The 286,804-nt window shown below is 44.6% G+C and overlaps 2 protein-coding genes, 1 long non-coding RNA gene and 1 pseudogene across 11 annotated transcripts; 3 read left to right on the top strand and 1 right to left on the bottom strand.

Moving 5' to 3' along the window:
* The first annotated feature begins 105 nt into the window (after positions 1-105).
* RAB12 (RAB12, member RAS oncogene family) lies at positions 106-24,723 on the top strand. The gene is made up of 6 exons (XM_032397849.1): positions 106-331; positions 13,643-13,703; positions 20,484-20,622; positions 21,680-21,769; positions 22,388-22,492; positions 23,511-24,723. Exons 1-6 carry the CDS (start codon positions 106-108, stop codon positions 23,622-23,624), a joined length of 735 nt encoding a protein of 244 aa, XP_032253740.1. The 3' UTR covers positions 23,625-24,723.
* Positions 24,724-69,622: 44,899 nt separating this feature from the next.
* Positions 69,623-80,445, bottom strand: LOC116627896. 3 transcript variants are annotated; one of them, XR_004298553.1, is made up of 5 exons: positions 76,291-76,315; positions 75,346-75,427; positions 74,472-74,545; positions 72,446-72,553; positions 69,623-69,884 (listed from the first exon to the last, which is right to left on the bottom strand). It is a non-coding gene; the product is annotated as an uncharacterized LOC116627896 (long non-coding RNA). The 3 variants fall into 3 exon arrangements; XR_004298554.1 differs by lacking the exons at positions 75,346-75,427; positions 76,291-76,315 and adding an exon at positions 79,825-80,445; XR_004298552.1 differs by lacking the exon at positions 76,291-76,315 and having other exon boundaries at positions 75,346-76,152.
* Positions 78,104-200,644, top strand: MTCL1 (microtubule crosslinking factor 1). 7 transcript variants are annotated; one of them, XM_032397867.1, is made up of 17 exons: positions 78,104-79,611; positions 88,973-89,197; positions 90,801-90,959; positions 148,469-148,528; positions 153,200-154,537; positions 155,656-155,787; positions 156,945-156,946; positions 163,444-163,564; positions 165,971-166,201; positions 167,397-167,594; positions 175,457-175,624; positions 179,060-179,314; positions 184,386-184,682; positions 186,022-186,053; positions 190,132-191,671; positions 194,465-194,521; positions 197,218-197,304. In XM_032397867.1, exons 1-16 carry the CDS (start codon positions 78,544-78,546, stop codon positions 194,501-194,503), a joined length of 5,865 nt encoding a protein of 1,954 aa, XP_032253758.1. In that variant the 5' UTR covers positions 78,104-78,543; the 3' UTR covers positions 194,504-194,521; positions 197,218-197,304. The 7 variants fall into 7 exon arrangements, with proteins under 7 accessions (XP_032253758.1, XP_032253753.1, XP_032253751.1 ...); XM_032397862.1 differs by lacking the exon at positions 156,945-156,946 and having other exon boundaries at positions 163,472-163,564; XM_032397860.1 differs by lacking the exons at positions 156,945-156,946; positions 194,465-194,521 and having other exon boundaries at positions 163,472-163,564; positions 197,218-200,644.
* Positions 200,645-238,195: 37,551 nt separating this feature from the next.
* LOC116627882 lies at positions 238,196-238,483 on the top strand (annotated as a pseudogene).
* The last annotated feature ends 48,321 nt before the right edge of the window (positions 238,484-286,804 follow it).

The following is a 286,804-nucleotide window of genomic DNA, read 5'->3' as shown; positions in this document are numbered from 1 at the left end:
GACCCCCGGCGCGCGGCGGAGGCCGAGGGGGCGCCGGGGCCCGGGGCGCGCGGCCCGGGAGCGGGCGGCGGCGGGCGGCGGGCCGAGCGGGAGCCGTATGCGTGCATGGATCCGGGCGCCGCGCTGCAGAGGCGGGCCGGGGGCGGCGGCGGCCTGGGCGCGGGCTCCCCGGCGCTGTCGGGCGGCCAGGCTCGCCGCAGGAAGCAGCCCCCCAGGCCGGCCGACTTCAAGCTGCAGGTCATCATCATCGGCTCCCGCGGCGTGGGCAAGACCAGCCTGATGGAGCGCTTCACAGACGATACCTTCTGCGAGGCCTGCAAGTCCACCGTGGGTAAGGGCGCCGGGGCTGGGCCGGATCCCGGCTGGGCCCCTCCGCCGCCGGCGCTCCCGGGTCCCCAGCGTCCTACCGGCTTCGTTTCTCTTCGCGTCTGTGAGCCTTTCCCTCTCCAGCTGGGTGGCCTTGCATTTGGTCGATAGGCCTCTCGGTGAAATTTAGGGGGAGGGGCGGCCCCAGTGGAAGTCCCTCGATCCTTTTCCTAAAGCCAGACCGAGATTTTCGTGTAGTCTCCACGCAGACTTGTCCTTGGGGCCTCCGGGCCGTCCATCCTCCCCCGGCACAAACCCCTCACGCCCCTCCCACGTCCCTGATCCGAGCTGGTTATTGAACCAGCGTCCCCTCTCTTACCCTCCAAGGGCCGGTCATAAGACCAGGGTGATACATTGGTCCCGTCCAGCATTTAAGAACAGTGTGAGAATCTCTCCACGGAAACTCCTGGCCCTTCCATTACTCACCCAAGAGAAAAGGTGATGCGAGGTGGGAAGCAGGCGGGCAGTGTAGTGAAGTTGAAGCTGTGCGCCTGGCTAAATGGCCAAAGTGGGTCATCTTGAGCGAATTCCGGTGCTTACCCTCGCCTTGTGAGAACCAGGGCTTATTTGCTAATTTTGAACTCACTTTTCTGATCCACTGAAATAATGAAGTTTGAAATTCCCTGCGGAGGATCTATGGAGAATATTAAGACTAAAACTACACTAAATTTCTCGTTTTAACTGTCAATGCGGGTCAGAGGGACTTCAGCTGTACTTGTCCATGACCTCAGATAACCCTGAGGACTTGCTGAAGTGGGGAGGAGTCCTCCAAAATCTCCTAGGTGGGTGAAGGACAGCAGTAAAGTAAATGCAGTAACTCTTCAGGTCAGAAAGTATTTTGTCCTCAGGATCTAAAATTGAAACTGCAGAGGGGAAGTTTTTTTAATGAAGTCAGATTTTAGGGGACTTGGAATCAAGGTTTGTCAGGTTGGTGTGGGTGGTAGTTTTTTCCTATGGAAAACCCGTTAAAGTTGTCAAAGCTAGGGGAACTACATAGATGAGGTAATTCTTCAAAGTAAAGGGCTGTCACCTTCAGTGATAGGCATTAAAGGATTTCCCCAAGGAGGTCCAAGAAACATTGAGTAGTATTTAAATTTGAAATACAGAATTAAAAGTATCTTCCCGTGTACCTGTACACATATTTAGCATTATAACCAGTGGTATCCAAGGCAGTACAATTTGGGGAAGAATGGTTTTTAAATGTCATGTAACAGAACAATACTACATTTTCAATGTCTAATTGGAAAATTAAACCCCCATATTTCATACTGTGTTTTTTGTTTCACCTTTGAGAACTGTTTCCCTTGGTCCTTTTTTGGAATAGACTATTTGGGAAATACTTAGGCTCTCTGTACCCTTTGTTTTTAAAATGATGCCCTTGGGACCATTATATTAAAATTGAGTAGCATAACCAAACCTGTTTTAAATATCTAGTCTTGGATCATATAAAGGATAGAGAGTTACTGAATGATCAAATGAGGTTTACGTTGTTATTTTAGTACCTGATATAAATAGAGGTAAAAGCAATTTAGAAGTATTAGTGTTTATGGCTGCACACTTCAAAATATATAAAAATGAAGGATAATATGATTGTACGGTGTGATAAAGAGAAATCAGCCCAGGCACTGATAGGTGGATAAATGAGAGGTTGGGTGGGTGGAGGGGGAAATAGGAGATAGGCAAAGATGTGCTTTAGAATGGGAAAGAGAAGAGGTGAAGAAGGGTTTTCTGAGCAGGGGCTAAGAGGTCAGTCGTGCAAAACTGCTCCCCCCCCCCCCCCTTCAGAGCCAACTGCAAGTGCAGGTTTTCACTTGTACTTCTGAATGACCAGCTGTAGATCAGAGATTCCCACAACCACCTCCTTAGACTTGATTAATTTGCTAGAGCAGCTCACAGAACTCAGAGAAACCTCCTTACTAGATTATGAGTTAATTATAAAAGGATGTAATTCAGGAACGGGCCCAGTGTTACCATGGTCTCTGAGCATGACACTCTCCCCATATACCACTGTGTTCACCAGCCCCCAAGCTCTGAACCTGCCCTTTTGGATTTTATGGAGGCTTCATTACATAGACATGGTTAAATCATTAACCATTCATGATTGGGCTCAGTCTCCAGCCCCTTTACCTTCCTTGGGGTGGGGGACAAAAATTCAGACCCCCTAATCACTTAGTTCTTCTGTTGACCAGCCCCCATCTTTTAGTGACCTGGGGGCATTCCAAAAGTCACCTCATTAACATATTAAAAGACAGCTTTATAATTTGCTCCCTAGAAAAATCCAAGGGTTCTAGGAGCTCTGTGACTGGAATAGGGACAAAGGCCAACTTTTTATTTCTTAGTATAAATCACAATCTCATGGCCACGTTCTGGGAAAGACTCATTAGTAGACTTTAGGAATAAAGCTTCAAGACTTTGACTGCCATGCTAAGGAGCATGGACTTTATCCCATAGCAACTGGAGCTGGAGAGGCCTCTGAATATAGCATTGGCATGGAGACAGTGAAACTTAATTTGGCAGTATTACATAGGATATTTATTTGGGAATGATGAAGAAACAGGAGGCAAGGAGACCAGGCAGTTTGGTTCTCTGTCCTCTTGGCAAACATAAATATATACACTTCACATATCTCCCACGCTGCTACCACTGTGGGGTTCCTTATGTGGTTGGGTTTTTGTCTTGCTCATTTTTGTTTCTTCCAAACATAGCCTATAGTTCTTGGCTCGCTAACTGTTCATTAATTGTGGGAAGTTCAGAGAAAGTTGATAACCTCTGGTCTAATCCAGAGTATGAAGACACTTCAGGAATGCTAACTAGCCCCCCTTCAATCTCTGCCTCTGAGTTGTTTTTTCCTTCTTGCTATCCGAGAGCACCTACTGGGTGTGAGGTACTATGCTACCCACTGGAGATTCAGTGGTAAACGGGACATGGTCTCTGTCCAGAAGTGGCTCAGAGCCAGTGGGGAACAGGATGACCCATGTTGGTAAGAGCAGTGGTGGAGATGTGTACGGAACATTTGAAGAACGCAGTGGTAGCCCAAGCCCCTCCAATGCGGGCAGTAGGAAGAGGGCTTGTTGTCTGGGAGGCTAGCTCCTAACTGGAATGCTGTAAAGATAAATTCATTCCGCAGGTTCCTTTAGAAAAATGCTATTTAAATGTAGTGTTGGGTGTGGTGTAGAATTGTGGTTGCCTCACCTGAATGCCTACTGGTTGAGCAGTTTAGCTCATGGCAAATTGTCCTTCTGAGGCAGTTTTTCAAGTTTCAGTAGTACAGTTGGATCCACATAGAGAAAGATTCTCTGCCACAGTGGACTTTCCCTGTCTGGGCTTACAGATGTGTGCTGCTCATGACAGCAGAGTCTGGAAAAGACCCCACGCCCCACAGCATGGCAGGGAAGAGCCTGAGAATGCGCCAAGCCAGGTGGATCACTAAAGTGACGGCCTCATGTAATTCAGTGATTAGAAGAGTGGCCCCAGTAAGTGCCTTTTTACAGAGAGTCAGATTCACTTGGAACTTTCTATAAAAGATTGTAGTGGAAATCCCAAGGGATTTGAGGTAACTTATTTTGTAAAATTATAAATGAGCAAAATGTTGATTTTTTTTTTTTTTTTGGTAGTGTTTATCAAATCAGAAGTTGATTTGGTTTAAAACACACACAAAATTCACCAGGATATGAAAAGCTAAAAAGACTGTATTTACTTAAAAAAATTTAAGTAAAATTCTTTTTTAAAAGACTATTTACTAATTGACCTATTTAATGGAAACTGTCTAGGTGGACTATTATTTTCAAGTGGGATTTTGTATCCACAGAATTGAATTAGCCTGATATAACTAGCATAATTTGACAGGTCCTTAAAAAAGTACAAGGCAGGCACACCTGGCTGGCTCAGTTGGAAGAGTATGTGACTCTTGCTCTCAGGGTCATAAGTTTGAGCCCCATGTTGGGTGTACAGATTACTTAAATAAATAAACTTTAAAAAAGTACAGGAGCAGTTTTATGAAGTTTAAGAAATGGAAACAAATTAGTTCTATTGTAGAAGATTACATATAAGAAAACAAACCCGTAAAATTTTATATTTCTCAGCCTTTGTTTTATTTTTGTGTAACTGTTGGAAGCTAGCTGTTAACTTTGAATTAAAATGATTTTACCACGTAGCACCCGCCATAACCCCGCCGCACGGGCAGCATTGCATTCTAGAAAAAAACTGGAGTAAGAATGAGGAACCTGGGCTTTTGATTTAAGGCTCTGTCACTAATTAGCTTGTGACTTTGGTTAAGTACTTTACTTGTCTGCGCATACAAAATGTAACATTCTATTCGCAGTAGCTACTATTTATTGAGCACTTAACTATATGCCAGCAGAAGGGACACTGTCTGATCCTCACAGCAGTCCTGGAATTTATTCCCATTTTACAGATGAGAAAGCAAAGATTCAGAGAGGTAAGCCCCTCCTTACCAGTGAGTTTAACAAGTGAGTTTTTTCTGTTTGTTCCTTAGCTTACTCTGAGATTTAAAGTTACTTTGCTATGTGAAAATTCTGTGACTCAGAATCAACCACCACAGAGTCCTTCAAAACTTAATGGAATCTGGTCACCCTGCAAGCCTGTGAAGATAGTGAGGTCGTTGATCTATGGTATTACTGAAATTGACTTTCTTTAACGATGCCGCTGTCATCAGTCGTCACTTGCCTTCTGGATTTTAAAATATGCTCTAAGAATTGGATTTCTTACCTAAATATTCAGTCATTCAAAGATCTTCAGCCTTTTGCATATTTATTAAAAATTTCCAAAATTTTATATGTATGAATAGAGGAAAAGTAGGAGTAAGGCAGTCTAGACCAGAATTCTGATTTTCCTGGGCGGTAAGATTTCCCCCAGGGGGGTGGAAGCCAACCTGGGATTGCCAGTTTTATTTTGCCAACTGAAGACATTTTTTGAAAATCTGCTATTGCCAAATTTTCAAAAAAAGGAAGAAGGAAAAAAGATGAAGTAGACCAAAAAAAATTAGGAGAGACATACTATCAGAATTAAAAAGTTCTCTGAATTTAGTTCTGAGGACCTTACCATTCTTCATTTTCCTCATTGTGCATCAGTGCATTAGACTCCACAGGCTGGCCCTGGAGAACTGGTCGTAGGTGATGGTGCTTCTCTCAGAGCCCAGAGTTAAGTCAAAGGTGCACTGAGGGTCCCTGCTTCATGGGCAGGAAACTTAGCGGTACAGGTGGGGAACTGTATTTTCGCAGGAAAGAGGTGAATGCTAACTGCCTGCGGAAACGGCTTTCTGCGGGTCTGGCCTTGAGTGTTAGGGGACATGCTGGGTGAAATGCAGCCCACGAGGGTCTGGCCAGCTTTACCTGGAAGCAGGGGAAGCTGACTGCTTATGTTTCGTTCTGGAAACAGGTCAAACATTTTTGCCGGAAAACCTAGAATGAGCATCTAATACTGGATTAAAACTCTTAAGTTGTGTATTTTATTTTGCTCTTGTTTGCTCATATGCAGTCTTCCACGCCATGGCTGATCTGCCTAAGTGTTTTCAGTTAAAAGAGAATTAGGGAGAGTAGTCCAGAATTCCCACCCCTGGAGCCCAATACCGAGCCTCTTCGGTGCTGTCTCACTCCCCTGCCAAAATGATGTAACACGATGACTCAGGGAGAAGTGAGTAAGTATGAAAGGAACAGATGCAGACGGTTAACATTTCGTTTTTATACCAGCAGATGCTGTGCATTGTCATTAGCTTGATTTATTTAATGAACTCGGTGGAAAGGGGTAGGCTTGTGCGGAGCACGTCCCTTATTTGTAGAATAGTTAGCTTTCAAAGAAAGTATGGAAATTTGGTTGCCGTCTGGTTGTTTAAGTTGAATAAAAATCTATTTAAAGACCTGGCTTAAGAGCCTTCAGCCTTTCTCTCACTATGCTGCACGTTAGAAGAAAGGTTTCATTATGCATGATGGAGATCCAGGTTCTTAGGGATTGCCTCTCTCTCTCCAGCCCATGGAATCTGCCAGGAACAATCTGCTAGCAGATCTTAGAACTGGTTTCAGAAGGTAGAGTAGGCTCCTTTGAGAACTGCTAAGTCCAAATTATTCTCCAGCCTTGAGTGCCAGCTATGTTTTTCTAATTAAGCATTTGTTGGCATGTGTAAAGAAAATGTAGCTTTGAATAGTGTCAGCAGGTATTAGGCGAGAGGCTGTATTTATGTAAGACACCGTTCTGCTAGCCATTTTGTAGGGCACGAAGCTAGTGCCTCCTTACCTGGCTTGTCCTTTTTAGAAAGGCAAGGGAGGGAGTCATGGAGATAGCCACAATAAAATGTTAGAAAAGAGGTAAAATGCTATTTTGCTGTACTTGAACAGAGGAAGAAATTGATTATTCTCCTTTTGTCCTTCGATTGTACATCTTTGACATTTGGAAAACCAAAACTACAGGACCTAAAATAGTGCCCTTGATTGAATGTGATTATGTTTTTTTCAGAAATTCCTTATCCTTTAAAACCAGAAAACACAATGGCGGCTTAACAGAACACTATATTCCATCGAAAGCCTTCCCTCCCTCTCCCCCCAGAATCTGACAGCCTCCACTGTTTGGTTTGTAATGCCTTCTTAGTTTACAAAACCAAACAAAAGCCTGCAACTCCACCTCAGGCAGGCTTACGGTGGAAGTAGCTGATGAATAAAATTCTAGTTTTCCCACCTTAATTAGGTAGGATTCAGGACCCCCTGAGCCTGAGCCGGGACCCAGGTGAAGGGACAGGCCTCTGTGGAGAGCTTTGGTATTCACATGCCTTCTCTCCCTCCTCAGGCCCGCTGCATCAGAACCTCGGGCCTGGTTGACTGTTAACGAATCACACCTACAGTCTTTCACTTTTAATTTTCACTTCTGTTTAGAAGTGAAAAGCACTCCACCTTCTCCTTGGCCACTACTCCTTCTAGAGATGCTCCTCCGTCCCCTACCCCAATGGTATGATAGGTGGAAGGATTGGATTTGAGAGGTGGATGCAGGGTCCCGGGTGGGAGTCCCCCCTCTGCCACAAGCAGTCAGTGTGTCTTTAAATAAGCAAATTAATTTGTTTCCTCATTCATGGAAAGAAATAAGTAGGACTTACATGCTTTTCTTATCTCCTGGTACAGGAATAAATGGGGATGGAATATCTTGGGTACCTGGCCTGAAAGAGGCAATTATAAACGTCAGTTATGGTCCCTTCTCCTAATTTATACCCTAGATGCAAAACCTCTGAAACACTCCAAAAATGAATCTTTATCCTTTAGAGATACATACTGAAATATGTAGGTGAATATGAAAACCAAAATGTAGGGCGCCTGGGTGGCTCAGTTGGTTAAGCGACTGCCTTCGGCTCAGGTCATGATCCTGGAGTCCCGGGATCGAGTCCCGCATCGGGCTCCCTGCTCAGCAGGGAGTCTGCTTCTCCCTCTGACCCTCCCCCCTCTCATGCTGTCTCTATCTCATTCTCTCTCTCAAATAAATAAATAAAATCTTTTTAAAAAAGAAAACCAAAATGTAGGGGTACCTGGATGGCTCAGTCGGTTGAGCATCTGACTCCTGGTTTCGGCTCAGGTCATGATCTCAGGGTCGTGGGATCGAGCCCAGCATGGGGCTCCGTGCTTTGTATGGAGCCTGCTTAAGGTTCTCTCCCTCTCCCTCTGCCCCTGCCTGCCCCTACGCATGCTCTCTCTCTCTAAAATAAATAAACACATCTTTTAAAAAAAATGTAAACACATGACCCAGGTGAAGTGCAAAATATATTTGACAGTCTCTGCATTTTTATGGACCCAATCTGAGTAATAGTCAAGTTAATGTTTTTTTGCATATGAAGAAAGTATTACTGATCCACTGTTGATCATCTGCGGTTTTGGGTTTTTTTCCCCAGATTCTCCTCCCCTCCCTCAATATTCTCTCCCCCTTATAACCAAAGGCAAGTTAACTCTGCCTTTTCAGAGAGGGTTCTGTCTGTAACCGGGAGCAGGGGAAGGCTTGCTGGTGCAGGAACGGTCTGTCCAAGGCAGCCAGCAAGCCTCACTCTTACTTTTTAAAAACATTTCCCTAGCAATGCAAAACGAATATATCTAAAGATACGTTTATACCTTCCAGCTGTCCCCTCCTCTTCTTACCTTCAGAGGAGGCTGCACAGTGAGATCGGGGTAGTGTAGCCTGGAGCCACCCCCAGGTTCAAATCTGTGCCCTAATACCCGCTTGGTGACTCTGGGCAGCTACTAGCCCCTCTGACGTCAGTGTTTTCATCTGTAGAATGGGGACAATAATACCTCATAAAATATATCCTCATAAAATTGTTAATTCACTGCAGTGAATTAATGGACATAAAGCCCTTAGAATAGTACGAAGCACAGTAAACAGCATAAAAGAGTTCTTAATCTTTCTATTAGGAAGGGAACAGACCCCTTCCTGTGAAAGTCTTTCCTAAGGGTATATACTTTGTGAAAATGCAGCCGCCTGCCCATTCTGATGGGCTCTGTGGGGCACACACACTCACTTCCCTCCCTGTTTCTCCTTTGAAGTCGATCACCTCAGATCCTCCCTGCCTCATGCAGTTCGTGGTAGTCCTGCGTTTGTCCAGTGAAGTGCAAGGCTCCCTCTTTGTGCCGCGTGTATCAGGGACGGGGAGACCCTGGCCAGCCTTTATTTGCTGGAGTGGAGGCATGTCCAGCTTGGCATGAAAGAAGCAGGTCTTACTGATAGGACAGAGACTTCATGTCCTCGGGCCTGATGAGCATTTTTAATGTCATACCATCATTTTACTATTTTAATAATAGTACCTACTGCCGAATATTTTACAGTCATAGCACTTGGTTTCTATTGTGTTGAATCCTTTTCTTTACGTGGTGCTTTCCTGTGGGGACTTAACGTTGTACTCTCCTCTGGTAGGTGGCATTTGGGCAGAAGACTGGCTCCATGGTTGGGTGACTTGTTTTCCGATGTTAAATTTACCTCTCTCTATGTGACTTTGACGCCTTTCTTAATTTATTTTCTCACTCTCAACTCCATGAAAACGCCGGAAATCTCTCTCTTAGTAGAAATATCACGTCCAAAATTGGATGACGCTATATAAAATCTGTACCCTTGGAAGAAAAGCCACTGTATAAACTTAAGATAGTTATTTTAAAAGTGGCAGTAACATCACAACCACTGTTTGAATGGAGACAAATTTAATTTCAAAGTCTGTGAAATCTTTCAACCTCCTAAAAGTGTTAAGTAATATAAAATCAGATCTTGGGGGTGTGGGGGGGGACGTGGGCAAAGAAGTAAAAGGGGAGAAGTCCATTCAGCTGTCATTGTAAGTGTGGATCATGGTGTTATTTTTGCTTTTATTTGTTTAGCTTTTTGCTGGAATGTGAAGAAAGAAGCTTCTGTTTATTTTTGCATTTTCATTTTTGTAGCTTCTTACGGCCCGGCAGAAAGAAATATGGTAATGTTTTAGAAGTGTTTTGCCTTAAGGGGAACTTAGAAATCTTACCAGCACTAAGTATGCCAATTCTTTATGCTATTGCTAAGATTTATGAAAGATAAATACAAAGAAGGCCAAGTGCAAAGTTAAGCTTTGTTCTTTAACAGCTCAATTAGGGTGGTTCTGGGCCATTTACAGAACATTTCATACCTTGCCTTTTATTCCATGCATATGACTTTTATTATAACAAGTTTCCATTGTGGGCGGTGTTATAAATTTGACTCTAGGTCCTGCCACTCAGCTAGCATGTGAGATGACCTTAAAGCAGATCCCCTTGCCCTCTCTCCACCCTGGTGTCTCCCTCTGTAAAATGAGGATAATAGTGCCCACTTCATTGGGCCGCTACAGGATCCCATGTCAGCAGAGAGGGTTTGACAGATGCCCACTATCATTGTTATTAAAGAAAAGTAAGATGAAGAAGACGTGGTGACTCAAATAGAACCATCTCTTCCCGTTGATACAGGAATTATAGCCCTGTGAATTGTGTCCTTTCTGAATAAAATATTTTTAGAAAGACTTTTGTAGCATTAGTAAGCTTAAAGAAAGGTAAGCTCCTACTGCAAGAATAATTCACTTAGTGGACCACTTCCCATCTAAGTGACTGAATCAACTATTACCATAATAATCTCCTGGGATGAGTGCAAGGGGGGCGAGGGTATGAGCATATTAGGACTGCCCCATCCTTTAAGGATTTACCATCAACAATTGGAATTGTAGGAGAAATGAAATACTGTTTCTAGGGTAGCCGTGTGTGTGCTGGGCACCAGACACTCAGAACATCTGCTTTTCCTTCCTACTACGGTGTTTTGTGTGAGTTTTGTTGTCTTGTTTTGTTTTTACTAATCAGTCCTGAATTTTCTTAATTTTTCCAAAAAGAGTCAGCATTTCTCCTTATGTGTCCAGCATCTGGTGAAGAGGACGTGGCTTTCATTGATGATATTTATCAAGTTGCTGATGTGTGCCAGGCAGTGTCCTAGGCTACGGGGAGTCAGAGATGACTGTGTCCTCAGGGAGGCACCACACAACAAAGAAGGAATGATGTGAGAAGGGATAGGAGAGAGTTCAGGTCCAAGAACAGAGTGCACAGATAGGACTGTGGGGCAGGCAGAAGGGTTCAGATGGGGAATCACCTGGGACGTAAAAGGTTTCCGGACAGACAAGGAGGTTCTCTAAGAAGAGGGGAACAGCAAAGAAAGGCACTTCTTCGCCAACTGCATGGGCTGTTGATTTAGGTCAGTATGACTAAGGCCTTTGAGGGCAGAGACTGTCCCCATCAACTGATGGTGGGGCTGACTGCTTCCCCTGGTCGTCAGGTTACCTGTAGGAAACTGGGTTTTCAACAAGGGCCGGAGATGGAGATGCCACTCTTTTTGCCCCTTACCTGTTCATAAACATTGGTCCCAGCAGCTCCTTCTCAGGGCCAACTCTGTGCTAACTTTATGAATCCACTGAATATTTGAGGCTATTGAGGACTTACTACCTTCTCTATGAAGGATCATTAAAACTTTTATGATGTGCAAATTCTTAAAATAGACAACATTGAGAGATTTTTTACTTCATGTAAGAAGGTTTTTAGGAACATTTAGTTGTATACTTTGATACAAGCCATAAGTTGGAGTAAGTTTCCAGTTGTTACAAGCTACTGAGTGGTGGTTAAATGTGGTAAAGGATACTGAGTTCAAGAGAGAGGGCTATTTTAATGGGCTCTTTTCTTTATGGGGTTTTAGATTTAGCCACTGGCTATTTTTCTCTTGTTGGTGAAGTTGTCATTAATCTCACTAAAATTAGACAGTCACTGTCAGTTCATCTTTGTTTTGTTTTCCTATTAAATTAGTAATGTATTTACCGTCACATGGTGATAACATTACCATTTATTTCCTGATTTTGAACACCAACACCTTTAGCTTTTACTTTTATTCATTAGACTTTGTGGTTACAAGGAATGTTTGTAAAAGTTGCATAAGTTGTTCAAGTAGGTTGAAAAAGAGTGACATATTCAGGCTCAGAAAAATTCTTGAGAGAAAACAGCCTAATCAAAACAAAAATTGCTGGCACTGGCTGTTTCAGGGGATTCTTTTAGTTGACCTGAAGCAGAGCTCACAAAAGAGGTATCATCTGCCTACTTAATAAAGTAGCATCTACTTAATAAAGTAGCAGCTGCTGTGACAAGTTTCACAAAAGTTCCAGCCCCCTTAGCTGAAACTTCAAAACAAAACAAAACCTCAAAGTAACTGGAAACAAAATAAAATAGAATAGTGGTCAAGGCAAAAATATGAATGTGATTTGTAGTTTGCCATCAGAGAGGAACACGGTAAGGCCCTAACTGTGGCTAGTATCAGGAGAATGGGTGTTTTGTCTTTTTAAGCTGTGCCTGTTTAAAATCAGAACATAACAAATGTCTCCAGGCTGTTCTTTGTGCCTTGTAGAATATCACTTTAAATTATGTTCTTCCCTGTGGTTGAGTCATTCAGGAACTCTGAGGATATTGGTAGTCCACAAACATGCTTCCTGTTTCAAGGCTGGTTTAGAGTGTCATTTGAGTTTGAAGAGCAGATCGGTTCCAGAACTGAAAGTGAAATGGAATTAACCAGCTTTCGCTCAGTGACATTTGAAATTATGGCTGGTGTAAGAAATTAAGAATTAAAACGTCCAGTATTCCCTAGCTTTGTTCTCTTGTGACAGTTTATATTCCTGCAATTTCTCTTTATTGTACAGACCAAGAGCTGGTCTCCTCCAGCCCCCCGCCCCTGGGTTGTAAACATGTCTTTCTGTATTGCATTGGTGTCTGCAGTGTGTTACTAATTATAAAAGGCAGTCACATGTCTTTCGCGTCACCTCAAGAACATCATCTGACTTCGTGGTGCTGCATCAGATGTCTGAGATGGAGAGCCTGGGAGGGGGTCCTCACCCGCTGTGCAGCTGCAGAGCACTCACTGGCACACGCGGGCCCCTGCCCGGTAGAGGCCTTTCAGCATGGCGACCCTGGATCCTAAGAAGCAGGCAGGAAGTGGTTCCCGTAGGGAATGTTTCTCTCAAATTCAGTTGGCATCCCTTTGGTTGGTTTTTCTTAGTTGTGAAAATGGTGTAAAAAACATTGTTTTGAAATCTACAAGTTTTCTATAACTGAGACCCATATCAGGTAACATATACAAATGAAAATTTGGGTTAAAAAATTACCTGAAGCTTTAAGGGCTTAATTAGAAAAGGACAGTGAGTGATACATGATGGTTTTGCTCAGTGTTAAAATGAATAAAAATTAAAATTGGATATGTTAGCCTGTATAAGTTTTTTAAAAATAATTTCTGTTGCACGCTATTGACAATGTAATAAAGAAGTCATGTTTATATATTAACTAAATTTTTTGTGAATGCTGCAGAATTTAATATAATAATTTCTAAATTCAGACTAAGGCTATTTGAAATCAAGATTGTTTCCAGCATTTCCCATAAGAATTTTCCCCAGTATATCATTCTTTTAAAACCATTCAGTTGTTAATGTAATTACCAAATGCAATTTTTAAATGGCTTTTATGCTGAACTTGTAGTAATAAATCATATTACATTTAGCAAATGCTACATAGGTAGTTTGGGGTAAAACATCACATAGGTTGACTTCGTACAGTTCTTTATGGAAGGGTAGACTGAGCGTCACAGGCATTGGTGGACTGCTTTTCCTTTTGGGATTTAGTGACATCAGGTTTTTTGTTTTTCTGATAATGATACAAAATGTACAAATAGGATTCTTTTTTGTGGCAAAATGCATCTTTATTTTTTGCTTCACTTTCATTTGTTTTATTTGCAGGTGTTGACTTTAAAATCAAAACTGTAGAGCTAAGAGGAAAGAAAATCAGATTACAGATCTGGTAAGTGGGGGATCTGCCCCCAGTAACCGCTGTGTGTGTTCACAGTCCGTACGCCTGTCTAATAAAATTAACTGTCCAAGCTGGCTTGCCTCTCCTACTTTTCCTCTCCTTTGCTCATCTTTAAGTAAAATGAACAGTGAGAAAATTTAGAAAAGTCTACTTATTTCATTCTCCATTTGCACATGGGGAATGGTGAAAGAAGAATGTTACTTTAATAGCTAATTTGGAGCCTTGTTGCCATTTTTCCAATCGTTTGACATAATAGCCAAATTGTCATCACTAAGATGATTGCTCAAATGCTTGTCTTCACGTTTTTAAAGTGATTTTGTTTGATAGTATGCAAAAAAAAGTGCAGCACGTTCCCGACCAGACCTACGCAGTTTCGAGGCAGAGCACCCACAGCCAGTTTGCGGGCTGCCGGGGGTGGCATGGCGTGAGCACCGCCGTGGGATGCGCATGCTCCCGCTGGCCACGTGGCTCATGCTGCGTGACGTGAGCCCCACCTGTGCCAACTGGGAATGAATCCAGAGCCGCTCTGAAGAGAAGCCCCGTTCTCACATCATCACGAATGAGCAACTAAACCAGCCGTGTCGTAGCTATCTGGCACGAGGAGCTCTCCGTGGGCTCCCAGCAGCCTGCAGGCGGCCCTAGGAAACCCACCTGCGGGGTGCGGAGCCGATCTGGTGGTGGCTTCAACGTGGCACCGCTGAGGGGCTCCGAGAATGCCCTTTTGTTGGTAACATCACAGCTGCCGTGTACTCAGCCTACTAACTCCTCTGCAGGTCCACCTCAGCTCTGAGTGTTTGTCCACCATGTGTGTGTTTGCTTTCATCTGCGTTACTTGCTCCTCATCTGTGGCATCATCGGTCACCTAATGCTTGAATGTTAGTGCCATGCCTTCATTCTTCACCCTCGCCCCTGTGTGGGCACGGCTGCAGCGAGCCAGCATTGCTGCCTCCCGGAGGTGTCTGAGGTAATGTCTTCGTTTGGTCACCTGCCGCTATATAACCCACTGTAAAGACGGTTTGAGGGTTTGGGGGTTTTGGCTTTTGGTTTGATTATGAAACATAAACAGTCTTGTCTAAATACTTACTGACCAAAAAATGGGTATTTTTTTATTTTATTAGCCCTTTTTTGGAAAGTGCGCAAACTTTGGTACGTTGCCGCCCATTTTTTGAACTCTGGAAGTGACAAGAGAGTATCTTTCAGGGGCGCCTGGGTGGCTCAGTCGTTAAGCGTCTGCCTTCGGCTCAGGTCATGATCCCAGAGTCCTGGGATCGAGCCCCACATCGGGCTCCCTGCTCAGCGGGGAAGCCTGCTTCTCCCTCTCCCACTCCCCCTGCTTGTGTTCCCTCTCTCACTGTGTCTCTCTCTGTCAAATAAATAAATAAAATCTTTAAAAAAAAAAAAAAAGAGAGTATCTTTCACATGAGCTGCTGTTTCTGATTGTAAGCTCTCTAAAGTAAAGACCATCTTTAAAAGGATCATGGGGATTGTTCACCTCTACCTAGTGCCTGTGGGCGAGATCCTTTTTGAAGGGGATTACTGAACAGAGGGTGATTGAGCGAATTATTAGACTGTCTGTGGAGCTTGCTTAGTGAATGACAGCAGTGTCTAGGTGATGACATCATAGCCTGGCTAAGCGGACATACCTTAGTTACTGTATTCATACTTCAGTTTTCATCTCAGGCAGTAGTAACTGGACCTATAAAAAGTATGTCCAGAAGTCCTGTGGCTCCCTGGAACTCAGCCCACGAAGGCTGTCTGTGCCGGTGACATTGGATACTTCTGGAATCTCAGGACAGTGCCTTTGAGTCTATCTGAGAGGGCCTCCCCTGTGAGTCCCACCCTGTGGGGAAAAGTATGCTGGTGCACAGGACACTCCAAAACCGCATTTCTCTTGGATGTAAATGCATTCCCCGGCGTAACTCCTCTGCTTCTCCTTGACTGTTCCGAAGAATACAACTGAGGAAGGAAAACGAGATTCAATGACTGTATTGAAAGGTTGATTACAGGTTTTCCACTGGAAACATCCCAGTGATTCAGTGAGGAAGGAGGACTTAAGTTTTCCCAAAGGGGTTTTCAGCAGTGGAGAACACATCCACAAAATGCCCACCACTTGTTAATCACACAATAGTCCAAAGTAAGATTGTTGTCATCTGAAGTGTTTTGTGTAGAGGGTTAAACATTTCCTTCATTATTGTTATGCAGTAGATAGAAAGGAAGTATGGGAGTCGAGGCTCGCTACTTAAAGTAATACATGACTCATTTCAGAGTTAGAAGCTGTGCTTGTGCTGTTGCTGTCATAGTTTGCTTTGGTGCAAGCATGCTGTCACCACTTTGCTGTCACAGTTGAGGGCCCAGAAAGAGCCAGTATAGTTGGAGAGGGCTCTTCAAAGAGCCTCAGTAGCCTTGCTCTGCTAAGAATAGCTGTGCTCTTGATTTTCTAGAATGTTAGTCCATGGACATTCCCAGGTAGTTTTCACAGAGATCTGATTAGAAGAAATGCATTTTTTTTTCTTGATGATTTCTGTATATAGCTAATCTGAGGAAATACTAACCAGAGGTTCCAAAAAGTTTAAGGTACCAAAAGCTCCAGATGGCATTGTTACACTTTTTTGCTACATTTTACATCATTGCCACATTTTTCAGTCCCTTGATTATCTGTGGTCAGAAAAAAGGACCATTTTCTCATCTCTGTACTTAAAAGTGTTTCTTCGTGTATGTGTATAAGACCTTCATGTAAGTGTAGCTAAAATAAAGTGTGTCAGCTAGAATATAGCTTCATGAATTGACATTCAGATGCTGTCCTGAAGATTAAACACAGGGAATTAACATGCATCGTATAGGGACCCCTTCGTCCCGTCCACCACGCCAGTCTTCCCTATGGGGGGATTTGGTTTTAGGCAGCATTCTTTTTTTTTTTTTTTAAGATTTTATTTATTTATTTATTTATTTATTTGACAGAGAGAGACACAGCGGGAGGGGGAACACAAGCAGGGGGAGTGGGAGAGGGAGAAGCAGGCTTCCCGCGGAGCAGGGAGCCCGATGGAGGGCTCGATCCCAGGACCCTGGGATCATGACCCGAGCCGAAGGCAGACGCTTAACGACTGATAGGCAGCATTCTTATGTCGACATCGGGCTCATTTTTCATTCTCTGCTTGGAAGAAGTGGGACATTTCATATACAGAAATTGGCTCCTGCCCTGCAAATTAATAATTATATCTTTAAGTGGATATATTAAATACAAGTAAGAATATTTGAATTTTCAAAGCATGGTCTTACTACGAAACTGGGGAAACAGAATTGCAGGAATTTTTCAATTTGCACCAAAAAGCAGAGAGAGAAATAATCACCTCATAAACAATCACCAGCTGCAGCAAGTGACAATTTAGCTGACATTAATACACTGCAAATCTCGAGAAATCAGCTCTTTATCACGACAGTGAAAACTCGGGTTTATGGAGATAAAGAGACGAAATATTAGGATTCTGCATCTTCACAGAAAGATAGAAGCATGATCAGTGCATTGGTGTCTTCTTAGCAGCTAATTTTTGAGAAGTAGGAACTTGGGTGGGACTTTTATGGTACTGGTGCATAGGAAATCTGTAATAAATACTCACCGAACTGTGTCTGCATTTCATTTCCCTGTTCTTGGACCGTATGTGGTAGCAGATAATTTAATAGGGGAAATAAGTCAAGCAAAGGAGCTCCAGAGGAATAGAAATAGAGAATAGTCTCTCAAAGGAAGATGCTTTTCTACCTCAAGCATTCAGAGCCAGACACAAAAAGATGGAATTTAAGGAATGACCTTAAATAGGAGTGGCAAATTGATTAATGTTTCCTCATTGGGGTTTTTGTAAACTGAACCTACTGGCTCGTTTATTTGTATTAGAATGATTGCCTCAGATTTTGCATCTTGAGGTCTGTCTTCTCTGTGTCTGAATGAAAGCCAACAGAGACAGTTAATTTCTTAATGTTTTTAAGATTCCTGACTGTGCCACCTAGGTAACAGGTGTTTTTAGCTTTATGAGAAATGCCCTTTATTCTCCCTGTTCTTCAACTGTTGGCTTTTTTATTTATTTTTTATTCTAGAAATCTGTCCAACATTGTGCCTATACATAACATTATTTTACACCCAAAACTCTGTTAAAAAAAAGAGTAGGTTTCATGTCAGGTCTTCTTACCACAATAAATAAAAGCATTTAAAATTAGGGGCACCTGGGTGGCTCAGTCGGTTAAGTGGCTGCCTTCAGCTCAGGTCATGATCCCAGAGTCCTGGGATCAAGTCCCGCATCGGGCTCCCTGCTCATCAGGGAGCCTACTTCTTCCTCTGACCCTATCCCCTCTCATGCTTTCTCTCTCTCTCTCTCAAATAAATAAAATCTCTAAATTAATTAATTAAAAAACCGTTAACCTTTAATTTCACTGTTTTTGAGCCCCCAGTGTCTAGATTCTAATTCTTTGAATGTGTGCAGAAATTGTCGTTGAGTTACACTAAATAGCCAGATTAAAGTTGCTTAGAAAAAAAGCTTATTCTATTAAATTGTTAAAGATTGTGCTAACCAAAGATTTCACAGTAGAAAAAGATGTAGTTTTTTTTGACTTTTTAAAGAAATGAGCTATTGTTTCTTAACAGTATCCAAACAGCACAGCATATTTTTTAAAACATTAAAAATATTTGATCAGATCCTAATTCAATCAAGCCATAACTTGTGATAGACTGGGAAACCATGCTCTGAAAGATTTAACTCTTTATTGATTCAAAAGTATTAATTGTAGGGGCGCCTGGGTGGCTTAGTCAGTTAAGCGTCCGACTCTTGATTTTGGCTCAGGTCATGATCTCAGGGTCCTGGGATCGAGCCCAGCGTCAAGCTCTGCGCGCTGGACGTGGAACCTGCTTAAGATTCTCTATCTCCCTCTCCCTCTGCCCCTCCCCCCTCAAAAAAAAAAGGATTAATTATACCCCTGTATGCCTAGGATTCCAGAAATAATTTTATTCATTGATTCCTTGTGTAAATGGTATTTGAATCTGTTCCTTCTCACTAACCTTGAAGGTGCAGTGCCCATTAGTGTGGTCTTTAAGGTTTTTTTAAGAATCTTGAAGAATTCAGTCCCCATCTATCCTATTCCATTTTCCAGTTTTTTGGCATTTCTAGGTCAAAAAATAAAGTTTATTTTGCCTTGAACTGGCATCCACTCCTACATTTTAAACATGTAAACTTCTGTTCAGCACCTGCTTATTGACAGCCTGCTATGGGCCAGGCACCCTGCTGGACCTTGGTGGACAGAAACAGACCAGCCTCGGCCCTCTTGGGCCTTACAGTCAGAAGCCTCAAGGCATTCTTATATCCTCTGGAACAAAGCAAATGGCTTTGCTTTATGTGAAAATGAATTTGCCAGCAAGCTTTTCTGTTTATTTGGCATAACAATGCCATCGCTACTGTGAACTAATTTGGTGGCAAGACCAGTCTAAATGAAGCTGTAAATTACAACACCGTTGCCGAAGGGAAGGGTATTTTAGGGATACTGCCCCACAAAGTGCACCTCAAGGGAAGTAGTCTTTGATCAGATGCATTTGGGAAAAGCTGCGTGTTCTCTCCACCTCTCGGAAACCCACATGCTCTTATTTTGGGAGGCCTTGAATGGCCTTGCAGTGAAGAATCCTATTTTCGCTGCATTGCCTCCTGGCAATGTTACTGCAGGACCCACCTGTCTCACGTGGCCCCTGGGGGTATGCTCTGAGTTTGGGTTCTTTGGGAAGAGCTAAATTACGTTAGAGAAATTTGTCTCCAGATCAGAAGCCCTGCTCCGTTGAGCTCATTCATAAATACATGATGGTTTTCCCCAGTTTCTTCACTTATTAGATGGAGAAAATGTCTCAGTCAGCTGCTGTACACTGTTAGTAAGCTTACATCATTCGTCATGTTGAAATGATTGACTTCAGCCTGGAGAATAAATACAACTTCTCGCATTTTTTTGTTTTTTTTTTAAAGATTTTATTTATTCATTTGAGACAGATACAGAGAGAAAGAGCATGAGCAGGCGGAGAGGGAGAAGCAGGCTCCCCGCTGAGCCAGGAGCCCTATGTGGGGCTTGATCCCAGGACCCTGGGCTCATGACCCAAGCCGAAGTCAGACACTTAACCATCTGAGCCACCCAGGCAACCCCAACTTCCGGCTTTTAAAGTAGCAGTCAGACAATAATGAACTTTACCACATTTGGAAACCTATTTGGTATCTTCTCCCTGCCCCCTTTGACCCCTTTTCTATTTTAGAAGGATTAAGAAAATAAGACTGGTTTTACAGTACTTTTCATTAGTGAGCAACTCTTGGTCATCTTCTCAACAAAATCAGATGTAACCATTGATGTTGGTTAAAAGAGCTCGTAGCGAGCGTGCCTGGCTGGCTCAGTTGGTAGAACATGCAACTCTTGATCTCGGGGTTGTGAGTTCAAGCCCCACATGGGGCATAGAGATTACTTTCTAAAAAAAAAAAAAGAGTTTGCACAGGATTTTACACTTTCCATCATTTTACACATGGTTTCCTTATTTTCAAAATCTTGGTTTGAGAGAAATTGGGACTGTTTTTGTCTGAAAGTAACTAACTCAGAAAAACTACCTCTCCCCCCGACCCCCACTAATACTGATGCATATGAATGGACGAGACTAGAAGCAGCCTGCAGGGGGCCGGGTGGGGCCTCCACTCCTCTCCTGGTTGGAAGGTGGAGTTGCTCCCTCTGGTTACTGTTTGGGAGCTGATTGTTCCTGCTGTTTCATAGGGACACAGCAGGTCAGGAGAGATTCAACAGCATTACCTCAGCTTATTACAGAAGTGCCAAGGGGATCATACTAGTATATGATATCACTAAGAAGGAGACTTTTGATGATTTGCCAAAATGGATGAAGATGATTGATAAGGTAAGTGTTGTGTTTTCCTGTGAGAACCTGTATTAATCCTGTAGACCAAAAAGCCATGGCCTCAAGCCTCAGGGCCCCGTGAGGTACTCACTTTGTGGATCTCCTGAGGTCTTGAGATCGAACGCTCTCCCCCCTTTTATACTTTTGCTTTTTACCTTTTTGTGAATAAGTGCTCTCGTTTCTTGAGTACTTCCCATGCTTGCTCTGCAGCAGCCTCATCAGGTGGGTGCTGTTCTGCTACCATACTCCACACAGAGAAGGAGACTGAGACCCTTGAGTAACTTGGCCAAGGTCACACCATTCAGGTGCCTTTTGCTGCAGCCTGTCTCAAGTCATTGTTTAGAATACACAAAATTAAATGAGTTACTCAAGAGAGTTCAGTCTTTTTGAGGAGAGATCCTACTGTGGCTATATATTTTTTTTTAACTTAGAAATGTAGCTTAACTTTTTTCCTGACTATAATAATATCTTGTCATGATAGAAAATTTGGAAAGTCAAGCACAAAAGTGAATTTAAAAATGTATACTTTTGCTGTTCTGAAGAACCAAATTCAATCCATATTCCATGTGGTTTCAGAGCCTGCCTGCTTCACTGAATGTTCTGTCATGCCAGCCTTCCTGTGTCATTTGAATGTTCTTCCAAAGCATGGGTGGTTTGGGTTTTTTTTTTAATGGCTGCATTCTTTTTAGGTACCTTAACTTACTTCATTCTCCATCTATTTTGTTGGACTTTCTTCATTTGATGACCATTTTAAGTATAGGGCTTTGCCTGTGATGTAATTCATTTGCTTAGAATAGATTTTTAGAAATTATTGGTGAAAGGCCCAGAATGTTGTGGGTTCATAATGCTTGTTACCGCATCGCTCTCTAAAGCCCTGAGCCCCGTGAGGACTGTCTCACACCCCACCTGAGTCGGTCCTGCCTGGGATAGGGCCAATGCTGAGATGTGCGGAGTGGATGAACACAAAATGAACGCAAAGCAACAGAGTGGTTTACGTTTCCTGTCAGGATATGACAGTGCCCACCTTTGAAATGCAGCTTCTTTTAAAATTCCACAGTATGCTTCAGAAGATGCAGAACTTCTCTTAGTTGGAAATAAGTTGGACTGTGAAACTGACCGAGAAATCACCAGGCAGCAAGGTGAAAAGGTGAGAGAAACGGGGAGCAGAAGGGATGTCACTGTCCACACGCTGTGCAGTCCGCCATTGTGAGACTTTTTTAAGTAAATTTTTTAAATTAGGAAATAATTATAGAGTCACATCCTTCTCATTTGTTTGGATTTAAAAGACAGGAAGTTTTAAGCATTTTCGAAACAGAGTGGGGGAACATTAGTATATCAGTATATACCGAATTCTCTAACCCGAAATTCCCTACAGAGAAATGTTTTTTAAGCCGTAAAATTGCTTCCATGATTTGCTCTGGGGTATTGTAACCTTCTTTGGAGAATCTGTGATATTCACATTGTAAATGTCAGATGCATTACAATTTTGGAAACTTGAACTTCCCCTCTGCACATCACCTCTGGAATTTACTTTCGTGTTGTTACTTACTCACCATGCCATGGTTTGCCCACCTGCCTACTTACCACGTAGGGGTTTGCTGCACACACGAACTCTGTGTTTGAGCTTACATGGGGCTTTGCAAACCTGGCCCACCCCTCCCTTCAAGCAGGAGCCCAAATGCTGTGATTCCCTCAGTCACAGGCCCCCTGGCCACCTGCTCCACCGGGTGGCACCCCCACAGAAAACATGAATCTGTGTTCTTAGTTTGCACAGCAGATAACCGGGATGCGGTTCTGTGAAGCGAGTGCCAAGGACAACTTCAACGTGGACGAGATATTTCTGAAGCTTGTTGATGACATTCTGAAAAAGGTAAAATAATGATACCAGGCAAATATCTCATGTGAAACCCATTGTTCGCTTTATGATGTTTTGGTTGAGAATGTTTTACTTAAAAAGTGGGCAGGGTACTTACTCAGAGGTGAAGAACCAGGTGAGGTGGCTGTCTTGGCCAGAGGCCTCCTCTGTGGCGGCCACCGTGTCCGCCCAGGGCCTTTCTGTGTCCAGTTTTGGTGTCCAGTAGATGTGCTGAGCCCTGAAGATCGTTTGGTGGAAGTGACTGGAGCAGGTATAACAACGGGCCATGTTTATTTGACATTTGCTTTTGTTCTTTTCCCTTTTTCCCACAAGAATTAAGATAAATACAGGTGGTGGGGACCTCGTGGAGCATTCAGGTGTCTCAGTGAGGAGGGAGCCCCTGGGCCCTGCCTCACCCTCAGTGCTGTACTCCCCAGTGGGGCCTGGTTCCCTTCCCCAGGCCTTTCCGTGATGCTAAGTTGCAGGAAAATTGCTAGACAGCTTTGTTGAACAGCAGTTTCTTCAAGCATCTGTAGGCTTAAATTCAAAGATTTTTTTTAATAAGACCTTTCCTTAAGTTTATGTTATTACTACATATAATCTGTTAATTCAAACATAATTCAGAAGCTTCTAATAAAATGATTGTTTATATAATTGCTAAGAGAAGTTATTTTTTCCCTTAGTGATGATATTACCCCTGAGAATGCTGAACCATTTTTTCCCCCTGTATTAATGCATTAAATTTCCATTATTACTAGGTTCTGTGAAAATACATGTTTATGAGATAGATCCATCTGGTTTCTTTTATCATAGGGTATGATGCACACTGGCTGGTGTTTGTGTGTGACACAGAATGCCCTGAATCTGGTTTTCATTGTTTTGGCTTAATATTTGAACATCTAATTAAACATTGATGATTGGAAATCTTTATGTAAAAATACTTTGCTCATACATAATTGTGTTATCTGCAGAGTACTTCCATATACATTGCATGGTTAAATGTATTTGTTTTTTTTTTTCCTTTATCCTTAAGATGCCTCTGGATATTTTAAGGAATGAGTTGTCCAATAGCATCCTCTCGTTACAACCAGAACCTGAGATCCCACCAGAACTGCCTCCACCAAGACCACACGTTCGATGCTGTTGATTTGCTACTTTGGAGACAAAGTGGAAATGATTCCTGGAAAGGGGAAAATGTTCTCTTCTGCACTACAATCATTTTGACAATTTCCTTTCGCACTTTGTAATCCAAGTCAGAGCTATACACTAACTTGTAAATATGCAAATATGCAATCCTGGGTAAGTTTTGGTTATAAATTACATATTTCCCTCCAAATTATTATATTTCATTCATTATCCCAGCATCTAGTGTACATACACTGGGAAACATAGTACTTCTAATATGAAGAATGGGAGAAATGAAAGGTATAATGTTTCTTGAAATAAATAATGTAATTGTCCTCGTTAATTATATCATGAGGACAGAAGATATTCTGATAAGAAGAAAGAAAGTGGTGCTTTGCTTACTGTTTTAAAGAAAATTTGTAAAACTAAAGACTCTTTGGGAAAAAAGATAAAGCTATCATAAGTGCTTTTTCTCTATTTACAAGACATTTCCCCCAGCCGTAGCATCTCTGAAGTAATGGGAGTATTTCTGCCACAAAGCAAAGCTCTGTTCATAGCTGTCTTTGAAGGGTATTTATTAATGTTATGTCATGGTAGAGTACTACTAGGTAGAAAGTAGGGGTTTGACTTGGTCTGAGGCTGCAGAATCTCTCTCATGGTTTCCTAATGGACATACCCTGTGCTTTTAAGAACTACAAAGATTCAGTAAAGAAAGAAGTGTTTTTGAAACTATAGAAGATTTTAAAACAACGCTGCTGTCCTAAACAAATCCTGTTTAAAGGAATTTTAAAGAGATACATTTTACTATATCAAAGAACATACATGTATTTACCTAAACATACTATACCTTTGTAATGATAAAACTTTTCCCCTTTATGGTGAAGCTTATTCCTATTAAGCCTAGACTGTGTTCTTTTTTTTGGGGGGGGGGGGTCTGATAATGAATTTGTGAACTCTATCTTTGGTATATCTTTTATTAAACTGCACTGTTTTGTTTAGTCAAGGTAAATAAGTAATTATGTATTTGAATAACTTGGTGTGTCTTGAGTGTTGTGATATGAAAAGCATTGTGGTCTTTCTACACTAATGAAGTGCAAATAAAATTTTGTATTTATGAATGACAGTAGAGTTGCCACATTTATTTGTGTAATTACAAATTGTACATCTGACAGTATTTTTCAGAAACTCTGCATCTTAATCTTTTGAGCATTTTAGGTAAGAAAAATACAGCATCCACCACTATGGAAAACAGCCAGGCTGCTTCTCAAAAGGTTAAACATAGAACTACAGTATGACCCAGAAATTCCGCCTCTAGGTACATACCAAAATAAAAATAGAAAGCACGGACCCAAACAGATACTTATACACCGGTGTTCAGAGCATTATTCACAATAGCCAGAAGGGGGAAACACACCACCTGTCCATCAACAGATCAGTGGGTAAACCTAAGTGGTCTAGGTGTACAGCAGAATATTGTTCAACCTTAAAGGAAATTCTGACCCCACGCCACAACGTGGACTAACCTGGAGGACATTGTGCTAAATGCAGTAAGCCAAGCACGAAAGGACAAGATTCCAATTATATGAGGGACCTAGAGTCGTCCAATTCATAGACAAAGTGGAATGGTGGTTGCCAGGGGCTGGGAGTAGGGGCAATGAGGAGTTAGTGTTTAATAGGGACGATTTTAGTTTGGGAAGATGAAGAAGTTCTGGCAATGGATGGTGGTGATGGTTATACACAATGTGAATGTGCTTAGTGTTATTTAACTGTACACTTTACAACAGTTAAATATATACTGTCCTCAAGAAAATGTTCTTGTTTGTACCTTTTACCATCCAAGGGTCAGTCACGGGTTGTGTGAATTAGTGACCTGTTACTGCCACACCTTCCCTTGTGGCTCTGCTCTCTGATGCGGGGCTAGAACCCTGGACCATTCACCAGACCCTCCTGTTCCTCTTAAACCAACTGATAGGAGAGACTTGAGGGACTGGGAAGGAGAAGAGGAGGGATTTGCTTGCCATTTTCCTGTTGCTGTCAGCCCCCAGCTCCCAGCACCGCACGTACCAACAGCAGCCTTGGGGTGGGTCAGTGTCCTGCCTGCTGGGCCCCAGCCCCTGCTGACCCCTCCTCAGATGTCCGTCTGCCCAGCGGTCCTGCCCTTGCTCAGCATCAGCACCTGCCAGGCTGGCAGCGCCCTCAGAAGCTTGGGCCAGGCCGGTAGGGGACCTTTCTCTGAGCTCCGAAGTTTGGGTGACACTCTTCTTTTTTGCTGCCCTCAGCGCTGACAGACTATGCCTCCTTCAGTTGTCTGTCAGGGATTACCTCAGCGTTCCCTCTTTGTTGGGTTAGCATTTTAACAATGATGTGGCTACTATAGTTAAGAGTCTCTTATGGTTTGTCTCCATCTCTGATTTCGTCTTATTTTTCCCTCCCTTCCCCTATGATCCTCTGTTTTGTTTCTTAAATTCCACATGTGAGATCATGTGATAATTGTATTTCTCTGACTTATTTTGCTTAGCATAACACCCTTGCTTAGCATAGTTCCATCCACGTCGTTGCAAATGGTAAGATTTCGTTTTCTGATAGCTGAGTAATATTCTACTGTATATATACCACATCTTTATCCATTCATGGAGGGGAGGAGGGTGGGGGGATGGGGTAACTGGGTGATGGACATTAAAAAGGGCCCTTGATGTAATGAGCACTGGGTATTATTGCAACTGATGAATCACTAAACTCTACCTCTGAAACTTATAATACACTAAATTAAATTTAAAAAATAAAAGTTGAGCATTAAATTAAAAAAAAATTTTAAATGAAGTTTGAAAAAAAAATGATGTGGCCAGTTTCCCATAGTGAATCCCTGTTTTAAAATGCCTGCGGTTGCCAGGGTGGCTCAGTCAAACATCTGCCTCTGGCTCAGGTCATGATCCCAGGGTCCTGGGATCTAGTCCCACAAGGGGCTCCTTGCTCAGCAGGGAGACTGCTTCTCCCTCTGCCTGCTGCTCCCCCGCTTATGTGCTCTTTCTCTCTTTCTCTCTGACAAATAAGTAAATAAAATCTTTTTTAAAAAATAAATTTAAAAAATTAAAAAAAAAATGCCTGATTTCCATCTGTTTTTCTGACCGCTAGAGGGCACGGTGTTGGGAGTGGTCTCGGGAAACATGCTCAAGGATGAGTAAGAAAAAAAGTTTGTTTGCCATGGGCATTTGTGGCTACTTCTGTGGCCTTTTATATTTATATTCGCTCCTGCATGTGTGCCTGTCCGCTGTAGTATCAACAAAAGAGCCCTTGTTCAGTAGCGTAGTTTCGGGGTTAAAGGTAGGAGTTTGCAAGATATCTTTGTGTGGTTTATAGCTCTTTCATTAGTTTTCCAGTATGCTTTCCCAGCTCTAGTTTTCCAGTGTGCTTCTAAGGTTTTTCTCTATAGTCAGTAGGATTTTAGACAGTGTGACGAGGACATTACGGTGTTCTATACTACAATCCTCCACAGTCTTTTAGGGGCTGGTGATTCAATGCCAACTTTGTGAGTTTTCTTGACTCGTGGCCCGTCTTGCCCACGGGATGGTCCATCATGTGAGAAACTGAAACTCAATGCCATCTGTCTTGATTTTTAAAAAGGACTCTCCTTTTGAAAAACAGCTGTAAATAATGCATTATGTTTTTATAGTTCATTGTCCTAGATGAGTGCTCATTTGATTCTCAGAAACCGAGATGAGTAGAGAGACCGGTGTAAAATGAATTTTTAGTTGTCCATGTAGACAGAGAAGAACAAAGTCTGAGGAAGTACAAATAAAAATCACCTATCGCCCCAAGATTTGTAGATTTTGTTAAGGCCACAAAATCCTATCACTTGTCTGTGGAGTAGATATTAAAACGAGGTTGGATTTCACCTACTTCGTAGAGAGTTAACTGAGTCGGTTACTTCGAACACAGTAGGGGAATGACACGGTGGTTGTGTGTGTGAAAATCCTCATCACTTTCTTCTGCCTTCTCCATCATGGTGCTTATTTCAAGTTGGCAGGTGGTTTTGCTTAATGGTTCAAATTTGAATGTTAAAACCAAGGGTTGGTATTAATTGATGACACAATAAAACACAAGCTTAGCCCAGCTTGTCTCTAGCCGTAAACAATATACCTAACATTAGTAGGTTTTGTTTTGTTTTGTTTTGTTTTGTTTTCCATGAGCAACTCTCAGGGGAGAGAGAGTACTTGTACAGATTATTTATCACCTCGATGTTATAACTGCGCTGATAAATTGCAATTCAGGGTGGTCAGGACATGATACGCAGCCTGTTATTTAGTTGCAATACTGTAGTTGGCAGAGTTGAAATGTATTGGGTGGTTGCTATATGCAAGGCCCTGTGCCATGGTGCTCGAGGGGGGACAACAGATAAATGGGACAGTCTCCGCCCTTGAATTCAAATGCAGGAGACACAGGGACACCATTAAACAATGAATAGACTTCTGGGGAAGCAGAGGGAGAAGCCAAGGCCGGGGTGGGGGAAGGTGGGAGGATACTCTTCCCCTCGCCCTCAAGAATGAGTTGACTATAGACTGTTGGCCAGGCAGTGTATTCAAAAACCCAGGGGAACCTCTGGAAAAAGGCTACGTAGTAAAGGATGCGCTGTTAGCAATTCCAATAGCTTCCTAAACACTTGGCTCCTTCTTGTAAATGTTTGATGAAGCCTGTTCTCATGATAGAAGGTAATTACTGGAAATACAGTTGAACTGTCTGCCTGCATACAAAAAAAGTAAAGCATGTCTTGGTCCAATACATTTACAATGGTTACTGAAAAGAGTTCTGAAAAATCTGCCTTCGTATTTTTAGCAAGAGGAAGCTGATGAGTCTGATCTATTTGTAGACCAGCCAACCTCGTTCCTATGGCTTAAATCAACCGTTCAACAAACCGAGAGGGTAAACAGCCCCAGTTCATCTGCTATAGGTGAAAACGACTCACCGCACATGTCCAGTGGGATGGAAAGTTCCTCACAGTGCATACCCAGCAAAGACAGCAGGTGCTCCCAAAGCCGTGAGAGCTTTGTTTAGATCTCGGTGGGCAACACTTAACAACAGAATCCCTAGATTTTACTAGATTTCTTTCTTTAAAGAAATCACAGACCTTTCTGATGCTAGTCCAAATATGTTCAATAGATGGCTTGTGATGAAAATAGGTTACATTCCATTATATCAGAGAAGAACGTAGGGTTTGTAAGACAAATAAGGGATGCCAGTCCTGAAGGTCTCCCAGGAAGACACTGGTCCCAGTGTGTCTCAGTCCTGAGGCCTCCTAAGCTTTACCCTCCGGGTCAGCTAGTGAAGCCTAGGGTTACCTCAGGGGCCCTCCCACCCATGAAAGGACCTCTGCCCTAATTTGTTGGAATGCCCTAAACTCAGAAAAGAAGCTGTTCACTCCATGATTCAAAGCAGAAAGTTTTAATATACGAAACCTGTTCATTTGGATTCCCATCAAAGCATAATCCATCATCCAACAAGTACAAAGAACTGGAGACAGCTGGGAGGGGGAAGGCACTGGGCACCTGCAGGGGCTTCATGAAAATAAGGGAAGAGAAGGGTCAGAAAGAAAATGAGAGCAGAGACAACTGGGCTAAATTTGCATTTCCCTGTGTGGCTTCCGCCAGGCTGGGACAGAGGTGCCTCGGGGCCTCCTCCCACACAGAACCCTGAGCACCAGGACGAGTCCCATTTGCCACCTAGTGTCCCTCTCTCCTGTGAGTTCCAGTTCTCCCCTGCAGCCGGCATGTCTCCTGGGCCCAAATGAGCAGATCTCCCCGTTGGGAAGGCTCTCCTCTGTCCCCAGCTGGAGCCCCACGTCTCTCCGAAGCTCATCTTCTTGTAGGAGCCAGTCACACTCGCTCTCTGTGCTCTCACCCGTTGGGCTCACCTCACAGGTCACTGCCACACGGTTCTCCACAAAAATGTCACCAACAACCTGCTGGTGCTAAACCTGGTGGACAAGCATCAACATGCTTGGTGTCTCTGCAGCACTGAGCACTGAGCGTGCCCCCTGATGTCACACAGTGTCTGGGTGGCCCTTCCAGTAAGACCACTTCCTGAGCAATAGTAGAGCACAGCGGTCAGGAATATGGTCTCCAAAGCCAAGTCGTATGGGTTCGAATCTCAATCAGACTGCCTGCCAGCTAGCTGCATTATCATTTAGCAGATTACTTAGCTTCTGTGTGCCTCAGTTTCCTCATCTGAGAAATGGGGATAATATTAGATGCTGGCTACTTCATAGGGTTGTTGTGAGGATTAAATGAGTGAATATCTGTGTACTTCCTAGAAGGAATCCTGGCATGCAGCAAATACTCAGTAATCAGCTATTACTGTCATAGCTTTATCAAACTTTTTATTTTCTAATAATTTTCCCCAAGTGGAGAGATCTTTTTCCCCGGCTCTACCCAAGATTCAGAGATAGCTCCTCCAATTGCTGGTATTATTTCATCCATTTGAGCCTCAAGGAGATTAGAAGCTTGTCCAGATCTGCAGAGCTAGCAGGGGGTAGAGCTAAGACCAAACCGCAAATCTTTGGACTCATTGCTGCCTTCTCTCACAGTCTCTGAAAAGATTTAGTAACACTTTGGGTTAAATATATAGTATATATTTAAATATATAGTAACCTGTTCCTTATCTATTTGTATTAACAACTCAATGGGCAATTGACTTCCTGCCAAGGGGAAGATGGCCCAAAAAGCTTGTGTTCTTATAGTCATTATAGTTCCTAAAAATCACTAGTGTGATTATAGCACAAGCCCTGCCTTTAGATATCTTTTAAAAGCAAACATAAATAGAAAACAACTATCAAGATGGTGAAATTTATTCCAACCATATTAATAATTATATTAACTATAAACAGCCTAAACCTACACATTAAAAGATAGATATTGTCATACAAAAAAGCAAGACCTAACTATATACTGCCTACAACAAACACATTTTTAAATATGACAAATACCAGTTAAGATTGTAAAAAGTTATGTCATGAGGGGCGCCTGGGTGGCTCAGTTGATTAAGCGGCTGCCTTCGGCTCAGGTCATGATCCCAGGGTCCTGGGATCGAGCCCCACATTGGGCTCCCTGCTCAGCGGGGAGCCTGCTTCTCCCTCTCCCTCTGCCTGCTGCTCTGCCTACTTGTGCTCTCTCTCTATCTCTCTGTCAAATAAATAAATAAAATCTTAAAAAAAAAAAGTTATGTCATGAAAGCACTAATCAAAAGAAAGCTGGCCTGGTTATATTAATATCAGAAAAAGTTGATTTCAGAACAAGAAACATTAGGAAAAAAGAGGAGCATTATATAATGATAAAGGAATCAATTCACTTACTCAACTTGCAAGCACCTAACAACAGAGTTTCAAAATGCATGAGGCTAAAATTGGTAAAACTGAAAGGAGAGAAAAAACAGATCCACAATTGTAGTTAGATTTCAATGCTCAATAGGACAAGCAGACAGAAAATCAGTGAGGTTATCAAAGACCTAAACAATAGCTTGACCTAATTGAACTCCATCCAAGAACAGAACATACATTCTTTTCAAATGCACATGAAACATTTGCCAACATAGATCATATTCTGGGCCATAAAACAAACCTTAATAAATTCAAAAGAAAGGAAATCAGGGACACCTGCTTGGCTCAGTTAGAAGAGTATGTGTCTCTTGATCTTGAGATCATGAGTTTAAGCCCCACGTTGGGTGTAGAGATTCAATAAATAAACAAACAAACTTAAAAATTTTTTTTCAACAAGATTTTGTTTTTAAGTAATTGCTACACCCAACACAGGGCTTGAACACACATCCCTGAGATTAAGAGTTGCATGCTCCACCAACTGAGCCAGCCAGGCACCCCAAACTATAAATGTTTTAAAAAGAAGTAAATCATATGCAATATATTCTCTGGCCATAACTGAATTAAACTAGAACAATAACAGAAAATATCTGTAAAATCTCCAAATAGTTGGAAAATAAACAAAACACTTATAAACAACCCATGTGTCAAAAAGAAGTCAAAGAGAAATTTAAAAATGTTTTAAATTGAATGAAAATGCAAATACGACATATCAAAATTTGTGGAAGGTAGCTAAAGTAGTACACAGAAGAAAATTTAAAGCATTAAGGGCTTATATTAGAAAAGAGAGAAGGTCTTGGGTAACTGATCTAAGTTTTCACTTTAAGAAAGTAGGTGTGAGGGGAAAGCAAGTTAACCTCAATGTGAGAAGAGGAAGCAAATAATAAAGATGAAGCATTAATCAATGAATCAAGAACATAAAAATAATAGGAAAAAAATCAATAAACCAAAAACTGTATTCATACAACTCAACAACAACAAAAAGCAAACAATCCAATTTAAAAATGGACAAAAAATAGTCATTAGGGAAAAGCAACACAAAACCAAAATGAGATACCACTTCACACCCATTAAAATGACTATTATCAAAAAACCAAAATAACAAATGTTGGCTAGGATGTGGAGAAATTGCAAGTTTTATGCACTGCTAGTAGGAATGTAAAATGGTGCAGCCTCTGTAGAAAATGGTGTGGTGATTCCTCAAAATACTAAATATAGAATTACCATATGATCCAGCAATTCTACTTCTGGGTTTATGCCCAAAGAAGTGAAAGCAGGGACTGAAACAGATATTTTGTACATCCATGTTTATAGCAGTATTATTGGAAATAGTCAAAAGGTGGAAGTAACCCACCCAGTGCCCACTGATGGATGAATGAATAAACAAAATGTGGTGTGTGATATATACATAAAATGAAATATTATTCAGCCTTAAAAAGGAGGGAAATTTTGACACATGTTACAACATGGATGAACCTTGAAGACGTTATGCTAAGTGAAATAAGCCAGTCACAAAGGACAAATACTGACAAATAAATTGTTCCATTTATATAAAGTACCTAGAATAGTCAAATTCATAGAGACAGAAAGTAGAATGACAGTTACCAGGGCCCGGGGGGAAGGGGGACAGGGAGATAATGTTTAGTGGGTACAGAGTTTCAGTTGGGGAGGGTGAAAAAGTTCTGGAATTAGATGGTGGTGATGGCTGCACAACAATGTGAATGTACTTGATGCCACTAAACTGTACATTTAAAAATAGTTAAAATGGGAGGCGCCTGGGTGTCTCAGTTGGTTAAGCATCCGACTCTTGATTTTGGCTCAGGTTATGATCTCAGGGTTGTGGGCTCGGGTCCCACATGGCGTTTCGTGCTAAGCACAGAGTCTGCTTGGGATTCTCTCTCTGTCCCTCTGCCCTTCCCTCCTCTTGCGTGTTCTCTCTCCTTAAAATAAATAAATAAATCTTTTAAAAAATAGTTAAAATGGTAAATTTATGTTATATATATTTTATCACAATAAATATTTTAAAGAAATGGGGGTAAACTATTTTTGTAAAGATCAACAAATTGATAAACCTCTAGCCAAATTCATCAAGAAATACAGAGAAAAGACACAAGTTACCGTATTTGTACTGAAAGAGGAGACACCATTACAGACACTAAAGACATTAAAAGAATAATAATGAAACACCGTAAACTATTCTATGCCTAAAATTGTAATAACTTAAATCAAAATGAATGAATTTCTTGAAAACACAAACTGCCAAAACTCATTCAAAAGAAATAGGGAACTTTCTCAACTTGCTAAAGGTCACCTATAAAAAACCAACAAAGAACTTCATACTTAATGGTGAAATACTGATTGCTTTCCCTCTAAAATTAGGATGTTTGTTCTTTAATTAGTGTCATACTAGATGTCCTAGCCTGCAATAAAGCAAGAAAAAGGAATAAAAGGAAATAAATATAAAGAAAATTGTCTCTATTCACATATGGCATGATTGTCTACATAGAAATTCACAGAGAATTTATAACAGTTATTAGAACTAATAATAGACTTTAGCTAGGTTACAAGATATAAGGTCAATATACAAAAATCAGTTGTATTTTTATTTATTAGCAATAAACATTTTGAGATTGAATTTTATAATACCATTTAAATAGCACCCCTCCCCAGAAAAGCCAAGAAATTCTTAGATACAAATCTAACAACATATATGCAAGATCTGTATGCTGAAAACTATAAAATCTTGATTAAAAAAAAGATCTAAATGGAGAGATTACTGTTTTTATGGATTAGAAGTCTCAAAATTGTTAAGATGTCCACTCTCCCTAGACTTATCTATAGATTTGATGCCAATCTAATAAAAATCCCTAAAGAAGTTTTTGTAGAAATCAACAAGCTAATTCTAAACTTCATATGTAAAAGCAAATGAACTGGAGTAGTCAAAGCAATTTTGAAGAAGAACAAAATTAGAAGGCTCACACTTTTTGATTTCATGATTTAACTATAAATCTACAGTAGTCAAGACATGATGGAGAAGGATAGACATATAGATGAGTGGAACAGAATTAAGTCAAGAAATAGACCCACACATATATGGTGAATTGATTTTTACCAAATGTAGAAAGAGGCAAGTCAATGGAGAAATAATAAGGTTTTTTTCAATTAATGGTACTGGAACAATTAGATATCCCTATGCAAAAAATGAACCTCAATCTATTCCTCTCACCCTACCCAAAAAACTAACTCAAAAAGGATCACAGACCTAAATGTGACACTTGGAACTACAAATATCCTAGAAGAAAACAGAAGAGGAAAAGTCACTTCCTTCTCCATCTCCCCCACGAAGGATCCAAAAATACCTTACCACAACCTATTTTAGAAAAGCCAATAGAAGACGTATTTAGTGATTGAGCATGAATCAAATACCAAGAATGACGTTGTATGGCCATCCATTCAGTCTAGCATTTTCATTGGCTTTTTATTTTCCACCAAAAATGAAGGCAGCCCTCCCATCTGCTTAGTGATTTAAAAACATATGGATTGTTCTCAATCAGCTCCACAAATTTCCCACACTCCAAGCTGCTGAAATTGAAAACAAGTTTCAAGTATCTGCTGCTCAACTCTATCAAAAATTCTGTGATGCAGAGTTCAAAAGTCACATTCTCTATTCCTTTCTTTCATATTACTCCCCAGGTCAAGACAGCTCATAGGAGAGCTGGGTGAAGAAACCCATCGTCTTGACTCCTGGAATTGTCTTCACTGTGCTTGAAGTCATGCCTTCAACTAACATTGGAACAACCAGAGGAAACCTCTTGTGGAACCCATTATTACCTTTAGTGAAGGGCTGTTGTTGAAGACATTGTAAGCCTCAATTTATTTTTCCCCCACTATATTATAGTGTGTATATTAATTAAGCCACCTCAAACCCCTAGGGAAACTACTTGGACTATAAAACAATGAAATATCTTAGGGGTCCTGGAATAAAATCGCTTCTGCAATAATGCAAACTGTCCATCAGGGGGAACCAGAGCACTAACGATAAAGAAAAAAACCCTGCAGGTTAAAATAACATTTACAAATAGCAGCATTATTTCTAAATTGGAGTCTTTGTTATTTTAATGTTTTCTACCATATACGAAAGGCATTATTTGAAAAGATGGTATAACTTAGAAAAGGGAAGTAAATCTTTAAAATTATGCCCTACATTTTAGCAGTAATTTGAACTGACCTAATGAATTCAATTTGAACTCAGGGGAATTTTCCTAAATCCAAAGTGAAGATTTTTATGCACAAAGAAGTGTTAGAGGTGGACAGAGTATAATGGTAGTTTTAAAGATAATTCTTCCCATAACCTTTATTGTTTGGTTTTTATCTAGGTGTCATTCAAGGAAGACAAAAAACTATTTTATTCTCTACATCGATTTGGCAATTTGCTTTGTAAATTGTGGCCCTGGACCACACTGAGATCGGGACTCCTCGCTGTGGGCATATATGGCAGGAGCAGGTGAGGAAAAGGGAGGGGACTCAGCCAAGGGGTGATGGGTAAGGAATTCAAACAGCATGAAAGGAATAGCCAGGGGACTGGTTTCCACAAGGTGGCATACCCCCTGCTGATGGGAAAGAATTTTATTTTATTTTATTTTATTTTATTTTATTTTTTTTTAAAGATTTTATTTATTTATTTGAGAGAGAGAGAATGAGACAGAGAGAGCACATGAGAGGGGGGAGGGTCAGAGGGAGAAGCAGACTCCCTGCCGAGCAGGGAGCCCGATGTGGGACTCGATCCCGGGACTCCAGGATCATGACCTGAGCCGAAGGCAGTCGCTTAACCAACTGAGCCACCCAGGCGCCCGGGAAAGAATTTTAGAGAGGACACCACAACGTCAGGTACAGCGTGAGGAACAAGGGGGCTGGAAATATATAAACTCTTCTGAGAAGGAGAAAAAGAGAGGGAGAATTTGAGTGGACACTATCATGAATTTTCTTTTTTTTTAAAGTTTTTATTTATTTATTCATTCGAGATAGAGAGATACAGAGAGAGAGAGAATATGAGCAGGGGGAGAAGTAGAGGGAAGGGGAGAAGCAGGCCCCCCGCTGAGCAGGGAGCCTGACGCGGGGCTCGATCCCAGGACCCTGGGATCATGACCCGAGCCGAAGGCAGACTCTCAACCATCTGAGCCACCCAGGTGCCCCCATCATGAATTTTCTAAGTATGGAACCTTGGCAAGAGTACCTTGAAGAGTTATGATCTAGCTTATACCACCTGGAAATAAAGCATGATTTCTCGTGCCATATGATGGCGTTAGGTAATGATTAGGTTTAGGATGTAAGAAAAGGATACTAACTCTCCCCTGGTTTCTCCTTGTCAATTGGGGTCAGGCAGAGAGAGTTCTTGGTGAGGCCGTTGCGAGGTAAACAGGAGGTGAGGAGAGAAAGGTAGTTCTCTCTGGGCCTCTCAGAAGTTGGGGGATCGTCAACAGGTGGCCAGCAGTGGCTCCCAGAGGGAAGACGGTCCTGCGGACTGGACAGAACGTGCTCCTCAAGGGCAGGATCTCCAGAGGTTTTTATTTTTTTTTATTTTATTATTTTTTTTTTTTAAAGATTTTATTTATTTATTTGAGAGAGAGAATGAGAGAGAGAGCACATGAGAGGGGGAGGGTCAGAGGGAGAAGCAGACTCCCTGCTGAGCAGGGAGCCCGATGCGGGACTCGATCCTGGAACTCCAGGATCATGACCTGAGCCGAAGGCAGTGGCTTAACCAACTGAGCCACCCAGGCGCCCTCTCCAGAGGTTTTTAGTTTGGCTCTATTCTATCTTCATCTTTTCTTTTCTTTTTTTTTTTAAGATTTATTTATTTATTTTAGAGAGAGAGGGAGGAGGGGAGGAGCAGAGAGAGAGGGAAAGAGAATCAAGCAGACTCGCTGCTGAGCGTGGAGCCCCACGTGGGGCTTGATCTCATGACCCTGAGATCAGGACCTGAGCTGAAACCAAGAGTTGGATGCTTAAGTGACTGTGCCACCCAGGCGCCCCTGTCTTCATCATCTTTATCACAGGATAACATACATAAATCATGAATTGCACAGCTGATAGACTTTTCTTGAAGTGAGCAAGAAAGGGTGACACCAAAGCCTCAGAAGAACCCTCTTACACACGATCCTAACCTCTCACTCCAGAGACTGGTTTGCTGGGTTTTGAACTTTCTACAAATGAATTATTCATAAGGTGCTCTTTCATGTTACTTCTTCCGCTCAACATTATGTGTGTGAGATTTATTTATCTGTGTTGTCGTAGCAAGTCATGGTGTGTCCATCCTCATTGTGTCCAGTAATCCATTGTAGGACTAAACTGATTTATCCATCCTGTGTAGATTTATCCATCCTGTGTAGCTTGCAGTTATTAAAAATAGGGCTGGGGAATGCCTGGGTGGCTCAGTCGGTTAAGTGTCTGCCTTTGGCTCAGGTCATGATCCCTGGGTCCTGGGATCGAGCCCCGCATCAGGCTCCTTGCTCGGCAGGAAGCCTGCTTCTCCCCCTGCTTGTGCGCGCTCTCTCTCTCTCTCTCGCTGACAAATAAAATCTTAAAAAAAATAAAAAATAAAAATAAGGCTGATGTGAACATTCCTGTTCGTTCTTTTGGTGAATACAGGTATGAATTTCTGTTGGGTGTACCTAGGAGTAGAATTACTGGGTCACAGGGTATGTATATTCAGCTTTTTTTTTTTAAGATTTTATTTATTTATTTGACAGAGAGATAGCACAAGTAGGCAGAGTGGCAGGCAGAGGGAGAGGGAGAAGCAAGCTCTCCGCTGAGCAGGGAGCCGGACGTGGGACTTGATCCCAGGACCCCAGGATCATGACCTGAGCTGAAGGCAGCCACTTAACCGACTGAGCCACCCAGGCGCCCCTATATTCAGCTTTAATAGATACTGGCAAAGAATTTCCCCACAGTATTGGTACCAATTTACAGCATGTGTGTTTATCAGCAGCTGTATAATTAAGCTGCTGGTATTTAATATTACTAAAATAATAACAATTTATTATTTTATAATAAAATACTATAATTATTCAAATAATCGAATACATATAACTAGTAATTATAATCATATTAATATAACTTCTCAGCAAGTTGAAATTGCCTATTTTTTTTTCATCTTATCCACTCTGATGGGTATATAATGGTATTTCATTGTGGTTTTAATTCTTTTCTTTTTCCCCATCTTTTGCCCATTTTTCCTATTGTGTTGTCTGCATTTTACATATTGATTTGTAGGAGCTCTTTATATATATTGGATATTCTCCTGAAATATTCTTATAGAGATATGAATGCTAACTCATGACACCAGAGGAACCAATGTCTCTGAGCAGAGAGAGCTTCAGGGAGAAAATCCAAAATGGTGAGTCCTTACTTGGTCGCAGTGGGGCTTCCCAGGACTGTGGTTCAGAGAGCAGCAGATGCCAACACCATCTTGCTTGGATCAATTCCAGGAAACAAGGGCATAAGTTAAACTCAATCCAAAGGGTATGTGACTTTGTGTTTTACTGGACAACTTTTTTGTCACATCTTCCAAAGAAAGTCACAAAATGTTTGAGAGCAAGTTCTGGAATGAGCCATTCCTTCAAATTGTGGTCCACGTGATTTGTTGGCAAAGCAAGGAAGTTTCACATATGGCTAATGACACCCTTTACTATGAGCCCAACCTGGCACTAAACAGGGTGTTAGCATTGTTTCACTGTTTTGGAAACAATAACACTTAGGTTCAATCAGATGAATTTATAAAGCAAATACTAGCCACCATCGCTCAAGAGTTAGGGCTTTTCAGGTTAGCCTGTTGAGAGTCAGGAAGGCTGGAGACTTTCTCAGGGATGACCCTGACTCAGGTTTTAATCCTATGTCTGCAACTGCTGGCAGGCTGCCCCTTGAGTCCTCTTACTTCAAGACTGAGAGCCAATTACTCACCCCAACAGGCCCCCCGGGAATAGCTCACGTCTCTCCAGGTGGATAAGAGTGGTCACGTGGAGAACATATTCGATAAAAACCATGAACACCTGCTGGTTTGACCTAACCTAAAAATAAGGCATGCCTGCTCAAAACCATCTTGACTCTTGTGCGTTTTGTGCCTGGTATAATTTGTGAGGACTACTTGAAACTGCCACTTAAATTAAATCCATTTCACGTTACAAGAAAGGTCTGATTTCATAGGAAGAAATACTTTAAATTCAAGGCAGTGCAAAATCTCTAGCCATCTGCCGCCCTGATGTAAAACTCTTGGTGTGCTCCTGGCTGAGGGCAGCTGCAGCTAGCTATTCCATTTCTAACAGAAGCCTGGCTTTGTCATTGCCAAGGTCACTCCCAGCCCCTCCCTGTCACTCACTGCCCCAGGCTGCAGGCTGAGGGAGCTGCCTCAGACGCTTTCATTGACTCTCTCCCTCGGTTCAAATTCCCTTTTTTCCCTGCCTTTTGTCCTTGGGTATAGGATTTTCATTTTTTTCCACCAGGATACTGTGTTCTCATTATGCCACGCCTTCACCTTGAATGCCCAGCAGCTGTCCCTTTCAGGTGTTCTGGTGCTTTTCTCTGCCGTTGGTATTAACTTTCTTCACCAACGTTTTATAATTTTTCCGTTCATTAGGGAAAAAACGCTGTAAGTCCTACATACACTTTAAGTTCTCACCAGAACAGCGCAGCGCACTACGCCCCCCTCGCTCCACCGCGTGCGAGCCTAGCAGCCGCCTGGCCTACCTCCTTGCAGAGCCCCACCCTGCTGGGCTCGGGGAGGCGGCCACGTTGCCGTGGCAACGAGCCACCCGCCGAGTCAGCTCGCGGCCACTGTGCTTCGCTGGGGCTTCGGCCGCGGGCCCAGCCAGCAGAGCCTCCCTCCGCACTGCGGGGAAACAGCCCATTAGGCGCCCTACAAGTCCTGGCAGGATCCTGCCAGCTCCCTGTGCTCACTTGTCTTGGCGGTTGCTTGTGAGGGTGAATCTCCCGCCCAGTGAGGGCCCACCGGAAGCTCTAGCTATTTTCCCCACAGGGAAATCAGTCCTCACTCTGTCCTCCGAGTCGGTTTATTCGAAAGCCAGGAACGAATGCCTTAAGCTGAAATGATGGTCTCCACCTGGTCTTGGTGTCTTCTTACGGAATTTGTTTGGGGGCGGGGAGAAGAGAAAGACTCTTAAAAAACGGAAGGGGTAAAATCCAGGCGGATGTTCTCTCATTGGCAGTTTTTATTGTATTTTCAACATCTTGCTGCTCTTAAACGGCAGGAGTAGCTCGATCTGCCCAGGGAAGGGTTCCCATCAGCCCCGTGGAATTTCTCTCTCCAGTGCTTCTTTGTGAAGTAGCTGGAACACAACATGGAGGGACCCACAATCATTTATAAACTGCTTTGTAACAAAAGATGTCAATGTCACCAGGACAGGCAAGTAAGTCCCAGAGAGGGAGCTGGGGAGGGATGGGCCTGGTGGCCTCAGCTGCCGCCAGCCGCCAGTCTGACCTGAAGATAAAAATCCCTATTGATCTGACGACTGTCTGGGCACTTCTAGATCATGAAGTAAAAAAGGGCTTATTCTTTGCCTCCTGTGACTGAGCTACTAATGATGCTGATATTAATAACCATGTTCAAACCGAGAGGCCGGTTCCTCACAGGCTGTAAATAAAGGCAGCAGCGGCTGGAGACAGGGTGGCCGGGATCGGAGCTCGCCTGTCTGGGGACCAAAAAGCCAGCTCAGTTCATAACGTCCACTGACTGTATCTCAGAAAGGGCCCTGCCTGAGCTCGAATGGATTTCGATTTTAGCTTTCAGTTTGCCACTTACCTGACCATGAGTTGGAAAATGCCCTGGACTTCCTACAGCCTCTATCTCCTGCCATCGGGAGAACGAGATTGTGGGGGGGATACAGCATCTGTGTGGAGGAGACAGATCCTGGCCTGGAGTGTTCAAATTCCCGCCATTTCGGGTGCCTGGGTGGCTCAGTTGGTTAAGCGTCTGCCTTCAGCTCAGGTCATGATCCTGGAGTCCCTGAATCGAGTCCCGCATCGGGCTCCCTGCTCGGCGGGGAGTCTGCTTCTCCCTCTGACCCTCGCCCTTCTCCTGCTCTCTTTCTCCCTCTCTCTCTCTCAAATAAATAAATAAAATCTTTAAAAACAAAATAAAACAAATTTCCCCCATTTGGTGCCACAGAGAAGGTCCCGTGCCCTGGGAGCCAGGCAGAGCTGCAGAGAGGCCGGTGCCATTCTTCCCCGCCAGCTACCCCGACAAATCCTCCGTGGCTCCCCCCACACCTTCCTCTGCATCTGCCCCCACCCTCCGCAGGCCCAGCAGCCTCTCCTCACGGGAAACTGGAGTAGGCCCTTGGCTTCCAAGGATTTATTATTGGCTATTTGGAAGCCCTTCAAAGATGACTCTAAAGCATCAAAAGACTCTGAAGCATCAAAAGAGGCATAACAATGATTTTGCTGGAGCTGGAACCAGAGCCTGAAGCTCGCCTGCCTGTGAGTGCTCCCGAAAGCTCCTCCTGACCCCCTGTGCTGCACAGGCTGGACCAGCCTCTGGAAAGAGAAGCCATGGCAGACTCAGCTGGGGCTTTCTGACCTTGCCCCGCTCCCCCCTCCCCCCCCAGTCTCAGATTCTGCATGGCTTACTGGATGATTCTCGTGGCTATGATGAGAACTGTGTACTCTAAGAAAAGTCTGGATGTGTGAAAATCCGAACAAAATAAAGTTGGTTAATTGGGGTCATTACAAAATGATGGTAATTTCCTTGCTTTGCAAAATGATTCACTGTCAGATTGCTTTAAATAGTAAGCTCCCTCTCTGACTTTTAAAACAGGTGCTCTCAAATAGATGGAACCAATTTCCAGGAATATATTCATGCCTATATCAAGACACACCTGATTGGACCATATTTATGTTTTCATTCATTCAGTTATTTATTCCTTTCTCCTGCTTTAGCTGCCAGCTGCAGGGGAGGGGAGGAAACGCCGTGGGGAGCCAGGCTCTGTGTGGAGGTGGGGGCAAGGACAAGAATTTGGGATTGTGAACGTTAAGGTGAACTTCTTGACTCCACAGGCTGCTGAAAGCTGCTTGACATGTGGGTTATAATTACTTTTTGTGCCTGTGTCCCCAACTAGATTGTGAAGGAAGGCAGGGGACATGTCAGTCTTTGAAAATGAGTGTCTGACCCAAAGCAAACATTCAATGAAGGTATGCTGACAATAAATATATCTGGCAAGAAAGAGACACAGAGAGAGGAGGGAGAAAGGGAAGGAAGGCAGGAAGGCAGGCAGGCAAGCTATGTACTTGTATATAGCTGCGGTATTTCTGGGTAGGCGCGTGAATGGCCAAAACCTTACAGAGTTATTGAAGAATTGCTATTTCTCTGTAATTCTAAGACAGAGAAAGAGAAGTCTTTATGCTCATGCAAGCCTCATTATCCTATTGTAACTTGACAGTTTAGCATTAATTGCTACACAGAAAGCAAATGTAACTCATTTGTGAAAACACAAATTGCAGTTGTGCTTTTTTTAACCTACTAATACAAATTGAATAATAAGTTGGTGAACAATCAAACCTGCAATTGATGGTATTGATTGCAAGAACGATTAGGGAGGTAGGCCATGTTAAAATATAGTCCACAACTCCCAGTGATTGTTGGAGGTCAGCCTTTTTAGTAAAAAGGGTTAGTTCATTGCTCAGGTTCATTTTTTTTTTACTAATTATTACCTCCTGCCCCTCCCTGTGAATTTACCCAAGAAAACAGCACCGCCTGTCACCTAGGAAACTGGCTCACGCTCGCTGATAGAGTTTGAAGACAGCACCCTTTCTCATTATAAATTTGCATTTGCAGCTGGGCTCTGGGTGAGCTTCCCCGGGGACAGAAAGCTAATCCGATGAGGGTAAATGAGGGTGCTGGGGCCCCATACCACCCACCTGACATCCTGAGGACTGAGCCCCTGGGAGCCCACAGATCTGCCTCTGCTGCCCGGCCACGGAGTGTGTTTAAGCTATTAAACACACCCACTTCTTTAAGAAGGAGGCTGCAGGGGCGCCTGGGTGGCTCAGTCGGTTAAGTGGCTGCCTTCAGCTCGGGTCATGATCTCGGGGTCCTGGGATTGAGCCCTACGTTGGGCTCCTTCCTCAGCGGGGAGCGTGCTTCTCCCTCTCCCTGCCACTCCACCTGCTTGTGCTCTCCCTCTATCTCTATCAAATAAATAAATAAAATCTTTAAAAAAAGGAGGCTGTGAAATGTTTTTGTTTGGAAAATGATTTAAAATAATAATAATGCTCTCTGAATTGTAACTCTGCAAGGCCGGGTGGTTGCTTTGCTTTAACCACCTTTCTTTTCACCAAGTTCCCAAAGAGTCTGCAGGTGAGCACTGAACTTGAGACTGATTGAGAGGAGGACAAAGGCCTTGGATTCCCAGTTTAGTCAGATTAATTTAAAAGGGGGTGAGGGAGAGTGTGCCTGGACAAAAGGAATCCCATGGCACTTGTCAGCAGGCTAAGTCTTTATTCAGTGGCTTTGGCAACGGTGGCTCCTTTCTCTGCCCCGTGGTGTGCCTGTTGGCTCAGGGACTTCTGTCGAGAGAGTCTGTGCTCCAGCTGTATGCAAAGTGCGGGGTCCCAGGGTGGGCGCAGTGGAGCCAGGCAGCTGCACGCATTCTCTCTCTACCACTGGTTTCCCCTGCCTTCCTCCTGCTCCCCTTGGTGTGATGACAACAGCTAACACTGTTAGCTACTAGGTGCTATCCTAAGCACATCGCATGTATGAAATGACTTAATTCTTACAACACACTATGAGATGGGCACTTTTGTATTCTGATTTTAGACCTGGGGACTCACAGACACACAGTTCTTGGGGTTTGTCTGGCCCCAGAGCCAGGGGTAGCTGGGTGAGGGCATGGTCTGGCTTCAAGACCCTCGGCACTCTGCCCCCCCCACCCCCCCCCAGCCCCATGCACTTGCAGCCGGTGTGAGAGGTTCTGCCCGGGACATGGATGGGAGTGCGAGGCACAAAGCTCCGGATTTTGCAGGTTCAGGAGCCCAGACCAAGGTCTGCCAGGCTAGCTGTTATCCAGCACCGGTTCCCCCTCTGTGCCCTGGACAAAGGATTGCCACCTCCTCCCCATCTGTGGCTCCTTGGCTCCTTGTCCTGAATTGTCCCCTCCTGCGCACAGCCTGGTTTCAGTGCCAGGGGCAGCACCAGTGCCCAATGCTCCCTGCAGGACAGTTGGAATCCAAGGTAGAAGATGCTTCATACTTGTCCAAAGGGAGGCTATATATATGTATGTCTTATACCCAGGAAAACACCTGACTAGTTAATGATCTTAAACGGCATTTTATGAGCACCTGCCCGTGCCCAGCTGTGCTGGGTGTGGTGTGTGATGCTCTGTGGAGGCAGTGGAGGATCCGTGCCTCATGCGCTGACCTTCCAAAAACAGTGAGAAGACCAAGGAATTAACAAGAGGCATGAGGAAAAGCCAAGGTGATCATAGGAAAAGGAGTGATGGCAGAGTGAGGGGACGCCTTAGGTAGAGTGCGCAGAGAACAGCTCCAGGGACAGGTGCCGGGATGGGCTTTGGAGCAGGAATGAACCAGATGTGCTGGGCCAGCAGAGGACAGGGCAAGAGGCAGGCAAATGGCCACGCAAGGCCCCGAAAGCCTGGGAGAGGGATCTGCCTTCATTCTAGCTGCAATTGTTCACCTAAGAGTCAGGAAGGCAGCTGGGCTGGTGAAGTATCCACTGCGCAGTTTCTCGTACAGATGAGGTGAGATTATGCATAAACGTTGCTGACACAAAGCAGTAGATGGGAAAAAAAGTGCTTCCTGTAGGTCAAGAACTTGGCTGCGTCACCTTGTTATGCCCAGTCGTGTGCAGGCTCAGAGATGGGACCTTCCCCAGACCCACCCAGCAGTCAGTGGTCTCCTCTACCCGCACTCGCTGCTTCAGTGGGCGCCACTCTGAGGACAATGAGTCACGTTCATCGACAGTCCCCCATGGGCCAGGCATTGCTAAGCGGGGGTAAATCAAATGTGAGTGATTTGGAGAGTACAATATTTGAGTTTGTGTTGAACTTATAAAATCATTTTCATATCTGTGATTGATCTTATGCAGTCCCTTTTATACAAAGGGTGTGTGTGTGTGTGTGTATTTCCTAATATTTGAATGTGCTTGTAATATTACAATACAACAAATGAGTGGGGGAAAAAGGGGAATAAACAGAAGGTAAGGATTTTGAAAGAGAGAACTAAAGATGGAAAAAGAAGAAAATATTTAGCAAATTAAGAGATCAGGGTTTTATTTTGTTTTTGCTGCAAAGGGCAGTAATTTGTTATTTTTTGTTACTTGTCTCAAGGATAATGAGCCCAAGTTCCCACACTGAAATCTAACTACAGTAGTCAAAAATCTAAAACATTTTTCATTTGGTAATAGATACTCAAGTCCTTGATTAAGATGGAATATCCAGAATGTTCTGGACCCCCTACATCACACCAGGCACAAAAATGAACTCAAAATGAACCACAGGCCTAAATCTAAGAACTAAAACTACAAAACTCTTAGAATATGACTTAGGAGTAAATCTTCATGACCTTTGGTAGTGGCATCAGATATGGCACCAAAAGCATAAGCAACAGGAGCGCCTGGGTGGCTCAGTTGGTTAAGCATCTGCCTTTGTCTCAGGTCATGATCCCAGGGTCCTGGGATTGAGCCCTGCATCAGGCTCCCTGCTCAACGGGGAGTCTGCTTCTCCCTCTCCCTCTGCTCCTGCTCTCTCTCTTGCTCCCTCTCTCTCTCAAATAAACAAATAAAATCTCTTTTAAAAAAAAGCATAAGCAATAGGAGAAAAAAATAGGTAACTTTAGACTTCATCAAAATTTAAAAATCTGTGCTGCAAACAATGTTATCAAGGAAGTGAAAAAGCATCTATACATCCATGAAATGAAGTCTGTCTGTATCGCAATATTTGCAAATCATACCCAATAAAATATTTATATGCAAAATATGTAAAGAAATCTAACAATTCAACAATGAAAAGACAAATAACCCAATTTACAATGGGGGAAGGATTCGAATAGACATTTATCCAAAGGAAATATACAAATGACCATTAAACATGAAAAAATGCTCAGCATCATTGGTCATTAGGGAAATGCAAATCAAAACCACAATGAAAAGCCATTTTACACCCATATGGATGGCTAGCACAAAAAGACACACAATACCAAGTGTTGGCAAGGATGATGGTAGCAACGTTAAATGTGCTGCTGCTTGGAAAGAAGTTGGGCAGCTCCTCAGAAAGTTAAACACAGAGTTACCCTATGACCCAGCAATTCTACCCTCTTGGATAGATGCCAAGAGAATAAAAACATGTCCACATAAAAACTTGTAGCCCCAAACCAGAAACAACCCAAATGTCCATCAACTGATGAACAGATAAACAAAATATCATCTACCCTTAAGAGGAATATTACTCAGCCATAAAAGAAATAAATGCGGCAACACTGGTAAGCCTTGAAAACATTACACTAAGTAAAAGGAGCCAGCCACAAAAGACCTACACACTGTATCATTCCATTCAGATGAAATGTCCACAGTAGGCAAATCCCTAGAGACAGAAAGTAGATCCGTGGTTGCCAGAGGCTGGGAGTGAGGGTGGAGAATGGGGAGTGACCGCTGGCTGTATGAGCTTTCCCTGGGCGGTGATGAAAGAAGCAGGTGCCCTAGTGCAGCCCCATCCTGTAACTTAAGAAAATGGGAGAAAAGAAAGAAAATAAGAAGGTGAGATACTGAGAAATTAAAAGAGCAAAAAGCTTTTCAGATTCAAATCAACCCCCTGGTCTTATCTGTGGTTCTGAACAGAGACTTAATACGTGGAGGGAGAGGGTCTCCTCTCTGGTTTCCTACTAAAGAATGTTTTATTTTATTTTATTTATTTTATGTTATTTTATTTTATTGTGGGGTTATTTTTTTAAGGAAAAAACGTTTTAAAATAATGCTAAAAAATAAGCACAAGGTTAAATATTTTCAAGTTACACTATATAACAGCCAGGAAAGCCACTTATGTTAGAATTTAAGGGAAAAGGCAGAAAATTAAATTAATATAGTGTAATAATGACTATATTTGACAAAAAATGCAAGAGTCCCATGGACATGGAAAATGTTGAAGAGGACTACAGTTCTTTCAGCAACTCTTAGTTTGTTATTTTAAATTATGCAGAATAATGTACACTCAAAAAATTGCTCTTTGTTGAGTATGCATTATCTTAATGACAAAAACGTTAACCCTAAGGATTTAATTTTAAAACAGAAGAAACAATAAACCAGTGGGAGGTTGAAGACCTCAGTTTTTGTCTCTGATCTTGGCTAAAGTGGGGTCCGGATGGTATGTGGAAAGGGCCTCATTGCTCCACGTACTCTGAATTTAATGGACCACTGTGGATGAATCTTCTCTAGGTTTTCCAGAAATACTTTCATTCCCTCTTCCATTTCACACCAACATGTTTCTTCTATACATATGGATAAAACATTTTTTGTATTGTTGGCTTGGCCACAGCCTTTGGCCTTTACAGCTGGTTCTCAGCCTTCTCTGAGCGTCAGAATTACCCCAGGAAACTTGGAAGATACCCCAATGCTTGGCCTCTGCCCGGAGACCTGGATTTAACTTGACTGGTATGGGGCCAGGCATCAGAGTTCCGGGTAATTCTCATGAGCAGGGATGCAGGGGTTTGGCACCATTTGACATTTTTGACATATTTTTCTCCTGGAAATGTGGAAATTGGGGAATAATGTTTCTGTCTTGGAAATTGGAGGTGAGGAGGAGAGACAGGGCCAGTGGCTGGGGGGGCACAGAGTCGGGCTGGGGCACGAAGGATGTGTGTGAGTTGTCATTATGAGCCACACAGCCTGAAAGAGCACAGGCAGCAGGTTGGTGAAGAGGAGAGGGTGATAAAGAGATTGCCCGCAAGGGAGAAGAAAGCCAGCTTTCATGGCAAGTGTGCACGCAGGAGACAGACCCCGGTCTCTTTGTAACGAGGTAGGACTCCTTCAAAGTAGGAAGTTGGAACTTTTCTCTGCTGGAAATAAGTGGGGGCGGGGTAGGAGGGATGAAAAGGCAGGAAATAAGAACTGGAAGATCTCTTGAGAACAGTTACTCTGCTAATGTCAGTGCTTTGTGAGGGAGTCCTTGATCTGGATGTCGGGAACTGAAGGGCTGCTGTTGGTTGTGAGTCTCCTCAGAAGGTCAGGTAGAATTTTCTGGGCATTTGTGCATAAATGCATTTTAGAGCGGAGAAAGATTTAGGTTTTATTCTCAAAGGAGTCCACGACCTCATAATTTAAAACAACGACCCTACAGAAGGAATATTTCAATGACATCTGTCCTTCCAAACCTAGGAATTTATTTATTTATTTTTTTATTATGTTATGTTAATCACCATACATTACATCATTAGTTTTTGATGTAGTGTTCCATGATTCATTGTTTGCGTATAACACCCAGTGCTCCATGCAGAACATGCCCTCTTTAATACCCATCACCAGGCTAACCCATCCTCCCACCCCCCTCCTCTCTAGAACCCTCAGTTTGTTTTTCAGAGTCCATAGTCTCTCATGGTTCGTCTCCCCCTCCGATTTCCCCCCCTTCATTCTTCCCCTCCTGCTATCTTCTTCTTATTATTATTTTTTAACATATAATGTATTATTTGCTTCAGAGCTACAGATCTGAGATTCAACAGTCTTGCACACTTCACAGCGCTCACCATAGCACATACCCTCCCCAATGTCTATCACCCAGCCCCCACCCCTCACCACTCCAGCACCTTCAGTTTGTTTCCTGAGATTAAGAATTCCTCATATCAGTGAGGTCATATGATACATGTCTTTCTCTGATTGACTTATTTTGCTCAGCATAATACCCTCCAGTTCCAGCCATGTCATTGCAAATGGCAAGATTTCATTCCTTTTGATGGCTGCATAATATTCTATTGTATATATAACCACATCTTCTTTATCCATTCATCTGTCGATGGACATCTTGGCTCTTTCCACAGTTTGGCTATTGTGGACATTGCTGCTATAAACATCGGGGTGCACGTAGCCTTTCGGGTCCCTACTTTTGTATCTTTGGGGTAAATACCCAGTAGTGCAATTGCTGGATCATATGGTAGCTCTATTTTCAACTTTTTGAGGAACCTCCATACTGTTTTCCAGAGTGGCTGCACCAGCTTGCATTCCCACCAACAGTGTAGGACAGTTCCCCTTTCTCCGCATCCCTGCCAACATCTGTCATTTCCTGACTTGTTAATTTTAGCCATTCTGACTGGTGTGAGGTGGTATCTCACTGAGGTTTTGATTTGGATTTCCCTGATGCCGAGCGATGTTGAGCACTTTTTCATGTGTCTGTTGGCCATTTGGATGTCTTCTTTGGAAAAATGTCTGTTCATGTCTTCTGCCCATTTCTTGATTGGATCATTTGTTCTTTGGGTGTTGAGTTTGATAAGTTCTTCATAGATTTTGGAGACTAGCCCTTTATCTGATATGTCATTTGCAAATATCTTCTCCCATTCTGTTGGTTGTCTTTTGGTTTTGCTGACTGTTTCCTTTGCTGTGCAGAAGCTTTTTATCTTGATGAAGTCCCAATAGTTCATTTTTGCCCTTGCTTCCCTTGCCTTTGGCGATGTTTCTAGGAAGAAGTTGCTGCGGCTGAGGTCAAACAGGTTGCTGCCTGTGTTCTCCTTTAGGATTTTGATGGACTCCTGTCTCACATTGAGGTCTTTCAACCATTTTGAGTCTATTTTTGTGTGTGGTGTAAGGAAACGGTCCAGTTTCATTCTTCTGCGTGTGGCTGTCCAATTTTCTCAACACCATTTGTTGAAGAGACTGTCTTTTTTCCATTGGACATTCTTTCCTGCTTTGTTGAAGATGAGCTGACCATAGAGTTGAGGGTCCGTTTCTGGGCTCTCTATTCTGTTCCATTGATCTATGTGTCCGTTTTTGTGCCAGTACCATACTGTCTTGATGATGACAGCTTTGTAATAGAGCTTGAAGTCTGGAATTGTGATGCCGCCAGCTTTGCTTTTCTTTTTCAACATTCCTCTGGCTATTCGGGGTCTTTTCTGCTTCCATACAAATTTTAGGATTATTTGTTCCATTTCTTTGAAAAAAGTGGAAGGTATTTTGATGGGGATTGCACCGAATGTGTAGATTGCTCTAGGTAGCATTGACATCTTCACAATATTTGTTCTTCCAATCCATGAGCATGGAACGTTTTTCCATTTCTTTGTGTCTTCCTCAATTTCTTTCATGAGTATTTTATAGTTTTCTGAGTACAGATCCTTTGCCTCTTTGCTTAGATTTATTCCTAGGTATCTTATGGTTTTGGGTGCAATTGTAAATGGGATCGACTCCTTAATTTCTCTTTCTTCTGTCTTGTTGTTGGTGTATAGGAATGCCACTGATTTCTGTGCATTGATTTTATATCCTGCCACTTTACTGAATTCCCGTATGAGTTCTAGCAGTTTTGGGGTGGAGTCTTTTGGGTTTTCCACATAAAGTATCATATCATCTGCAAAGAGTGAGAGTTTGACTTCTTCTTTGCCGATTTGGATGCCTTTGATTTCTTTTTGTTGTCTGATTGCTGTGGCTAGGACTTCTAATACTATGTTGAATAGCAGGACCACAGGGGATCTTGCTAGCTGAGTGAATCTGGGCAAATTGTGGCTTAACTTCTCTCCATGGAGCTTCCTTTGTCCACCAAAAGCATGACAATAATAGTGATAAAATACTCCCCCAAGAGTTGTTGTGAGAATTAAATGAGATACTGTATGTCAAACTTTTTGTACATTCAAAACACACAGACAAGTTCCAATTAATTAGCTATGTGACCTTCCAGCAAGTCACTTAACCTCACCAGTTTCAATTCTCTCCAAGTCTAAATTCTCTTTCCAAACAGCCTCCTTGGATTATGGAGAATTGTAATTAGCATACTGAGCACCAGCTTAATTTGTGCCAGCTCCTGCTATCCCTGCAATTACACTGTTTATATGTAACTGGCCCCCCAAGTCCCTGAATGGTGCCGGGGCACTCAGCTAAGAAAACAGTGTCCAATCCTATTGACACTTCTCCTTTCCTTAGCAAACCCTTGTTCGCTGAGGACACAAAGGTACACTTCTGAGCAGCCCCTAATGAACTGATAAGATTGAAAAAATGCAGTTTGAATTCTCAAGATTTTTCTTTGGTTGAGTGATGGGAACAGAAATGACCCTACACATGCATAGTGCACACCTTCCTTTGCTAATTCTATTTGGATGGACTGTTGCAATTAGCTATGACTGCCACTTGAAGCATTTTTAAACTGAAAGGAAATCTTAACTGACCTGAAATCACCATCAAGATGTATGTTTATGTGTGTGTGGGTGGATGTGGGTGGGGGCACAAGTGTGCATCCAACAGAAATCTGTATAGTCAGGAAGGTTTGACTGAATGAGACTTAGAATCTGCTGGTTGATTCTATTTCCCACCCAAACATCTGAGTCAGCCCTAATTAAGGCTCATTCATTTAGCATATAAATTTTGCCAAACATAAGAGAACACAAAAATGACTAATCATTGCTTTGGCCCTCAAAGAGTCTTTTTAAGGAGCCAATATATAAGCAAGGATGATGTATGCTGATGTGTTAGGGGAGATGGGTGCTGCTGTGGGACACGAAGGAAAGAATAAACAACATCCCCTGGATGCAGGTAGGAGAGGGCTGGTGAGTAATCGAGAAAGGAGGTGACCATTTTTGTCTTTTCCAAATTTGTGTTCCCCCAATTATTAAGGTTCGGTCCCTGCTCATCATTTTAAAGAAAGATAGTAGCTCTTGCCCTCTGTCAAGTTTAAGTTCTCCTGTTTGGGAACATGACATTATCTTGCCCTCTGTCAAATTTAACTTCTCCTGTTTGGGAACATGACATTATCCCCAAGCTAAATGTGTCAGAGGGAGATCACTGTGGCTAATAACTGCAAGCAAATCAGAGTTTTGCTGACTTGTTTGGGCATGTTTCATGTAAGGGGAACTCAGCAGGGTCTACTCATCAACCTCCTCTTCAGTGGGGAAGCCAGGGCTCACCAACAGCTTGGGGTTCCCATGGGGCCAGGTGAAGAGCAACTGGTCATGCTCCCTAAACAAAATCCCAGAGTTTTCAGTGTAAACAGTAGGTGGGCTTTTCACTGGGTCACTTTCTAAGCCCCCATCTTTAGGATAATTGATTCTTTGGAATGAGGCCACTTTGAACCAAGAAGAATGTGGAAGGGTGGTTTGTGGTTAGGTTCTCTCCACTCCCACATAACCCAGCCCAAAGGTGGTTCTTAAAGGTATCCAACAACCACCATTAGGAGCTTCAGAGCCCTCAGGGCAGTGGTTCTTAAATTTCCCATGGATCAGCATCACCTGGACCCCCGTCCCCAGAGTTTCCTATTTAGTAGGTCTGGGTTGGACTTGAGAATTTGCATTTCTAGCGAGTTCCCAGGTGAGACCATGTTTTGACCACCACTGCCTTAGAGCATGACTGATGGCTCTTGCTAAAGCAAACTTTTCAGGCAATTTAAGTATGAGACTTAGTGCAATCTTGCATGGTTAGATGCTTAGACCAGATATAATAAGAAAAGGATGTTTGATGAAAGATCACCTCTGTCTCACTTGACTGAGTGGGTGGGTGACAGGTTTCCCAGAAGTTTATCATATGGGGCATCTGGGTGGCTCAGTCAGTTGAGCATCTGACTCTTGGTTTTCGCTCAGGTCATGATCTCAGGGTCCTGGGAGCAAGCCCAGCATCAGGCTCTGTGCTCAGTGGAAAGTCTGCTTGTCCCTCTGCCACCACCCACACACTTGTGCATACACATTTGTGCTCTCTCAAATAAATAAAATCTTAAAATATTAAAGTTTATCATGAAATTGTTTTAATTTTTTTTGAAATCAAGAATGCTAATTTCTTTCCAGAAGAAGATTGGGAATTACATCATACAGAATTAGATTCCTTCCCAGACTGGGTTTGGGACATATATTCTTTTATACTATGAACACAAGGCACTTGCTTAACATAAATAGAAGGTGGTTTCACTTCTTTATTCAGTAGATACTCCCTCAGGCCTCTAGGTGAGGAAATGGTATCACACCACATGCACAAGAAAATCAGAGTTCCTGCTTTCTGCACAGCAGTAGAATTCCTTGTCTGCTCTTCGGTCTGCCAGCTGTCTCTTGGCTCACTTGTAGCTTTCACAATGTCTGGCTTTAGTCTGTGAAAGCTTGGGCCGTGACCACACAGGACGTTGCAGCTCTGTTCCCCCAACTAACTGACTCCTTTTCTCCTACCCGTGTTTCAGAACTCCCTGGAGAGAAAATCTGATTGACCTAGCTTGAGCCAGGGGTCTGCCCTGACCCAGTGGGGGTTGGGGGTGCTATCAGCTCTGGGGCCAATGGCCAGTCCAGCATCCCCAAAAGAAAGGGGAGTCTGGGTGGGGAGGCAATGATGGATGCATGCAAAGTGGACCATATACATCCTACCGCACAGCTTTGCATACAAGGCACTACCTGTGTAAAGCACCTAGCTAGACACTCTGTCAAGATTAGTTTCTTTTCTACCTCATTCTTCTTCCAGAAAATTCATCAGGAACTCAGAGAATGAGGTAGAGGAATCTGGTTAACTGTGTCTAACAGGTTAGCATAGGTGGGATGGTCCTCTGAGCCCTTGATCCAACTTCCTCGCTGGCTGCACAAGTCATGTTGTCTCAGGGCTTGGTCATGGTCTCAGTCCCCAGGCTCCACAGGAGAGGCAAAATCTTCAGGTCCGCCAACTCAGGACATCAGGGAGTAGTCACACACCTCTCTTTCTTCACACTTCAGGAAAGTATGACCATTTGTCAGAGATTTTCTTTTTGCGGAAAACGTGACAGAAAAATTATGGATGTTGTTAAAAAACAAAATTCAACTGAGTACATTTGAAGATTACAATTTGCTTTATTCAATGATTCACAGACAGGGCGTCACCCCATCTAGCAAGTAGAAAGGAGCTCTGAGCAGTTGAACAAAATGAATGTTTTTATAAGCAGGAGGGGGCAGGGACAAGGAAGTCATAATCAGAAGGATTATTTCAGGCCACATCCCCTTCCTTTAGGGTAAGGGCAGGGGTCTATCAGGCACATGCTCTCACTAGTGCTGATCAGGTATTAATTAGGACAGGTATTAATCTTGCTTTGCTGGCATGGGGTGCAGCACAAGTGACTCCATTTTGGACCTCTTATTTCTTTTCTTAACAATGTGTGAAATTGTACCTTGCTCTCAAGGGTCTAAACCATGTGCTTAACTATAATCCAAATGCTTGAATGAATATGTGGACTTAATAGCATGTGTATTATTTTGTGCAAATTTATGAGGGGGGAAAAACCCTTTTGTAATCCCAAAAGAGACAATGGCTCCTTATATTAGCATTAAGGGTTTATAAAGGTGTGACATTTAATTCAAGTCTTTGGGTATGTTCAATTCAAGGAGATTGCTTACCTTTCCTCTGCTCCCCTCTTTCCTTCTTTTGTTTGAAAGCAAGCAGCGTTCCCTTCCCAATGTCTGCCTGACTGCCTGCCCTCCATCCCCTTGTCTCACCTTCCAGGACTTGGTTCCGTGGGGCTCGGGAGAGGAGGAACAGATCGGAGGAGACTCCAATCTGACTTCTTGACTGGGAAATAAATCTCATATGTAAATCTGCCTTGCAGTAGTTTACAAACACTCTTGTTAAACTGTAGAAAAATGTGACAGATTTTGTACATCATATTGAGCTCCCTATATTTTAAAGATGAAAGAGAGGTTTAATCATCCTTAAACTTCTCCACAAGCCTCCTCATCCTTATGCAATTTACTTTCCATGTCTTGCTATCTCCCAGTTATTTATAAATACAAGTTCAGCCTCAAATTAAGGAATCCTCTTTTCCAAACACTGAGAAATTCCTGAAGACAAGGGGAAGCATCAGCTACTGAGTCCCACTGACTTTGCCACATAGGGCTATGTAACTCTGGGTGAGAATTTCAAGGGACAAGGAAAACTATAGCTTTGGCCTCCAGAATTGAACTACTTTTTGTAATTTCCCATCCCTTTTATACCAGGAAAATGGCAATTGGGCAAATGAAAGATAAACAAAATCTCATAAGTTAAATATTTTCTTAACCAAATGAGGTTTAGTCAACTATTAATTTAAGGAAATATTTCGCATCCTCTTTTATATCAGCTGGAAAAACTGATAACACACATATTTTTCATTTATAAGGGTAAAATTCAGCCCTGCTTTCTCAACCTTCTTAACGTTGAGAACTTTAACACCTCTGAACTAAAACCATAACCACCCAAATGTGGGACAATTAATTAACCAGTGAATATTTACAGCAATACAAATTTCTTTAGACCAGAAATGGGAGACAACAGTGTGAGAGAGGTCATCTTTGTCTACCATGAATTACAAACATATAGAATAAAGTCAGTTGAGGAATACATAAGTAGGGGCGCCTGACTGGCTCAGTTGGTTAAACGTCTGCCTTCGGCTCAGGTCATGATCCCAGCGTCCTGGGATGGAGTCCTGCATTGGGCTCCTTGCTCGGCGGGGAGCCTGCTTCTCCCTCTCCTGCTCCCCCTGCTTGTGCTTTCTCTCTCTGTGTCTTACAAATAAATAAATAAAATCTTTAAAAAAAGTTTTAAAAAGAAAAAATAGATAAGTAAAATGGCTTTATTTAGTTTGATTAGACCAGAAACAATCATAATTTATTTTTAAATTAAAAATAGAGAACAAAAATTCTCCACAGAGATTTGCTTACATTTCAGGGTAAGGAAGAAAATGTCTCTTTCTCTAGAGGGGAGCATGGGTGGGTTTCCCAGCAGCCACTAAGATTGGGGGTTGGCAAAGTCAAGGGTTCCTCAGCTGTGATGTGGTTGTCCCGTGTGTTCTGCATCGCTTAGCTCCACGCTTAGCTCTCATGGGACTTGGGAGGTAAGAGAACAGTTCCCACAAGAAGCTCATGCTGTGTGCTATGCCTGGAGAAATACGCTGTCTAAATCCATGGAATGGTTGCCTTTCCGGCCAAGACCACGGAAGGGTGAGAAGTCCCCACACTCCTGCTATACCACTGTTTAGGAACTACATGCCTGCTCATCACTCCGTTGTGAAACCCCTCTTTATTTATTTTGCCAACTTTCTGCATTTTCTGTTTGTAGCAATTCTTTCTATACTGTGCTTGCAAGACCTTTGCCATTTAAATGTTATGTCCTACGGTTGTATTTGTAGATACAGAAGCAGAAATATTTTTTTAGAGTATAGTATTTAGAGATAAAAGCACACAAATCGTAAGTGGACATCTTGATGAATTATCACAAAGTGAATATATCCAAAGACTGTCTGAGAACTAGACCGTTACCAGCACCCCAGAGGCCTGCTCAAGCAGCTGCTACACACAGTGTGCCTGTTTTGAACTTTATATACATGGAGCCCTTCGGTGTGTTTCCTTTTGTATCCTGTTTCTTTTGTTCGTGTTAATATTTATGAGTTTCATATAACATATTCTATGTAACTCTATTTCATTCCCTTTCCTTGCTCCATAGAATTCTGTTTTAGGACTTCCACAATCTATTTCACTGTTTGCGGTCATTCAGTTGTTTACATTTGGGATTATTAACAATAACACTGTTGGGAACATTCTTTGCTGCACATGTTACAGGCAGTTCTGCTGGCTGTAATTTTAGGAGATCATGCAAAATCGGTTCTGTAATGGCCGAACCAAATCATACTCCCACCAAAGCGTATGAGTGTTTCTGTCCCTCCAACCCATGGCATTATTCTTCCATTTAAATTTTAAAACCAGCCTGAGTTCCAATAAACACCTACAGGTCTGCATAGAACACACACTGCATTTAAAATTTGCTTTGAACTTACTGATCTCTCTCTCTGTAGGGCCAGTGTAATCAGTATGTGTTTTAAAGGTATTTAAATTCCTAGGTTTGGGGAAGGGCAGAGCAAGATGGCGGAGGAGTAGGAGACCTGGATTTCGTCTGGTCCCAGGAATACAGCTGGATAGGGATCAAACCATTCTGAACACATACGAACTCAACAGGAAATAAAAGAAAAGAATAGCAACAACTCTCTGAACAGCAAAGCGACCACTTTCTGGAAGGTAAGAAGTGCGGAGAAGTGAATCCGAGGTGATATTCGGGAGGATAGACGGCAGGGGAGGGGGCCTCCATCGGCCGATACTGGCACGTGACAGGGCAGCGGAGCACAAAATCGGAACTTTTAGAAGTCGGCTCCGCTGAGGGACGTCGCTCCAGTGGCTAAGTGGGGGTGGAAGTCCTGCTGCGACAGTATGGTCTCAGGACCCTCGGGGTCACAGAAAGACCGGGGGTGCCTGAGTGCGGCAGAGCTCGCAGGTATCAGAACGGGGAAGCCGGCTGCAGAGACGGAGCCGAGGAGCGGGCTCTCAGCTCGGGGTTGCCATAAACCATGATCCGTGGCAGAGCTGGGCCCCTGCTCCTCCAGCAGGGACCCAACAAGTGGCAGATCCGGGGAGACTCCCCTTCCTCCCGCGGGAGGAGCGGCGCGAGAGCGCACCACAGGGATCTGCTGGGTTTGGAGACTCCACACGGAGTCGTGTGCCAGAGATAGAAACGCTCTGTCACAGGCCGGGTGAGCACGGAGTGCGGCTGGAGACCGGGGACACATGATTGACTGCTTTTTTCTGGGGGCGCACTGAGGAGTGGGACCCCGAGTTCTTGGCTCCTTCTGAGTGGAGATTGGGAGGCCGCCATTTCACTCTCTTCTTCCAAAGCTGTACGCAAAGCTTTCAGGGAACAAAAGCTCCCGAGAGTAAACCCGAGCAGATTACTTAGCCTGGACCCGGCAAGGGCGAGGCAATTCCGCCTCCGGCAAAGACATTTGGGAACCACGGCAACAGGCCCCTCCCCCAGAAGATCAGCAAGAACCGCCAGCCAAGACCAAGTTTACCGATCAATGAGAACGGCAGAACTCCAGCGCTAGGGGAATACTGCACATAGAATCCATGGCTTTTTTACCATGATTCTTTAGTCTTTCAAAGTTAATTTTTTTTAACTGTCTTTTTTTTTAATTTTTCTTTTTCCCTTTTTCAACCAACATCTTATCAATCCCTTTTGTAAAAAAATATTTTTTAGTTTTCATTTTTAGGGCCATATTCTATCCTTTCATATTAGTTACCCTTATTTTTGGTATATATATATATATAAGTTGTTCTCTCTTTAAAATTTTGAGATACAGTTTCTTCTAACAGATCAAAATATACCCTAAATCTCTAGTGTATGGCTTTGTTCGAGTCTCCTGCCTGATCACATTCTCTCCCTTTTGTTTTTTTCTTTTTTTTTTAAATCTGCTTCTTTCTTTTTTCAACCAACTTATTATCAATTCCTTTTATAAAATCTTTTATACTTTTCATCTTTACAGTTATATTCCACCCCTTCATTGTATTAATCCTTATTTTTATACATATATAAGTTTTTCTTTCTTTAAAATTTCGGGAGGCACTTTCTTCTAACAGACCAAAATACGCCCAAAATCTAGTGTGTGGCACTGATCTATGCACCAGTCTGATCATATTTGATCATATTGTTTTTTTTTGTTTTGTTTTTGTTTGTTTTTATCTTTTTCTTTTTTCTTTCTTTCCCTTTCTTTTCCCTCAGTTTCAGGTCTTTTCTGATTTGTTTAGAGTATATTTTCTGGGGACGTTGGTACCCTGTTAGCATTTTGTTCTCTCATTCATCTATTCTCCTCTGGACAAAATGACAAGATGGAAAAAATCACCTCAACAAAAAGAACAAGAGGCAGTACCGACTGCCAGGGACCTACTCAATACGGACATTAGTACGATGTCAGAACTAGAGTTCAGAATGATGATTTTAAAGATACTAGCTGGGCTTGAAAAAAACATGGAAGTTATTAGAGAAGCCCTTTCTGGAGAAATAAAAGAACTAAAATCTAACCAAGTCGAAATCAAAAAGGTTATTAATGAGGTGCAATCAAAAATGGGGGCTCTAACTGCTAGGATAAATGAGGCAGAAGAGAGAATTAGCGATATAGAAGACCAAATGATGGAAAATAAAGAAGCTGAGAAAAAGAGAGATAAACAACTACTAGATCACGAGGGCAGAATTTGAGAGATAAGCGATACCATAAGATGAAACAACATTAGAATAATTGGGATCCCAGAAGAAGAAGAAAGAGAGAGAGGGGCAGAAGGTATATTGGAGCAAATTATAGCAGAGAACTTCCCTAATTTGGGGAAGGAAACAGGCATCAAAATCCAGGAGGCACAGAGAACCCCTCTCAAAATCAATAAAAATAGCTCAACACCCCGACATCTAATAGTAAAACTTAACGAGTCTCAGAGACAAAGAGAAAATCCCGAAAGCAGCCCGGGACAAGAGATATATAACCTACAGTGGTAGAAACATTAGACTGGCAACTGACCTATCCACAGAGACCTGGCAGGCCAGAAAGGACTGGCATGATATATTCAGAGCACTAAATGAGAAAAATATGCAGCCAAGAATACTATATCCAGCTAGGCTGTCATTGAAGTTAGAAAGAGAGATAAAAAGCTTCCAGGACAAACAAAAACTAAAGGAATTTGCAAACACGAAACCAGCCCTACAAGAAATATTGAAACGGGTCCTCTAAGCAAAGAGAGCCCAAAAGCAACATAGACCAGAAAAGAACACAGACAATATACAGTAACAGTCACCTTACAGGTAATACAATGGCACTAAATTCATATTTTTCAATAGTTACCCTGAATGTAAATGGGCGAAATGCCCCAATCAAGAGACTCAGATTGGATAAAAAGACAAGACACATCGATATGCTGTCTGCAAGAGACTCATTTTAGACCCAAAGACACCCCCAGATTGAAAGTGAATGGGTGGAAAACCATTTACCATGTTAATGGACACCAAAAGAAAGCTGGGGTGGCAATCCTTATATCAGACAAATTAGATTTTAAACCAAAGACTGTAATAAGAGATGAGGAAGGACACTATATCCTACTTAAAGGGTCTATCCAACAAGAAGATCTAACAATTGTAAATATCTATGACCCTAACATGGGAGCAGCCAATTATATAAGCCAATTAATAACAAAAGCAAAGAAACACATTGACAACAATACAATAATAGTGGGGGACTTTAACACCCTCCTCACTGAAATGGACAGATCATCTAAACAAAAGATCAACAAGGAAATAAAGACTTTAAATGACACACTGGACCAAATGGACTTCACAGATATATTCAGAACATATATTCAGAACATCCCAAAGCAACGGAATACACATTCTTCTCTAGTGCCCATGGAACATTCTCCAGAATAGATCACATCCTAGGTCACAAATCAGGTCTCAACCGGTACCAAAAGATTGGGATCATTCCCTGCCTATTTTCAGACCACAATGCTTTGAAACTAGAACTCAGTCACAAGAGGAAAGTCGGAAAGAACTCAGATACATGGAGGCTAAAGAGCATCCTACTAAAGAATGAATGGGTCAACCAGGAAATTAAAGAAGAATTTAAAAAATTCATGGAAACAAATGAAAATGAAAACACAGCTGTTCAAAATCTTTGGGATACAGCAAAGGCAGTCCTAAGAGGAAAGTATATAGCAATACAAGCCTTTCTCAAGAAACAAGAAAGGTCTCAAATACACAACACAACCCTACACCTAAAGGAGCTGGAAAGAGAACAGCAAATAAAGCCTAAACCCAGCAGGAGAAGAGAAATAATAAAGATCAGAGCAGAAATCAATGAAATAGAAACCAAAAGAACAGTAGAACAGATCAATGAAACAAGGAGCTGGTTCTTTGAAAGAATATCAAGATTGATAAGCCCCTGGCCAGACTTATCAAAAAGAAAAGAGAAAGGACCCAAATCAACAAAATCATGAATGAAAGAGGAGAGATCACAACCAACACCAAAGAAATACAAACAATTATAAGAACATATTATGAGCAACTATGTGCCAGCAAATTAGATAATCTGGAAGAAATGGATGCATTCCTAGAGATGTATCAACTACCAAAACTGAATTAGGAAGAGATAGAAAACCTGAACAGACCTATAAACACTAAGGAAATTGAAGCAGTAATAAGAAATCTCCCAACAAAAAAAGCCCAGGGCCAGATGGCTTCCCAGGCGGAATTCTACCAAACATTTAAAGAAGAATTAATACCTATTCTTCTGAAACTGTTCCAAAAAATAGAAATGGAAGGAAAACTTCCAAACTCGTTTTATGAGGCCAGCATTACCTTGATCCCCAAACCAGACAAAGACCCCATCAAAAAGGAGAATTACAGACCAGTATCCTTGATGAATATGGATGCAAAAATTCTCACCAAAATACTAGCCAATAGAATCCAACAGTACATTAAAAGGATTATTCACCACGACCAAGTGGGATTTATCCCTGGGCTGCAAGTTTGGTTCAAATTCTGCAAATCAATCAGTGTGATACAATACATTAATAAAAGAAAGAATAAGAACCATATGATCCTCTCAATAGATGCAGAAAAAGCATTTGACAAAGTACAGCATCCTTTCTTGATCAAAACTCTTCAGAGTATAGGGATAGAGGGTACATACCTCAGTATCATAAAAGCCATCTATGAAAAACCCACAGAGAATATCATTCTCAATGGGGAAAAACTGAGAGCTTTCCCCCTAAGGTCAGGAATGCGGCAGGGATGTCCACTATCACCACTGCTATTCAACACAGTATTAGAAGTCCTAGCCACAGCAATCAGACAACAAAAAGAAATCAAAGGCATCCAAATCGGCAAAGAAGAAGTCAAACTCTCACTCTTTGCAGATGATATGATACTTTATGTGGAAAACCCAAAAGACTCCACCCCAAAACTGCTAGAACTCATACGGGAATTCAGTAAAGTGGCAGGATATAAAATCAATGCACAGAAATCAGTGGCATTCCTATACACCAACAACAAGACAGAAGAAAGAGAAATTAAGGAGTCGATCCCATTTACAATTGCACCCAAAACCATAAGATACCTAGGAATAAATCTAAGCAAAGAGGCAAAGGATCTGTACTCAGAAAACTATAAAATACTCATGAAAGAAATTGAGGAAGACACAAAGAAATGGAAAAACGTTCCATGCTCATGGATTGGAAGAACAAATATTGTGAAGATGTCAATGCTACCTAGAGCAATCTACACATTCGGTGCAATCCCCATCAAAATACCTTCCACTTTTTTCAAAGAAATGGAACAAATAATCCTAAAATTTGTATGGAAGCAGAAAAGACCCCGAATAGCCAGAGGAATGTTGAAAAAGAAAAGCAAAGCTGGCGGCATCACAATTCCAGACTTCAAGCTCTATTACAAAGCTGTCATCATCAAGACAGTATGGTACTGGCACAAAAACGGACACATAGATCAATGGAACAGAATAGAGAGCCCAGAAACGGACCCTCAACTCTATGGTCAGCTCATCTTCAACAAAGCAGGAAAGAATGTCCAATGGAAAAAAGACAGTCTCTTCAACAAATGGTGTTGAGAAAATTGGACAGCCACACGCAGAAGAATGAAACTGGACCGTTTCCTTACACCACACACAAAAATAGACTCAAAATGGTTGAAAGACCTCAATGTGAGACAGGAGTCCATCAAAATCCTAAAGGAGAACACAGGCAGCAACCTGTTTGACCTCAGCCGCAGCAACTTCTTCCTAGAAACATCGCCAAAGGCAAGGGAAGCAAGGGCAAAAATGAACTATTGGGACTTCATCAAGATAAAAAGCTTCTGCACAGCAAAGGAAACAGTCAGCAAAACCAAAAGACAACCAACAGAATGGGAGAAGATATTTGCAAATGACATATCAGATAAAGGGCTAGTCTCCAAAATCTATGAAGAACTTATCAAACTCAACACCCAAAGAACAAATGATCCAATCAAGAAATGGGCAGAAGACATGAACAGACATTTTTCCAAAGAAGACATCCAAATGGCCAACAGACACATGAAAAAGTGCTCAACATCGCTCGGCATCAGGGAAATCCAAATCAAAACCTCAGTGAGATACCACCTCACACCAGTCAGAATGGCTAAAATTAACAAGTCAGGAAATGACAGATGTTGGCAGGGATGCGGAGAAAGGGGAACTGTCCTACACTGTTGGTGGGAATGCAAGCTGGTGCAGCCACTCTGGAAAACAGTATGGAGGTTCCTCAAAAAGTTGAAAATAGAGCTACCATATGATCCAGCAATTGCACTACTGGGTATTTACCCCAAAGATACAAAAGTAGGGACCCGAAAGGCTACGTGCACCCCGATGTTTATAGCAGCAATGTCCACAATAGCCAAACTGTGGAAAGAGCCAAGATGTCCATCGACAGATGAATGGATAAAGAAGATGTGGTTATATATACAATAGAATATTATGCAGCCATCAAAAGGAATGAAATCTTGCCATTTGCAATGACATGGCTGGAACTGGAGGGTATTATGCTGAGCAAAATAAGTCAATCAGAGAAAGACATGTATCATATGACCTCACTGATATGAGGAATTCTTAATCTCAGGAAACAAACTGAAGGTGCTGGAGTGGTGAGGGGTGGGGGCTGGGTGATAGACATTGGGGAGGGTATGTGCTATGGTGAGCGCTGTGAATTGTGTAAGACTGTTGAATCACAGACCTGTACCTCTGAAACAAATAATACATTATATGTTTTTTTAAAAAAATAATAATAAGAAGAAGATAGCAGGAGGGGAAGAATGAAGGGGGGGGAATCAGAGGGGGAGACAAACCATGAGAGACTATGGACTCTGAAAAACAAACTGAGGGTTCTAGAGAGGAGGGGGGTGGGAGGATGGGTTAGCCTGGTGATGGGTATTAAAGAGGGCATGTTCTGCATGGAGCACTGGGTGTTATACGCAAACAATGAATCATGGAACACTACATCAAAAGCTAATGACGTAATATATGGTGATTAACATAACATAAAAAAAAAAAAGATCCCCTGTGGTCTATTGAGATTTTGAGGTCAGTCTGGTCTTAAAGCAAGACAGTGGCAGGTCATTCTTTGCTTGCCAGGCACAGAGCAAGATTGGGTGTTAAATCAACAATGACTATATGCTGCCTAGTTCCCATTATTTTTTTAAAAGATTTTTATTTATTTATTAGAGAGAGAGAGAGCCAGAGAGAGAGCACAAGCAGGGAGAGCAGCAGAGGGAGAGGAGCTCAATCCCAGGACCCTGGGATCATGACCTGAGCCGAGAGCAGACGCTTAACCGAATGAGCCACCCAGGTGCCCCACCTAGTTCCCATTATTATTACACATTATTAAAGTCTGGTTTCTTAAACCGGAAAAAAAAAAAAAGCCTATAAATTTTCTATAATTTAAATTAGCCTTCGGGGCATCTGGCCGCCTCAGTCAGTGAAGCATGCAACTCTTGATTTCAGGATGGTGAGTTCAAACCCTGCATTGGGCATCGAGCCTACTTAAAAAAATAAAATAAAATAAATTAGTCTTCTGTTTAGTTCCCAACCAAATTTACTATTGTCAAGATTTTTATATTTCATTCCATTCACAAGCTGTCTAAATAGGAACAAAGATTTTATTAACATTGTGAATCAGGAGAAGAAAATGTATAAAATTTTCTTTTCTATTTCCCCCTTCATTTGAGATTAGTAGTGTATCTAGCAGCAATTGATGCAGTTATAGTCTCTGTCCTTACTTTTATTTTTTTATTTTTATTTTTTTTAAGATTTTACGTATTTATTTGACAGAGAGAGATAGCATGAGCAGGGGGGAGGAGCAAGGGGAGAGGGAGAAGCAGGCTCCCCACTTAGCAGGGAGCTCCATGCGGGACTCAATCCCAGGACCCCGGGATCATGACCAGAGCTGAAGGCAGATGCTTAACTGACTGAGCCACCCAGACACCCTCTCTGTCCTTACTTTTAAAAATTGAAAAAGGAAACATTCATGTTTACATATTTGGAGAGGAATACTTAATATTTTTGCACAGTAGAAGTAATGGATAGATGAATGAATGAATTCATTTCTCCTTTATTCAAGAAATTTTTTAGCAATTGGCAGGGCATCTCTCCTGCCTTTATCCTGAAATGTGTACACAATCTGGTCCTGGTTGTTTGTGCAGGATAAATATGGAAATGTTGCAATTCATATGCCATAAGTCCAGGTTAAGCATTCTGCTCCCATGCTGTGCCCTGAAGCTAGCCAAGCTTGCAATGACAGGAAATGGGAATCAGTCATTAACCAGAGGACTCTAGAGAGCTTGGACAGTGTGCAGGATAGAGCTCAGGGGCTGAGGTGGGGGCACCATGAAGGAGATGGGTGATGACTGTGCCTTGCATATAGAAAATGCTCAAGGAGAACATACTCTCTGAATTGATTGGCTGAGAAGTCACTGGGCAAGCAGAGAGAGGAGAAAGATGAACCTTCTGGAGCCCAGAACCAACTTAAAGGTTCAGGAAAGTGAACCTTCTGGAGCCCAGAACCAACTTAAAGGATCAGGAAAGAGAAGAAGCATCTTCTCTTCCCTCAAGCATCAGCTCGCTCCTCTGTCCTCTGAAAGTGCCTTCCAAGTAGACTCCTGGCCGTCCTCCTGCCTCCTTAGATCAACCCTCAGACAGCTCCAGTGAAACCTCAATGTCCTCCAAAGCAGACAAACAGAGGGATGGGATTGTGGCAACTCTCTCCTTAGTTATTAATATATATATAGAAACACTGGCATGGGAGACAAGGAGCTAGAAACATCCAAATCTGTGGCCTAAGAAGCTAAGTCAATTCCACACATATATGCAAAATCATCAGTAACATCATGCACACTGATGACGTGATTTTCTTTTTTTTTAAAGATTTATTTATTTATTTGAGAGAGAGAGAAAAAGTGTGTGGGGGGAGGGGTAGAGGGAGAGGTAGAGAGACTCCCTCTGAGCAAGGAACCTGACCCCACGACCCCAAGATCATGACCTGAGCCGAAATCAAGAGTCAGATGCTCAACTGACTGAGCCACCCTGGCGCCCATGTGATTTTCAGATCTGTGGTGCTATTACTATCATCAAGGGCTTTCCTAAGGCATTTTGTTAAATCAGCATTGGATCTGACCACATTATCTCTGTGCTCAAATAAATGTCTGAGATGGAGACACTTATAGTTTTTGAAGGCATGGGTCAAAGTCATGCTTCTTATTCATCTGATAGCAGGTAAGTACAACCAAAGGGCATTCTTGGTGGGCTGGCCCTTGTCCATTGTGTATTGCACCATGTAGCACAAAGGGAAACAGGTCCAAACACAGCAGTGCTGTCAAATGGACACTGGAATATCACAAGTCATTTCCCTCGTGCCCCTGTTTTCCCAAGTCTCAAAGAATCTAATTGCTTCTTCCTTTGCTCCTCTCAAATGACACTCTCCCAGGACCACATTTAAACTTCTGAAGGGACCTAAAGACAGCCAGTTATTTCAGGGGCTCAAGGTCAGCCTTTCCCTAGGTCACCATACAGGGATCAGGGATCCTGCCACTCCTCACTCAATGGCCCTATCCACATTTTTAGTTAAAAAACTGCTTCCCCACCTTTTCAAATTTTTAACTTATATAGAATTTGTTTGAGCAGAACTCATTTTTCCTATTGGACTCCATGCGCTCCCAAGGGCCTCTGATTCCTGCTAAATATAAACTTCTCCTTCCACCATCATCTCACTGATGAAAGGAAATTCTAGAAATGCTCCTGGCTTTCTGAACCCAGAGAGCAGACATCAGGCATTAAATTTCCCATGAAGAAGCAAGACATCCATGGCTATCATCTGCCTGATGATCGTTAGCTCTTTCCTTCCCCTTGCCTCTCTTGCTGATCTGTCCTCTGTGCATCTGGCAAAGTCAGCTCCCTGTCACCCCTAGGCAAGGTCCACAGCAGCTCTGCGGGGTGCCTGCCACCTCGGGGTCGCCCCACCTGCGGGGAAGGCAGCAGCATATGCTGGGAGGTAGCTCAGGGTATGGCAGTGGGTGAGCACTCCTGAGGGCAAAGCCTGGCTCTGCCAATAAACGATGTTGTGGGGTTTGCTGAATCACTTCTTTTCCTTGTGGCTTGGTTTCTCCATCTGTAAAACTGAGAGAACAAGCATATCCAGGACCCATTATTCCCTTTGATAAGCCTCATTTGCTACCTCCACCATAAAGCCTTGTCAGACTTAATTACTTCCCTCTGCATGTTTTCTTCTTCTTTTTTTAAGTTTGCAAATCGGAATACCTATTCATAATTTTCCAGTGAGAAATGGACTACCAAGCACATTCTTTGCCTGGAAGCAGATTTATATAGGAAGCTAAATTACCATCGGAAAGTTGGTTGGTGGGCACAGACTCAGAGGTGCTGGTATCATGAATCAATGATACATTGCTTCATACCTTCATCTCCACTAGTAATAGCTGATCTTTATTCAGGTCTTGCTGGATGCCTAGCAATAGGATTCTCAATATCTGTGTGTATTAAAATGTAATCCTCAGGGTCTCCTTGGTGGTGCAGTGGGCTAAGCGTCTGACTCTTGGTTTTGACTCAGGTTGGGATCTCAGGATTATGAGATCGAGCCCCACATGGGGCTCTGCGCTCAGGGGAGAGGCTGCTTGAGACTTTCTCTCCCTCTCCCTCTGCCCCAAACCCTGGTGTACACACACACACTCTCTCTCTCAAAAATAAATAAATAAATAAATCTTTAAAAAAATGTAATCTTCACAACAACGCTATGAGTCAGACACCATTATTATCACCATTTATAAGGAAACAGAAGCACAGTGAGTAGGTAACCTATCCGAGGATACAAGTTGGCAATGTTGGGGTCTGGGGCCACAGCCCCAGCTCTAAGCCCCTGGCTTGTGCTTTCTCACAGAAGTAATTGGGCAAGCGCTCGCCGCTGCTGTTCACTGCACCTTGCATGATGTACTCGGCCCCAGACTAACTCAGCTGTTTTGATTTTGCTGCTTGATATTTGCACATTTTTTCCCACACTCGCAGCCTTCGGCTTAGGAGGAGCAGGGAAGGAACTAGGGGTTGCTGATCCTCTCTTTTCCTTTAATGCCATATGTCATCACTTTCAGTGGAAGTGCCAACAACAGGAAGTGACAAGAATAGAAAATAATAGGATAGAGGTCATTCGTGCTTCTTTGAACACTATACCAGGCGAGTCCTGGTCACTGCAGCTCCTGATTCGAAAGGAAAGCCTCTCAGTGCTGTCAGAGCCCATACTTACTCAGTCATAGATCTGGGCCTCTCAAAATGCACAGGACCACTCACCTGCTCCCAGCAGTTCCTGAATTTACAAATTCTTTAAAGGGTGGGAATCTGCTCTGTAATTTACTTTGAAAAGTTCCAGGCATCTAGGAGGTATTAATTGCTGGTGCTTTTGATCTTGATTTCTCTACACTTCATTAACTGAGATTAAAATGAGTTTCTCTTTGAAAAGCTATAAGATAACCATACTTCTCGTCCATCTTCTTGCCCTGGAAATATATGTAGAAGTAGTATAAAGGAACACTTCAGCCTCCATAATTTTCCGTAAATAAAGCAAAAATGAAATCCAGGATATTCTCCTTGATAGAATGTTGTCTAAGATTCTAGAATCTTGCTGCATGAATAGATAGAAGGGCATCATCCCTGAAGAGGGATTTGAACAGACGGATAATTCTTCTAAGTCTTAAGTAACAAGTCCCTTGACCTTGATGATACATTTGTAGAGACTTTCAAGAGTGGGAGCAAGGAAAGGAAGAGAAAGGCAACTTTTATGATTACATAAAATCCTGATATGTGTGGAATGTTCTCAATGTGTGGAATATTCAAGGTGCCAGACAATGACAAAGATACGACTCTTGTCTTCTCTAAGAATAAAGACCAGGGGGCGCCTGGGTGGCTCAGTCGTTAAGTGCCTGCCTGCAGCTCATATCATGATCCCAGGGTCCTGGGATCGAGTCCTGCATCGGGCTCCCTGCTCCGCGGGAAGCCTGCTTCTCCCTCTCCACTCCCCCTGCTTGTGTTCCTTCTCTCGCTGTCTCTCTCTCTGTCAAATAAATAAATAAAATCTTTAAGAAAAAAAAAAGAATAAAGACCAGAAGGACAGCCACAGTAATGGCAGCAGCTCTCGTAGTCCTCCAGCTCTGGAAGTTCCTAGCTATCTTCCTTCTTGACCCCCACTTGCTCCAGTGGTGAGTTATAGTAGTTAGAAAATAGGCAGAGATACACCACCTACCCATTGTGTGCGGATTTCTGTATTACCCTGTGGCTCTGTACTTGAGAAGGTTATACTCTACAGAAGACAGCCAAGAATACATCTACAGAGTTGACGAGAACCCCTGGCCCAGATAACAATCTTCTCTGTAGCAGTTTTTGAAACACAGCCTTCAGCCTAGGCAACACTTTTCCGGAGAACTTACAATGGTTCTTTCTTTCTTTCTTTCTTTCTTTTTAAAGATTTTATTTATTTATTTGACAGAGAGCAAGAGAGCACAAACAGGGGGAACAGTAGAGGGAGAGGGAAAAGCAGGCTTCCCGCTGAGCAGGGAGCACGATGTGGGGCTGGATCCCAGGACCTTGGGATCATGACCTGAGCCAAAGGCAGATGCTTAACCGTCTGAGCCACCCAGGCACCCTGCGATGGTACTTTTAAAGACAGCCGTTCCATTCTATTTAGCTTATCTTTTTAGGGATAGAAACAATTAAATCCTTCAAATAGTGTATTTCATTCCTTTGAAATAGTGAATAGACAATGAATTTTTATTTTCTTTATCTCCTCTTTTTATGCTTCCATGATTATTTCGTTTTTCATTACTTGATAAATTTCCAAACTCCTTGATGATATTTGAGAAGCACCCTACAGAGAAAACAGAAATAAGTAAACATACTAAGTTGCATGGCAGAGAGGAATGGGGAATTCATGAACTCACTGAATGCTGTATCCTAGATGAAAAAATGGCATTGTGTTGGTGCAAAAAATAAGATCCTCGCATCACTGTAGAACAAAAGCAATTTGTGGAGCTATAAGACTGTCTATTCAGCACCAACTCCAAAGTAGGCTTTGATCTGGACAGCTACTAAGAAGGTTTAGCGGCTCAGGGACTTACAGTCTTTAAATATATAATGATTTTCTAATATTTACACGGTCTTTTTCAAGGGCAAACAAGACCCATTAAAGCATGAAGACTGTGTTTCACAGATTCATATATTTGTAAAATAGAGAATGGTTGCTCTATTCTATTTCAGCTTGATTCCTTGCCTTATGCTGATCCCAGGACCCCGGGATCACGACCTGAGCCGAAGGCAGACGCTTAACAGACTTAGCCGCCCAGGCACCCTCTTTAACAGTCTTCTTTCCAGTTATATGTAAAAGAGTTAAACAAAACGAAAAGATTTCATGTCTTCCCAGTGTCGGTGGACATAAAAAGGGATCAGTCTGATCCAATTTGGAGACATTCTTACCTTGAGGAATGTACATGAGTCATGGGGTGACCTTATATATAGCCTGAGCTGCCTGTTCAGGTCCAGCTCATGACTATTGTCTCATGTCATTTTTTTTTTTTTTAAGATTTTATTTATTTATTTGAGAGAGAGAATGAGATAGAGAGAGAGCATGAGAGGGGGGAGGGTCAGAGGGAGAAGCAGACTCCCCGCTGAGCAGGGAGCCCGATGTGGGACTCGATTCAGGGACTCCAGGATCATGACCTGAGCCGAAGGCAGTCGCTTAACCAACTGAGCCACCCAGGCGCCCTGTCTCATGTCATTATTAATAGTGCCCCTTCATTCTCAAATATTCTATAGTCTGATTATGAACACCCTAATCATGGACAGGAGGACTGCTTCAGAATAACAACCAGTGGGTCCCTGTCCTGGGGGTGCCTAACTAGGGGCTGACAAAAGAACAGGATGGCAATGCTCTCCAAGGCCTCTTTCTGCTTTCAAATTCTCAGATCCTGTGGGGAGTATTGAAAGAGACAAATGTGAAATGGACTTATTCTAAGTAATAATACTGAGGGCCACTTGAAAAATATGATTAACATTCAGGGCTCCTGGGTGGCCCAGTTGGTTGAACGTCCGAATCTTGGTTTCGTCGCAGGTCATTATCTCAGTCAGGGTTATGAGATGGGGCCCCGAGTCAGGCTCCACACTCAGCGGGGAGTCTGCTTGGGATTCTCTCTCTCCCTTTCCCTCTGCCCCTCCCCACCACTTGCGTGCGCGTGTTCTCTCTCTCTCTCTCTCTCTAAAATAAAATAAAGGAAACCTTAAAAAAAAACATGATTAACTCTCAATAATCTGCCCCAATAGGTTAATCAGGAATATGCATAACTAACATTTGTCATATTTATTCCATCATATTAACCTTCTTAATTATACTGGTCTATTAAAATTGGTTTATATCGCCTGGTACATTTTGTCTGAGAATGAAGAGAGGTGGCCTACAATTTGCTACAGATAATCCCACATTGATAATTAAAATAGCACGTGCAAATTCACCTCAACCCCCAGATTTGTGAAGCTGGGACATACATTAAAGCTTATTAGGTTCAACTCCCTAATTTTATAGATGAGGCCTCTAAGGTCCAGGAAGACTGAGCTATTTTGTCCAAGGTAACTGAACAAATCATCATGATCACAGATCATGTGACACAGAACCCACATTGTTCTATCGCCTCACCGGTGAAATTTGCTTGACAGTAATTTTACATAGAAATAGTAATCAAAATGTATTTATATGCACGCTCTTTTGTAGTGTCATATTTCCTGAATTAATCAGGAAACTTATTTAATAAGCACTATGTGCTATGGAAGCTTCTATAAATCCATTGTTCTATTTTTGCTTTCCTTGTAAACCTGCTCTTATTTTATAGGGAAAGAAGAGCTCTGTAGTTGGGAAAGCAGATCAGAGAGATGAAGTGGCTACTGGCATCTTCTATTTCACATCCTCATTTCTGTTTTGAAAGGTAGTAACTGTGTAGGTAGAGATATAAATAACAGTTACAATAAAAGCAAACATACACATGCTATACATTTCAGAAGCTGCATAGTGAAATCTGTAATGTTCTAAATTAAGGGGGTGGCAACATAACACATTAATTTCCCTGAATTTTTCGGAGTATACATGCTGCCGACCAGGAAAGGTAGAGAATTTTTATTAGTTTTCTCTATTTAACGATGTATTTTCCATGTGCATCAAGCTTAGGATCCCAAAATAATTTTTAAAAAATAATTTAAAAAATTTTAGCAGTTATGTTGTCAGAAGCAGGGAGCCCAAATTTCTAACTGTGAATTTATCGAACATGTCAAAAGCTTTTATAAGGGAATACTGCTCCGTTTAATGAAAGGAAGTCTCTTAGAATCACCAACACATCCAGACTCATTTTCTCTGTGCTGGGGAAGGGATGCCATCACAACACTCACCACTAGGGGGCATTCTCCAACATATCTTAGCTGTTTCCCTATAGGAGCAGTGGATCTCAACCATGTCAGCGCAAAGCACCCCCCTTTTCTTACAACCGCCATTTCGACCTGAAATGAGAATCATTATGTGTGTATCACTCATTATGTATATATCACACATATCTTTAAAACTCAATATAATGCTCTAATGATAATATAAAAGAGAAATAATAAGAAAGCAATTTATAACAAAGTAATATGCATTTCCACATATAAAGCTTAGGTACAAATATACTAGAAAATACATATAAAGAAGTAGTCAGATTCTATACATAGAGGCAATTGCTAAAATGCAGACAGATAGGGGTCTGTTATAGCAATAACTCAAACACGTTGAGTGGCGTTGCCATCGATGACAAAATGACTAAAGATGAAGAAGTCATTGTAAATCTCCAAATAAAATTAAGTCAGTCTTGATTTCTATTGCAGCTGCATTCCTTTAAAAAAAATCCAGTATGGGGCACTGGGTGGCTCAGTCAGTTAAACATCCAACTTTTGATTTTGGCTCATGTCATGATCCTGTCAGGGTCCTGGGATCAAGCCCTGCATTGGGCTCCATGCTGGGAGTGGAGTCTGCTTGAGATTTTCTCTCCTTCTCCTGCCCGCCTCCCCACCCCTGCTTTCTCTCTCTCTCTCTCTCTCTCTCAAAAAAAAAAAAAAAAAAAATCTAGTATATACGAGAACAACCCTAAAAATTCTGCTTTATACGTGAAAGCATAGTGTTTATGTGTAAAATACTGCTATAGACCAATGTTTGTGTCCCTCTCACCCCCAAATTCATGTGACATCCTAACACCCAATGCGATGGTCTCAGGAGGTGGGGCATTTGGGAAGTGATGATTAGCTCAGTATGGTGGAGGTTTCATGAGCGGAATTAGTGCCATTATAAAGGAGACCCCAGAGGGATCTGCCATGTGAGAACACCAGACACATGCCCCCATGTGAGGACATAAGAAGATGGTAGTCTGCAGTCAGAGAGAGAGCTCTCACCTGAACTTGACCACACGGGTACCCCGAACTCAGACTTCCAGCCTCCAGAATTGTGAGAAATAAATTTCTGTTGTTTATAAGCCACCCAAACCATGGTATTCAGCTATCGCTCCCCAAACGGACTAAGACAGTTACATTCTAGACTCAGATAATGACAGTGCTTTGTTTGGTTTGGTTTTTAACCTATGTGAATGTTTCAGAAGGGCATTTGGAAGTTGGACAGCATGTGGAGCAGCTCTTCTCTGAGCATATTGCGACACCTAGCATCCCTGACCCCCTCTTAAATTCCACAAGTGCCCCAACAACCCAACTGTCATGACAACAAAAAATACGCCAGCAAACTTCCAAAATGCCCCTAGAGGTGCTTCCACCCTCATTGAGAACCACAGGTCAAGAGCAAAAGGGCCTCCTTTCTACCCTCAGTTATATCTTCCTTTAGCTCTCAGATGAGAGGAAGATTCTCCCCTTTCCCTGCAAGACTGGCCCCAGGAGAACCCTTTGGTGGGATGTTGTCTCCAGTTCCGACTTAGAGTACATCTCTATCTCGGTCTCTACAGGTCAATCATCCAGAATTTCACACACAGCATCAGAAGGAGTTTCAAAAAGAAACGGGAGGAAATGTGAAGGAAGAGCATATGACACCTGGACCTGTGTTAGAAATACCAACACAGGGTTTCTCAGGGTGTGGTCAGACAGTTACCTGCATCGAATGTATTTATTAAAAATACAGATTCCAGGGTTCCACCCCACACCTTTGGAATGAGATCTCTGGGGCATATGGCCCCACAGAATCTGCATTTTTAGTAGCTCACAGGTGCAATGAATGTGCTCCTGTTGTAAGAGCCCCTCAAGTCATCATCATTATCTCCACTACGCACAGCCGCCAATCTGGCCATGAGAAGGGGTCAGTGGGTCCTTGTAGGACTGGCCTGCTTCAGGTCCCACATGAAATTTGGGCAGTAACCCTGCAAGAGAAGCTGGAAGGCACCCCACATACCTCCAGGGTTGGATGCATCTGCTTCAACTTCAGGGTCCCCTGACTTCAGGTTTCCTTTTTTAACCCCAATTTTCCTGAAACATACACACAGCACCCACTCTGTTAAAAATCTTCTCTTCCTACTCTTTTCAAAGAGGATTACTTCTGATGATTTAAGCGAGGAATAATTTCATATTATAAATGCACTTTTGAGTTAAAATAAGTGGAAAAAAACTAGAAAAGAATGTCCATAGGTTTGGACAAGTTTTGAGAGTGCAGAAATTCTGTATATAATTCTGTCTGTGCGTACGGCGCAGTAAGGGAAGCGTAGTCCCATGTCATATTTTTTTCTACTATGTGTCAAACAAGGTAAAAAAAATCCGTTTCTCTTTATATAACGTATAGACATAGACTAAGTTTTCTAACTTTTGCTCCAAGTTGGGTGTGCTCACATTTCAAAGAGTATTGATTATTCCACTGGTATTAAATAGATGATGGTGATGATGATAGTGATAATTATACCTTACCCAAGGGCACAGAGCATGCTAACTAGTGCCTTAGGCAGGATTTGGACCCAGATTACGTGGTGTGGAAGCCTCAGCTCTTGTCACTATACCACACTGGATACAGCCATACCAAATTACCTATTATACCAATGCTGCTGCATGCAGTTCCCTAGGCCTGTACTTAGGCCTCTGCAAAAGAATGAGAAAATCGGAAACTTGGTATGTAGTGCAAGTGTTTATAACACAGGGTTTACAATGCAGTGAATTGGTTATAGAGTGGGGGAGGTATTGAGAGCCAAACAGGGGACAGTGAAGTAACCCAGAGATCTGCAACCACAAGAAGCCACTAGGACCCTTGACCAAGAGGCAACAGGAGGAGGGGAAGTTACCAGAGGCTTCAGGTCGTCCAGTGAAAGCTGGAACCCCAATAAGCCAGTCCACAAAGGAAACTGGGCCACTCTGAAGAAGTCACTTGAGGCAGACAGAGAAGGTAATAAATAAACCTGGTTTCTCCCTTGCTGTTAAGACTCCAATCTCTACCAGCCAAACCCAATCAGCAAACCTAGGAACCTGGAAAACCAACCCTCATCAGTTGCTCCCCCCTCTGTGCAGAGCAGTCAGGCAAGGACTGGGTCTGAGAGCAGACAGATCCAAAGAGGCACACCCACATGGGATTTTGTTGTTGTTTTCCAGAAGATAGCACCTTAAGCCTCCTTTAAAGAGTAACTCCCAACACCTTTAGACTAACTTAATGGGGCAACAAAATTTAAAAAAAAAATCACATGTGATTTTAAAAACATCTATCATGCAAGCAGATATATTTTTATACCTGTGACTCACTGAATATTAGAAAAAGAAAGGATTATCGAACGCCTCCTTGCCAAGGACCAGCAGAAACAATTGCCAGAGTATGATTTTTGCTTGACTTGTTACCCGAGGGAACGGGAAGCTGGCTACAAATAGTATGGTCATCTGGCTAGTACTTTTGGAAGGCTAATTTACCGGAACATTTTCAGGTGGCCTTGTGCATGATTATATATAGTATGAGCCGCTGGCCAGCTTGTGCTAGAAGTCCTGGACATAATTCTTCAGAAATGTAGGGTACTGGAGACTTCTGGGTAATGGAGGAAGTTCTATGTGAAGGTCCTGGCCCCTGAGTTACAGTGGGTTGTGCTCCAGGACTGACCGGGCTGCCACTTTCTGATTAACTGACTCCAACTGAGAGTTGGAGCGCCCTCTAGGGGAGAGCTGGCTGCTCGGCACCCCCCTCTCCACCCCCGACCGTGGCTGGGCACTAACCCCCACCCCTTCCTTTCTGCAGTGTTGTTACTTACCAGTGTCCTTTTTCTTCAAATACTCCATGAAATACGGCTGTGGTCTTACTAGATATTGCGTCAAAGGAGATTCAGTACAGATTATATTCTGAGTGTGCTGTCACACATTCAGAGGAATTGCAGATAAATGACTCACAGAAAACATGAACAGCAGCAGAGAGGACAGGGTCCCAGTGCCCTCAGAGCTCAGCCACAGAAGATGGCCCAGTATCACTGCCGGCATCTAAGGAGAAGCAGACAGGATGTCTTTTGGGAGTATGATTCTCCTGATTTACAGTGATTTTTTAAAAATCACTTTATCCTGTATTTTTTGAAGGAGGTGGCTCAGTAGGGTAATTTGTGGTTAAGATCATAGACCTTGGAGCCTCTTCTTCCTTGTATCTTTCCAAGTCTGTCCGCTTTTCTCCACCCCTACTGCCATAAACGCCTGGTCTGTGCTTGTTGCTACCACTGACTGCTTCCCCTCATGGGTCTTCCTCTCCTCACTGCTGCAGCCACTGGGATCCTCCTAGGCAAATAAGATCAGCCATGCTCACCATCCTCCAAAGGCTCCCCCATCCCTTAGGATAATAGCCACAGGATATTTGGTCGCACACGCCCCCATCTCTCACCTACAACCCCTGCTCTGTAAATCCTGGGCACCCAACTACATCTCAGGAAAACGCCAATCTTCCCAGGTGGGGGCAAATGCCCACCCTAGCAACTCGTAATTATTGCCTGTCCCTTTGCCTCCTGGCAAAGCCAAGTCTAGAGAACAGGCTGGGCCTTAGTCCTTTGAGTATTACCCAACATCCAACGTCTGGGACAAAACCTGCACTCAAGGATATTTGAAAAGTACTTTACAGTTTGCACAGTGTTCCTCACATCCGTCCATTTAATCCTCCCAACACTCACCTAGCAGTATTTTCTAATTATACAGGCAGGAGAACTGAGGCTTGAAAAGGTCAGTGGCCCACGTTAGACTCTCAAGTGGCAGAACGGTTACTCACAGCCATGGTTCTCTGAGGGGACAGCACGTAGGGCTGAAAATTCTACAGACTTGGTGTGAATCCCCACCAGGCCATGGCCTGGCTAAAGCACCGACTTCACCTCCCTGCGCCTGTGTCCTCATCCTTAAAAAAGACAGTAATTCCAATTCGGGCTTATTATGAGGATTGAATAAAACAATGCCTATGGAATGTCTACAGTGCCTAGCTCCCAGTCGGAACTATAAATATGAGTTCCCTTTCTGACCCCAAGCTTGGCGAGCGGCTTCTATTTCCACAGCAGCTCCTCGGTCTCTGAGCTCCGGAGGCCACTGGGGGTGCCAACTGTGGAGCACCGGGCCGGTTTTGACGTGATAGCTGCCATCGGGTACCAGCTAGTCCTTAAAGAAGTGTGGGGACTACGGGCACAGCCGTGAGAAGACAGCGGAGAGGGAACTAAGGGGCCCTAGGAGGCAGGGGTTGAATGGTGGGGCCTGTGGGGAGCGTTGGCTGACAACAGCGGGAGAGCTGGCACCCCACTGCACGCACCACAGAGGGGTCCGCTCACGTCTCCCGGACCTCCAGTCTCCCGCAAGCAGTCAGCGCCCGCCTCTCTCCCACCCCACTTTACCACTGCTACTTCCTTCCCTCCCCAGCTCTAGGCACTGTCCTTAGAACCACAAAAAGCAAGGACGGTCCCTGGGCGAAGCAAGGTGGGGGCCGCGGCTGGCGGCCCGCGCGCGAGCCCCCGGAGCGCAGGTCCCGCCCCCACCCCGGCGCCGGCTGGCGGGAGGCGGGACATGCGCACGCGGTGCTGGGCGCAGGGCGCCGGGAGGCGGGGGAGAGCGCGTGCAGTTCCTCTCCGCCGGAGCCGGCGGGCGCTGCGGGGAGCTGGTTTGCCGTGGGCGGGGAGCCGGACGCGGGAGCGGGGAGCGCGCCGCCAGCGGGCGAGTGCGGGTGTGCGAGGCCGCGGCGGCGGGCCCGCGAGCCCGGAGCGCCGTATCTAGGAGATGCGAGCGGCAGGGAGCCGCCGCGCTGCTGTGCCGGGTGAACTCGAGCGGCAGTGACCTCAGCGAGGGGAGAGCGGGAGGACGGCTGCTGCCAGCCCCGCGGGGATCCTGGGGGCCAGGGGTACGCGGGGCACGGCGGCGGCGCGGGAGCGCGGGGCACAGACCGGGCGGGGCTGGGGGACAGTGATGAGAGGGCGCGCGGGGAGGCTGCACGCCGCCGCCGCCGCCGCCCGGAGCATCTGCCGCCCGAGCTGCTGCTCGCGGCGCCGGACCCGGCCATGGAGACGCTGAACGGCCTCGCGGGCGGTGGCGCCCCGGACGCGAAGCCGCTGCCGCCCGGCCAGCACCATCGCCACCACCACCTCCACCCGCTGGCCGAGCGTAGGCGGCTGCACCGCGCGCCCTCGCCCGCCAGACCCTTCCTCAAGGACCTGCACGGTCGACCCCCGGCGTCCGGCCCGGCTCCGGCCGCCCCCTCCTCGGGCCGAACCCCGGCGCCCGGCGCCCCGCGCTCGCCCAACCTCGCGGGCAAAGCACAGCCCTCGCCGGGAACCCTAGCCGCGCCCGGCCGCCTCTCTCGGCGCAGCGGCGGCGCCCCTGGCGCGAAGGACAAGCCGCCGCTGGGCGCCGGAGCCAGGGCAGCGGGCGGCGTCAAGGCCGCTCCGGGCCTCAGGAGGGCGGCGCGCACGGTGCCCGCGGAGCTGCTGCCTCGGGCGGGGAGGCCGCCGCCGCCCGGGACCGAGCCGCTGTCCGCCGCTGCCAAGGGCCGCAAATCCAAACGCGGCTCCGGGGCGCCCCCCGCTCATGCCACCGGGCTCCCGGTCCCCGCCGCCCCGATCCCCGCCGTGATCCTCGCCGTGACCTCCTCGGCCGGCTCCCCTGCTCCCGGGTCGCGCATCAGCCACACCGACAGCAGCTCGGACCTCTCCGACTGCCCCTCCGAACCCCTGTCCGACGAGCAACGCCTGCTACCCGCCGCCAGCAGCGACGCCGAGTCTGGCACGGGCTCCAGCGACCGGGAACCGCTGCGAGGAGCCCCCACGACGAGCCCCGCACCTCGCGGGGCGCCGCCCAGCAGTCCCGAGCCCCCGGCGCTCCTCGCCGCGCCTCCCGCCGCCGGCGCCTGCCTCGGGGGTCGGAGCAGCCCGGGCGGGGTCCCCGCGGGGTCCCCGGGAACGGGTGTGGCAGAAGATGCCGGGGGGCGCGCGCCGCTCGAGCGAACAGTCCCCGGGATCCCCAAGGAGCCCGGTCCGGGCGAGCAGACCCGACTGGTACCGGCGGCGGCGGCGGAGGAGGAGCTGCTGCGGGAGATCGAGGAGCTGCGCTCGGAGAACGACTATCTCAAGGTGAGCAACCGGCTCCGCAGCAGGTGTCCCGGAGGCGACCCCAAATGGTCTGGGTGCGGGCGGGGACCCACGAGCCCAGCCTTTCCGGTCCTGACAAGCACGTTCTCTCTTCTGGCCTTCGCTTTCCCGCCCCCGCACACACTGGGCTTTGGGAGCTTAAGCTAAAACTTCTGGAAGGAGCAGCAAGACCCGAGGGTCTGGGCGCGTTCTCACCCCACTTAGCTTTACTTGTTTCTTGAAGTCTTGCTTCTTCGTGCTGACGCCTTTGCCTCTGTAGCTGTGCTGGGGGAGAGGTGGCCAGAATCACGTTTTGGATACGCAGCTGACCGTCTCCCCGGCCAAAATGTGCCCACTCTCACCTGTGGGATCTGGCTACCCTTAGCCAAGGAGCTCTGGGCCCTGCCCAGTGCAGGTGTGTGTAGGTTGTGGAGCCTGCTGTGGGCCAGGCTGTGGATGTGCCAGATGCTTTTCCTGCATTTATACAAAGTGAGGCCCCCTCTTTCTCTCTGGGGGGCCTCCGTGTTTTCAGTGATAAACCTTAAGCTCAGGGGTCCCATGAGTGTGGCCCGGTTTGAGGCAGGGGGTTTGGTGGGCTTGGCGGGCCTGTCCTTTGTAGGTGTCCACAAGCCGGTTTTCCTTGTCAGGAGAGGCCACTTGATTCCCCAGCACTTTCGAGGGAATTGCAACCTCTACCGCCCTATCTCCAAGTATTTCTTGTGAGGTCCTGCTAGTAAAGGCCTCCTCTTGGTCTTCTTAGCTTTGGGTCCCTCAATCTGACTTCCGTCTTTTCTCCCAGGAGGAGGGCAGGTTGGCCCCGCAGAACAGAGGACTTAGTGTGTGTGTGTTTTGGGGGGGGGGGGGCAAGAGAATTCAAGTGACTTGAGAGAAAATAAGGGGGAAGTGAGTTGGGGGGCAGCTGGTTTATTATAGTTTTCAAGTTAGTAAATTACTACAGTGGTATGAATCTTTTCATGTTTCTGTTAAGATTCTAATATATATCTCCTTCCAAACCAGCGGGTGGCCTTCCTTTATCTAGGTTATGTCATTTGTACTTTCTTTTCAGCAAATGCTGAACCTACCCAAATGAGGCCCCGTTTTTGGCCAGGGGGACCAAGGGCCTGGGCTTATTTAAGGTGGTAAAGTGTGCAGTTCAAATTGACATCAGAATAGGTTTATGGCTGAGTATTCTAAACCTAAACCTCTTATCAGGAGCTGCTCTCCCCAACTGAGCCCAGTAGTTGTTTTGCCTGCAAAGAGGTAGCAGTGAGGCAGAGAAGGAGAGGTGAGAACAGATTGGGAGTTTGGAGTAAGATGTTTCAAGCAGTACATTTGCTTGTGTCACCCACTCTTATGTAATAGACAACAGAGTGATTTTCAAAGGTGCTGAAGAGAAAGACCAGTGATGTTGTATGTGACTCCATCTTGAAATCAACACTTTTGTAGATCTTCAACAAATGTAAACTCCCTAAGGGCCAGAAAGATGATCTCGTTGGGTTATAGCGCCAGCTCTTAGCATGATCCCTGACCCACAGTGTTTCTGATTCAATGACGTTTATCCAAATCACAACCTGCTAAACAACAGGAAATTGAGCGTTCTGTAAAAGAAGTTTCCCATTGCGTCTTTGATCTTAAGGTAGGCAGCTCAACAGTCATTTCAGAGTTCATTCCTAAGTAACTGTTTATTTGCCTTATCCTTTCACGTTGGTCCATTCTCAGTGAACAAACTACCTGTCTGGCCCTGGAGTCTGATCTCGTGTATTTGGTATTTCAGTGAGTCTTCACAACAACATAGGGTATAATTGTGGTCATTTTTATCATAACCCCAGTTTCACAGACAAGGATGCTGAAAGCCCAGAAACCTTACATGACTCGCCCAAGGCCATACAGCAAGTAGGAGGTGCAGCTTCTCTTTTCCCAGCTCCAGACCTTTTGCTTTTTTCACCGCAGCAGGCTGCCTTTCTCAGTGTATGCCGCTTGCTTTAGTGTTGTTTATTTAGCTTGAAATGTTCTCAATGTTTAGCTTTCCTAGGGAGCCTCTTTTCATTTTAGGTGAAAGGGCCGTAATGAACACCTCTCCACTAGCCTATGTACAGATGGTCAAATAAATCCCACTGACAATGCTTAATTTGGGGGAAATGTAGGGTTGCTGGTTCCTGTGGAGAAAGTGTCATGGCCAACCATTCTCTCTGCCTGAGTGCATCTCCCACCCTGTCCTCTGACAGCAGGAGAGAGAAGTAGGTAGAGGAGCTCAGAAGGAAGCTAGGAAACCAAAAGTCTGCACACAGATATATGTGTAAGTTGTGTGTTTGGTTATTCAGGAGCTTAAGTTACAATTGTTCATTTCGGGAGAAAACACAGCAATCCTGGTAGATTAAGGTCAGTGAGCATGCCCACTGGTGCAAAATGGGGCTGTGATCACGAGTGATCTCAACGGGCAGAGGCGGGCGGCATGCCTTGGCACAGGGTGTGTAGAGCGTGCACATTATAAATCAAAACTTATCTTTTTAATGCTCTCGTTGCTCACTGGTACTTTTTTCTCATGGCCGGTAAAAGTTCATCCTTCACCAACTGCTTTCCTAGGGAATGTTGCACAGGGCTCTCATGATTAGACAGAGCATTCCTCTATTCAAATGTTACCTAACAAGAAGAGCCTTGACCCAGAAATTTTACTTTGGTATATTCTGGAGGATTGTGAGCATGTTAAGCGTCCCCTTCTTTCCCAAGTCAGTTCTGTCACCATTACCGTGCAAGACTGTCACCCTTCCTGAGCTGGAATGACCAAAGGGTAATCAAGCAGCTACATAAGGCCTGCAAAGCCATAGGGGGATGTCTTACTGATCGAGAAATTCAAGTGGAATTCTCTTGGTTTTTAGCCGGTCTGCTGTATTTTCTAACAGATGTCGGTTGTGCTGCATGGGGCTGTCTGGGGCATCCCTGACTCTGCTTTCTCTTTCTAATTCTACCTTCATCAGAGGGCACCAAGGTAGCACAATTATTCAATCCAGGCGGCTGGCTTTATGTGTGAAAACACAGTCAGAAAAGTAGTCTTGTCCCATTACCCCTGATGAACTTAAATATATCTGGAAGTCTTCAGACATTCAGGTGAGAGGTTGAGTTCAGTTGTCCAGAGGCCTTTGCTTCTTTTTCAAACTGAACCCAGGCACGTTTCTCAGTGACGAGTGCATCGACAAAATGCTATGGGTGTGTTCCCTGCCTGCCTGCCACCACTGGGTTTTGCTCGAGTGCTCTGAGACAATCAGACCAGCCTTAGTGCTCATCATGAACATATTGTGTCCTCTGTTTCCACTGGCTTTTCAGGAGGATTTAATCACTTTCAGTTTATTGGCCTATTTTGAAAATGCCTTTCGGATTCCTGGTGACGTGCTCACAATGTCCCCTCCGCTTGTGTCCAGATAGTGTTCTCCAAAGCCCCAGTGTCCTGCAGGATGGGCATGGGTTGGTGTGGGGGAAGGGCTGCTTTTTTTTTTTTTTTTTTGCTCTGCTTTCTCAGTGATTTCTTTTTTTTTTTTTAAAGATTTTATTTATTTATTTGACAGAGAGAGACACACAGAGAGAGGGAACACAAGCAGGGAGAGTGGGAGAGGGAGAAGCAGGCTTCCCGCGGAGCAGGGAGCCCGATGCGGGGCTCGATCCCAGGACCTGGAATCATGACCTGAGCCGAAGGCAGACGCTTAACGACTGAGCCACCCAGGCGCCCCCTCAGTGATTTCATAAGAATTATTTTTGTTTCAAACAAAAGTCCTCCTGTCAGGAGAGGCCACTTGATTCCCCAGCACTTTCGAGGGAACTGCTACCTCTGCCGCCCTATCTAGCTACTAGGGCAGCCAACATCCGATCATTTGAGAGGAGTGATTTCCTAAGGGAGATTATTGGTAGGGTCATTTGGAGTTTTATAGGTTGCAGTGTATCACCACTGATCCAGCCTTACCACCCTGTTTCTCACCTGCATAGTCTTTTAAGTTTCAAACTCTGAAATGGTAAATTTGGCCCTGTGAATTCCAGGTGCTCAGTGTGGCCTGGAGCGGGGACGCTGAGGCAAGAATAAACAGTTCTGAACAGCTAAAGTGTCGAGCTCTTCCTCTCCTCTGACTTTCTTTTGGAAGGGTTAAAGTGGACAGTGGTCCTATTCTTTCCTGACATTCCACTTTCCACACCCATTCTTTATTCAGCCTGCGAAATATAATAATCTATAATAATCTTAGGTGGTGAGATAATGTAGACCAGGGCAAACAGAGCCCATCAGCTGCTGGGTGAACTGTCACTTGGTAAACAATGGTTAGCAGCCCCCGTGCCTTCTTATCTACAGCTGGGACTGTGCAGAGAACATTTTCATTGTCCGGAGGGAAATGAGGTGGATTATTTGTATATTACAGTAGACGATCTTTCTGTCTGCAACTCCCAGAAGATGGAATTATTGCAACAGTAGCCCAGATGACTGCTCCCCTGTCCAAATTGGGATCTATTTAAAGAAGGGTTATTAAAATATTAATGTAGAACTAGTTATTGATTTCACGTTGCTTGAAGGAGATTAAGATTTGAATACAGCTATCAGTATGATCAAGAGTTTGCATCCCTTAAATTAAGATAGGGTGGATTCCGTTTTTATTTTTTATTTTTCGGGTGAAACTTTTTGTGGAAGTTTATATTGAAATGCTTCATTTTAATCTTGGTTTACTCTAGTGCATACATGGTACCTCATTATTTCTGTAATTTGATGTATATAATAAGGCTTGATCTGTTATCTGCAGGCAAAGGGGAGTAGTTTGGGAGCTTTACACTCCTTCAAGATTTCATTTTATATACAAAATTTGAAAAATAGATTAAATTAAAACTAAATTAGCTTTTCAATGAGGTAATGATCTAACAGTGAAGTACGCAACAGACCTAGTGTTAATTCTACATAAAACTGTTGATTAAGGGCAAGTTTTTTCTTTAGTTTCTGTGTACAAAAAAACAACAGCAATTTTCTACTTTTACTTACTATGTCTAAAATTATATTTGCCAGAAACATACGTTCTGCTTGATTTGGTTTTCTTAAACATTTAAAAAGCAGACATCTGTAAGGTTCTTTAATACAACGTATTCTAAATTAGAGCATGCTGCCAGAAAAATTAACGTAGTGGTAGCCTGAAAATCACTATCCATCAAGACCCTAATCTGAATAATCACAGTTTTTGCTTTTCAAATGTCTGCTGCCAGCTTACATGGTTTATAATTTGCTTTTCTTGTAACTTCTTTTCACTGAACCTGAAAACTACTTTTTTTCAAGGCTCTATGAAAAGAGTTGAAACACTGACCTTGGTCCCATCTCTGCACCAGACTAGTGTTGAAAAGCCATTTAAATGTTTAGAATCTCGAATTTCTCATTTTTAAAATGGGAATATTAATATCTTCGCTGCATATTGCAGTGTTTCTCTGAGGGCCAGTTGAGAAAATGGATATGCTCACACATTGACAGTTGTCAAGATCTAAAAATGTTAACTTGCATTATTATGTCATACCTATGGTGGAAGCATGATTTAAGGCTTATTATTGTTTCATTTGTCTTGGTTGTTGCAAATAATTTATAGTATTTACTGGAAAGAGCACGTGGGTGTGCAGTCTAGCTTCTATTTATTAGCTATGGAGGCTTTGGACATGCTAACCAGCATGGGTTTGCTCTCCTTGTCTATGAAATGGGTAATATGTTCCTGGCAGGGTGAGAATAGGGTTAGTAATGAAGGTAAAGTGCTGAATGAGATATCTTCTGTTCTACAAATTTAGATAAAATCTGAGTTATAAAAGCAATGATTCAAATACATGCAATTACAGTCTCTGCCTAATTTTCCTTTCAGTGCAACTAATGTTGGTGATGATTTATGCCAAAAAATGTTAGCTGTTTACATCTGGTCTACTGAATGATTTGGAGGTGCTGGTTCATCTAGCCCTTACACATGTTTTTCTTTTAGCTTGCATAGTTGTTTACGCATCTATAGAGCATATCCAGCATTTGATATTTGGGTCCATGAGGATCCTCCTGGTACAAAATCTGAAAGCTAGAGAACAGTTTTATACCCAAAAGTTGTATCTTATTTTTTCTTATGGCTTTTTTTGCACTTTGAAAACTTTTGTTTGAGTAACAGGTAATTCCAGGCATTAATGACTTTCTAGAAGGAAAAGCTTTCTAGAAGGAAAAGCAATCACAGACAATTCCTTCCGTGAACAGAATGGCCACAGTTACTATATATTTGTATGTATACATATACATGTCGTGATTATTGCTTGTATCGAACTATGTGTTAGTTACACAATGAAACAATTACCTTTTAACTGTACTCCGACACAAGTAGAGAATAGGCTTTTTCTGAAAAACCCATCATATATATAGGTAGAACCCGAGAGAAACTTGACCTTGATTTTGAAGCTTCGGGATTAATTACCTAATCTTTGCCAGAAGATTGACACCCACAAGGCCTGTGTTAAAGCTTGCAGTCTGCAGCTGGTCTCCTCCAACATGGGGCGGGTCAGGGGCATGGCTCCCACACAGCATCACAGCCTCAGCGTAGGGATCTGGCATCAGTCTGCCAACTTACTCTTTGCTGATGTTGGCAAAGACCGTTCTGAAAGAGCTGCGTTCTCTCATTCCCTGAAGAGCCCAGCCTGTCCATCCTGTTCACATATGTTCAACTGACTGGCTTCCACGCTTGGTCTGTGAACTCCCAGTCGCAGCGAATTTTCCTACTAGGAACAAGATGTATAGGAAGAGCTCTCCATGAAGGAAAACAGGAAAGAAACAAAACTTGCTTATACTTCACAACACTTTTCAATGTTAAGATTTACCTTTTTCTTAAGACACACTAGAATATCTTATAGTTTTAATGAGGTTGTGACTGCTGCTATAGAAATTTTGTAAGAACATTCAGAAGCTGAGAAAAAAACCACTTTATATCAATTTACTACTGGGGCGTGGTAAAGCTTTTCTTCTCTAACATTCATTCCTCTTGGCAGTCCATTCAGACAGGCTCCATTTAGAGTCATGATCAGTTGAGTAGGCCATTCTCTTCGTTAGGGTAGTGTGGACAGATTGGGGAGAAACTACAGGCTGCGGTTTGGGGGAATGAGATGCTACATCTGTGCTCTTTCCTGTGGACCACTGCATATGGTTGAGGTTGGCTGGGCAACTGTCTTTACCCTGTCTGTGCCAATTTGTACTTTTCCATAAAGAGTACAAAATCTGAAGGTGGAAGATTTATTTGTTACACTTAAACTTTTCCAGGTTAAATTACTCTTCAGGAGATTGCCTTCTGGTCAATTTCTTATCTACCTGAGGCTTTGATGTTGGGAAGCTGTCATTCTTTATTATAAGTAAATCCCTGCTTTTAAGAACAAATGCAGGGGGCGCCTGGGTGGCTCAGTCGTTAAGCGTCTGCCTTCGGCTCAGGTCATGATCCCAGGGTCCTGGGATCGAGCCCCGCATCAGGCTCCCTGCTCCCTGCTCCGCGGGAAGCCTGCTTCTCCCTCTCCCACTCCCCCTGCTTGTGTTCCCTCTCTCACTATATCTCTCTCTGTCAAATAAATAAATAAAATCTTTAAAAAAAAAAAGAACAAATGCAGGATTAGTGAGAGTGGAGAGAATCAGGAACAAACTGAGTAGCAGGACGAGAGCTGACAACTTAGGGTGTCCACATCGTGGAGAGCTTTTTCCTTGACCCTCACTGTTAATTGAACAAAACAAAAAGGAATGACTGAATGTATCCTAGTCTGGAGACATTTAAACCATCAGTGATCAAACTAATCAAGAAAATGCCTAGAATGCTTTTCTTAATCTTCCACCTTCCAAATTACTCCTTGTTAAAATCTTTTGTAATACTTCAATAGAATTTCTGTGTCGCATATTGCAGCTACATCTGTGGGTTTGGGAAGAATTCTTTGTAATTAGGTTACAAGACTGGAACAAAACAAAGGTGCATTTGTGTTTGATTTTGGTCGTCTTTACAATTTGGTCTTTGTCGGGATTGACCAATGTTCCTGTGTGTTCATCCCACCAATACTTATTGAGGGCCTGCTGGGCGCTGTGAATGCAGGGGAGCTGCTACTCACATTTCAGTATGGGCAACAGACAAGAATAGGAAGAAGCACAAATAACTAGTAGCTGGTGATAAGAGGTGGGAAGAAAACAGAGCAGGGCAGGAAGAATTAGAGATGGTGGGGTTGGGAGGATGGGTGGTCAGGGAAGGTGCTGTGTGTGTGCCTTCCAGATGATGTGACAATGAGCTCTGTAAAAGTTGGAGAAGAACATTTTAAGGAGAGGGTAGAACAGGTGGAAAGGCCTTCAGCAATCCAGATCCCGTGAGACCAGCAGTGTGGCAAGGAAGAAGGGGGCAGCTCATAGGCCCTGGGGAAGACTTTGAAGAATTTTCTCAGGGCAACGGGAAGCCCCTGGAAGGTCTGAGGGGCGTGGTCTGAGTTCCATAGTAAAGGATAACTCTGGTGGAGAACTGGCTGAAAGGGAAGCAGGGAGCCCCGCACAACTTGCGTGTGTGTGCACCTGCTCCCTCGGGACAGATGAAGGCAGGGACTAGCTGTAGTGTGCAGCCACTGGGTAGAGAGTGCCCCGCATGTATGTTGCTCTTGGGCTGACAGCACTGGTTTGGATGTGGAATGGGAGGGGAGAAGGGGGAGCAAGGACAACTCCTGGGTTTTTCCTGTACCCACAGTGTCTTCATGCTGACGCCAGAGTAAAGTGGAGATGGGAAATGAAGGCCAAGTGAATGGAAAAAAACCAAATCCAATGTGGATTTGACATAATGCAAAAGTTATATCTTTGGAATCGTGAGTCACCTAGTCGGTGCTGAGACTTGTATGGTGGAACCGAGTTTTAGGGACATTTGCAGGTGTGTCACAATTCCAGGGCGGTTCAGTTATGATCCCATTAAAGTTTATGTCCTTTGAAGGCAGGGCAACTCCTGTGCAACTCCTCTTAGTCCCAAGACTGTGCCCTGGAGATAAGATTTAGGTCAGTGTTTGGTTTGAATCTAAAGGTTCAGTTATCTGCAGAGCTGATTTTATTTGTGATTCTGATTATGTAAGAAAATATGGGGAATAGAATAAATGCTGGCAGGCTGTAGTGAATAATCCCTCCTGGTTTTGAGTTTCTGGATCCATGAGATTTGAGCAGACATCTGAGGATATTGTCTCGTGTGACCCTTTCCAGAGGTCCCTGTGTCCTGTGACACAGGTGTGCCCATCAGCCACGGGGTAAGTGCACAGGTAGTTAACGTCCAGTATTGCAGAGCTGGGGTAGACCCATCCTTGTCCCGGTGGGTCTGGCTTATAAGTCTGCTCCATCTGGCTTGTGTAGGATGAACTGGATGAACTCCGTGCTGAAATGGAGGAGATGAGAGACAGTTACTTAGAGGAAGACGTTTACCAGCTGCAGGAGCTTCGGCGAGAGCTGGACCGCGCTCATAAAAACTGCCGAATCCTGCAGTACCGCCTCAGGAAAGCCGAGCAGAAGAGCCTGAAAGTGGCTGAGACTGGTCAGGTAGATGGCGAGCTCATCCGGAGTCTGGAGCAGGACTTAAAGGTGAGTGAGCAGGGCTGATGGAGTTCTCATTCCCAGAAGGGGCTGCAGGCGGGGGCAGGATCGCAGGGCTGAGGCCGGCAGCCCTTCGGACCCACTTATCCACGGTCCTGCCATTCTACTAATAGTTCTCTCTTTCTCAACAGATTTCAGCATACACGTTCTTCATTCACCTTATGGTGTATAGGTTATGTGTAGTCATATGGCTTTGACAGCCCAAGATTTAAACCTGTCGTATGAACTGGAATCTTAAAACCTAAGGAAAAGAAAAGAAATCGTAGTAAGGGATCTACAATTTAAAAAAGAGAGAGAATTGGGGCACCTGGGTGGCTCAGTCGGTTAAGCGTCTGTCTTCGGCTCAGGTCATGATCTCAGGGTCCTGGGATCAAGTCCTGCATCGGGCTCCTTGCTCAGTGGGGAGCCTGCTTCTCCCTCTGCCTCTGTGCCTGCCCCTGCTTATGCTCTCTCTCTCTTGCTCTCTATCTCAAATAAATAAAATCTTTAAAAAAATAAAAAATAATAAATAAATTAAAAAAAATATCTGCCACTTGGTCTGACAGTTGTGTAGAATTGTACAGAAAGGTCTTCTAAAGATCTGGAATATTTTAAAAAATCTATTGATTATCAATTCAATGATAGTCAAAGACCACTCATAAAGGTTGACTATAATCACTTAATGTTTTTATTGTTACTTAAGTTTCCAGAATGCAGAACACCTGAAATGACCATAACCCAAGGATGGTGTTTTGATTTAACTGAAGGAGAAATAGGATCATAACTAACTGTCTAAAGCTAATTGTCTAAGGTGTTTTTGAAAACCATTGGCAGAGGTGGGAATGAGGTGAAGAAATTCCAGACATTATACCATTTGATCTCTCCATGGGTAGCATGGCTTCTCTTCATGCCCTGATTATCAAATCATTTATCAAGAGATGAATTATGCATAAAGTCCTCCTTATTATGGGAGTACTTATGAAATCTCATTTCGCCTTTCATTATGATAACAGGAAAAGAATCTTTGTAATTCTATCAAATCTATAAACCACTAACAAAATGTCATTCAGTGGGATGTAAGGGTGATTTATATTTCTCTTGCAAAATCTCTTTCCTTTTTCCCTTTAGAAGGTAAAAATGTTTAACTGCTTTTAACATTCAGATATTTTACCACAGTAGACAATTTAAAACTTGACTACCTTATTTTACAGGATTATCTTGGTTTTTTTGTGGTTTTTTTGCAGGTAGTTTTAGTATTGCCTTAGGGAACAGAAATGTTTATTGATTGATTATTAGTTATTGTTATTTCTAATTTATCATTAAAGCATGTGTGTGTGAGCAGAATTGGCATTCTTGGTGATACTCTATAATGAGGTAGAGCTATCCACACTAGCCTCTTAATCCAGATAAAGGTCATATCCTTGCTCATAATGTGGATTTCATGTTTGAAACTGATAGCTCCTCCTTTAAAGATAGGCTTGTTAATATTGCCAGGGTCTTTGCCCTTTACTGTGATATCCTATCACTTAATGATTCTGCCTCTGAAGTTGTTTGTGCCCTTAGCACACAGAAAGCTTTACGTCCTGATGACTATCTCTGTTGGTTGATATAGGTAGCCAAAGATGTATCTGTCAGATTGCATCATGAACTTGAAACCGTGGAGGAAAAGCGTGCTAAAGCTGAGGATGAAAACGAAAGTCTCCGACAGCAGATGATTGAAGTGGAAATATCCAAACAAGCCCTCCAGAATGAGCTGGAGAGACTGAGAGAGGTAATCCCAAGATATATGCGGATTTCTTTCTTGGGTTTAATTGTTAGGACCTTGGGACTCCAAGCATCCCATTTGGTGAACTATGATTTATTTGTAGGGCCCAGAAAGTAAGAATGGTTTTTACATTTTTCGTAGCATTATAAAACAACAACAACCACACAAAAATAAACCTAAAAAAGCAAAGAAGATTATGTGACAACGACTATATGTTGCTTGCAAAGCCTAAAATATTTGCTGTCTGACCGTCTACAGAAAAGGCTTGGTGAACCGTGATCTAAAACTACTTTTTTATCATTTCCATTCAGATGAGCTGGCCATTAATTCCTTTTATGGGTCCAAGTGCAGAATATTATTACTAGAATACAAAATTAAGCAGTAGCTTTTTCCTCGAGTTTCCTCTTCCTATGAGCTGGAAAATGTGTTATGGTTGTCTATTAAAGCTGTGTAAACAAATAATAAGCCACCTATATCTATTATTCAGGCACTATGGTTTAAATATAGGGCTTTTCTTTTTATTTGAGGGAGTGAATGTATTCTAGCAAAGCGTCTAGAAAATGAATATATATATATATTTCCCTTTGCATACAGTAATGCAAAAGCTGTTCTGTTATTGACTTCCATTATAAGATTAAAGCTGTATATTTCCTGGAAAATATCCTGCATATTGATGGAGGTAAAAGCTATTGGTTAGGCCTTTATGGTGATGGCTAAAGCCAGCATTATTACCTGCTAACGGCCTCACTTAGTGCATTTTCCCTTTGGCCAAGTTTCCCGATTCACCCAGTTACTCCTCATCCATCCAGCCATGCGCCTGCCCACACTTAATTCAGGCTCCATACCATGCCCTGGGGATGCAGATGTGAACATGGCAGCACGGGCTCTGCTCCCAAGATGTTTACAACTCAATTTGACACATGGCTGGCAAAACAAATAAATCACAGCAAAGGAGCTGGTGTGGCTACCTCTCTGCTTCCACCCCTGCCCCCTCACAGCCACTCAGGTGCCATGATGTTCTTGAGGTTGGGGGGCTCCGACATTCTTTTTCCAGAGATCCACAGCCCTAGGGCTCAGTCCCTCGCCTTCAAGTCCCTGCTGATATCTCACCTCAGCCTCCTGGCTCCCCCACACTTACACATTCAAGTTGTCCCTGCCTCCACCCTGGCCATCCCTATCTACCTTCCCATCTGACACGCTTTGGATTTTGGTGAATTACTTGTGTATTGTCAGCGCTTGTCTGAAATTGCCACGGGTTTTATTTCTTTGTCGTCTTCACTAATGTGCCTCTAGGACCTGAGCTCTGTGGGAAGAGGGTGTGTCTGTGTAGTTCACTGTGGGGTCTCTGTGCCTAGAATAGTGCCTGGCACTTAGGCGTCGTCAGGGACGTGCAGGGTGAGGGAGTGAATGAAGGGCGAGAATGTGGAGCTGTGGTGACCACAGCTTGCCTGGGGACTTGGTGAGCTTCACAGCACGTTCTTTCATCATGGGTAACCCTTGCTCCTTAACTTACATGTGTACTTACCCTGGGGGCTGGGGGGATTTCTCCTCGCCTTGTGGGTCTCTTACCTCTGCATTTGGAGTTGCTAGTTCTTTACTTCCTTCTTTCTCCTTTGATCTAAGTTTGCTAGAAGGTTTGCCATATGGTTTCTTTTCTCAGAATTTCCAGTTTGAGCCTGACCTTGAGGGTACAGAAAACATCTTAGGAGTATATTTTATAAATGTTATATGTGTATATGCCTACATATAAATATTTAAATTATATATACACATAAGTAAGTAAATAAATATATTCAAAGCAAACAAAGTTTGTCTTGCCCCCGTGGAACTGGATTTGTGTAGGACTTGGCATCAGGTCACAAATAGCTCCTCAGGGAGGGAAATGATTACTGACATTCAATGCCAGGCAGAGGTGAGGCAAGGATCTTCAGAGAACTGTGATGTTGGCTGAGGTTGGATGTACACAGAGAAGGTGGCAGGGTCAGCCTCTCCCTGCCTTTATGGGTTAGAATCACTCACAGGGATTACTCAGCTGGGCTGCAATCAGTATTTTACCTGGAGAGTTGCGGTAAGACTAGGGGGGCTACGTATTTGCACCAAACTTCATGATTCTAAATGAATCATAAAACTGACAGGAGTCTGCGGAAGGTAGATACTCTGGACTGTGCTGGAAGCAGAGAACGATGGAACCAGGTGATCCAAGGTTCAAAGGTGGTAGAGGAGATACTTATTGGTAAGTGCCGGCTGTGGGCTCTGTGAATGGATTCTTTTTACTGAAGCCAGAACGGAACGTGCTGTGAGCTTTGCTCTAGGGTGAGGATAATATTTGCTCTATCTTGAGTCCGGCTCATTATTGTTCACCTCTGAAGTTTTGTAATCGGATGAGTCACATTCCGGAAAAGGCAAGGAGAGTTCATGTGTCTCTGAATGACAGAAGTAGTTGCAGATGACTGTGGCCCCCTGAGCCTTGGAGGACAGTAAAACAGTGCATCTCCGTGCCTCTTCAGCCCTGTGGCTGCTGCAGGGGCTTCTCTCCAGAGCTGCAGACTATGCAGCTGCCTGGTGGACTTCTCCAAGATGGATTTCCCGTAGTGCTTCGAACTCAGAGAGTCCAGAAACAGACTTGTCACCTTTGGCCCCACCTGAATCTTCTCTGTCTTTCCTATTTGTTTTCACGATGCTACGGTCCTGCTAGTCCCTCAGGCTCGAGCAATGGTGGTTACCCTGACCTCTCTTACTGCTCATACTGAGATTGCCTTCAGATTCTGGTCTTCTGCTTTTACAGTCTTAGGAATTTTCCTTTTTTCTTTTTTTAAAGATTATTTATTTATTTATTTGAAAGAGAGAGCAGAGCAAGAGAGAGAACACAAGTCAGGGGGAGGGTCACAGGGAGAAACAGGCTCCCCACCGAGTATGGAGCCCCATGCCAGGCTGGATCCCAGGACCCTGAAATCATGACCTAAGCCAAAGGCAGACACTTAACCAACTGAACCTCCTAGGCACCCCTGAAAACATGATTTTTTTAAACATTTTAAATTTAAATTCAATTAACTAACATATAATATATTATTGGTTTCAGAGGTACAGGTCTGTGATTCATCAGTCTTATATAATACCCAGTGCTCATTGCATCACGTGCCCTCCTTAATGCCCATCACCCAGTTACTCCATCCCTCCATCCCCCTCCCTTCCAGCAGCCCTCAGTTTGTTTCCTATGATTAAGAGTCTCTTATGGTTTGTCTCCCTCTCTGATTTCATCTTGTTTTATTTTTTCCTCCCTTCCCCTATGATCCTCTGCTTTGTTTCTTGAATTCCACATGTATCAGTGAGATCATATGATAATTGTCTTTCTCTGATTGACTTATTTCGCTTAGCATCATACGCTTTAGTTCCATGCACATTGATGCAAATGGCAAGATTTCATTTTTCTCTCTCACTGATACATGCTGTACCATGGATGGACCACGAAAATAGACCAAGGAAAAGAAGCTGGACATATAGCACAATTCCATTTATCAGAAGTAATTCGGAATAGGTAAATCCACAGACAGAAAACAGATCAGTGGTTTCCAGGGGCTGGGGAGAAGAGAGAGGACTGCTTAATGGGTATGGGGTCTGCTTCTGAGGTGACGAAAAGGTGTTAAACCAGATAGAGGTGATGGCTGCACAACCCTGTGAATGTACTAAATGCCTCTGTGTTGCACACTTTAAGATGGTCGGTTTTCACCTCAAATAAACATTTTTAGATTCTCTCTTCTACCCGTACTTTGACCAGTCTTCTCTCAAGTGAATATTTGAGAGCTGACTCTATGCCGTCAACCCATTAAAGACAAACACTACTTCTGGTCCTTCCCTTCTCTGTTTTATCTTCGACACTCCCCCAACGCTGACAATGGGACTCTCTGCTTAAACACATGAACTTGCCCTGGCTCCCAATTGTCTAACTCTCTAGCGTGACATAGAGGACCCTTCCTGCCGGGGACCATCCCTGTCTCCCAGCTGAGTTTCCCACCCCACCGCTGCAGACCCTGCAGTGAAATAAAAGGCAGCAGAGCAAGATGAGAAGAATCTGTGCCCTCTGGTCCCCTTTGAACCGAGTGGGTCTTAAAAAAGTCACTGTCTCCATTGACAGATAAGGCAATTCAAGAGGATTGGCAATATGAAACTATCTGGAATTGTCCCTTCTGGCTAGCTAGCTTGCCTACCTGCTTCCTTGTGCCTATTTGCATATGGTCCTTGCACCCAACACCCATACACCCTGCCACTCATGCAAGCTCAAAATGTTTTTGCCTTCTGAGGGGTATATTTCTTCTAGTACTCAACTCTGTGATGAAATATCTCGACAGGTTGAAAATGGTTAATCTTAGCTTAGTTTCAGCTTCTTAAAGATTGCTTCCACTGAGGAGTTTTTCATTCTACCCAAATTTTTGAGTACTTATACACAATAATAACTGGCCAAGTTAGTTGGCACTTGCAAGGGACAGAGACATGTTCTAGATCATTCCAGGGAACTGGGCTTTTTTTTTTTCTTTTTTTCTTATTGAGGTATAATTGACATACAACATTATATTAGTTTCAGGTGTGATGGTTCAATATTTGTATATATTACAAAATGATCACTACAATAACTGGTTAACATTCCTTGTTAAACACATGGGTCCAAAAATTTTTTTTCTTGTGATGAGCACTTCTAAGATCTACTCTCTTAGCAACTTTCAAATATGCAGTACAGTATTGTTACCTATGGTCATTATGCTGTACATTACATCCCATGACTTATTTATTTTATTATAACTGGAAGTTTGTATCTTTTGATTGCCCTTACCCCCTTTACCCATCCACCCTACTAGGGATTGTTGAATGAAGCCACAGGGAACCAATTAGCAGCCAGATAGCTCTTGTGGGCCATCTTTCAGCACCATTCAGGATGTGATATTGATTCTCTGGGTTTGGTTGAGACTTCCGTGGCTAGTAAATGGTTCAGATTTTGTAAATATTTCCTGAGTGCTTGAGAGGAAAGCATATGCTCCAGTTTTGGGGTGAAGACTTTAAATCCATTAGATTGAAGACTTTCAAACTTTAACTCACAGCAAGCAGTACATTTTGTATCATCACTCAAAGTACAAACATAAAGGTTTCACAAAATAATGCCTATCTTTGCCATATGGGATGCATTTTGATATTTTCAATTCTATTCAGTTCTGTTTATTTATTTAATTTATTTATTTTTAAAGATTTTATTTATTTTTTTGACAGAGAGCGACACAGCGAGAGAGGGACCACAAGCAGGGGGAGTAGGAGAGGGAGAACAGGCTTCCTGCAGAGCAGGGAGCCCAAAGTGGGGCTTGATCCTAGGACCCTGGGATCATGACCTGAGCCTAAGGCAGACGCTTAATGACCAAGCCACCCAGGTGCCCTCTGTTCTGTTTTTTAAATGGTAGTTATATGTTTGATTTACAGTCCATTGGTATATTGCTGCAATTTGGAAAAAGATTTTTTAGATCATTTGTTAATTGTGTTGTTCAAGTTTTTTATATCCTTTATAGTTTTGTTTTGTCTCCTAAATATATCTATTTAGGATAAAGGTATGTTAAAATCACCTGTTATAATTTTGTATTTATATTCTCTTGTAATCTGTCAAATTTTGCTTATATATTTTGAATATAAATGCATACAGATTTAGAACTGTTTTTTAGAACTCTTTTGATGATGAATTGTTCCCTTTATCATTTGATAATGACCTCTTTATTCTAATGTATTCTTTTTTTTTTTTTTAATTTGCCTGGTATAGCTTTTCTGTGCTTCCATTAGTTTTCATTTTTCTATGTCATTATATTTTAGGTGTATTTCTTGTGACTGGTCTATAGCTATCTTTTTAAAAATGGAATCTGATAATACCTTTTTTTAAAAAAACTTGTGAATTTAATCCATTTACATTTATTATGGATTTGTTATGGATTATGATGTGTTTGAATTTATTTCTATCACTGTATCTTATGTTCATAAACTCCATGCCTTTTCTTCATTTCTTTTTTCTATTTTTTTATGTTGATTTCTCTTTGATTGAATTTTCAATTCTCATATTCTTTTGCTTCATTAGGAATTTGTATTACTGTTCTAAAAATTACTCTTACATATTTAACATGCCTGTTTGACTTAATGTCTAAAACTAATCATTATCCCCATTCTTCTCCTTAGTAATATAAGCATCTTAGAAAGCTTCAACTCCAATCAGCTCCTGTGTTTCATACTATTATTATGTAGTATCATTTTAGTTTTATCTTTTTAAAACCATCCCCCCCAAAAGTTGGCTAATTTAACAGTTAATGCTTATTTAGATTCATTTACATATTTTCTAATGTTATCGTTGCTTTTTAGTGTTACTCCTTCCTTCTGAGTTCAGTTTTCTTCTTGCTGATCTATTAACATACCCTTGAGTGTTTTCCTTCAGTAAATGGTATTCTTAAAAATGCCGTTATGTCATCCTCAGTCTTGAAAGATATTTAGTTGGGCATAGGATCCTAACACTTCAAAGATAATATTTTTTATTATCTTCTGTTTCTATTTTGCTATCAAGAGGTCTGCTGTCAGATAATTCTCATTTTTGTAGATGATCTGTCTGTACTTCCTGGTTACTTTTATGCTTTTCTTTTTGTGTTTGGTATTCTGGTATTCAACCAGGTGTATCTAGATTTATTTTTATATTTTAGGCAGCACTCATTGTCAATCTGTTTGTCTTTCATGACATCTGGAAAATTCTCACTCTTTGAATAATGTTCAGTAATGAAATTATGTCTTTTTTTTTTTTAAAGATTTTATTTATTTATTTGAGAGAGAGAGAATGAGAGAGAGCACATGAGAGGGGGCAGGGTCAGAGGGAGAAGCAGACTCCCTGCCGAGCAGGGAGCCTGATGCGGGACTCGATCCAGGGACTCCAGGATCATGACCTGAGCCGAAGGCAGTTGCTTAACCAACTGAGCCACCCAGGCGCCCCTGAAATTATGTCTTTAAATAGTGTTTCTTCCCCCATTTTCTGTATCATTTCTAGAATTCCTGTTAGTCTTATGTAGGAACTTCTTGTTGGCCATTCTTATTCCAGCCACCATCTTGTCTAACTGTCCTTTTTTTTTTTTAATCTTATCTCTGTGCTATATATATTTTTTAAAGATTTATTTATTTATTTTACAGAGACAGAGAGCGCGTGCATGTGCATGCATGCTTGTGCACATGAGGGAGTGGGGTGCAGGCAGAGGGAGAAATTTCAAGCAGACCTCCCACTGAGCGGAGTCCAAGATAGGGCTCAATCCCAGGATATGAGATCATGACCTAAGCAGAAACCAAGAGTTGGATGTTCAACCGACTGAGCCACACAGGTGCCCCACTGGGCTTTATTTTGAATAATTACTTCATTTCTTGTCCAAGTTATGAATTCTCTTCTTTACAAAAGAATTACTGTTTTATTCATCCACTAAGTTTTCATTTCAATGAAATGAATTTTTAAAAATTTGCTTGTTCTGTTTCATAAGTTTCTTTTTTGCTTATGATATTTCTTCCTTAAATTTTGAAACATTGAAAAATCATAGCCTCTTTCAGTTTGTTCCATTTTCTTGAGTTCTTAGGTGTTACCAGTCCCTCTGTTTTTTAGATCTGCTGTCTCTCACCTAAGGTGGATTTTTTTATGAGCTCTAAGAAGAACTCATTTCTTAGTGGGAATTCCATGAAGTTTTGTTGAAATGTCCTCTTAGTGAGATTTTGCGTTGGTCTTTTCCAAATGCTGCAATAGTATTATTGGTCCAAATAAATACACTTGTTAATTTTGGGCTCATGGAGTTGTGTGCCAAAGGGGGTGTGTCAATGAGATATCAGACTTGTATGTGGCATACATCTAAATATTTTTATACTTCAAAGGAGATTTTTTTTTTTGTCACCACCCAGTATCCTGAGCAGAAGGTTATTACTCTCCCCCTTTCCAAGTGATTTTTAGTTTACTTTCAGTGCATCCCTTCAGTGTGTTGTCTGGGTGCATTTATCGAAGGTTCTTCTCATGCCCCTGGCTAGAGTGCCTATTTCTGGGTAAGAGAACTTCTACCAGTCCCTGCTGCCCTCTACCCCCTTAATCCCTTATGCATTTCTGATACTAGGGAATTTTCCTTTTGTGAATGTGTCAGTCAGCTGTGTGTAAATTTCTGCTTTTTATGTTTTCTTTAGCATTTCTAGATGTTTGTTGGGGGAAGGCTCAAGATAGCTCAGTGTGCTGTGTTGCCAAAACAGGATGTAACCCTTCAGAGTTCAGCGGAAGCTTTCCAGTAGCGCTCTGGAGTGCCATGAGTAACCCCAGTGGTCTTCCATTTCATGACTCAGCACTTATGTCCCCACCTCTCTCTGTTCATTTCCTTCTACCCTGCTACGCACCAGTTCCCATTTGCCCCAGGGCTTTTTTTAAACTCACGGATTCTGTTACATCATGGCTTCTACTTGCCAATATTCTCTGTAGGTATTTGCTAGAGACTGAATGTTTATATCCCCAACCCCCTGCCAATTCATTTGTTAAATCCTAATTCCCACTAGGATGGAATGAGGAGGTGGATCCTTTGGGAGGTGATTGGATTATGAAGGTGGAGCCCTTGTGGATGGGATTAGTGCCCTTTTCAAAGAGACCCCAGAGCTCCCTTGCCCCTTCCACCAGGTAAGGACACAGTGAAAAGATGGCCCTTGATGAACCAGGAAGTGGCTTCTCACTAGACACCCAATCTGCCAGCACTGTGATCTTAGGTTTCCCAGCCTTCAGAACTGAGAAATAAATGTTTGTCCTTGAAGCTACCCAGTCCATAGTATTTGAGTTCTAGCAGCCTGAACAGACTAAGATAGTCTTTCTGCTTTTTTCTCAACCAGGGGGTGAGGACTTTTCTCTCTGTCATTCATTGCATTCAAACTCTCAGAAGGCCATAAAGTCTGGAAGCATAGGTGTACAAACATAATAAATGGTTTATTGCTATTATGCTATCGTTTAATAAAACATTATCTGTGTTTCCGGACTTTATGGTCCTCCTTATAAGAAAAAGATATGCTTGAGTGAGCCAGTGTAAAGCATCTTTGGGCAGAGGCCCCATGCCAGGGCATCTCCTTGGACCCCGACCAGGTTGTTGGCAGCTGCTGTGCAGTCAGTCAGGGCCTCGCTCCTGGTCCAGTCAGTGGTGGACTGCGGGCTGGCAGGGCCTGCAGAGTACAGGCAGGCATTCTTTGTGTTAGCTTGGCAGGCTCTCCAAGATACCTCGGGAGGAATAAGTAGCATCTGGTTCCATTTGCTGGTCTCATGAGTTAGGGGGGCAGGGTGACTCTAACTAGAGAACAGGAAGTGGGGAGAAATGCAGTGCCCTGAATGATATCCCAGTTAGCTGGCCTGCTGAGTTAATAATGAGGTGAAATGGGATGAGAGTGGGAGCAGGAAGAATCAGGGTGTCTGGATAAGTCTTCTTCCAAAGCACTAAAACACAAGTAGAGTCTGGTGTGTGTGATTGTGTGTGTGTGTGTGTGTGTATGCACATATGCACACGTATGTATCTGTGTCTGCACAGGAGTCTGGAGGGAAATGGCCTTTTGTAGGTTCTCATCAGACCAGGAGGCAAGGATGGGTTTAGAGTAGAGCCTCCTCAACCGAAGGAATAAATACCAGGCCAGAAAATCCAGATTTCACAGGCTGGGGAGGATTAGGAAGAGGGCAGCAACTGTAGGAAGATTTGGCATAAATAATTTTGAATGCTTAAGCTGTAAATGGAACGGTTTGGGTGTCTGGGAAGAAAGGGGATGTGTGTTCAGTTAAACAACGATAAATAGTACTAATGGCTAATTTCACGCTGTTACCAAAAAGGCACAAGGAGAGCCCATCACCATCTGTTCTGGTCACTCAGAACGGGTGCCCTTGGAGCGATTTCTTGTCAAAATCAAGACAGAATCATACAAAGGTCTTCTAGAAGGCTAGTAAAAGTCCTGTGACCCACTTCACAGTGGTCCGCATGCTCTCTTCCATGGGCACTGTCTCGTGCACTCTCTGGGCAGGCGCATTTACTTCTTCGTGATGAGCTGTGGTGGAGGCTCCAAGACGGATGTGGGGCTTGCCCAGGTTCGAGTTTTTGAAATGCTTTCGTTTCTTGGGTTATGCTATTTTGTTAAGTTTTGTTGTCAAAGGGCTATGTTACTTGCACATAGTGTGGCTGTTATGTTGGAAAAGAAAGAAAACAGTGGTGAGGACACAGGCAGGACTTCAGAAGGAGTAATTGAGTTTGGCGGCTCTCCTGGGATCTGGCATGCGTGGCCAGACCCAGGCCTGGGGACCTCAGGCCGACTGAGCGTCAGAGCCAGAAGAATCCTGGAGATGAGTTAGCCGACCTCCCCATTACCTACAAGAGGAAACCAAGGTCTGGGTAGGTTGTGAATGGCGGCTACCCCAGGTCTCCTGACTCCCAGAAACCCTCCTCCACTCCTTCTTTCCTTAGGACCTTAACTCTAGCCCCACCTCCTCCCTTCTCTGTAGGCCCAGGAGGAAGAGGCGGGTTCCCAGGTCAGGGCAGGAGGTAAGCACTTGTGGGGCCAGCTCGACTGTGGTCTTCAGCGGAAGCTGCTGGAAGAGAGAGCAGTCCTAGGTTCCCTGCTCCAATGGGTTGGTGAGGAAGGGCACCTGTGTCTTTCTTTGACCCATTAATGCTTTCATATAAAATTAATTTCTACTTTTAGAAGTATTTATTAAGCTGCTTCTTTCATCTCTACCGAGAAAATTATAGGAAGGAGAGCAGAATTTACCTTTGAAGAGAGTGAGTGCAGGCCTCTCAGCCTGTCTTACCACTCACTGCCATGGGGGCCTCCCATGGCCCTCTCCTTCCATCCTGCCCCGTGGTTCCTGCCGTTCTTTCCCCAGGATTGTTCCAAGATGCCTGTGAAACATTGCCCATTCTTAAAGATTCTCCCAGAAATGCCGCCTCCTCCTTGAAGCCTTCTATAACACTTTTCTGACCTCTGAACAAACATTTTCATATGATTAAACCATTACATGGTTGCTAGAGAATGGTCGAAAAGTAGAGGGAAAAAGTTTCCATCATGCTAACGTCCCAGAGATACAGCTCATTTTTCATATGAAATTGGAAGCACACCCTATATACTTCTTAGTATAGTATTTTTAGTATGCTATTTTTTATTTTTAATTAAACTTTTTGTTTTGAGATACTTGTAAACTTGGAGGCAGTTGTAAGAAATAATACGGGAGGTCTCATGTACGGTTTCCCCCAGGGGTAAACTCTAGTATGGTACCAGAACTAGGATAGCCACATTGATTCAGTCAAGCTGTGGAACAATTCCATCACCACAAGGATCCCTCACGGTGACCTTTTATGGCCACACCCACTTCCCTCCTGTACCCACTCCATACCCATCCCCAGCAACTGCTATGTTCTCCGTTTCGATAATTTTGTCATTCCAAAACTGTTATATAAATGGAATCATTGACGTTTTTCACTCTCTAGCATTCTCCAGAGATTCATCCAGGTGGTTGTGCATATCCATAGTTGGTGTCCTTTTCCTGCTGAGTAGTGTTCCAAGGCACACATGTGCCACAGTGTTTAGTCATTCACCTACTCGTTAGATGCAGGACATTCAGGTTGTTTCCAGTTTGGGGCTTTTACAAATAGAGTTGCTGTGAACATTTGTGTGCAGGTTTTTGTGGGAACATAAGGCTTCATTTCTCTGGGATAAATGCCTGGGATGTCATTTCCTGGGTAGTATAGTAGTTGCATATCTAATTTTTTAAAGAAAGTGCCAGACTGTTTTCCAGAGTGGCTATACCATTTAACATTGCTACCAGCAATGAGAGAGTGCTCCAGTTTCTCAGCATCCTCACCAGCATTTGGTGGTGTCACTGTTTTTTTATTTTACTTATTCTGATAAGTGATACCTCATTGTGGTTTTATTTTATTATTATTATTATTTTTAAGATTTTATTTTTAAGTTATCTCTACCCAGCAGGGGGCTCGAACTTACAACTCCGAGATCAAGAGTCACACGCTCCATTGACAGCCAGCCAGACACCCCTCATTGTGGCTTTCATTTGCATTTCCCTAATGGCTAACTAATGATGTTGGACATATTTTCCTGTGATATTTGCCATGTGTATTTCCTCTTTGGTGAAACGTCTCTTTATGTTTTTTGCCCATTTTCTAACTGGATTGCTTGTTTGTTTTTTTTAAACTACTGTTGAGTTTTCAGAGTTTGTTCTGTATTCTAGATACTAGTCCTTTGTTGAATATATTGTTTGCAAGTATTTTCTCTCACTCCAAGCCTGTCTCTTATCCTTTCAGTGGGGTCTTTCTCCCTCTTGGCAAATGTTTTTAATTTTGATGAAGTTCAATTTATAAATGTTTCCTTTTATGGTATGCTCTTTGCTTAGCCCTAGATTCTGAATATTTTCTTCTATTTTTTAAAATGTTTTGTTTTACATTTAAATCCATGGTCCATTTTTTTTTATAATTCTAGTTAATATACGAATAGAATTCAGTGATTCATCCCTTACATATAACACCCAGTGCTGATCACAAGTGCCCTCCTTAATACCCATCACCCATTTAACCCATCCCCTACCCAGCCCCCCTCCAGCAATCCTCCCAGTTTGTTCTCTGTAGTTAAGAGTCCCTTATGGTTTGTTTCCCTCTCTCCTTTTTTACTTTCCCCCTTCCCATATGTTCATCTGTCTTCTTTGTTAAATTCCACATATGAGTGAAATCATATGGTATTTGTCTTTCTCTGACTGACTTTTTCGCCTAGCATAATACCCTCTAGTTCCATCCACATCGTCGCAAATGGTAAGATTTCATTCTTTTTGATGGTTGAGTAATATCCCATCGTATATATACACCATATCTTCTTTATCCATTCATCAGTCAATGGACATTTGGGCTCTTCCCATGGTTTGGCTATGGTTGATAATGTTGCTATAAACATTGGGTACATGTGCCCCGTCAAATCAGTGTTTTTGTGTCCTTTGGATAAATACCCAGTAATGTGATTGCTGGAGGGTAGCTCTATTTTTAACTCTTTGAGGAACCTCCATAGTTTTCCAGAGTGGTTGCACCAGTTTGCATTCCCACCAACCGTATAAGAGGGTTCTCCTTTCCCTGCATCCTTGTCCATGGTCCATTTTGAATTCATTTTTGTGTAAGGCATGAGACTTAGGTCAAGTTCATTTTTTTTCCTTTTTTTTTTTTTTTTTTACCTACGGATATCTAATTGCTCCAGCACCATTTGTTGAAAAGGCTGTCTTTCGTCCATTGAATTACTTTGCACCTTGTCAAAACTCAGTTGGACATATATGTGTAGGTCTGTTTCTGGGTTCTCTGTTCTGTTCCATTGATCTCTGCCAATACAGCCTGGATGACTTAGCAGTATAAATCTTGAAACTGCTGTGTCTGCTCCAACCAGCAGTTTGAGTCTCATTGGACCCCTCAGTGGCATTTCAGAACACCCCTGTCTCTGCCTTATAGGATGCAGATGTATGTCTGCACATCCCTGACCTTATCAAGCATTCAGTAAATATTTGTTGAATGAGTGAAAGTTTCATCATCTTTATTTCTCCTTGAGAAAGAGCCATAACATATTTACAGATCTCCTGGTGAGGAATTTCCCATACTGTAAATGTTTACCTCAGGACAGTGAATACAAACCAGTAATTCCACTCCAGGTCAAGAATTTTGATAATGACCCTGTGTGGGTCATGAAATCACCCTGTTTGGTTAGTGATAAGGAAAGCTGCTTTCTGTCAGCTTCCTGCGTATTCAGGCAGGCTCAGGGTGTCCATCGCTGGGATCATACCACACCCAGTTGTCCCCCGTGAGCCGAGTGGGCTCCTCTGTAGCTGTTTCCTCAGCAGGTCATCCGCAGGCACTGGGGGTGCTCAGCTGGCCTTTCAGGCAGAGGATGACCCCCCTGGCATGGCCACGTCAGAAGCAGCCAGGCTGTGTGAGCGGCCTTTGGTTTGCAAGCCACAGAGATTTAAGACCCAGCTATTTCTTCTCTTTCCTCAACACCACCTTTCTTGGCAGACGGGAACCTTTGATAATGTGGGGTACATGGCAGAAAGGTGTTACCTCCTGCTGTGTAAGCAATTAGACTAGAACTTGTGAATTGCAGTGAAACAGACACTGTGTTCACATTGCTTGTCATGAAAAATAATCAAAGTAGAGGGGCGCCTGGGTGGCTCAGCCGTTAAGCGTCTGCCTTTGGCTCAGGTCATGATCCCAGGGTCCTGGGATCGAGCCCCGCATCAGGCTCCCTGCTCAGCGGGAAGCCTGCTTCTCCCTCTCCCACTCCCCCTACTTGTGTTCCCTCTCTCGCTGTGTCTCTCTCTGTCAAACAAATAAGTAAAATCTTTAAAAAAAAAAAATCAAAGTAGGGACAGAGCACCTATTTCTGTTCTAGACTTCACTAGAATGTTAATTGCATCAAGTTTGTGCTATGGGAATAAATAAAAAATACTTCTCTTTTCAAAGTTTACAATTGATACTTGAGTCTCTCAGATTTACATGTTGTAAGTCGTGTTATTGATGTGATATACTTTAGGTAACTTGTCTTCAAATGCAGAGTCAAGAGTCAGAGAAATAGAAATGCTTAGAAAATACTACATGGTAGTATCTGTTTCCTGAGTATACTTTCTGGGTATTTCTCTGACTCAAGTGAGAGTCATCATACACTGAGTGGTATGATTATGAGCCAAATAAGCAGTTTTCGTTTTTCCCCCTAGTAATCAAAAATTACTCAGCATTGAAAAGGCACCCAGTGATACCTATATATAGTTACACAAGCACACAGAAGGCCTTGCCTTTGAGCAGTTGCTCCAGCAGTGTTTGCTTTCTGACCTAAGGATGAGCCTCGGAGAAAGGAGAGACCCTAAGCTCTCCTGGGGCACTTTCCCTCGTGGTTTATTTGTGTAGATTGGTTAATCTTTTTACTGAAAGAACGTTCATGTGGGATGCTGGGTTCTCATTTGTTCCCCAACATCGCAGGTGCTCTTTCTCATGACCCACAGTCATTTTACTGGAATGAGGGAATGTGGAAAATGTGGGGCATGTTCATCAGGTGGTTGGCATTTGAACTGGGTTGCTCTTCGTTTTTAGATGCTGATGTGAGCTGATTTCCCAGACAAAACAATGTTTATTTATCAAGCACATATTTGTGTTTATTACTTCATTCTGAAGAGTCAGAGTAGACCCTCGTCAGTTGTCCTCCCATCATCCCTGGCTTTGTCTGTCTGGCCAGAGGAGTGGAGTGAGCAAGAGGGCAGTTTGGGGAAACCAGCAGTGGGGTATCAGGGCACCAGGCATGTCTCCACAGTTAGTTCGAAGACCACACAGAGAGTGGGGATGTGAAGAGGCTTTCCAATGCTTGGGTCTGTGTTTGTTCATGGGCATTAATAACGTTTCTCATAAATGAGTGAAATAGAATCATTTCTGAGAATCTTCCATTTATTATATTTGTAAATTATAGGAAAAGTATGATTTAAAGATGATGTCATTTTAGGGCACCTGGGTGGCTCAGTCGTTAAGTATCTGCCTTCAGCTTGGGTCATGATCCCAGGGTGCTGGGATCGAGCCCCGCATTGGGCTCCCTGCTGGGCGGGAAGCCTGCTTCTTCCTCTCCCACTCCCCCTGCTTGTGTTCCTTCTCTCACTTTGTCTCTCTCTGTCAAATAAATAAATAAAATCTTAAAAAGAAATCTTTAATAAAAACAAGATGATGTCATTCTATGCGACAGTTGCCTCAGTTTGGGTCTAATACGTGCATTTAAAACACTTCTAGTGATCAAGAGCTTTAAACGCTCCTGCTAGTGGAGAGTTGCAGGAAGGTTCTCTCATGTCAACTGGAGGCAGTTTTCCCACTGGCTAGCCGATTCCATGTTAAGGGATGGGCCACACCACCCTTCTGCTTTTCAGTTTTGAAGTGACACTGGGAGTTTCTTGTTTGTTTCCCAAGATTTTTGGTTTTGGTTTGGATTTATTTTTAAACAGGGTTACTCATGGGGTCACCTAAGTGATGCAGCCCAGATGTCATATAACCATCATGGAAACATCACACGTTGGAATCACTTGGGTTTCTTAAGCCTCAGTATTGTGGACATTTGGGGCTGGATAATTCTTTGTAGTGGGGTGCTGTCCTGTGCATTGCAGAATGATGAACAGCATTCCTGGCCCCGCTCTACCAGATGCAAGTAACAGCCCCCTCCCCATTTGTGACAATGTCAGTGGGCATTGCCAAACATCCTTGGGAGGGGGACCAAAATCTCTACTAGTGGAGCACCAAAAACTAAGCTGGACACCTCCGTCCAACCCCCCCCCCCCCAACTTCAGAGGAAGAGTCCTGATTGACCCAGTGAACACGTGGTGATGTGGATGCATTGGGCCATTACCATGGTGTCAGGTTCTTTCCTCTTGAAGGATTTGTTTGACCCGATCTGAGGAGGCTGTACAAGGTTTGTCCTAGCACCTTAGGCAAGCTCTCTTATCTCCTTTCTTATTGTATCTGGCTTCAAGTCCTAGAAGTCCAGAGCTTGGCTCCCTATTCTCTTTTCCAGAGGGCAGGCCGGCCTGTGTTTTCTTAACCCTGTGAAGAGGTGGGTCGGAGGTGGGCACAGTGTGTTTGCTGTCAACTGCTTGCAAGACAGCTTCAGAGGTGCCCTTTGAAACAATCATGTAGACATTTGCGTCTTTTTTTTTTTTTGCAGGAAGATTAGAGAACAGCTGCGCTCAGAGCTGGTTGTGACAAGGTGCATCTCGCACCACTGCTTTTTGTTAGGTAGTGAAAGGGATCTTAGCAGTGCATGTGGAGGCTGAACCCTTTAGCCCCGTGGTGCTCCACCCTGGCCGCACAGCAGAATCTCTGGGGAGCTTTTAAGAATCCTGATGCCCAGGCCACACCCAGGCCAGTTATGTCACCATGGGGGGGAGGGGTAGGACCCAGGCATCGTGTTGTTTTTTTTTTTTTTTTAATTTCCCCAGGTGATTTTTAGATCAGCAGTGGTCCCTGCCATGAGATGGTAAGTCTGAAGCTTCTCTGTAATCATAATTATTTCCCACTCAGGAGAGGTGCTACAGGGTGGTTAGGTTAAGAAGCATAAAATGAGAGTTTCCAGAAGAGGCGTTTTGGGATGATGAGGCCTTGGAGTGACCTCTTTGCATCAAAGCTGAGGCCCCAGACAATTGAGCCAGAGCATGTAATTGCTCTAGTGAGGTTGCCAATTCACAGTCTCGAGCTGTGTGTTTATGACCGCAGAAGTTGTAAAGGGCAGTGACTGTGCGGCTTCCTGTCTATTAATTACTGTTTTCCTAAAACAAGTCAGAGGCCAGGTTCTAGCACGCACACACATGACATTGGCCTTTGCCTGGCTGTGGTTTGTTTTAACCTGCCACTCGTCAAATTCACAGTCTCTGGCCACCCCCAGTTTAGCTGGTTTTCCTCTTCTGTCCTCTTCCCCTTTCACTCACCTAGAGAGCACACCTTTCTAGCTTTCTCGGATGGTGCTGATCGCTGATCGCCTGTGGCTCTGTTCCTCCAGGACAGAGCTGGGACAGGAACCGTCATTAGAATGCAGTGGCGGTCCCGCGGCAATCTCTCCCTTCCTCCTGCCCACCTCCAGCAGCCTCTGAGCCTCTGCAGGCAGTGGGGAGAAGGCCCAGCATGGGCCTCTGAAACCATGCCCCTTGAGTGCTGGGATTTTGTTGTAGTCACCTGCCCTCAGGATATTAGAACACCTTGGCAGAACACCTTGGCAGGAGAAGGACAGAAGAGGTGAAAGGTGGTTTGCTGGCCCAGGGATCTCCCCCTGCTGGGAGTTCCTCTAGAGGGAGTGGACAGGGGAGTAGATACAGGCAGTGGGGAGAAGCAGGTGGAGCCCCTCAAACAGAACAGATGAGAGGCCCTCTCCCAGCCACGACTGACAGTTTCCTGGGCTCCAGACACAGCACTCAGTGCTCAAAGAGCCTCACCTAGTTCCATCCTTAAGCAACTGGGCAAGCCGGGCGGGGCAGACCCATTTTCAGTGGAGAAAATGGAGCCTCGGTGATGTTAAGTAACTTGCCCTGGGTCACACAGCTTGTAAACAGACAGGATCTTACACCAGTGGTTAACAACTTTATAAGTGACAGAGCCAATACTTTTATTATTTTTTTTTTAATCAAAATGCCTTTCCCTTTCTGGAAGAGAAGTGGGGCTTATGTGTGAAACGTATAAACATGCCCACTGTTGCACATTAAGGCTGTGTATATGCAAAACAAAGAAACAAAGAGGATAAAGGAGGGAATCCACTGCATTTTTTTAATCCTGTGTCACAGAGTCAGTCTGGCTATGGCCATTTCCATTGATAGACCATATTCCATTGATTGTCATCGATGAAAACGTGTAACATTAAGAGCAAATAACATAAACTGCCAATGAAATCATGACATGCCATAGATCATAGCATGCGACCTGAGCTCAGAGATGTTGAAATGCGAAAATGTGTATCTTAAAATCAATGGAATATGACATGTAATACTTTTTTTTTTTAATGCCCTTGGATAAGCCCTATTATGTCTCATGCCCAAATTACTTCCCACTTGAGTTAGATGCCTAAGGAAACATGAAGGGATTTGAAAACATTCCTGTAAGATTCGGGAAGGCTTTCTTGTAGCTCCTTTTTAGAATAGTCCTATAACCTGCACTGAATACTGCCTGTATTGTAACACTTCATGTTCCTTCCTGCGAGGTAGAAAAGTCCTGGGAGGCCAGAGATTCACACAAAGCTTCCTCCTTTACTTTCATCTTAAAAAAACAACAAACAGACGAAACTAAACTTAGTAGAGTGGTTGGCATTCATTAGAGTTTTTGTTTAGTTCTTGCACTAGGCTCTGTTTTGACATTTAGTAGTAAAGAATTTAAACAGAGACAGGGAAGTTTAAAGTTAATGAGTTTTAAGGATGTTTTGAGAAAGCAGTCAGAAGTGGCCTTTGGTGATGTCACTTCTGCCTGTATTTAAAGACTGGACTGGTTGAGAAGGCTTCTGGAGTGTGGACAAAGAAAGGTACCCGGCGCAGACGCCAGTGGGCTGGGCTGCCTGGGGGGTGTGGGGGGTGTTCTTGGAGCTGTCTTCAGAAGCTCACTGATAGCACGCAAAGTGAGCAGAAACCACTGAAGAGGCCAAGCAGGTGCCTAACTCCAGGGTGGCTGGGCTTGGGGGTGTCTTGCCTTTATTTGAATCCCCCTTCGTCATCCTCTCAGCTCTGAGGAAATTGGTTGGATTTGAGTCCCATGACACATAGAGGAGGAAAACAGCCCTCAATACCTTCAAAACTTCTAGAAAATTGGGACCACTCAGTGCTCCATAACCGCCTGCAGGACAGAAACTGTGGCTAAATCAGGGACATGGCCCATCCGACTATGGGCCCCTCTAACCAGTAGGCTGGCTTTCTGTCTGTGGCTTTTTTGGGCCATTTAAGTAAAATAAAGGAAGTGACTTGGGGGAAGTGTTTGCTGCTTATTATTAGGTGCATAAAAATCCATGATTGTTATAACTTGGTAGATTGTTCTTTTCCTATTATTAAATATGTTCTTTATCCCAGTTATTGCTTTTGCCTTATATTCCAATTTGTCTGGTATCACTATTGCTATATCAGCTTTCTTTTAGGTATTTTTTGCTGGTGTAATTTTTCTACTTGTTTTCAGCTTTTCCATGTCATATTTTTAACAGCTATGTCTGTGTGTGTGTGTGTGTGTGAGAGAGAAACAGAGAGAGATAGAGAGAAAGAGATAATCTGAGCTTGTCTTAATAGGGTACCTTTATTCCATTTAGAGTATTGTGATTGCACTTGTAGCCAGACTTAATTCTACCGTCCTGTTTTACATTTCCTGCTACTATGGTTTTTCTTCTTTTTTTCCCCCACCTTTCTGCCTTCTGTCAAAAACATTGGACTTGTTTTTCATTCCCTCTGTGGGTTTAGAAGTTATATCTTCTCTCTCTTTTTCCTGATTGCCTTTGCAAATTTTAATAAACTCTCTTAAAGTGTATTTACCGTTCTCCTAAATGAGACAAGCTCCTTCTGACATTGTGACCTGCAGACACATTTAGGGCCATCCTCCCCACCTTGCTACCCCCAATCTTAAGCTTCCATTTGTTTCTCTTTTAATTGTAAGTACTGGTGTTGATTCACCATTTAGACCAACATTTACCAACCCGAGTTACTACTTTTCTTTCTGGATTCTGTTTCCTTCTTGCTGGAATGCATCTTTTAGTGTTATTTCAGCAAGTGTAAGTAGGAGATCATTTCTAAGAGAGGTCTTTTTATATCTAAAAAATAGCATTATTTTGCCCCTACTCTGAAATAATAATTTAATTTGGTAGACAATTTTAGGTTAACAGTCATTTTGTCTCAGTATTCCTAAAGGCATGATTCCATTATTTTTTGGTATCTATTTCTGGTATCAATTTTTTGGTGTCTATTAGTAGCTCCTTAGCCTATTGTCATTCTTTGTTGGTAACCTGACTTTTCCCTCTGTTTCCTTGTAAGATTTTCTTGTTACTGCTGCAGTTTTACTACGATTAGTGTTGTGAATCCCTCTTGGGACTTTAGTGCACTTTCCTCATTTCTTGTGTTTGGGATCACTTTGAGTCTAATGGCCCATTGTGCTTGGTTCAGAGTGTATTTGCCTGATGTCCAGGTCCAGTTGCCTAGCAATGTCTGTCAGGCGCATATGATGGTGCGCAGACCTATAGCAAAAGATTTCAGTCAGAGCTTTTAGAAGTTAAAATCTGTATCCACTAAATATAGGCTTTCTGAGGGGGCCATCATGTCAGTCTGACTGGAGTACATCTGGTCTAAAAAACACAATTTTCACTTTTCTTATTTCTCCTTCAATATTATTCAAGAAGTAATAGTTTAGTCAATGATGTCATGGCTAATGGCATTTCCCTGCAAAAACGTCTTGCCTTGTCTCTCTCATTTCCATACTAGAAGACTTTCCTTTCTCTTGGGCACCCATCTGACTGAGAAGCTTAGGAGCCCATTTTCTGCCTCTGCTCTGGGCTTACTAGTGTAGTTCTTAAAAGATAATTTTAGGGGCGCCTGGGTGGCTCAGTTGGTTAAGCGTCTGACTCTTGACTTCGGCTCAGGTCATGATCTCAGGGTCTTGAGATTGAGCCCTGCATCGTGCTCGAGCTATGTGTGGAGCCTGCTTAAGATTCTTTCTTTCTCCCTCTCCCCCTTCCCCGCCCTCACACGCTCTCTCTCTCTCTCAAAAAAAAAAAAAAAATTTATGCACTATCTGCTGTAAGGCAATATTGTCATTCTAATTAATTTACTCTATGTACTAATAATGTCTTTGTATTTATAGGTATCACAGATGTATTTTTATTCCCAGTTCACATATAGTAGGGAATTCAAAGAATGAACAGCTAAGGTGATTTTTGTCTTCTCTTGCAAAATTATTTTTTATAGTCTTTTTATACTCTTAACGTGAACCCCTTTGGGTTTATAGCATGATTTTTGAGATGATGGTCTTTAATATTTTGAGAAATGTTGGCCAATAAACACAAATAATTAGAAAACTACCTTAAGGGAGATTGTGAAGGTCTAGTTGACCTCATATGATTTGCAGAGAACGAAGACATGGCATTTCTTTTGCTTTCGGAATAGGAAGCAGAGCTGTTTCTTTTGAGATTGCTCTCCCATCCTTCCATGTAATACACAGTTTTGCCCAAGAACTGCCTAGTTAGACTGACCTCGTCTGAGTATAAGGTAGAACACGATGCTTTGGCAGTTGGAAGGGGGAGCTCACAGAGTCCATTTCAGCCAACTTCTACCCTGAATGATTCTGTAGCAGCTATAATACATAAGTAAACCAGGCTCAACAGAATGAGAAACCACACATAGAACCTTGAGTAGCAGATATTGCATTAAAGTGAGAGTCTACCTAGCTCGTAGAAGACATTATTGAAGTCTGGAAATGGTGTGTTTTGGTGTACATCATATGTTTATCCAAAAAATGTACTCTGAAATGTGAGAGCTAAAGTGTTGGGACAATAAGGGGCAAGCAGGGGCTGTTCCACCAGGAAGCATGTCCCCCAACAGGATTAGAGTATAGGCATGCGCCTGTGCATGGTGGGGGCCAGGCGGTAACAGAAAAGTGTTCCACTAGAAGCATGAATGAGTTTCCCTTAGAAATCCCTATGTGTATTGATGGTGTTTATAAGACATCTTATCCTAGATGGGATATTTTCTCCATATTTCTCCTTATTAAGGATACATATTCCAGAGACCAACATTAGCATCTCTGTCTTGTATTCAGAGAGGTCAGAGTAATTCAGGAACTGACAAGGTCAGGGAGACCTCCTGACCCCAGGTCCCTGGTCAGAGGGAGGTCTGTGTGCATGTTTAAGGGCCATACAGAGGGTTTTTGTAAATATCTATGATTGTAAAGAGCTGAGAGTAACATTTCTGTTCTCAGGGTTATGAAAACAACTGTTCTCTTCTTAGAAAACATGTTAATGTCTCCTAGAGCCTGTTCTGTTGAGTGAGTTTGCAGGCAAAACTGTCTTAGTAGTTGGTTAGTAAAGAAATAGTTGTACGTTGCTTTTTTTACTCACTTAACTTTATCTAGGTTGTTCTTCCACTAACCAAAATCCAATCTGTAGAGTTCTCTTGTGCCTATGCGTACAGGGAAGCAGGAACCTGCTCATGCATGAGAAATCCTTGAGAAATAAAGTAATGGCCATTTTAGGGGAGTGCTTCATTCGTGCTTTGGTTTTACTTGCACTTTATAGCTCTTGCAGCAAGTTGATCGATTATTTTATCACCCATTGGACAGATGCCCTGAAGCCCAAGGAAATTAAAGAACTTAATCTTAGATCATTTATTTAGAAAGCCATCTAGCGGCTGGGCTGTGAGCTTCCTCAGGGCAGGGGCTGTGGTCTTCATTGTTGTATCCACTGGACCAGGGTGGTACCTGGGATGTAGTTGCTCTTATAGTTGGTGAGTAGAGTTGAAGACTGAGCGTTAAAATGGATCTTTTGCCTCTAAGTCTTCTCCCCACAGATGCTGTGTTCTCTTCACAAGGCACCCTGGACTATCTCCTTTTCACAGGACGGCGCCAGGGCCCAGAATAGTTAAGTGACATGGTTAAGATTTTTCTTGAGTCCCAGTCGACTGCTCTGGTCTCATGCATGAAGCTACTTGGTTCTGTGAACCTTCTGAAATGGTTTGAGGGTTGTAGAATTTTTGCCTTGAAATGTCTGTCAGGTCTGCAATAATTATATGGGTGGCGATAGCAAATGGCATAACTAAATAAAAGATTATGGGATGGGAAAAATAAATGGAATAACAGCTACATAGAAAACTCTGAGAGATGAGAGGAGTCAACTCAATGCATACACAAACCAGGAGGGATGTGAGGGGAAATCAGAAAACAACAATGATTTGCTTTTGTGCCAAGCAGTACAGACTCAAGTATCAGTTAATGGATGTGGGAAATTTCGATGTGCTTGCTGTTCAGGAGTTTATTACTCAGTGCAGTTGGTGGCCGCCGTCCAGGAGCTCATCAGATCAAGTTAATGGAGAGTTAAATGGCCCTTGGAACAAGCTGGTTGGAGGCAGCTGGAAGCCTGGGCCCATGTTCCGTGGCTTGGCCACACTGGGTGGGGAGGGCTTAGGTCTCAGGGAAAGCTATTGGAAACCAGTAAAGCTGTGTCTTCAAGAAGTGCCTGCTTCCCTTGACCCTTGTCCCTATTCCTGCTGCTTTCATTCCTCCCAGTTCAGCTCGGTCCCTGGGAGCGGCAGCCTGTCTTCTCAGGGGCTCTCCCAGCCTGGACCACGCCTGGCCTCTGAGAGCTGCAAAAACCACTTCTCCACGGGATGCCCAGCCCCAGTTTGGTGGGAGTGTATTGGCAGGTAGGAAGCATACCTGATTTAAAATTGTTTTTATTTGGGGAGAGTTTCAAACATAGCATTTGAGAGAATGGTGTAATGAACCTGCAAATACTCCTCAGCCAGCTTCAACCATTACCAACATTTTGCCCACCTTGTTTTATCTATTCCTTCTTTCATTTTATCCTCCCTGCCTTTATGGTGAGTATTTCAAAGCAAATTCCAAATATCTACACATACTTATATTTAGTACTTCTAAATTGCTTATTTTTCAAACAAAAAATGTAGAGCATATAATAACAAACCCAAGGAGCCCATAATTTATGCATTTCCCCCTAGCAAAGCTCCCAAAACCTTGACGTTGCAGGGAGCAAGTGTAACAACAGCCATAATGCTGTGCATTTTCAGGATGCATATGCAGCTCATCGTCTGTATGCCTCAGACATTTCCTTTGGGGTTGGTAATACAAATCATTAGTATTATTTTTCTACTTAACACAGTTAAGAGTACATCATCTTATTAACTGAAAACTATGTGGGGAATTTGAATGAGTTACTTTGAACTGCTTTGGGTAGAGCCCAGAGCCGAGAAGCCCAGGGTGGAGAAGCTGGAAAAGATACTCTAACCTTGATTCAGGGATCTTCCTGTTTTTTAGCACAGAACACCATTCTAGCAGTTTTGTAAGGTTTAAAAACAAATTTTTAAAAATTATATATCCACATGCAAATTTATAACATCTAAATGAATTGATACATATAATCACGTATTCCATTACTGGTGTGCTAGTGTTTTCGAATACTCTTTCTTTCTTTGCATGGTTCTCTCCTCCCCAGCACAGTATAGGTCCAGTCCCAAGCATAGTAGGTCAGACAGTATCACAGACTGGCACATGGCCCTTGGAACAAGCTGGCTTGAGGCAGCTGGAAGCCTGGGCCCCTGTTCCATGGCTGGGCCACACTGTGTGGGGAGTGCTTAGGTCTCAGGGAAAGCTACTGAAAACCAGAAAAGCTGTGTAGTGGCTGAGGGAATAGCAAATTACCACGAACAGAGTGGTTTCAAAACAGTGCAGTTATTACCTCACGGTACTGTAGTTCAGAAGTCTGAAGTTTCATCTCACTGGCTAAACTGAAGGTTTTGCAGGGCTACATTCCTTCCTGGAGGCTTGAAAAGAGAATCCATTTCCTTGCACTTCTCAGCTTCTGGGCACATCCACCTTGCTTGGCGCAAACCCTCTTCGTCCATCTTCAAATCCAGCAATGGCAGGAAGAGATTTCTGATTCTCTCTCTTGCCTCCCTTTGTCCATTTTCAAGGTCCCTCTGATTATACTGGGCCCCCACCTGGATAATTCAGGATAATCTTCCTATTTTAAGGTCAGGTGCTTAGCAACCTTAATTACCCTCTGCCATATGGCATAATGCAGTCACAGATCCCCTGGATTAAGGAAGTGCACGTTTGGGGAGAGGAGGGGAATTATTCTACCTGCCATAGTAGAGAAACAAAATTGTAGAGCCAGTGAGGTTATAGCGCATTTCTTCCTTCTTGGAGTTGCACAATTGGGAAACTGAGGCCTGGGGTATAGCATTTGTTATGTACCCCTGGGTATTAAATGCTCCCAAGTGCTTGTCTAATCTTTGAAGTAGGCATTTTTATATTCCTACTTTAATGATAAGAAAACAGGTTCAGAGTGGCTACCAGACCTGCCCTCTGTCGTGTGGCTAGTAAGTGGCAGAGCTGAGATGCTCACCCAGAGTTGTTAGATTTTGTGTGTTTTCTGCTGTCTGCTGGGTACGGGTAGTTGCCTATCAGATCTCCAGTTTCCTGTCTGGTATTCTATCTCCATTATGCCATTCTGCTAGCTCACATTTTCCTCCAGTGACACAAGTAATAATACGTTTTCCAGAAGTTCCTTTTTGATTTAAGTCTTGTTGGTATTTTCAAGCCCTTTTAACTTTTGTAGCTCCTGATTTCCTTTTCTAAGGGACACCATATATTTTTTTTCCATCCTCTCAGAGCATGATTTTTATTGTAAAATATCCAATTCAGACACACCAGAAGATTTATGTGGAAATTCTGAGATAAAAACTTAACCTGGTTCCCGTTCCTCGCTCTGCCTCCTGCCTCTGCTTCGGGCTGAATCCTATATTTCTTTATCTTTCTGTCTTTGTCACATTCCTTCTGTCTGTTTTATTTTTTACTTTAACAGGTCTGGATACTTTTGTTAGAGTGTATAAACTTGAATCTGTATATGTCCCATTTGTACCACAGTGTGATATCTGTCAGGTTGTGTGACTAGCTACAGGCCCCCTTTATTAAAGGCTGGGGCACTCACATACTGTTTTCTGTTCCTTCTGTTTGTTGCAAGGATCGGAGCTGCACTGAAATTCTGTAAGAGAGTTCCTCATTCCCCCACCCAGCCCCATGGTTTCTTGTTCTGATGACAATGAGAAGCCTGTGCAGGGAAAGCCTGGGAGCCCGGAACAGCATAGCCAAACCACTGAGACGGAGTCTCCATTGATCTTACGACCCACGGGCACTGGCCTGGGCCGCAAAAGGAGGAGAAGAGGAAGGCATCCTTCCTGCCTCCTAATATTTGAGAGGGTTATAAACGTGATCTTAATTTTTTAGAATTTTTGAGAAAATTACGAACTACATTATATATAAGAATAATGCATTTTAAGTCTACATATATATATTTTATAGTATATATATATACTTTTAAGTGTACATATATATATATACGTGTATGTACATAAGTGTACGTATGTTATAAAAATTTTGTATGTAAATTTTATATATATGTACAATTTAAAGCAGAATAGCAAGAAGAATGCCCATCTTAGGCAGTAGAACATTACCATTTGGTTCAAAAATCCACTTATGACTATCTCCTACCCTTGACTCAACATTATCATGAATTGTGTTGATTTTTTCCCTGCTTTTCTTCATTGTTTGCCAACTCTATATGTGTCCCAAAGAAGTATATCATTTAGTTTTGCTTATTTTGAACAAGCAAAGGAGGGGGTAGTCCTGTAGATATTCTTCTAGGACATATTGTATCACTTGACAGTATGTTTTTGATAGTCATCTATGCAGATGCGTGTCGCTGTAGTTCATGTGTTGTTACTGCTTTTTATTATTCCATTGTCAGTATCTCTTCTCTATGTGTTTTTGGTTGGTTGCTTGCTTCCAGGTTATTGTGATTACAAAACCATGTTTCTGTGCACATGCCTTGCTGTCTCCTGGTTCCCATGCACTGTAACTTCTCTAATGTGTATTCTTAGGAGTAGGTGTGCTAGGTATAGGGTGTGCACATGTTCATTTGATTTTTTAATTTTTAATTTTTAAAAATTTTGGTAACATACATAACATAAAAATGATCATTTTAACAGTTTTTAGGTGTACAGTTCAGTGGCATTAAGTTCATATCACATTGTGCAACCATCACCACCATCCATCTTCAGAACATTTTACATCTTGCAAAACTGAAACTCTATCAATTAAACAGTGACTCCCCATTTTGCCTCCCTCCCAGCCCCTGGCAACCACCATTCTACTTTCTGTCACTATGAAGTTGACTACTCTAGGTTTCTCCTATAAGTGGAATCGTACAGTATCTGTCCTTTTATATCTGGCTTATTTTACAGAGCATAATGTCCTCAAGGTTCATCCATGTTCTAACATGTATCAGAATTTCATTCCCTGTTAAGGCTAAAAAATATCCCATGGTATGTGTATACCACATTCTGTTTATCCGTTCATCTGACAGACACTTGGGTTGCTTCTACTTCTTGACTATTGTGAATAATATTGCCAAGAACATGGGTGTACAAATATCTATTCAAGTCCCACTTTGAATTCTGTGGAATTTCTGGACCTTATGGTAATCCTAATTTTTTAAAAAGATTTATTTATTTTAGAGAGACGGGGCAGGGGAGGGGCGGAGGGAGAAGGAGAGGGAGTCCCAAGCACACTCCCCGCTGAGTGCAGAGCCCAACACTGGGCTCGATCTCACAACCCCAAGATCCTGACCTGAGCTGAAACCAAGAGTTGATCACCCAACCGACTGCCACCCAGGCGCCCAGAGGTAATTCTATTTTTAATGTTTTTGGAACCAATGTTCTTTTTTTCTACAATGGCTGCACCATTTTACATTCCCATCAGCAGTGCCCAAGAATTCTAATTTCTAGATGTCCTTATCAACAATTGTTATTTTGTAATTTTATAGTATCCATCCTAATGGATATGAAGAGATATCTCATTGTGGTTTTGACTTGCATTTCCCTAGTGACTGGTGATGGCCATTTCTATGTCTTCTTTGGACAAATATCTATTCAAGTCCTTTGCATAAATTCAGTTTTACCAGCTAATGCCAAATGGTTTATCAAAGTGGTTGTAACAACTTGTCTGTCACTAGCAGTTTATGAAAATTTTTTTGTTTTTATATCCATGCCAACTCTTGCATGGTCAGACTTAAAATTTTTGCCAGTCTTCCAAATGAAATGACATATGGTTTTAGTTCGCAGATGCTGCAAATTGTCTTCTGGTTTGTGGTGTATCTTTTTTTCACCTTTTTATAATCTCTCTTTTTTTTAATTGAAGGATAGTTGATATACAACATTATATTCATTTCAGGCATACAACAGAGTGATTCAGCAATTCTGTACATTATGCAATGCTCACCGCAATGTGTAGTTAGTAACTTTTGAACAGAAGTTTACATTTTCGGGACACCTGTGTGGCTCAGTCATTAAGTGTCTGCCTTCGGCTCAGGTCATAATCCCAGGGTCCTGGGATCGAGCCCCGCGTCGGGCTCCCTGCTCAGCGGGAAGCCTGCTTCTCCCTCTCCCACTCCCCCTGCTTGTGTTCCTTCTCTCGCTTTGTCTCTGTCAAATAAATAAATAAAATCTTTAAAAAAAAGTTTGCATTTTCATGTGGTTAAAATTTATCAGTCTTTTTCTTCATGGCACATACCCCAAAGTCATGAACATATTTTCCTATAATGTTATAGGTGTGCCAACTTTCACAATTAAGTTCTTGACCCAAATGGGATTTATCTTCTGTGGTAGGGTGTGAGTGAGGGAGCCTTTTTTGTTTGCCCCTCCATGGGCGACCAGTTGTTCTAGCCCCTTTTGTTGAATTGTTTCTTAGAGTAGTCAGTCTCAATTTAGAGTGGGACGTGTCCCAGAGTCATCAGGGAGCTTTTGCAAACTGCACACATTCCCATTCTGACAACTGAATCCTCAACAGGTGTATATGTGTGTGAATGCTCGTGAAAAACACAAGCAGACTCTTGACTTTTCTGTTCTTCCCCGAGAACCACCGCCACGGAGGGGGAATATTTTACACATTTACGGGTTGCAAAAGGCTGGTGTACTACATGGTTCTGTTCATCAGAATAGCCCTTTAGCTCTGTGTAGAGGTAACTGGGTCAGATCTGGCCCTCTCAGGGTCGGATCTGGCAACACTGTCTTGTATTATATATACTTTTGCATGTCTGTGTTCTGAAGAAATAAGGAGAGGTGGTCAGCAAGTTTATCCCAGGCAATGTGATGTGGCTGTAATGAAACACCACACTGTGCAAAACTAAAAGGGTGACATTGTTGGTTTTCCCAGGACAGATTTTTTTTAAATTTTAACTTTTTAATTCAGGTATAATTAACATACAGTGTTGTATTAGTTTCAAGTGTACAGTATAGTGATTCAGCACTTCTCTTCATTACTCAGTGCTCATCGTGATCAGTGTGCCCTTAATCCCCTTTATCTGTTTCACCCATTGGCAAGTGTTTTCTTGACCTCTTCCTCCCTCTTTCCCCCCACCATGTCCCCATTGGAGATGATGTTTTCTGGGAGGCTGGCATTTTCTTTTCTAATTGGGGTCGTTCATGCCTACCTAGCCAGGTTGTTGTGAGGACTTGAGGTGGCATATCTGGATTGCCTAGGATATATGCATGGGCTATCACTGCTGTTATCAGAGTTGTTATTTGGGGGGCCCCATGCAATTTTAATCTTGAAAAACCTGGAGATGTTAAAGCAAGTGCTTTTCCACACACTTACCCTGTTTAGAGTAAAAATAAGGTTGGGAATAAACTGGTGGTTTTACTTCTCATGAGGAAGCTTTTTCTCAGGGTATCTGCACTTTTTGTGTCTCCAGATCCTGCTGGAAAGTTCTCGTGCTCATTTCCCGAAGAGTGGAGTCTTCGTTGTGGCCGAACCCAGAGCCCCTGTAGTGATGGGTGTGGGTTATTGATGTGGGATGAGTACACAGATAATTATCTCATTATCCAATAGTAATGAATAAATACCTGAGGATTGGGTGTACCTTCAATGGGATTCTTTTTTAATTGGGCTGACTTCTCTGGGCTTCCCATGGGAAGCATCTGTCCTAATGAGACTTACTGTAAATGCAAAAAGGGGTATTTTTCTGCTCTCAGAGAAAGAAGACAAAAGTTGATGGACAGGGGGGCCAGTTTAAGGTTTAGCTTGGAGATATGGACTTGCTAGTTTCCTTCTCTCCACTAACCCTGGGCCTTGTCATTAGGGGCCTGTGTGTAATCACAAAGCTTGTTGTTCCCAAGCATCCATAATGGCCTGGCTTTTTGTGGTAGCAATCTGAGAGGGTGGCCAGCCTCCTGCAGTGACTAGGTCCAGAGCCCCAGACCTTCCCTACCAGGCCCCTGGTGCTGACCAGCGCCCCCCACCCTGGGTACTACTGCGTTCCCTGAGCTGCCATCACAAAGTGCCACAAATTGGGCATCTTAAAAACCAGAAACGTCTTCTCTCACAGATCTAGAGTCTGGAAGTCTGACATCAAGGTGTTGCAAGGGCCGTACTCTCTCTGCAGGCTCTAGAGGAGAATCCGTTCCAGGCCTCCCTCTTCACATCTCGTGTTCCTGGGCATTCCTGGGCTTATAGCTACCGAACTACAATCTCAGCCTCTGACGTTACCAGGGCACCTTCCCTCTGTGTGTCTGTCTCTGTCTCTTCTCCTCTTCTGACAAGGACATCAGTCATACTGGATTAAGGCCCAGCTTACTCCAAATGAATGCATCTTAACTCGATTATACCTATAAAGACCCTATTTCTAACTAAGGGCACATTCACAGGCAGTGGGGGTTAGGACTTCAACATATCTTTTTGGGCAACAGGCACAGAAATGGAGAGTAAGCCCTTAGAAATTCTTGTGGGACTTTCACACTGCCCTGACATCCAGGCTCAGAGGCAGCGGGCTTACATTTTCTATTTTTTTTTTTTTTTCAGTAATTCATTGTACTGTATTTTTCTTAAATCACCTCTGCAGAGATAGCTTGGGCAGCATTGTCCTGGCTCTCTGTTCCTCACCGCCTCTCCCTCCGGTACCCCTCCTGAGGTCCTGCTGAGAGAGAGGCCTCCCTCAGGTTGCCAGGAGAGCCAGTTGGACGTCATCCACACACCAGCTCCCCTTCCTCACTTCCTTGTCGTGGTGGTGGCACCATTGGCCTTCAGTTCCCAAAGAGTCCTCAGAACCCCAGGGCCCATTGTTCTGCCCCTTCTGTTCCATTCTCTGAGTCTCCCACCCAAACTGCTGCAGTAGTCCCGTGAGGGACCCCTGCTTGGTCCCGCCCCTCCACTCAGCTCTGCACAGAGTTCCCACGGCAGTCACTTCCGGGCTCAGAAGTCACTGGGGACTTGCTTTCTGGCAAGTGAAGTGAACTTCTTACCCTGGCATTAGGCTCCCTTGGTCTGAGTTTTTCCCACCCTTGTCTTCCACCCTATTCCCAAGAGCCCTCATGACCATACTCTGACACGTGTCGCACACCCCCTGCATAAGCCTGCTTTGGGGCTACGGCTCACGTAGTTGGCTACCTCCGTGGGACCCTCTCCCCTCCAGGCCCTCCCCGTGGAGGCTTCTGGATCCCAGCTGGAAGTGAGTGCTCTCTCTTCTGGGACCTCGAGCACTCATCACATTCTGCCCTGCCTTGTTCTTCTTTGGGCATCGGTCTCAACGTCTCTGCTCAACTCTAAGCTCCTTGAAGGCAGGCACTGTCTTATTCATTTCTATCTCTATCGCAGTGGAGTATGATTTAACACATAGTAAACCTCTAAAGAGTATTTGCTGAATGCATGCATGCACGAACGAATGAATGACTGGTGCACGCTTCCGAGAGCACTGCAGCTGTGGCCAGTCTGTGTGGGGGTGAGGGCCCTCGGCACGGCACCCCCAAGCAGGCAGGTCCCAGCTCCTCTGTCTTCCAGCTGAGAACACAGGACCTTCTTGGCATCATCATCAGATTCACTGTTGGCTCAGACACAGTAACTTGAGAGCACATAATTTTTTTTTGGAACTAGGAACATTTCTGCTAAGTCCCGTAAGATTACCCATGGTTTCTGGTTGCTTTTTATTGACAATTAGTGAAATATTTTGTGACTTTGGTACTATATATAATGAGTACTGTAAACCCCCATTTGGAGAAAATATTAGACAGAAATCTCAACAAACTTAATGAAACCAATTTAGAACTAAGAAATAAAACTAAAATAGTCAGTGGAAACTCATAACAGGATGAATGATAATTCAGAGCAACAGAAATATAGCACTGATTCACATTTTCAGATGCTAAGGTATGAGATATATACCTTATATATGTATTTTAATATAAATATAAGATACACACAAATATATAATACATATATTTCTGTTAGAGCGGTTGGGAAGTTTATTGATATGTTGGTAAAGATTCTTCAGAATTTTTTTTTTTTTTTTTTTTTACATTAGTGCAGGGTCAGGCGCCTCTGTCTTTGGGACAGAATCACCAGACTGAGTGCAAGACTTTGATGATGAGGGAAGCCCCACGGTTTGTAAATGGGGACCAACATGAGATCCTTGCATCTTGCAGCCAGACATCCTAGATGATTGCAGTTCCTTCTCAGGGCTTGTCATAGTCACTTAAGTTTCGGTCCCTTCAAAGCACTTTCTCATGCACAAGGACAAGTGAAGCGTCCTCCGTTGGCCCCACTAGCATGTGACGCCACCCTCACAATGTCATGCTTCATCTCTACTTTTAGTTCTGTTATGAATGGAGACCCTGGACTTGCCTCAGATGACCTGAGATATTTGGCCACTTACTTGTTTGGCAGCAGCAAAAGATGGAGCTTTTGATCAGCCAGCAGCGTTTTCCATTTCCGGGGCATTCTTCCCACGCAGTGTCCCCAAACTTAGTTCATAAAGGCGTTGAGGAGCAATGAGAAAATAGCAAGGGCAGTGGCCTGAGCCGCGTCCCCCAGCAGTAATGAAGTCGCATCACAGTAAGGAAGCACTGGGAGGAGAAACAGAGAGTTAGACCGCGTGGGACTGCAAGGGACGCGGCGCGTGGAGCAGCCGGAGGTGAGACCAGGCAGGTCAGGCTGGCCAAGGACAGACCACATGAATCTATTGTCTGGGCTCCGAGGGTAGGATGTTATTCTCAAGGCAGTGGGGTGCCACAGGAGGACTTCCAGAGGGACCTGCCACTCTCAGAACCATTCCTTGGCAGATCACTGGCAGCGGAGTGATGACACAGTGACGCAGGAAGAGAGACGCCGGCTAGGAGGCTGTGTGCAGTGATCTAGGTCTGCAGTGATCAGAGCAGTCTGAGCCAGGCAGGTGCTGTGGCAACAGGTCTGTGAGCCAGTAAGGGCTTTTGCCACCTGCTGAATACTTGTGGGAACAATGTCTTCCACTAGAACTCAGTGTGTGGTGCTGTCAAGCCCAAGCCAGGCACCACTCAGACGTCGGATCCTCCTGTCACTTTGTGACTAGGTGACGGTGGCGGGTTGCTTGAGTATCTGAACTACAGTGTCGGCAACTATAAAATAGAGACAGGCACCAACCTCAGAAGAGTGTTCTGATGTTTAAATGGGATAAAGATTTGCTGACATAAAAATACATTTTGAATTTGTTTCTGGTAATCCATAGGGAATATTAAAGTTGTCAGCTGGTTGGCTAAATGCATCTGGCTGCCAAAGCAAAATGGGCCCAGAGCAAGCCCTCCTCATGGGCGGGGCCCTGCTGGCCACTTTTTGTGTCCCTGGCTGTGGGCTGGGTGTCCAGCACTGGGCAGCGTGTGCTTGTGTCCTGGCTGGCTGGCTGGGTGAGGAAGGAATTGTCTCTCCTCTCATCAGACAGAGGGCAGGGAGGAGCTCTAGAATGCCACCGGTTCTTCCTTGGGGTTACCAAGTTGGACCCCAGATAAATTAATTCAGAGGACAAGGTTCTGCAAAAGTCTTGAGTACATTTTTTTTTTCTAGGTGTGGGAGGAGTCGTAACGAGATTATTATGCTTTCTGAATGCATTGCAGCTAGAATCAGATTATCCATCTGACTTGAGGGAGTTCCTGGCTAATTAGAGTACTTTATCTTCATTACAGCGAAGCGACTTGCCTGTAAAACTTAATTTATTTCAGGGAGTCACAAGGGTCACCTGTGGCTCTGCTGGGGTTGAAGCCTACAGAGCCACCTTCTGTTTATCTGTTGATATATTAGACATGCAGCGTGAGAAGGTGATGGGGAGGATGGTGAGCAGCTGTGGGGGAGTGGGTCCACATGCCGTCCCTCAGGGTTGGATAGGCGGATGCTCTGGGCACCAGACCCAAAGCAGGACAAGTGGGTGTGGACATGTGACTGAGCATTTCCCTGCTCCACGTGCATGTCTCTCAGCACATGGCGTGTGTGTATGTGTCTGGATTCTATCGAGAAGAAAATATTTCTGCAAAAGAGAGGTTTGTAAGGCTCAAGCCGCTGTTGACTGTGCACTTTGACTCGAATGTTTATAAGGAATTTTGCACATGTTTGGACATAGCTTGTGTGTGTTCTGTCAAAAGAAAGCTCCAGAAGGGTAGTCCACCAGCCACTTGGTTCTCTGTTTTAAGTTTTGTGTGCAGAGACATTAAACACATCTTTCAATGACCACCCAGGAGTGTAATATGATATTTTATCTGTGCTTCTGGGGAGACTGGTCCTGCTGCTACTACTGTTCTGGGCTGTGCTCAAAAGTTGGCCATCTCAGTCCTTCCAGAATAGGTTGATGGTGTTTTGTAACAAGGTAACTTAAATTTTGTGTCATGATTTCTCACTGCAGTGCTGTTTTTGATGCTCATTTCCTGTAGATGAACACTAAAAACCATCATTTTTTGTTCTTGGGGGGTTTTGCTGCGTGTCCTTAAACAGTCGAGAAGACCCAGGGCAAACTTTCTCATTGTTCTGGATCCCACAGATCCAGCACAGGCTGGGGTAGGTGTTGAGGTGAGATACGGGGCAGGTCAGTGCCAATGAAGTTGGCTGCTGGCTCAAGGAGAGCCATTGGCTTTTTTGGAAGAGGGAGACATCGCAATGAAAAATAGTCTTTTTTTTTTGGTTGTCATGTTGAAAACTAGGTTAGGTTAGAAATGCTTTGAGTTGGGACGGATGGAGTCAGGGGGATTCTCTTTGGAAAGTTGTTTCATTGACCTGGGCATGAGTTGTTGAAGAGCTAGATGGGAATAGTGAAGCTGAAGAGGAAGAGGGATGATTAAAGTGGACGTATCTTGGAAGGAGGCTCAACCTGTAAGATGGCAAGGAAGGGAAGGGGAGAGCTGGAAAGGACTCCAGGGCTTTGAATCTGGGACATCTTGAGGACAGAGAGGAGGGGACTGATTTGGGAGAAGATGCCAAGGTCAGGGTTGACTTGGAGACTGAGATAAAATTAAACATCATCCAGTATTTTAAGTGAGAACATCAAAGTACAGGTCTTTTTTTGACCTATGATGTGTTATGTCCCAATAAACCCATCATAAGTTGAAAATATCTTAAGTTTGAAAATGCACTTAATACACCTGCCCTGCATCACAGTTTAGCCTAGCCCACCTTACATGTGCTCAGGACACTGACTCTAGACTACCGTTGGGCAAACTCATCTAACACAAAGCCGATTTTATAATCAGGTGTTGAATCTTCCATGTAATTGGTTGAATGCCCTGCTGAAAGGGACCAATGATGGCTGTGTGGGTGCAGCATAGCTGTGTGTTGGTCGTTTACTCTCGTGCCCACGTGCCCAGCATCACAGGGGAGGATCATCCCACATCGCTAGCCCAGGAAAAGGTACGCATTCCGAACTCGAAGTACAGTTTCTATCAATGGCGTAGCGCTTTCTCTCCATCATAAAGTTGAAAAATCGTAAGTTGAACCATCATAAGTTGGGAACCATCTGTAGTTTTGAGTAAGATGTGGAAATATCATGGCTTCATAAAGATCATGTGCACATGGTAGCTTTGTAAACTTGGTCAAACGTTTCAAACAGCTAAGCTTCCACGTATGGGTTGCGTGCTGAGAGAAGGCTGACAGCTGATAACTTTTAATAGAAAAATCAGTCTTTAAGCTTCATGACTTGCTTTGGCGACTGTTACTTGAAGCACAAGGTGTGGTCATTCTGGCCTGCTGCTGCAGGGAAGAAGGGTGGTGCCAGGCCGAGGGCAGAGGCTGGCTGCACTTGACGTTTTACTGTTGATCCCTAGGCTATGAAACCAGCTGCCTCCAGCATTGCCATGGGAACCCTCAGAAAGGGAAGACAGTAGAATCAGATAAGGCCAGACTGCTCAAGTAGGGGTGCCTGGCTGGATAGACATGCATGTCGCAAACAGATACTTTGTGTGCACACTCAGAACTGGATATAGCAGAGCCCGAGGTGGGCAGGACAATTTTCCCAAAATGTTAAAATCACTTTTTAAAAATACCACATACTAAATTCCATTTTTATAGGCATGGCCTTCTAATCCAGTTTTCCTTTTTTCAACTATAATGTCAATTGGAGACACTCACACATTATTTGAAATAAGATACTGATAGATCCACATTTTGATTTTACCGAAGTTAGAAGCTGCTAAGCTGGCCTGTTAACGGTTCCAGGGATGCTGATGGAAGATATGAGACTCCAGTGTCAGAGAAAAGGACTTTATTAGTTGGGGTGCACCAGGCAGCCATCGGCAGTCAGCCCCCCTGGTCCCCAAATCCAAGGAGCAGGACCCAGAGGGCCCAGGTGGATGCTGTGCACACAGTGGGCTCGTGCTGCCGCTGGAGAACACTGAGCTGGTGGGGAGGACCCAGCATTTATAGCAGCAGTAAACACACTTGCTCTTTGTTACAGAGGGAGAGTTAGTAATCTCTTCTTCAAGGTCGCTCACTGCAAGCACAGTCCTGAGAAACGGTCCAGGTAAAGACTGATCTGAGCCTTGTGTCCTTGGCACATCCAGCAGGATGTGTAGAAATGTGAGAGACCCGTGGAGATGGTCTTCTAATAATGTAAAAATATTAAAATATAAAAAAAATAAATACGGTCTTCTAATAATATAAAAATAAATAAAATAAAAATAAATAGGACGGGGGTGCCTGGTTGGCTCAGTTGGTTAAGCAACTGCCTTTGGCTCAGGTCATGATCCTGGAGTCCCTGGATCGAGTCCCACATCGGGCTCCCAGCTCAGCGGGGGGTCTCCTTCTCTCTCTGACCCTCCCCCGTCTCATGTGCTCTCTCTCATTCTGTCTCTCTCAAATAAATAAATAAATAAAATCTTTAAATAAATAAATAAATAAATAAATAAAAATAAAATAAATAGGACGGTGCCATAGGTGAACATCTGAGAGGAGTTTTAAAATTTGCATCTGTTTAACGAAGAACCGTTTCACCGCATTTAATCCAGTTATATAGATTTCACATTTAAAATATATAGAAACTCTTATTTCAAACGATTTGAAAATCCTGTTGCTTTTCCTGCAGACCGTGTGAAGCAACTGCTTGAAAAAGATGTCTCCCCCACTTTAAACAATCGTCTATAAAATATCTCCTGTGTGCATAACATCCCACCAGGTGCCGCTGGGAGTATGGAGGCAGTGGATGACTCAGCCCTTGCCCTTGGTTTTAGAACGTACTAGAATAATGAAGACAGGGTTACCTGGAACAACCAAAGTAAACCTATCAAGTGCTCGATAATGAAATACCAGTAATGTCAGAGGGAAAACCCAACCAAATCATGTTGTAACATTTCCATCAAGAATGGTTACATATTTTTTAGTTGGTATATATTCCCATAGCCAAAGCCACTCTGGTTGCTCATAGCTGTAGTGCAGACGCATGTAGTTCTGCAGAAGGCCTGCTACCTGATACTGCCTCCCCCCTTTCTTTGCATCTTGTGTGCTCTCTTGTTCTTCATTTCTCTCTGCCTCTGTCTCTCTGATGTGTGAAGCATAGGAGTATTTGTGGAAACGGGGTTTAGTTTTTCAGGGTTTTTGGTGGGAAGAAAATAGCTTGCAGATGGACCTCACCTGAAAAAAAACAACTCTCCCTAATTCTGCCCCCAGCTCTCTTTGGTCCTTTCTATCTGACAATATCAAAGAGCCCCGCTCCCTACCCCCCTGGCTTTGAGTACCATTTACTCCTATTGGGGAGGGAAGCACTTAACTTGAAAGTCACTGAAAACATTACAGTCCCTAGGTAGCTTTGTGTTGAGAGGCTGCGGAAGGAGACAGCATATTCGAGTAACACCAAGTGTGTCTATGCCCCAGGCTGTTTGCTCCTCATGCACTTTCACTCTGTGAGTCAAGAGCTAACTGGTCTACCCATGGGAGATGTGACTCAGGAATGCCAAGGGACTTGCCTGACATCACACCAACAAGTGGCAGGACAAGGTCCAGGACTCAGGCCTTCGGACGCCAGGGTCGCAAGTGCTTTTGGGGCTTTGGTTTTTATCCTTTTGTTTTGTATGAAAACTCCCACATGGGCCAAAAAACCTGATATTTAGTCCTTGATGATCTTTGCTTGTCAAGTGCAAATTTAGGAAGTGGTGGGGTGGTGGCAAAGTAATTCTGCAGTCCTGATACTTGCAGAGAGTGCAGTTGTTCCTCTTGATGAGCGAGTGACAACCAAGCAAACATTCTTTCCCATCAAGGACGCTTCATGGGCATCTCATGCCCTTCTCCTCGCTTTCCCTGGAACCAGCTCTGTCCCAGAAAAGCCTCCTGACGCCAGTGAGGCTTCTTAGTATTCCAGGACATCTCCCTGGAGCCCCCAGGATAACCTGACCTATTTTGTGATGGGTCATGACTATTTTTAATGTCTAAGGCACCTTTGAAAGGCAGTCACCTTTGGGCGAGAATACAGTCCTATAAAGTCCACCGAAGATGAGCTCACAGGGAGTTGTGCGTGGAACAGGGCTTGAGGTAGAGGTTATACAGCAAGTCATGAAACATCACACAAATACGATTATTTTCATTAATTTTGTTAGACATGTATTCAGAATTAGAATGAGCAGGCAAGGAGTGAGGGCAGACACCTCTGTCCCAGGAGTGGGATGCTTGAGCTTTAGCACATGAGTGCTGTGGTCCCTTTTGTAGGGTCACTGGACTTTCTGGAGGTGATAAGGCAGTTTGGTGACTTCTGGCCCTTGTCACATTTCCATTATGGAACGGTGTGAGATTTCAGCTGTAGCTAGCCAGGAAAAAGAATATATATATCTCAGCGGCAAGAGATTCAGGTTCTCATTATGTAGAGTTTCAGCAATATGGAAGGATAGAGGCAACGTTTTAGGAGGAAAAACCCTTATCTGAAATTCAGGTGTTGTCAGCTTTACACATCTGAAACATGGTCAAAAACTCCAGAGTGCTTAAAAAAAAAAGCTCTGAAGCCCCAAAGAGGCTGTTGGAATGCCAAGTGATGCATTTGGTGGGCAAGGTCTCCTCTTAGGAGTGAGTTGGCCCCAGCTTATAGTCAGCCAGAGAGCCCATGGCAGAGTCCCCCCCAAAAAGTTGGTAATGGAACCCCAGACACGAGGACAGGGTTGACCTGTATTCTGTAAATTCCATTTAAGAAAGCAGGAAAAGCAGAATATATTTTCTGAAAGAGTAACTGGAAATCAGAAATACTAGCTTTCCCATTACTGAGGCCTGTGGGCCACCACCATGCTCTCCTACTAGGTTCCAAACTTCCTGGATTCTAGAACCTCATAGTTACCTCTAATGATTAACTCTATTAATTTATTGTTTGAAGCTTTAGCTTCTACACTTTCCCCTGAAAGTGTTATGTCCCTGGAAATCTTTTATATCCCTGGAACCCCTCCTTCCCTGAGGATGCCCAAATAGCAAACAGTCACTGTAGGAACTAAAGACTTGTGTCCTGGTGACCAGGACAACCCCCAGTTGACTTTGTAACTGCCGATTCACAGGAAATACGGGACAGTGACAAACCTAGAGAAGGCCAGGGATCAGGGACACCTGGAAGCAGGTAAAATATGAATATTACTGCCCATGGAAGATCTTGGAAGTCCCAAGGGCATGTGACAGGAAATAGTTATGCCCTCAGGTTCTAACCCACAAAATGCTGCAGGACACAAAGGTGTGTCTGGAGGTACACATTTAGTAAAAAGAGGTCATTTGCATTTTTGAAATGATTTCTGAGGATTTGATTCTGACACCAATTCTGATATCCATCCCACCAAACAATTAATTCTGTGTACCTGGAAATAGCGTCAGATCCCACAGGTTAGGGGCTCAGTCCTACAAGACTGCCCTCCCCGCCCCTCCTCACTTCAGATGCCATCACAAGGCCAGGTACCTGTGCTTCTGACCACCCAGCTGTGGATCAGAGGTTCCAACAACGCCCTTAGGTTTGATTAATTTGCTAGAGCGGCTCACAGAACTCAGAGAAACATCTTATTTACTAGATTATCGGTTTATTATAAGAGGATATACTTCAGTAATAGCCAGATACATAGGGCGAGCTATGTGGGAAGGGTGAGGTGCTTCCATGCTCTCAGGGCACACTGCTCTCTCCAAATCTTGTGGAAGCTTTGCAAACCCCATCCTTTTGTGTTTTTATGGAGGTTTCATTATATAGACATGACTGGTTAATCACTAGCCCTCTCCAGCCCTTCTCTCCTTCCTGAAGGTCTGAGGATGGGACTGAAAGTCCTCTTATTACATGGTTGGTTCTTCTAAGATCCCCTTAGATGATCTAGGAGCTTTCCAAAAGTCACCTCATTAACATAAACTTGGGTGTGGTTGATAGGGGTTTATTATGAATATCAACACATCTTTATGGCTCTTGTCATTTAGGAAATTCCAAGGTCTGTACTAAAAAGACCAAATACCAGTGAAGACCAAATATATATTTATCACACATCACGTATCTCAGTGGAATATTGTCTTCTAATACAGGGAGTCTGATAAAGTGTCAGAGTTCTTTAAAAGGAGTATGTTTTTACTGTATTAAATGCTATTATTTCCTACTTTTATTGTTTTGGTATTATTAATAAAATGTACATGTTCATTTGATAGAAATATTCTTTCTTTAATCGGTTTTATAACTATGGAATTGGCTAAACAAGGGTTTAAAGACTGGTTTGTCAGCTTTTTATCCAAGAAAGATAAAAGGAAGTTTTTTCAATAGCGACTCATAATCTAGATGGTAGCACCCACTCTGCTAATCCTTTCTTCAAGAGTGATGCCGGGGCAGCTGGGTGGCTCAGTCGTTAAGCGTCTGCCTTCGGCTCTGGTCACGATCCCAGGGTCCTGGGATCGAGCCCCACATCGGGCTCCCTGCTCAGCAGGAAGTGTGCTTCTCCCTCTCCCACTCGCCCTGCTTGTGTTCCCTCTCTCGCTGTGTCTCTCTCTGTCAAATAAATAATAAAATAAATAAAATCCTTAAAAAAAAAAAAAAAAAAAAAAGAATGATGCTAAACAACACCAGAGAGATTTTTCCTGTTATCTAACTGTGGCTCACTTCCCATTTTCTAGGTGAAGATACACATGACAGCAGAGCCCATCACCTGGGTTTTTGTTAATCTGTAGGATCTGGAGTAAAGACAATGGATAACTTTTTCAGGTTGATTGATCTCATCTATGATGAGCTTGGCACTCTGCCTTAGGATACTAATTAAACACTTGATAAGTCTATAGAAGTCTGGTCTTACTTGAGCTATGATTGTGTTACTTTGTGCTTTTGAAGTTTTTCTGAAAATTGTTAATGTTTATTATGTATTTAGGCACTCGTTCACCTCTCAAGAGCCAGGGGACCTCAATGAATTGTGAATTCTTGGCTGTTAGGTGCTTGTGATCACACAATAGGTAGACAATGATAAGTGGCCTGAGGAAACAAAACTCTATTATTGCAGATCGTGGGGAGAGCCGGGGAAACCAGGTGTAGGGTTCAAAACAGATGAAGAGGGCTGAATATACCAACCTTGTAGATTTCTCTCAAAAAACTCCTCCTCTTTTTCTCCATTTATTGCAGACAGTACAAAATAGTTGAAATGCCTCCTCGAGAATACCAGTCCAGGATAGTAATCATAGAGGAACAGAAGAATAAAAGGTTGAAAGGGATGGGGGAGTAAGTTAAGGGGCATTGCTATTGTTTTGTAATCTGCATTTGGGATCACTTTGGGAGAAAAATTGCCTTTGAGTGGAAAGACTTAAGTAGATCACACACACAAATTAGCCGAGTGCTTTTAAACTCATGGATAGCGTCTGACAAGCCTTTCTGTAAAGTGCACCTTTGTGGTCAAAGCTCTAAAAGTGAATGCTGCTGCTTTGCTTCTCCAGGCGGAAGAAAATTGTGGTGTGTTTTCAGGATTCTTCCTGGAGCTCAGCACTTGTATCCATCCTTAGGCCCTCGCTGGTCTCTGGCTATCCTGGGGAGCCAAGTTCAGGAGGAATTCTGAAGGAATACTGTTGACTTCAAAGACTGAGGGAAATAGACTCCTTGAGGTTCAAGAGTTCCTTATGATTTCTTCCATGCAGCCAAGAATGCACAGGATAAAGGGTTCTTTCTCCTGTTCTTTCTGTGCTCTTAATTCACGTGAGACTGCTTCCCCTCACCCCCAGGACCGTCTGTGACCCTTCTAATGGGGGAGTTGAAGAGATTCTCATTTGTCCCAGTGTGGAAACAGTCTCCTGGGAAGAAAAGACGTTTAAAAAGCAGAACACCATGGTGAGACCCTTATTAAAAGAAGGTTGTCTTCTCAAACTCAGGATTTCTAAAGAAGCATGTAATTGGCATAAATTTCCAGAGAAGAGTATTGTGTCCATAAATGACAAAGTGTTGTTACGTAGGTGTTTTGTGCTCACCGGTAACCCAGAGAACACTAGACTCGGGTCTGCAGGGTGCCCAGGCTTGAGGAGGGCAGAGTGGGAGGCACAATGGTGAGCTGTGGGTGTCCCGATTGAGAGGACGGTAGCGTGTTTGGGATTCCAGCTTCTGCAGGGGACCCTGAAGTGCTCGTGCTTCTAGGGCCCCTCAGTCCTCAGAGGCTGGCTCTGCTCTCATTACAAAGGACTGATAAACGTGAAGTGACTCTAGTGGGGCAAGGAGTGCGTAGCCACCACTTTGCCCCCTTTTGATCCCCCAAAATATCAAGGGCACAGCATTATTTTTTGTTGTATACTCTTCTGGTCCACCTGGAACGTGAGCACAGTCAGCATGGAGTTGAGTGGCCCACCAGGGACTCTGACCCCCTTTGCATCTGAGCTCCTTCATCAGAGAGGCAGCTCAGCTCTGTGGAGAGCCCAGGTTCAAGTCCCACCTGTGGGGATGGGTAAGTTACTTTCCCTCACATATGAAATGCGAATAATAACCTCCACCTCATAGAGGTGTTATGAGGAGGTCAGACCTCGAATATAAGGTGTTTGGCTCTAGGGGAACAAGTTATTAGATGCAGAACACAAGCAGCGAGTTTGCTAAACTACCTGATGTTCTGGATGGCGGTCCTTTGCTGGGTGTCTTGTCACGTCACCGCGTTTGCCCTGCTGACCCACCAGAAAGCAAGTGTCAGGGTCCTGACCTATCAGTTGACACGGGCTAATAAAGTAGCGGGTCAGCTAGAGCTCTGTCTAGGGACAGAACACAATGCTTGCGCTTTTCCCTGGTCTCCTCCCTCTGTCTTACCTCCAGTCTTTCCAGCTGCTTTCTCCTTTCATTCTTTTTCCTTCCCATATTTCCATAAGAAGCAATGTATTTCTGTGTATATATGCAAAAAACAAACATAAAGGATTGTAGAAGATACTCCTGCATTGCTTCCAACAAGTTTTAAGATTTGATACCTCTATGAAAAAAATCCATATTTTCTGATAAATTTGAGAATTTTTTTTTCCACAAATAAGTTATGACTACAGAGAAATTATGCATTTCTTATGAAGAGAGCCTGCATGTAGTAGTTGGTTAAAATGTATGGACTTAAAATATCAATAGAGGAAAAACTACCTTTGGTGATATAATAAAATACAATTTTAAAATGTGCCATTGTTTAAAAAAAAAGCTAGGCTCTGGAGAAGAAACTTGCTAAAGCTTTGGTCACTGTTTAAAAGCTGCCTTCAAAACATTTATAAACAGTTTGAATCCGTCTGAATGTGTATTTTACAGATTGAAAACAGTACTAGTGAATCTTAGCTTCTTTGCCATAAAAGGAGAGAGAGAATCTATAGTATTGTACACATGGAAAATGAAATAAATCACAAGATCTTATAGTGACACCCAAAATATAAGCTATAGCGGTCCATAGCTAGAGGTTTGTTTGGAGTGCTTTGTTATGGCTCTTAGACTATTTTAGATATAGTTTTGTTTTTTTTAAACTGTGCTGAAATATACATAACATAAAATTTACCATTTTTATCCTTCTTAAGTATATATAGTTCAGTGGCATTGGAGACATTCACAGTGTTGTGCAGCTAACACCACTATTTCTAGAACTTTCCATCATCCCAAACAGAAACTCTGCATCCATTAGACAGTAACTCCTCATTCCTCCCTCACCCAACCCCTGGTAACCTCTGTTCTACTTTCTGTCTCTATGAATTTGCCTAATCTAGGTATCCCATGTAAGTGGAATCATGCAGTATTTTTCCTTTTTTTGTCTGGCTAATTTCACATACCACGTTTTCAAGATTCATCCGTGTATCAGAATGTCCTTCCTTTTTATGGCTGAATAACATCCCGTTGTATGATCACCTCATAGTTTGTTTATCCGTTCATCTGGGCACTTGGATTGCTTGCATCGTTTCGCTGTTGTGAATAATGATGCAGTAAACATTATTGAGCAAGTATCCACTTGCGTCTCTGATAATTGGTGTTTTTAAAAGGTATCTCTCTGGAGGTTGAGATTTTCAAAGAGAAGGTGACAGGCCCCATCAATGAATGGCATCCACTTGCTGCCATGAAGACCAGTCCCTGGTGCTGTGTTGTGCAGTCTGGGTAGTTAAATCTGCCCTCCTGCCTGTGGATGCCGCAGACACAAAGTGTGTGGTCCACGAGCCCGAGGCAGCCACCCAGCAAATGCACAGGGGACATGTCAACAAGATGGAGGTATCACTGTGCCCCCCACCCCAAGAAAACCTTACTAATTAGTTTGAATGTGGCTTGAAGAGGGGGCATCACCACCAAGGAGCCTTCCAACAGAATGGCCGCAGTGATCTAGTCTTCTCTTAGCTGCAGGAGAGAAGGACAAATGCAAGCGATTATGGGCAGTGGATGGCATGTTACAGATGTGGGGTAAGGAGGGAGGGGTTGATGAAAAGCGCATGGCTTCCCTTCTTGGCGGACAGAGGAGGGGGCTCTGGGGACCCCTCCCTCCCTCGCAGGGCCGGAGACAGCAGCCAAAACGGAGGAATGAGAAGGTATCTACAGAAAGGGTACAGGGTGTGGCAGAAGGGTACCAAGTGGGGACCCTCCATGTGTGGCTAACAGACATGAGATCTGAGGCTCTGGAGACAGATGAGAAGGGGAAGTGAGCGTGAGAAAAGAGGATGACACAGGATGGGTGGGTGTGCAGGGAAAGCCTGCCCCTTGAAGGCTGCGTCTGCACCACTGGTCATCACTGCTGCTTCTGTGCTCCCTTGCATTTCAGCTTCTACACATACTTTCTCCTTTTTTAAAAATTTTTAAAAAGATTTTTAAAGTTTATTTATTTGAGAGAGACAGAGATAGTGAGAAAGCACAGCGGGGAGAAGAGGGAAAAGTAGGCTCCCCGCTGAGCAGGGAGCCCAACACATGGGGCTCCATCCCAGGACCCCAGGATCATGACCTGAGCCCAAGGCAGACAGTTAACTGACTGAGCCACCCAGGGGCCCCCGGAAGAGCTTTCATGATCTCTTTTCTCTTGATTTCCCTGTCCCCTGTTTCGTGCTCTGCTTTATCCCTCCCTTCCGCCCATCTCCCTCAGCTTAATTATTCACTTTATGTTAATATGTCAAAGAACACCCTTTTTGGTCACAAAGAGGAGTGCCTCCCTCTGAGAGTTAGGCTCTGATAGGATCTGATGGGGAGGGAGAGCATGTGTCCTCATTTTTATCCTCATGGTTGGACTCATCCTTCGCATCTTTGCTGGTGGCTCTTGGCACGCATAAGTGCGTGGTGGGAAATCTGACCTACTCACTCCCTGAAATGATAGAAGTACCATCTACTCAGAGTGGGAGAGAATTTCTTTCTAAGTTAAAATTTCCTCTGTGACTCGGTAACAGACCATAGCAAGATTTTAGGTGACCTGTGATACAAATTGAAAGTTCTAAAATAGCCCATTTCTATTACACAGGCAAAAAAAAAGAATATAAGGAAACCACACAGTTGACGCTGCAAGCATACATCTCTCATGAAGCCTGAAAAAGACATTTTTGTGAACATTGGTTTTGCTGCCGTAGAAAGAAGAAAGCCGGAATGAATAACAATGGTTTTTGCGCTCTACTTTGAGGGAAAAAAAGATGATTAGCATCTGAAAATATTAATCAAGAAAAGAATTATAATTGGTTAGCTAATGTTTGCTTTTCATGGCTATGACAATCACTTATTAAGCATATTATCTCCTTTAGTCCTTACAAGAAACCTTTATCTAAAATAGGTATTATATTATTACCACTTTTAAATAAGGAAATTGGGGTACCAGGAGTTCAAGGAACTAGCCCAGGGTCACGGACTACCAGTGATGTGCCTGGATTTGGACATGAATGCCCATGGTCTTTGCCCACCTTTCCCTTTTACACACATAACATACATGTTTTCATATGCTTGCTGGAAAACTAAAGAAGATGTGGACCAATCTTGGAATACAAAAAACTTATTCAAATTTGTGAAGTTTCTCTAAAGCCATACTATGAAAGCTTTTTAAAGCCAATGGAGGGCGGCACCTGGGTGGCTCAGTCGGTTAAGCACCCGACTCTTGATCTCAGCTCAGGTCATGATCTCAGGGACATGAGTTCAAGTCTCATCTTCGGCTCCACACTGGGTGTAGTGCCTACTTAAAAACACCATTGAAATTACACATTCAACTCTGAGAGCTCTCAGGTGTAGGTACTGCAGATGGTAAAGGAAGAAATAAAATGCCTAAAAGGAGAGTTAGAGTGAATTAGTGGAGTACAGAGATGCGTGACCAAAACCCTGTGGAAGTGTGAGCTAAGTGGCACACAGAAAAAGTCAGTGGACATCCGCTGGGATGAAACAAGACCTTTCCACTGGTATTTTCCCATTTGCACACTAGTTACTTAAACCTCTAGAGGACTCTTTCTGTGAGTGCCAGCTAATTTTCTGATGCACTGTGGGCCCCCCCCACCCAGTTGATGTGCGGCGCTGGCCAGGCAGGCGGGAGTGGAGGGGCCGGCACCTGGTTGTGACTTTCCTTCTGTGACCTGTGTAAGGTTTGGTGGTGTGAGGAGGATGGACACATGGCGCCGTCCCACCAAGTGCAGGAACTTGCTCTGGTGAACCCGAGGGGCCAGAGATGTCTAAACGGAGGGCTGTTGGGCAAAGCAAAGACACCTCAGCCCCCAGTTGTCCCTGCACTTTAGAGACAACACCTCCCCTGCCACACACACACATCCTTGGCTGCATCAGGGAAGCTTCGCAAGGTTACCGTCATGCCTGCTGTCTGTCCTGGAGAGTGTGAGAGGTAAGGTGACGTGGGCATGTGTGGTCTCCCCTTCTCCTCCCCACGCTTCCCAACCCAGGCTGCTGTGGTGGGGAGTGATTTTGCTGAAGACGAGAATCCGAGGGTCTGAAGGTTGGAGGGACCCAGGGACATCTGCTCTCACCCTGGGACAAGCGAGAGCTCAGAAGCAGGCACACAGGCTTGTCAGAGATGAGTGATCTTCCCAGTGGGTTGCGGCCCCGAAGCTGCATCAGAGAAGGAAGCAGGATGAGCTTGCAGGCAGACGGTGCTTCCTGATTAAGCCTCTGTCCTCTGTCAACTCAGAAGCCATTAGGATCTGGTTTGATTGCACAAATGATTTACATACAGCCCCGGGAGGAGCCATCCTAACAAAAGGCTGTTGCGAGTCCAAATAAAGAATATGTTTGCTCCTGGCCTCTGTGACATGGCCACTGTCACTGTCAGAGTCTGAAGTGAGGACTTTGCAGGTGGCCGCTCTGCTTTCACTGTTGAGGGCTGCATGGACACACCTGCTCTGGTAGCCGATTGTGTTTTTAAGCAGTCTGGGTGTTCAGTCTCATGGATATGAGATGCCAGCAGAAATATGCATGGTTTGGGTGTCAAGCTTCTTTACCGTGTGTTCACAGAAGACAGCACCACAGCTGATAAAACTGGCTTCCTTGCTCTTACTCCCCGGAACCCAGGGCTGTCTGCTTTCTTCCACAGAATGCTGCTCCGACCCAGGGCCTTCCCTCTGCTCTGCTCTGTGCCTGTCCTTAGCCAGGGGCCACTATTCCTGCCGTGATGTTCTGTTCCTCCCAGGTTACAATCTGCTGGAAGCATGTCTCTTTCCCTGTGCTCACTGGCTGGCCCACCTCAGAAGGCAGGGGTAGCCAGCCCCTTCCAACAGTGTCCCAACAGCTCCTAGGCCCCGAGGGGTTTCTCATGCTGCAAGAGCAAGTAGCATCCTGCCCCTCACCCCGAAGCTCAGTGACTGTCTTGCGTAATTGAATCCTCTGCAGTCCCCCAAACGGTGGTGCAGACTAACAGGGAATAGAGAGGGCTTTGGCTCCATAGAAGTCACGAAACTGGGGTAAGCATCTCCAGTCTCCCCTCCAATCACTGAAGAATGTGCCTTGGTGTTAGAGGTGGAAATCCAAGGTGCTCTGGTTTGGAGATGAGAATTGCAGATGATTTACCAAAGGGGCAGGATTGGCTTTATGCAGAATGCTAGGCAGGGATGCTTTCTAGATTTCAGAGCCTTGGGTGGATGATTAAAGGAACTGAGCAGTGCCTCCAGGACAGACGCGGGTCAGCAAGTCAGCCTCGGCTTGGTCAGGGAGCCTCTCCAAGAGGAAGCCTTCCCCTGGGGAGGTGATTAGAATCTCAGATCCATTTGCTATCCCCAGATGTCTATTAGGCCCTCCTTTGTCCTCTGTGTGAAAATATATTTGATGATCTCCAGCAGCACAGAGCTAATCCTGCCTGGGGGCTAATCCCTTAGCTTAATTTCCTCTCAGTCTCACTTGAGGGCTGAAGGTCCATCAGTCTTGTGCCTTGCTTCCAGGGGAGACCAGGCCAAAAAAACATAGTATTAGGTTTAGTGGGTGTGTTTGCATTTTGGGTCAGTTCTCTTATCCTTAAAATATAAGGATTTTTCTGATTTGAAAAAGTAATATATAATCATTTTGACTGTTAGAGAGAAATAAAAAAAATACATAAGGAAAAACATGAAGTCACCTGTAATGCTGCTGCCGATTGCTAAGATCTGTTAGCATTTTAGTGTATTTGCTTCTAAATATTTCAAAGACAAAAGTATTTAATCTTGATGAGATAATTAAATTTATGTTTTTATCCTACATCTCAAAGATTGGCATTTTATGAAAAACTTTAGTATTTTAACTTTATTTAAACTTTAGATTTTTAGTAATCATAATTTTTAATGGCTGTATAATATTATATCAACTGTTTTCAGTGAAATTGGGTATTTATGTGCATAATTTTTTTTCCAACACTATGGAAATTTTCAAACATATAGTGAACACCTGTATACTCACCATCTAAATTCTGCATTAACATTTTACAATACTTGATGATTTATATATTTATCTAGCCATCTATTTATCTATTAACCCATCTTATTTTTTTGAAAATGTAGGCACCAATTCACTTTCCTTAAATATACATTATTAACCAGAACTTAATTTTTGCTTATACTTTTTTTTTGAGTTAATTTATGTATATTGAAATGCACAGATCTTAAATTTATATTCACTGAGTTTTGACAAATGTGTGCATACATTTTAATAGTGTAACAGCACACTCTATTATTTAGAACTGTAACTCAGAGTCAATTTAGAAGGTCCAAAGGGTGTTATGGCTGGTTATTATGAAATATACCACAGGTAATTCAGAACTTTTTCATGTGCTCTTTTTTTCAAAAGCTGAACAAAGTACTAAATATTTTCTTACGTTACATGCACCTGAAAAAAAATGAGTGATCAATTTTCTCCGAAAAGGGAGCAGTGTTTTAATATATCATTTATTTGTATTTTTTGGCTTTTCTTTTTTAAAAGTAAGCTCTACACCCAGTGTGGGGCTCAAACTCATGACCCCAAGGTCAAGAGTCACACCAGCCAGGCACCCCGGCTTTGTTTTGTTTTTCAAAGTACTTCTAACTTTTTTGTATTATTTTGTTAGACTGGAAAATAACCTGCCTCTCTCAATGGACTATTATATTTTTTCCAGACCAGTGGGAGCCAGGAACAGATTATTATTAATAAGACACAAACCTAATCTTCAGTTCTGATTGGCAAATAGTATACATTTTTATAGATTTTCAACTTTTATGAATGCCCAAGGGCCACTTATTTGTCACCTACTAGGTGAGTCCGTAGAAGCTTCTGAAATACAGATTCTAATTCAATATTTCATGTACTGCTTGGTGGTGTTGCTGAGTGCCTAGATGTATGTGTGCACACTGGGAATTCCTATAATTTGGGGGAAGGACACCTTATCTTTTTTTTGTACCATCATCGTTTTGGTCTTGCGATGGTCATGATTTTCCTTTTTCTGTTTGCATATTAATGATAATTTACACTGTGGCTTTATCACCTTCAGTTTCATTTATTTTGTGTTTGGCTGAGACTACTGTGTTGTAGTATGTTTTAGCCACAATTTTCCAATTCCTAGGCCTCAGGATGAATGTCTCTGGGGCTTAAAATGCATCAACCAGCCCCTACTGCAAAGCAAATATGTGTCACGTTGCCCAAATGTGCACAAGCAGCAACCTGCCATTTTTATCACCATGTTCTCTTCCCAAGAGAAAGTGGCATTTAGTAGGCAGCCTGGGTGTGCTGGTGGTCTCTGTCCCTCCCAGGTGGGTCTCGCAGCCTGGACAGTGTGGCTTGTGGCCAGGCTGTTCTCCTTCTGGCCTTCTCCCTCTTTGCCTTGGGTGCTGGGATCCAAACCAACTCTGACTTTTATGTCTATACCCTTCTTCAGCCAGAGCGTCTCAGTATAGTCTCCTCTTCTCCTCACTTACTTTGTGGTATTTTGTCCTCTGATAATAGTTTCTGTCTTTTCCATATAAGGACCTGTGCTGTCTGCAGCCTCAGATCCTCAGAAACCCAGTGCCAACAAATATTTCATGGCCATGAGGTACCTCGTGAGCATAGCAGTTTGCAACCATTCTGGTAATAGTTCTTTGTGCTCTTTCGCTAGAGAAAGGAGAGACTCTTTGTTTGAGAAGACTCAGCAATTTGGGGCTCAAAAACCTCAAGAAAACAAAAAGAAAAGCAGCCCAAATTGGCAGATTGGGCTGTCAGAGGCACAGAGGGCAGCCTGGAGGGTCTCAGGGCTGTGACTGTGAATGAGAGGGTGGAGTCAGGCTTAGGTTGGAGCCCCATCTCTGAGTTTGTGGCATCTTGAAACATCACCTAACTTCTGTGTTTTCTCATCTGTTAATCAGTGATAATAATGCATGCCTCTCAGGGCTTTTGTGAGGATGAGATTAGATCAGACACATAAAGAAGTTTAGTGGGGCACCTGAGTGGTTCAGTCCCTTGAGCATCTGACTCTTGATTTCGGCTCAGGTCATGATCTCAGGGTCGTGGGATCAAGCCCCATGTCAGGCTCTACACTCAACGGGGAGTCTGCTTGAGATTCTCCCTCTCCCTCTGCCCCTGCCCCATAATTAAAAGGGAGGGAGGGAGGAAAAAAAGGAGGGAGGGAGGAAGGAAGAAGGAAGGAAGGAAGGAAAGAAGGAAGGAAGGGTGAGTTTAGCATTGCCCCTGGAGTGAGTATGTGCCCAACAAATGGTAATTGTTAAATATCCATCATTATTCTCCCAAACGGCCAAGGAGAAAGTGTTTCTGCCCAGTTGTGGCCATGGAGGGTGTGAATCCAAGGGGGGCTGTGTTTACAGGGCCCTGCAGTGTAGCAGTGTGCAGTAGACTTCAGCTGAATGGTGTGATGGGAATCCGTCTCCCTGGGAGCCACTTGTCTAGAGGCAAGTGAAGAGAAGGAAGAGTAAAAGGTATCTACCAGCCAGGACCTGGTGCTTCTAACTGAAGGAGAAGCTAATAAGTCTTATCCTTCACATCTTGTAACACTTAAGTGAGGACTAATGTGGGTGAGAGAATCTTGGTAACTTTCTCCTAAACAGAAAGAAGGCCTATGCACTTCATTTTCTTACTCTGATTTTATAAGCACGTGTGCTGTAAATCAGCCCCAAAAACTTAAAAAACTTTCTAAATAATAAGGGTCTGTAAGAATTCTGAAAGTCGTCTGCCTACATCTGTACCCTCCTTCCCATCCTCACTCATGATTCACAGCATCCTAATTTTTGACTCTTTTTATTACCAATCTAAATTTTAAGCCCAAAGCCTGTCTCTGAAACACTTAAGCAATTGAGAGCATGCTTGTTTTTTTTCTGAAATTGCCTGGAAGAAACTGGCTGACTTAAAATAGGAAACATTAAGAAATGACTTGAAAGTCCAAATAATTGCCTAACTTCATATTTTATTTAATCATTTTCAGTACTCAGCAAATGCATCAGCCTTAGATGGATTCAATTTGGAGTTAGAAACTCAAGTTTTCCCCCTTTTAATAGGAATTTAGAGTTGATTTGCTGGCAGTTGGCCAGAATAAAAAGAAAGAGTCGAATGAATCAGCAGGCAAGTCCCCCATTCTGGGTTCAGTTTATTTGATGGTCAACATTTTCCTCTTTTTCTTATTGTTTCTTGGAAGAGATTCTCCACTGGATCTCTGAATCATCTAGAGAAATGAACTGGCCATGAATCACGTGCACACAAATCATCCTACACCCAGGGTCCCTTGGCCAGTATACCCAAAGCACTCAGCTCTCTGCCCTGGATGAGACTCGCAGCAGGTGAGCCTGGGAAGACACCGTACCCCAGGCTGGGGGCCTTGTGACCCCATGGCAGTCGGTGAGGGAGCCAGATGCCAGGGACCTGCAGTACAGTGGGGCACCTGGCAGGTTTCCTCACTCCTCAGGGGGTTTCCTGGTCTTTTAAAACAATATACATATAGATTATACATATATAGGTTATACCTGAAGTGCTGGGCTAATAAAAACAATGTCAGCCTACAGAAAGAGATCCAAGAACCTGGTAAATAATTTATGATAAAACACCACTGCAATCCTACATAGGAGATCAGTGATGGCCTCTTTTCTCTGACCTGTTTAATAATTTCCTCATGTTTTTTTTTTTTTAATTGTAAAGGAAATAGTATTCACTGTAGGTAATTTGGAGACTATAAAAAGCCACAAAAAAGAAAATGAAAATCACTCGTAATTCTATCACCTGAGGATGAACACTGTTAACACTTGATATCTGTTTCTCCAGTCTGCTTTTCTAACATATCTGTATTTATATTTTATTAGATGTAAATTGAAATTACAAAATACGTGATGTTTGCAACCTGTGTTTTTCTTTTAATGCGTTGTATTTCCCGAATCTTTAAGTATTCTTCAAAAACATAATGTTAACACCCTCCACAGTACTCACTCACTATTATAAAAGGTAGTGTGATCAGCATTCTTACCCATAAATCTTCTCTCGGTATCTCTGCATGTTTCCTTAGGCCAGCAGAAATTATTTTGTTCTTGTTTCCTTTCTTATTGTCTGACTCTCCACACTCTCATGACAGCTCCTTAGAAATAAGGACTTGTCACTCTGTTGCTCAGACAAGGCAACATAGTAGATGCTGGATTAACACTGGGTGAGTCAAGGCCATCTTAGTCATGGGAATTTAGCCGATTCTTTCCAGAAGTGGAATTCTCAGCTCACAACGTGTGCATTTGCCTGGCTCAGTTGCCTACCTGAAATGCTGTGGGAGTCCCCACTCTCACTGATCTGGATGGAAGTGCCCACCTCTGTGGACACTTGCTAACGCATATGTCTTTTGGTGTCATATGTCTTTTGGTCTGTAAACCTCTCAGTGAAAAAATGATATTTTATTTCAATTGCTAGTAATCATGTGTTTGTTGGCCCTTTAATTCTTTAAAGTGGTTTTCCTGTTGCTTGCAAAATATTACTCTTTTGTCTGTCTTGCACTAGAAAAATCTTTTTTTTTCCATTTTGTCATTTGCTTTTTAATACTGTAATTTTTTTTTGGATACATAAAAATTTAAAATCTTACCGATCCACTTGATCAATCTTTTCCTTGGATGTTTTGGCTTTTGTTTCTGTGTTTATAAAGGCTAGGCCCCAAGAACAAACAGAAATTAGTCCCTTTTCTTTCTTGTTCCTTTATGATTCCTTACATCTAGATTTTTAATTCATCTGGAATTTTTTTTTGATACCTTGTATTGATCTTGCTTTTTTTTTCCGTGCTAGCCAATTGTTTCTCCAGCATATACCAAATAACCCATTCTTTCCCTCATTTTTCAAATGCTACCTGTATCACTTGTTAAAATCTCATATACTCTCAAATTTATTTCTGAGCTTTCTGTTTTGTTCCATTTATCTGACTATTTTTGTACCAGCACCAAACCATTATATTGTATTTCTACACCTAATAGTGCAAACGGACTGTCATTATTCTTCCTCTTCAAAGTGTTCTTGGCTGTTTTTACCAATTTATTTTTCTAGGTCAGAGGTCAGCAAACTTTCTGAAAAGAGCCAGATAGTAAATGCTGGGGGCTCTGCAGGCCATTGTCACTGCTACTCAGCTGTGCTTCTGTAGTACAAAGTAGAAATAGACAGTAATACACAAGGCTGTGTTCCAGCGAAACCCATTTATAAAACAGGCTGTGGGGTGATTTGTCCTGAAGGCCTTAGTTTCCCAGCCCCTGTTTGAGATGAATTTTTGAGTCATTGTGTCAAATCTTTCCATATTCTTACCTCCCTCACATATACACAAATAACATTTGTGTGTGAGTATATGTGTGTGTGTATGTGTACACACACTAATAAATACTTTTTGTGTATATATTACATTATATATATGGAAGGAAAGAGGAATTTGGTTAGTATGACATCATACTTACAATGATGTGGGAGAAATGTGACATCTTGATAAAATAGGGTCTTTCCCTTGGACAGCATCAAGCATTCCTTTATGTCCAGCACCAAAATTGTATGGTTTCTTTCACAGAGGTCCTGCCAATTTCTGGTTAACTTTAATCTTTGCGTTGTTTTTCATTGTAGTTGAAACCGTGACTGGGATCTGTGCTGGGGATCCCACGGCCCCCCACCTGTTCCATGATTCGCTAGAAGGATCACAGGACTCCAAGGCAGTTGTATTCAAGGCTCAGCAAGGGGAAAGACCCATCAAGCGGGTGGGAGGAATCTGTGCACAGACAGGCTCCCCATTGGCTGCCTCCCAGCAGGAGGGCTCACCCAGGTCCTTCCTCCCCCTACCACCCCCTCAGATGCAACACCATAATTCTCCTGTCTCCACTTCTGGCTTTCATCTGACTTCCAGATGATTTCCTTTCGGATATGCAGAACGTCCTTTGCGTTCACTGGGGGAGCGTGATGCAGTGCAGGGTGCTTGCAGAGCGCAGGCTCACTGCACTGACCTGGGCCCCAGAATTAAATCCCATAGGCTGAAGCCTTCCTTGGGAATGGTTTCTCTCCCCTGCTTCTTTATGGAAACTCTTCTCTAGTGAATCATCAGAAGTGTTCATCTCATTCAGCTCATTCCAATCAAAGAAACTGCTTTGTTGCAGTGTGAAGAATCTTGGAAAGCCTACAGACTCTGGATGGTAAATCTCAAGCCCTTCTTAAGACAGGCTTAACAACCTGTTGAAAGAGGCTGGTTCTCTTTGTAGTTTGGCCCTGCTTTTACCAAAAAGGCTAAAGGAAACAAAGCTGCTTCTGCAGTGGGGTTCAGCAATCTGTTTCCACACACCCTGCCTTGGCTGGCCCAGGAGTACCCACACTCCATGCTGATTCTGTAACCTCACCCTCTCTCAATTACCGTTTTTTTCTCCAGGGCTCTGGCCTCCTAGAGGCTAAGGGGCGGCTGGAATTTTAATTGTTTCATAACCCCGAAATTCATCCAGTAAATGGCACTCCCTGGCCTTCTGTGAGTGAGGCACTTTGAATGTAAACAGAACTGAATTCATTACCTTAGGTCTGACCCTGATGTAAGTAACTTGCGTGGGAGCCTCCCTCCCAGGCTGTTTGGGCAGGGTGGGTTGCAGCAAAGGAATGTGCAGAGAGGCTCTGAGCCCCCTTGAGATGAACTCCCAGAGGATCCAAGGTTCCAGGTCTGTGCCTGGTGCCTCATGTAGGGCAAGGCTGCAGAGGGGAGGGGGCAGCTGTCAGGGAGAACCCCTTCCCACTCACAGGCTTGCTGGGGTCTGAATGAGAGCCGGCAAGTCTTAAACTTTCCAAATCGCCTTCTCCTGGCTTATCTCAGGATTCCGTTCATCTTTTCAGGTTTCACATACTTTTGTCTCCCCCCTAGGATGCTTCTCGATCTGCTGGCCAGTTCTTTCAGTCTTCATAGCTTACTTTAGCAGGGACTGTCTTGGCTCCCTGCTATTCCATTTCAGACATCCCTGGCCCTTTTATTTATATTCATGTTTGTATTTCAGACACATTTCTTGCTGATAGGAGGCAGAGGTGCACTGCACCGTATGTAAAACTAGGCAGGGACCCAGCCCACTGAAGGGACACAGCCACAGCCACGTCACATGAATAACTTATGGACTTACAAGAACTTGAAGATGTAGGTTTAGTCATGAATTGAAGGGGGCTGCGTTGCAACCTGGATTAGGTTTTCTCCATAAACACAGGCCACCCTTCTCTCCCTTCCTACCACTGTGTTATCTGGTCATTTACCCATAGGCACTCAGGAAGCACCAATTAATTTTGGTATTTGCCCCCAAAAAACATAATTAGGAAGGTAAAGCAGCTCCAGAAATATTACATATCTGTTTTCAAAATTTTCTACCATCTTCCCTCCACTATTATCCACAAATTATCCAAACCACCCTCCCTTCTCATTAAACTGAATAATTGAGGAATACTCCAAATACAATCATGAGGGTTCAGAGGCCTAGCCAAGCCTATTCAACAGCATTTAAACATTGACTCTAAGTGGTTCCTTGATTCCAGTGGAAAAAAAAAAGCGCCTCCATCCATTGTGTTTATCCCCTACCAGTGGGGATGGTGTGAGCCTGGTGCCTGCATGTGACCCCTCTGTAACAGAATGTCCCTTGGACCTATTTCAGAGTTCCCTGAAAAGAAGAGGCAGCCGGGAAACGTACAAAGAAAAGAAAACCCTTAACCAGGTAAGCAGAGGGATCCTTCTCATGTTACAGCTCCTCAAGGGGCAATCACCTCATTCTGAATTGTCTCAAAAGCATTAGCATTGCCTTTAAAATATTCAAAGAAACATTACTTGCCAAAAAATGGGGACTCACTCAAAACTTCCACAGGGTGAAAACGTTCACTCTAAACCACCAGCTCCTCTGTTTTGTTTCTCACACTGATGAGCTGGTGACGTCTTCAAGAAAGACAAGAACAAATGGACTCTGTGAAACATAATTTGGTGTAATTCAGGGCTCTCTGGTAGTACTCACAACTGGTGAAACGTATTCTGGCCTTCAAAGTCATTCACACAGTAAAATAATACAGCTACTGTGGTGTTGGGTCATTCATAAGGCATTGTTTTCAGTGTTGGGTTGTGTTTTTTTGTTTTTTTTTTTGTTTTTGTTTTTGTTTTAATGTGCAAGCTGAACAGTATCCCAAACTGTCCTAATTGAACGTGCCGTGTTCTCTCCGGGGGATGGTAAAAGCATCACCCTTTCCGTGTACACAGTTTGTGTTCTGCAGAAATGCCTGAGCTCTTCTGAACACTTGCTTTACTAGATTCCTTACTTTTTTTTTTTTTTGGAAAAAAAATGAATGCTGCTGGTATTAGGTATCAGAGAGAACAAAGGCAGGAGTGGGTGTCAGCTCCCCGAGCTCTCAGAGCAAGTAGTAATTAGAGAGGCGCAAGAAGTCCGGCTAACCAAGAGCTCCGCCGGCCTGCCCTGTGAACTCCACCCTCGATCTGCTTTGTTGTGCCCTTAGCCAAACTCACTGATGCCCGGAATGTCCTTCAAGGAGGACTGGGCCATGGGAACAGCGGGAATGCCCAAGATTAACCTTTCTTCTCTGCCCTTGCTCCTCTCCTCATCTCACTTGGCGCCCGCTAATAACGGGGAAATAAAAAACTGCAGTCCCTGGGCTGGGGGCTTGGAACCTCCTGGGCTTCGAGGATGTCTCAGCTTCCTGGCTCTTGAGCAGGGCAGATCTCCCTTAGGAGGGTAAGCACTTCCCCGTTCCGGACTGAGCGGCATGGCGCCGCGTTCACCGGGGGGTCGCTTGGGCTGAGAACGGCCGCCGCTGCCCCTGGCAGGCTCTCAGAACTCCTCCGGGCACCGGGAATGTGTTACGTTCCCCCTCCGCCTGCGCTATCATTGAGAAAAAGGAGTATTCTGTCCAGCAGAGTGGTGGACCCGAGCGCCTTGGAAACTGCAGGTCTGCAACCAAAACTCAGAGGAAACCGGCACCCCGGCGCAAGGTAGGAACGCGAGTAGTCAGCGCTTGGGGTGCTGGCTAGATGTCAGACTTGCAAGCCAAAGAATATATACCCAGAGCGATATATTTTTGCTGCTTGACAAGGCCTTTCCGGCTGCTGGTGGTGGTGGTGGTCCCCTGTGTGTCCTCCTCTCTGTGCTGTGCTTGCCTTCTCTGCCTGTGACAGGACCCGTGTGGTGTGGAAAGTTGGGACCGTCTGCTTTCATACTGCATTCCCGGAGCTATCTGATGATCTCTTGAAACCAGAGCTTGATATCCTTCAGCTTAGGATTCAGCCTAGACCCCTCCCCTGGAATTTTGGCAGGGTTTTAGAAAGTGTGTGGTTCCAAGATCAGATGGGGACCCAGCCTCCTGCTGCTCCAGCTGAGGCTGTGATTCCCCATCTTATGAGAAGGAGTGGCCCCCTGCCCCCAGAACAGGCTGAGCCTGGCTCCCTGGGCCTCCTCTCTCCCACCCCGCCCCTCCCCCCGCTGGGCCCTGGCAGGCGCAGCGCCCAGCTCCAACCGCCTGGACCAGCGTGAGCAAGTCTGACCCTTTCGCTAAATGCACACACTCTCTTGGCTTAAAAGATTGTCTTTGGAAAACTGCTTTAACATTGGTGGCAGGTCTGGTGTCGTTCATGGGTGTTGAGTAAAAACGATAGCATGCTTGAATTGCGTCAGAATTCCTGGTGTATGTGTAGTTTCTAAGGAACAAGAAGACTTTTCGGATACTTTATCAGTCCTCAGGTAATCTATGAATCAGACCCTCCTTAGGGTGTGTTGTAGAATCTTCTTTAACGGACTGGGGGGTCTAGCTAGGTTCAGGAAGAAGGAAGAGAACAGTTCTGGTTTTAGTCAGACTTGGGAGTGGTGGTTGGGGGAGGGGGGTTTGAGGTTTAAAGTTTCTAGAAATCAAGGTGATGTGAGGGCTCTTTGGGATTGTCTACCCTGAGCACTTAGAGCTGAGCGTTTCAGAACCATTGGGTAAGGCCGGCGTTCTGCAGGCCACTCAGAGATCCTACTCCTTTTCTCAGTTTCTCAGTTCAACTTTTGTGGGGAGGACCCTCAGGGAAGATCACCTGAGACTCCCAGATCTTGGTCTGAGACCAAAACCTCCTGAGCTATGCAGGTAACGCTGCCCCTTGTCTGTGCATTTCCAGCCTCTTCTCCCACTGACCAGGGCCTCAGGAGCTGCAGGTTTCTATGGAAGTGCGTGGGGGTGGGGCATTGATCACAGCAGGTGGTCCTGCCCATTCCTGGGTCTGCCCAGGCTCCAGGTGGGCAGATGGTGGCGTTCCCTTTGGGCTGGCGACATTCTCTTCCACAAAATCAGCTGCTGTCCTCAGGCACAAAGGCGGATTCTGTGCTTCAGGGTGGAGACAGGATCATTTAGGTGATTTTGGACAAAGGACACACCGCTGGCTATGAAGTGGAATGTTGGGGCTGAGGGCATGGGCTGTCTCCCATCCTAGGCTTTTCACTCCCAAATTAATCCATTTACAAAGTGTTGACAGTCTGTCTCCATTGGTATTTATGTTTGCTTATTTAAACTCTGTTCCTTCATGTGAACTGCAGAGCCCTCTCTGTGTATTTGGATGCGTAGACTTCTTGCAGATCTATGTTTATCAAATAATTGAAAGGGTGCTTTTGATCTGTTCTTGAAAGTTTTAAGGAACTGGGGTCATTTAAAAGTAACGTGCCAGTTTCTGGTACATAGTGGATTCTCAGTATTCACTGAAAGAATGAACGAATCAACAAACAAGTATGCTTTACCCTTAGTCTTAGGATTATATACATCTTTTATAGCCCCGTGGCACTGGCTCACAGTTGGCCTTAGATTTTTCCTTGAGTCTTCCCTGTCACATCATTTTTTTTTTCCTTCTATATGGGTTTGGGGCGCAGGAGGAAGGATCGAGGCAGGGTAGAAGGAAGACAGTTGGGAGGCACCAAGGTGGGTATTTCTATATCTTGCGACCCAATGGTGAGTGTGCAGCAAGACCATGGCAGAGAATGAGCCCTGTTCTCTGAGTGTGAAAGCTGCCTCTAACTCCCCTAGACCATTTGAACACAAACAATGACCTGAAAGTTCATTCTCCCCCAGAGGGTTGACATGTTCGGAGACTGGTTTGATGCCTCTCCCTCCCTGGGGGCTGATGGAGTCTGGCTACCATGGACCATGTTGTTGAGTCTCTCTGGGGGATGGGGAACTCTTTGCCAAAATCTTTGTCCCCACAACAGCCTTTTGAAACTTGTGATAGCCAATCAGAGAGGAATGATTCATGAAATCGGTCATTTTTCCCATTCACCGAATGGGACTAGTGAAACATTTGTGCAGGCCCACATCAGAGTTCATATAGTTCCCGGGCATTGAGATCTGCCCTGGGAAGGCCCAGTCAGCTTTCCAAACGGTCCATAGCATGCCTCCAGGACCTCAGCCAAGCGGTGTGGCCTTTTAGTAGCAGGGAGTCTGCTTTGGTGACCCTCCAGAGTCCTCTAGTGATTCCAGTGAGAACCTTTTCTCTGGTTCTGAAACCCCTAACTCTGGCCTTGGGTTTCTGAGTTTCATTTCCTGCTGTGTTACAGCAAGTAAGGGGGTGGAACAGAAGCAAAGACTCTGACGTTGCCCTTGCCTGGTGAAAGGTTGCGAGTAACCTGGGTGTTAGGTCTGCGGTAACAGTTCATCTTAACCACAAGAGCGTGGTACTTACTCTACACCACAGCTTCCAAAGCCCCCTCCTGCCTGTTATCCCATGTCCTTGTCCTCGTGTCATCCTTGTGATACGCTGGGGGTGGGGAGACCAGAGGAGGAGTAGAGGTGATTGCCACATCTCAGTGTCTCAGCAAATCAGTACAATGATCAGGGCCTCCCCATCCTGGCTTACCTGTGGGCTGCTGGCCACTTTAGGTGAGGGAGGTCCACACTGGAGGAAGTGAGTGGCAGCAGGTAGAAGTAGCTACTGACGCCTGTCAGCTGTACCAGGCTTAGTGAGCGGTTCTGGCATCTCTCACTGGTGCTGGTGATTAGTCGGATTGGACCCACAAAGTAAGGAGGGACCGCCGCGTTGCTAACAGGCACTGGGTCTCATGTCATTCTGCGTCCTCTGCACTCATCATCTGTACCATGGATTCCATGTGCATGTTTTTCCCAAACGAATTGTTTGGTTTCTTTGGTTTCTGTGACAAAGCCACAGACCGTAGGCCTTTGCAGTGTCTGCCCCATGAAGGCCTGGGCTCATGTCGGCATTGTCTTGGCTCCTTTGACCTGGAACTCGACACACTGTTGTAAAGATCATGGTTTTGTGTGTGTGTGTGTGTGTGTGTGTGTTGGGGGCGAGGTGTGAGGGAAATCACCACAAACACGAACATGTGGTATTTTTAAATGTTCTCTCTTGGCAGGATGACAGTGCTGATTTGAAGTGCCAGCTTCAGTTTGCCAAAGAGGAAGGCTCCCTGATGCGTAAGAAGATGGCCAAGCTGGGGAGGGAGAAGGACGAGCTGGAACAGGAGCTCCAGAAGTACAAGGCCCTGTATGGAGACGTGGACAGCCCTCTCCCCACGGGGGAAGCGGGTGGGCCGCCCAGCACCAGGGAGGCCGAGCTGAAGCTGCGGCTGAAGTTGGTGGAGGAAGAGGCCAACATCTTGGGCCGGAAGATCGTGGAGCTGGAGGTGGAGAACCGAGGCCTCAAAGCAGAGATGGAGGACCTGCGGGTCCAGTATGAGCGAGAGGGTACAGGCCGGGACCACATGGCAAGCATTCCTACCTCACCCTTCGGCGACTCCCTGGAGTCCTCGACGGAGCTCCGCCGGCACCTGCAGTTCGTGGAGGAGGAAGCGGAGCTGCTCCGGAGGTCCATATCCGAGATCGAAGACCACAACCGGCAGCTGACGCATGAGCTGAGCAAGTTCAAGTTTGAGCCCCGGCCGGAGCCAGGGTGGCTGGCGGAGGGCATGGGCAAGGGCGCGGCCAGCGGGGCCCCTCTGCAGGAGGAGCTCAAGTCGGCGCGGCTGCAGATCAACGAGCTGAGTGGGAAGGTGCTGAAGCTGCAGTATGAGAACCGGGTGCTGCTGTCCAACGTGCAGCGCTATGACCTGGCTGCCCACCTGGGCCTGCGCGCCCCGAGCCCCCGGGACAGCGACGCGGACAGCGACCAGGGCAAGAAGGAGAGCGACGGGGAGGAAGGCCGCCAGCCCCAGCCTAAGCGGGAGGGCCCTATTGGCGGCGAGAGCGACTCAGAGGAGATGTTCGAGAAGACGTCGGGCTTTGGCAGCGGAAAGCCGTCGGAGGCAAGTGAGCCGTGTCCGGCCGAGCTCCTGCGGGTCAGGGAGGACACCGAGTGCTTGGCAACCATAAAGCACGAGGCCGAGCGGCTTGAGCGGACCGTGGAGCGCCTCATCACGGACACCGCCGGCTTCGGCGACAACGTGGGGCTGCGAGGCAGTGGCGAGGCCTCACTGGGGCCTGACGTCCAGGGGGCAGGGGAGACGGGCGAGACAGGCAAGAAGGAGCCCCCACTGCTGGGGACCATCAACTCGAGGATGAAGGCTTTTAGGAAGGAGCTGCAGGCCTTCCTGGAGCAGGTGAACAGGCTCGGGGACGGCCTGAGGGAGCGCCTGGAAGACCTGTCCCCCTTGCCCCACCTCACAGAGTCTTCCAGCTTTCTCTCCACTGTGACCTCCGTGTCCCGGGACTCCCCCGTCGGGACCCTGGGGAAGGAGCTGGTCCCGGACCTGCAGGTAAGGGGGCTCCTGGCTCTGCCTCCCTGCTCCGTTTTGCTCTTCCTCCTTCTTGCTGGCATTGCTGCACTTGAACTCATCCTGCTCACGGCTGCTTGGTTATGATTTCAAACCTGCATTGTACTAAAGCCTCAAGTGTCAACCAAATCCTTTCTATTGGTTGGGTTTCTGTTTTTTTTTTTTTTTTTTTTTTGTTTTCTTTTTTTTCCTTTTTTTCTTTTTCCTTTTTCCTCTCTTTTTTTTTTTTTTAACTGCGCCGCTGCTCTTGGCTTAGAGGCCCTCCCTCATGACACAAGGCTCACCCCAATGGCAGCGATAGGGATCGACGCAATCCGTCCTTTTTCCTTTTTCCTTTTTTTTTGGTGTCTCAAATGACCAGCTATCTTGATGAAGAAGCAGAGGAGTTTAAAACAAAGTACAAACTCATTTCACAGTCAGGACACTTAGCAGACTGGCTCAGGAGCATGTGCATCCCTACCTGGGTTGATGGCCAGAGGGACGCAGTGCAGGTCCGAAAGGCCCTAGGCAGCCAGGCCCACCCGCTCCCACTGGAAGATGAGCCAGAATGGGGAGAGGAGCCGGCCCGGGAGAAGGATGGCGCTGACGGAGAAAGTAGCTTCCCTCCCCAAGCCGAGGGTGAGGGCGGAGTGGAGTGGCCCTCCAAGGACTGCTTTCCTATGCATCGCCCTTGGGTGCATGACCCAGCTGCCGCCTGGATTATGGCTTTTGCTGCTCGACCACAAGCGAGGAAGGAGGAGCCTTGTTTCCGTATCCTTCATGGGTAGTGTGCCTGCGGTTGAGTCTTTGATTCACGCATCCCCATTGCATGCGCCTCATAACCAGTGTTCTGCCTTCTTCCCCCCTCTGTTTCTCTTGTTTGCTTTTCAGATCTTTCAGCCATTGTTTTGCTCATCCTCATTTTGGTTCTGTTCTCGTCCCTCTCGTATGGCACTGTGTCTGTTCATGCTTTTCCTCGTCCGGTGGTGGTTTCCATCGTCTACCTTACATATTTTTGTTTTCTTCAGCACCTCCCCTCCCTGCCCCACCCCTCTTCTCCTTTGTTGTTTATTTAAAATTAAAAACAAAACAAATCCAAATCCCTCCCATGCACCTAACAGTCCAAACTGAGAGGTCAGCCGGAGTGGCAGCCGGGGCAGGAGCGCGGGGATGAGCCGGAGCCGCTGCACCGCCGAGCCGACGGGGACGCTGGGAGCTGCCGGCTGGGAGGCCAGAGCTGCTTCAGTCTAGAGGTCAGCGACCACCTGGCCCCACCGGCCAGCAACCCCTGCCCTCCCAACCCTCCTTTGGCTGTGTGGCTGGCTGTGTGGTGTTTCCTACCTGGGTCCAGGGCCCTTAAGGGACATGGTGGGCGGGTATGGAACCAGGCGGGACTCCGCCGAAATCAGAGTCCATTGCATGCAACTGGAATGGGAGGGTCCGCACAGGGTGAAGGCGGGCAACCGCCAGCTCCCCTTGTCAGACAAGCATCCTCCTGCCTGTGGACGCCTGGAAACACAGCAAGGCATAGGGGACTGATTCGTGAGTGTTACGTAGCTTTCTGTCAAGCAGGAAAGAAAACAGGCATGAAAACTAAGCACTGTCTTTGCTGGGCTGGAGGAAACTGTCCTTCCCTGTGTCTCATGTGGCCTGTCCTGTAGTTTCCAGTGACAGGGCTCCAGCCAGTGGGCAGAATCAGGGCGTGCACTCCCAACCTGGGGGCTCGGCGGCAGCATTCTCTGTTGCCATAGCAACCTCTTGTCAACAAAGCTCCCAGCCCCCATAAAGGCTACCAGAGGGACTCCATCATATGAAACAGTTGTCAGCAGTCCTGTCGGTGAAAGCTCTTCCTGGCAAGTAATTCTACCCATGACAGAGACAGGTGTCACCAAGGAATGAATCCCTGGCTCTGATATTGCTGGTCAAGGCGGGTTATTGCAGGAGTAGGGCACCAGGAAAAATTATTTTTTTTAAAGATTTTATTTACTCATTTGAGACACAGAGATACAGAGAGAGAGAGTGAGCATGAGCAGGGAGAGAGGCAGAGGGAGAGGGAGAAGCAGACTCCCCACTGAACAGGGAGCCCGATGTGGGGCTCGATCCCAGGACCCGGAGATCATGACCTGAGCCGAAGGCAGACGCTTAACCAACTGAGCCACCCAGGTGCCCTACACCATGAAAATTCTTAATTCATCAGTCCCAGTAGGGGTGTTACTGCTCAGCTCCAAGGGATCCTGGTGGCTCCCAGACAGCAGGGGTGACAAAGACAAGGGACTCACTCCTGTAAGCACACTGAGCTCACTCAGCAAAAAAGTCAGGCATTTGACTAGGAAATGATGCTCACAGAGGCACTTGGGGTAGAGCCGCACCTGCCCCTTTCCACTCAGCTTGTGGCCAGTGCCTTGATGAGCTGTGGGTCCCACGGTCCCAGGTGGGCACACGGGACTGCTGGTCACCCAGACCCAAGGTCCCGGATCTCTAGTCTGGGCTCTTCCCTTGTCCTGTGGGAGAGTACGTCACATCTCTACCCTCATTGATTTGGGCACACAGTGACATGAAAACTGCCCTTGAAAAGCTTATATAAAAACAAGTGTGGGTTTAGGGATTGGTGTGTCTTACATCTCTATGAAACTTCTACAGGAAGCCCCTGCAATCAGCCTGTGCCCCACACATGGGCTTCATCTGAGAATGCTGGTTGCTTTGGCAGTAGCAAACTCACAATTATGTACATTTCAAAACAATTGAATGATTCGTCTCCAGGATGACACCCTCAGGAAGACAAAATTCCTAGTCTTCAGTGAACACTGCACCACTAGCTCTTTCTAGCAGGGACGCCATGCTGTGCTAGAATCCACTCTGGCAGGGGCATCCAGGGCCCCAGCTCTGTCCATGACCAGCTCTGTTTCTCAAGCAAGTCTCAGCCTCTGTTTTTGCATCTGTGAAATGGGAAGAAAAATACTGTCCTACCTGCCTCGTGTGATTATATGTGGATGATTCTCAGAGCTGAGGAGCTATTGGCTGAGAAAGCACCATGAACAGTGCTAAATGCTGTGTGAACGTAAAGTCTGACTGATAATAAAGAGGGAAGGGTGTCCTGCCACTGAAGACTGCCAAGTGGGAAGGGCTGTCACAGCTCCCCTAGTTGTGGGCCCAATTTCCTCTGCCCACTGTAGCCCTTTCTCATTTTTCCCTGGCTGTTTCCTGATCTGCACAAGCACAGCTCTTGCTGAACATGGCAGCCCCGTTCTCTGGGAGAGCAGTTTGAGGCTAACTCCCGCTTCCTTCCCATATGTTCATCACTCAGGGCATGTCACACATCACCTTGTTGAGCTAAACGCTGATAAGATGTTGTTTAACACTGGGGCGTTGATAAGTTTCCCCGTTGCCTGACATACATGCGCATGTCCTCTCGTAGCTTCAGAAACCAGCAACTTTGGAGAGAGAAACCTAGTTCGTTGACTCAAACCGAGTGTTGTGGGAATATAAACCTCCACAAGAGGTAGATTAGCAGAGCTAGCTGGTGCCACGTGGCGACTTGGGATCACTGCACAATACAGCTCAGAAGGGAATGTCAGATCTTCAGGTGAATTCCTCCATTCTGTGAATGAGAAAATGGAGGTCTGAGAGTGAGGCGGCTTGCCAGTAAGCCCCTGGGGGTTTGGTGGGTGAGCTGGGTCTAGAATGGTCTCCCCAGGCCTGCTTCAGCCATCTCCCCACCCTGCCGTGAGGAGCACTGCTCGGAAGAGTGCCGTTCACTCGAGGTCACTCAGGTGACTGACTGCACACCAGCTCTCTTGCCATGCTCTCTTGCTTCCCTTAAACATCTGTTCAGTTTCCTTTAATTTTACGAAGTGAGAAAGTTAAAAAGCTCATGGTGAAAGGCAAGTCCCAGACAACATCATTTCCTAGAAGGGGGAATAGTATTCACTGGGACTGAAACATCCTTTGTTCTGACTTCTTTATCCACTATGGCATTTCACACAGAAGACTCAATTATGTATGCAAACACGTTGTATTTTTAAATACTTTTTAAAAGACAAAATGTATTCTAGGACCACTTGGATAGCTCTGTAGTTTTTCTTTTTATGAGAGGAGCCCAACATAGATCCGTTGCAGAGTCGGGGTCTTAGAGGAGCTGCTGGGTCCCTGGGGTGGATGTCCCCTGCTGAGTTTGGTCTTCCAGTATTACACTGGGTTAAAGAATTGGACAATGGACAATGCTAGAGACAGAACTCTTAAAGGCGTTTTAGTGAAAACATCCCCAGATCCATTGCCCACAACTTTCCAATGAGGCTATCATGGAAACGGTACACGGAGCGGAGCTCCCATCAGTAGCAGGGCAGCCCGACCCAGAAGCTTCTCCCAGTGGAGCCTCATGCACGCAGCCCGACACCACAGAGCACCACCATAACTGCAGAAAAGGTGAGCTCAGACACTTTCATCTAGAATGAGTCCAAGACTGAAGCCGGTGTACCTCGAGCAGTGTTCTTCCTTCCTCTTACATTGCCCTTGAAATTACTAATTATCTGTGCAAGCCGATTACTAATGTACACGTGTGAATTTCCTTTAGCTCTGCCCTTAGTTCCTTGGGATGGGAGCTGATAGGACACCTAGTACCAACAGCTTAAAAGAGGAAAAAAACTTTCTGTATTTAAGCTGAAGTTTTAACAAAGGATCAATTTCTCAAGTTCCATTTGTGAAATTCCTTCTCTGAAACCTATGTAGATTTTCATATTTGGGGTAAGAGGAGAGAAAGTGTATTCCTATTTTGGAAGATTTGGGTATTTGGGCCAGATTAAACCATACTTCTAGTACTAGCACCAGTAGCAGCAAGAACACCAAGAAGGAGAAAAGGAAAAACCACCTTCGAACAATTGTAACATTTCAGGAGATGACAGATCTGTGCAGCAGAAGGCCTGCTGCTTAGTACACACACTAATCTTAGGGAGGGAAGGGAATATCCACACAGCACTCTTAAAACAGTTATAGGCAGAACAAGCTGAAGTCAGAACGCACTAATACCCACTAACCCATTAATGCAAGCACACCAAGAAAAAAAAATTTTTTTTTTTCAGAAGGACAGGTATTTCTGGTGCCTATTCATCTCAGTAGATGTTAGCTAGATTCTCCTATCATGCACCAGATTTCTTCCCTGACTTTCCTCCCTGTGGCTCTTGACAAATCTGCTGAGAGATTCCGACTTGTTAAGAGAGAGCAGTGTATAGGATATGCAGCTGGGAATGTGCAGGGTGCCTTAAAAATAGTTCTGAACGAGAAGTGGCCAAGCTTGGGCCCTGGTCACATTTCAGATATAAGTGAAACCAAGCCCGTGCCCAGAGGGATCGAGTTTCTAGATCAGAAATCTCAAAGAGCTCTCTTCCCTAGCTCCTCCTTTGATCCCTTAATCAACAACACACATGAAGCATTTGGGACCCCTCATGCCCCAGCTGTGAAATACCAGCCACGATAAAATGATGTGGGGTTTTATGCCAAGTATGTGTACACATGTGTTGACCTCCTCTACGGCTTTTGGATGAAGCAGTAACAAAACTGGCCAGAACAAAATGGAACTTGCCAGAAAATGAAGTCCTGGGCATAGAGGTAGAAGAGAGTCCTAATATTTAAGGAGCATTGCTAATAGTATAACGAAAAGCATTCCTGTTTTTGCTTCGAGATAATGCAGGTAACTTCTTAAGTGTGGAGAGTGATCTATAAGCCACTTTCTGTGAAGAGGTCCAGGAAATTCGCATTGTAAATTGGTGTAGGACTCAACCACATGGGGAAAGCATGGGCGGTGGTGTTCAGAACACTGCCAGGGAAGGTGGTTGTGACGTCGAGCTTGATATGTCTCTGTGGCCTTGGGATCAAGTCAGGATGGTATTTGTTTCAATAGACTGCCTTACGTAGAGAGGTCAAGATGAATTTGTTTGATGTGCAATCAGAATCTTAGGTAAGTGGGCAAAGGATGGCTTTTAGAATCAACCCTTTGGGAATATGGTGATGAAGGGAAGTATCTATTTTCTAGAGGAGGTCTATGTGTCATGTGAACACTTGGCTCCAAATGTATGTGGTTGGATGCAGTTGTGTGGCCGTGGAATAATTCTGGACTGAAACTTTGACTGTAGCATGTTTGTATTTTGTTTTTTGTAACACTGGAGTGACGGCATCCCAGCTAGGAACACTTACTTGTCTGAGGGGTTTTAAGACTCCATTAGCAAAAATAGGCAGTAAAGTAAAATGTGTAGCAGATAAAGAGGATTGCACAGTTTCTGTTGTTGACCCATCTCCACGGATGACAGGGAGCCACTGGAGGTAAATCAGATGCCCCAGATGGACAACTTCATAGGACTTCAAGGGTCCTTTTCTATGACCCTTCAAAGACGTGGTTCCAACAGAGGGACACATTTTTTAATCAAACGGTGCTGTGGTATGAGGCTCATATATTTGTTTAAAATAAATCAGCTTATGTACATTATTTATTAAGATTAAAACCAAACTAACTCCTTCGGTTTCATATATAGAAACTAAATTAATAGATCTTGGGTTTTCTTGAAAGATAGGCTTGATTAGGATGCCTTTTTCAACATCTCTGCATAGGGAGCCTCGGGCTAGTATCACATGTATCCAAATATGGAGGATTTTTATATCTTAAATGTATAGACTAATGAGTAACTGAAAAAAGTAAAGCTGGGAAGAGAGTAGCCTGGGTCACCTAAAGACACTCCTGTGCAAAATACCTAAGCTGCCAGAAGGGACACCCCAGGAGGGCAGGGATTTGGGGCAGCTTTATGTACTCGTAAATCCCCAGTACAGTGCCAAGCACTATACTATAGGTGCTCAATAAGTACTTGTTGAATAAAGTGCTGCATAAAATAGAAAATGTCTTTTTAAATATGTAGCTGAATTCCCCCCAAAATTTAGGAAAATCTTCAGGGGTTGGAATTGATTTCAGAAGGGAACATCAGAACAGCAGTGTCTGTGGCTTTTAGGTAAGCAGATTAGGGGGAGAGTTGCCAGAATTGGGAACCCAGAGCCTTGGGCTTTAATAGCTGCATAGGCAGAGGACACAGAGCCTTGGGCCCAACACAGGCAGAGAGCAATGACCCAGGGCCCCCAAGGGCTGCACACTGTGTAAGCCTCAACTGGAGAGACATCTGCCTGCTGGTAGAGGGAAGCTTGTCTACCAGCATGAAGTCTCCCCCACATAACCATACTGGCAGCCAGCCTCACCAGGATCAGGCTTTGAACTGATGTCACTGGTGGCCTAGGAGTCCCCAAGGAAAGGAGAGTTGATGTTCTGTCGCTGGCTTCTGCAAACACAAACCCCATCTGGAGGCACATCCTCAACCCAGGTTACATACAGGATCACAGCTAACTCCCCAGTGAAGATGAGCTCACAATGCAAAACTGCAAACATACAAGCCAAAAATACGCACCTGGATCAAGAGTCAGCTGATGGCCGACGGCAGGGTTCAACTCCAAGAGAGGCCTTCAGATTCTAGAATATCAGATAGATATTCAAGATACAAAGTAGGTGTGTTCACAACTATGAAAGGCAGGCAAACAGGAGAAAAGATTAAATCATTACTGTAAAAGACCATACATATTAAAAAACAATAAAGTAGTTCTCTTAAATATAAGAAATTAGTCATTGGCATAAATTTAATGTGGAGAGAAATGCCTCTTTTCAGAGAGAACCAGAAGCCTGGCCTAGTAGATATAAAAGTTATAGTAATCATATCTAGTAATGAGCAACTCAAAGAGGCATGAACGTCCTCAGTAGTTCTTGATTTCTTGAAAGAAGGATGAGCTTAAATCTCAAGCTTTCAAAAATGTTACCCAAAAGTTGGCAGATCCCCAGCGTCTCTGATTTTTTGTCTCTATCCTTTTTCCTGTAAGCTCTCAGTCATCCCTTGTGCTAAAGGAAGAGATCTGCTTCCCCCCCTCCCCGGCCCTGCATTTCCTGTTCTTGGAGCATGAATTTCAGTCCTAACAACCCAGGTCACATCCAGTTAGGACGAGCGAACAGTGTCCTCTGTGAGAAAGAACAGATTAGTTCATCAGAATGAACCAGTAGGATGACACCTATTTTAATTGCAGCAATCCACTCTAGTTCCCAGATTTATGAACCCCTGTCTTCAAGTAGCATAAACAAGTGGGTAAAACGTCATGTTTCGATTTTAACGATGCCTGAGATTTTTAAATATAACCATTTCCCTTTCTTAAAAAATACGCTTAAAACATAATAGCCCCTACTTCTCGATCATTGCCATTTGGACATAAAAGGCACAAAAGACAGGCTTTTACCAATAGGTAGACTTTACCAGTAAAGGGCATAAAAAACGATTCCTTTAACTATTTTTAACCTAAAATGTAATAAAGCAGATCTTTGCGCAGTTCTTAGGCAACGTATGCAATTCAAAGGATGTTTCTGGTCCCTGAAGGCACCCCACCCCGCTTATCCTGAGTGCCCAGGGTAGGAGTGCCCAGAGGAAACAAAGGCACTCTCCATGGGGCAGGAAAATCTCCACTAAGCCTATGAGCAAATGAATGCTGCAACCTGGAATGAACTGGGGCAGTGAATCTCAGAGACCGACTCGTGTGAGCTGGCCATGCCACCTCTGGCTCCCTGCTCTCAGCCTGGGTGGTGGGGACCGTGGTGTGGTGGTCCAAGTTCGGGTGACAGGCACCACTACGCACCTGTCTCCCAGGTGGTTGATGAGGGTGGCCGGGGTTGCCTAGCACAGACCACCCCGGAGCCCCGGGCAGGACCTCAGGGGAATTGCCACAGGACTCACTCCACTGCTGCAGCGCAGGTCCGTGCGGTGTCGCTCCATGTGTGTCCCTGGCTTGTGCAGATGTCTGTCCTGCGTCTTCCACTAAACCCCTTCCTTTATCCCGCCGATCAGCTCAGGGCCCCCTGTTTTACCTGAACAGAGTGTACCGCTAGAGGAGCTGCAGGGTCAGCTTGCGCAGGCGACCAGACTGCATCAAGAGGACACAGAGAAATTTACAAACACGATTCGGAAGGTAAATATGTAACCCGACTTCAGCACAACCAGGGCTCTGACCGCGGAGCCCCCGGAGACAGATGACAGGATGTAGCCTGCCCCACTCAGGCTCCTGGACTCCTAGGGAATCATCTAGTTGAGCTGCCCCTCGGACATGGCATAAAGAGAGCTGTCCATCTTTCTCCTCTAAAACATGCTTTTCACTATTTACATTGTGGTCTCGGGAAGTTCTTCCTAACGTCTAACCTACATTTTCCTGCAGCCGTAGCCACAGCAAAGGAAAATCAAAGAGGGGCCTTCACGCACCTGGACAAGAAAGTGTGTCCATAACTTTTGTTGTCCCACGGATTTGTAAGCTTTCTCAATGTTAGGTAAATTTTTTGATAGGAAATATCAACAACTCACCCTAAACGGTTGTCTTCAGAAAACTGCCGCTAATTGAGCTGCGGCCTTATTAACTCTTCCAGAATAACCTGTTACTGGCTAATTACCAATTATCTGTTAAATTCTTTCCCAGAGTTGCTAGGAGAAGGGATTCACAGACACGGGCACTCATTTCCTAAATAATTTAACCTTTTTTTTTTTTTCCTTCTGCACCAAAAATCATGTTTGAGAAAGGAGTTTATCCCTGGAGATGCTAATAGCAAAATAGCAGGGTCCCAGGTGTGTCTAGTACTTGGATTCAGGATAAAGGAGTGTGTTGAAGACAAGGCTTTAGACCTTGTTTGGAGGGGGTGAGAGGTCATCCAGGCTTGTTCAGAGGGAACAAGGGTCGGTGTTCCCTAACGTATCCCTAACATTCCCTAACGTATCAGAGGGAAGAGGACCAACTCTGGGCCTTGGGATGTGCTTGGAGACATGGAACAGAAAGAAGGAGGCAACCAGGGCAGTGGGGAGGTCAGAGCCAGTCAGAAAGGAACATTTCCAGGAGGCTTCAGATGAGAGGACAAGAGAACATCCCCTCCCAGCATGGCGCCTCCACCAACTAAGACTAGCGTCTCTGGCATACCTGCCATGAGCTAGGCGTTCTGCACATCTTGAGTTAGCTTCCTTTTGCCGCCGAGGAAGCTGAAGCCTTCCCAGTCAGTCGATGGCTGACATAATACTGCAAGTAAATTGCAAACGCTGGATTTCCAGTATGGTAGGCTTCCCCCCTCCTTGCTCGTCCTGCTTTTGTGCCCACAGGGAAGAGAATCCGCGGGACTCCGAGGACTGCCAACAAAGTGAATTAAATCACCACTATTTTGTGTTCTCTCAGCTTGAAGTGCAAAAAAGATCTGGTATTATGACGGTGGCTGCACAAGTCTCTGTGCAGACCCGGGATCTTCCCAGAGCTGCCTCTCGCTCTTCACTGGCGCTAGCACAGCACATGTTGGTGTCGACCGCGGGCAGCCATAGTCCCATCCCCATGGTTTCTGAGCACCGATCGAGTACTTTAGGAAAATAAGACAAAACAAAACTCAATGCCTTGGTGTTTGGCCAAGAGGGAGTGTTAAATCGGAAGAGGACAGCTGATAACTACAAGGCTGGCATTCGAACCCTTTTTTTCTTTTTCAGTCTTTGGAACAGAAAGCTTTCATTTAGCTTCTATTGATATTATTCTTGTGCCCTTATCTGTGCAATAAGATTTTATTCACACCACTTGGCTTAGTCATTATCGACATAATCATTGTTTATTGCTTGGAAGAGTGCCTGTACCCATGTTGAAAAGCAGGAACTTAGCATAGAAATGGAAGACACTTCTTTTTCAGCAATGCTTTAATTTCCCTAAGAGTTACTTGTGGCCAATAGGAATGGGGAGTCCTAAGTGTGGAAGTAGGTTCTCAGCTTACTTTCCTGTTTGCCCCCCACCATATGCGGCAGAGGACCTTGTGTCAGGGAGAATCCCTGCTCCCCCACCCCCACCCACCCCGCCACCTCGCTCTCCCGCTCTCTGTGGGCCTCTCCATCGGCTTGCTGTCTCTTCTTTCTAATGAGGGTTGTGCACACCAGAAGGCTCAGGAAGCCCAGGGGAAGGGTTACCACTTAACGCCCCCTCCCCCCTTACAATCGCAGTGTGCCTTTTGCAAGCCCACAAACAGAGGGCAAAGGGAATCTGCACAGGAGCCAGCTGCAAGCCGTCCATCTGAGAAACAATTTTCCTGAAGAAGTTTAGAGACCTCCAAAAACACCACGAGAGACTTGACAATGAGAATTGACGATAACATCCTGGTTTGAGATAGTGTTTACTTCGGAGTAAGAAAACCCTTGAGGTTTTCTAAATAGTATGCATCTCAAGGAGTTTCCTGAACTTTGGGGGCTTCTGTGTTTCCCGTGCCAGGTGCAACATGATCAAGATTGAATGACATTTTGCCAAGACTTGGTTTGGTTTGGGTGGCAAATTGGAATAGCTGCTGTCACACTCTTGTCTCTCTCTCCATTCAAGATGGAGGAGGAGCACCTCTATGCCTTGAGATGGAAAGAACTAGAAATGCACAGCCTGGCTTTGCAGAACACCCTCCATGAGCGAACCTGGAGCGACGAGAGGAATCTGATGCAGCAGGAGCTCCGGTCCTTGAAGCAGAACATTTTCCTTTTCTACGTCAAACTCAGGTGGCTGCTAAAGCACTGGCGGCAGGGGAAGCAGATGGAGGAGGAAGGCGAGGATTTCACTGAGGTACCTCCCCCACCCCACCCTCCACAGAGAGTTCATTTTCTTTGTGTCTGTTTTGTTCTTGACCCCCAGGCACTGCTGTCCCTCTACGCCCTACACACAAAGTCACATTCTGTTATTTCAGATGGTTTTTATCAAGCCCAATCCAGGCACGGGAAATGCAACAGGTTGTCCCGTTATATTAGACCAAGAATTCTGTGCTGTCCCGTGGCCTCGTTTTCAGAGTCCTTGTCTCTAACTCCACTCTGCGGCAAAGTTGTGCGGCCATTTCTTCCCCTGCTGACCTCTGAATTCATGCACGTTGTCACCCTGAGGTCCTGTGCATCTCTCGTCCCGCCTTGCTGGTTTGTCAGACCTAGCTCTGAAACTTTCTCTCTCCTTTCCATTTCAGTTTTTGTTCCTAGATGCTAGAGCCCATTCTGCCCCCGCAGTTTGATAAGGGTCCCTGCTAGGCTCCAGATGGGTCAGGGTTTTGCCGCTTCTGAAATGTGCGTATGCTTCCCCCTTATGCCTCCATTCCCAGATTCATCACAGAACCAGAGCAGAGTCATCTGCTTTCTGATTGATTCTGATTGATTCAGTCCAGCTCTGCAGGCTCCTTCAGGCCTTGCCTTCTGGCCACTGCTGCTGGGTGTGTGCTGGGCATCCACACCCCTGGCTCCTTTGTCAGCTGCTTCAAGGCATCATAAATGTTGGTTTCCTTTTAGCTCCCAAAGACTTCTCATCTGCTTTTCACTGTATGTAATTTTAAGTCATCCTCTGAAGGGGAAGATACTCTTTCTTCAAGGAGGAAAGAAAGTCTTCCAAAATTAATTCAACCTGCTTCCAAATAGCCTTGACATAGAAAACCATTGTTAAGCAAAGCCTAGAAGTGGTTGTAAAGTTTCCTTCTCCTCTAGCTTATAAAACCATAACTATAATCAATAATTAATAAATCATAAAATTTTTCATTATCAAAATAACTTACAAACAGTAAAATTTCTAATCTTTTCTGACCAATTGGGTACCCACGGTGTGGTGTTTAAATGAAGAAGGTGGCCAGTGAGTGAAATGGGCTAAATGAGGATATTCGGGAAAGGCCTGAGAAGTCAAGACTTGATAAGCCATAAAGGGGAGAATTACCCTCAAACAATAAAAACCAGGCTGCACAGCAAAGGATTTGGGTGGAGCTGTGATCATTGTCTCCTGCTGTTTTCAGAGGGAGCATCCAGAGACCCTCCCCAGGCTGGGTGAGCTTGGAGTTCAGGGGGACCCGAAGGGGGATGGCCCAGACCGAGATGACAATGGTCCAGGTTGTGGCTTTTCGATGGGAGAGCATTCTCCACACTCCCCTGTGCAGATTGGTGACCACGGATCGAGGCTGCAGCCTGCGCACGGGGGACAGCTCCACAAGCAGGTGGGTGCCGAGGTCCCAGCCCCTCATTCTACCCACATCTGGGAGAGGATAGTCCTAGTCTATGTCTGTGTCATCTTATTTTATATGCTGGTGTTCCAGGGAGCAGAAAACTCTGACTGCCTATGGTTGCCTGTCGCTGTGTTTGTGCTAGAAATCATATCATTAAGACTTTATTTCATTGTCAGCCCATTGGTTCATTTGGCTTCCACGTATAAATAAGGGGCATAGTAGGATCAGATCAATGGGAGGGGCCAGCAAACGTACCTGAGAAGGAGGGGGGTGAAATGTAGAGTGGTGTGTGGAGGGATCTGTGGCTTTAGAAAGGTTGACCATTCTTCCACGAAAGAGACATTACCGAGTACAGTGCCCTCCTCATGGCCAGAGAAAGAAAGGACGGCTTTTTTGTTGACAGCTGAATGGGCATCGGCAACATCACGAACCTGGCGACATAACGTGTAAGGAGGAAAGAAAACGTATTTTTTTTAAATCCTAAACATGTATGAAGTGTTTTAGGTTCTTTTTGGGCCACTTGAAATAAAAATATTTGATGACACTTAAAAAATTAAAAGCATATATAGAGATGGGATTTCAGTGTGTAATATGAAAAAATTATTAATGTTGCCAAATGCCACATTTATTAATTATTAAGCAGGCAGCCCCTGCTTAATAAACCAAAAGATACTATTGATGCCACCCAGATTTTTTGCGCTTCTCTACGGAACAGCAGCTGTGGTGGGTTTGGAGTGCTGAGACCCTAGGAGGTACCCAGTGTTAAAGCTTTCTTGCTCCCAGACTTCCTGGTCTGAGGCTTATCCAATCCTAAGTTGCTTCTTTGAGGGTTCTGCAGGGCAGAGCCTGGGGCCCTAAGACCCTTGGCTCTGGGGTGAGGGGCAGGACCAGGGGGACCTGAAGTGCACAGTGACCCCGGGTGGAGCTGTGGCCCCCCGACCGCAGGCATTTCTGGGCACTCCCTGTGTGCTGGACTCCACAGCTGCAGTTCCTCCCTCAGCCCAGAGCCGCAGAGGGTCGAGTGGGAGAGGGCTGTCATCAGATCTTTGGCTCGGATCCAAATGAGAAAAGTCGTGATGTCTGAGCCCAGGCCTAGGGGATGTGTGTCTTTTCCCCCTGTCTGCTTTCTCTTCGTAGACAAATCAGATTTTCACAACTAAAGAGCTGTTTCTCTGCATGCCCATCTGCCCTTCATTTCCCCTGAATAATATGGCTCAAGAACGATGTTATGCTTTCAAATGAATGTTTAATTACACTTCTTAGGAAGTTTGTCATTATGCCAGTGTCCCTGGGGAGATTTTAGCACATGGAATGAGTTTTCCAGCAGTTTATCTAGTTAGAAAATAAAATGCTACTTTGCAAATAATCCTCGAAAACCTAGCACTTTTATTATTTTTCAGAGATGTTGTCAGTCCGTTTTATAAAGTATCTGTGATTAACTCAAATAGCATCTGCTGACTGTCTCTTAGCCCTAAACCTGTTGTGTCTCAGGTCACGTGCTGGGTGTTTCCCACCCGTGCGTCCAGATGCTTAGCAAAAGGGAAAAAATGTAACACATCTGGTTTTCTAAACAGTTCTCATGGAAAATGTTACCCTGGGGGTGGAAAATAATGTAAAGTCACTCAGCTGGAACCTCACACTCAGTGTATTTTAACATCATCTCTCTGCCTCCTCCTTCCAAAGCTGATGTTTCTGCTAGTCCCCTCGGAAGTGAAGGTGGGAGCCATGAGTTTCCACTTTGTACGATGTGTGGTAGGGGCACCCGGGGGGCCTGCAGGACAGGGCGCCGACGGGCCGAATCCGGGCAGCCTTTCACGGCCCCGTCTGTCTGTAGGAGTTAAGTGCACAATGCCACCCATCCGAGGACAGAAGATTAATGCGATCTACTGTACGACAGCTGGTTGCCTGGGAGTGAACATTCTCAGCTACCAGATTTGCCTGCCCTCTCGTGGCGTGGGTATTAGCTAGGCAGTCTGCAAGAGCAGGAACACGTATCCCAGAGAGCCGCACCCTTTTCAACAACTCTGAGAACCTGCCAAGGTGATAAGCAGAATGGGCAATGTGGCCTACCTCCTGTCCCAAGGCTAAATTCGCCAGTGACACAATTTCCCAGGCCTTGGTCTCTTCACTTTGTCTCATAGTGAACATTCTCACAGTTGAACACAGTAGATGTCAAAATGTATCATTGTCCAAAAAGGTAAAAAAAAAAAAAAAAAAAGTATGTGTATCAAGTCAACCTTGAGAATAGTTCATAAAAAGTTACCAGGTTGGAAAATGTTCGGCTGTGTGAATGGTCCCCGTTGACTGATTTTTAGTTCCAGGACTAGTGATCTAGTGGCAGCGACCCGGTTGTCCCCGAGAACAGAAAGCACTTTCCATTTGCCCGGCCTTTTGGAAGAACTGGAAAATATGCAAGAGCTTATTGTATCACTCTCACTGAGCTCCAGCACGCTGGCCACAATGTTAAGCTTTTGAGACCTAAGGCTACCCCTGCATTTTATGCTTCCTGGTAGTTCCCAAAATCAAGATTTTTAATGCAAGGTGACTAACAGTGCCAGCATTATGGCCCTGTGGTTCCACTAGCTAATTGTCTGTGAATTGGATTAATTTATTCGAAGAGAAGTTACTTTTTCATCCAGGGATGGGACATAATACTCTTTATTAAAGCATCTAAGTGTAAGTGTATAGAACCTAATTTGGGGCACCTGGGTGGCTCAGTCGACTGTTAAGTGTCTTCAGCTCGGGTCATGGTCCCGGGGTCCTGGGATCGAGCCCCGCATCGGGCTCCCTGCTCAGCGGGAAGCCTGCTTCTCCCTCTCCCACTCCCCTTGCTTGTGTTCCCTCTCTCGCTGTGTCTCTCTGTCAAATAAATAAAATCTTTAAAAAAATAAAATAAATAAAATTCAGAGCAAGAGCTAATGAAATTATGTTTCATGTTAGTCTTCAACTACAGCTGGTCACTTAAGTCTCTCTCAGGACCCAGTTTTAGGACCAAGTAGAATCTATTCCCCTGGACCTTTGTCACTCACTAGTCCAGGACTCGTCTGGGGCTTAGGGCCTTCAGAAGCCACCCTCAGTAGAAGTCAGCCTCTCTCCTGTAGACAGAGTGCCTTTGGCTCCCTGGGCCTCCCAGACATCGACTCACGTTGGTGCCCACCTTTCTGCTTTGCCCAAGATGCAGACTTCCAGAAAGAGCACCTCTGCCAGACAAGGCCTGTGTGTCAGAAACTGTGATCTGCTCTTTCTTTTTTTTTTTTAAATAAGGACGCTCTCCTCTTGAGCCTGGATCACTTTTACCTTCTATTTTGTATGTACCGTGATTCATTTTTCAGATTCTGCAACTTTATAACCTCACCTAGGAGACATGCAACTCTCTACAGAAGGAACCAGACCAGAGCTTATGATTATGAAACATTTTATATTGGCTGTGTGTTTTTGTTTATTCCTGTTACTGTGTAAATAGCACAGGCACAGGAGTGAAGAGGCACAAGTACTAGAGGATACTCAGGAAAGGACTCTTTCAGCCCCTGCCCCACCTCCCAGTGTCAGCCACGGTCAGCAGTAAACCCTAAACCTCTGCTCATAAATGATTTCTTTCCATCTGGCCACTTGATTTTCATCACACCTGCCCTGGTTTCCTTGAAGCCTTTGGCTGATAACCCACATTATAACTTACTAAATATATGTCCAGCACTTCTTTCACAAGCCCACATTTATGCTTGGGAAGCTCTCTGAAAATTACAGTGACCTGCCCCGAGAAGCCCTCATGGCCCGGATCACCTGGCATGTTCCCAGCCAAAGGACAGATGATTTTTGTACATAAATGAATCTCTCATCTCTGTAACCCTCCACCAGGGATTTTCATGGCCAGTCTTCAGTGACTCATTCTCTTTTATCTGTGGGAGGATAGTAGTTTTAGAAAAGAATCTTAAAATTAATCTGAATGGAACAATGAAAGTAAGAATGACAAATGGCTTATTTATTAAAATGTTGCTGGATGTGTAAATGTATCCTTTCAGTCTGATCTCACAGTAAAGGACTTGTCTTGGGACTCTTGCTGGTAGAGGAGTTACTTTATTGAATAGGATGTGAGGTCCCCCTCTTTGTAAGTATGAAATAGGAACTCTGCCTGTGTTGGGGGTTGGGGGCAGCTACCATAGCGTTCTGGAACTCCCTGCCTATGTCTGCTAGCCTAGATGAATAGGAAGTAGAGACCATCTGCCATTCTGTGGGTCAGCCCATAGCAGCCGGTCAGTATATCTGTTCCAACTTTAGATTAAACTCATCTCCAAAATTAATGGCTCTGAGACAAAGTGGTTGATGGTAGTTTAGCTCCTTCACAGAATTATGAAACACATTATCTTAGAAATCTTAGGCAAGAATGATTTTATCAAATAGCTGGCATTGCATCACAAATATCTTGGTGTGTTCTCTTTCCCAGAAACTTCCTTTTTTACTTTCTACTAGTAATATTTATTGTGTATTTGGGGAGCAGTCTTATTGGCTGAAGCCCAACCTTGAACCTGTTATAAAGTTTACCACTTTATAGCACAGTCAAACTCCTGATCCCAATTTTGGGATTATTGTAAGCCTTGCCCAAGAGAGATGAACATGGAAGGGCTGAAAAGGAAGTGGTGGGGCCATTTTATCCTGCCTCTTTGCAAGAAAACCAACCAGCTGATCTTGGAGAGGTTGAAAAAATTGGTCTTTTTAATTGAAATCGACCTATACTTAACATCTGTAAACTAAAAGGTTGCATAATTGGGCCCCTGGCACAGAAGTTTCAGAAAGTTCTGTATCCAAGAAGACTTTCACCCAAAGACCTCTAAATGGCCCAGAGAATCTTGATTCCATTCTTAACTTAATTAGGGTCCTCTTTTTACCCCAAACATTGCCCAGCAAGGGCCCCCACAGGGAGGAAACGTAAGACAAGTAACTTTTTAGGCATTGTTTTAGGATGGCTCACTAGTATTATTTCTGTTGATCTGGGGGATGGAATTTGTTTCCAGAGATGAGGTGGCTTCTCTTAGGCAAAATTTAAAACAAACAAACAAACAAACCTGGGTAGAGGATAATGTCAAATTTAGATATGTTCACTGGGTTTGTCCAGCCTTGGGCGGGACAGACCCGGAGTGCAGTCCGTGCTCTGCACTTCCTAGCAGGGAGAGCCTGCTCCAGTTCCTCCTCTGTCACACGGTGGGGCATGATGGTATGCACCCAGGATTGATGTGAGATGCCAATGAGATCCTGCAGGTGGGCGATCGGCATACCTGACCTAGCACGCCCTCTGTCAGAGACAATTCGTATTACTTTTCATTACTGAGTTTTTTGTACCTGAAGAAGTTTAGAAACATCCTGCGCATCTGGGTCTTCAGAAGTTTTTATTTGGACATCAGTTCTCAGTGTTGTACACCAATGGCAGAGAGCTAGGCTGACTTCTTGCCATGTCACATGCTGCTCCTGGGTGATTATCATAACAAGTACCAATAACATCCATTCCGTGGACTCTCTTGCTCCCTTTGGCCACCTTCATGCCAGAGCAATTTTTGAACTCATTCCGTGATGATCAATATTATACTTGTATAATAGCACATTATGATGATTACGCTGACCCAAATGTGCATGAAAACATTAAGGCTTAATTTTATTTAATCTGATATTTGCTAATGCCAGAAAGTACTTATTTCCAGAGGAACCAGAATTTCAGTCTGCAGAAGGACTGTTCTGTAAATTCCTGCTTCCGAGGACCACAGATTCTGGTCCTAATGTTATCAGAGCCAATTTGTGTGGGGTTAAGAACCCCGCAGGCTGACAATATTCACAAAGTGGGGTTTGTAGGGAAGTATTGATTATATACAAGAATTGATTACATGGTTTTCTGCTTTTTCTTCAGTGAGAATTTGATGACTACTCAGAGACTAGATCAAAATCAGTCTCATTACTTTATGCTTTAAATACTTTGACTTAAAAAGTAGTGATTTTTAAGTTTAAAATCCAAAGATGAAAATAGCATATGAATCTATTTAAAATATAGTTTTTTTCAAATAAATTCTGTACTCAAAAGATGTATATTTCTGAAAAGATTATTGCGATACTTCTTCTCACTCACCTGCACTTATATAATTTTTAAATACTTTTGGTGTAGAGTTGAAAGAAACTGTTCTGCATTTATTACAGTTGTACACATATCCTGAGCACCTCTTTGAGTGTAGTGGTAATTTACTTATATTTTTGGTTGGAAGGAACATGTAGCATTTTTAGAAGGCTCTCTAGCTGCTGAATCTTTCAAACGTTAACTGGATTGTACTCTTACTGGCTTTAGTCTCAGAGCTATTAAAGTAAAAATTGGTAGTGAAGGGGAGAAAAACCAAAGAGCTATAAATGTTAACAAATAGGCTTTTCTACCCCATCGAAAGTCTACCGCATCTAATATTAGAACTCCAGACAATTTACAGGGAAAACTGGGGAGTTTTCAATAGTAAATCTGCTCATATTGAGGAGTTTCTCTTTTCTAATTCAACTTTATTTAAATCCAACCATATAGATAGCCAAAGTATCTTAAATTCTTCCCAAATGTGGCTGTCCATTTTCATCTCTGCACATGTGTGTTTAGGGGATTAACGAGATGGTTTTAGAAGCATGACAGACTCTCCACGTGGTAGAGGAGAGCTGGGGGCACTGTCCTGCTGCCCTTGGCATGAGAAGCTTATCAAGCGGGGGGGCAGTCTCTCTGAGAGTAAGGGGCTCTGTGTCCCCAAAGTCGAGACAGTCTGACTCCAGCAGGACTGAGAGAGCTTTGATTCTACCTGCCTCATAAATGCGCCAAACAAGATGGCCCTGAGACCAGTCTGGGAGCTCGTGATGCACTTTTAGTGTTTTCTGTTGGAGCTCGTGGTGCTTTTATTATCCAGGTATCATAATTGATTCAGTATTTAATTCACTTGGACAGGCCTTTCTGATATAATGCCCATGCTGAAACATACAAAGATAGCAGTCATGGTTTTGAAATGTGCTTTCAAAGAGCAGGATGAGTTTTAGAAAATAAAATATCTTTTAGGTGTAAGCAGATTAGTGATAAAAATCCCTTTTTCATTTATCTGACCTGTTTTGCATACTTCACACGAGCTGAACATTGTGTGGGCCACTGGAAACATGGGAGTGGGCCGAGTTTGTCTGTGCCCCGTGCACCATGGGGTGGTCAGGGGAGGCACAGGAGAACAAGTAGGTGCTGGTTATTGCAGCTGAAAGGAGGGGCACCGTGATTCCGTCTCAGAGGACCATGAGGAGGCTCTCGTGAACAAGTTAAGCATTTATGTTTGACTTGGATTAAAACTCAAATGCCCTCTCCCCCGTGGCCATACTTATCCATCCAAGTCAGAGTATGACCACCCTATGTTTATAAGAGACACAGAGCCTTTATTTACTCTCTTCTGGTTCAATGGCTGGTACTAAAATGACAGCATAGATAGGTGAGTGTTTATATCTTGCCAGATCTGCATCCCCAACCGTAGCTCTGGATGTCTGAAATCACACGGAGCTTCCTTGCAGCCCTGGCTTCTGGGCTCCCTGTGGCCTCCTGCAGATTCCTCCCTTCTGCTTCTGGGCCCGGAGCACCAGCCCTGAGCGCCAGCCCCCCTCCTGTTCCACCAGGCCCTTAGCAGTCTCAGCTCCGGGAGCCTGATGGCTGGCAGCATAGGGACCCCCTGGCTCTGTCCCACTAACTGCAGACTTTCCACCTGTTCTGTACCCATTGCAATGGCACCTCGGACACAACGCAGCACCACCTTGACACCATGACCTAAAGAATACCCTTACATGAGGGGGCAGAACCAACTCCATGTTCGCTCCCGCAGGTGGTGGAAAACCAGCAGCTGTTCGGGGCGCTCAAGAGCCTGCTGGAGGACCTGCGCGCTGAGCTGCGGGAGGACGAGCATGCGCGGCGGCGGCTGCAGCAGCAGTACGCCAGCGACAAGGCCGCCTGGGACGTGGAGTGGGCCGCGCTCAAGTGCCGCCTGGAACAGGTACCTGCCCGTGGGCTCTCCGCCACTCCAGCTCTGCGGGGCCTCTGCCATCTGGGCCAGGTGGGGAGAAGGCACAGTTCCTCAGGTCCACGGTGATTTTTGTCCAAAGAGCTAGGGGTCCGAGGGGAAAGCCAGGAACAGCTGCCTGCTCTCTCTCTCTCCTTAAAATTCCCAGCCTCGGGGCGCCTGGGTGGCTCAGCTGGCTAAGCATCTGACTCTTGATCTCAGCCCAGGTCTTGATCTCGGGGTTGTGAGTTCAAGCCCCGTGTTGGGCTTCATGTTGGGCGTGGAGCCTCCTTAAAAAAAAAAAAAAATTCCCAGCCTTTCCAAGGCACCTTCTTCTCCCTCCTATTCCCTCTCCCAAGTATGAAACACAGTCTCCACTGAGCACCTTTTGACAGTAGCATTTGTTTTTCCATTCTGCGTTGAACAAGGCTGTATTTATCCCCATCAAAGGATGGCCAGCATGAAGTGGTGATCAGAACGCACTGACATAGTTCAGACAGGCGCAAAGAAAATGCAGATTGTGGCTTAGTTATCTTTGGAAAAGGAAAACATGTGCGTTCCCTTTAGATTTCTCCCAATGCTGAAAAGAGCTTGTAGACCTTCCACGATGTGCCCTGGAAATCTGATTAGTTTCCATGTCCTATTTCCCCTGGAGGAAACAGAGGCCCAGAGGAAGTGGCTGGTCTCGGATCATGGAGCCTTTAGTGCTTAAGTAGAGAGAACGAGGTCTTGCCTCCACCCTCCCAACCGAGCCGAGCCTCCTCGGAGATTTTAGACCATGGCCATGGCTGATAAGGTCAGACATAGCCAGAAACGTTCTTTTCTAAGTGTTTTCTCCCTGGAAACCCTTAAAAGCAATATCACCTCCTGCCCTGAGTTCACTTGCTCAGATTGTTTCTCCAGGTTTCTTCCAACCCCTTGATCATGATGGGAGGAAAAGTCTGTGCATCTTGGATAATCTACTTTCTAAGCCCTATTTTGAGGCAAATCTTAAAGTAATTAAAATTTTATATGAATTGGCTAGGTCATGAAAGAAAAAAAAGTTGCCCAGAAAGGAGACATCTTCCAAATGGCTTTGATAAAAGTTGAAAGAGCCTGTCATGTCAAAAGAAAACAACCCCCTGGTACCCACAAGTTCAGCTGCATGGCCAGCTGGCCCAGGGGAGCAGTGAATTCAGGCTCACAGCCCCCGGGAGAGCAGAGACACTGCCTTCTCCACAGAGGAAGCAGCAAAGCAGAGCAAAACCAAAGCATCAGGCCAGGCTGGTGGAGCTGCTGACCCAGTTCTGAATCCTGCCTACTTGCCTGGTAGGAGATTCTTACGAGATGCCCTGTTTCTCTTAGTGCACAGCCTGAAGAGACAGCAGTGGAGGCAAAATGAGTAAGATCTCTCTGGTGAGCTGCCTTTAAAACTATTTTAAAATATGTTTATGGGGGAGAAAGCTAAATATTTTCAAAGATGTAAGTGTAGCTGAAGAAAGGAGGCCTAATCTTTGATATGAGCCAATTTCAAAATATTTCGTCTTTGTTTTAGAGAAACCTGGTAGCCACCCACACACATGCTACACAGAAAGCCTCAGGGAGAATCACTAGACACGAAGAAATAAAATTAAGACTTCAGACTTAGAAGCCAGGTGGTAATGGGTAAAGATTCATCTTCCACCCAAATCATTTTAAGAAGTTTCTGAAACAGTTGCAGCCCAGGAAGCAATGAATGTGGGCTAAAGCTAGTTTATTTATAATACTCGCATCTTTACTCTTCTTCTACTTAAAAGCAAGACATGTGAATTCTACCAAAAGTTAAGTATTTTATCTCAGTAGAGGCCATGTTGTGTCCATGGTCAAATCTGTGATTCCTTCAATTAACTCCCAAGTCAGGCCTTGTTCTAGATGCCAAGGATCCAGCAACAGAGAGGACATTTTTTGTAGGGGCTCTCAGTGCATTGGGAGACCCAGACAAGGGCTGTAATTTATAATAGAGTGATAAGTGCCCCGCCAGGCCCATATACACAGTGCTGTCAGGAAATAGGGGTGTGCAGGCCATACACCTCAGCCTGAGTGTTCAGGGAGGGGTTGTTTGTGAAAGTCCTGCTTAGAATGAGTCTCAGAAGATGAATAGGAGTAGGTACATGGAAAAGGAGAGAAAGGATGTTTCAGACAAAAAAAGCATCATGAAAAAAAGGAGTAAGTATATCTGAGGAGTTGCACCTGGTCAGGTATGAGGGAAAAGAAGAACGTGCAGAAGATTGAAACGTTAATCCTGATTTTATCATGGAAGTGAAGCATTTTGATTTACATTTGTAAAAGATTATTCTGGCTTTGAGGAAGAGAATGGATTAGAAGTCATTGGAATTGAATGGAGTAACATGGTCCATAGGTAAAAATCCAGAGGTCTGCTGAACTAGAATAGGAAAAAGATGCATCTTTATGTTCACTGCTCTTTCACTAAAATCTATCATGTTCTGCAGCAACAGTGTGCTCCCAGCTCCCTCCTCCCATCCTCTGCTCTTGTTGCCACGGCTTACTTCTATAAACACACAATACATTGCAACTGGTTTTGCTTCAGCCACTCAATAATACTTTAAAGCAATTAAAAATAGGGAAAAGTGAGCTTTTACTTGTATTTCTTATGTCATTTCCAGCATTCATTTTTTGTGTAGATCACAGTGTCTCTTAGTATCCTAATCCTTCTGCCTGAAAACTTCCATCATTTCTTGAAGTACAGGTCTGCTGGCAATGATTTTTTTTTTTTAAATTTGTTGAAAAAGCCTTTTTTCCCTTTATTTTTGAAAGCATAGAAGTCTTATCGAGGTGGACATTTTCCTTCCCTCAGCCCTTTCAGGATGCCACTCCATCGTCCCTGACTTGCATAGTTTCAGAGGAGAGGTGTGCTGTCATTCATGTCTGTGTGTCCTGGGTCTGTCTGCCTCCGAGGTTTCCTGTTTGGTTTTCAGCAGTTTAACTATGATATGTCTAGATGGAAAATTTTTTGCTCATTTGTTTGTTTTGGTATTTAATCTCAGGGATGTTTAATGGATATTTATTGTAGACTGGTAGATCCCACCGATGCTCCATCCCTCGTTTCCGTGTGGGGGCTGAGGATTTGGGGACAGACATGGACCTGCCCTCAAGGAGCTCAATAGAAGGGCAGGCAAGATATGGTGGTAACTGAGTCAGGAAGTGAAGCTGAGAAACAGACCACAGGAAGCTAAATGGACTCACTGCTTTACATTTTATGTGACTCTCTATGTCAAATGTTCATAATTAGGACTTTAAAAATGAGAATTGTTTTTTATTTTTTCCCATGGGATTGGTCAAATCTTGGCTTAAACAGTTTCCAGGGATAATATGCAAGTGTGCTGTGATTTTCTTCACCTGTTGATATAAGATTTGCCAGGGGTTAAGGTCTACGTCTTTCCTCCTTGCCAGCTGGAAGAGAAGACTGAGAAGAACTTGGGAGAAGCAGGCGCTTCCACTGACAGCAAAGGAGCATTCAAGAAGGAGAGGGAGACGCACCAGAAGCTCCTCGCCGACAGTCACGGCCTGGTCATGGACCTGCGCTGGCAGATCCATCACAGCGAGAAGAACTGGAACCGGGAGAAGGTGGAAATTCTCGACCGGCTGGACAGAGACCGGCAGGAGTGGGAACAGCAGAAGAAGGAGCTGTTGTGCAGAATAGAGCAGGTAAGGGAGCACCCCGGCACCAGCGAACAGGGAAGAGAATATGGACAAGTAAACTGACCTGGAGATCAGAGCACTTAGAGGAAAAAAAAAAAAAAAAAAATATATATATATATATATATATATATATATATATCAGGCTAATGTTTCATGGGCTTCCAGAGGAAGAAGAAAAAAATCATAGAATTCTAGCATCGGAGACCCAGACTCAGCCCTTACATTACACAGATCTTTTCATTGCAGAGTCTGTAGGTAACTTCCTTGTGTGTGTATATACGTGTGGTATGTCTGTGGTCAGGGCTGGGCGGGGGTGGGGGGGGCGCTAATATTCTGAAGGAATTTAAAGACTAAACTTGAAACATGAGGTTATTTCAGGTCTTATAAGGTGTGATTCCTGCCAAAAAGCAACTACCTTTTAAGTTTGTCCCTAAAGATGTGGTCACAGTGGCTGCTCCAGCTTGAGTGGGATTGCTGCCCATTAGTAAAGAGATTGCTCGGTTACGTTGGAAATCAGGCTGTTTGCACCTGCTGTGGATATTGCTGACCTGTGATTAGGGAGGACCATATCAGGGGAGGGAGCTGGTAGCTCATCCTCTTCAGCTAAACAAACAATTCAAACACCCAGATGAATTCAGGGGGAGAAGGGGAGTTGTTTTTCTACCTCCCAGAGAATCATTCTCTGCATTGTGTCAGCTTAAGACAGTTTGCGTAGTTGTGGTCATGCCTGAGTGATGCACAAATTAAATTTTCACATTAAACTGATAAAGTTTTGGAATTCTTCTCTGGCTGGATTTTTACATAGCATATATGTTTTTTATTTATTTTTTTTATTTCAGCCTGTCAGACTTAAAAATTTATGGGGCCTCAAGGTAGTGTATTAATCAATAAGAAAATGAGTTCAGGAAAAATAACCTTATTACTCTACTACAAATACCCATACTGCCTGCATTTATGTGAGAGCCTTTTGAAAAATGTGCTCTATCATCCCCAGATGTGATACCTGTGTTATGCTGGTGCAATGGCCAAAGTTAGTTTCTGCATGCTGTTGGGGAGGGAGAGAAGGTGAAGGAACTAAAAAAAGCCAGGAGCCCCTGGCTCAGAAACTGTTGAGTTGAGAAGGCACACTTCAGATAGAATGGTGCAGAAGTTCTTCCTAGATTTGATTACTCACACAACTGAGTCACACCATATTGGTATTTGATGTGGCTCATTTCAAAATTCCCCAAAGTCAATCAAAAGAAAGGTGGCCACTTCCTGCTTGGCCTAGAAATGCATCATTTGAGAAGAATCTTCTATATTAGATCCCCTATGTGCCTGTGCTCTCCTGAACAGATCAGTGGTTAGGTGGAAATTGCAGGGGCAAAAATAGCACGTATTCTCGCAAAGTGGTCACAGATTTATCATATCCAGTTTTGGTTAACCAGTATTTCAGAAACTCCAGGCACCTTGTTATCAGGGAGGTTCCTTCTTGGCCTTCCCTCCAAGAGCACTCACCCTGTCTCTCCTGTGGCACAGCAAGGCCATCACAATCCCTGCCACAGCCCTTCTGGGTCCCCTTTGCCTGTTAGCTGTGAGCTCTTTGGTCTTGTCATAGCTCCTTTTTGGAAGTCACAGCTTGGATATAATTTAAGCAAGTCTTTTAGGGTTTCACTTTTGGGAATGAGGAATTCCTAGTAAAGGAAAAAGTAGTAGGACATCTGATGATAGTCAACTTCTGAAGAGTTAATGACCAGGGGAGGAGCAGTCACCCCATTTTACGACTGTATTTTGAAGGGTAAAATTGGGCATGTGCTGAATGAACCCCATTTCCGATTCAGGTCAGTCCTCCGAGTCAGGACTAGAGCAGTTCTACTGAGCTGACGGCCTCAGAACTTGAGTCCTCAAGGTTAACATCTCTGAGCATAATGGATTCGAGACACGTGGGTTCCAGGCGTTCATCTGTTCCTGAAATCTGTGCGGTGGATCCCACAGGCTTTGCACAGTGATCTCACTGCTGTTTTTAGGAGAAGATTTACTGCCAGTGAATGATGCTTCAGATATGCAGTTGTGGCTTTCAAAAATAAACCCAGCCTTTTCCCCCAAATAGTCAGCATTTTAAAAGAAGATTTTATAAATCTTGTACCCAACCCCAAAAATTAGATGAAGCAGTTATAGTCATTCTCTGCAAAAGAGGAAATTAACCAAAGTGTGTGTGTGTGTGTGTGTGTGTGTGTGTGGATTTCGTTTATCGTTCATTTAATTTTTAGCTCCACATTCCATAGAAAAACAAGGAATACAGGTGAACATTCTTCATAATATATGCTCTTGATATTTAACTACTTGGTGAGCCATGTAACCTTGACTTTGATAACCTAATACAGTTGGTGAAGGAAGTAACACTAAATCCATTTTCCACTTTTAGAACACATGCTTCATCCTTGTCCAGTGTCATTAAATTCCTACATAATTTCTACACCACATGAGGCATTTTATATGACAGATGACTGTGGGAATGTGGTTAAGGTCACATAACACATGTCATCTATCTTATCAGCATCCCTTGTCCCAGTCCAGATTTGATTGGGCGATAGTTAACTTTTATGGAATCACACTACATTTCTCCGTAGAATTAAGTTCCCAGTTAGCATGCAGATGATATAGGACTCGCCGCTGTACTGAAGACCTAAAGGAAAGACCATGTGTCATTCCAGTCTCCTTCCAGTAATTTCCTTAAATCAGCTGCCTCTACAACCTGAAAGGCCATTCTTTTAAAACCCGATCACAAAGTGACCTTTTTTCTTTTGACCAGTTCAGGTAAGGTGACAGTGTGGAGGGTTTATTGTTTCCTGTATTATTTGAAATGCAAGTCTTTTCAGTTTTCTATGTGCATTAAAAGTTGTTCTACTGCAGGATTCAAAGTACAGTGGGTGCTGATGGCTGGTTTGAAATGACTCTCCCAAGAAACCCTATCCTTTTAAGGACCCATTATTCTATTACAACATCCCAGAGGCATCTTAGCACCAGATACCTCCAGCTAAACCCATTCCAGTTCATTTTTAGGAAACCTAACACTGACCAGCTTTAGTGCGCATTGCTCCTGGCTGCCTGTGTTTATTTTTGAATACCCACTGTGCTGAGTTAGAATGTGCTCGTTCAAAGCCCTCCTACTTAGTCATTCTTTCCTCCTCTTCACACACACCCTCGGTGCACATTTACAGCTCCAAGTGTGATTCTTGCATTTTAATTCCTTGCCCAAAATAGCTTAGAGATGATCATGTGTTAGAACTAAATTGCGCTGACATGCATTAGATAAACATAATAAAAAGTTTTCCCTTTTTGTTGTTTTTTGTGTGTTAAAGAAAACATTTAGCATCTTTAAGGGAACTGGGAAGAACTGTGCCTTGGGGCAGAGGGGCAGGTAGAGATCAGACGGGCTGAGCTGAAACCCGGAGTGATTGGCTTGTTCTTAATTCAACTGTGACCCTGCCTCAGATTCTAACATTTAAGCTCTGGCTGCTTGAATCTCCATCTTTCTCAGAAAATGAAGATAATCCACTGTCTCAGAAATGACTAAAAGTGAATAAAAGTCCTTCATCTCCATTATTTTACGTGGCTTGGTTCCTGATGATGTGCAGGCCACAAACTTATCTCCAGCTCCTGGACGAAGGCTTCAACTGGGACACAGAGGTGTAGTTTGTGAAAGATGCTTGGTTAAAAATAAATTAATGCTTCCAGGGGAGTTGTAGAACTTCCTGGCGCCATCTCAGCACTTGAGGACTGAACACCTTTCTTCTTTGACAAATCCAGATGTTACTTTCACCCTTCAGATAACTTTCTTAGCCAAGAGGGCAGCCACCATGGTGGTTGAGTGTGTGAGTATGTCATCCAGTAAAGACCCCAGTGGAGATATGTAGGTGGAACTCTCCTCAGCCCTCCGCTGTGCTTTCTGTGCATGTTTCGAAAAGAAGGCAGTGAGGAAAGCTCTGGAGAGTCCAGGGGGAAGTGGTCCATTACAGCTTCTCCAGGGAGTGAGCATCCACCCTGCACGCCATTTCCCTGCCTGTCCCTGTGATTTCACATTGGCTCCCTTCCTAAGTGGCTCCACATGGTTCGTTCTAGTGCCGTAAATCAGCAAGGCATGTATCAGCACACCCAGACCCCAGGGAGGTCAGTGCTGGTCTCACTGATGAACAGTGAGCCCTGCTGGGCTCACCTTGCTGGTAGCCCCTGCGCTCCTCTCCTCCACAGCGGGCAGCTGTGCGGTCCCCACTTCACAGATGAGGACACTGAGCTGGGGACCGCTGGGGACTTCACTCCTGCCAGCAAACCAGCAAGCTATAGGACAGTGGGCCTAACTCAGACCTTCCTCACTCTAGGGGTGCCCTGCGTGTTCCCCACTATTGCTTCCTGCATTTCCTAAGTCAGGCAAAAAAGGTATGGCTCTAAAGTATATGGCTTTTCCTTTTTCAGTCAGTCCAGATCTTTCATTAACTTGATAGCTAAGTTGTAATCCTCTCAAGCAAAGTTAGAAGTTGTTTTTGACACTCAGTGGTTACAACCCAATTCGATCACTTGGGTTAATAGACGGGACCTGTACCAAATGATTTGGAAATAATAGTGTTAGAATGAGGAAACTCTGCTAGTCAGGAAAATCAAATTCGCCCTCAGAAGTTTGCTATCACTGATGGTTTTCCAGTGAGTGTGCCTTAAGTTCTGAAGGTATAAAAAATAGTTCTAAATACGTCATTTAACAATGTTCAGTTTTTAAAAAATAAATGTATAATTTCCCATGAACAGTACTCCAAGTTATATACAGTAATATATATATATATTCTCATCAGAAGGAGTTGGCTCATGTGTGTGGTTAATGCACATTTTCCAGTCTGGATAAAATTGTGATTTTTTTTTTTTTTTTTAATAAAAACATCTGTAATGTGTTACTTTTGAAATTAAGGTCAGAACTTGAACATTTACTTCTCCCAGTCTTTCCTATGGACCCAAATGTAGTTCCAAATTGTGGAGAAGCAGCAGTCTTAGGGAGAGCAACTGACAGAAGAGTGAGACTAATTGTTTTCATTTTTTAAAAACCCTCAAGTTGCAGAAAGAAAACAGTCCCCGGAGAAGTGGCAGTTTCCTCTGTGATCAAAAGGAAGGCAACATCCGCCCCTTTGCCCACCCGGGAAGTCCCCGAATGCCCCGTCCCTTGGAGATGTGGCCCTGCGCAGACATCGACTCCACCCCGTTTGATGACCGGCCGCTGTCCAAGCTGAAGGAATCGGACAGATGTTCAGCACGGGAAAACCTCTACTTGGACGCCTTGTCTCTAGATGATGAGCCAGAGGAGCCTCCGGCCCGAGGGCCCCAGCGGGAGTTCAGGAACTGCCTCCCCCAGGTCAGCCTGGGATTTGGGGTCCAGTTAACTGCTACAGGACCAAGGGGTTGTCAGGAACCTGGCCACCTGGCCAGCAGGCTCGGGCTTTGCAAATCACAGCCTCTGGGTTGAGTAAGCATGAAACCTTCACAGTGCCAAGAGCTTTGCTTGGTGGTCCCGACCCCAAACTCCTAGCATGCGCTGCATTCAATTTCACTTGGCCAACGTGTCTCAGGTTTGGAGACGCAGGACTGTGTCCTGTGTAAACAAAAGGTCTCACCCATGAGCGGGTCCAGTGGAACCCACAGGAGGAGAGAATTCATTCTGGGACGTATAGGTCTGCAACCTCTCTTTAAATCATAGCAGCCTTCTGATTCTAAACAACTTACTGGTAACAAAAAAAATCTGTTCTAAAGCAAGTACCTCACACTGGGAAATAATAAGTGTCACTAAACAATGACATGCTATAAATTCTTACTCTGTGCAAAGGGGGAAAAATCCAACACTTTGAAGCTGTGTGTAAATTAGATCAGCAAAGCGGTGAGCTAAACTCTGGGCTGAGATTTCCACGGCACAATGTCAGGTTTTTCTGATTATGCCCTTTCTACAACTGGGTTTTAAAACCAGGTTGGATTTTAGGAATCATTACCTGTGAGTCAGTTTGACAGTTGCTGAACCTGTCACTTAACCTGTCCAAAGACAGACTTCGAAGAGTTCGTGTCAAGTAGTGTTGAAATGTGGGGCAGCTAGATTTCAGTGAGGTGTCTCTGAGGTCAAGTACCTTCTCAGCAGTATGTAGCCAGGTGGCATGACATCACCAGGATGGTGCCCTGTTTGACCCTTTGGCAACTCCCATGGTGCAGTTGCATAGCAGAGAGGAAGGAGCCCGTCCTGGCCCCGGTCCACCGTGATGGGGCCATCCTGAGCTGCGCAGAGCAGAAGTTGTGGTCAGTCCACCTCTGATTCCACATGGCAGAGCTCACCACTGAGAAAGTGCTCAAGCCTAAGGCTGTTGCATCACCTTCTACAGTGAGGCTTAGACCAAGGGACATAGCTGCCCAACTTCCTCTCTTGGGGGCCCCATCTTCCCTTTCCCCACCTCCTCCTCCTCTCTTTCTCTGTCTCTCTCTCTCACTCACGCGCACACACATACACACACATTCAGATGTGTGGGTTCTGGTTTTATTATTATATTTCAAAGGGCTGAGGGACAGGAACATTCCTGACCAAAACTTGGCCTTGGTGTACATTTTAAATGGTATTTTCCTATGGCCGAAGAGCAAAACAAATCATTTAGCACATTGAAAGTGCCTGGCAGCCAATATTAACTGATTCAGACGATCTTATTTCTTCTTTATAGGAAGAAGAAAATCACAAGGGAAACCTTCAAAGGTAAGTAAGACTGATGAAAACAATAGTCGGCTACTGAAATTAAAACCTCTTGGTCTTAAAATTCCATCTTGTCGCCACAGTCTGTGGTAACACTGTCTTGAGAATGACTTAAAGTAAGACTTCTGAATAAGTAGTTGCTTTATTATTATTGACTTCATAAATATGGCATTTTCTATTATTAGCAATAGAAAGGCCAGAGACACACTGTACTTATGTGGGTGTTAGTGTCATGGTGAGAACAGTTACAGTTGTGTATTGTGTATATAAAGGAATGTTATGTCCAGTGGTTTCTGGAAAGTCCACAGAAACCTCCCGCTTCTCATTTAGTCTGGAAAGACTCCCTCTTGATGTGCTGTGAGACATTTTATATACTGTGCATTTAAAGCTCTGCCCGCAGGATTTACTAAAATATTTCCCGGCAGTAAACCTTGAAGTAAATACAAAGTAAGTGATGTTGGTGATGTTAGTTATCGTCTATTTTAGGTCATTTGTATGATAGGATATATCTGAAAAGACATATCTAAGCAAATTTGTTTAAACACTAAAAATAGACAACTGAGTGGAAAGATTTCCTGTACACAGCCCCCCCACCCCCCACCCCCCCACACATGCTTTTTCTTTATAGATGAACACATGCTATTTCCACCACAGGAAACTTCTCCTCAGGGCAGTCTGCTGTTTCCAGATCTCCTCATCCCTGGTTTCCCTATGAACTTCAAGTCCATAAATTACTGTCTTCTTCCCATTTTGCCCTGTATTTGGTTCATCCAAAACCACCCAAAACGCCTGTGGTGCATTTCTGTCCTTCAGGCTCTGTCTTGTCTGGTCATTCTCGGACAGTCCAGCACCGCATTCGAGAACTAGAGCCTGGTTTCAAATGCACATCTGCCTCTCGCCAGCCGTGTGCCCTGGGGTGAGTTAGGTAACCACCCTGTGCCTCAGTTTCCTCATCTGTAAACAGAAGGCTTTTCAATTTCTTTACAGCTTAAATGTGTTTCTACACATGAAACAAAGTAATGCCTGACACAGACTAAACAGTCAACAAAGTTTAGCTATCTTCACAGAGCTCTTCCCTGCATAGTAGCTCTTATTTTTTTTATCTTTTTTTTAAAGTGTATTTATTTTTTGTAGTAATCGCTACACCCAACATGGGGCTTGAACTCACCACCCCGAGATCAAGAGTCATACACTCCACCGATGGAGCCAGCCAGGCGCCCCCTATTTTTTATATTAATTGCTGCTACTAATTTCAAAAGTCATACTTAGAAAAGTTCATCTTAAATTAACTTATATATCGGGGCACCTGGGTGGCTCAGTCATTAAGCGTCTGCCTTTGGCTCAGGTCATGATCCCAGGGTCCTGGGATGGAGCCCCGCGTCGGGCTCCCTGCTCCGCGTGAAGCCTGCTTCTCCCTCTCCCTCTGCCCCTCTGCCCACGTGTGTTCTTTCTCTCTAGCTCTCTCAAATAAATGAATAACCTCTTTTAAAAAAACCTTACCTATCAAAATGTCCGAGGTAAGAAAGTACATGTGTTGTCCCCACCATCCCCTTCTCTCTCTTGCTTCTAGCAGTTTCCTGTCTTCCCTCCGGACTTTCTTCTGTGCACCCTCACGTGCTGGCACGTTTCCGATGTGTCCTGGTTTTGTATCTGTCTTGCTTTGGCCACTGCTAAGGCTGATGTGTTCCCTTCCTCTGCCCACATCACCTCTATTCCACGAAATCCATCCAAGGGCTGGAGGCAGAAAGGCCCCACGCAGGTGCACTGGCTTACCTCTGAGGGTAGTTCCTCCGTGGGCAGAAACGGGGCTTAGACGAGCTGTGTCCAAGAAATGCAGAAAGGATTGGGGTTTCAGTACCCACAGAGCACTTCCAGCCCCCAGAGAACAGCGTTCTGAAGCTCATTTTTTCCTTTAAGATTTTATTTATTTGAGAGAGAGAGCATGCATGCACTCACAAGTGGGGGCAGGGGCAGAGGGAGAGGGAGAGGGAGAAGCAGGCTCCCCGCTGAGCAGGGAGCCCGACGCAGGGCTCTATCCCAGGACCCTGAGATCATGACCTGAGCTGAAGGCAGCTGCTTAACTGACTGAGCCACCCAGGCACCTGAAGCTCATTATTAATTCAGCAACTCCTTGACTTGGCCAGAGGCTAGAAGAGAAAAATCACACTTACCGGAAATTGACCCATCCCTTCTATTTCTTTTTATTTTCAGTGCTAGTTGTAGCCAGCTTTCTGTTATTCACTGGGCCATGGGAGGGTTTGTAGATTATTTCTAACAAAAAAATACCACTAACTTTTGCCCCTAGTGAGAAATAACAAGATAGAAGCCCTACTGGTATCATTTGTAGCCTGCTCTCTTTTACCAGGGTGGCGACCACAATGGCATGTGTCTCCAGGGTGAGGGCAAAGGCACCCAGGGCTTTGCCTGTTCTGTGGGCCAATCCATGTGGCACACAGACCCCAATTCTGGTCTCACCATCATTAATGGTTTCTGCAGTGAAGTGTAGCCCATGTACTCTCCATCTGGGACCCGTTTGGCAGCACCCGTGCTGGTCTGAAGCCCTAGGTATTTGAACTTCTGTTTGGGGTGTGCAGATATGAATATGTTCTATGAGAAAGTGGTCTAGTTGCAGAGACAGTGAATCTGCGTATGCACCACCCCTGCCCCAGCAGGAGGGATTTCTGGCCAGAGGGTCCAGGCCTGAGCCTCCTTCCTGACCGCCCCTGCTTTGCCCTGGGTGGGTTGACAAGCTGCCTAAGCGCTCAGGCAACCTCCTGTCTTAGCATTTTGGAATCCCCAACACCCCATACGGTGCCTGCCCTGGCCTATAGGAGGCAGTCAGGAAATTCATACCAAATAGAAATATATTGAATGAAAGCACATATATAGGGAGGAATCTACATCCAAATCCACATCCATCAGGCAGCACTTACCCAAACCTGGCTGTTCCTTTAGCTCACGCATCTTCACCCTCCCATGTGTTTGTGTGTCTGCAGGCATCTTCTTCTTGTCCAGGAATACAGGGAGAGCAAGAACACAAGACAGGCTGGGCTGTAGAGGAGGGAGCAGGGGAGGGAAGAACCGACCCCTGGTGGTGGATTTCGACAGAGCCGGATGGAGTTTCTGTTTGAAGTCGTTTTTGGAAATTACATGCCCACCTGTCACACCTTCCACCTCCCTTCTTTGCTCCACATCTTCCATTTGGCCTCTGGAGATGGGAGTCAGTACAGTTGACCCCTGAACAACACGGATTGAACTACACGGGTCCACTTAGATGTGGACTTTTTCCAGTAAATACAGTATAGGGCTGTAAATGTATTTTCTCTTCCTTATGGTTTTCTTAATATTTTCTTTCTTTAGCTTATTTTATTACAAGAATACAGTGTTTAATACATACACAAAGTATGTGTTAATAGACTATCTTATTGATAGGGCTTCCGTTCAACAGTAAGTTATTAGTAGTTAAGTTTTGGGGGAGTCAAAAATTGTACGTGGGTTTTCGACTGCACGGGGATTGGACCCCCTAACTCCTGTTGTCATTCAAGGGTCAACTGTACTTCACTGGAAATAGAGGATGAGGCTGGCGGGAGAACGGTCGTCAGGTGATAGCTGTGATGTGGTGGTATCCAGCCCCCTCCGCGTATACCATTCACTGGCTTGGGATCAGGCCGGGGCTGTGTTCTGTCAGTAACGCGAGCGCCTACTGCAGTGCCTGGGACTCAGGAAACCCCTAGTAGGTTAGGAATCGGAGGCACTCATCAGCCAGGTGTCCTTGCTATGGAGCATCCACAGGCCAAAATGAAAGCATTCCAAAGTGGGTTTATATTTTATTTTACATTTTATTTTATTTTATTATTTTATTTCATTTCATTTCATTTCGTTTCATTTTTTAAGCCCCAGGTGATTCCAGTGTGCAGTGACATTTGGGAACCACTAGGTTAAGAAGTTCTCTACTGGTGGGTTTGGAAGTCACCTCTCGTGTGGGCAGGACACGCGTGCCTGCCCCAGGTCAGGGGTGGCAGGTGAGCACGCTTCCTGGCTGGCAGGCAGCTGACATCGTCTTCTCTCCCGCTTTTCCCAGGGCTGTGTCTGTGTCCTCCATGTCTGAGTTCCAGCGTCTGATGGACGTCTCTCCCTTCCTGCCGGAGAAGGGCCTGCCGGCTGCCAGCAACAAGGAGGACGTCACCCCGCCCCTGTCTCCGGACGACCTGAAGTACATCGAGGAGTTCAACAGCAAGAGCTGGGACGAGAGGCCCCCAGAGCCCTGGGCAGACAGGACCGAGGGAGGGCGGGCAGGGAATGAGGCCAGTGCTGAGCCTTTCCCTGACTCTTCCTGGTACCTCACCACGAGTGTCACCATGACCACGGACACCGTGACCAGCCCAGAGCACTGCCAGAAGCAGCCCCTACGGAGCCACGTGTGCACCGAGCAGGCCGGGCTGCGGGTGCTGCACAGCCCGCCCGCTGTCCGCAGGCTGGACAGCATCATGGCGGCAGGGGGTGAGGGCAAGGGCCGGTCAGAGCCCGAGTGCCAGTTTCCCACAAGCAGAGCCAGGGTGGGCGCTGACGACACAAAGGGGGGTCCCTCAGAACATGTGCTTAGCAGGTGGCCTTGTGCCCCCTCCAGACACTCCCGAGACTATGTGGAGGGAGGGCTGCGCCCCCTCGAAAGTGCCCTCTGCACTCCCCTGGGGTTCGTCTCCCCACTACACAGCCTGCAGATGGCCAAGAACATGAGTGATGACATGAAGGAGGCGGCCTTCTCCGTCAGGAACGCCATATGCTCTAGTCCCCCCAAGCCTCCACTCAAGGACATGGCCTGCCAGACCAATGGGTCCCGGACAACGGGGACACAGACCGTTCAGACCATCAACATTGGCCTGCAGACCGAAGCCCTGCGTGGCAGCGCCATCACCAGCAGCCCCCACAAGTGTCTCACGCCAAAGGCAGGGGGTGGTGCCACGCCCGCGTCATCTCCTTCCCGCGGCCTTAGGAGCAGGCAGGTGGCCCCCGCCATCGAGAAGGTGCAGGCCAAGTTTGAACGCACATGCTGCTCCCCCAAGTACGGGTCTCCCAAGCTGCAGAGGAAGCCCCTCCCCAAAGCCGAGCAGCCAAATAGCAGGACCTCCCTGGGGCTGGCTCCAAAGGGGTGCAGCGAGTCGGCCTGGGCCCGCTCCACCACCACACGAGAGAGCCCTGTGCACACCGCCATCAACGATGGCCTCTCCAGCCTCTTCAACATCATCGACCACAGCCCCGTGGTACAGGACCCCTTCCAGAAGGGAACACGGGCCGGGAGTCGGTCTCGCTCAGCAGAACCTCGGCCGGATCTGGGCCCAGGCCAGGAAACCAGCCCCAGTTCCCGGGGACGGTCCCCCAGCCCCATCGGGGCTGGCTCAGAGACGTGGAGGGAGGAAGGGGGAGAGGGCACGCCCTTGAGGCAGGACTTATCTGCTCCCCCTGGTTACACGCTCACTGAGAATGTAGCCCGGATCCTCAACAAGAAGCTGTTGGAGCATGCCTTAAAGGAGGAGAGGAGGCAGGCCCCCCACGGGCCTCCAAGTCTTAACAGTGACAGCCACATGGGAGAAACAGTCAAAGCTGAACCAGGGTCCATCGAGGTAATAAGGCTGAGTATTCCAACCCTCACCCCACCAGCTCTTCTGTTTAAATGCCAGGAAAACGTGTAAACCTGGGGTTTTGCTAGGTCATCTGATTTCAAGAATCCTTATCCATAATAGGTTCTTGTGAGCTGGGAAGATACAGGGTTTATGGGAGAATGGGACAGGCAGAAACACAAGCCCTGAGCTACTCCTAAAGAAAAGTTCATATTATTGTCCTCAGTGATCTCTTCTTGAAGATGTAGCTCGAGGTTTGATTCAGGTTCTCTGGTCTGGTGTAGGTGATTGATGCTCGTCTGTCTATCTGGGCCTTTCACTTGGGGTTATAATTTGCCCTCTTTCTGTGTGAATTTGTGTCCTAGAAAAGTGTATGTGTGAAGTGCGTGAGAGTCCCATCAGGCCTCCTGCGTGCTCCAGATCTTTATCCAGGGCAACACGAGAGGTGTGCCGGAGAGGGTGTGATAGTGTGGATACTAGAACATCCTTCATCAGGAATGTATGAGAAGGTCTGGATTCCAATGCTGGCTTCAGTACAGAATAGCAGTCCTCTGTCTCACAGATCCCATGCCCCCTGCGACCATGAATCTCCCTGGCCATAAAACCAGGTGAGACAGATGGATAAGATCAAAATCCTGCCTTCATACGATGTGATCATTACTATTATCCCCCTTCCATCTCTCATCATCACACTATATAGGACCACACATCCCAGCACCTATTATTACTATGCGATTATTATTACATCCCCCTTAGCATTATTCACCGATCGGTCAGCGATGAATTTTGTTCTCACACGTTTCCACACGCAGTATGTCCATACCACACCACTTTAAAAACAATCGCGTTTCCACTTCAGGAATGAGCGAAACAAAGCCTGACGGTAAAGCTGGGACCGAAGGCGTGGGGCTGCGGGCCTGATGCGGTGAGACCGCGCACAGTCCCCGCCTCCGTCAGACACTGTTCGGCCCGGGATCCCGCGTGCAGACTGGAGGGTGAGGCCGACTCACCACTAGCCCAGATGGACAGACTCCACACCCATGGAATCCAGACACCCCTAACCATTCTCCAGGCGGCTCCTGCAGATGGCAAGGGTCGGAGAGGAGAGACACACACTCCCTGGGCTGCAGCCCTGCTGTCCGCCGTGGCCCGGGCAGCCCTGGCTTCACAGGTGCGGAGACGAGGCAGGTGTGTTTCCACATTTCCCTGGTGGGGGGATGGGGGGCTGGTCAGTGGCTTCCAGGCTAACCCACCAAGTGGTAGCTCAAAATATAGAGTTTAAACCACGTGAGATTGCCAGTGACCTACAGAAATGGCAATTGCCATTTCATTCAACCTAATATTGATAGTATATTGGCCACGTTCCGAACATAGGAGTCTTTGTGATACAGTTGTTTACATGCTCTGAGAAGAACAAATACCAAGGTTGAGAGTTCTCGGGTGACAAATGGTGTCTTCTGCGGGCTTCTGTTACCCCTATCCTTCCAGGGGCCTGAGGTAGGTGACTCACTACTGCAGAGGGCTTATTTGTGTGAATGCCCCACCTTCTTCAGGCTCTGGAGGAATCCGGGGAAATGAGGGCTCTGTCCCAAAGCATTAACTGGCTGTGTCTGCAGTGTCCATTAATGTTAGAAACTAAAGAGAAATTAATGTTTAGGAACCAAAAAGGGCTTTGAGTTACAACGACTGCTCCAGGCAATCTATGATAGAAGAAAGACAACCGCTTAATGGCTAAATCACAGCTCCAAAGCATGAAAACGGTTTTATCAGGACAGAACTGTGCCTGTCCCCCTGCCACTTGGGTCCTCTATAAAGTGTCTGTTTAGATTTTCTTCTCACTGGGTGTGTTTGCTACCAAAGAGATGATTGGCCAAGTTGGGGGGATTCAGAACCTGTGTGGAGCCCTCACTGGCAGAGAGTAAATGTTGTGGGCTCTTTTTTCCTTTTCTGTTGGAATTTTGCTTGCTCTAGATTCCAGTGGAGTTCTTCCTTGTCTAAACTGACTTCCTATATTAGGCCCATTGGAAATCCCTTTCCATCACTCCATAAATTATGTAGTAAGTAGTTCTGGGTTTTCATTCCAAAATCACCAGAACTAATGCGGATTATCCAACCTGCCCTGAGCGCCCGGCTGTGGGCCCTTCCCTGAACGCTCCACCGGATGCCTGGACAGGGACCTCCCTGGCGGGGGGCACAGCAGTAAATCTCCTTCGTCTTTTCTCGCTCCCGCCCCACGGCTGTATTTATCCTCTTTTTCTCTTGAAGCTGTAGCACCAGCTCTACCCTGCAGAGAAGCTAAGAGGGGAGTTGTGGGGTGAAGGAAAAGAATAATCTGGAAATGCAGTGCTATTCTTCCCTCCCAGGTCTAGTGGACAATACAAGGGGAAATTTTCAGCGTGAGCAATGGCCACGTGATCACTGTGACTAAAACAGACCATTTAATCCTCTGTTTCAAATACAACAGTCATGTGACTTCCATCTCCATGCATGCCAAAGGGTTTCTGAAATGTGAAATGCTAAAGGGCAAATCAGGGAAGAACAGAAAGCAGAAGGGAGAGGTCTGTTGCTGTTCTGTCCTGAGGGTCCTTCTGTGCTCCAGACTACCTGGACCCAGGCGGAGAGAGGCCTGTGTACGTGCGAGGGCACCTGCCGGCTTCTGTGGGCCTCACGTTTCTCCTGATAGCTGTCCCTGGACCTGCCACCAGGCTTGTTGACTTTAAACCTTTACTGTTCTTTTTAAAAAAATACTTTCCAACCTACTTGCTTTTCTTTTCTTTCTCTGTCTGTTCTGTCCAGAACCAAACTGTCTTACTAACTGCCCCATGGGGACTCTAGCCCTGCCTGCCTCACGCCGTAAGTGCTTTCTTCCTTCTTTGCACACCGTCTGGAAAGGTCCTCTGTGTAATTCGGGGTTGGTATCTGACATTCAGAAATGAGGCCGAATCATACCGGGTAGATCTGCCCTGTCCATAGAGCCCGCCACCTGCTTGCACTGGCCTGGGGTCCATAAAATTCAGGGACCGATTGGTAGGCCTAGACATTCCAGAGATTTCTGCTCTCTGCTTTCAGAGGGGTAAAGGGATATTGGCCAGAGGGGACTTTCTCAGGCACAGAGGCCTGGCCTGTGGGGGTCTGTGAGCCCAGTGTTTTCCCAGTCAGGCTGCACCTGCTCACTGGTATTCTGGAGGCACATGCACACCACCAGATGCTGTAATGAGGTGTGACCTTAACACAATGAAGCTTTTCTCTCTTTTTCAACAACTGCACCAGAAGGAATAAATCCAAATGTATCTTGTCCTTTCAAATGATCACCATAGGTGACATAGTAAGCACTCAATAAATATTTGTTGGATGAATCAACAACAGAGCCATCCCTTGTTCCCAAAAAATAGCCTCAGAATTGCCGTCTGAGCCTGAATCGAGGCTGAAAAAATACCAACTTAGCATTTGATCAAGAATTAGTCGCCCACCCACCTCACCCACTGGTCTTAAATCGGAGTGCTAAATGCAAAAATGCGATTGGCTCTCAAAGACGAAAAAGATGCTCCCAAGATAAAATGGCCACATAGCCCATTGCAGTAGCCTCTCAGGGAAGGACAAGATCGTTTGCTTGTCTGTGCTCGTGTGTTACTAAAGAAAAAGCTCATTCTTGAACCCGTGGTCACACAGTTCTTCCTATAGGGGTTCACACGGGGAAGAGGTGGCACCACACTGTCTAATCAAAAGCCCGTTCTGGTTCAGCATCCACCAGGTGGAAAAGGGCTGCAGTGGTGTAGGAAAAAAACCTACGGTAGCAGCCATCCCAACGTTCAACACCCTGCCACACGTGTAACACACACCACACACTCATAGACAGCACATGCAGCACACAACACTCATGCACAAGATGACTCACAACGCACACACAGCGTATCCTCATACACAGCACATACAACACAACACTCCTACACAACATGATGCCACACATACACAACACACTTATACACTACACAACACACACACAATACAAACACGACACAACACACAAATCTTAATACCGGGAGCAGAGACAGAAAAAGATAAAGCGGTGGCAGATTTCCCAAGCCCCGCATCAGCGGTGCATGCTCACAGAGGGGCTGAGCTGAGGGCAGGACAGCTTGCCCCGCCTAGTTTGCATTTCAGCTATTTCAGGCCGGGCTTCGTGGGCGAGGTCTTCCTGGTTGCCATGGTTCCCATCAGCAGAGTGCTTTGCTAATCAAGGCTTCCCCATCCTCTGCTACGACGTGTAGTCACAAAGAGGCCTGGACGGTTAGGAGTAGTTTCCAGTGTTCATGCCATTTTCCGCTGGGCCCAGGGGGAGGCAGGGACCACCTCACTCCATCGCTCTTCCAGAAGCACCACGCCGGCGCTCCACCTTTCGCCTTTCCTCTTCCCCCTCCTTCTCCCATTGCTCATCGACACAGCCCACCGTCTGGTCTCTGCTGTCACTCCCTGCTCCGCAGACTAAACCGTCCTCATCCTGGCCTCTGCGCGCTTGCTCGTCACATCTTTGTCAGTCCGCTGCCGCCCTTCCTGACGGGCTCTGAACGCCTGTGTTCTCTGTCATTCTTCATTGCAGTGGCTTACCATCTCGGCTTTTTCTCGTTTGAGTGTCCCTTGGGCGGCCGGGTTCCGCCCCGTGGAACTCACCGTTTCCTCACGCCCCCCCCACCAACCTCCCGGGCACCAGCATGCTCCAGGTGTGGGCATCCTTGGTTCCTATCCTGCAGACTAAGTAGCTCGACACTCATTAACACTAGAAAAGGAGCACGGGCCCTTGAGAAGAAGTATGATAGGTGGTTGGCCCCCCGGTTGAGTGTGTCGTGCATGATCTGTTCTCAGAAGGTGTAGGATGCCCGTGACAGAAGCACAAGCACTCTGATTCCACTTTTTAAAATGCTGCAGCAAGGAAGAGTCGTTAAGAAAACTAGACCGAAGTTAAAATTTCTGCCTGCAGCATTTTTTCCATGTCGTGGGAGTTTGTTTAACCCACTGCCAGTCAACTTGGAATAAGCAGTAGTGGAGTTCGTTTTAAGGTGTCTTGTTGCTAATGCAGCTGGATAAATCATGGGTCTCTTCATGGGCCTCCAACAAGACCAAAGCATAGGGAGGCTGGCCTCTCAGGGCTGGGTCACTGTGGCTAGTAGATCATTCAGGAGGGCCAAAAGGTTGGGGTCAGCTGGGTCAGGATGTGACCAGGTGGCCTGTGGCTTTCCCCACCTTCCATCGGCTCCAGCCCAGTTCTGAAGATGATGCATAAACATATTCATCTCACAGCATTGCCATATTTTGATCATAATTTGCTATCTTCTCATTACTGTGCCACTGATCATCCGAGTTGAATTTTTCACTTAACATTTTAAATTATCCTCCCCGAGCAAATATAAATTAACATTCTGAAGTTGCTCCTGATCGATCCATTGCATTGACCTCGAGTCTGTTGAGAAGTGTGTTTGGGGAGACTCACTCCCCCGCTCCCGGAGGAACTGTCAGTCTGAGTAACCCTGTCTTTCTCTTTCTCGGCTTTGAAGGAACTACCTTGTTCTGCACTAGCTCCATCCCTAGAACCCTGCTTCTCCAGGCCCGAGAGACCAGCAAACCGTCGCCCTCCGTCCCGTTGGGCCTCCCATTCCCCTACTGCCTCACCGGCTCAGTCACCCGGAGACCCAGCCTCGTTGGAGGAGCTCGGCGACGAGGAGCCACCCGGGGAGAAGACACACCTGTGACGAGTGCAAGTTTGCATGGATTATCGGGGAATAATTCCCTGTAATTTGCATAACCACACCGTACTCATCAACCAAGCTCCGCCCACAAGAGGAGATCTAGCTTTCCCAAGGTCAAAGAATGTTTTTTAAAAAACACACAGCTGCTGAATGTCCAACCTGTGAACCTGAGATGTTTCTAGAACGAAACCGTAAACGTGCCTGTAATAACTTAATTTTTTTCATAGCTCAGAAAACTATTTTTGTCTCCATCTTTTTTACACACAGTATATTAAACAAAAAAAGCTAGATAAGATATAAATTTAAAAAATAAAAGTTTTAAAGATGTACATTTTAAGAGATTCTGAACGCCCTTGCTCTCAATACTGACTGCCTCTCTGTTAAATTTGCACTGTTACACTTTGGTTTGGTTTATTTCCACGTTGAATTAGACTGTTTTAAGTTAATTTTATTTTGTCAGTGTTTTTGTTTTTTAAGAATTTTTTGAAATGCTTCAGACTGTCTGATTCAATGAACTTTTTGTAGTGAAAGAGCCATGAAGCCAGTCGACAAGACAGAAATCCTCTCTACGGGAGGGGATACACATCTGCATTCTTGCAAAGGTACAGAGTCCTCAGCTGGGCTTACCAAATTCGCTGTATAATCCACATCCTCTACTCGACTTGCACGTCTTTGGGTTCGAAGCGCTGGGGTGCATGTACATATTGCTACTGTGGTCTCACCATCACATAAGTGTGAGTCATCTGTCCCACCGTAATACGTTGTGAATCCCTCATACTGTACTTTTATCGTTGTCCTCTTGCATCGAGATACAACAGCAATGGCATTTTTAAATTATTGTTAACGATGAACTGGCAATATACAGTGTTTACTCAAAATTTTCTTGTTTAAGGAAAAGCACTACAAAAAGTCAGGAGGGTACCACACTGAATCAAAGGATGGTGCCTCGGAGTCTGTATGAGACCATGATGAAGTAGAAATAAAGCCTTTACAAGATGGCGGCCTGTGCCGGGACCTCATGTTTCACGTGCCCTGCATCCTCTCCTAAGGGCTCAAGCGACAGTTTTCCTAGCCAGGGGAATGAGGGAAAGGGGAGGTCCTGCTACTAACACACCTCACCTAACTAACACACCGTGAGTGCGTGGTGTGCCACAGCTTCCCTGTTGTCTGTAAGAGCGTCCTGGGGTTGATGAAAAGGTGACTTCGTTGTGGTTGAAAACATGGCGGGCGTGGAGGTGTGAGGGAACTGCTACCCACAAGTCCAAATGCTGCCCGGCCTCCCTCCCTCTCCCCTCCTTGGGAAAGTGGGAGTGGCCAATCACCTGGCCGGTGCTTCCCTCCCTGACTGAGAGATGTCACCCGGCCTGTCAGTAGGTGACAGAGTAGGGGTTTTTAAAGAGGTGATGCTGCCAAAGAGCATAAGAACTACTTCAGGCCAAATGTCCTTCTCTAGACTTGCTGACAGAATAAGCTCTGTTCCCAGTGTTACCACAGTTCTGCCTTTAAATATTTTCCCCCAAAATGGAAAATGCCAGCTATCGGTGAGGACGTGGAGACACTGGAACCCTGGGGCACTCCTGGGGCAGCCACTGTGGAGAACAGCATGATGGGTCCTGAAGGGAAACCAAATCATCTGTGCTCCAGCAGCTGTGGTCATAGCCCAGAAGAATTGAAAGCTGGGACTTGAACAGCTATCTGCACACTGATGTTCACAGCAGCATGATCCACAAAGCCAACCAGTGGAAACAACCTGTCAGTCAGTGAGCGAATAAACGAGATGTGGTCTCTCCACACAATGGAATACTGTGCAGCCTTGGAAAGCCAGGAGATTCTGGCACATACGTGCTGCCTACCACATGCACCAGTCTTGAGGATGCTATGTTAAGTGAAAGGAGCCGCTCAATCACAAGAATAACAAATACTGTATGGTTCCACTTCTAAGAAGTACCTAGAGTAATTAAATTCATAGATACAAAAAGTAAGATAATGGTTACCAGGTTACAAGGGGAGAGGAAAGAACAAGGGGTTAGTGTTGAATGAGTACAGTTTCTGTTTGGGATGATGAAGTTCTGGAAATGGATGGTGGTGATGGTAGCTCAACAATATGACTGTACTTAATACCCCTGAACTCTACACTTAAAATGATTAAAATGGTATATTTTACCAGAATAACGATTTTTAATGCAAAAAATACTCCACCTAACTACTCTAGACATAGGTGCAAACAAACTAACAAGTCAACAAACCTTACTTTTGTGCCTGTCCTGTGCCCACGGTAAATGCTAGAAGGTGCATTAGTGTTTCTCCAGTTGGAAGCAACCAGCCAGCAGAAAGAAGGGAAATCGTTGGCACTCATAACTGGAAAAGTGCTAGAAGTGCAGTCACAATCCAGAGCCTCCAACAGCGCCATCAGGATTCTGCTCCCAACAGTCAGCTACAGTGGCCCCCAGCAGCTCCTATTTGTTGCTCAACTCCTGGAGAAAGAAGATCTCTTACCAGTGGCTCCAGCAAAAGCCCCAGGAGTCCTAAATCTCATGGGTCTCCTGTAACTCACATGTCGCTCCCTGAGCCAACTGTTGACAGATTTGCCCAGCAGAGAAGAACCAGGGGGCTGGCAGAATAGAGGCAAAGGTGCCTGGCAGGAGCGAAGGCGGTATGCCCCAGAGAGAACGTGCTGTCTGGTTTCAGTGAGAAGGCAGGAGAGGTTGTTGGGTTGGGAGACCAGTAGGAGCAGAGGTGGTGGCAGTAGTACATCAGATGGGAGCAGTGACAGGCTCATGGGGCTGGAAGCAGACCCTGGAGTGAGCAAAGCCACACCGTGCAGTGCCTTGAAAGCCAGTTTGGAACTTCTCCGACCGTCCAATTTTCTAATAGTTGGGGATATGTATGCTTGAGTCCATTTGTTGTGGAACTACTACAACTCCTGCAAAAGCAAGACAGTAAGTCGGATGAAATCATGTTCTAGACTCCTGTCCAAATGAATGCCTTGGGCAGCTAAGTGGGTAATGCTGGGCTCTGAAAGGGGAGCAGGTGCATCAGGGGCCAGCCTGCAGGGAGTGTCTGTTAATATCTTCAGGAGCTGTCCTCAATATGCCACTTGCTTTTATGTCCTGAAGAAAGAGGCAGAGGCAGATTCCTGGAGCCCAGCTAGCAGCCCTCACACACGGGGCCTGCCCTGCCCATTGGGTTGGGACCAGCACCAGCCGCCCAGAGACAGATCTCCTCAAACTGTACTCGACCTGGGCTTTTTTTTTTTTTTTTAATATCTGTGCATTCCCTGATTTTAATTTTTATTTAGTACATTTGTGTTTCAGTCTCTTTTTTTTTTTTTTTTTAAAGATTTTATTTATTTGAGAGACAGAGAGAAAGCACAAGCGGGGGTAGGGGGAGAGGGAGAAGCAGGCTCCCCACTGAGCAGGGAGCTCGACACCGGGCTCCATCCCAGGCCCTTGGGATCATGATCTGAGCTGAAGGCAGATCCTTAACCAATTAGCCACCCAGGTGCCCCTCAGCCTCTTTTAAAATTAAACTTGCCAGAATTGAGCATATTTATTTTGTTCAAAAAGTAGCTGAGAAGGACAGCTATTATTTTCTATTGTCTAACTCACTGATTTTTTTTTTAATTGTAAAATACACATAACACAAAATTTACCATTTTAACCATTTTAAAGTGTACAATTCAGTGGCCTTTAGAGCATTCACAATGTTGTGCAGCCATCAGCATTGTCAAAACCCAAAACATTGTTCAGCCCCCCGAAAGGAAATAGACATTTGGCAGTCATTCCCCCCAGCCCTTGGCACCCATGACTCTGTTTTCAGTCTCTGTGGATTTGCCTATTCAGGATATTTCATATAAATGGAATCACACAATATGTGGCCCTTTTTGTCAGGCTTCTTTCACTTAGCATAGTGTTTTCTTTTCTTTTCTTTTTTTTTTTTTTGAAGATTTTCTTTCTTTTTATTTGACACAGAGACAGAGATAGAGAGCATAAGCAGGGGGAGCAGCAGGCAGGCAGAGGGAGAGGGAGAAGCAGGCTCCCCGCTGAGCAGGGAGCCCGATGCAGGGCTCGATCCCAGGACCCTGAGATCATGACCCTGAGCCGAAGGCAGATGCTTAACCGACAGAGCCACAGAGGCGCCCCTAGCGTAGTGTTTTCGAGGCTCAGCCATACTGTAGCACGCATGCGTCAGTGCTTCGTTCCTTTTATAGTTAGACGCTATTACATTGTATGGATGCACTTACATGTTGTTTACTCATTCATCAGTTGATGGTAACGTGTCTATTTGTAAACCAAAAGGACGTGCTTTGGCTATTTTAAGCAACCTTCAGCATTCCCCAGTTGCCAAAAAGGAGGCAATTCATGAATAATTAAGACACTTATCAATCAACTTACAGCACTGAGGCACTTTGGTGTCTTTGACTTTTAGGCATAGTTGTTTTCACAAGGCCCCCAGTACGTCTTCTGCTCACCTTGCTTGTCTTTGGTTTGCATTTAGTCCTTTCCACATCTTTCTTTGAATGCAGTGTGCACTGGAAACCAGTATAGCAAGAAATCAGGCTGAGTCATAAGCAAGCTGGGTGTTTGAATGGATCTGATGACACTGGGTCTTTAATACACCCTGAGTCACTAGAATCAGTGTGGCACCGCGAGTGGAAAAATCTGGATTTGAATTATGGTTTGAACACTTAAAGTAGTACAACCTTGGGCCATCTCTTGAAGACTCATTTGAAAAACAGCAACAATAATACCTACTTCCCAGGCTTATAAGGATCAAGGTTTATTGTGTGCAAGATCCTCTGCTAGGGGTTGCGAACACCAGACATGAACAGAAAAGACAAGCTCCTGCTTTTGCCGAGCTTCTGTTTAGTGATGAGAACCCGGAAAACAGAGGTGGGAGTGTGGTGTAGACGTACTGAAAGGCTCCCCTAGGGAGATACCGCTTGAGCAGAGAAAGGAGCAGCTGTCAGCTGCAGGTGGGCAGAGGGACTAACCGGTGCAAAGCTGGGATGAAGAGTGTGCATGCGCCCAGCCTGTTTCGAGAAGCGGAAGAAGGCCATCGTAGCCTGTGCAAGAGGGAGAGAGACCAGGGAGCTTGGGAGAGGCCCCGTGGCCCACAGGAGAGTGTTCGGATTTTCGGCTAGGTGGGGGAAAAATCCACTGGAAGATAATTAAATCAGGGGAGTTACTTTTTAGAAGATTACTGTGATATAAGAATAAGAACAGGGCAAGGTTGGAAGGCATCCTGGTCAAAGACAGTTGTGTTGACCCAGAGAAGCCATGATGGTTTTTAGCTCCTGTTCTTATTAGCCACGTCACCACCAGGATCGCCACCTGCTGCTCGTCAAGAACCGGGCTTTAGAATCTGCTGCTGAGGATTCTGCAGGCCCCACCGCCAAGCTCCAGGATCTACCCCCGTGGTTCTGATAAAAACTGAAGGAAGCCCTTATTTATTCTGTGGCCTCTCAGGCTGGGCCAGCAGTCCTGCCCATGGCCTCGGGCGCTGAAGAACCGGTCTTCCCTCTTAGCTCCCATCCCTTCAGGGGCAGAAAAATCGCACAGCAAGGTTCGCACAGCAAGGTTGTTGCATTTTGTTTTGTTTTTAAGCTCTGATCTTTCACAAGGAAGTTGGCACTTCTGAGCTATCATCCATCATTTGTAATTTAATAGAAGTGGCTTGTCTCTGTAGGGGGAGGACTTGAGGACTCCAGGCCCCGGGGTGGTTGAGGAGGGCTGGGGAGGCAGTGATAGGGGCTGAACAACCTTATCTAAAAGAACAGGATAGGAACACAAAGTGAGCCAACGTTGTTTTTCCTAGGCCAGATTCCATCCATTAGATTGAACGAACCCACTCCATTCCAATGACAGAAGCTTCTGTAACTTCCCAGTGAGCTAATAAACTTCAGCAGGGTTCCAGGACTCCAAACCTCATCATCCCCACGGTAATCCTGGAACGATTCATCATTCATCAACCCACGGCCAGCACTGGCCCCCTCTAAATTCACTTTTAACCGATTAAAATAAAAACAAAACCCTGAAGATATTCTGATGAAACAGGCACGCCTAAGAATAGCTCGGAATTCTAAATTCTAAATCCCAAATTTCTGGAGCGTGATTAAGCAGTCATCTATAAAACTGTTTATACTTCTTGAATCGTTTCACCTAGAGGAATTTACCCCCAAATAACCCCAGTGAGATCAAGGTAATTTGTAAAACAGATTTCATGACAGCACAAATTATACAGAGAAATTTGGGAACAGGCTAATAAGTTATGGTCCATCAACAGGTTTGAATACTGTGCTCATTTGTTTAAAAAACAATCTTAATGACCAGGGACTGGGCTAGGCCTGTGGAAATACAAACAAAAATGTGACCTGTCTGCTCCCAAGAGGTTCATGACCAGGTCAAGGGTGTCCAATTTCCTTGGTTCAAATCCTGCTCCATTGCTTTCTCACCAGATGTCGGGAAAGTTACCTATGCCCTCTGAGCCTGTTTCCTCCTATGAAAAATAAAAAGAATAGTAGTAATCACCTAATAGGTAAGTTAGGGGGATAGTGCTTATTAAGCACCTAGAATAGTTCTTGGAACTAGGTTTTGTTAAATAAAGTGATTATATAAATGTCGCATTATCATACAATATAATAAGCGTCATAATAGTATATGTAAGTGTAGAATGAGCACATAAAAGGGATTAGTTCTGCCTGGGGCGATGGTCTAGGAGGACCACAGGCTGATCTGTTTGGTAAGTCTTTAAGGATGCATAAGGTTTCTCCAGGTGGAAATAGTGAGGGAAGGGAGAGAGTGAGAAGAACTCTAAGAAGTACTGTCAAAGTTATGCATGTAATACTCCTTTCAGATTTTCCAAGATTGATTCAAAATTATTTTCAATGACTTTTGTATATTGAACTGATATGTTTATCTAATGTGATGCCATGCTAAACCTTATTGCAAAGAAAACCAAAGGGAGAATAGCTGTTCATCCATCCTGACCCTCAGGACGCTGCCATCCATCCCAATATAGTCCTCCCAGAAGACTTGCAGTCATGGCATTCCTCGTGATGCCAACATCCTCATCTACTCTGTTTATCATGGGTTCATGCCTGTGGACCTGTGAGTTAGACTCTGGACGGTACCAGTTTTCTCAAGGTAGTGCTAATAAAAAAGGAGCTAGGTGTGAATGTGGTTGTGTTAGTCATGAGAGTTCTTCATGAATATTCCGTGTACTCCTGAGCACATAATAAAAATCACTCCTCCCACCCCCTTGGAAGTTGGGTGTGGCTCTCTGCCAGTGAATTGTGGATAAAAAGCAATAGGTGTCACTTCCTGCTGAAAGTTTTAAGAGCCAGTAAGTACACCACTTACCTTGTGCCTTGGCAATTGTGGAAGCATGTGTCCATCCAGCTGGGCCCCCGAGTGACTGTCATACTCGGGCCCACTTTAAATATGTAGCATGAGGGACAAAGAAGTCCTTGATGTGTTAAGCCACTGAGATTTGGGAATTGTTCATTAATGCAGCATGCCTTAGCCCATCCCAATGCAAATAACTGTCCAAAAAATTGTAAATATGTGTATGAAGAATATGAAGAAATCCAAACAGAAGATCAAATTTTCACAGCATAGAGAAGTGCTACTTTATGCTAACAAAGATGTAAGAGAATTTAAAGTTAAGCAAACGGTTATTATTTTTCGTATTGAATTCTTCAAATTCAGAATAAAAGAAATTTCCGGTTCCTTTAGCCAAGAGGGTAGATGAGGGCAGAACTGTGCTTATTACGAAACTAATTGACTACATGTATGAAGCAGAACCAGATGGGCCAAATATTCCCGCCATGCTGCTTCCTGCTCCTTTGCTTCTTCCTAGCTTCACTTGCTCTTGGAGAAGTAGAGTTTGAGCTCCTCCCTCGAGCCAGCCAGCTGAGACAAAGGTGAGTAGTGATTGTCCCAGGGAATTACAAGTACAGGTTGGAAGAGACCTTAAGAGCATCCTGGTGTGTTAAGTAACTGAAGAATGCAACCATTTTCTGGGGGTTCCCTGTAACTTAGCACAGCAGTCTCTACCGGGTTGTGTTTGAGAATCACCCAGAGTAACTTTTTTTTTTTTAAGATTTTATTTATTTATTTGACAGAGAGAGAGAGAGAGAGACAGCTAGAGAGGGAATACAAGCCGGGGGGGGGGGAGAGGGAGAAGCAGGCTCCCCGCGGAGCAGGGAGCCCGATGCGGGGCTCAATCCCAGGACCCTGGGCCCATGACCTGAGCCGAACGCAGCCGCTTAACGACTGAGCCACCCAGGGGCCCCGAGAATCACCCAGAGTAACTTAAGGCCTTTCCCCCAGCCACATAAATCAGACTCCTGTGGGTGTGGCCATCGGTATATTTTAGATGTTTCCCTGGTGGTTCTGTGCAGCCAGGATCGAGAACCACCAGTAGAGAATTTCTTAACCTAGTGGTTCCCAAATATCATTGCACACTGGAATCACCTAGGGCTTAAAAAATAAAATAAAATGTAAAATAAAATATGAAATATAAAATAAAATAAAACCTGTCTCTTCCTCCATACTTACTGATATACTTGCTCTGGGATGAGACCTGGGTGTCAGAAATTTTTAAAGAATTAATCCCTATCAGAATTAATTCTGTTTTACAGCACAGTTGGGAAGCCATAGTGTTAACCAAATTTAAGAGCTTGAAGTTTAGTCAGCCAGACATGGGCACCAATCCTGACTCTACCACAGTGTGTGGCTACGGCCATGGTCCTTACCCTCTCTGGAGTTCGGTTTTTGCTAACCACAGCTGCCTCATAAGATGGCTGTGAGGACTTAAACAGTGGGTCAGCACTGTGTCTGTCCTGCAAGAACTGCTCAAGAAACACAAGTGAGTATCATCTCATTTCATTCTCTCGATTATCCTATAAATCATGTCCTAACCTTATAGCTAAAGGAATTGAGGATTGGAAAAGCGTTGGTTGCCTCAAAGTCACATGATAATAATTGACAAAGCGTGACTCATCCCAAGGCTTTACTGTACAGATGCTTGCAGCTGCCTCAGACCCACCCCATTCACCAACCTGCCTGGGGCTAAGCAGTGGGGCCAGGCCGCCATGTTGAAGTGACCCTGCTATGGAACACATTTAGGTGGTCCAGTGGACCTGGGCCCAACTCAGCTCGCTTGTTTCTGCCCTGGAGCTTGAGGCTAAGTCATGTCTTAAATTTCATTGACTGCATCTCTTTTCAAGATTGTAACATAGCCTCAGTTGACCTACTTGACCAGAATCCTTTTCTCAGTGTGCTCATGAAAAGTAATGGTTACTCACAACTGTTTCTTATATTAATATGGTACCTTTTCTAAAGGGATCATAGCCTGTTAAACCCTCATAGAACTCCTTACACAGAAGGATGAACTTGGGCACTGGGGACACATTATTCATATTTGCTTCATGGATTCTGGAGAAGGCAGGGAAATTGCCCAAGGCACTTCTACATCACAGAATGTAATCCTTTGAAGGGAAAGTATAGAACCGCAGAACAAGATGGGGCTCCCAGCGCCCTCAGATATGACCACAGGTTTACTTTGTTTACTTAAAATATGTGTTCCTCACTAGGGAGGGGCCCTCCCACCCCACACCTTCCGTGTGAGCAAAACTCTGACTTTGGTGGGGGCGGCACTGGGGCTGGCTGGGGCAGGCATGGGAGGGGGAGACAGGGCTGTTTAGCCCATCTCCTCTCATCTCTATTATCCCCTCACCTCTTTATTTAGATAGAAACAATTGACTTTTCACTGCTGCGGGGCATGAAGAGAGTTTCAAGAATTTTCCTAGTCCCCATTCAACTAGAATGAAGCCCCAAAGCTGCTCCTCTCCGGGAATTCTAGAGCAGCCACAGCTTTGCTAAGGCAGAATTTACCCCTATGGGCTCTGGGGCTGCAGGGTTGTAGGGTCACTTGTGCTGGCAATTTTGATGCCCGGGGAAAGCAGAGAGGATTTCTGGGTATGAAAAGCCACCCTTCTCTTGGCCACAAAAGGGGATCTCTCCAGTCACTTGTTGGCTACTCGATCCTGAAGGAGGTCATTTCCAGGCCATAGTGTTTAGTTAAAGCAAAACCCCAAAGTAAAAAGGCAGGAACATCTTCCCCCTGAGAACAGGGTGTCTTCAAAGGTCAAGTTGAAATTGAATTGAATTCTCAGAGCCCCTGAAGATCTTGTCTAAATTTACCCTGACCCACTTAGGGGAGGAGCCAGAACCAAGCGGACTTTTTTTTTTCTAATGAAATTTGGGACACCGTACTCAAGACACTGATGCCCCATAAATTAGCCAGTGGCCCCTTCGGAGGTTGGCTCCAACATTAACTGGCCACCTAGGAGACCAGATGGGCAGCAAACTGCTTCCGCGGGGGTCAGGGCGAGGCTGGGTCCGCACCTGTGCACCGTGGCGGCCCGGAGCTGCAGGCAGGATGTGACGCGCGAGCCAGCGGCTGGGGGATGCGCCGGGCGCCGCCTGGTTGCCTAGCGACACCTCGCAGACGTCATTCATGAGCATCAGTAGCGGCATCTGGTGAGCACAGGCCTCTGGCATTTCGACAAAATGGGTTGAAATGATAAAATGGGTTTTAAGTCCCTGCTCCAGGTAGGAGATAGAGCAGATGGGGCATGTGCTTTGGAGGCCAGAAACCTACCTCCTCTTCTGCATTTAGAATGACCTGATCTGCTTTCCCCTGGGGAGGAGCACACCCCATGTGTGCCCAGGCAGGTGGCGTGGCCCAGCAGGTGGCTGTGCACTCACCAAGGAAGGCTGGTTTATACTTCCAGCCTCCTGCAGCCTAATTTTGCTCTGCTACTTGCAGTGACGTAAAAGCCAAAGGGACCTATTCTTGGCCTCCTTGGAACCCTGAATGAAGGCAGTGTGGCTTCGCAGGCGCACTGGGTTGTGAGCCCCATGAAGGCAGGGGTTCTCTTCCTTGTAACTTCACAGTGCCCTGCACAAATTTGCAGACCCTAGAGAAATGCTTGTTGGATCCAACACTCATTTCAAATTTTTTTTTGGGGGGGGACATTTAAGGAATAATAAATAAATATTTAATAAATATAAATAGGAGCATTAACATTTAAGGAATATAGCCTAACCCACATAACCTGAAAGACATACACACACACACACACACAGGCGTGCGCGCGGCACAATAATAAGCACATTGTAATGCTAATAGCTACAGTTTGCAGACTGATCCATGGTTTCACAAAGTGCTTTGATACACATCATTCCTTTAATACATTTATGATTTGGGGACCTGAATATAGTGCCTGTTTCCCATTAGTCATTCTTTCTCAGTCCTTTCCAGAGCTTTCCCTCATGCAAATCTTCTGGTCAATTGGCCGTTACCTGCTCCTGGGGCACCTCTCAGAGGCCCCTGCCTGTCATGGGCCAAGCAGATCCTGAGCTATTTCAGGGGAAGAAAACAAGGGGTGGCTGGAACATGGAGGTATCAGAAACCTCACATCTCCCTTTGCCTCCAGTAAACTGGCCAGTTTGTGTTCCTCCTCTGCCTAAGCCCCACAATTATTGGTGGGGCCTAATACATCCAAGAACTATAATTAATCACTAACATGGTAACGATCATTTATTGAGCACTTAACTGGGTACTAGGTTTTATCACATTTAATCCAACAATCCTAAGCATGTTATAGATGAAGAAACCAAGTCTCAGAGGGGTTAGGTCATTTATAGGCAATAAATGTGGAAGCAGCCACTTGGATCCTGGATCAGCTGACCCAAAGCCCGTGCTCACAGCCAGCAGCCAGCAGGTGCTCCTTCTGCACCATTCATCCTGTCCCAGCTCAGTGCAGAAACCTTCCAGTAGCATTTCTAAATATCTGCAGAAACACATCATTACTAATCTGTTTCCTCCCCATGCACCATTTGGGGTGATGAGAAGCTCAACCCTCCATGGTCACCTTCAAATAAGACTGATAAGCCCCACAGTTGGTATATGAGGAGTCAGGACCCAGAGACTTTGTAAACAGACCCTTCCCTAGTCCTGAAAAGACAGGTCCCACCCCAGTCTCCTCACAGTGGTATCTTTTGTTTAGTCCTTCGGCAAACATCTGACCTCTACCAAGTGCTTGGCTCTCTGCTGGGGCTGGGCACATGGTGGGAGCCAGAACAGACTGGGCTCCTGCCCGCAAGTTGCTGACAGCTTTGCCACCAGACCTATCACAGAGAAAAAGTGCCTGGCCAAGCATTTGCTACAGCATCAACACATACTGAGATTTATTGAGGTGCTATTTGACAATGTTGGCAAACACACAGTGGCAAACAAAGTTGGTTTCCACCCAAGCCGTTGCACCAGACATGGAGGGTGATTGAGGACAGAAGCACACCAGTGTCTGGGGTGGCCTGAGGCCAGGAGCGTTCGTGTGCTGACATTTGTCAAGTAGTGTGCTTCTGTAAGATGACATTTTGTCAAAAATAGGTGACCCATGTGAATAAGCCAGTTCTCAAAATCTTCCAGGAAATATATACATATTTCCTTCCTCCCCTGATCACTGCTCTCCGATGTCCATTGTTGTCTTAATTGTGCAGGTTATGCCATCATGAAGCATTTACAAGCACCGGGTAACAAATGAGCAGGGTTTAGACTAGGGTGTGCTTCAAATCCCAGTTCTGTTTTAGGCTACTGTTGGATTTCAGTAACTAGGTCCCTATCCACTAGCCAAACCAGATGACACAGAGAGATGTCCTATGCCTCTGCATTAATTCCTGGTTTAACTCCTTTATTATTATCATCAATTTCTTCCTGTTTGTTCAGTCGTCTCCCTGTCCACCTGCCCATCCAGCCACCCATCTGTCCATCCTCCATTCATGTCATGCTCTTGTTCATGCTGAGACACTGGTTATTCAGAGATCCCCGGGACATCTTCCGAGGTCAGAAGAAGGGATGGTTTTGTAGGAAAAGAAAGGGGAAAATGGTAATGGGGAAGCTGTGTGAGTAATAAGAGACCATTGGTGGAGTTCATGAGAAGATGTTTTCTGGAAAGCCCTGTCTGATAACAGATCCATGGCTCCCATAAGGAAGAGCCACTTGGTAACCTCCACCTGGGCATTAACAGCTATCCCCTACCTAAGATGCCCCCTAAGGATTGTGTCACCCCAAAGCCACAATTCTCCCCTGAGTGGGTCAGCCCATCTCTCAGGGAACCATAGCTCCAGGCCAACTGGCTACCCTACACTAAGCAGCTAGGGCACACCCTTCTCCTCCTTCCAGAGCATCTCCTGTTATCGGCTGTATGCCGGGATATCCTGGGGTAAGGAGCCACGCATTTTGTACCACTTGTTCTTTCTCATACACATCAAGTGCAAGAGAGAGAGCTGTGAATACAGATCATGTGGGCCTAGTGTGCCATTCTATTAGTCATAACACAATTCTACATGGACCACAAGGCCAACCATAATCCAACTTTCCTTCCGACTTTTGATCACATGCCGTTACTAAATCTACATTCCAGTCTTGGTTGCAGGGATATGGAGATGAGTCAGTAGAGACCTGTGTCAAGGGACCCCTGAGTCCAGTGGAAGAGAAAGGCATAATTCCACATCACTGCCGTGTAGGGTACTACAGCGCTAAGCACACAGGAGGCTGGGCCTCTTTCTACCCTGGGAGTAGCAGATGCAAACAAAGGTGAAGCCCACAAAGACGTCATTGTCTCAATTCATCCGATCTGGGGATGAGATGCTTGCCTCAGATGGAGCCCTTCTAATTCATGCTTTCCATATAAAATATATCTAGCTAGGTTCTTGAATTCAGAGCTCCACAAAGATAGCAAAAGGATTTATTGTGATTAACTGAACTCACATGTACATTAGGAAGTATTCCAGCATAGCATCCATATCAGAGCCTGGCTGTGGATCACAGCCTCCTTCTCATTAAGAAGGTGGTGGTGCCTCCTAACCCGCGTAATGGGGGTGGGATCCAGTCCCACCTCATTCTTTGCAGTGCTTCCCTGTCTGGGATGCAGCTCTCAGGCTGCTGAGTCTTCTGCTGAGGCAACAGCTAAAAGACCCATCTGTACCCACTGATCTCCTTGAATGAGCATTCGTCCTTCCGCGAGCTCTGCCCAGTGCCATCTACAAGGCAGGACACAGCCTGGGGCTGTGCTCGGTGCCATTGCTTCCTCTGCAGGATCAGTGATCTTGGTAAAATTGTCATCCCCTGGGCTGTAACTGCAGCTGTGAGAGAAGCAGGCTTTCCTTCGGAACCTGATCTACAAACAGATGCTTCATTGCATGGCCATGAGGACAGCAGATCAATTTCTTTATGCCCTGCAGACTAATAGGTCGCCATAGGACTCTGAGTCATAGCATGAAGTATCTAGCATGGGCTGGAAAGAAAATATGGATTGTGAAGGAAATAATATCAAGAGAGAATCTGGAATAAAGAGGACTGAGGTCTTGATGAGGTTGAGATGCCAACATAATGGCGAAAAGAGAGCTATAAATATGAGGATTGAGATTGGCTGTGAGGGACAGAAAACCAAGAAGAACAGTACCAGAAACAAGACAGGCTTGTTTCTCTCCCATGGAAACATAGGCAATGCAGGGCTGGTGTCCACAATCATACGAAGGCAAGTTGCTTCTATAATGTAGCTCTGTCATCCTCAACCTCAATGATAGCTTCTAACTCAGGGTCCAAAATGGCTGCTCACGCCCCAGTTATCACAGTGAAGGAAGAAGGAGTAAAGAACGAATTGCCCCCTTCCTATGAGGACACTTTTCAAGAACTGCATATATAGCTTCTGCTTACATCCCATCAAACTAGTGCTACTGAGTCACATCGCCACACCTAGTTGGAAGGGGGACTAGAAAATGCAGGCCTCATTCTGAACAGTGACAATTGAAGGCTTTGTCGCAGTCTCTGCAAATGGCCTGAGCAAAATATTGAAGCATAACGGTCTCAAGCCTCAAGCCTCAGGTCTCACAAGGAACCCTTCCAGGAGATAACAGAAGTTGAGTGAAAAAACCCAAACACTCCCTGGGTCCCAGCAGATACCCAAATACGTCCTCTTCCCCACAAAGGCCTCCCTGACTCAGCAGTAGGAAAAAGACAAACACTCTTTCTGTTTTGGAGCAGCATTTTGGTAAACTGCCCAGCTTAACGGACAACTCATTATTCTTTGAAGATTGAAAATAGTCCAAGGAAAAATATATGAAATAAGAAAAGAATAAGGAAGTTTTACGTCTGTTGTGTTGCTACGACAGACTGAGAATAGGACCAAGAGTTACAGTGCCGCATCTGTTGCCCATATAGCCTCGCTTCCTCTGTTCTTTACTAAATGATAACAAGAGTTGCTGATTTGGAAAGAGAAAGAGCAACCTTCTCCTTCCTATGAAGATGAAAAGCAAACCTCCTGGTCTCCAGAGGAACCAGGTACTTAAAAGGCAACCATCTGAGCAGCTCAGAGGTATGCAGGGACCAGGCTCTGTGCCTGGTTGCCCCACTGACTCCAAAGGCCACACCTTGGCTGGCACTCCAGGCAGGGGCCTCGTTCTGGCTGGCTTCTGTCTTCTTCCAGCTGGGCACCTTTGCCCCCTCTCACCATGCAATTTTTGTCAGCTCAGTGTTGGGTTTGAAAAACCAACAGGTGAGGTGTGGCCGACTGAGGTGGATCAGAATGCACTGGAGGCCTCATGCAAATCTGAACAGAGAGATTCTAAAGCAAGTGAAGTGTGGGTCCAGTTTGAGACTAATGCACAGGTTGAGAACAAGTTTTTTGATGTTTATGTGGTACTAAAGATTACCTTAGTGGGTTTCTCCCTTGAAATCCTTGATTAAGAAACCCCTGACCCCTCTGCTTTATTTTTTTAATGTAAGAATTGTACGTACATATCAAGCTAATATCAGTTAATAGGAAAGAAAAATTTTTTAATTATCCCATGTTTACACTCCAAATTGTTTCTTTTCTTTTTGAACAAAATACAAATAATAACAAAGAATAATAGAACAATACTCGTGTATCCACTATTCAAAATGAATAGTTAACATTTGCTAACATGTATATATTTCATAAATTACATTGATTCTCATTACTGATGATAGTTATGTTCTACAAAGTAGCCATGAACCCTTAATTAGCCAATACGGAATCATTGCTCCTAGGGCAAGTGTGGTGAGGTTCCTGAGAGCCTCTGGTGTGTGCATCCATAAACAGAACACGATGTGGTTCTGTAGGATTTATACATTTTTTTACGTAAATGATACCATACTGTTCCAATATTCTGCTACTTACTTTATCCACTTCATTGTATGTTTCCAGGATCTATTTATATGGAAATATATAGCTTGAATTCATTCTTTGAAACCTCAGTATAGTAATTCTGAACTCAGTAAGTAGATGATATCAGTCATCAAGGGTTTTAGGTACTTCCAATAACAAGCTATTATTCATCTTGCTCCAGAAGAGTTGTCTGAAAAAACAAATCTGGTCATACTGTTTTTTGTGTAAAACTCTCTTTAGCATATGATATAGGGTATAATCAAAAGTCCTGAGACATCAAGGTCATCTTCAATCTGACCCCAGGATGGTTTCTCCAGTGTCATCCCCCATCACTCACCCCATACAATCAATGCCATCATACACATCATTTTCACGTCTTTGGCCCTTGCAAATACTAATATCTTTACCAGGTGGGTTATTGCCTTCTTTCCTTATCTGGCAAACTCCTAGACAGCCTTCAAAACCCAACTCAAACATCATCTCCAGTGACGGATTTACTGGGAAGCCAGTGAGATTTAAGCTTCTGGACTCACAGTTACACAGTCCTCTAAGACGATGGGAGGGTTTCCAGCAATGTGTTCACATGGACACTTTTTGTTTTTATAAAAGGATAGAAGTAAGATATTTTTGGTTAAAGGGCCATCCAAACCGAATGAGCTTCAGAACCCTCCAAGCCCGAGACCCCTCCCCATCTGCCTCAGATCACCATTCTTGTTAAGCTTTACATGAGCTCCTGAAAGGGCAGCCTTCTGGGGCCACACAGCACTTTTGCCTTGTGTCTAATACTTCATATCACCTATGATTTGACAAGATGTATGAGGATTTCTGTTCATCTGTCTGTCTCCATAGTAGGTATTCACCAAACATTTGTTAAGTGGATATTAGGGAGGAAAATATAGCTTTGTGCGATTATTTGCCGATTGCTCCAGACTCGGCCACGTTCATCTTCGGAAGGAGACTGCCAACTGCTGGCTCACTGCACACCAGCAGACAGGAGGGCAGAGGTGGCCACGGGACCCAAGAGGGGAAAGAGCACCTCAGGAGCGCTGTGGGGAGAGATGTGAAGCCAAAGCAATGAGAGTCAAACAGAAATGAGATGGAGAGATTAAAAAGGGCAGGGACAACAACATGAACCTATCATCCGGAAAGAGCTCATGTTTTAGGTGGTGGGGTGGTTTCACTGAAAAACAAAGGGCAAAATACACTATACGTAAAATGGGGGAGATGAAGAAAATGGGTATTTAGTTACTATTGCATGGATTGAATCTGAGACTGTAGCTAATGCAGTGCCTGGCACCTGCTGTCTTTCATCTTGGAGGCCATCCCCAAGCAGCTCTGACCCAGCCTTCAAGAACAAGCTTCACCCTGACTTCCCGAAGCTACTGCTACATTTTCCCTTCCTACTGCCTGGATCTCATTCCTGCCTCGCCAGAACTGTGAATGTAAGGACAACAGCAGCAGCATGCTATTTTACTTATTTTAAACATCTGCATCATTAATGGACGGCACGTGTAGAGAAACAATCTTTTACACTTGCATCCCCTTACACGAACTCTTCCCAATTCACCACTAGTTAGAAAATTTTTCGTGTTTTATATTTCAAGGCATCGTTTCATCCCACGTACCCAAGACTGAGCTGTGTTCTGGAAAAAATATGACATTGTTCTGCTGGTAAGAGGCAAAGAGACAAAAGCAAAAGGCAGGAACGAAACACATGGGCAAGCATTTCCCATGGGAAAGAATGTCACAGCTAAAAACAGATGCCTTCCTTTTCTCCCCGGCCCAAGTGTCACTCACTCTGTAGAATTACAGTTGGAGCTGGTGTTTGCAGAGCAAGCGATTCCTTCCCCTCCTCTTGCCATTATCGCTATGCCGAGACTGGTGCAAAGAGAATCTGAGCTCATTCAAAATTTAAACAGTGAATGCAGCAATCAAAATGTCACTGGGTTAGAGGAATGAATGAATAATTTAGCTTGTGAAAAGTTAACATTTAGAAAAGACCAGACTTGCAAATTCCAGGAGGGACAGCCTGAAATAAGATGGTCCCCTCTCTTTAATTAGAAATTAATAAACTGACTCCAGAATCTGTACGTTAATCTCCCTGATACTGTTTTGGCAGGAGTACCATTCAGACCTGAGAGCCAGAGAGTGGGCTGACCCCTGACAGGGTGGACAGGAACATTATTTGATTTCAGCTCATCCAGCACTTTCTGAGCTCCTACCAAGCTGGATGCTGGGCATGCAGAGATGCAAAGACCCCAGCTGCCCTTGAAGTCTGGTGGGGTCCATGAGAAAGGCACAAGGAACTGCATAGCACGGGAGTGTGTAACAGAGCAGTGACAGGACAGTGGGAGACCACTTGCCCAGGCTTGTGATTATGTCAGGTTGATGTCTGATAGAAAATCAGGATGACAGAATGGTATCTAAGAGACACCTGGGCTCTGAGGCATGATTGTCAGGGAGCTCCAGCAGCCAGCAGCGAATTTGGAAATCAGGGTCAGGACCCATGAGGACAGCCACACTCTTACATCCCACCGTGACTGTAGGTGTGGTGGTTCTCTGCCCACAATATCCTCATCTCTGTCCACCTGAAAATCACTCCTCTTCCATGTGATGAGATATTGGCACCAGCTGAACTCTCCAGGGGGCCCTGACAGGCCTGAGTGCTGGCTGCTCTCCATTTCCAGCCCTTTCTGTGCATACCAGCAGGGAACACATCCTGTTGTGATGCCACTAGCCTGGTGCATGAGCTTTTCAGCCAGCAGCCAGTGAAGACCATGTTTTATCTCCTCTGCATGCGCAGAGCCCAGCAAGCAAAGCACTCAACAAACATGTGTTAAAATGAATGAGGCAGAGCTCCACTTAGCTTGGTGAGAGCTCATAGCTTCCACCCTAACAACAACAAAAAGCCAAACACTCTAAAAACATCATTACATTTCTTGAGCCCATCAAAGAGGTTGAAGCCACCAGACAATGAAGTGAACATACTTTTGAAAGGTGACGAGCTGAGAAAAGGCAGGACACTCAGCTGATTCACCTTTGATAGAGATGGAGGAACAACATGGCCGCCATGAGAAGCAAGCAGGAAGGAAATAGCTTGAATGTTAACAAATTCTTAAGTGTGGCCCAAGTGTCACAGTTTAGAGTGACAAGGAGCTCCGGACACAAGGGGCAGTGGTCTGCACTCACAGGCAAGCTCTTTCTATTGTGTTGCTCTGGAACCTTAGTCAAACATCAGATGAACTTTTGCTACCAGCCAAGATGGTGTAATGGGAACCAGATTAACCACTGAGCCATAAAACACTGGAAACCTGGACAAAAATCTGTGGCAGAATGGTTTTGACATTGGACAACAGGCAGCCCAGGGAAGTCATGGCCTCTGTCAGGCATCGTGAAAAAGTTTGGGGCCAAGCAGGAGACGGTGCCTATCACTGAGGAAGGACCTGAAGAACTGAGAGACCCCATCTCCCCACACAAGCCTAACACAGAGGAACAAGCCACAGCAGTCTTCTGGAGGAGGGCACAAGCACGGAGAGAGGCCCCCTCCGTGGTGGATATGCAGGAACTGATAAAGCAGGTGGAGGAAAGCCTCTGACCTCTCAGGTCCCTCATGAGGCACCAGGTGAGAGCCGCCCACTGAGGTAGAGAGTGAAAATGCACGGTGGTGCCCTGAGGGTAACCAAAGCAACAACAGCCCCCAACCCAACCTGACTACACCCACTGGCCCCCATCCCTCACTCACAGCCTGACAGAAGTGGGGCGCCCCCTTCCCCTCTCTGGCATTCTGCCTTGGAAATTCTAGCTGCCTTCATCTCCCTGAACACCCTCCTCTGACTCCTCCACTGAGGGAGACCACCAGGCCCGGTTTAGGTCCCCCCTTCCCTGCGCTGTGGCTTGGAGACTCTCCAGGCGGTCACCTGCGGCCATGGTAGGACGACCTTGTTTGTCTCCCCTCTCTCAGGAATGACCGTCCTGCGCCATCTGTTGTCCAATGTCAAAACCATTATCTCATAGATTTTGTCCAGGTTTCTAGTGTTTGATGGCTCAGTGGTAAAACTGGTCCCCATTACACCATCTTGGCCCGAAGCAAAAGTTCATTCGATTTTCTACAAAGGTTCCAAAGCAATTCAATAGAGAAAGGAGAGCCATTTCACAAATGGTGTAGAAATAAGTGGATGTCCACGTGGAAAAAGTAAACCTCAATACCTGTGCCACCTCCCCACCATTGTACAGAAAATGTTACCTGAGATGGGCCATAAACCTAAATGTAAAAGTTAATGTCAATGTAATAAAGCTTTTAAGGGAAAATATACATCTTTATGACTCTGAGAGTAGGGAAACATTCCTTAGGCAGAAAAGAGAAAATAGTGACCATAAAAGGAAAAAAAAATGAAGAAATTAGATTTCACCAAAATTAAAAACTTTTGCTTGAGTGACAGTTAAGAAAATGAATAGGCCAGCCGTAGGCTTAGATAAAATAGTCACAAAACTAAAGACTAGTATCTGGGATGAATAAGAACTCTTATAACTTGATAATAAAAAGACAACCCAATTTTAAAAAGGTCAAGGGATATGATTACTTTGCAAAGAAGGTTCACAAATGGCCAATAAACACATGAAAAATCACTGGATCCCGTTAGTCATCAGGGAGATACAGATAATTAAAACCACAAGATAGCACTACTCAGCCACTGGAATGGCTAGAATTAAAAACACCAGCCCCAACAGTGAAGCAACTGGAACTCGTATATTGTTGGGGGCTGTATTGTGGTATCTGGCAGTTTTGTGTAAGACTAAAACATACACCTGCCCTGTGGCTCAGCAGTTCCATTCTAGGCGTTTCTCTAAGTAAAATGAAACATAATATCCACAAGACTCATAAAATAATGGAGATTGGTAATATCCTGAACTGGGGACTCCCAGGTGTCCATCCATACAGAGATGGACATACAAATTGCAGTATATTCACACAGTGTGATACTTCCCAGCAAGAAAAAGGAGCAAATGACCAACACACACCACAACGCGGATGAATCTCAGAAACATCACACTTAGTGAAAGAAACCAGACCAAAAAGAGCATGTACTACCGTACATACAGTAGGATTCCATTTCTTTGACATTCTAGAATAGACAAAATGAATGTATGAAAAAAAGAAAAGCATCTGTCAAAAAAACCGGTATCTTATGATAGAAAAAGCTCAGATTGATGGTGTGTCTGGTGAGGGAGGAGATGGAAACCAGCAGGGAAAGGGCATGAGGGTAGGTGAATGTTCTGTCGCTTGGGAGATGGGAGCTTATGTTACACAGATTTAAGCAATTACCAAAACTCAAGAAGTGAAAACCTCCAAGATGTGAGGCTTGCTTTGGTTGTAAATTTTACCTCAAAAGAAAAAAAGAACAGAAATACATCCAAAAATGTAAATGTATTGATAATGGAGAGGGATAGATGAATAGATAAATATGGAATAAAACAAGGGTAGCAGATATTAATAGCAAAGTCTAAGTGGTTGGGTGGATGGGTGGTTACTATAAAATTCCTTCAAGTTTTCTTTGTGTCTGAACATTTCATGATATAAATTGATGGGGAAATTTTTGTTCAATGAGCCAGGCAAGATGCTAGCTTCACATAGGCAAGGGGACGAGGGCAGGGACCAAAGCACCTGGGTTATAGGACGTGTGAGATAAACAGAGGGGTCCCCGGCAACCGCAGCCGTCATTGACCAGATACTCACTGTGCTCGGACCCAAACGGAGCACTCCTCAAAAGTCAGCTCTTTTAAACAGGAAAATTCACCGTAGACAAAGTAGCTTAAAAAAACAAAACAAAAAACAAAAAACAAAACCTAGAATTATCTTGACAAAATCTGGCAGGGCATATGGGGAGCTGGCCTGAAAGGGCAGGCATCAAAGGATAAAAAGAGACCATGACCTTTTCAAGAACTCAGTGGTTGGCAAGTCTTCAATTCCTAATGCTGGGGGATGATAAATTATTCAAATGAAATACTCCTGGCTTCTACTCTCTGTAGTCGAGAATATTGATTCTACCATTACTCACCCGAGGAGGTCTTTTTTGCTGGAAGATGCCAATGAGAAATGGAAGAGCAAGAGCACTTCTGCTTTGGATATTTTACCCCTGCTTTACCCCGAGTTTCATTTGCTTTTCTGCAGGCTCCGGAAATGAACCATTCTTCCAGCCCCATCAAACAACAGCGCAAAAATCCATCATCTTCATACCTTCCCCCATTGGGCTCGGGGTTTCAAGCAACAAATGATGGATTCAGAAACCCCCTGTCCCCATACAAGACCACTATTCCATGATCTGATCTATAGACAGTGCTTTTTTTTTTTTTTTAAGATTTTATTTATTTGACAGAGAGAGAGACAGCGAGAGAGGGAATACATGCAGGGGGAGAGGGAGAAGCAGGCCTCCTTCCGAGCAGGGATGATGCGAGCCTCAATCCCAGGACCCTGGGATCATGACCTGAGCCACCCAGGCCCCCCTAGACAGTGCATTTTAAACTTTGACGTGCACAAGGACTCCCTGGGGATCTTGTCAAAATGCAGATTCTGATTCCCCCCTGGGGAATTCGATCGGGCAGTCCACCTCTCTAACAAGCTCCCAGGTGATGCCGGTGCTGCTGGTCGTGGATTGCTCTTGGCGTAGCAGACACTAGATGGCTGTAAACCAAGTCTCGCCCTGAAGCTTCCCTCTTCCCGAGTCTAACCTGTGCATTACACCAGTATCACATCCCTGCCTGAAGTCCTTCGACTGCCTGCTAGTCAACCCAGACTCTTCTGCCTGACGTTCAAGACCCTTGTACAGATGGATCCCACCTGCTTTCTAACGGTTTCTTCCACTGCTCTCTTCTCATGATCTGCACCTCAGCCAAATGGAACCCTGTGCTGCTTCCTAGACTTCCTCTCTCTCTGCCTTCATTCAGCTGTTTCTTCTACCTGGAAGGTTCTTGTCCAACTTCTTGAAAGTCCTGGCTCAAATGCCGCCTCCTCTATGAAGCCCAACACCTTTCTTGCAGCTAGAAGTCGTCCTCCTCCCTCTAGCCTCTGGTGTCCCTTTGTACCTACCACTCTAAGGACATCATTACTAGGTTTCTTTTTCTATGACTTTTGACCATGTCTTTTGTCTAATCTATACCCCTATCCACTCCATGCTTCTTTAGGGCAGATTGTCATTGGATTTATGCCCATAGACCTCTAGCACAAAGCTTTGTACACTTGGACATAATTGTGTGTGTTTATTATTAATTTTATTGGGGTGTATAAATCAGTAAACTGCATAGGTTTTAAGTGTACTCTTCATTGAGTTTTACACCTGGTAACAACTACCCAGTCAAGATAGAGAGCCATCACTCCAGAATGTTCCCTGCTTCCCTTTCCAGCCACCCCCACCCACAGCCCCATCCCTAGCCAGAATATAACTGCTCACATTTCCATCATCCTACATTTGTCTGTTTCTTTGAACTTCATGTAAATGGAATCATACCATATGTACTCTTTTGTCTAGCTTCTTCAGTTCAGCATCACATTTTGGAGCCTCCTCCATGTTGTTGCATATTGGAAACAGCATCTCAAAGATGTCACCGCTGGTAGATGTCACCTCAAAGACCCAGTTTGCTGCACTCACACCCACCTGGGGCCTCCCTATGCCGTGGTGTTTGGACATTCGGTGCTTGTCTCTTACCTGCATTCAGGTTGTTCGTAAAGTCACGAAGCACCCTTGAAGCCCTGTCAGTATTTCTTGCTGGCCCTTCTGCCTCCTCCCATTTAACCCATGCCTTCTAGCTGCCTTCAACAAAGAGGGAGCTCCCGACTGCTTTCCTGCCATCTCCTGAGACCCCGCTGTCCAGCTCCAAGGTTCTATGCTCCCAGGGAGGGTCTCCCTCTGTCGGGAGAAGATGTCATCTCCATTCATTCTTTGCAAATCCACTTTCCTTCTTTGAGGCTGGGGGCGGCTCATCTGTTGAGACTCAGTCAGGCTCCTGTGTCCATGTCCTGCCTGCTATGGCTTATGTCCATTCTTTGCCAGGAAGCAAGTGTGACTGGTTAGGAAGAGGCTGCTGGCCCTGGAGTGATCTTAGCCCAGCTGGCAACTGCCTGTCCACATGACCCAGCGATGGCAGTGATGGCCTCCTTCCTGGCTGACAGATTCTCTCAGTCTGGGTCTTGGTGTACATTTGGACAGACAGGCCCATCACAGTGACCACAACAGGCTTATTCTCATTCTTTGCATCAACTCTGCTGTGGTCTACATCAGAACCGCCACTTTGGGCCTTCAGGTGATAGGGTAAGAATGAGGTCCAGACTAAGCAAGTCCCAAATCACTTCTCTAAAATAAGAGACCCAGGCCTGTGACCCTCAACACCGTGACATTTGGCTAAAATGTGAGGGAAGAAGTCAGGTGTCACCCCCAGTGAATTATTTTAATCTGGGAAGAACAAAGAAAGGGAGCCAGTGGATCAATGTGGTGTCACTTTGCTGTCTTAGTCAGCTCGGGCTGCTCTAACAAATATGCCACAGACTGGCTTAAACAATAAACATTTATTTCTCACAGTTCTGGAGGCTGGGAACTCTCAGGCCAAGGTCTGGCAGATCTGTTGTCTGAGGAGGCTCTCTTCCTGGTTTGTGGACAGCTGTCTTCTTGCTGTGTGCTCACGTGGTAAAGAGCAGAGAGGGGGCAGGCTGTCTCCTGTCCCTTCTTACAGGGGCACTAATCCCATCAAGAGGTCAACACCCTCATGACCATTATAATCACCTCCCAAAGGCCCCACCTCCAAATACCTTCACAATGGGGATAAGGTTTCAACATAAGAATTTGGGGGTCTCAACTATTCAGTCCATAGCATATACATAACAGAAAATTTACCATCGTAACCATTCTTAAGTGTATATTTCAGTGGTGTTTCGCACTTCTTGAGATGTCATTTGCTGAGTGCTCTTTCAAGACGTGCATAACTAATAGTGTGGAGCACTCCCTTAATCCTTGCAGACCTGTGAAGTGTTGTTATCCCTGTCTTAGGAAACTAAGGGCCAGAGTGGGTGATGGTTGCATCGGGCAAATGGTGGATCTTGGGCTTAAACCCCATCTGTCCGCTCCAGGCTGGTCCCCTACCGCTTTATCGCCTGCCTTTCTGTCCGGCTCCTTGAAGGTGATTTCAATGTCTCTGATATATATCCCATCAAAGTGCTTACAGTGCTGACCACAAAGTCCTTCTGTCTCATCACAGCATTTACGGAAATGGAGACAGGAAGGAGATGGTGTCTTTCCCCTCCCTGCCAAGGGGCAGTCAGCCTTGTGCCTCCCCCCACACCATCTGCTTTGGCCTCTGTGGTGTGACTTGAGATCTGCAGGATACCAACAAGGCCTATCCAAAAATGTTTCCATTCCAGGGTTGTTATGTACCTCAACTTCCTACCAACAGTCCTCTGAGCTAGCGTTCCATTAAAGTGCAAACATGTAAAAAAAAGGAAGACAGATGAAGCCACTATCTCCTATTAATATTGTGGCCATTTTGCATAATGAATTACCCAGCCCAGCGCTAAGCCTACTGGGATGGCCCTGGGGCCAATTATTTCAGAGTGAGGAGAAAAATTAGGAAACAAACTGTAGCTCAGGATTCCACCTGAGAGCCCAGGACCATTTGAGGTACTGTAGTGAATTATGGCTTCACGGATGGAGCATACAGGGAGGGGGAAAAGCTGAAAGCAACAAAGATGAGATTTAACTTCAGAATTTTGATGGGCACTTGTGTGGTGAAGTGTTAAAAATAAGATGTTTGGAATCAATCAGCACAGAGTCTCCCAGTCACCAGTTGTGTGCCCCTGGGCAAGCTGCTTGAACCATCTGGATCTCCATTTCCATTGACCACAAATCAGAGATTTGAATGCCCTCCCTCCAAGGGTTGTGAAGATGATCTATTGTCTGGACAGGTATAGTATCTTATATAGAGAAAGTATGGTGCACGGGAGTGTTCAAGAAGTGGCACCACTCATGCTGCTCAAAAACTCTATCAGAAAGTCTATGGATGTTGGAGATGGGCAAGGACCAGAGGTGTCCCAATTCTGCTCGCACCTTGGTGAATGGGAGTCTCTATTTCAATCAGCTGTGTATTTGGCTTCCCCACCAGCTCTGGAGGTGGACCTATGTGGGATGGTCCAGCTTCTTAGCATTGGTGGAAATAGCCATGACTTCTCAGTGTGGAAAATATTATTATGATTTGGTTTGTTCGGTTTGGTTTCTTACTATAAACCAGTGGTGAGAGCACCATGGAAGATCTCCCCCACAAAGTTAGCTGAGGAATGAGCCAGTCAACCCAGAGAACCTCAAGACAGTGGCCAGCACTGGGAAAGGCTAATCACACTCTCAGTGCAGGACCAAAGAGTCATCCCTAAAAAGCCAGCAGTGACCTTTAACTAGTACACATTGAAGTAAAAATATTGAAGTAAATCAAGAGTAAACGGAAATTAGAATTGACAAGACATTTTTCAGAAACTCTGAGTGATGGAGCGTCAAGAGAAGAGTGACCCTGTGGCTTCAGGGCCCACAGTTACCACCTAGATCCCAGGTGATATTTCAGGAGTGATATGAAAAGTTTCCTTCCTCCCTCAGGAAGGTCCAGGATGTCTCAGGGAAAGAGGAACCCAGCCCCAGCCTGGAGATTCCAAGCTGCACCTAGGGCCAGTCTGGGAAGCAGATTTCAGAAGACTGGGAGCCCTCAGTGTCTGATTTCTCTCTCTCTCTCTCTCTCTCTGTCTGTCTACTGGAGAGGGTGGGGATGAGTAGGAAAAGCTCTCGTTGGGCAGTGGTCTGGCACACAGAGGGACAGAGGAAGAACAGGCCCTTCAGTTATGAGCCAGAGCCCTGCAGTCTAGCAGTCCAAGTTGAGAAGTTAATTCAAAAGCAAACCAAGCCTCAACAAACAACAATCGAAGAACCAAGGAGTTCCAGCCATCCAAAAGCCAATTACAGGAAGCAGTTAATCCAGGAGTGAAGCCAAGACCAAAGCCTTACTGAAGTCAGAAGGCCAAGGTACTTCTAACCAGTGGAGCCCAAAGAGGAGCAAGATGAAGGTAGACACAAACAACAGATGCCCAGCTGCCTATGGCCCATAGTGGAGCCACACAATATGCCTTTTAACTTACACAAGTTAAACCTTTTGCCATCTGCAGAGAGTGAGAGAAAACACAATGTACTAGTGCCAGCAGCATACCTCACCCAGCGCACAAGTTCCTTGGAACAAGCAGTGCTATTTCCATGGACAATCTCTGTGCCCGGGACAGTGCACCTTGTGAGCTTCTAGATATCCTGGAAGTGATGTTATTGGTATAAATTCATATTTTTCATTAAAAATTGGTCCCCAAATGCAGACCAAACCCCGCATCTGAGGCTCAAACGCAACTCCCTTTCCACTCCGCACTGTCAAAAAGCAGTCAGATCTAACACAGAAGAGGAAACCAGCTGTGATTGACTTACTGAGGTGTGTCACTCAATGTAATTTTAGGGTGATACAAAGATTTTCAAGGCTAATTTTGACTGTGTGCAAATTTTACCATATGTGCTAACCAGACCACCTAAATCCTATTTAAATCCAGTCTACATTTGATTACTGTGAATGCAGCGAGTGGATGACAGATCCCAAAGGTGAAAAGCATAGTCAGGCTTGCAACAGACACACTTAAATCTACCTAGACCTACATGGAATCTGAAAGGTGTAGGGGAGCAGAATCTACCAAAGTCAAAAAAAAAAAAAAAAAAGGGGGCACTACCATTCAACGGGGAAAGGACAGTCTTTTCAACAAATGGTGTTGGGAAAGCTGGATATTTACATGCAAAAGAATGAAATTGGACCCTTAATTTATATGATACATAAAAAAATAACTCAAAATGGATCAAAGGCCTAAACAGAAGAGCTAAAAGTATTAAGCTTTTAGAGGAAAACGGGGAAATCTTCATGACATTGGATTTGGCAATGATTTCTTGGATATGACACCAAAAACACAAGCAAGAAAAGAACTAATAGATAAATTAGACTTCATCAAAATTTTAAAACTTTGTGCCTCAAAAGACATTACCAACAGAGTGAAAGGCAGCTCACAGAATGGGAGAAGATATTTGCAAATCATCTCTCTGTTAAAGGATTAATATCCAGAATATATAAAAAACTCTTACAGCTCAAAGATAAAAATAAAAACAAACAACAAAACCCAATTAAAAAATGTGCAAAGGACTTAAATAGACATTTCTCCAAAGAAGACATACAGATGGCCAATAAGCATGTGAAAAGATGCTCAACATGATGAGTCATTAGGGAAATACAAATCAAAACCACAATGAGATACCATTTCACACTCATTAGGATGGCTATCATTAAGGGAAAAAAGAAGAAAAAGAAAACAACAAATATTGGCAAGGATGTGGAGAAATTAGCACCCTGGTGCATTGCTGCTGTGGAAAACAGTATGACAAATCCTGAAAATATTAAACACAGGATTACCATATGATTCAGTAATTCCAATTTTGAGTTATTGTTCCATGGGTATAAAGTTTCTGTTGGGAAGATGAAAAATTTGTAGAGATGGATGTACAATAATGTGTGTCTACTTAATACCATTGAACTGCACACTTAAAAATGGTTAAAACGGTAAATTTTATGTTAGGTATCATACCTAACACAAGGTATTAAAGTCTACTACAAGGATTAAAAAAAAAAAAAAAGAATTGGTACTATGTAACCAGTAGCCCCCTGCCACCAGCGCCCCAGGGAAATTTCTAGTCTCTAAATCCCCTGCGGGCGGGGTGAGGTTGCTGCTGGAATGCTCTCTGCCCAGGGACAACTGGTGCAGAAAGTGTACAGGGTTGACTGGAGGTGACAGGCAAACCATCATCTGGAAGAAATGGGGACTGCAGAAGCCACAGAGAGGAGGTGAGATTCAAGGGGACTTTAAATCTTTACTCCTGACCTTGACTTCCCCAGAGATGAGCCACTCAACCAAAACTCTGTTCTTCCAATGTTCTTCCCATTCCACCAGCCTTGTTCTCTTCAACTCCTCAGCTGCTTTTCCAGATATGCAGCCTCAGACCGGCACTGATGTCAAATTGTCAGCCTCAAATTCGGCCCGGGTTTTTATACTTCTTCAGCCTCTGGGGTCTCTGCTCCTGATTAAAGGCTTGTGTTGAAAGAATGCTAGCGCCGCCTGGACCACATCTTGGGAAGACAGTCCGCCGGTGCTCCTGTCTCAGCACCGAGATCATAAATCACGCAGGCAGGGGCTGGGGCTGGGCCTGCATCCTGGCCAGCGATTGATGGTACTAATGCTTCTGGTCCATTAGGGATGGAAGGGTTCCAGCCTGGGCAAGGCAGCAGCAAATTGTTTATCAGCCCCACCAGGCAAAGATGCTGGGAATGTTGTTGGTGGCTCCCTGAGCACTCAGGTCAGGACACAGCAGAAAAAAAACTTCTCCTGGGCCCTCTGTCTCTCTGTCTTATGCCAGATTCCTTGCCCTTCCTAGTCTAAGGAGACAACTGCTCACAGAAAATCGGCCCATGAAGTAGCTTTCTTGCCTGTTCCATTAGTAGAACAGTCTATTTTTTTAATAATTTTTTTATTATGTTATATTAGTCACCATACAAGAACTGTCTGTTTAAACCGTTGTCCTTCTGCCAAGACTGCAGGCCACTCTCCTGAATTTTCTTCACAGAGCCCTTTCAGTGGACCGCTCCCAGGACCAGGACCCCAGAGGCAGCCTGGTGGAAGATACAGTCTGCTGAGCTCATGTGAGGTCATCCCAGTGTGGTCCAGATAGCAGCTCTTAGGAATCCCAGTAAGTATGTCTTACTCTGGAAAATAAGGTCAATGGTTAGCAAAAATGACTATTTTCTCCTTGTTAATGAGTACCATGAGAAAATAATGTACCTCTAGACCTCCTCAGTGCATTGTTTCAGTAATGATGCTCCAATACCACACAGTTTCATCAGTTTCACTCCCGAGCACCTCGTGTTACCCACGCACCAATATCCTATTTACCGAGTCCTAGTACTTAAGCCAGTCTTTTAGCAGGTGGGAATTATGCAAATCTTCATCTGTAGTGATATTGATAAGGGAAATCTGTGTCCTAAGATGGCCAACTGAGCCAGCAGGAGAGTCCCAGTCCTTGCCCGGGGGCTCTTCGGGGTTCTTCTCCCTGCCCCGCTTCATGCACGTGCCAAAAGTACCAAGTATGTGGAAGTAGAAGTGTATAAATTGCCCCATTTGTTTCTGATCGGGGCTCAGACCTTTGGAGACCACTCTCCTCTGAGCCCGCCGGAGTTAAATAAACCTCTTATCCTCCAAGATCTCCGGGTGCCGCTTGGTTCTTCCGTCGGGCGATCCAGTCCAGGTTCCGTAACATTTGGTTCCCTGATGGGGAAACCCAGCCACGCTGGCCCATTGTTGCCACCAGTTTGGGGCAACAGCAGGGCGGTGACGTAACAAGGGATCATAATGGAGAAGGTGCGCCCTACCTAATTTTCGGCAGTCTCCCGCCCCGGTCACCTCGGGCCTGCCCTGCTCCGCTGTTCCTGCCGGACTCGAGGAGACTTGGCAGGTGAGGACCTGGTCTCGAAGTCGGATTCTGGTAAGGCCTGGGGCCCCAGGACCCAGACAGGCCCACCCCCATTGGGGTGGAAGGGGAGCCTGATCACCTCCCAGAGACCTCTTAGAGGGAATCCCAGGGAGTGAATGTAATAATTTCTGGAGTGAATGTGTGAGTGAATGTGCAGTCCAGACTGGCTTGCTCAAGTGGACTGATTCTGTGACTCCATGGGTGGGCACCCTTAAGGTCCCCAGAAGCCTATGGAGTCTGAGTGGGTCTGTCTGCAAATGCGTGGTGAATGGCATATGGTCTATGGCGGCCTCAGAATAGTTTCCGATCATAAGTCACAATGCTGAGACCACTACGGCTAAGCCTCACCTAAGCTCCTTTGGGACACGGCCAGATGGGCATCTGATTGGTCTCCTCACCTCAGGAGACACCCCCCCTCTTTGTCTGTCTCTGTGCCACTGCACACAGGGACATCACCATGGGGTGAGGGCAGAGTAAACCTACAGTTCTAGAGACCATGATCAAAATTTCAAGAAGGGGTTTTCAGGAGACTGTGGAGTCAGGATGAACCCCGGCAAGTTGAGAACCCTATGTGAATTGGAATGGCCCACCTTTGATGTCAGATGGCCTTCAGAAGGGACATTGGAGGTCCCAACGATTCTTTTTTTTTTTTTTTTTTTAAGATTTTATTTATTTGACAGAGAGAGACACAGTGAGAGAGGGAACACAAGCAGGGGGAGCGGGAGAGGGAGAAGCAGGCTTCCCGCAGAGCAAGGAGCCCGACGCGGGGCTCGATCCCAGGACCCTGGGATCATGACCTGAGCTGAAGGCAGATGCTTAACGACTGAGCCACCCAGGCGCCCCCAACGATTCTTTGAGTATGGTGAGTCGTAACAGGAGAACCAGGACACCCTGACCAGTTTCTGTACATTGACTCCTGGCTAGGAATTGCTCAGACCCTCCCCCTGGGTGCGATTCGCTTGCAATAGGCAGGGACAGGCCAGGATCTTAACTGCCACATCTAAGCGACCTAAAGAAAATCAGCAAAAGCTCCAGTCTCCACAAATCCTAGCTGGAGATCCCAAAGACGAACCGACCCTGCTCCCACTGTACATACCCCCAAGACCATCTACACCTGGCCCTTCAGCTCCAGACACTCTGCCGCCATCAGTTTCACCAGCACCCCCAGGCCCAGAGGATACACCGGCGCCTCCAGGCCCAAAGGATCCACTTTCTCCAGGACAGGCAGCCAGGCTGTGCCCCAGGCTGGGCGCAAGCGCCCTCCAAATGCCAGTACAAGAGACACAGGAACCCAAGAGGCACGATGAAGACGGGATGGTCCAACCTGGCCGTTCCATGATGTATTATCAGCCCTTCTCCACCACCGACCTCCTCAACTGGAAACATAACACCCCATCCTATTCTGAGAAGCCACAGGCTATGGTAGAACTCATAGAATCCCTCTTCCAGACTCATCGGCCAACCTGGGAAGACTGCCAACAGTTATTCTGCATCCTGTTTAACACAGAGGAAAGGAAGAGAATAATGAAAGGTGCACGGCAGTCCCTGGAAGAGCACGCACCAGTGGAGTCATCAACCCTGCTGCCTGGGCTAATGCGGCCGCACCCAAGGGGAGCCCAGCAGGGGACTTCACCACATCCAAGGGACAGGCCCACATCTGCCGGTACCAGGAGGCCCTCCTCCGGGGAATCCGGGCAAGAGCTAAGAAACCCATGAACATGACTAAGGTATCTTCAGTCACTCAACAACCAGGGGAGTCCCCCGGGGACTACTACGAAAGACTATGTGAAGCCTACAGGATATACACTCCATTTGACCCCGAGGCACAGGAAAGCCAACAGATGGTAAACACCTCCTTCCTGGCTCAGGCCGCCCCAGACATCAGAAAAAACTTCAAAAACTAGAGGGTTTTGCCGGGATGAACATCACCCAACTAATAAAGATTGCCAATAAGGTCTACATGAACAAGGAGGTCGCAGCCAAATGGGAAGCCGACAAAAAGATGAAAAAGAAAGTCAGCCTCCTCGCCACCACCCTGAAAGAAAAGGATGACACAAAGGCGGGCAGACTCTGACCAATGAAAGGGGGGAGACCCAGAACCCCCTTGGCAAGGGATCAGTGTGCCTACTGTAAGGAGAAAGGGCATTGGAAAAACGAATGTCCCAACCAGGGAAAGGCTCAAAAGCCCAGCCGCTACAAGGAAGAACCCCGAGAGGAGGACCTCATAGGCCTTGTGGAAATGGACTCAGACTGAGGGGACCAGGCTCTTTCCTCCTTGGCCCCCATGAGCCCACGGTCAAAATGAAGGTGGGGGGGCCAACCAGTGACTTTTGTGGTTGATACTGGGGCCGAGCACTCTGTTGTCACCTCCCCAGTGGCCCCTTTCAGCAAAAGGACTGCGACCATCCTTGGGGCCACCAGGACGCAGGCCATACAACAGTCCTTCTGCCAGGCTCACCAGTGCGAACTTGGGGGCCACAAGGTCCAACATGAATTCCTTTATCTGCCTGATTGCCCCATACCTCTCCTGGGCCGAGACATACTCTCCAAGCTTAGGGCTCAGATAACCTTTGAGCCCACTGGACACACTAGGCTCCAATTGAACCCAAGACAAGACGAGACAGGGTCTCTAATACTAGCAATTACCATGCCAAGGGAAGAAGAATGGAGGCTATTCTGTGCCCAGGCCCAACCGAATAGCCCGCCGGAGTTCAGACTCACCTTCCCTTCAGTATGGGCCGTAAACAACCCACTTGGACTAGCCCAGAATCAGGCCCCTGTCATTGTTGAACTGATCCCAGGAGCCCAACCTCAGAGGCAAAGGCAATACCCCCTTCCACAAGAAGCTAAGATTGGCATCCAAGAACATCTGACCAAACTCAAAGAAGCAGGTATTCTAGTCGAGTGCCAGTCAGCCTGGAATACCCCACTCCTGCCAGTCAAGAAGCCAGGAGGGGGATACTAACCAGTTCAAGACCTATGGGCCATCAACAAGGTGACCGTCTCTCTGCACCCAGTGGTCCCGAATCCATACACCCTCCTCAGCCAAATCCCAGGGTGGGCCAGATGGTTCACTTGCCTAGATTTGAAGGATGCCTTCTTCTGCCTCCGCTTAGCTCCCCAGAGCCAGTCACTATTTGCCTTTGAATGGTCTGAACCTGATATAGGGCGCCAGATGCAACTGACTTGGACACGCCCCCCACAGGGGTTTAAAAACTCACCAACCCTCTTTGGGGAAGCGCTGGCCACGGACCTCGCCAGCTTCCCGAGAGAGGCCACACGATGCACCCTCCTCCAGTATGTGGATGACCTCCTCCTTGCCAGTGACACACAAGAAGACTGCACAAAAGGCACAAAGGCCCTCCTACAGCTCCTGTCAGACTCGGGATACCGAGCCTCTTGGAAGAAGGCACAAATCTGCCAACAACAGGTCTGATACCTTGGTTTCGTACTCACCCAAGGGAAAAGAGAACTAGGGCCGGAGAGGAAAAGGGATAACATCTCCCTGCCACAGCCCCAGAGAAAAAGGGGCCTACGAGAATTCCTGGGGGCTGCAGGATTCTGTTGCATCTGGATCCCTGGGTTTTCGACAATAGCAAGACCCCTCTATGATCTCTTAGGGGGACTGATCGAGAGTGTTCAGGTATCTCCTAGTAATAGTATGCACATATTCTGGTTGGGTGGAAGCCTTCCCGACTAGGACAGAGCAAAGCCAGGAAGTAGCTAAAGTCCTTTTGCGGGAGATCGTGCCCTGGTTTGGCCTGCCATTAACAATCCATAGTGACAATGGACCCGCATTTGTGCAGATTTGTACAGGTCTTGACCAAATCTCTCAACATCACCTGGAGACTCCACACCGCTTACCGGCCCCAAAGTTCAGGGAAAGTAGAGCGAATGAATCACACCCTCAAGGGAACCTTAACAAAGTTTTGTCAGGAGACTAACCTCCCATGGCCAGATCTGCTATCCCTAGCTCTCCTGCGTGCTGGCTGCACGCCCGGGACATTAGATTTCTCCCCATTCAAATAATATATGGACGGCCTCCCCCATGCTTGGGAAGCCTTCCGGGAAACTTGCATCAGGTTGGAGATAAAGGGCTACAGGAGCAGCTTCAGGCCCTGGGGGCCACCCTAAGTAAATTACAAAAGTACACCATTGAGAGGGCTCCAATCTCCTTAGGGTCTCAGGTACACTCCTTCCAGACAGGGGACTCAGTTTGGGTCAAAGATTGGAAGAAAGACCCCCTCAAACCACAGTGGACAGGGCCCCACACTGTTGTTCTAACTGCCCCTACTGCCCTCAAGGTCTCAGGTTTCACCCCGTAGGTCCAGCACTCCAGAGCGAAGAGAGCTCATCATTCGGATGAGGAGCCACGCAGTGGAAAGGCCAGCCAGACTTCACGAACCCACTCTGACTTCACCTTTGACGAGACCCCACCAACTGATGGACACCTTTTCACTGTGGTCCCTGACTCTCATTGGCGTGATTTCCCTCATCTTAGGAATCGGACTCTACACTGTTGCCCCTCCTGACTGGACTTTCCCCCAGAGGCTTGCTATTGCGATTGCTTATTGGGTGACCCTAGGGTGTATTACTGCACTTATTGTCCACAGGTTTCATCTGCTGACAGGTTAGCCACGATGGCTCCCTCTCCTAAGGTCATAGATCCCACTTTTATTGGCCCTCCGCTGTCTACTCCTGAGCGCATTTCACCATGGTTTTCCTGGCCCCAGTCAATCCTGGTCTTCTGCTACCTGGTGTGCTGTTCCTTCCCACTGCCTCTAGCTTGCCCGGCCAGGCAAGGGGGGCAAACTCTCGTATCACCGTTACTGGCAAATGGACTTTCCAGCTTATCCCCCTCAATCCTGCACCAGCGCCCCCACTGACTTCTTCCACCTGGGATGGGCACACACCAAAGGTTAACCTCCATTTTGATGGATGCCAGCTTCTTGATATGTCCTGGGAACCTCATAGACGGTGTTCCTACCATGGCCCTCACTCTGGTTACCAGCTGGTAGATATCTACATCTGTGGGGACCCTACGCCTCAATAGCCAAACACCTGCCCTCAGTTCAGCTCATGAGCCTGGGGATGTGAGTCCTGGGTGACGACTTGGCTGGGAACGGAATGATGGTCCACCAGGTGGCGCCTCAAACAGCACGGTGACATCCGGATTTCCTTGTCACGCAATGCCGCCCCATCCTCTTGCCCTAACAATCACCGTATACTGCTCACTCTCTCGGTCTTAGAACCCAATGCCACATCATGGACTACAGGAATCATTCTCCTGTTGGGCCAATATCACCCTATGGGGACCGACCCCATGGCCAAGTTTATAATTAAGTCCATGTTCACTCCAAGCCTTACAGTCAACCCCCAGAGTCAGACAGAAACTAACTCGCCCCGGCACATCCCTGGGTTCCCCATCCACACACAGCAAGCATCTATAGCGCAACTGTTAGGTATGATTAACGCCTCCCACCAAGCACTGAACCACTCAAATCCACCCCTAGCATCTGACTGCTGGATCTGTATGAAGCCCAGTCCCGTCCAATACCTAGGTGTCATCCTCAACCAATCTACCGTGTCACATCCCACCTCGGCACCGGGGACCTCAGATTATCCCTTTCTGGCTCCAGTACCGCTGTATGGCAACTCTTCCTCTCCCATCACGGGCCACAGTCGGGTCTGTGCACCTAACAACATTTTGCTGGCTTGTGTGTGTACATCTGCATCACCCCGTGCGATCAATCATGCACGCTTGTCAGTCTCTTACCTGATCTTTCAGTCCTCCCGGGAGAGATGCCCCACTCATACGGAGATCTCCTGGCCACCCTCGATGCTCCCCCATGGCCATCCCTCTTATCATTGAGCCTGCTGGCCACGTCAGGTGTTGCCCTCAGCACCACTGGCGTTGGGATGTCTCAGGTTCAGTACCAGGGGCTAGCTCAACAACTCACGGTGATTTTTCCGCCCTCACTCAGTTGGCCCTGCCCTGCAGCGCCAACTCGATTCACTGGCTTCAGTGGTCCTCCAAAACAGGCACAGGCTTGACTTACTCATGGCCGCGCAAGGGGGGCTCTACCTCTTCTTACAAGAGGAATGTTGTTTCTATGCTAATGAGTCGGGGGTGGTCCAAGAAACTCTAACCCAATTACAGGAACTAGTGAATCACAGTGGGAGGCACTCCAGTGGGCGACTTGGTGGGATTCCCTCTCACAATGGCTCCCTTGTTTCGCCCCCCTCATCGGCCCCCTCCTAATGCTCCTCCTCACAGTAGCATTTGGTCCTTGTATCCTTAATGTCCTTCCTAGGTTTATCACTACTCAAATTGCTAAAATCAGACTCCAGTTACTCCTTACTCACTATCGCCCCTTAGAAGATGAAAATGATGCCCTCTAAACTAGGTGTTTAAAGGGGCATCAAAGAGGAGGATGATAAGGAAAATCTGTGTCCTAAGATGGCCGACCGAGCCAGCAGGAGAGTCCCAGTCCTTGCCCTGGGGCTCCTCCGGGTTCTTCTCCCAGCTCTGCTTCCCTCGCGCACCAATCCAGGTTCTTCTCCCTGCCCCACTTCCCGCACGCGCCACAAGGGCCAAGTATGCGGAAGTAGAAGGGTATAAAATACCCCCTTTGTTTGTGCTCAGGGCTCAGACCTTTAGAGACCACTCTCCTCTGAGCCCACCAGCATTAAATAAACCTCCTATCCTTCAGGATCTCCGGGTGCCACTTGGTTCCTCCGTCGGGCGATCCAGTCCAGGTTCTGTAACAATATCAAAATCCAAGATCCTCAAAGTAAATGAGGGCAATGGCTGGAATTTCTCTATCCCCTGGGGAAAACCTTTGGGGAACAATGACAGAATAAAATAGGAAAGGGGCTGGATTCTATTTGCATCGCAAAGCCAACAGCTGAACAAAGCCCTCACTTCCCATTTTGATGTGCTACCGGGTCTGAATCATGCTGGCACATGCCCCATCTGTCAGGTATAATGATGGCATTTTGAATGGTCTGATTGTAGCCCCAGGATTAAAGCCCAGCTGAGTAATGTGTTGAGTTAAGACATGCCCACTATAAAGAGACTGTTCTTCTCCTTCACAACCAAAGCACAGACAGAGCTCTTTCTGTTCATGGCAAGTCCTGTCTTCAGATCTGTTGCTAAAAGGGAAACAAGACCTTCTTCTGTTTGTTCTTTTCATAACCTTGTCTCTGATCTTCCCATCTTCGGATATTCAGCATTAAAATGACATCATTGAAATTTGCCATAAATATTGCAAATAGTTCTGTTGTTTTTTTTTTCAAAATGGTCATGATTATGAGCAGGGTAATACAACAACACCCCTCCCAAAACCAACTAAAAATATTTTAAACAGCTTTCCCACTCTTCCATCCCAGGGTCTGTCACCCCTCCTATTTGAAATGTAAAGCAGAATTTTTAAGACTTTGAACTCTATGATTCAGCCATATCAGGAGTCATATCCCAGCTCTGGAAACTACTATGGGGTGTGGCAGTTATGAAACATGTCATCAAAATTTTAACACACTTCCCATCAGGAATTGAGGTCAATGTCCCCAACTCTTGAATCTAGGCTCTCTGACTGCTCAACCAATAAAATGCAACAGGAGTAATGATAACAGTTTCTAGACCCAGGCCCTAAGAAACCAGCAGCTTCTGCTTCCTGTCTCTTGGGATGCCCCTTCTTCTTAAAACCCAGTCACCATGACATGAAGAAGCAGAACAGCCCATGGAGGAGCTCATGAAGGGAGGACCCAAGTTCTCAGGACCCTGGACCCAGCTGAGCTGTCAGCCAATAGCCTGCCCTGTGACAAAGCCATCTTGGAAGTGGTCACCTAGCCCCCAGGCTACTACAAATATTCATGTACAAGTTTTTGTTTGTTTGTTTGTTTGTTTAAAAGATTTTATTTATTTGTTTGACAGAGAGAGAGATAGTGAGAGATAGTGAGAGCAGGAACACAAGCAGGGGGGAGTGGGAGAGAGAGAAGCAGACTTCCCGCCGAGCAGGGAGCCCAATGCGGGGCTCAAACCCAGGACCCTGGGATCATGACCTGAGCCAAAGGCAGACGCCTAATGACTGAGCCACCCAGGTGCCCCCATGTACAAGTTTTTGTGTAGACCTTTGTTTTCATTTCTCTTGGGTATATACAGAGGACTAGAACTGGGAGGTCATATGGTAACTCTGTTTGACCATTTGAGGAATTGCCAACCTATTTTCTACAGCAGCTGCATTATTTTACATTCCCACTAGCAATGCTGGAGGGTTCTAATACTCCATATCTTTGCCAACACTTTTTATTATCTGTCTTTGTATTGCAGCTATCTTAGCATGTGTGAAGTGTATCTCATGTGGTTTTGAGCTGCACTTCCCTGATGGCTAATGGTGTTGAACATCTTTTCATGTGCTTCTTGGTCATTTGCATATCTTGTTTGGAGAATGTCTACTCTGATCCTTCACCTGTTTTTAAATTAGGTTATATGTCTTTTTATTATTGAGTTGTAACAGTTCTTTATATATTCTAAGTATCAATCCTTTATCAGATATATGATTTACAACTATTTTCTCCCATTCTGTAGGTTGTCTTTTTTTTACTTCTCTTGATGGTGTCTTTGGAACCACAAAAGCTTTTAATTTTGATAAAGTTCAATGTCAATGTTTTCCCTGGTTGCTTATGCTTTAGGTGTTGTATCTAATCTAATCTAATCTAATCTAGGATTTTGGTTTTCTTTATCCATTGGGGGTTAATTTCTGTATATGGTATTTGGTAGATGATCTAATTTCATTCTTTTACAAGTGGATATCCGGTTATCCAAGAACAATTTATTGAAAAGACTATTCTTTTCCCCCATGGAATGTCCTTGGAGCCCATTGAAAATCAATCAACTGCAAATGTGTCTATTCCATTGACCTATATGTCTGTCCTTATGCTAGTAACACACTGTCTTGATTACTGTGGCTTTTTTTTTTTTAAAGATTTTATTTATTTATTTGAGAGAGAGAATGAGAGACAGAGAGCACGAGAGGGAAGAGGGTCAGAGGGAGAAGTAGACCCCCCGCTGAGCAGGGAGCCCGATGTGGGACTCGATCCCGGGACTCCAGGATCATGACCCGAGCCAAAGGCAGTCGCTTAACCAACTGAGCCACCCAGGCGCCCTTGATTACTGTAGCTTTAAAATCAGTTTTTGTTTCAAGAAATGAGTCCTCTAATTTTGTTCTTCTTTTTCAAGAATGTTTTGGCTCTTCTGAGTCCCTTGTGTTTCCATATGAATTTTAGGATCCTCTTGTGAATATCTGCAAAGAACCCAGCTAGAATTTTGATGGGGATGGCAGTGAATGACCTTGCAGTGAATCACTGCGGGGAGTGCTGACATCTTGACAATATATTAAGTCTTCTGATCCTCGAACCTGAGATATCTTCTCATTTGTTCAGATCTTCCTTAATTTCTTTCAACAATGTTTTGTAGTTTTCTGAGTAGACATTTTGTTTTGTTAAATTCATTCCCAAGTCTTTTATTCTTTTTTGATGTAAAAAGAGCAGTTCTTGCTCTTTTGGCTGTATTGGGAAGCCCTTCCTGGCTAAGAGCTTTATTTTACACAGGAATGCCAGTTACCTGGGAGTTTCAGACTTCTCTGGCTAAGTCTTAGCTTTTTCACAACCAATCAACTGGAAATAAACCCCATGATAAAGATCTTCTCCTGCTCTGGTCTAGTAGGTTCTAAACAAATCCTAGTAGGTTCTAAACACTTCCAAGGGACTTATTTTTTATTTCAGAAAATGTTTTTTAACCGCTGCCACCCTCCCGCTGCTGCTCCAGGGACTGCTTTGTGCTTGTTTAGTGCCAACCTGGTCCCTTCTTCGTGAAGCTGCAGCTGAGGAGACCCCGGGACTCACCATGGCCAATGAAGAGCCCAAGGAATGAGTCAAGACCTAGAACTACAATCATATTAATTTGAAGGTAGCGGGGCAGGATGGTTCTGTAGGGCAGTTTAGGATTAAGAGGCATACGCTACTTAGTAAACTGGTGAAAGCCTATTGTGTATGACAAGGTTTGTCAATGAGGCAGATCAGATTCTGATTTGACAGGCAGCCAAGCCATGAGACAGACACACCTGCATGGTTGGAAATGGATGAGGAAGATACAATTGATGTGTTCCAGCAGCAGATGGGAGGTGTCTACTAGAAAGGGAATCTGCTACTTCACTCCAGGAGGGCACAGACTGCCTGCGACATCAGTCATAGTAAAATGAAGTTACTTCATTTCAAAACCAGAATGGGACCAAAGTGGGCTTATTTTCTCTTTAATGAAAAGTTTCAAATACACAAAATAAAAAAGATTTAGTATTTTGTCATAATGAACAAATATAATGAACCTCCATGTGCCTGTCATCCCAAATTCAACAGCCATCAACTCATGACCAAATTTGTCTCTGCTATTCTATTCTATTATTTCATCCATAAATCTTTCATTATGAATGATTACATCCATGCATGTATATACCCATTATCATACCTTTGAAAATTAACAATAATTTTTCTTAACATTATAAACTGTTCAACCAGGGTTCCAATTTCCCCATTATCTCATAAGTTTTTCTTTAAAGTTTTTTGAATCAGGATCCATATAAAGTCCATATGTTGCAGTTGGTAGATGTTTCTCTTAAAGTCTTTTAATCCATATTTCAGTGAAGATCCAGGCACAGGGGGAAATGCTTCTTAGCATGTGAATAGCCTGCAACAGAACAAGATAAATGTATCATTGTCCTGTGGAAACTGTAGGGTAAGAAAAGTCTTAAACACTTTTAACAACCAAATGCAAATCACAGTGAGTATAAATTTCACATATCATAGACTGAGAAGTGTAAAAACGTAACTTCATTTTACTAATTATTATAACTTTATTTATTTATTATTGAAGTATAACTGACATATAATGTTTTATTAATATGAGATGTGCAACACAGTGATTTGATAATTCTGTACGTTGCTTAGTGCTCACTATAAGTTCAGTCACCATCTGTCACTGTACAGTGTTATTACAATTTTATTGACTATATTCCCTAGGCTGTACTTTTCATCTCCATGACTTATTTATTTCATAACTGGAAGTTTGTACCTATTACTCCCCTTAATCTATTTCACCCACTCCCCACTCCCTCACCACAGCAACTACCAGTTTGTTCTCTTTATTTAAGAGTCTGTTTGGGGGCGGCTGGGTGGCTCAATCAAGTGTCTGCCTTCGGCTCAAGTCATGATCCCAGGGTCCTGGGATCGAGCCCCACATCGGGCTCCCTGCTCAGCGGGAAGCCTGCTTCTCCCTCTCCCACTCCCCCTGCTTGTGTTCCCTCTCTCGCTGTGTCTCTCTCTGTCAAATAAATAAATAAAATCTTTTTTAAAAAAAGAGTCTGTTTGGTTTTTTGTTTCTTCATTTTTGTTTTTTACATGTGAAATCATATGGTATTTGTCTTTCTCTGTCTGATTTATTTCACTTAGCCTAATACCCCCTAGGTCCATCCATGTTGTGGACCTATCAGTGGACACTTGCGTGTCTTCCATATCTTGGTTATTGTAAACAATGCTGCAATAAACATAGGGGTGCATATAGCTTTTCAAATTAGTATTCTCCTTTTCTTTGGATAAATACCCAGTAGTGACATTATTAGATCATATCGTATTTCTAATTTTTTGAGTAACCTCCATACTGTTTTCCACAGTGGCTGCACCAACTTATATTCCCACGAATAGAGCACAAGTGTTCCATTTCTCCACATCCTCACCAACACTTATTATTTGTTGTCTTTTTGATACTTGCCTTTCAGACAGAGGTAAGGTGAAAATTGTGGTTTTGATTTGCATTTCCCTGATGATTAGTGATGTTGAGAATTTTTTCATGTGTCCGTTGGCCATCTGGATGTCTTTGGGAAAATGTCTATTCAGGTCCTCTGCCCTTTTTTTTTAAGATTTTATTTATATATTTGAGAGAGAGCGAGAGCACGAGCGGGGGAAAGAGGGCAGAGGGAGAGGGAGAAGAAGACTCCCCACGGAGCAGGGAGCCCGATGTGGGACTTGATCCCAGGACTCTGGGATCATGACCTGAGCTGAAGGCAGATGCCTAACTGACTGAGCCACCCAGGCTCCCCTCCTCTGCCCATTTTTTAATCAGACTGTTTGTTCTTTTGGTCTTGAGTTGTATAAGTTCTTTATATAGTTTGGGTATTAACCCCTTATCAGATATATCATTTGCAAATATCAACCCATTCTGTAGATTACCTTTTTGTTTTGTTGATGATTTCCTTTGCTGTGCTAAATCTTTTTATTTTGGTGTAGTCCCACTAGTTTAATTTTACTTTTGTTCTGCTTGCCTGAGAAGACATATCCATAAATACATGCTGCTAAGGCTGATGTCCAAGAGACTACCGCCTATGTTTTCTTTTAGGAGTTTTATGGTTTTAGATCTCATACTAATTTTTAACTTGAGTCCTTATTCTGTCTCTTTTTGCAAACTCAATCTAGTCTCAGATAAATTTAATCAGACCCAGTGGGTTGTTTTTTTTTTTTCGAAGTCCATTAAGGCCTCCTGTTCCCTTTTTTCTTGAGTGCAGGGCTAATCACATTCAGAGGACCACCCCGCTTTCTCCTAGGAGTTGATGCTATCAAATGGACCCACTTAAATGCACTTTTGTGCAGTAGGGAGGAGCTTATCCTGAGACCCTCCCATTGCATTATCCCCCTGTATTAGCTTTCTACTGCTACATACATAACATGCTTCCACAAACTTAGTGGCTTAAAACAACACTCACTTATTAGCCCACAGATCCATATATAAGAAATCCTGCATGGCATCCTGGTTCCCTGCTCAGGGTAAGGCTGAAATCAAGGTATTGGCAAAGTCTGGAGGCTCTAGGGAAAATTCACTTCCAACTCATTCTTGTTGCTGGCAAAATTCAAGTCCTTCTGGTTGTGAGACCAAGGTCCTGGCTTCCTTGGCTGGCTCTTAGCTGGGAGGGGCTCTCAGCATCTAGATGTCATTCATGTCCTTGCCAGAGATGTTTCTCCATCATCAAGCCAGCAAGAGCACATTGATCCTTCATAGGCTTCAAATTTCTGACTTCGTCTTCTGTAACCAGAAGGAAAAAACCCTCTGCTTTTAAAGGGCTCATGTGATTAGATAGCATGTTCGCCTTCAGATAATCTCCCTATCTTGACACCAACTGATCTGAAAACTTAATTATATCTGCAAAATGCTGACACAGCAGTTCTGAGATGAGTGTTTGAATAACTGGGAGAAGATGTGTGTCCACCAGGGGCTGGGATGGGCCCTGGCAATCTTAGAACTCTGCCTACCACACCTTCCAAGGTAAATTTCCATGAACCACAGCTGGGTCATCAACTGTCCCTGTCATCTTCTGATACTGGGTCTACCGGTCCTGCCTCGAGCTTTGGGCAGTTCCTTGGGACAGGCTCTTTCTCCCTGTCCTAGCTAATTTCCAGAAGTGAGGAAGGAAGGAGTAGGGGCTGGAAGAGAAGCTGACCCCCAGTGCACAGGAAACTGCAGCTTCAGCCTGTCCCAAGGGGAGCTGGGACAGCCCTTCAGGGCCCAAACTGAGACAAGAAGGTGGGGCTTGTGTATCCCCACATCAGCCAGTCACTGGCCATGAGCCACGTCCTGGGGGAGGGGATGAGGCGTAAGCTCAGGGAAGACAGTCTTCTGTGACGGAGGGCAGTCTCCAGGGAGGGGCCCATTGGTGAGGCAGCTGCTGTTTCCAGGTGCTAGAAGACTGGTCCTGGGCGCAGAAGAGGGGCCACCAGCGACCCTACAATAACATCCATTCCACCCAACTTTTCCCCTTTCTACTTGTTCTACATCAGACCTTTTGAATTTATATGTCAAAAACTTGGGCATGCTTGGTATCTATCTTTGTGGTGCCTGAGCTAATAAAAAGGCTTCATATTTTATGAATCATTCTGCTGCAAAGAAACAGATAAACAGGTGTCCCTTGCTTTGCAAAAATTCACATTATGGGCAACTGGGTGGCTCAGTCAGTTAAGTGTCTGCCTTTAGCTCTGGTTGTGATCCCAGAGTCCTGGGATCAAGCCCCACATTGGGCTCCCTGATCAGTGGGGAGCCTGCTTCTCCCTCTTCCACTCCCCCTGCTTGTGCATGCGATCTCTCTCTCTCTCTCTCTCTGTCAAGTAAGTAAATAAAATCTTAAAAAAAATCCACATCATGCCACTTGGCTTTTACAAAAGACCTACATTAGTACCTGTTTTCACTAACTGAAAGAAACCCAAAAGGTTTTTTTGCTTTTGCCCCAAAAGGCAAAAAGCAAAAATAGCATTCAGCACTTGTTTTGCAACGAGCCATTATAGAGGCCGTACAAACCCCAAGCGGCAAGGCCGGCCCGACCCAGCTCCTTCCCCAGGAGCTACACTCAGCATCTCAGCATCCAGCCATCATAGCTCTGAACTGTCCACGAGCTTCTCTGCTTTACCTACATTTATCTGCTCCACTCTTAGCAAGACGTATCCTAAGGAATCAGAAAAGCCTAAGACAGGTCTAGAAATATTCAATTTTTTTCCTGTATAAATTAATGGTAATTGCTTCTTTGCTTTCCACCATTTTGGCTTCGGAAAGTTTTCATAGGAATGCTTTACTTTCAGACTGCAGGGTGAAACCTGTGTTCAAATGTATAATATCCATTACTGCTAATTTAATGTATAATAACGTTTTATTGATTTTTAGATTTGTGAATATACTACTTTACTGGGATTTTTTTTTTATGTCAATAAAACCTTAAACCACCTCCAATCCTTTCTGGACAGAGTGAGAAATAAAACATCAAGTGTTTATGGGTTCTCATGGGTTCACTTTACAGCCTGAGTCCTGAGTTCTAACTCAGTTTTTCCTATGAAAACTATAGGCTAAATGCTTCGCACCCATGTGTCTCCCCTCATCAGTCACAGGCTTTTTGAAGCTTGAGGTCCTCTGTTATCTGTTACCTCCTCTATCTCCAGTACACAGTGCTCAGCAGTGGATGGATCTGACCCTCATCTGACATAAATAAATACATATATACATAAATAAGACTTCCATAGTTTTCTACTGAAGAACACATCCCATGCCTTTAAATCATGATGGATACAAAAATTAAGTAAGATGGAAAGATGGGATAGGGCAGGCATTTTGACACGTTTATTGGGAACTCTGAAAGCTCCTCCTGTTAGCTCATGCTACAGAAGCAGGCTCTGTTCATAGACAAGCTCACACACCTGCATTTTTACCTACGGGAGCCAAAATCATGTGGTCTATTCCACCAATTTTCTTTGCCTAGTCTGAAGGAAAAGTCCAGTGTGAAGATAAAAATACTAGGTTTGACCACGAAAGAATTAGGTCCTGCCAACACTGGGCCCGGGTTGGACTGACTGACTTAGACCCACCTTGGAGCAGAAGGAAGCCCATTGATTCTGCTGGGAGCAAGTGAGTGATCTCGCTCAGGGGTCAAGATGGACAGGAGGCAGAAAGCATTGAGGAGGGGGGCCTGGGTGGCTCAGTCGTTAAGCGTCTGCCTTCCACTCAGGTCATGATCCCAGAGTCCTGGGATCGAGCCCCGCGTTGGGCTCCCTGCTCAGTGGGAAGCCTGCTTCTCCCTCTCCCACTCCCCCTGCTTGTGTTCCCTCTCTCTGTGTGTCTCTCTCTGTCAAATAAATAAATAAAATCTTAAAAAAAGAAAAAAAAAGCATTGAGGAAAGTGTGTGCTCAACATTCAACAACTGGCTGTTGAGAAAGCCAGATACCTAGAATGTTCCTGATACATTAGAGGAGAGGAGGAGCTACAGGTCACTGGGCTATTTCCAATGCACTGAAAATTGTGCATGTGATTCTGGATAACTTCTCCTAAAAGACAAAAGTATGGCACATAATTTTGTGAGTAACCTTCAATTCTGGCATAAAAAGTAACTGAATTCATTGGAAACAATTCCTACTCTAAGCTGCTAAATGGCTCAGAAGCCAGATCAACTGGATGTTGGCTACTTACCTGACAGCTATATTGGATATTTTACCTCCTAATTTGTATTTCATTTTAAATCTAGTTCCAAAAGAATGCTCTATAGAAGTTTACAAAATTTACTATTAATATTAATTTGAAATAACAAATTATAAAACTACAATAATTCGAACTGTGTAGTATGGACACATAAAAAACAGATCAATGGAACACACTAAGAAATTAAGAAATAGGTCTAGATCCATATAGGAATTTGGTATATCGTAAGGTTGGCATTTCAATCAGTGGAGGAAAAATAGTTTATTCAATAAATATTTTGAGACAACTATCTAGAAAAAAATAAGTTAAATCTTTCTGCTGTAAACTAGGATAAGTTCCAGATGGATCAAAAATACATTTTTGGGGACGCCTGGGTGGCTCAGTCGGTTAAGCGGCTGCCTTCGGCCCAGGTCATGATCCCAGGGTTCTGGGATCGAGTCCCACATCGGGCTCCTTGCTCAGCAGGGAGCCTGCTTCTCCCTCTCTCTCCCTCTGCTTGTGCTCTCTCTGTCAAATAAATAAAATCTTAAAAAAAAAAATACATTTTTGGGAAAAAAATGGAATATTCAGGTTGTAGTGGAAATCCTGGGGCAATTTGTTTTTGTAATATTCTTAAAAAGGGAAGAACTTTCTACATATGATATGAAATTCAGAATCTGTATCCTGGGTAATAAGGAATTTGGCTGGTCTTTGCCTCTGATTCCTGCGAAGTAAACTCTAAATCCTTGGAGATTCCCTGGTGATAAGAATATCTCTCATTCATGGTGGACCCTGAGGGTTTATAGGAGGGCATGACTCAGAAGGGGGCTGGTTACAGGAAGACCGGCCAGTGATTAGAGGGCTGGGCTTTGAGCCATGTGATATCAACCCAACCTCCAGGGAAGGGACAGGTGAGCTAGAGGTAGAGTTCAATCAAGTCGCCAATGATTCAATTAATAGTGAAACTCCAATTAAGAACACTGGACAGGAGCTCCTCCGTGGCTCAGTCAGTTAAGCACCCGACTCTTGGTTTTGGCCCAGGTCATGATTTCAGGGTCATGAGATAGAGCCCTGCATTGGGCTCCATGCTCGGCAGGGAGTCTGCTGGAGGTTCTCCCTCTCTCTCAAATAAATAAATGAATCTTTAAAGAAAAAAAAGCACACTGGACATCAACATTCAGGTGGGCATCCCCAGTTGCTAATACTCTGCATAGTGTTACATATTGATGTGCCAGGAGGGTGATGCATCCTGACTCCACAGGGAGAGGACACCAGAACCTTTGCATTTGGGACCCTCCCAGACTTCACCCTAGGTGTCTCTCTTTTTTGGCTGGTTCTAATTTGTATCCTTTTTGCTATAATAGAACTGAAATTATAAAACTGGACAGCACTTTCCTGACTTCTGTGAGATGTTCTGGTGAATTATTGAACCGGCAAGGGTAGTGGGAATCCCCAAACTTGCAGCCCCTTGGTCAGAACTGCAGCCCAGTGGTCCTGGGGAGCCTGAACTTGAGGCTGGTGTCTGAAGTGAGGGCAGTCTTGTGGAGGGTGGTACCCGTACCTACAAAGTTTGGCCTACCTCTGTGTAGTTGGAATCAGAAGTCATTGTAACATTAAAAGAGGAAATAATAGATCTAATTATATTAAAAAATGTTTTGACATGACCTCCTCAGAAGCACTATAAAAAAGCCAATATAAATGGGAAATGCTTGCCACCCATGTCACTGAAAATGACTAATTTTTTTAACAAATAAAGAATATCTTCCATCTAAAAAAAAACCTTGTAGGAAAAGAAGCTTAACCAAAAAATGAAATACAAATGCCCTTTAAATTTATGAAAAGATGCTCAACATCACTAATAATGAGAGAAATGCAAGATGATAATTTCCAATGCAGGACTTTTTATGACCAGATTGGTAAAGATCAAAAGGTTGGAAATGGACAATGGAGGGAGTGGAGCGCAAACTACTCTCAGTCCTTTTAACGGACACGTAAATCTCTATACCTCTAGGAAGGACAATCTGTCAATGACTGTAAAAATATTACTACACATGCCTTTAAGCCCCTTGATACTGATGTAGGCTGGCTGGGTCTGAGGACCCAGAGGGGGGCCCGCAAGACCAGCCAAGAAGGTGCTTGGCTTCATGCAGATAGAAATCACACAAAAATCAAGAGGAAGCGAGAGAAGAGTCCATTGAACACAGAAAGTGTGGATACAGAGTGTTCAGGAGACTCAGAAAGGAAAGAGGAGTGAGTCTCATCTTTGCTTGGCGTCTGGGGTTTTTGTTTGTGGTCCAGTGTGTGTGTCCTCTCAGGCATCCAGGAACAAAGACCAGTGTTTAGGTGACCTCCATAAGTCATCCATGCCCTGGAGCCAGGGGTCTTGGTGAGTCAGTGGTCTTGGAAAACACTCATGATGACCACACCCAGTCACTCCTCAGATGTTACCTACTGAGCTGGAACACTCCAAAAAGATCATGAACTCCTTGACCTTTACAAGGAGGTCATTCATTATCTGTTTTGTAAGGCATGTGTAAGGGGAAGGGGGGTGTAGTTCCTAGCAAGAATAGAGGCAGCAGAAAAGCAGTTTTTCATGTGGTTCTTTCAGTTTCCCTGTCTCAATACCACTTCCAGAAATTGATTGTAGGGATATACTTGTCCACGTGTGAAATTATTTATGTACAAGATTATTTATTATTTATCTACAGTGTTGTTTTTAATAACAAAATATTGGAAATAATCTAAGTGTTCATCAATGGGAGAGTGGTCAGACAAATTATGCTAAATCCATATAATAAAAAGAACCCATATATTTATACCATAAAATGAAGCAGGAAGCTTTTATATACTTGTTTACCATACAGTAAGTGAAAAGGAAGGCATGGCAAAGTGGGCATTGTGTGCTAGCAGTTTGTAAAAGGAGTGGGTGTTTTGGTTTGCTAGGACCACCATAAGGAATACCACACCTGGGTGGCTGAAACAACAGAAACTTTCTCACAGTTCTGGAGGCTAGAAATATGAGATCAATTCAGGATTGGTTTCTTCTGAACCTCTCTCCTTGGTTTGTAGCTCTCCCTCGGTCTTCACATGGTCTTCCCTATGTGTGTGTCTGGGTCCTAATTTCCTCTTCCTATAAGGACAACTTTCGTTGGGGATTAGGGCCCACCCACAGTACCTCATTTCAGCCTAATCACCTTCTTTAAAGGCCTTATCTCCAAATAGAGTCTCATTCTGAGATACATATGATATGGGGGGGGGTGGGGAGATACAATTCAGGGGAGCAAAGAAAGATACAGATATAGATACATGTTTGTATGTGCATAAAATATCTATGGAGTACACACAAGAAAGGAAATTAATATTATTTGTCTCCAAGGAAGGGGTTGGGATGGCTACAGGTTAGGGAAGCAGGGGGATGTTTCATGTTATTCCCTTTAGAACCTTCTGAATTTTGTATCATTGCTTTTGCTATGTATCAAAAGAATATTCAAATTTTTAAAAATTTAAATCAAGAAGTTGAATTGGCATCTAGGACTCCAGACTATATCTAGCATTTAACAGGAAGATTGTTTCTGTGCTGATGAAGTAACTAGTCCTTACATTCTTCAAGGACAATAATCACCTGCTTGGCACTTACATAATGGAAATAAAGCTACTATAAGCCAATGTTGTCACAAGATGAATGCTTCCTACTTCAAAAGTAAGCATCTGAACATTTATCTATTTTCAGAGTCCAATTTTCTGTGACAACAGCATTTTCCCATGGCTAACTTCAATGTATAGGCTAATGCGTTTGGAGCTGACAACTCTTTCACAAACTGTATGTATATAACATAATGATGTATGTTCACTTAGGCTAAGATAAGTGTAATTGAACAACATTTTTATGTTAGCCATAGCTGAAATAACATGACCTATATTGTCATAAGATGGGGAAATAAAGCTGTGCCTTAATAAATCTAAGTGTTAAGAATAAATTTGCTGATATCTCTTGAGAAGTTGAAAAGATCTAGAGTATAGACAATAGGACTGGTAATACTACACCCCGGGGTATTTTGAGGGATAATCATAGTAAGTAGTAAAGTGGTGCAGTTGTTCAGTGCTATATATTCACAAGGTGCTTTTGTGCATTATTCACTTAATGCCTTCCAACTACTCTTTGAAGGCTAGATTTTGAATCAGATCTTATAGATGAAAAATGTGAAGCAGTGTAGCAAGAAAATGGTCAGCATCAATCCTGAGTCTTTGCGCAATTAAAGGCTGCTTGGTATTTGTATTTAGAAATATTGTCAGAAATTGGTACAACCTCAAGTTGGCCAATGGATCTCTCCAAGTGCCAAGAAAATGTCATTCAGGGACCAAAACATGATGTAAAAAGCACACAAGTGAAAACAAAATCTATACAGTACATGATCACTTATTTATTGAGTGAATAGTAGTGATAATTATGGTATGCAAAGTATTTTCACATACCTTGTCTCATTTTATTCTTACCATGGGAAATGTGTAAGACAATTCTTATCACAAACCCTCAAAGAAACATTATATTAATATTAAAAGGTCTTTAATAATGTGAAGCTTGTCTTATTTTCTGCCTATGCTACTGAATGCTCCAATACATGACCACAGATGACTCTAAAACCCTACAAACCACAAAACCTAAGTATGTGATAGAACTGTAATGACAGAGCAGTAACTGAACATGAAAAGCTTTTCTTTTCCCAAAGAATTAAATATTCAGCAATCAACACTATAAAGCATTGCAAGGCAGGTATAGCCTCTCTCCAAGGTCCTGAGGAGGGTCCTAGCCCACAGTCAGAGCGTGGCATAACGGGCTGATTTGCATTCAAGAATATTCTTTCCTCAGCTTTGGTTAGCAGTTTAAAGAACCGATAGGCTAGTGAAGCAAAAGCAAAAATGAACTTTTGGGACTTCATCAAGATAAAAAGCTTCTGCACAGCAAAGGAAACAGTCAACAAAACAAAGAGGCAACCCACAAAATGGGAGAAGATATTTGCAAATGACACTACAGATAAAGGGCTGGTATCCAAGATCTATAAAGAACTTCTCAAACTCAACACCCAAAAAACAAATAATCAAGTCAAAAAGTGGGCAGAAGATATGAAAAGACACTTCTCTGAAGAAAACATACAAATGGCTAACAGACACATGAAAAAATGTTCATCATCATTAGCCATCAGGGAATCAAAATCACACTGAGATACCATCTTACACCAGTTAGAATGGCCAAAATGGACAAGGCAAGAAACAACAGATGTTGAAGAGGTTGTGGAGAAAGGGGAACCCTCTTACACTGTTGGTGGGAATGCAAGTTGGTACGGCCACTTTGGAAAACAGTGTGGAGGTTCCTCAAAAAATTAAAAATAGAGCTACCCTATGACCCAGCAATTGCACTCCTGGGTATTTACCCCAAAGACACAGATGTAGTGAAAAGAAGGGCCATATGCACCCCAATGTTCATAGCAGCTATGTCCACAATAGCCAAACTGTGGAAAGAGCCGAGATGCCCTTCAACAGATGATAGATAAAGAAGATGTGGTCCGTATATACAATGGAATATTACTTAGCCATCAGAAAGGATGAATGCCCAACTTTTTGGCATTCATCAACATGGATGGGATTGGAGGAGATTATGCTAAGTGAAATAAGCCAAGCAGAGAAAGTCAATTATCATGTGGTTTCTCTTATTTGTGGAACATAAGGAATAGCATGGAGGACATTAGGAGAAGGAAGGGAAAAATGAAGGGTGGGAAATCGGAGGGAGAGACAAACCATGGGAGACTATGGACTCTGAGAAACAAACTGAGGGTTTTAGAGGGAAGGGGGTGGGGGGATGAGTTAGCCTGGTGACATACTGCATGGAACACTGGATGTTATACGAAAACAATGAATTGTAGATCAATACATTACTAATGATGTATTGTATGGTGACTAACATAAAAAAAAAAATGAACCGATTGCAATTGTAACAGCAGGAATTCACTTGAGTTGCCTATGGACTAGCCAGCTCAATCATGACCATGGTTGACTGTAGCCCCAGCTGAAATAATAAGGAGCAGAAAGACCAGAAAGATAATAAAACAGTTGTTGTTTTAAACCACTGAGTTGGGGTGGGGTGGGGGGTTGTAAGCCAGCAAGAGATAACTGAGACACTGACCCAGACCAATTCCATCAGAAATGGCACATCTGCCTATGTCCACTAATTTGGCAAATTCTGCTTATCTACTCAGAAGTAACCATCTCCCCTGCCACCTCCAGTCTCCTGTGCTCTTCCTAGCGAACACTGCACCACCATCCACAGGCGTGCCCAGTCCAGCAGCCCCATGGATGGGGAGAGGAAAACTCACTAGATTTTCAGCTGGGATCCTGGTGCCATTCCCTCCCCAGTCCTGAGCCCACGCCTGGTAGTAGTGCTCGCTCAGAAACCACTGAACGAATGAATAAAGGAATATATGCAGTTCCACAGACTGCTGTGTGTTCCCACATTCCATTCTCCAGGCTGCCTCTTTTGTCCCTAACACTACAGCGCCACTCGTATGTAACTGATTAGCGTAACCCTTGATCCCAAGACTAAACTAGAAGTCACCTTTTCTAAAGCATGCCCCAGCTACCCCACCCCCAGCCCAGTAATTAAAGCCCTTCCTCTATGTGCCCATGACAGTCATGCATAAGGATTGGCATCAGGACACACAAAGACAGGATAGAAACCCTGCCTCTGCTGTATGTAGGGGCTAAAATCTCTTTAACGTGTCTTCTAATGTTTGTCTCGGTCCTCACCATGCTTGTTTGTTTCCCTGCAGGCTTTCCGCCCTTGAAGTTCAGCCATGAGGGTTTTCACTCAACAAAAATGAATAAGTAGGGGCTGCCTGGACCAAAGAGATCCTCGGTCTACACTGAGCCTCAAGGGTGACTTTCTGGAGTCTGGACTCAAACAATTCAGACTTTTGGAAAGAGAAAGAGTTTTCTAAATTCCAAAAAGTCTGCTTACAGATGAATAGCCAGGCTTGGCTGACTAATGAGACAGTTTGGGGTCCAGATAGTCCCAGGTGACTTTTGGGGGAGCCTTGTAGGGAGTTGCTGTTTGGGAGCCATTGGCTGCCAGATGAGAATGGGCTGACCAGGAAGCAGGAGAGCAGGATGCTCTCACTACTCCCAGGGTCGGAGCAGGTCAGGGCTGAGACGCACAAGACCTGCAGCACCAGCCCAAGCTGAGGTGGGGAAAAGTTGGTTGGGGACGATGGGAGGAGACAGGATGAAGGCTTGGGGTAGGGAGTGGAGAGAGTTGTATAGACCCTAGATTCTGAGTGTGCTTAGAAACCAGATCTTAAATCAGATCAGCTATAGACACTTCAGCATCAGGGCCTGTGCAGTTACCAAAGAATCAGGACCACTCTGGGAAAACAGCCCAGAGAAGGAGTTGAACTTCAAATTACTATTTTAAACTGAGAAGTGCTGGAAGAGGTGGAGGGACATGCTTAAGTGTGTGCTACAATCAATGGGATCCAGTACTCATCCAGTACTAGCAATTCTCATTCACAGATGACAGAGTAGCACTGGTTTCCTACATCTGATGTAGTGTGTAAATTTCGACTCTAACTACACACAGCCAGGCCGGGTGAACTTGACCAGGTGGTTAACCTCTTCAGGCTTAGCTTCTTCATCTGTAAAGTGAGGAGATAATGCACCCATGCCGTAGCCATGGGGTGAGGACGAAAGGACCTAAGACCTTCTAGGAACAGTGCTGGAACAAGAGTCAGCCCTGCAAATGGGGCAGGTGATACATTGCCCTCTGGGATAACACCACTAAATTCCCATGGCTGACTGCCCTGTCATGCTGTCTAGGCATCCAGCTCACTTGTCCCTGGGCAACTCAAAGACAAGAACTCTGTCTCACTCACTTTCGTGTCTTTGGCACTGAGCACAGTGCCGGGCATGTTTGTTGAATGAAGTTATCCTGAAAGATAAAGATAAGCAGGCTTAAGGCTGGGGCCTCCAGAAGGACTGGCAGGCAGCTGAAAGAACAGGCTCCAGGGACTCGTGCTGGCTCCCTGCCTTCTTGAGCCTGCCTCCGTCCCTGAGGAGTGAGGCCGGACTGCCCCTACCGTGCTGGGAACTGCCGACAGAAACCAGGAGTCTGGTGCTGAGGGTCATGGCGGTCAAGATAGACCTAAGCCACTTCTGTTCACAAAGACTGTCAGATGTTAATGGCATGAGGACGCTGGCCATCTGCCATTCGAACCCGAACAGCTGCCTAGCAGGGAGAGATGTACCGCCTATTTACCGAGAGCCTGAAGGGGAAGCTTAAGGCCTAAGAAATGAGTGAGTGAAGAGCTGGGCAGTAAGGAGCAATGGGGATTAGCTTGACTGATGAGAATAACTAATGAAACTGTGCATTTACTCTGTGCCGGGCAGGATGCCCAGACCTTCTCTGAGCTATCTCTTCAAATCTCGACAACAACCCTCCAAAGAAGGTATTCTTAATCCCAATTTACAATTGGGAAAATGAAAGTCACAGAGTTCAAATAATTTTCCCAGGGACACAGCTAGCAAGAGGTGGGCAGTCTGAACCCTGGGGGGCACCACACGATCTCACACACAAAGCCCTGGGACATCCCCAGTTGGGGCCTAATCCTGCATCTCATCTTTCTAACTAGACCAGAAATTGCTACATCTCTCTGTATAACTTCCCCTCCACTGCACCTGTGCAAATGTCTCTGGCGCAATTAGATTACAGAGGGAGGAGGTGTGCTGCCCAGACCCCAGGCCCAGCTCCACAGCTCTCTGACCTGAGTTTGCCTCTCTGCCAAGTGCAGTTAGTTGACCCTTAAGAATCTCCAGCTCCAACCGTCTCCGATTCAGAATTGCTGCCCCAAATGATCCCCTTCACAGGACTGTACCCAGCCTATGTAGAGCTTATCAACCCCAACAAGGTTCTGTTTAAAAAGGTCACACTAGAAATGTGTCCTTAGAACTAAGTACGCATGATGAATGGTAGAGAAATATGAAAATAAACATGGATGCCTCAAGTGCAGTAACCTCAAAACTGGTTACGAACATCACAAAAACTCAGCAAGGAAGGTACCAGCAGTCTAACTGGCAGAGCCAGAGGCTGCGATTCACACAGAGAGGGACAGGTGCACCTTGAAAGTGTGTTCCCGTTAGCAGTCTCTCCCTCTGATGGCTCAGCCTCCACGCAGAATTCTCGGGAAATCTCTTCACTAAGTAGCCCAGACAAATGGCATCAACTCTATCTGTTACATACACACTCTAGTCCACAGGGCAACATAATATAGGGGAGATTTATTAAGGGAATAAGACATCCAAAACCTACAGATCTTATGACAAGTAAACCATACCCTCTGCTAAGTTCAGCACACATTTCTCGCGAGCATGTCATGTACTGTCTGAGATTCCGGTGCCATGGTGGAGAAGCTATCTCCTAAGCAGCTTGCTCAGTCTGCAGCCCCTGGGGCCTCTGTTGACATCAGCACACAATATTGGTACTCAAATCAATGTCTTTAACACCTAGCTCCAAAATGAACAAGACCCTAAGGAAATTAAGCAGCCCAATTTCCACTTTACAATCTACTTTATGCTCTGGAACAAACCAGACTGCCTGGTCAAATTCTTAGATTTTTAGCAGAACAACAAGAATTTCTGAGACTTCCCAGCTTCTAAAGAACCCGTGGAAATGATGCAGCAACCCAGAAGTAGAGGGTGACTATGAAGGACATCTTGGTAACTCAAGGGTCTGGGCACCAGACCTCATCCTCTCCTCCTGACAGGTTAACAACCTGCTTGAACCAAGGCCAGTTCTCCTGCATCATCACCCAGGCGCTGTGGGCTGTCGGCAAGTTCTGAGCCCCTGACAGCACCTGTCTGGTGAGCTGGGCTGATGCGTCAGCTGCTCTCTTGTCCCTCCTCCTGAGCACAGGGGACAGGCTTCCCCACCCCCATTCCTTCCAATCCATGTCCTCCTCCTTCCCACACCCCAACACACACACACACACACGCACACACACGCACACACCACACACTACTGTGGAGTGACAAATGAACAATCAATTTAATTTCACTGCACTCAACAAGGACACGCACCAGATGGAAGGCCACAGAAAGTGCTGAGCGCCTTGGAAGGGGACGGGTGGGCTGTTTCGGGGGCTGTCACCATAACAACAGGAAAAGCCCTGCTGAAGTTTCTATTCTAGGGCTGCCACTAATTACTATGAAGGTTTCATTGGGGCCTGTGATCAGCTATCCCCAAAGCAGCCTGTTTTGGCAGATGGCTTGTTTTCTTCTTTCTAGAAAGTTAGCCAAAGACCACAATTATGTTTGGTTGTTTTATTCTTTTTTAAAACACTGATGGGCTTTAGAATGCTTTGTTTTTACATTGTACTCTAAGAGCTCAGAAGCTTCAAGATTCTGTCCAAACAAACAGCAATCTGTGGAAATGAAAGGCAGACCCAGGTGCATTAATTTAGTGTTTGAACGTGTTTGGGGTGGGGCGGGGAGGCCACTTAGGCACCTAAATGATTAGAAATACTTAATATACTTAATACGTTTCTCTATTGACCCCTCTGACAAGTAGACCAATTATGAGACTATTTTTTCAAAGTTAGGCTTTCCCTATTTATATATGAAAAGCTTTACTAAGATTAACCCCAGAAAAGCTTAGGGTTGACATGAGGCCCCCCTTCAAACCAATGCAGGATTGGATGGGTTGGGTCCGGCTCTGGGGGAAACAGTGAGGCCAAGTTTCATCAGGGATGACACTTCAATCTATTTTTAAAGCTCTATTGACATGAATTATGTTCCATAAAAGTCTGAGGCAGCTTACAAAAAAAAAATACATGTGACATTTAAAGATTAGTAAATATTTAAGGGAAGTGATGTCAGAAAAGCAGTGGGCATGAAAATAATAAAACCAGTATGAGAGTAGTGCAAAGAAATGCACGCCATCTAGCTCTGCATACCTGGTGCAGGGAAAAAATGCTATTGCAAGGGGCGCCTGGGTGGCTTAGTCGGTTAAGCGTCTGCCTTCAGCTCGGGTCACGATCCCAGGCTCCTGGGATCGAGTCCCTCATTGGGCTCCCTGCTCCACGGGAAGCCTGCTTCTCCCTCTGCCTTTGTTTCCCTCTCTCTCTGTCTCTCATGAATAAATAAATAAAATACTTTTTAAAAAGTGCTATTGCAAGATAGCAATTTCTTCTGGAAGCTAAAGCAAACCAGACATTCACAAGAAGCACAGCTTCGCCTGATACTGAGACTGCAGGGAGATGCCTCCCTCACCTCCTCATGAAGAGGCACTGTTGAAGAAAAAATTATTCATGGCCGGGCCGACCTTGTTCAGGGAACTCTGGTGACAGGTGTAAGGACACTGCAGTGGGGTTTGTAGTCTGGGGAGAGGTTGGGCTCAACTCCAAGTACAAGGAAAAGGGGGAATTCATAGCCAAGGAGTGGGTGGGGTGAGGGGGGGCAGGGTCAGTGGGTGGAAATTACAAAGAGGAAACATCAGGGATAAGGGGGGATTCTCACTGAAGAGGCCAGGTTGATCAACCATCACCTGGGAGACACTGGGGGTAAGGGAGCCCATCAGATATCAAGGGTGATCAGATATCGAGGGGAGGGGATTCTTTCTAAACTTACCAGGACTCATCTGGATTTGTCAGACTTACCAGGATTCTTGCTAAAACTGGATACTATGGAGACAAACACAGAAGCCCAAAAGTTGAGGCCTGGCTGAGAAAGAGCTGAAAGGAGTCTGATTAGAGTTTGTCAAGGAGGGACTCTTTGTTGGGGGCTCATGACTGCCCTCCACTTGCAGTGGTCTCTCTGCAGGCTACACGTGTCTCAGAAAGTACCTCATAGCTAGCTCTTACCTGAGGCAGCCAGACTCTCTGACTCAAGTGCACAGCCCTTAGGTGGCTGAACACCTGGAAGAACCTTCTGACAGGAACTGTCGTCCACAATGAGGTCTATTTGTCCCTACGGGTAAGCAGTTCTGAATGGGGGAGGGGCGGAGAATCACTGCCTCACGGAGTCAGGACCAAGGAAGCGTCGTTTTAAAAGCATATTCATCCAGTCCCATCCATGTTGATATAAAAGTTGGGTATTCATCCTTTCTGATGGCTGAGTAATATTCCATTGTATATATGGACTGGAGGAGATTACTAAGTGAAGTAAGTCAAGCAGAGAAAGTCAATTATCATATGATTTCACTTATTTGTGGAACATAAGGAATAGCATGAAGGATATTAGGAGAAGGAAGGGAAAAATGAAGGTGGGGGGGATCTGAGGGGAAGACGAACCATGGGAGACTATGGACTCTGAGAAACAAACTGAGGGTTTTAGAGGGGAGGGGAATGGGGGGATGGGTTAGCCCGGTGATGGGTATTAAGGAGGGCACGTACTGCATGAAGCACTGGGTGTTATAGGAAAACAATGAATCATGGAACACTACATCAAAAACTAATGATGTATTATATGGTGACTAGCATAACATAATAAAATTAAATTAAATTTAAAAAATAAAATGAAAAAATAAAAGCATATTTGTTATTATCATATAATGTTCTAGTTAAAGCCAGCAAAAAATATTGTTAAAATAGGAATAAAAGAAATGAGTCAAGAACAACCTTCTAGGCTCTGGAAATACCCAGAAGACAGTAATTCTCAGTCAGGGGGTATGATAGCATCTTCAGGATATGTGAAAGTTCTCTGTTAATCACAAGGGTGGGAAATCAAAAGCAATGAGGTAGACTGTTGATTGAATAATTTACTAGAGAAAGTACAGCATATCGAACAGAAGCTACACTTCTCAATGCTAGAAAGTGCTCTACCAAGTGTGCCATTGAATCCAGTAGTAGCACACATTCTAAAATTCATATGGAATCGCAAGGAAGCTCGAAAAGCCAAGACAGTCTTGAAAAAGAAGAACAAAGTTGGAGGACTCACACCTCCTGATTTGAAAATCTACTACAAAGCTATAGTAATCTAAAAGAGGTGTGGCACCGGGCATAAGGACAGCCATATAGACCAAAGGCATAGAACAGAGAGCCCAGAAATAAACCTTTGCGTTTATGACCAAATGATTTTGACAAGGGTGCTGTATTAACTCATTCCTACCTCCTAGGGTAATTATGAACCTTGTATAAAAGACGCCTACCATGAGCACATAGCCTTCTATAAATGGAAGCTACTCTGAGGGCTGTGAGGCCACATCGCTGTTCTGCCTGTGGCCTGAATGCTCCCAAGACAGAAAGTATCTGGGCATCTCAACCTCTCTCCCCTCAGGCAGGATGCACAGCTATGGGGCATGACGGAGGCCAGTGAATGACTGTTAAAGTGGCCTATTGTCCAGGGGGCCCTCCTCGGTTAAGAATAGCTCTGTAACCCGTCACCAACCTCAGGCATTGGGTCTCTAACTCCATAGAAGCCCAAAGTAAACACCTTCTCTTGGCAGCTGGTGGGCTCCCAGGATCTCAGGGCACTGAAACCTCTCTGAAACCAAAGGTCTTCTGCCAAAAAAAAAAAAAATCTCTTGGCTTCCGTTTTGGATTTCAGCATTGTTTGTTTTTCCCAAAGCTCTCATGACCTTTCATAATTTCTGAAATGTGATATTCCCAGCAGATTTCCTCATTTCTCCTACAATTTAGGAAAATATCAAGAGATTATCTGTCAGTTAAATAGTGATAAGACGCATAGTCTTGTTCATTCGCTGTATACCAGTGGTTCACAATTTGGGGGGGTACGTTGGGGGGTGGTTTTGCCCCCTAGGGAACATTTAACAATGTCAGGAGATAGTTTTAGCTGACCTGACTTGGGGGGAAGGGAGTGCTATGAGCATCTGGTGGGTAGAGGCCAAGGGCGCTGCTCAACATCCTACGGTGGGTGCAAGACAGCAGGACAGCCCCCTCAGCAAGGAATGATCCAGCTCAAAATGTCAATAGTGCCAAGGTTGAGAAACCCAACCATAAACTAGAACAAGAGAAGAAAGGAGAAAATCATGACTCTCATTCAGATTTAAAAAAAAAAAGACATTATTTAACTCATGAGGGAGGCAAATCTTATAGCCGGTTCAAAAGAGAATCTGAAGAACAAATTTATAGATCAGGTATATTGATATTAATATGCAAATTGAGGGACACGTGGGTGGCTCAGTTGGTTAACTGTCTGCCTTTGGCTCAGGTCATGATCCCAGGATCCTGGGATTGAGCCCCACATCAGGGGAGCTCGATGCGGGGAGCCTGCTTCTGCCTCTGTCTGCGGCTCCCCCTGCTTGTGCTCACTCTTTCTCTCTCTCTCTGACCAATAAATAAACAAAATCTTTAAAAAATATATGCAAATTGAGGCAACTGGTTTTCCCACAGTGGGGTTGGGGGGTAAACTGAACCTCTTCCAGACAGGACACAATTTGCATCTCTATCCGTCACTGTCACTGCACAGAAAATTGCAGAATAGCTCTCTGGGAACCAGGATCACTTGAAGGGTGTCCTATAGACAAAGTGAGGGCCAAACACGGGTGCTTGTCAGAATTAAATATTTGCTAGGTCAAGGTCAGTTTTAGGGTCATTTGGGGATTATGAACTAATCCAAAAGAAAGTTTCAGCATGAGAGCACTGAAGTCTGTTCTCGTCCATCCAACAAACCCACACCCCAAAACTGGGCCTGGATTCCCAAGATTGAAGTCCACAGCTGCACTATTTCACTTGCCAAAGGGCTGGTCCAATTCAGCGATGCGGGGGAAGGGCAGTTTATTTTTTTTATTTTTTATTGTTATGTTAATCACCATACATTACATTATTAGTTTTTGATGTAGTGTTCCATGATTCATTGTTTGTGCATAACACCCAATGCTCCATGCAGAACGTGCCCTCTTTAATACCCATCACCAGGCTAACCCATCCTCCCACCCCCCTACCCTCTAGAACCCTCAGTTTGTTTTTCAGAGTCCATCGTCTCTCATGGTTCTTCTCCCCCTCCGATTTCCCCCCCACTCCAGCAACCCTCAGTTTGTTTCCTGAGATTAAGAATTCCTCATATCAGTGAGGTCATATGATACATGTCTTTCTCTGATTGACTTAATTCCCTCAGCATAACACCCTCCTGTTCCAGCCACGTCGTTGCAAATGGCAAGATCTCATTCCTTTTGATGGCTGCATAATATTCCATTGTATATATATACCACTTCCTCTTTATCCATTCATCTGTCGATGGACATCTTCGCTCTTTCCACAGTTTGGCTATTGTGGACATTGCTGCTATAAACATCAGGGTGCACGTACCCCTTCAGATCCCTACATTTGTATCTTTGGGGTAAATACCCGGTAGTGCAATTGCTGGATCGTATGGTAGCTCTATTTTCAACTTTTTGAGGAACCTCCACACTGTTTTCCAGAGTGGTTGCACCAGCTTGCATTCCCACCAATAGTATAGGAGGGTTCCCCTTTCTCCGCATCCCCGCCAACATCTATCGTTTCCTGACTTGTTAATTTTAGCCATTCTGACTGGTGTGAGGTGGTATCTCACTGAGGTTTTGATTTGGATTTCCCTGATGCCCAGTGATGTTGAGCACTTTTTCATGTGTCTGTTGGCCATTTGGATGTCTTCTTTGGAAAAATGTCTGTTCATGTCTTCTGCCCATTTCTTGATTGGATTATTTGTTCTTTTGGTGTTGAGTTTGATGAGTTCTTTATAGATTTTGGATACTAGCCCTTTATCTGATATGTCATTTGCAAATATCTTCTCCCATTCTGTCGGTTGTCTTTTGGTTTTGTTGACTGTTTCTTTTGCTATGCAAAAGCTTTTTATCTTGATGTAGTCCCAATAGTTCATTTTTGCCCTTACTTCCCTTGCCTTTGGCAATGTTTCTAGGAAGAAGTTGCTGCGGCTGAGGTCGAAGAGGTTGCTGCCTTTATTCTCCTTTAGGATTTTGATGGACTCCTGTCTCACATTGAGGTCTTTCAACCATTTGGAGTCTATTTTTGTGTGTGGTGTAGGAAATGGTCCAGTTTCATTCTTCTGCATGTGGCTGTCCAATTTTCCCAACACCATTTGTTGAAGAGACTGCCTTTTTGCCATTGCACATTCTTTCCTGCTTTGTTGAAGATGAGTTGACCATAGAGTTGAGGCTCCATTTCTGGGCTCTCTATTCTGTTCCATTGATCTATGTGTCTGTTTTTGTGCCAGTACCATACTGTCTTGATGATGACAGCTTTGTAATAGAGCTTGAAGTCTGGAATTGTGATGCCACCAGCTTTGCTTTTCTTTTTCAACATTCCTCTGGCTATTCGGGGTCTTTTCTGCTTCCATACAAATTTTAGGATTATTTGTTCCATTTCTTTGAAAAAAGTGGATGGTATTTTGATGGGCATTGCATAGAATGTGTAGATTGCTCTAGGTAGCATTGACATCTTCACAATATTTGTTCTTCCAATCCATGAGTATGGAACGTTTTTCCATTTCTTTGTGTCTTCCTCAATTTTGTTCATGAGTATTTTATAGTTTTCTGAGTATAGATCCTTTGCCTCTTTGCTTAGATTTATTCCTAGGTATCTTATGGTTTTGGGTGCAATTGTAAATGGGATCGACTCCTTAATTTCTCTTTCTTCTGTCTTGTTGTTGGTGTATAGGAATGCCACTGATTTCTGTGCATTGATTTTATATCCTGCCACTTGACTGAATTCCTGTATGAGTTCTAGCAGTTTTGGGGTGGAGTCTTTGGGTTTTCCACATAAAGTATCATATCATCTGCAAAGAGTGAGAGTTTACTTCTCCTTTGCCGATTTGGATGCCTTTGATTTCTTTTTGTTGTCTGATTGCTGTGGCTAGGACTTCTAATACTGTGTTGAATAGCAGTGGTGATAGTGGACATCCCTGCCACATTCCTGACCTTAGGGGGAAAGCTCTCAGTTTTTCCCCATTGAGAATGATATTCGCTGTGAGTTTTTCATAGATGGCTTTTATGATATTGAGGTATGTAACCTCTATCCCTATACTCTGAAGAGTTTTGATCAAGAAAGGATGCTGTACTTTGTCAAATGCTTTTTCTGCATCTATTGAGAGGATCATATGATTCTTGTTCTTTATTTTGTTAATGTATTGTTTCACGTTGATTTATTTGTGGATGTTGAACCAACCTTGCAGCCCAGGGATAAATCCCACTTGGTCGTGGTGAATAATCCTTTTAATGTACTGTTGGATCCTATTGGCTAGTATTTTGGTGAGAATTTTTGCATCCATGTTCATCAAGGATATTGGTCTGTAATTCTCCTTTTTGATGGGGTCTTTGTCTGGTTTTGGGATCAAGGTAATGGTGGCCTCATAAAATGAGTTTGGAGGTTTTCCTTCCATTTCTATTTTTTGGAACAGTTTCAGAATAGGTATTAATTCTTCTTTAAATTTTTGGTAGAATTCCCCTGGGAAGCCATCTGGCCCTGGGCTTTTGTTTGTTGGGAGATTTTTGATGGCTGCTTCAATTTCCTTAGTGGTTATAGGTCTGTTCAGGTTTTCTATTTCTTCCTGGTTCAGTTTTGGTAGTTGATACATCTCTAGGAATGCATCCATTTCTTCCAGATTATCTAATTTGCTGGCATAGAGTTGCTCATAATAAGTTCTTATAATTGTTTGTATTTCTTTGGTGTTGGTTGTGATCTCTCCTCTTTCATTCATGATTTTGTTGATTTGGGTCATTTCTCTTTTCTTTTTGATAAGTCTGGCCAGGGGTTTATCAATCTTGTTAATTCTTTCAAAGAACCAGCTCCTAGTTTCATTGATCTCTTCTACTATTCTTTTGGTTTCTATTTCATTGATTTCTGCTCTGATCTTTATTATTTCTCTTCTCCTGCTGGGTTTAGGCTTTATTTGCTGTTCTTTCTCCAGCTCCTTTAGGTGTAGGGTTAGGTTGTGTACTTGAGACCTTTCTTGTTTCTTGAGAAAGGCTTATATTGCTATATACTTTCCTCTTAGGACTGCCTTTGCTGCATCCCAAAGATTTTGAACAGTTGTGTTTTCATTTTCATTGGTTTCCATGAATTTTTTTTAATTCTTCTTTAATTTCCTGGTTGACCCATTCATTCTTTAGTAGGATGCTCTTTAGCCTCCATGTATCTGAGTTCTTTCCAACTTTCCTCTTGTGATTGAGTTCTAGTTTCAAAGCATGTGGTCTGAAAATAGGCAGGGAATGATCCCAATCTTTTGGTACCGGTTCAGACCTGATTTGTGATCTAGGATGTGATCTATTCTGGAGAATGTTCCATGGGCACTAGAGAAGAATGTGTATTCTGTTGCTTTGGGATGGAATGTTCTGAATATGTCTGTGAAGTCCATTTGGTCCAGTGTGTCATTTAAAGTCTTTATTTCCTTGTTGATCTATTGCTTAGATGATCTGTCCATTTCAGTGAAGGGGATGTTAAAGTCCCCCACTATTATTGTATTGTTATCAATGTGTTTCTTTGCTTTTGTTATTAATTGGCTTATATAATTGGCTGCTCCCATGTTAGGGGCATAGATATTTACAATTGTTAGATCTTCTTGTTGGATAGACCCTTTAAGTAGGATATAGTGTCCTTCCTCATCTCTTATTACAGTCTTTGGTTTAAAATCTAAGTTGTCCGATATAAGGATTGCCACCCCAGCTTTCTTTTGGTGTCCATTAGCATGGTAAATGGTTTTCCACCCCCTCACTTTCAATCTGGGGGTGTCTTTGGGTCTAAAATGAGTCTCTTGCAGACAGCATATCGATGGGCCTTGTTTTTTTATCCAATCTGATAGCCTGTGTCTTTTGATTGGGGCATTTAGCCCGTTTACATTTAGGGTAACTATTGAAAGATATGAATTTAATGCCATTGTATTGCCTGTAAAGTGACTGTTACTGTATATTGTCTGTGTTCCTTTCTGGCCTATGTTGCTTTTAGGCTCTCTCTTTGCTAAGAGGACCCCTTTCAATATTTCTTGTAGGGCTGGTTTCGTGTTTGCAAATAATTCCTTTAGTTTTTGTTTGTCCTGGGAGTTTTTCATCTCTCCTTCTATTTTCAATGACAGCCTAGCTGGATATAGTATTCTTGGCTGCATATTTTTCTCATTTGGTGCTCTGAATATATCATGCCAGCCCTTTCTGGCCTGCCAGGTCACTGTGGATAGGTCTGTTGCCAATCTAATGTTTCTACCATTGTAGGTTACAGATCTCTTCTCCCGAGCTGCTTTCAAGATTTTCTCTTTGTCTCTGAGACTCCTAAGTTTTACTATTAGATGTCGGGGTGTTGAGCTATTTTTATTGATTTTGAGAGGGGTTCTCTGTGCCTCCTGGATTTTGATGCCTGTTTCCTTCCCCAAATTAGGGAAGTTCTCTGCTATTATTTGCTCCAATATACCTTCTGTCCCCCTCTCTCTTCTTCTTCTGGGATCCCAATTATTCTAATGTTGTTTCATCTTATGGTATCGCTTATCTCTCAAATTCTGCCCTCGTGATCCAGTAGTTGTTTATCTCTCTTTTTCTCAGCTTCTTTATTTTCCATCATTTGGTCTTCTATCTCACTGATTCTCTCTTCTGCCTCATTTATCCTAGCAGTTAGAGGCCCCATTTTTTTATTGCACCTCATTAATAGCCTTTTTGATTTCGACTTGGTTAGATTTCAGTTCTTTTATTTCTCCAGAAAGTGTTTCTCTAATAACTTTCATGCTTTTTTCAAGCCCAGCTAGTATCTTTAAAGTGATGATTCTGAACTCTAGATTGGACATCGTACTAATGTCCATATTGAGTAGGTCCCTGGCAGTCGGTACTACCTCTTGTTCTTTTTGTTGAGGTGATTTTTTCCATCTTGTCATTTTGTCCAGAGGAGATAGATTAATGAGAGAACAAAATGCTAACAGGGTAACAACGTGCCCAGAAAATATACTCTAAACAAATCATAAAAGACCTGAAGCCGGGAGAAAAGAAAGGGAAAGAAAGAAAAAAGAAAAAGAAAAAGATAAAAACAACCAAAACCGAACAACAACAACAAAAAACAGAATATGATCAAATATGATCAGGCTGGTGCATAGATCAGTGCCACACACTAGATTTTGGGTGTATTTTGGTCTGTTAGAAGAAAGTGCCTCCCAAAATTTAAAGAAAGAAAAACTTATATATGTACAAAAATAAGGGTTGATATAATGAAGGGATGGAATATGACTATAAAGATGAAAATTATAAAATATTTTATAAAAGGAATTGATAAGAAGTTGTTTGAAAAAAAAGAGGATTTAAAAAAAAAAAGGAGAGAATGTGATCAGGCAGGAGAGTGAAAACCATACACTAGAGATTTAGGGTATATTTTGATCTGTTAGAAGAAACTATCTCAAAATTTTAAAGAGAGAACAACATATATATATATATATATATATATATATATATATATATATATATATGCCAAAAATAAGGGTAACTACTATGAAGGGATAGAATATGACTCTAAAAATGAAAAATAAAAATGTTTTTTAAAAAAGGGATTGATAAGATATTGGTTGAAAAAGGGAAAAAGAAAAATTCAAAAAGAAAAATTAACTTTGAAAGACTAAAGAATCATGGTAAAAAAGCCATGGACTCTATGTGCAGTATTCCCCTACGCTGGAGTTCTGCCGTTCTCATTGATGGGTAAACTTGGTCTTGGCTGGCTGTTCTCGCTGATCTTCTGGGGGAGGGGCCTGTTGCGGTGGTTCCCAAATGTCTTTGCCTGGAGGCGGAATTGCCCTGCCCTTGCTGGGTCTGGGCTAAGTAATCTGCTCAGGTTTTGCTCTCGGGAGCTTTTGTTCCCTGCAAGCTTTCCATACAGCTTTGGAGGCCGAGAGTGAAAATGGCGGCCTCCCAATCTCCACCCTGGAGGAGCCGAGAACTCGGGGCCCCGCTCCTCAGTGCGCCCCCAGAGAAAAGCAGTCAGTCACTCCCGTCTCCCCGGTCTCCAGCCGCACTCCGTGCTCACCCGGCCTGTGACCGAGCATTTCTGTCTCTGGCACCCGACCCCGTGTGGAGTCTCCAAACCCAGCAGATCCCTGCGGTGCGCTCCCGTGCCGCTCCTCCTGGGGGAGGAAGGGGAGTCTCCCCGGATCTGCCGCTTGTTGGGTCCCTGCTGGAGCAGCAGTGGCCCGTCTGTGCCGCGGATCACGGTTTATGCCAACCCCGAGCTGAGAGCCCGCGCCTTGGCTCCGTCTCTGCGGCCGGCTTCCCCGCTCCGATACCTGAGAGCTCTGCCGTACTCAGGCACTCCCGGTCTTTCTGTGACCCCGAGGGTCCTGAGACCACACTGTCCCGCGAGGGTTCCACCCCCAGCTTAGCCACCGGAGCGACGTCCCTCAGCGGAGCAGACTTCTAAAAGTTCTGATTTTGTGCTCCGCTGCTCTATCACTTGCCAGAAGCGGCCCACGGAGGCCCCTCCCCCGCCATCTATCCTCCCAAATATCGCCTCGGATTCACTTCTCCGCACGTACTACCTTCCAGAAAGTGGTCGCTTTTCTGTTCAGAGAGTTGTTGCTATTCTTTTCTTCGATCTCCTGTTGAGTCTGTAGGTGTTCAGAATGGTTTGATCCCTATCCAGCTGAATTCCTGAGACCAGACGAAATCCAGGTCTCCTACTCCGCCGCCATCTTGCTCCGCCCCCCAGGGCAGTTTCTTTAAGGGCTGCAGGTGTGGGAGTTCTGTCTGCCCCATCATCAGGACACGGCCTTCTCTGGTTATTTAGAGTGGAGTTCCTCAAGCTTCAGGGTACATACGAATTACCTGAGATCTTGTGAAAACACCAGTTCTGATTAGGTAGGTCTGGGGTGGAGTTTGACACTGGGCATCTCCAACAAGCTCCAAGGTTAGCCAGTACCGCTCCTTTATAGACACACTTTGAGGAGCAGGGGTTAGAGGGAAGAAACTTCTTTATTACAAGGTGAGAAAACCAAACACACAATCTCCATGGATAGGTGTGGTTACAGATCTCACCAGCCTCCTGAGCTGAGAAGGACCCCTGTAAAATTCTGCAAGCACCTGGAGCAGCAGAATTTACAAGACACAGGACCTGTCCAGGGTTCTGGGATTTCCTCACAGTGGGAAGACTCACACATAAAGGGAAGGGGGTGGGAGTACTGGTAAAGGAAAGGAGTGAGAGGGAGCGCCCAGCTTGGGAAGCCTTGCTCCTCTGCAGAGCAAAGGAAGGAGGGTGGGAGATCAGACCAGGGGAAGGGAGCCATCTGGTGCATGCACGGCTTTGGGACAACTATCTGATGTCCTCGAGAAGCAAGTGTGTGGACCTTGTCTGGGGAACAGCACACACAGAAAGTGAGCAGGGCAATGCTCAAAACCAGTGGCAGGAATTTCACTCTGAGCCATTTGGAAGCATTGTTTGCAGCCTGGTACGTGTACCAGAGATTCTACCGACCGACAAGCACTCAGCCTGAGAAACAGAGGCAGAGGTGGCTGATCCTGCTTCAACCTTTCTCCTTGGAACTTTCCTCTCCTGGCAGTTTGGGGTGCAGCGGAGAGGCTACCCCAACTGTGATCGCAGCTCCTGCCACTGCTGGGAGCCTGAGGCTGGCTGAGGAGCTCTCAGAATGGGTGGCTGGGATTGGATTCTCTATCAGATACACCGGAAATCAAATCCCAAGCTGCAAACTAGACAATGTTAAATTAATTAAACAAGGAGGTCATGAGACTGAGTTGGCTGGAACGCCGTGGTGGTGGCCTTATGGTAAGCAAACCAAAATCGAAGCCTGTAAATGCCTCAAGGTTACAAAATCAAAACGCTAAAGACAACCAAACACAAACAGCCAGCGAGGCTTTAAGCTTTTAGCCAGTCGATCATTTCCTTACTTTGCTTGCCCACTTTCTCTCTATATAAATAAGTCTTTCCAGGGATAGCTAACCACTTCCGGTTTGGCTCTGCCCCATGCCAATACATTTCTGTTCAAATAAATTCTAAAAATGTTTAGTATGCCTCCGTTTATCTTTTAACGACACAAGCCAGAGAATCCATGCTTCTTCCAGTGTATTTTATTGAAGAAGTAGTGTGCAGTCTGTGTTTGCTCTATACTCTTTTTCTTTTCTCTTTCTCTCTTCAAAGAAATGCAGGTTTATCATTTTCGAGTACAAACAGTAACTTGAACTTGGCTAACCAAATGCTGCTGAAGTGTATACATCTAGTGATTTATACACACCTGTGACTAAGAGAGGGCTTCTGTGATGCATGAAAATAACTTATCTTACAGAGACATCTTGTTCCACACTCATCCCCTACCCCCACAGGCAATTCAAATACAAACTTTATCTCATTCCCCCTGGGTCACAACATATACCAAACTAGAGAAATACAAATTAAGGGTTTTCACCACATTTCTATGTATGTTGGATTGGCAACAGCCTTTTGCAACCTGAACATTTCCAGCAAGGGTACTAAATCTAAATTAGTGAAATATGTCTGTTCACAATGTGAATATAAGGATACCAAAAAACTGAGTTTATATGATTTCAATTAATAACTTGCTGGGTTTAAATATGCAAAAAGACATTTTTGTTTGCCTACATTCATGAAGGGTACAAGTAGCTGGATTCTTTCAGCTGCAATAAATAAGTGGGTGCACACTGGTCAGGATGTTATAATAACATTGGGCAACCGACTGTTCTAGCAAGGGCTGAGAAAGACTGGAAACACATTGAATCTCAACAGGAAAACAGCATTTTCTACTGAGACTGATCATTCAGCCTGATTAGGCTGATGGCAGTGACTCAAAGACAATCCAGTAATCCATTTGGGGACTTACTCTGGAAAAATTCACTTTCCTGGAGCAGGCACAGGCAAACTCTGACCAGAAACACTGCAGAAAGATGATGAGTGGGCAGGTCTATATTGTTTTCCATTTTCACCAGCTGCCAGCATTTTAACTCAGAGGCTCTCCCCTAAATATCTGGATTTCTAGTTTCTCTAGAAGACCAGGAAGACCAGGCCACTCAGAGCCAGGGTTACTGATGGCCATGGCTATGGCCGTGAATACAGCTGCCCACTTAGTTGCTCTCCCGTTTGTCACAGATGGTCCAAACAGCCGTGGTCTCCTCAGACAAGCAAAAACTAATTATCAATTATCTTACGGTCATAGTGGATATTTAATTATTTTTTCAGCTACTAAGAAAATGAGCTAATCCTTGTGCCCACATCTCTATTAAAAGCAAAAATAGACCAATGTAGGGGAGGAAAAAGAAGAGTTTCCTCAACCGTTTTAGGGTCCCTGGCTGGGTCTGAAAATCAAACTGACAAAGATGGATTAACAGAAAAAAAGCATACAAGTATATTTAATAGAAGTTTTACATGACTAGAGAGCTTTTATAAGGATATGAAGACCAAGGGCGCCTGGCTGGCTCATTCGGTAGAGCGTGCAATTCTCTATCTCGGGGATGTGAGTTTGAGCCCCACGTTGGGTGTAGGGATTATTTAAAAATAAATTAAAAAAAAAAAAAAAAAAAGGAAAGGAAAGGAGGACCAGAAGAAAGAGTTAGATGTGTGTACTTTTCTACTGGGTTTGATTAACGGCAGGCTGTCATGCAGAAATAGGGTAGGTTATAGAGGATGAGAGTGTAGAGAACTGCTAGAAACTTAGCAAGACCTGTTCGTTAGGATTCTTTTCCAGTCCCTCTGTCTTCAGAGATAAGATGCTCCTTTCCTCTGGGTATGGGGAGAGCACCTCTCACATGAGGGTTGGCCTATTTCAGGGGAGAAAGGCGAGGGGAAGGTCAGAATCACTTTGCTTCTGCTGTTTACTCAAACTCCTTCAGCTTCAAACATTCACTGTGCCAGGGTACCGTATTTGGGAGTAGAACTCCTGAACCCATCACCAAGCAGGGTGGGGAAGTGGAAGGGGGGTTCATATTTCTTTGGAAGTGAAGTACATTCCTAGATGTTTAATATGCAAAGTGTGTCTGTAATGAAAGAATATTATGTTTTTTAAAACCCATTTCATCCATTTAGAGTGACCTGCCTGACTCATAGGAATTCAGGTTTCTTTCCCTGGCATCAACCAACTATAAGAAAATATGTTCCTTCATTCAGAAGCGCCTGCTGACTTGTCAACTAAAGGCAATATTTAGATCCTGTTGAGCTCATGATTTAAACAAACCAACCCTAATAATGACAGTTTTGAGACAATCTAAGGTTTAAACATAGACTGAGGTTTAGACGATATTAAGGAATTGTTGATTTTTTTTTTAGTGTATTCATGGTACTTTTTTGTTTTCAAAGTTTTCATCTGGTAAAGATGCACGATGAATTATTTACAAGTGAGAAGACACGATTTCTGAGATTTACCATCAAATATTCCAAAGAATGTACTCTTTTGAAAATTTTCCAAAATAAATGGTTTTTAAAAACAGGCCCCCACCTGTCTAGGAGTCTGTGAGCCCATTATCATGCAAAGTAGCATTTGGTTCTTTTTATTCTTTGTTCTCTTTGTTACCCTGCAAAATGGCTGCAGATTAACCCTCCTGCAATATTATTAAGTTCTTTCTTTGCGCTGGAAAACTCCTTTTAAATAGCACAGTTCCTTTAAATATATGAGTAGCTTATTTGATAGTAATTTTATTTAAAATATTTATTTTTAAATTTTATTATAATTTTATATTTATAATTATGTATTTATTTATATTATTATTTGTATATAGTAAGTTAAATTATAATTTAAAATTTAAAGGATACTTATTTTTTAAATGAAGATATTTTGACTTTTGGAGGAGTTTTATTTCCATTTGGCCTGAGTACAAGCCACACCAGGCTAAAAAGTCAGCAGTGGCCTGACTCTGTCTCTGGCAGGCTCTTAAAGACAGAGCTCCGTGGGTCCGGTGGGCCTCTTCCCAGCACGCCTTTCTGCTGCTCAGTGAGCTCAACAACACAGTTGCAGATGCATCCAGCAATGCGGCTCCCACAGGGCCCTGCTCCACAGGGCTACTGAGAAGCCACTTGTATTCTGATGATAATCACGGGGACCGAGATTTTTTATAAACTCGTCTTTCAGTCAGCCTAATTCCAGACAAGAGCTTCCTTGAGAAATTCCCTGAAGCTAAAAATGATCCTTTCCTAGGTCCACAAATTATGGTTCTCTCTTCCCATGCCTGACACAATTACCTTCCTCGGAGGCGTACATGCCAAACGCTGCCCTGTGTGTCAGTCAGCTCAAATCTTAAATGTTTAAGGAAAACTGCACTTAAATGAATCAGTCTGCATCCTCCTGCCACACTGGGGGAAAATGGAAGCTAATTCACTTGTCAAGGGAAGATGTGCAGATTTTTATAACGGTAGGACTAAATGCCATATTATCACCCTCAACTCAAAACTTCATATTTTATCATTTCTCCTGAATCTCCTTAACAATATTGTAAAGGACTCTTAGCCCTTGATTCATACATTACAGTACAGAAATTTATCATTTGCATCACAGGCATAAACAGCCTTCTACATGAGTGGGATGGGGTGGTAGGGTAAAGTACACATTACCAGATAGATGTTCTTTACAAACTGGGGGGACTTGGGCAAGTCTCTTAACACTCCCAGATTCCCTTTTTCGGATATATGAGTGAGAGACAGGATATTCGAGTGGACAATGGCCGGACCATATACAAAAATAGAGCTCTGACCCATGTCTGCAGCAACTAGAAAAACAACCCATTATCTATGATAACCAGCCTACAATACCAATATTTTATCTATAAGTCAGACTTACAGGAAATCAGACCACTATCTCTAGCAAACAGTCTAGGAAGCCAAAAAGTAATCCCTGAGATAATTGGCCAAAATTGCCAGGACATTTTAGTGGTCTTCATTCATTTCCACACGAGAAAAGAGTAGACCAGATGATTGATCTTCAGCCATGATATTTTTGAATTTTATAAAAATTTACATTTAGTCAACAAATATTTACTGAGCATCAATTTATGCCATGTACTGTGCTAGATGCTAGAGCTATTTGGTGAACTTCCAGTGTAGTGAGGAAGAATGTCATAAGTCAAATAATGACACAAAATGTAAAATTGCACCTGTGACTAGGAGCAGGGCACCATACTGTGAAAGCCTAAGGAGAAGGGGGATTTCTCTGAGGAAGTGGCACTTACATTGAGATTTGAAGAGGATGAGACCTTACCAGACAGAGAGGAAAGAGAAGTAAAGTCCAGACAAAGGTTCCAAGGTGAGAGGAAGAACAGAGGAATACAGGGATCTAGAGAAAGGTGAGCCTGGATGGAGCACAGAGAGCAAGAGGGGCAACCGTCAGATAAAGTTTGAGAGAAAGGGAGGGACCCAACCACACAGAGTCTCACGGGCATTGTTAAGGTATTCTGTCTCTAACTGAAGCTAACAACAACAATAGAGTACCTAGCACTTATTGAAAGCTAACTATGTGTCAGGCACACTTCTCGATGTTTTAGAGATATGTTACCCTTAGAGTCACATCCGTTAATTATTAAAAATCAAAAACACTAGCAAAAAGTGGGTAAGATTGGTGGAAGTGGAGAAAGTGGACAGATAGATGGGTGAAATTTGGAAGGGAAAAATCAGAGAACTTGGCATAGGACATTTGCCAGAGAGTAGGGCATATGAAGTCAGAAAGGGGAAGATTTCAAGAATGACTTTGAACTCTGGCTTTTGAAATGGATAGATGATATTCTTCACCAGGATAATGAACACCAGAAGAGGCTATATTGTGGACATGTTGAACTGGAAGGGCTTGAGATACCTGGAAGCAGTTGTCAAGGAGTTGGCTGTCATTGGCAGAATGATCCCCCAAAGATGTCCTCATCCTGATCCCTGGATTCTGTGAATATGTTTCTTTATGTGGCAAAAGGGACTTTGCAGATGTGATTAAGGTTAGGAGCCTTAAAGGATATTCCTGGATTATCTATATGAGTCCAATATAATCACATGAGCCCTTAAAAGCAAAGAAATTTTCTTAAATATGGCACCCATAACACAAGAAATCAAAGAAAAAAATAGATTCAATGGATTTAATCCAAGCTGAAAAACTCTGTGCATCATAGGTTCTATCAAGGAAGTGAAAAGAGTGGGAGAAAATATTTGCACATCATATGTCTGACAAGGATCTAGTATCCTGAAAATATAAAGAACTCTTACAATTCAACAATAAAACGCCAAAATCCCAATTAAAAATGGGGCAAAGGACTTGAATAGATATTTCTCCAAAGAAGATACACAAATATTCAATAAGCTCCTGAAAACATGTTCAATATTATTAGTCTTTATGGAAATGCAAATTAAATGTACAATGAGATACCACTAGGATGACTATAATAAGGTGGGAAGAAAAGGAAAATAGCAGATGTTGGCAAGGATGTGGAGAAGCTGGAATCTCTGTGCATTGCTGCTAGGAGCGTAAGATGGTGCAACTTCTGTGGAAAACATTTTGGCTGTTCCTCAAAAGGTTAAACATGGAGTTACCATTTGACCCAGCATTCCATTCCTTGGCACATACTCAACAGAAATGAAAACCTATGTTTATACAAGAACTTGCACATCACAGCAGCGTTATTCACAACAGCAAAGGGCATAAACAACTGAAAAACCTAGCAATTGCTCAATGGATAAACAAAATGGGGTACACCCATGCAATGGGATATTATTTTTCCATAAAAAAGGAGTAAAGTGTTGATATGTGGTACAACATCGGGTGAATTTTGAAAACATACTGAGTGAATGAAGCCAAGCACAAAAAACTCACATATTATATGATTCCATTTATATGAAATACCCAAACTAGGCAAATCCATAGAGACAAAGATATTAGTGGGCACCAGGGAACAGGGAGTGAGAAAGGGGGGTGACTGCTAACAGTCACCTGGTTCCCTTTTAGGGTGATGGAAATGTTCTGGAATTAGATAGTGGTGATGGTAACATAAGATTGGGAATATACTAAAAACCACTGAATTATATACTTTAAAATGGTAAATTTCATGTTATGTGAATTTTATCTCAATAAAAAAATTATTTTAAAAAAATGAAAATTTTAAAAGCCAAGAATTTTCTCCAAGAGCAGTCAGAAAAAAATGAAGCTGAAGGAGAAGCCAGAGGGATTCAAGGCATGAGGATTCAACGTGTCCTTGCTGGTTTGAAGAGGGAGGGGCAGCGTGATGAATGCAGGTGGCCTTGAACTTGAGAGAGGCTCCCAGCTGACAGGCAGCAAGGAAACGGGCCTCAGCCCTCGCAGCACAAGGAACTGAATCCTGCCAACACCCGGATAAGACTGGAAGTGGGTTCACCCCTAGATCCTCCAAAGGGCATGCTACCCCGCTGCCACCATGATTCTGGCCTTGTGGGACCATGATTCTGGCCTTGTGGGGCCCTAAGCAGAAGATCCCCCTAAGCTGCACTGCGCCACCGCTTTTAACCCATGGAACTGTGAGATAATAAATAGATATTGTCTTAAGCCACTAGGTTGATGGTAATTTGTTATGGTAGCTATAAAAAAACTAACAATACGTAACAACTTTGTATGGAAACAGATGGTAGCCAGATTTATCTCAGTGATCACCTCATAATGTAAGTAAGTGTTGAATCACTATGTTCACTACTATACTATTGCATGCTAACCACACATCGATTAAAAAAAAAAATCAGCACACTGGTTATATACAGAAAAGGGTTTGTCTGTACATACCACCCATGCATCATTTTATATAGGGGCTGATTACAGCTGTGAACATGGATCAGGGTGCCCAGGGAGGCAAAAGGGCAAAGAGATGCAGGACGTAGGACCCGACCCTGTGGGGGCTTGATGGAAACAGGAGGAGGAGCCTCAAGACACAGGGAAGATGAGGACGGGGGACGCCCCATCACGGAGGTGAAGAGTGGCAGTACGCAGCCAGCCTTTCTCAGGATAGACCTTCTGTTCCCACCAAATTTTCAAGATAACCCTGTTAGTGCTGGTGAAAGAGTTGCTTTTAAAGTTCAAGAACGAGGGGCACCTAGGTGGTTCAGTTGGTGAAATGTCTGCCTTCGGGTCGGGTCATGATCTCAGGGTCCTGGGATGGAGCCCCGTGGTGGGCTCCCTGTTCAGCGCAGAATCTGCTTCTCCCTCTCCCTCTGCCCCACCACTGCCCATGCTCGCTCTCTCTTTAATTAATTAATTAATTAAAGTTCAAGGATGAGACATTCCAGTAGTTCGTAGAGCAATCAGAATTCATGAAAAAGACAAACATCAAAATTCTGTCTAAAGGAGATAATAACAAGAGTTGGCGATAGAAGTTTGTACAAAAAAGGCCAGAACTGACTCAAAAAGCAGGACACAGTGAGCCAAAGGATTTTTTACCATATTTTGGGATGGTCACAGTAATAATGAATGACTATCCCAGTTTCAAGTATGCTCTTGTGGATGTAATTGGTGCATGTGTGTTACTAAAATATGAATCCTAAAATAAGAAGCAGTTCCTGGGACCAGATGGAAATGAATTCTGTTGAAAAAGAGAAAAAAAAAACTGATATATTTGAAATGTCCCAGTTTCTGTATAAAAAGAAACACTGTGGACACATTTTTGTTTTGTCCAAATAAATGATTCATCAGTTAAAATAAAAAGCCACTGTTTTGGTCAATGTTCTTAGTCACAGACAACAGAATCCAAGCTAGCTCATTTAAATAAAGAGATTTATTAAAAGTCATAGGCAACTTATAGAATTGTTGGAAAAGGCAAGAAAACAGACTCTGGGCTGAGCTTCCAGGAATAACTCTGCAAACCGCACGGCAGAGACAGTCATTCCAAAGCATCATCAGGGAGCTGCTGGTCTGGAAGCTTCCTCCCCGCCACTGGCCGCAGAGCCATCCTGTCCCTTCGTGCACCTGTCGGAGGCACAGCGGCACAACAGATACCTCAAGCCCCGCCTCCCTACAGATGTTGCAGTTTCAAATGGCAGTCCTCTGAGAGGGTGTCTCACTGGTGGAGACTGACTCTCATCAGCACTGTCACAGCACGCAGAGAGGGCGAGCACAATGATGAGAGAGCGAGCACAATGATGTTCCTTCAATGCAGTGATCATGGGTTAGCCAAGTAGGATGGAGCCAATGAAGTCACAGAATTGGAGCAGTGGACGAGGGAATGTACAGGAAGGAATTACAGCCAGCAAGTGTAATCAAGAATTTTGAGAGACTGAGCTGCAGAGACGTGGGAAGAGAGAGGGCAGCAGCAGGTTCGGGGCAGGGGGAAAGGGAGGGTTTCCTTTCTTTTCTTCTGACTTGGATTGGCTTGGTTTGCAGACTTCAAAAATTGGTGATGAAGAGCCTTTTGGGAGGGAGGAGTTGAATATAAAAGATAAAAGGGATGATGCAAAGAACAAAGAAGACTGGCCCAGAGTGTGAGCTTTCTGAGAAGGCAGGAGGCGTGGGGGGCAGGCGGCATCCGGAGCTCAGGAGGGACGGCACCTCGGCTCAGAGGAAGGCCAGTTTCTCTCTGGACAAAGATTCGAATGGCGCTGGTGGAAGGGGGCTTGCCGAGATGATCACAGAGAGACAGGGCATCTCCATCTGGTGACTTGTATTTTCTCTGTGCAGTGGGATGCTCAGTCATCTGCTGAAGGGGAGGGGGAGGCGTGGATGTCAAGGACTGAGGAGAGGAGATCATCTGAAGAGAGAGTGAGCGGCCAGGGAGACCAAAAGGAGTGCGAGGCAGCGGGGTAGCCATGGTGTTCCCAGTGCACAGCGGGGATGCGGCGGGGGCCAAGGGCTCTGGGCGTCATTCCTCCAGAGCAGACAGAAAGTGTATACATACTTCTTGTCTTATCTAGGATTAGGGCCTTTGCCAGATGGGTTCCACAAGAAGTAAAAAGAGCTAGGGAGTTTGTTCTGAGAAAGCCCAGCTGGTCGGAGGGCAAGTAAAGTGAGGAGGGCGTCTGGCTGGGGGAAGCAGAGAGGCCCCCCCAACGAGGAGGCCAGGGGAGCCCATGCCCCCCTCATAGTGGGGGAAGTGAGCAAGGAAACCCCCAGAGAAGAGGGTGGTTCTCCTGATTTGGTGATGTGCAATGTTTTTGAATGGCTACCGTTTCCCAGGTCCTGTATTTGACTACAAGGTAAACAATCCCAGTGAAAGTCTAATGGTGAAGACATGTCAGTGGGGGGGGGGGGGGAACAGGTTTACCACAAAGCCATGAAACTTAAGCTTTAGGGCCCCTTACTGGCAGGGATTCCCCCTAAGGCCTTGGGAGAGGCCATAACAATTCTGTTTGCTAGTTTGCAACTCTGCGTAAGTTTCAGGGCTCACTAAACTTTGACATGCCCCCAGGTCCCTCCCAAAGTCATAGAAAAGGCTGTGCAAATGAGGAACCCCAAAGTTGCAGCCTCCTTAGCATCAAAGTAACCACATCCCTTCATATCATCCAACTATAATGAAATAAATGAATATGGTCTAGTGTCAAAAAGGTGTCTTTTAGGTTCAACTGGATAGAACAAGGTTAGAATTCTGGCATCTGCCTCTTGCTAGTTAGAATATTACCTGATCTGGCTGAGTTTGAGTTTCTACATGTGTGTGCAGATAAAGCTTAAGGCGGCCACCATGACCCCGGTGAGTTACTCCTAACCCACAGAATATGACAAAAGTGGTGGGGTACCACCCCCACGACTGTTCTGTTACATGAGACTCCATCTTGTTTGATTTACTCTAGAGGCTTGCTCTCCCTGAAAGGTTTAAAGAAGCAAGCTACCATAAGATCTATGTCCACCAGGAAATGAATCCTTCCAATACCCTGCATGAGCTTGGAAGCAGACCCTTCTCCATTCGAGTCTCCAGATGGGAACCCAGCCCTGGTCAAGACTCCAACTGCAGTTTTGCTGAGGACCCAATGAAGTTGTGCAGGGATTCCTGACCCACAGACACTGAGAGGATAAATGCATGTTGTCTTAAGCCTCTAAGTTTATGCCAATTTGTTACACAGCATAAAAAACTAAAACAATGTGTAGACATAAGGATAATAGCATTTGCTTTGCTGGGTTGATGTGAAGATAATACAAGTTATAGGAGAGTGGCCAGCACAATTCCAGGCATGAGTGGACACTTCCCCTGCTGTCTTTACAGCCCTTAAGAGGTGACTCATTCCAACTCAGGGATCAGGAAAGCAAGGGAGTAGTATTTCATCTGGATCCTGAATAATTAGCAAGATGTTGCTTTGTGGAGAATGAAAGGAAAAGGAGAACTAGATAAGACGGGATAGCAAAGCAAAGGTAAAGACTCATAAAAGTGAACAATGTGGGCAGTGACGCCAAGTAAGATCATGTGGCCTGAGTCCTAGTTTGGCACTAGGTCATGGGCCCCTTTGAACGTTAAGCTAAGGAAATGTTCACATTTTAAATGAATCACATGCACATTTTTTTCCAAATTGAATTTGAAACCAAGAGATTTGTCAGATGTCAATTCTAATCTAGCAATTGTAGAGTACATGATCATCAAAACTCAAACCTTCTGCCTTTTACTCAGTTAAAATTGATATTTGAATGACGGTAAGAAAGCAAAGGAGCGCTTTCTTACACGTCTATCCATCGTGCGTCTGTGTGCATGTGGCAGCTGTGGAGGTGTCTCTCCTCTGCCTGGAGGGTGACGAGGGACCCAGATGCCCAGCTCTGAAATGCATTACTGATCTTGCACGAAGGTCTACTGCCTGCCCATGAGCCAGTACGGCAGGATAGTAAGTAAGGCAGGCCCTTCCTGGGAGTCTGAGGGGAACCCCCCTGAGAACTTCAAAGCAGTCTGGAAGCTTCCTTCTAGACTTCCTTCCCTTCCCCCTTCCTTCACTGTGCCCAGCCTTGCCCTGCAGTCTGACCGCTCGTCCATTCTCCCCAATCCCCTCCCCATTTTCTCTCGCAGGCCTCCCCCTTAACCAATTTCTTGCACAATTAATCCTGTCATGGCATCTGCTGCTTGGAGGACCCGGAATAACACAAGTGGGGGCAGGAATGGTCTGAGAAAACGGCCAGTTCGATGGGGATGCGGAACCTGACTCCCCACCTCCCAGCAGGTGAAAAGCTGGCCCTTCTGGTCGGCAGATGGGGCACTGAGAGCCCCTGATGTAAGGTATTGGCTCAGTTGCTCAAGATTTCACCAGTGGTGACCTGGAGAATGTTCTGGTGGAGGAGAATGCTATGACAGACACCTCGATGCAAGCATTTAAAAACACAGGTGGCATATGTCTGCAGAAACGGCACAGGGGCTGGATGCCACTAGGCTGTTTCAGTGGCCAGCAGAAGAAGAATGAGCGACTGAGGCTTGCTAACATAGGGTCTCTGTGAGAGCTTACAAAGGGGCCTTTATCTCCCTCGGAGGAATGACAGACACAGCCAACATGCAGGCTGAAGAGCTCATTGTGAAGGTCCTGGAGCTCCAGGGAGGTTGCAGTGCTCAGCCAAGACAGCTCTGTTATGCAAAGGCCAGGGCCCTGGTGGGGAAAACCTGCCGTCTTGAAATGTGGGACAGAGACATCTAGAATGATGACCTGAAGATGTGGATTGGACAGTGGCCCCTGGACCCTCTGGGCCCAAGAGGTGGCCCACCCTTCCCTAATGAGGTCCAGTCCTTTTGCTGGGCTGGCAAATTCTGCAGAGGCCCCTCCCCATAAGACAACAGGAACCCCCTGAGGGGCTATCCCACCTCTCCCACCTCTTCTCCCGGCTTCAGGATGTATATTAACTGGTGGAAAAGAAGCTGGAGAAGTGGGGAATGATAGTGGAGAACTGCCCCTGCATTAAACAGCGCCCACAACAAGTAAAAGATCTTTGTACTTGCTCCATGCAATGCTTGCTCCTGGAGATAAAACTGTGACCCAATTAAAGTAACTTGCTTATCAAACTAACAGCTTGCTCCTCAAGATTGACTTCAAGACCCCTGCCTCCTAAATTCAAAGCTATGATGTCTTGAATTGCCCAATCTGATCCCATTCCTTGCCTTGCAAGACATCCCTAAAGTCACTCAGTCCAGGCCCTAACAGCTTCCCTATGTCTTAGCCTAATTTCTCCGTGTCACGGCACTCTAAAACTAATGTCATGGGTTGCCCGGTTGGCTCAGTCGGTTAAGTGTCTGCTTTTGGCTTAGGTCCCAATCCCAGGGTCCTGGGATCGAGTCCCGCATTGGGCTCCCTGCTCAGTGGGGAGGCTGCTTCTCCCTCTGCCTCTGCCCCTACCCCCACTCATTCTCTCAATCTCTCTCTCTCAAATAAATAAAATCTTTTTTAAAAAAATAAAAGAAAGAAATAAAATAAAACTAACACTGTCATGTTCTCCCATCGTGCTGTAGATCTAATACAATCAGCTTTGCTTGATCAACAAGTACTTCTGATGGTTTCTTTGGGAAGACCACCATCAACACAAAACAGACATGGCTAATAATAATCTAGAATAAATTCAACACATCCAACATTTCTCACTTTGGTGCTGGCCTGTTTTCTTTTCTTCTTCTTTTTTTAACTTTATTCACCTATGATGTGTCAGCTGAATCAGTTTTAACCCACCCCTTCTCTCAACAGAAAACGTAGGGAACATTTAAGAAATGAATCAGGAAATATATCAATGAGCATACTTCATATTTGACGTTCAAGGAAACAGCTGTTGCGTCACTTGAGGGAGGAAATAACAACTGTTGTTAATGACTTTCTTACTCCTGTAAGAGCTCCTTGATGACACTACCTTCTTTATTTTACTTAGAAAGTTACATACTTTGTCTGCATTTATTCAGTTGAATAAGAATTCTCTTGGTTAGTTAATGGCAAACCTTTGGCTGGCATTTCCAGGTTCTGAAGTAGTTGCCAAGTTCATAATGCGTGCACTGGAGATATGAAGAACAATATCTAGTGCACCTGGGCTGATTGGGCCTTTAGAGGAAAGATCGAATTTTGATAGGAATGTCCCTTTAATGTATTTAGGAATGTCCCTTTTAATGTCACTTTAGCCTCTTAAAAAGGGTCCTCATTGTCCACATTGGTCATTTGAGAACCATTGTGATTACTCCAGCAAATGGAGGAGGTAAACCCATCAGGAGAAGTACATATTTGTTGTTGTTATTCATGATCATATTTTTAAATGTATTTTTATGGGTTTAAAAATATATTCATAATATAATGGGTGTTAAAAGAAACAGACATAACTTTTCACATAGACTGCTTATGTCTCATATACAAATTCTATTCCCTGAGCAACAGATCCTCCCTTAAAGTTGAGTGCAAATCAAAGGTTCACATATTTGGTTCTTTTCCCATTGGTTTCCATTATAATTTCCTGTCTCATCATCGTTTCTAATAAGAAATATGTCCTGAGCAGTTACTATGCATTATTCCCTGACTCTTCCAGTGAATTTGTGATCTAGTTACCTGGTCATAGCTCAGCTCACAAGGGATGGTAATTATAGTTCCCAAGAGCAGGTGATCAAGGCCAAATGAGAGGGCCGTCAGTAAGGGTCATTGGCAATGGTTGTTAACCTAGTTTTGAATATCTGCCTCAACCCTACGGACCCACGATTTTCTGCCAAGTAGTTTATCTGTAAATAAATTCTCAAATACAGTCAGGGTGTTCCTATTCTTAAAGCATTATTTTGATTGTATTACTCCCCTGATCAAAACGTTCCACTGCCTACTGATAGAAGTCCAAAGTCCTCAGGCTGAAGTTTCAGGTTTTCTAAAATCAGATCCCTTTTTATTCTTCTAGGTTTATTTTCTACTATTCACTTCCACAATCCAGAGTCCTCAACCAAGCTGATCTAGTCAATATTCCCAGCACAACTCTGGCATTTTTCTTTCCCACCCTCCCCCCATTTCAGGACCCCAGAGGTTCAGCCAGGTGTAATGTTCAGGAGGAACCCACCTGAAGTGACCAAAGGGAAAGGGGTGGGTCCTGCACTTCAGTGTGGGTGGGATAGTTAACATAAAAATGCATCACCCTTGGGACGCCTGGGTGGTTCAGTCCTTAAGCATCTGCCTTCGGCTCAAGTCATGATCCCAAGGTCCTGGGATCGAGTCCTGCATCGGGCTCCCTGCTCGGCAGGAAGCCTGCTTCTCCTTCTCCCACTCCCTCTGCTTGTGTACACTCTCTTGCTGTGTCTCTCTGTCAAATAAATAAATAAAATCTTTTTTAAAAAAATGCATCACCCTTGAGACCTCTTTGTCTGCTTGTCTCATCCTTCTGCCTTCTTACTCTTTCTGTTAACATTTTTGTATCATGATTTTAACAGTGGTCACTTAAACATGCCTTAAAAACTGTTTAAACTTGCTCTTGGAGAATTGACTGCCCCTCTCGTCTCCCAATCCCAGATACCATATAGCTGTGTTCAGTCTGCTCTATCCCTGCCCATTGATAGCTCTCTTCCTCCAGTCCCAGCTCTCTTCCTCCAGTCCCTTCCCCCCAAACTGGATTCTGTGGGCTTTCTTTGTAACCAGTAATATGGTAATACAGTCCTTCACATACACACACACACACACACACACACACACACACTCCAAAGGTATTCAGGTTCCTCCCTCATCTGCTCTTTGAGGGCTGAAATTCTGCCTCCTAGGCATCTCTGTGCCCACACCTCCTAGCAGAGGGCTTTGCCTATAGCACATTGCATTGAACCAAAGAAAAGCGACAAAAGAGCAAAATACTTTTGCAATCCGAAGAATACGTTTGTAATGAGAATCCTCATCCACAGTTGTCTGCAGTATGTGCCAGACTCTGTTGAAGCAGAGCCACATGTGTGCGTCATCAACTTGTGTTCCTGTCTGCTCACACCCTCTCTTAAGTCTTGCCTACAGTTGGAAGAAGGCAAGCGTCCCTTTTGGGCCCATCTCATCTAGGGAGTGGTAGAAGTAATCTGTAGTTCATGCGATAGGTTGTTTTGTCTGCATGGTGCCAAACAATTTTGCTTTGACTTGGTTTTTTAATCATCGTATTGACTCGAGCAAGCAACACTCTGGGTATCTCAAAACAGCCTGAACTGACCAAAGAGAAAGAGTCATAGAAAAGCAAGGGAATGTCATGTAACGTGTAAGGTTTTCTCTTTGAGCAGGAAGGTGTCCAAGGTTTCAAGGCAAAAGCACTAACACTTAGGTATAGAAAAATTCTTATCTTTATTTTAAACCTGAAGTTCTTGGACCTTCGTGAAAGGCGTTCTTTGTTGAGCTTCTTCTCTGAAAAGGCAGTTGCTAGCGGGTCACCTTCTTGTGACTACTTTGCCCTCAAAAGGATGCTTTAGTAGGCCACATAAAGATGATCAAATCTTCCCAAAGAACAGACCATGACAACATTAAATGGTTTATTTGTTTCCTGCACCTGTTTTTGTTACTTTCCAAGTCCCTGGAGAAACAAAGGCAGCCTTTCTGCTGCTCTGAGAAATTATTCTGTCTAGAATATTTGATCACACACCAGAACAGGTGCCAAATGGAAAATAATATGCCTGATGTCCACCCAGGCAGCAGGAAGTTGGCCAGAACGTGGCATCTCCTAATTTAAAAGACCCAAAACCTCACATTCATCCTGAACTGGTCTTCTCAGAGATCCCAACTGTTTGCAGATCCTAGAATCCCAGAGGGCTGAGCCAACTTAAAAATCCTACAGTTCATTACACTCATTTTTTCAGGCTGAGATTCAGACTGTCTGAGACTCAGACAGGTTAAACGATACCCTCATTAATTAATCGCTATCTAGTGGCAGATCCAGTTCTAGAAGGAACCCAGGTGAACCCAGGTGTCCTACCTGCAAATTAACAAGGAAAACTGACCCCTATTCATCTTTTTAAAATTTTTTAAGTAAGCACTCCACCTAACATGGGACTTGAACTCACAACCCTGAGACCAAGAGTCGCACGCTCTACTGACCGAGCCAGCCAGGCACTCCGACCCCTATTCATTTTAATACTCTGATTATTTCAGAACCTAAGATGAAGACATTTCATTCCAGAAACCATGACCCACTCCCAGTTGATTTCAACAGATAACATGGAGAAGACTTGGACTAGTTAAATCAATCATAGAGAAGTACAAATGCACAAAAGGTGAGGGTTGGAATACTCATTAAGTCAGACTCTGAATTTTTCACACCAAGAAGTTAGTTGAGGATAGTCACATTTTGACAGTCATCCATCCCAGAACTATTAAAATAACACTTAAAGCCTACTTGGTGATTTTTAAGGGGGTTAATTATACGAGCAGGCTCCATGATCTGTTGTATTTTTCCCCCTAATGCATTTGTAAGCAAGCAACTTGGAGCTCAGTGTGCCTTTTGCCATAGGAAAAGTATCAACTACAGAAGGGAGATCTCTGAGCTGGTCCATCAAGGTCTATTTGACTATAAGATCAGAGAACTCTGGTCCTTCCAGGCCTGACCTGAGTCCTGTCTGAACAACAGGAGGTCAGCATTGCAGGAGTGAGGGAGAGGTCAGTGACCGGAAGGAAAATGGCATCAGGGAAAGAGCATGGAGCTTTCAATTCCTCCTCTGGCCCTTGCCAACCCTTTGAACAAATCTCTTATTGTCTTTGAACCGTGGTTGCTCTCCTGTAAAGTGGAGCCAATGACTAACCCACAGGCTCCTGGAAGAATAAAATGAGCTGAATGTATGTGAAGCTCCCAGCTCTGTGCTGACACTGAACTGACACTCAACAAGCTATTCTCCCTAACCTCCCACTGTCCGAGGTGCAGTCACCCCAAAGGTCTGAACACCACCTCCTTCCCTGGATTAGTGTGTTTCTTTCCCCAGTTCCCCATTTCACTGGTGGTGCCCCAAGACCTTCACCCCAGTTAGCCCTGTTATCCCTGGCCCTCAGTCAAATCCCTCTCCCCAAGTTCAGCTAGGTCTTCGAAAGGAAAAATATCTGATTGAAGGGGGTCACACTCAAAAGTCATCAGCTTCAGAATCCTCTGGGCAGTAGGTATATTTTTGAACAAAGCTGCTCAATAACCAAAGTGAATCTCAAATCCATTGACTATCAGGCATGATAACAAAATCAAAAGAAACTTTGAGACAGTGTTAAAAGGAGCCATCATGACTGGCAGATCCAGCCCTGCCTCAGAGCCTACTCTAAATCATCAGTCTGGGTATTCTTGCTTTTCACATCTTCTAACATTCCTGTGAACACTACCTCTTCCACCCAATTTTGGTTGCCAGGGCCCAGGAGTGTGGCTCTGGCAGAGATAGTGAGAGGGTTGTTTGTTGCTAAGTCCTTGATGGTAGGGGTCATTTGTAATTCCTGCATTTGCTTGTCAGGTACTACCTGATCTGCCCTTCTTCTGGGCAATCCTTCTCCATCTTTTAGGAGAGAGAGATTCCAAATGACATAATCATTTAAGCATGTGTGGCCAAAGTCTCCAACCTCACATTTGCCAGCCTGAGACATGGCGTCTCTTGATTTTGAGGGCAAGTGTACTTTATATGTGCCTATATCCTCCACGGGGCCTAACATTGCATTTAGTGCAGGCTCATTAGATGAATGAATGAATGAGTGAATGAATGAATGAAATTCTAAAATCTGATAGACATTACTAGTGCTCATTTCCAAGTCTTGTCTCCTCCAGGCACATGAAAGACTACAGGTCAAACCTCTCTGCCATCAAATGGGGCCATGTGATGGCAAGTAGAAGTGACATGTGTCATTTCTGATCTGAACCACAGATGGGAGCTCTCTGCATAGGATTTCCCTCCCAGGCCACCAGCCACATTAGAGACGGCAAAGCCTCTGTTAGCCTGAGTTCCTGAGTCACTGTGTGGAACATATCACTCCTCCACACCTGCTGACCTGTGTTAGACATATAACATGAACAAGAAATACGCCTTTGTTGAAGGATTTTTGATCTGCAGCATAACCTAGCCTACCCTGACTAATACAGCCAATGACCACTTAAAGGTGAAGGCAAAGACGCTGCATATTTTGTCAAATTCATAAATCCTCCTGAGAATATTTTCTTGTCCAAAGTTTGATTGTTGTGGCATCAGTCTTATTAGTCAGGAAGGACCTAAAGGTTAAAAGCCACCTGAGGATGGCTACTCAGTCTGCAGTTTCACTGGTATGAGAGCAGAAGGTATGATGACCTTCAGTTACAGTGAGTCAGGGTTCCCCTGGCGCCCTGCAGGTCAGAACAAGGCAGATTACCAGGGGAATATGCAAGACACAGTATGAAAACAATTTCATGCATCAAACTCACATCCTTGGAACCATATTCTCGATTGATCTGTGCATAAATGTTTAAAATGCACTTTATTTCATTTTTAGGTTTTGAAATGAGGGGTTGACATTTGCAAGATGAGCACCATATGTGCCTTGTCAAGTCTGTGCCATGCTCATTGGGGCAGACCCAGCTCCCCCGCATGGCGTCATCCACTTAGCAACCTCCTGGGATACCTTGTTTTTCGTTTATGGGCAGCATTTGGCCAGAGGCTACAAGCAGTAGGGACAGGGACAGAAAGAGTCCACTTTTTGGCTGTGTCTCCAAATTCAACTCACCAAAAATTCCTATTGTTTTTGGTTCCCGTGTTGGCAGTGAATTTCACTACCATATGTTCTAGCATTTCTAAAACCATCTCGGTTTTGAATATATTCCTTGTCTCCGTAATCCATCAAAATGCCCCAGAAATTCCAGTATTTCAGTATACAAACTACATCTATCAGACAACCTCTTGCACTGGGATGAAATACAAAAATTAATTTTGAGAGCCTGTGCCTCAGTTTCCAGTTGAAATTCATTCACTTCACCCTCAGATACCAGGAAACTATATGAGGATGAGGTTTATGTTTACCTTAAAAAAGGCTTTATATCAAATTGCCTTAGTCTCGAGTGTTCATTTCAGAATGGGTTCTCACTGGGTCACTTTGTTATGGAACCTGGACTGGATCGCCTGACAGAAGAACCAAGCGGCACCCGGAGATCTTGGAGGATAGGAGGTTTATTTAACTCCAGCGGGCTCAGAGGAGAGTGGTCTCCAAAGGTCTGAGCCCCGAGCACAAACAAAGGGGGTAATTTATACCCTTCTACTTCCGCATACTTGGCCCTTTTGGCGCCTACACAAAGCGGGGCAGGGAGAAGAACCCGGATGAGCCCCGGGGCAAGGACTGGGACTCTCCTGCTGGCTCGGTCCGCCATCTTAGGACACAGATTTTCTTTATCATCCCCCCCTTTAATGCCCCTTTAAACACCAGTTTAGAGGGTATCATTTTCATCTTCTAAGGGGCGATAGTGAATAAGGAGCAACTGGAGTCTGATTTTAGCAATTTGAGTAGTGATAAACCTAGGAATGGCATTAAGAATACAAGGACCAAATGCCACTATGAGGAGAAGCAATAGGAGGGGGCCGACAAGGGGGGGCAAACCAAGGGAGCCATTGTGAGAGGGTATCCCACCAACTTGTCCGCTGGAATGTTTCCCACTGGCGATGTACTCGTTCCTGTAATTGGGTTAGAGTTTCTTGGACCACCTCTGACTCATTAGCATAGAAACAACATTCCTCCTGTAAGAAGAGGTAGAGC

This window comes from Phoca vitulina, unplaced genomic scaffold (genome assembly GCF_004348235.1).
Source record: "Phoca vitulina isolate PV1807 unplaced genomic scaffold, GSC_HSeal_1.0 scaffold105, whole genome shotgun sequence".
Lineage (NCBI taxonomy): Eukaryota > Metazoa > Chordata > Mammalia > Carnivora > Phocidae > Phoca > Phoca vitulina.
This window is presented reverse-complemented; position numbering and strand designations above follow the sequence as displayed.

Excerpts from the sequence above, each read along its gene's own strand:
- MTCL1 (XM_032397860.1), top strand. The coding sequence starts at position 78,544 with ATGGAGACGCTGAACGGCCTCGCGGGCGGTGGCGCCCCGGACGCGAAG. Across the intron at positions 89,198-90,800 it reads GTCTGGAGCAGGACTTAAAG|GTAGCCAAAGATGTATCTGT; the intron begins GTGAGTGAGCAG and ends TGGTTGATATAG. Across the intron at positions 186,054-190,131 it reads CACAAGGGAAACCTTCAAAG|GGCTGTGTCTGTGTCCTCCA; the intron begins GTAAGTAAGACT and ends CGCTTTTCCCAG.
- RAB12 (XM_032397849.1), top strand. The coding sequence starts at position 106 with ATGGATCCGGGCGCCGCGCTGCAGAGGCGGGCCGGGGGCGGCGGCGGC. Across the intron at positions 13,704-20,483 it reads AAAATCAGATTACAGATCTG|GGACACAGCAGGTCAGGAGA; the intron begins GTAAGTGGGGGA and ends GCTGTTTCATAG. Across the intron at positions 20,623-21,679 it reads GGATGAAGATGATTGATAAG|TATGCTTCAGAAGATGCAGA; the intron begins GTAAGTGTTGTG and ends AAAATTCCACAG.